At 34.6% G+C, this 288,358-nt stretch overlaps 1 pseudogene; it reads right to left on the bottom strand.

Annotated features, from left to right (window-relative positions):
- Positions 1-86,267: 86,267 nt before the first annotated feature.
- On the bottom strand, positions 86,268-224,733 carry LOC106831778 (protein zyg-11 homolog A pseudogene; annotated as a pseudogene).
- Between the last annotated feature and the right edge of the window lie 63,625 nt (positions 224,734-288,358).

Here is a 288,358-nt window from a genome sequence, read left to right as displayed (position 1 = left end):
AGAATGATGGTTGCCAGGACAGTGGGTGAGCGGGAGAGAAGAGTTGCTCAGTGAGCACCGAGTTTCAGTTTTGCAAGATGGAAAAGAAGTTCTAGAGATCTGTTGTACAACCATGTGCACTTAGTTAACACTTTTGTACTGTATACTTAAAAATGGTTAAGATGCTAAATTGTATATTGTGTTTTTTACATGCACACAAAATAGTTTGATAGGTCCTACTTTAGACATATGCACAGGCTATAGATACACCAAAGAAAAATTTTTTCTCAGCCTGAGACATAAGGGAGGGACTCCTGGGGAAAAGGCACTGGAGTTAAACCTTAAGGAGACATAACAATAGCATCTTGGAGAAACATGGGGGGAGACATTTTATGAGAATGTCATATGCAATTGCAAAGTAATATAAAGACATTCCTAAAAAGCTATAAATATGGGTATATCTATATATTTGCATAAAACAATGTGATTGTCATAGTTTGTAATTTCAATATCATACCATCTCTACCACATTATTTCTCAAGTAGGAGCTGGTTGTTGGAGTGGGGAGGCAATGCTTTTGGAAATGGCATCAGGAGAGATCAGGTTAGTAATATAGACAGGAATTGTATTACAAAATGTCTTAAATCGTGAGAACATTTTGAATTTCATTGTGAGGACAATATGGAGTTACTGAGGGAATTTAAGGAAGGACTTGTCATGATCCACCTTGGTTTTAGAAAATTCACCTCAACACTGCATTTTGGGTGATATGTGCCTGAAGACTAAGCCTATAAACACAGAGACCTGTAGACTACAGTAGTAATAGACTGATGCATTTATTTAAAAACAAAAATGTAAGTCCAGAAATAGAAGTAGAAAAGCATGGGGAAATGAAGAGATATGTAGTTCTTGTTACCTGTTGCTAAATAAATAAATTTTTAAGGTCCCAGATTTTATTATAAAACAAAACCATTTTACCATGCTTAAAATCACCATGATTGGAAATTCAGAAAAAAGAACAATGGGGATCGTGCCTCTCTTCTCCACAACATGTGGCACAGCTCAAATGCCTGGGTCCTGGAATAAACAAAACTGCATGACCCGTACCATGGTCTACAACTATTGCAAATTTAAAAGGAAGAATCAATATAGTTTGACACGACAGTTTCAACGTAATGCAACTTCAAAAGGGACACACTCCCTCTGCTGCCCAATTTTAATTATAATGTACAATAATTGTTAAAGGAGGGACTGTAATCTTTCAACAGCTGTTTAAATTAGGACTTGCTATTTTCTCAAAAACCTTCCCTCTCCCGATGATTATTGCAGCATTTTAAAAACTATGCTAAGATTAGGACTACTCACATATATGCAAGCACATTAATTCCATTTGTCTTTGAACATATAAGGCAAAAATATTTGACTTATTTGAAAATATATTTTGACAAATATATTTAGATGCACAGAATTAGAGTACAGAATTTTGATATTTTTTATTTGCATGGGAGTGTAGGTAAAATCAGATGAGGTTAAAGTAAATTTTCAGCTACTTGACAATAACATTTTATTCTTTATTTATTTTCTTTTTTCAGGAAGATTAGCCCTGAGTTAACATCTACAGCCAATCCTCCTCTCTTTTTTTGCTGAGGAAGACTGGCTCTGAGCTAACACCCATGCCCAACTTCCTCTACTTTCTATGTGGGACGCCTGCCACAGCATGGCTTGACAAGCAGTGAGTAGGTCTGCACCTGGGATCCGAACTGGGAGACCCCGGGACGCCAAAGCAGAACATGTGAGCTTAACTGCTGCACCACCAGGCTGGCCCCTTATTCCTCATTTTTTATGACACTTAACAATTGGAACTAAACTATTCTTTGCAGTATTTAAATTTTTACCAAACAAGTTCTTGATTAGAGTGATTCAAGCATTGATGAATAAATTTAAAGTTAACATACACTTAGTAACACATCTCTTCCTGAATACGTAGCAAGTAAAGTATTTGTAAAATTGAGCAGCCATTTCAGTTTGTAAGAAAAACCCCAAATTAAGGCAATATGAAGAGAGAAAATATTCTAGTTTACTGATGAAATCAGGATATTTGGTTTAAGATTTGGGACTGAATATAGCACTTGAATATTCACACTTGAATTAGCAAGTTCAGAAAAATAAATTTGAAAAACAGAGATTTCGGTGATGATTATTTGTGTGCACAGCAGTATGATTATCAAGGCTCATGATGTAAAATCTGTTGTTATTACTTTCCATGTTAGTTAAGGAGGAGCAGGTTGAACCTCTATGCAAGTGAACAAGAGTTATGTGAGCCAATCAACTTCTAAATAATTAAAGTAACATTTCAGCCTTCTAAAAATATAGGTATCCTGCCACTCAGGAGACTAGCCTATAGCTGAGAGCCTGTGAAACATGCCATGATTTTTAATGACAGTAATAAAATTGAAGCTGACTGGCTCTGCCACAAGGGGGTTGACGTGGTAACGCAACTGAGCATAAGCTTTTCTTTGCCAAAGAAAAGGATTTCCCATGTCTTTCTTCTTTTCAGATTTCTGGTTGGAATTTATTTCATATGGTGCTAGCAGATGATTCTTGCACCACAGGGAGTTGGCAGCATAAAAAACTGACGATTTGCTCCCAAAATATTTGCTATTGTTGTTTCTTATAAGGTATTACAGTTCAAAGAACATGCTTCTTTGGAATACTATCAGTTCAAAAGAAACCAACAAATGCACACACACACACAAACACTCACATTAAATTTTATAAATTAAAAAAATTGAAGCTGTGACACAATCTGTCCCCAGAATAATGTGAGCTCATAGTATTCAGAAAGAATTAGCAGTTTTTATCTTTCTTTGTGGGGTTTTCACTTTGCCTTCTTTTTTTCAGGGTAATTTTTTTTATTGTAGGTCTCTTTTAGTATTGGCTAACAGACAAACCCTCCCCAATCTAACAGATTATACACAGCCATTTCCACACATCCTCACAGTGAAAAACTCTGACAAGATCCCAGAAGGTCAAGAGAGATGATATTTTTGTGGCTGGGCCTTGAGGAGAAATTCTGGTTGCTTTTAAATCTCAGTGCCAAATGCACTAACAGCTCTCTGCCAATATTTGTGGCTTTTTTTTCAACTAGTAAAGAGATCGTAACAGGTAACTTTTTCTTCTAATTTTCCTTCCGCTATTCATCATCCAAATGAAACTCTGGTAGTGCCAAAATAAATAATTAGCTGTAAGGATTTAAATAAGTTGCTTAACATTTATGAGACTTCATTTCTCAATTGAAATTGGAGCGTTGTGTGTCTACCCAATAAGATTGTGAAGATTCCATAAACAAGACTGGACACACAGAATGTTCACATATAAAGCAAAACCCTTCACAACAGCAATTACCTAAAGGACATACATGATGGTAGAGAGATAGATACAGAGATAGATATAATTATCAGAACATAAAAACAATATCTTCCATATTTCCAAAATTATCATTATTATGATAGCTATGGATATGTTTTCTGAGGCTGTTTTCAATCTAACTAAGCATGACCTTGCCATTCTAAACTTTAGGAGAAAATAACTGGAGTTGAGGGGAAGCAGAAGTGAACACATGAGGAGCAGCCTACACAAAACAGATGTCATAGCATCCACATATGTGACAGCCATACAAATGTCTTCCATCATAGGAAAATGTGTTTGAGCAGTCATATCAATATAGCCTCAGACCTCTAGCAACACTTTTTATTGAACATTCAAACCTGATTTAATTTCTCTATTGACACCAATCTCTAAACAGGAAGTTAGAGCCAAGGTCAATTCTTTCTAGAATGAGAAAGAGACTCCTGTAAATTTGTACTTCAAACATGTCTTTGTGGAATCTCGTCTAAATCATGAATCCATGAATCAATAAGACTTTATGTTCAAGTTACACAAAAGTTAGAGGAAAAAAATTCTCAGTTTGTATATACAAATCTGTTCTCAGAAATTCAGACAAGTTTTAGATACAAATAAGCATATAATTTGTAACAATTACAAATAGTAAAAGAGTGTAAGACATGTTCTTTTCCTTTAGTTATTTTAAATGTAACCAGGAGTGTGGATAACGTGAAGCTAAAGAAGTTGGAATTAATTCAGTAACAGTGAGTATTCATAGACATTTTCTCTAGATAGGGGTCCTTCTGTTTGAGTCTGTTTCCAATTTTATAAGAAATGGCACATGTTTACAACCAAGTAGCCTATTCAGCCTGTTTTCAGCCCATGGATGACTGGAGAACAATGACCTCTTTATATTCTGAACTGTCCTTGCATGTTTTAGTAAATTCTGATAAAATACCTTTAAATAGTTTGTGGGCTTTCTGTCTTTCAAATTACACAGTTCTTCCTTTAGTTCATTTTTTTTCTATTTTATTATAGGTAATGAGAGAAGTCAGCTGGAAATTTCAGTATTTGGTGCGAATCACTTATACAGATCCAAGATTATTAGGTACTGTTCTAATTTTCATGGTAGTACAGGCAAAAATGTTACTAACTGTCCTGTCAGGGTACCACAGGTGCACTTTTCTCCAACATCCAGTTACATAATTGTCACTATTATTCACGAATATTTTTCTTGAGGCTCTTCCAATCCTTCTGCCATAACCTAATGCCAAAGCCAATGACACATGTTTGGTTTTTATTATGGCATCAACCCTTTTCCAGTACTAAATTTTGTTCTGGTTATCTATTGCTGTGTAACAAATTACTACAAAACTAAATGGTTTAAAAAATGTTTTTTGTTTATATATCTCATATTTTTTTAGTCAAGAATTTGAGCAGACAGTTCCGTACTACCCAGAGTCATGCAGCTGTAATAAGATTGTGGCTGTTCTATTCTGGAAGCCATTGGTGATTTCACACACATGACTGATGCCTTATTGTGGATGATTGGAAGTCTGGGTTCAGTTGATCCCCTTTCCAACTTAACGTTGTCTCAAGTTCCCTCCAGCATAGTAGTCGAACTTCCTTAATTTTTTAAATAGCTTTATTGTGGTAAAACTGACATACAAAAAACTGCACATACTTAATATATAGAATTTGTTGAGCTTAGAGATATGCATGTACCCATAAAAGCAACTTGGAAATTCAGGCCTCCAAGAGACCAACGTAGAGCTTCTAGTCTTCAGAGAAGCAAATGTTACTTCTGCCATAAATTGAAGGTCAAAGCAGTTATAGGTCAGCCCAATTCAAGGGGAGAGGAAATGGAAGCCCACTTTCAATGGGTGGAGTGTCAAATAATTTAGGTCTGTCTTTAATTTGCCTTAATAAAGGAACAAATAGGGAGATTCAAAAGAGAAATGGAAGTTATAAAAAGTAAAGTAATACAAATGATAAATATCAATATACACAGTAATTGAAATTAAATCAACTTCTATGGTTGAACTTAAAGTATATGGTAAATGGCAGAAGAAAGATTCAGTGGATTTGAAGATCATCCAAAAAATTCATTATCTAAAAACTGGAGTAAAAAGGGAAGAAAAATGAACAGAACCACAGTAACTTGTGAAGAAATATTGAAGTTTCTAAAATACATGTAATTACTTAAGGAGAAGAGAAAGATAAAGAAGCAGAAAAAATATTTAAAGAAATCATGTGTAAATATTTCGCAAATAAAGTGAAAAACATTGACTTAATGATCTAAGATGATCAGTGAACCCTAAGCAGGATTAAATAAAAAGGAGCCAGCTAGCCACATCATAGTCAAACTGCCGAAAATGAAAGATAAAGGGAAACACTTGGAAAGAGCTAGAGAATACAGACACATTATACGCAGGAAGGACTAGAATTCTGGTTGACTTATTAAGAAACAATGGAAGGCAGAGAAAATAGAACAGTATCTTGAAAGGGCTGAAATTTAAAACAGTGTTATCTCAAAATTCTTTATCAAGCAAAAATATCCTTTGAAATAAGGGTGAAATAAAGGCATTTTTAGATAGTGAGGAGCTGTGAATATTGATTGTCATTAGGTATGCACCTTAGACAGTACTAAAGAATGTTCTTCAGAATGGAGAGAAATCACGCCAAAAGGAAACTTGAACCTATATAAAGACATGAAGAGCACTGGAGATGGCAAACATATGGGTAACTATAAAATAAATATGTTTTTTCTCTTAATTCCCTTAATAGACACCTCACTGCTTAAACTTTAAAGCAAAAATAATAAATTGTAAAATTGGTTTTATAAATTGACAGAAGTGAAAAATATGATGAATATAGCAATGAGGATGGTGATATGTATAACTTTGTTATATTGGTAGAAGGTATTTACATTTGTGAAATGGGAAGTGGTATAAAATTAGCTCTAACAGTAACTCTAACACAGACTGATAGGTTAATGATGCATTTGCTAACCTAAGAGCAATCATGAAATAATGATTATTATTAATAATTAATCAATTAATAATAAGTGTCCTTATTATTATAAAATTTAGAACTAAAAAGTCAATAGAAGAAACAAACTAAAATAATACAAATTATTCTATTAATAATACTCATAGCTAGGAAAGGAGTAACGGAGGGATACACAAAAGGGAAAATGGAAAAGAAATAGCAAAATGTAGGCTTAAACACAGCAATATTAATAATGATATCGCATGAAAATCGAATATACATTTCAAATGAGAGATAGAAATAGACTGAATTAAGAAAAACAAGATACAATCATATAATGACGACAGCAGAAAAACACTACATATAAAGATACACATGAGATTAAAACAAAGGATGATTTAAGATGTATCACGCAAACATGAAGCATAAGAAAGTTAGTATGGATATACAAAAACAGATGATGTAGACATCAACAAAAGAGTTTTCCTAGATATAAAAAGGGACATTTAATAATGATAAAACGTTGAATTCATTAAGGAACATGGACATTCAAAATTCGTATTCACCCAATAAGAGAACATCAAATACATTAAGTAAAAGACAGAATGAACCAATGGAAGAAACAGACAAATCCGAAGGCAGGTATGAATATTTTAACATTCCCTCCTCAGAAATTTATAGAAAGGGTAGACAAAAATCAGCAAGGATGTAAAAGATATCAACAATTCTATGAATCAACATCACCTGAGTGATATTTACAGAGCTAAAACCAATAACTTTAGAGTACACAATCTCTTCAAGTGAAAAGTAACATTCACCAAGATTGATCCTATGCTGTCATAAAACAAGCCTCAATATATTTACAAGAATTAAAATCATACTGTGTGATATATGACCAAAATGATAAGTTAGAAATCAATAATGTCAAGATATCTGAAAAATTCCCCAATATTTGGAAACTTAAAGAAAATCACATTTATAAATAACCCGTATGACAAAGAAGAAATGAAAAGGAAAATGAGAAAATATTTTAACCTGAATGACAATGAGAAATCAATATATAAAAATTGGTGGAATTCAGTGAAAGCAGGCCTAGGAGGAGGAATACTAGTTTTAAAAAGCTATTAGAAAAGAGATGGGTTTAATAATAGTGATCTATGTTTCCACCTTAAGAAGGTAGAAAAGATGGCCAAATTATATGCAAACAAAGTAGAAGGAATGCAATAATATATATAAGAAGGGAAATCAATGGAATAGTAAAAGAAATGTAAAATTTGAAAAGTGGGACTTCGTTATTTAAAAAGATTATTAAACTTGATCAGTCCACAGCAAGAGTAATCAGGGAAAAAAGAGAGAAAAGGTAAAAATTAGCAATATCAGGAATAAAAGGGAAAATACCACAACCCATTCCTATAAACACTAAAATAATAAAATTCACTAAAGAAGGCACAGAAGATCAGTGTGTGTGTGTGGTGGGGGGGTGTACATAGCATTCTTTTACAAAAGCCCTCCCACAGAAAAAAGAACCTGCTCGGATGGTTGCATTAAGTGAACATCATTCAGGTATAAAGCTGTGTTTGTATTTATATTGCCAGACTGCTTTTTGTAGTAGCTTTTTAAAATCATCTTAAATTCTCACTAGTAATGTAGAGATTCCACTTGCTGGCATTGACCCAGCAATTCCAATCTTAATATTTTACCCAGGAGAAATGAAAATATGTGCAATAAAAAACTTGTACATGAATGTTCCTAGCATATTGATTCTTACATACTGGAACAGCCCAAATGCCCATCCATGAGTAAATGAATGGATAAATGAATTTTGTATTTTCACACAATGAAATATTATCGATCCATAAAAATTAAAAAAAAACCCTACTTACATGCAACATGGATGTATTTCAAAACATTATACCTATATCGAAAGTATCTGTACCTTCTGCTCATTGCTGTGAATTTAAAACTGCTCTAAAAAAGTAAAGTTTACTAAAAATAAATAAATAATTTAAAAATACATTTAAAAACATACTGAGTGATAAGAGGCAGTTATAAAATAATACCTATTGTCTGATTTCATTTATATGAATTTTTAGGCCTGGCTAAATCAATTTATAGTGATAGAAAGCAGATCTTTGTTTGTCTGAAGACCTGCAGTGGAGATTGTTTGTCAATGAAGAATGCAATAGTGACTAGTACAGTTTTGTACCATTGCCTTAATTGTGTTAAGGTTCCAGCATTTTGTCTCTCATGGCTTTTGCAACATCACTGCAAGAGTTATCATAGAGGGAAAGGGGAACAACGACTTAGTATTATTCAAAAAATAATTTAACCTCACAGACTCCCTCAAAGGGCTTCTGGGAATCTTGGTGGGTCTGTGGACCATATCTGAGAACTACTGGAATAGAAATATGAAATTGGAATTAGAAAAGCAGCTATGAAAACTTACATCTAGTAGCATATTTGATAATAAAATATCGAAGTCCTTCTTATGAAGAACAAGGCAAAATTGACTGTAAAGGAGCATGAGCAGTCTTTCTAGAGCAACAGAGATGTGTCATAATCTTGATTAGATGGTATTTCCTTAGAGGTGTGTATGTCAAAACTCATTGATCTGTATACTTTAAATATGTCCACATAATGGTTTATAAATTTTACCTTAATAAACTTGTTTCAAAAATTGGTATATTTAACTGATCTCTTATAATTGCTCTGTGGCTGCTGAAAATTTGAACCTGTGAAATTTCTTCTAGATATAAAAATGTTGCAATATAAGTTTGTGGGACATCTCAAAATCTTGTTGTTTTGGTATCATGTAATAATGGCCAGAAATCACTTTATGAGGCAATTTAAAGTTCCAATCCCTAGGATGTATTTGGCATGACTGTGTAGAAAATAGAAAATCCATTTTCTACTTTACCACATTTTTATTCTGAAAATAATTTTAGAATAACAATAACAGGCTCTATGGGTAAAATCATGGTACATTGTGGAAAATTATCGTGTGTCCTTTACAGCATTCTTCATTAGAAAATGTGAGGTTTCTTTGGCAAACACACAGAAAACTAAAATAATACTGTATTTTATTTGATTACTTCACAACTTGACTTTTATTCCAACTGAAAAGATATCAGAGTTTAATCATTTTTCTTAATACTATATTCCATTATTCTCGGATAAATCTATGAAAAGCCCTAAACATTGCCATGCTTTCATTTTCAAAGTCCAAATTGGCACTAGTGGAAACAGAGATAAATCAATATTAACTGAGAGCCTCCAGAAGAATCTGATTTCTGAAGTTTAAGGTGACATATTGAGAGCAGTGGCTCCCCTGTAAGAAGTTTCTGGGGATCATGTCTTCTCCAACATTGCTTCTGAATCCTCTGTGTGCAATCTATTTGTTGGGTAAGTTGGATTCTACAGAAAAGTGAAAAAGCATGTTATATCACTCTCTACTTCATACTCTACAAGATTCAAAGAAAATAGAATATTTCTCTTATCCCTCGAGATTAACCCACTGGTAGACATTTCCACAGAGCACAGCAAGAAAGCTCCTTGGATTGAACAAAGTACACTACAGAAAAGACATCTTTCTAAATGTAGCTTTATTATGTGCAACAAATATAACTAAATGGATTAAAGGGTAAGCCTTTTCTTGCAAATAGCTCATAAACATACAATTTTTTTTAATTCATATTTTTGGAGGCCCGTCCCCATGGCCAAGTGGTTAAAGCTCCACACACTCTGCTTTGGCAGCCTGGGTTCATGGGTTCAGATCCCAGGCACAGACCTACTCCACTCCAGCCATGCTGAGTTGATGTCCCACATATAAAAAAATGGAGGGAGATTGGCACAGATGTTAGCTCAGGGTGAATCTTCCTCATAAAAAAATATATTTTTTTGTTCTTCACATATATATTTTTCCTGTTTTGATATTTGACTGTTTCCAGTAACATTATAAATTAAAGTCAATTTTCCTATGATCCAAATAATTCCACCATCCTAACTCAGATATTGAAATTGTCCATACTGATTTAAATCAATAATTGAGGAATTAAATAAATGAAGGAGAAGGGATAGCTCTTCCGTGAAAAGTAAGTGCAAGTAATAAATGTAGAATAGTGAAAGTGGGCATCCTTGTCTGGGTCCTGTTCTTAGAGGGACAGCTTTCAGTTTTTCTCCATGGAGAATGATATTAGCTGTGGGTTTATCATATATGGTCTTTATTATGTTGAGGTACTTTGCTTTGATAGCCATTTTATTCACAGTTTTTATCATAAATGGGAGTTGGATCTTGTCAAATGCTTTCTCTGCATCTATTGAGATAATCATGTGATTTTTATTCTTCATTTTGTTAATGTAGTGTATCACATTGATTGATTTGTGGATGTTGAACAATCCCTGCGTCCCTGGAATAAATCCCACTTGATCATGGTGTATGATTGTTTTAATGTATTACTGTATTCGATTTGCTAGTATTTTCTTGAGGGTTTTTGCATCGAAGTTCATCAGTGATATTGGCCTGTAGCTTTGTTTTTGTGTGCTGTCCTTGTCTGGTTTTGGTGTCATGGTACTGGTGGCATCATAGAATGAGTTAGGAAGCTTCCCCTCCTCTTCAATGTCTTTGGAAGTGTTTGAGAAGGATAGGTGTTAAGTCTTCTTTGAATGTTTGGTAGAATTCACCAGGGAAGCTACCCGCTCCTGGACTTGTGGTTTTTGATTAATATTTCAGTCTTCTTATTGGTGATTGGTCTATTCAAATTCTCTATTTCTTCTTGATTCAGGTTTGGAAAGCTGTATGATTCTAAGAATTTATCCATTTCTTCTAGATTATTCAATTCGTTGATTACAGCTTTTCATAGTACTCTCTTATAATCTTTTGTATTTCTGAGGTGTCCATTGTAATATATCCTCTTTCATTTCTTATTTTATTCATTTGAGGCTTCTCTCTTTTTTTCTTGGTGGGTCTTGGTTTGTCAGTTTTATCTTTTCAGAGAACCAGCTTTGAGTTTCACTGATGTTTTTTCTCTTTTTTTTTGTCTCCATTTCATTTATTTATACTATGATTTTTATTATTTCCTTCCTTCCACTAATCTTGGGCTTTGTTTGTTCTTTTTCCAGTTGCTTTAGGTGTATTGTTAGATTGTTTATTTGAGATTTTTCTTGTTTGTTGAGGTAGGTCTGAATTGCTATAAACTTTGCTCTTAGTACCTCTTTTGCTGTATCCCATGAATTTTGGCATTCATATTTTCATTTTCCTTTGTCTCTAGCTATTGTTTGATTTCTTCACTGAGCCAATCATTTTTCAGTAGCATTTTTCTTAATCTCCACATATTTGTAGCTCTTCTGGTTTTCTTCCTGTAGCTGATTTCAAGTTTCACACCATTGTGGTCAGACAAGTTGCTTGGTGTTATTTCAATCTTCTTAAATTTATAGAGACTTGTTTTGTGGCCTAATATGTGATCTATCCTGGAGAATGTTCCATGTGCATTCTAAAAGAATATGTACTCTGTGGTTTTTGGATAGAATGTTCTGTATATATCTACTTAGTGCATATGGTCAAATGTGTCCTTTAAGGCTAATCTTTCCTTATTAATCTTCTGTTTGGATGATCTATCCATTGGTGTAAGTGAAATGTTAAAGACAAAGATGACCACTTTCACCACTCTTATTTAACATAGTATTGAAAGTCCTGGCCAGAGAAACCAGGCAAGAAAAAGAAATAAAAGGAAGAAGTGAAACTGTCACTATTTTCAGGTGACATGATTTTATATAGAGGAAACACTAAAGAATCCACCAAAATAATTTTATAAGTAATAAGTGAATACAGTAAAGATGCAAGATACAAAATCAACATACAAAAATCCATGGCATTTATATACACTAACAACAAAGTAGCAGAAAGAGAAATTAAGAACACAATCTCATTTACAATTGCTATGAAAAGAATAACATACCTAAGAATAAACTTAACCAAAGAGCTGAATGACCTATACACTGAAAATGATGAGAACTCATTGAAAGAAATTGAAGAAGACACAAAGAAATGGAAAAATATTCCACACTCTTGGATTGGAAGAATTAACATGGTTAAAATGTCCATACTTCATAAAGCAATCTACAAATTCAATGCAATCCCTACCAAAGTTCCAAAGATGTTATTCACAGAAATAGAACAAAGAATCCTAAAATTTATATAGAACAACAAAATAGCCAAATAGTCCAAACAGCCAAAGAAATTCTGAGGAAAAAGAACAAAGCTGGAGTTATCATACTACCTGACCTCAAAATATACTATAAAGCTTTATAATCAAAACAGCATGGTACTGGCAGAAAAACAGAGACACAGATCAGTGGAACAGAATTGAGAGCCTGGAAATAAACCCACACATTTGTGAATAGCTAATTTTTTACAAGGGAGCCAAGAACATACAATAGAGAAAAGAAAGTCTCATCAATAAATGGTGTTGGGAAGACTGAACACCCACAAGCAAGAGAATGAAAGTAGACCATTATTTTACACCATACACAAAATTTAACTCAACGTGAATTAAAGACTTGAATGCAAGACCTGAAATAATGAAACTTCAAGAAGCAGTACACTCTTCAACATTGGTCTTAGCAGCATATTTTCAAGTACCATGTCTGACTTGGCAGGGGAAAAAGTAGAAAAAATAAACAAACGGTAGTACATCAAACTAAAATCTTCTGCACAGAAAAGGAAACCATCAACAAACCGAAAATACAACCAAACAATTAGGAGAAGATATTTTCAAACCATATATCTGATAAGGGATTAATATCCAATATATATAAAGAACGGATCTCAACAACAATAAAACTAACAACCCAATTAAAAAATGGGCAAAAGATCAGAACAGACAGTTCTCCAAAGAAGATATACAATGGCCAACAGGTATATGAAAAGAAGTTCAACATCATTAACTATGAGGGAAATGCAAATTAAAACTACAATGAGATATCACCTCACTCCCGTCAGAATGGCTATAATCAACAAGGCAGGAAATAAAATGTGTTGGAGAGGATGTGGAGAACAGGGAATTTCATACACTTCTGGTGGGAGTGCAGACTGGTGCAGCCACTGTGGACAACAGCATGGAGATTCCTCAAAGAGTTAAGAATAGCACTACCATAAGATCCAGCTATTCCACTGCTGAGTATTTATCCAAAGAACATGAAAACACCAATGCATAAACATATATTCACCCCTATGTTAATTACAGCATTATTCACAATACCCAAGATTTAGAAGCAACCTAGGTGCCCGTCAAGGGACGAATGGATAAAGAAGATGTGGTATATATACAAAATGGAATACTATTGAGCCATAAAAAAGAATGAAATCTGGCCATTTGTGATAACATGCATGGATCTTGAAGGTATTATGCTAAGACAAATAAGTCAGAGGGAGAAAGTCAAATACTGTATGATCTCACTCATAAATAGAAGATAAAAACAACAACAAACAAACACATGGAGACAGAGATTAGATTGGTGGTTAACAGAAGAGAAGAGGGGGAGGAGGATCAAAAGAGTGATTAGGCACATGTGTATGGTGATGGATTGTAGTCTTTGGGAGGTGAACATGATGTAATCTACACAGAAATCAAAATATAATGATGTACACCTGAAATTTATATAATGTTATAAACCAACGTTACCGAAATAAGAAAAAACATAAAAAATTAAGTAAATGTAGAAAAAATGTGGGAAATAGGTCATTTTTAGAAAAAGAGAAGAATAATCATGGCAGGCAAGATATATTGATGACCAGCTAGGATATTTACAAAGTCTCAAGGTGTCTCCCAAAAGATATTTATTAATTCTAAAGGAAAACATGATAACTTTATAGTGGAGGAACCTGGTAGACACTATCCTAAGCAAGATTTATATTACCATTAATAAAACAGACGGACGTAATGTAACCACTTATGTGTTGCTCTAAGTAGGGCCTGTCACATCTACAGTAGTTTTGCCAAAAGTACATAATCTCAATTTAATGGTGAAAAAGCATCAGACAAACCGAAATTCAGGGACAGTTATCAAAATAACTGACAAATATTTTTCAGAAATATTAAAGTCATGAGAAACAAGGAAAGACTGAGGTACCATGATAGTTTTAAAGAGATAGGACTAAATGCTATGTGAGATTCTGAATTGGATCCAAAAACAGATAAAGAAAATTATTTTCAAAGAGAAACTGGTCATATTCAAATAAATGATGTAGTTAACATTCTACCAACGTTAATTTCTTAGGTTTGATAATTTTAATATAGTTAGGCAAGATTCGAATAATGTTCAGAAATCTGCAAAAATGCTATATGGGAGATCTCTCTATCCTTTTTATAACATTTTTGAAGACACAAAATTATTTCAAATATAAAAAGTTAAAAGCAAAGCTATTGATCCCTACATAATTTGTTCTACATTTAACTCACAGCAAAACTAAAACTATCAGCAATAGAGTTGCAACAAATTATTAAATTCTCAGAAGCTGCAAAATGAAAATAGAAATATGTTTATTTAGTGCCTTAATCAGAACCAAAGTACAATAAAAAGAGGAGAGTCTTCTTAGTCTGAGGTGACACACATGTCCTTTGATCGCACTTACTCATTTTTGTGTTAGTTTTAAATCTGATATGTCATAAATATTCTATTTACATAAATTTACATGAATAGCAACACAATTTAATATTTATTAATCTGAACAAAATACACTGGATTAATATTTATGTACTTCATATTCAATGAAAACAACTCTACCTCAAGAGAGTTCTAGTTGGGCATGAAGAGTAAATTGATTGTCCATGTAATAAAATGGATCAGGATACCAGGGGAGTTTGCCCCTAGGGAATCAAGAAGGAGAAAGGAGGATAGGCAGACAGAGGGTGGGAATAAAAGATGGAGAAAAAGAATAAATTTAACATTATCGTAGGTTAATATGTGAGACATTATGTTAAGAATTTGACATTGATGAACTCATTTCTTCCTCACAACAACTATATAGAGTAGGTTTTATCATTATTCCAATTCTGCACATCAGAAAACTTAAGTGCAGAAAGGATACATAAATAGTTAGTTGTAATGGGTTGAATTGTGTCCCCAGAAAAGTCATGTTAAAATCCTAACCACTGGTACCTGTGAATGCAGCCTTACTTGCAAATAGAGTCTTTACAAGCGTAATCAAGTTAAAATGAGGTCATACTAGATTATGATGAGCCCAAATTCAATGAATGCTATCTTTACCCCAAGAATTGCCAGCAACTGCCAGAAGCGAGGAGAATAGCATGGAACAGAGTCTCCCTTATTGCCTCCAGAAGAAACAAATCCTGCCAGTATTTTGATTTCGGACATCTAGTCTCCTGAATTGAGACAATAAATTTCTCTTGTTTTAAGCTACTCAGTTTGTGGTTCTTTGTTATGGCAATCCTAGGAAACTAATAGTCTAGGTAACATGGCTATTAAGTATCTAAATTTGAATTCAGTCATACTTGCCTAAAAACCCTCAATCCTAGCCACTAGTTCGTAACAAAAATCAGTCTGACTAAAGGATTAACCCATTCCCTGGACCAAAACCATGGAAAGAATCCCGTGTTTTCCTCACATTTCTTCTCAATGAGATTCTGAAAATTTGGGACCATATTAAATATCTATGTTTAGTTAGTTGTGGATAAAAACATAAAAAGGACACAGGTAGATGATGATTCCGAATATTAAATATCTTAATATTTGTATTATTCAACTAGATTTTAACCTTTAATATTTCTCATCCCTTGGATCCTTTGAGTTTGGACATTTTTACTAAGAACTCCCAAGCAAGATACGTGGTTTAAAGCCTTTTGAGTTTACTTTGCAATGTGGAAAATGCCATCCTTAAATTAAATGATAATTCAGAAAGAAATAATCCTTTTGCTTAATGAAATGTTTTTGTCTGTCAATTTTGTTGAGGGAATTTATGTAGTCAAAAAATAGGTGACATGTAGATCAATAGAAATATTTTATATACGGTTTATGTTCTAACAAACAGGGACAACCATCACCAAACACGTGTTTTTTTTTCACTATTTTTTTTTTTGGAAGAAGAAGATTAGCCCTGAGCTAACTGCTGCCAATCCTCCTCTTTTCGCTGAGGCATACTGGCCTTGAGCTAACATCCATGCCCATCTTCCTCTACTTTATATGTGGGATGCCTACTACAGCATATGAAAGCGGTGCCATGTCCACCCCGGGGATCCGAACCAGCGAACCCTGGGCGGCAGAGAAGTGGAACATGCGCACTTAACCACTGCACCACCGGCCCGGCCCCATCAAACACATTTCTAAAGTCTTTACAATATTGTTATTAGATTATTTTGGCTCTCAACATCAATAATTCAAGTATATCATCACTGAATAGCTTTTACCACTATGTCTAAAGAAGTAAATTATAATGTTTCAAAAAGAGCATTTACAAAATTTTCATTAATACCATAATCTGTAAAAATATACTGTTCAAAAAATCCAATTGTATATTAGCAAAGGCACTTGAAAAATAAAATTAAAAAGTATTTTTAAATTACATTAAAAACAGAAAATACTGAGAAAAACTTTAAGAAAAAGTCTACAAGATTTGTGCCAAAAAATATTAAGAATTGCTGAGTAAAATTAAAGAAGACCTTAATAAATGGAGAGATATTGTATATTCACAAATTGGATCATTCAATATTTTCAAGATGTCCTTTTTCTCTAAAAGGATTTATGTACTTACACACGATCTCAATCAAACCTTAACAGAGATTTTATAAAACTTGATGAGATGTTCTAAATGTATATAAAAATTGAAATGGCCTAATATAGTCAAAACAATTTTGTAGAATAAAGAATTTGAAGAACTTAACTATCTGTTTTCGAGATTTAAGATCAGGATAATCATATAATTAATCAAAATTAGTTTTCAAAAATCAATACTACTCAAATATTTATGGGGTATAGATTAATTTGAAGTTTTTCATTGAATTATGAGATTTGATATTGAGATTGTGATTAATGTCTAGGGAGCAGAAATTCTTTTAACTTCAAGATAAGAAAGTTTGTCACTCTATTCCTTAGAATGCTATCTGTTTACTAATGTAAATTTTGACTTAACATAATCAAAACCAAATTTATGAATAAATATCTCATGATGAAAGATACACAAAAGCAAGGATAACTGTCAAAGAATGTCAAATAAAATAATTTAAAATAACAAAACATTTTAAGTAACTCTATTTTATTTAAGTTTTTGGATGTTTACAATAAACATATTCTTTCAGCAAGAATTTATCAGATTCCTACAGAGGACTAGGAACTGAGGTGAATGTAAGCATTTATCAAATGCCTGCTGAGCGCTAGGAAGTGGGTTGACACTCAGATTCAAAGATGAATAAGATGCTCAATCACTTTGGCTGTTGTGCATAGTGGGAGAAGATAAGGGAGGAAACAAAAAAAGAATTTGTTTTCTTCTAAAACAACAGGATCTCATCTTGACTGGCGATAGTCAGAGGAAAAGATTCCCTTCCACTTTCAGAGACCATGAAGGAAAAAAAGAATTATAAACTAGTTCAAGTCAACGCATGTATTTGTGAGTAAAGCATCTTTTAATTTGCCTACTCTAGCATTCTAGGCATATTATGAGCAAAATCTCTATTTTTGTTAAAGTACATTCAATAAACTGTGTTAATCGAGAACTCCAGCATGGCAGCCTTAGCCTGTTTGACATGGAGCATTCATATATCAGGGAGGGGAAAACCCCCTTTCTACCCATCTTGTGTTCTTATGGCTGGATTAATAATAAAATTGACACAAGACCAAATTAACAGGAGAAAACCCCAATGTGATTAGGTATGTATTGGAGATCGTAGCGAAATGATGCTTGGAGAGTGAACAAAGAAGGCACTACATATATCCTTTACACAAGAAACAGTAAATTTGTGAGGAATTGATAGGACAAAGAAACTTAGGTTTGGGGTACATAATTAATAAGGAATTTAAACAGAATTTAGGTTTGAGATACTAAATTAACAAGATTTGTGTATGCAGACTTCTTGGCCCAGAATCCCCTAGCTCATATGATAAGGATGTAAAGAGAGCATCTTTCACATGGGAGATTTATTTCCTGCTTTCGGGGGAACAGAGACAAGAGGGTCAGAATGCCCTTTTTGCTTCTCAAGTAACTTTTATTCAAAACAATCAATATGCCATTATGGGATATTTGGGGGTGGCCTGCCCTGGACCCCACCACATATCTGCCCCAACCCCCTGAGAAGGAATTTCTTTCATCTTGCCAAAAAAAGAGTCAAATTCAAAAAAAGGTGATTCTTGTGCACTAAATGCTCTCCTCCCCCTTAGTGGACAGGCATTGTCTATATTAGATTATGGGGATAGTTCAAATCTAGTCCATCACGATGTAGAGACATTTCAACAGATAACCTGGTAGAGAACAACAGCATATACCAGAGAAAGAAGCACCATCTAACAGTTATAACAGCAAGAACCAGTGAAAATGAGTTTGTTCAGTACACTGAGCATACTTCAAGTAGACTCAATTTATCAAACTGTGCCTGTATCTATTCTAGTATTTATCTGAGCCTGATGTTTTACAAGATTGTATTGAGAAGCAAAAAGATTAAGAGAAGTCCACAGGAAATTTGATATGTCCATGATATTGCAAAAATAACTATCTTCATATTTGTGATCTGAAAGCCAAACACAGAGTAGTTGTCATCTTCTTCTATCATGTAATAACCGTCAGAAGTAGTGTCAGAAGTAGAACAGTATTAAAAATACTCACTTATCTATTTTGTTTAAGAATTAGCTGCTAATTTAAATTTATAACTGAGTGTAGTTAAATATAAGAGTTTAAATAACTTTATTTTTTAAATCTGGTATTGTTTCTCAGTACCAAATCTTATTCAACAATATTTTTTATTATTTACAGTGAAAGATTAGTCCCTATTTAAGTAGATATTCTACCCAAACCAAGAATCCCTGGATATTGAAGGACTTTTGTATGTCTTCCCTTGAAGCTTTTAAAAATAATCCTTATTATTCCATTCCTTTGGTAAGAATGGAATGCTAATATAATTAAATTAGCATGTAAGAACTCAATATCGATAGTGTTTAATAAGCAATTAAGCATTTCCAAGGAATATTTTTATTAAACATTACTAATCAGTGACTGCCTGCTCATAATAGTTTACCATTTAGTCTTGGTTTTTAATAACATAAGTAGTTGATTAATAACATGGGCTTTGATTCACATAAACCTAGGTTTGATTCTTAACTCTGCAATAAATTGGCTGTATTTTTTGATAATGTATTAAAGTTTTCAGGCCTCACTTTCCTCTTCTAGAAAATGGACATGATAATGCAATATCCAGAGTCACCTGGAAAGTTAAATGAGACATTTTTATGCAAAGCTCATCACAGAATATCTACCACAGTAACTACTCAATGACTGTGTAAACACATCTGTTATTAGACATAAATCCTTATTTTTTCAGGACACATGATATCTAGAACTTGCCAAGTGGCTTTAGCCCTTTTTGTTGTTGTTGTTATTCAAAGCATGATGCTGCTTAGGTAAAGCTAATGAAGAAGGCTCCATCACCTTCTTTGCAGGTGGACCATTATAGTACTCTTCAGACTCGAAGCCACAGACCACTGAGCCACTGCCTGGTCTGCTACTTTCATTCCTTCCCTTTGTTTACTCATATATGAAAACAGTGAGTTGTCCTGATTTGTAACATTACAAATCAGCTGAAAATATAGACAAAAAACTATATATATATATTTATACAAAAAACTATATATATGTATTATATGTATACAAAACATATATATATATATTTCTGCTTTGGTGAAAACTCTGTTATTTTTAAATCCTTTCTCATGAAGAGGTTTTATGAATATATAAAGAACAATAGGGCAATTCTCTTTCAAATTTAACTTTAATCATGTGATTAAATTGGGTATGTAGCAGGGTATAGAATAATCAAGTCTAATTCAGTCTACACTATTTTCTTCCTTTAATTATTTTAAAAAAATACAGAAAAAGCATAAGTAAATGGTCCAAAAATGAACCAAATAAATGGTTACTTTATTCATTTCTCAAGTACATTAATTTGAAATATGTCTGCTTCAATAGCTCTGGTAGTTTGCAAAATCCAGAACAGTACTATCTCCTTAATGCTAGGGCCAGAGCAACAGCGCTTCAAAAAATAATACTTTCCTGAGAGTCAGATTTTGTTCTCCCTGTGAATAGATAAAAGCTGAGCAGACTCATGTGCCTTGCTATTCACACTGATCTTGTATCAAAGGGTTATAAGGGCATGCATTGCACCTAGAAGCAGGAGAGTGGAATGCCTCACCTGGAGAAAGTTCTTTATCACCAGGAGCATCCCTGTGGAGACATCCACTGAGAGGAAACCTGTGTTCAGATAAGCACAGCAGGGAGACCATGCGATACTCTGAACACTTCTCAATGGTGTTTCTCCATCTTTTACTTTCAATAAACCATACTAATAGTCTTTCTCCTGTTTTTATAAAGATATACATTTCTAAATTTATATCTCCAAATTATATGATAGTTTTACGGTAAAAGAGCATTACATTTTTAAATTTTAAAACAATAACAAATAATAAAAATGTATACAATGTGGAAAAATATAGAATATTTAAATCTAATATAATCTCTTTATTCCAAAATAGTGTTAAAATCCTTAATATGTTATTTAATTGATGTAAATATAAATGTTTTTACACAACTGGTATCATGCTATGTATACACAAATTTTACATTTTTTTTGTACTCTTTTCTTCTTTTAATCTCTTAATGCTTTTGTTCTCTTAGTATTATATATGCATTTCTCATTATTTTGCAGAGATACAGTGTTAATGATTATCTACATAGCATTCCACTATATGAATTATATATAAGTAAATTACTGTACTCTTAAACACTTGGATACTTAAAAAATTTTTGCTATTTATATGTCTACAGAGAGAGCATTGCATAGTTATTCCTCAATGACTTATGTGGTAAAGAATGACAAGCACAAGTTTCCTAAATTAAACTATTCTTAAACTCATGGAAGAAAATATATTAGATCATTTATCTCTAGATGCCTAGGATAGTGGGATTTGTGAGTTGAATGCATTATTTCATAGTTCTTGACTTTCAAAAGTCTTCTTTAATATCCTAATAATCTTCATATCATCTTTATGCTTCGTTTTCTCTGTTTTGCACCCACCTCCTTAGCTTAGGATAGTTTCTCGGGACCATCACACGTATTTTGGGATGAAGATTTATTGAGCACATGCCATTTGGTAAGCATCAAATAAATCATGAAGATCATTACTCTGTTTTCTTCATTTCTCCTTAAGCCTTTAAGTCATTAGTTCTGAAATTACTGACATATTCTGATATTCTATGCAAGAATGACCTTTTCTTCCCTTCTGCACATACTTTATCAGTCCAAATGACAGTTCCCATAAATATGCCTGTGCGCATTGGGAAAAGCAAGCATAATATGTGTAGCTGTAGTTTTGTACATGTGTATTGGCCCATGTTTTCTAAATTGAACCTTGGCAAATGAACTACATTTGACTGATTGATTGACAGGGTAAAAGCTACTCTTAAAGCTCTGGGAAGGAATGCCCTCCTGTCTCATGACTTTGCTACTCTCATTCCCAATATATGAAGTGACATTACTACACAGGCTCTGTCTCTGATCAAAAATTGCAATTCAATGTTTGGGGTAAAGTCTCTGCTCATGATTCACTGTGGTTTTTTTGTGAAAAATAATATCTTTTAAGCATTCCATAATCTAATCACTTAGAAACCTCTGACCTACCAGAGCTTACTTATGAATGATTATGAAACTTTAAGAATTCAGTCAAGGAAGATCATTGGACAAAAGTTTTCCATTTGTTTGTATTATTGCAAGTTCACTCCTGAGGATATAAACCTCCAGCTGTCATATGTACATGATTAATTGGGTCCCTTTCCAGTTCTTGTGGAAGCCCCACTATGTTTCTATGTTTTCTGGTGAAAATAGAAGCTAGCTTAACACAACATCTTGGCAAACAATTTGCTGGCATAGAAAGGCAAAACGCATGCAAATTGGCAAGAAAAATACCTTGGGTCTAAAACCATTCCAAAAGCAGCAGGTGCAAAGCCAAATTCACCTTCCTTGGTCCTGTAATAAGCAGAAACTTATGTAAAAATATTTACATACTTGTCTAACTTAATATTATTCTGGATATAGGTTTACATTCTTTTGTTTTCATTTTCTGGAAGAGGAAAATGTTTAGAATATGGATGAAAAATCTTTCTATCTCCAAGTAAAAACAGTAATGGGTCTGTATCCTGGTGAATGGAATACTGTTGCTTGCTGGTTCATTTTCTGGTGGTATTTACGTAATTTCCTCTTCATGAGTCATAAGACTCTATTCCATTTCAATGGGAGAGTGGCTTTTGACAAGTGAGTTCCCACTCCCAGTGTCCTCTAACTCCTATGATGTCCTTTAAATTTTTCCAGAAAAATTACTTTATTTACCAAAGGTGCACATATGGGAACTGCTTTTGGCTATTTTAACAACAATAACATGATGTGTATGTGTTTGTATCTTATTTTACAAATAAATTATGCCGATTTTATATGTTCATCAATAGTCCCTTCAAGTTTTTGTTATGTTCATGTTTATTTATTTGTTTGTGTGCTTCCTTTATAGGAGAAGTTAGGGCATGAAGAATACTGCTGGAGCTGGTTTCTCTCATACATTCTGATCTCAGTCAATCTGCCACTCATCTACCTTCAGAATCAGACAGGTCACTTTTCCTTTCACTAGCCTCATTCAATTATTAAACAGGTGTCATTGATTCTCCCTCCTTTAATATTGCTCATATCTTCTTCATTAAGTAATACTCTAATTGAGACCTTAATAATCTCATGTAGAAAATTGCATTTGTCTCTCAAGTATTTTTTTGCCTCCCCTTGCAACGTACTTTGAACTGATTTACCACAGAGGCTGGAATACCTTCTTCAAAACTAAATCCTGTCTCTATCCTATTTAAAACAGCTCTTCATTGTCTACATAATTAAATTCAAACTACTTACCATGACATGAATATCTCTATGACCTTACTACTCCCTACTCTTGAAGACTTACCGAATAAATAAGTTTGTGCTTTCATCTGACTCTTTTGTCTATCAAAACAATTTTTAGGTGCAAGAATATGCTAAACCAGAACTTCCTTGCTTAGAAAATAAGGTGTCTTGAGACTTTCTTGCTGACCATTAATTTCCAGAGTAGGAATCTGTGTGAGTCCTTTAGAGAGAAACCTCCATGGTCCCTCTATACCTTTGTGTGCTCATAAAAGAAATGTGTCAAATCTGAGTGCTTTTAGATATTCTTTTTACATATTACTCCCATTTGGGGACTATAAATTCCTTGATAGAATAACTTTATTTCTGAGTCCCTGTAGAATATTTATTCCTGGAATGAATCCTGTCCTTTTATGAAGTTTACCAGACCTTTTGAATTCTGAAGGCCAGCCTAACTTTTCTGACCACAGTTAATCAACTTTTGCTTAAAAGAAAAATTAAAAAGTCTCTAACCAAAAATTATTGCCAAATGTACACTACACATTCTCTCAGAAACATCATCGTCAAATAGTTGAATTCCTGACCCAGAAATCCATGAGCTATAAGACAATAGTTATTGTGTTAGGGCACTAAGATCTAACCAACGTGTTATGTAGTATTAGGTGACCTAATCTTGATTGTCATGCAAACTTCCACAGCTGTATTGGAAAACCACTTAGCACTATCTACTAAAGTTGAACTTATGTTTTGTCCAATTACTTATCATTTCCATTCCTAGGTGTATATCTGAGAGAAATATGTGCATGTTGATAACAGCATTAGTTGAAATAGCCAAAAAAGTGGAGGCAATTCAAATGACTGAGAACAGAATAGTGGATAAATGAAGTGTTTTATTCATAAAATATAATATCATAGAGCAATAAAAATAGACAAACTGCAGCCACATACATCAATGTGGATGAATCTTGTCAAAGGGAAAGAAGCCAGACACACCATAATACATACCACATGATTCCATTGAAAAAACAAACAACCAGGCAAAACTAATATATCAAATAGAATTCAGGACAGTAACCTACTTTGGGGAGAGACAGAAAACCACTCAGTAACGTTCTATTTCTTTGTCTGAGTGGTGGCTACATGAGTGTGCTTATTTTGTGGTAATACACTGTGTACTTATGCTTTGTATGCTTTCTACGTATATGTTATACTCCCAAAAAAAGCCTAACAGGAGAGCATTTCTGATTTATTCTCAGGAAGATTCAGGTGGATATTTCACCTGTGTTTCCAGAATTAAACAATCACTGCGAAGAACTACTTTGAGATGAGGAAGAATTAAACAATCACTGTGAAGAACCACTTTGAGATGAGGAAGGCTGAAAAACATGGAAAACATGATGATCAAATAAAATGGAATGTGAGAAGCAGGTAGAATATTACAAAAAATGCACTTGGAAAATAAGAAAGATTAAAAAGTTTACACAGAACGAACATGTTAAGCCCAGAGTTAAATGAGAAAAAGGAGAGACATAGAGATGATGACATTAACTCCATTCACTCTTTATCTAACAGGATTCCTAGGAAAAAAGATCATATCAGACATAACAGAAGCAATAGAGAGAGAAAGAGAGATTTATAAAATTTAGAAAATTATCTTATTAAAAATTGAAAGACGTTACTATGGCAAAATTTAGTAAAAAGAACATATTCATTAAAAATAGTTTATAAAAATAATTCAAAATCTCTAAGGAGGTAATGTTGATTTCTTCTAAAGACTATTGTTCTGTACTTCCAAATAGCAAAAGAAAATGGAAGCCGTGGAAAACAGACTGAACGCCAAGATTTCTATGCCCAATTTGCAACTTCTGTGCAAAGTAATCCAAAAGGTATTCTGACACACTTAGAGGGTCAGATGGTCTACACTCACAGTGGTTCTATCTTGAAAAAACAATGTACTCTTAAATATGTTTTGACCAACCAAAATATAAATCAATTTGAAGAATTAGTAACTAGAAAAAATAAAAATGGCTAGATAATTAATAATTACATGACTTACATTGCAATTGCCTAAATAACAGTATTTAACGTACTTAAGGAATCATGCAAGTAAAAAATTAGCATAAAATAATCAAATAAGATCAAATAATTAACAAATAGTTTGATAAAATTTCTCATTTGGAAAGATAGGCCAAAAGCATAAGAAATTGAATATAAATAAGAAAAACAATGCCAAATTTATCATATTAATATATGAAGCCAAGGTCTATATATACCATTCTAGCTTCAATAATTAAAGAAAAGTAAGTTCAAATATATTTTATAAAAGTATATGACTAAAAGTTTATACTAGTATATGACTATTTTTTAGCCCTTCAGACAACTCATTATGTAGGTGAAATTACACACATTTTGCAATTAAGGAAATTTAAGCCCCAAGAAATTCAATATATAAAACTATGGAGCTAGAAGTACTAAGACCATGACTGAAATGAGGTCTAAATAATCCAAAAGCATGAACTCTGCTTTGATTCTTTATTCAACCTCTTTACACTTAAAAAACAAAATGATAGTGACTGGCTATCCATAAAATATTTGGCAAATGTTGATCAGGTGGATATCAACAGTTATACAAAATATTATAAAGAGTAGGCTACTATTATGTAACATTAGATTAAAATAGAAAATTTATACAAGGTTACTTACATACTAATAAAACATAGTATTCACATTTGATATATAATAGTCATTAAATATTATTTTATGGGTATAATGTTAACAACATAGAAAGCTAAAAACATGGTAACCAAGGGAAATTGACAAAAATATAATTTTGGAACCTGAAACATATTTTCAGTAAAACACTAGAGAAGCAGGCGCAATAAACGTCTAGAAATTTATAGTGATGCAAAATATTAAACAAAATACACACAGACATATAATATTCCATGCTTGTTACAGCACACCCACATTTCTTAGGATGCTACCCACATGCTGACTATTCTTTGCAAAGACATAAATAGAAAAAGTTAAATTATTGCTGGAGATTCTCTCGTTTGCTTATATTTTGATCCTGGTATGCCTCTCAGTGGTGCCAAAAGGATCAAATTTCTTTGCAATCGTATTTTCCCTCTATCATTCCTTTAGTTTATTCTCCAAACTCTGAAATCCTGCTAGTAGGTAAGCACAGTATTCAAATAATTTGAAAGTTGTCTTTGGGTACTATGCTTAGTTCATTATATTTGGATTTTTGCTCCATTTGTTCTTAGAAAATGTGATAAGATGCGTAAGAAAGCATAACTACTGTGCTTATTTATAGTGAAGCTGCATATCATACAATACACTCTGAGCTCCTTGAAGGTGTGGTTTATGTTCTATTCCAATTTCTATTCCCCAGCATCCAGCCCAGTATCTGGAATATATCAGGGCCACTGTGATATTTGTGTGTGAATGGATCCGAATGAAGGTGTATATATTATAAAGTGAACTTATTAAAATATAATATCAATTTGAGGTTTTACTCTCAATTTTAACTAAAGTCCAAAGAGTTTTCTACTCAGATATTGAAAGCATTAATCTTTTTAATCAAGATAAGGAAAATCAAAGTAAACTGAACTTAAACAAATCCAAGCATCCAATCAGCACAATTTTGTGAGAAGAATATTCCCATATTTCATAGTATTTTATGAAGGAGGACGGTTAGAAATGGGTTGAATCTAGAGCTCTTTCCACAATAACCTTAGAGTGCAGGTTTTAAAAAATAAACTGCCATAAGTAAACAAAAAGCTGGTGTTTAAAAAGGGTCTTCAAGCATCAGATGGTTGTCTACAGCATCTCACCTCTCGGTTTCTTCCAACCCTGACATTCTGTGATTTTTCTTTTATTCCTTTTTGACTTAGTATTTATCTTTACATAATTTGAAGACTTTTGCATTCTCTGGAGCTGTGGACTTTCTTTGCCAAAACACATGGGGATATTAACCCGCTCCGCCATTTATGTGTGGTTTGATTTTCCTTGAATGAAAGAATGAGCTTGTGCTAAGCAGGTCACACAATTATATGCAGTTCATGTTTCAACCAAATATGCTCTTGGGGCAACTATGTGGCAGAGGAGTACAGTATGGATCTAGGGAACTCAGAGACCTCAACTGCCTCATGCAGAAATACAACATGAAACTTAGCTACATGGGTGTATATCCTAGCACATTTCAAATATATTAGCCAGAAGAATGGTATAGAGAAATTTAAGTGAAAAAAAGGTGAACATCTTATGTAAAAGTAATCAGTAGAATATTCAATTATTAAAATTTCAAATGCCCTTATGTTTTAATTTCCTCTTATACTAGGATGTCCCAACTTTTTAGTAACATCATATCATCTAAATTTTTAGTAACATCCTTATTTCTTCATAAGAGGAAATAATCCTCCTTGGCACATGGGAACAGTAGAAAGCTGCATCACGCTTTGTGGTGACTATAACATTTATCTGGAGTCTGTTCAATCTGAAAAAACTCTTCTCACTCCCTTTCGTAGAATAATGTTTAAATAGTAGTATGAAATGTTTACCTCAGTCTGTAAAAATGTTGAAGAATCAAATTCCATTTCTTACTCTGTATATAATAAGCATTTTTGCTTATTTGTATTGCTATCTTGCTTAATATAAAGTAGTAATGACACTACCTATCGGCATCCTCACATATTGGTTAAGCAAATCAAGTTAGATCATATGCCTAAGTATATTCTCAGTTGCACTCAACCTTCGCAGGCCTCTTGAAGAGCACTTCATAAGCATTTTGCTATTTAACCTCTACAACCTTCTCTATCTTCTTTAAACATTGGAAATAGGCCAAGGTTGGTAAAACAGTCTGTAAAATGGCAAAGCTATAATTCAGATCCAGGCAATCTAGCACTGTGAGATCACTGTGTTTGTCTTACAGTTGCAATCCATTTCACAATTTGTGGTTGGCTTTGGTTTGCTTTGACTCTCACAGCATGTTGGTAAAAGAAGTGAAGCTCTCGTGATTTTAACCTCTACCTCTTCGGCAAAATCAGTGTCACACAGCAAAATGATGAAGTCAATGAATGGGCAAAATCTTTTTATAACAAATCCAATTTCCCCATATCATCCAGATAACAAGCAAGGCTCTCCAACTCATTCTTCCCTTACTCCTTATCTATCCTTCCTTTCTGTGTCTTTCTTTATCCTTCTATCATTCTTCCTCTCCCTTTCCCCTGTCCTCTCCAGCTATTTTCAAGAGTTTCTGAGTATCTCCTATGCTATATTTTGCTTTTCTCTCCTATAGGAAAGAAAATGGACTTCAAAATGAAAAAGATAAAACAAAAAACATTAAGTGAATATAGAAGTTCAAAGCATGTGAGAAAACATTAAGTGCTAAGCTTGCACTTTCAACAATCCCAAGTATCTGGTTCCAGTTGAATTAAATGGTAGAATCCTGAATGTTGTGTTACATGTGCAAATGATTAAACCCAGCTGCCAAATCTAACTCAAAATATTGAGTAAAATATTTTCCCCTCAGTCTGGGGGAAATTTAGAACATTCTGGTCCACAATCTTTCTCCAATTTGTATAAAACTTTAAAACCCTTGACAAATATATGTTTGTATTCCATATACGTTTATATTCCTCAAAGCTGAAAATAATACTTCATCTACAGGTTATAGTAATATATTCACTATGGAAAGATAAAACAAATCAAAGAAAAATCTAAAATTTTATACTTAGGTAGCCAAAGATGGTATGTGAGTTCAGAATAGGGGAGGGAAGTGGGAGATCACTTTTATTATTATATTATACTCAAAATAGCCAGAGTTCTCACTGACATGAAGAATCAAATAATTCATTAATTCATTAAATATTTAGTAGTGCATTTTACATGCCAGACACTTTCCCAGGCACTGGGTATATCGATGAATATAGAGATAAAGATATTTGCGTAATAAAATAACATTAGAGTGTTAGAATACTTTTCAGGTAAAGAAAGGGTTTTTTGTAAGAAAATTTTCGCCTAAGAGTTTTTCAAAGAAAGGAGGTACATTTTTGAAAACTAACAAATTATTTAGATAGTTTGAAGAATGAATACCTCAATGAATACAGATGCCTAGGTGAAATTAAGTACTGGTAGTTTTAGTATTAATAGAAATTTAACCAAAGGTTATTTTGAACTAAATGTGTTTTTTGGTGGGAGATTTACTTGTTCTTTTGAACCTCATTCTTTTTTAATCAATCTAACATTTAGTAACCAAAAAAAGTGTTCTAGTGGCCAGCCTGGTGGTATAGTGTTTAAGTTTGCGTGCTCCGCGCCAGCGGCCTGGTGTTCGCAGGTCTGCATCTGGACTTACACACAGCCTATCAAGCCACGCTGTGGCAGACGTCCCACATACAAAGTAGAGGAAGATGGGCACGGATGTTAGCTCAGGGCCAGTCTTCCTCAGTAAAAAAGAGGAGGATTGGCAGGGAATGTTAGCTCAGGGCTAATCTTCCTAAAAAAAAAAATAATAAAATAAGTAGTATAGCCTAGTAATAAAGAAATCACGTTCTAGAGTCTGTCAGACTTGATTCAAATTCCAGCTCTGTCACAAAGCTTTCCAAGTGACTGGATTGATTAGTTGACCTCTTTGAATCTTCATTTTTTATTTTCAAAGTGACCTAATTATAGGACTTATTTCATTATATTTTTGTAAGGATTAAATGAGACACTGTCTTTAAAATATGGGGATCCTATTTAAAAATACCACTTTCATGGTAATCTCAGTAGGATTGAACACTAGCTGAACATGTCATCCAACCTAGTGTAAAGGATAATAGCACTTGCTATGCATAGATTGTTAAAATCGTATTCTTATTAGACCATGTGAGAACTTTGCCTCAAGTATGTGCAAAAGAGCCTATCAAAGCAGTGAATTAGTCTAGTCAATGACACTGTTCTAAAAGTTGATGGAGTGAAACACGCAATAACCATGGTGTCTTTGCAGACATCATAAGATACTAATATTCTGTAAGACAGACATTCTTTAATCACTTTGATTTCTGTGATACTGTTTTGAATGTCTTAAATTTCAGACTTCAAGTGTGCTGCCCCAAATGCTTAGCATGACATTGAGGACTCAAATGATAGAGGACCATAGTTACATTATATCTTGCCTGGGCTAAAGCTTATTCCTGGTAGTGGATGAGCCCATGTGGATTGGGAATGGACATAGGAGATAGTTCCTGAAATATATGGAGAGGTGACCAGAAGAATATGATTTATAAAGCCCAATAGAAATTTCTTGATGTCACAAACTTATCTTTGAAAATTATTATTATTGTTATTATTATTATTATTTTTGGTGAGGAAGATTGGCCCTGAGCTAACATCTGTGCCTATCTCCCTCTATTTTGTATGTGGGATGCCACCACAGCATGGCTTGATGAGCGATGTGTAGGTCTGCATCCAGGATCCAAACCTGTTAACCTTGGGCTGCCAAAGTGGAGAACACGAACTTAACCACTATGCCACATGGCTGGCCTTGAAAATTATTTTTTAAAATTGTGGAATAACAGAGTCCAGTAGAAATGAAGAAAAAAAACTCAGAGGAAAAAATGATGATAGGCCATTACTACAGAGAAACATAAATTAGAGAATAAGTTAATTTCAGGAATTCTCTTGGTTAAATCTCTCTTTATAAAATATCTGCAATCCAAATCATTTTGTAAGATATAGTTTCTGTTGATAAAGAGCTTTCAAGCTCACAAACGTCTTATGAAGGAAATTGTGATATACAACCCTTTTTGCAAGTTGAGACTACCTACATACTGCCAGTGATTTTTAAATAGCAATGAGTCCAGCTTGCTCACACACTAAAAAGGTCTTTTATGTTCTTTTAATTAGAGTAGACGTTTCTCCCTTGATACTTAAAATTATAGATTATACTTGCACTTGGAAAGCCATAATGAATTTCTAATGACGGTTAAGAGTATGGAACCTTGGGAGTAGTTGCCCTCAGCAAGAAAGCCAGGATTGTGTGTCAGTAAATAGATTAACATAATTTTATGTGTTCTTCATGGCATTATTACTAACTGGTAATAAAACCTTATTAGAGATTCACAGTGTATGAAAATTTTAAAAGATTTTATGATTCTATGTGACACAGTCACATTTATGGTTTATTTACTTTTGTACAAGTATTTGCCAAGGATTCTTCATTATCCTTTCTAAGCATAGGTTTTTCCCTCAAATAAATGACTAGGAGTTAAGCAGTGCTGTGAAAAAGATGTTTATTCTTTATTCTTTCTCAGAAGAGTAGAATTTCTTCATTATTTGATTTTCTCCAAGATTAGAGACCAGATCATAAGTATACAGAATTACTTTAGAATTGATGGAGAATATAGTCAACATACAAATCAGGATGTAGACAATAACCTCATCCTCTCCTCAAGCAAGATAATTTCAAGACCCAGTCATGCTATTTGTCTCAAAGTTCAGCATTTCTAGGTGATGACAGTGATGTATAACATACTTTTCTCACTCCACACTTTCAGAGGTCTGTGTTTATACTTTTAAATTTTGACATAATTCTTTCATTTTACTTTCCACACTGTATTTTCTATGAATATAAAGCAATATCTTTCTTCAGTTTCCTATTATAGACATTTATGTTGTTTCTAATTTTTCCTTAATGGAGACCATACCTATGTGGGCATCCTAATGTAACTCTGGTCTAAATGTGTAAGAGTGTCTCTGGACAGAGAACACATTTAGAAACAGAAGTTCAGGGTCTTAGATTGTTCTTTAAAATATAATGTCTTTACACAAGACTTGTAGTTAATCTCCTGCTTATTTACATTTTGACAAAACCTGCAACTGTCAATGTTTCTGACTGTCCCCAATAAAATTCATGTAATGATATTACATTATTGGTTCAATTAGCATTTCCTTTATTACTAGTGATATAGAGGATTTTTTAAAACATTTTTAATGGCAGTTTACTTTTCTTCTTATGGAAATTGTACCCTTGTAACATTAGTTTAGTTATTGCATTCTTTGTTACCCTTTGGTGCTTTGTAGTGATTCTGTATGCATTGTATACTAGTTTTATACATTGAACACCTCTCTTCTCTATGTGTAGCAGGTTTTCTAATTTCATTTACACCGTCTTGGGGTCTTATGCCTTTCTCTCCTATACGAATATTTAGAAGCAGTTTATCTAGTTATAGAAGGAAAGGTATCTGAAGGAATATATTGGAGAACAATGTGAAGTGATCACTTCCCCATAAATCATGGAGATAATTTATTATCATTCACATTGACGATTACAGGACTAAGTTATGTTAAAATAAAAGAGAAGAGGCCAGATAATACACATTTTAGGGTCTTCGAGCCACATACATCTATATTGCTGGTCAATTAAGGAAATTTTTTTCAACAAAAGCAAGACAGCTGCATTTATGTTAATTATGTAAAAAATGACATTTTTTCCAAAAATTTTAATTATGATACTTTAGGAAAAGCTCTGAATAGGCAACTAAATAAGTAAAATTGAAGCCAAAGTGCTCTTCAGTTCTGAGTAAACACATTTTCACATGGAATTTTTTTAAACTACCAAATTAACAATGAGCAATCAGTTATTTGGAAACTGCTGGAAAGTTTGAAGTCCTCAAGTTCATTAACTAAGAAATATACCTAAGTAAATATTATTAAAATGTGTCCTACTTCTTTCTAACATGTATAGTCTGAGCACAGTTTACTATTATTTCTTATGCTTATTAGATTAATGATAAACATATTAGATATAAATAATAAAGTAATAAATAATAAGCTTATATTAAAATAAATATAATAAATATGCTCATCATAAGACTGATGTCAGACATGAAAACTCTATGACTAGAGATGGGAAAACAACACAATGAAATAGTTTTTTGGAAAAGATGATGGTTTGCATCAGTCATGTGCAATTAAACCAGCCCTATAATCAAAGTATAATAAACCCCAGGAGTCCAGTGCTGATTATCTGTGAGTTAGTGAGGTGTGAGATGGAATATTCAAGGTGGGAATGTAAAGTGTAACCCTTTACTAGAAGCCAAGATCACTCACAAGGAGCTTCTGGTGATTTAACGGGTAGTAAAATCCCACTATGGGATTCTGGCACAGCGAGGCACACTGTTTAGTGATTTTACTGTATATTGTCAATGATATTTATAGTGGAGTTGTTTACTCATGGGTCAAATTAAATATTATCCCCCGTGTGCATAGTTTTAATCTACTTTTAAAGTAAAACTTGGAAACACTATGTTTGAGATTATTTTGGTCAGAGACCATGAGTGTTGTCACATAGATGTTGTTCAAGGCTTCCCAACTGAGGAAGAGTGTGAGTGCTGAAATTCAACCTCTTTGCCAATCCATGCACCTTGGAACAAGGCTGCATACACCAAAAACAGGTGTCTTTTTATAGTCCTCATAATCTATGTATTTAACCTTAGGTCTGGACCACACAGTCTTGAATATTGCTTTGTGGCAAGTTTTGAAACTGGGATAGGTGAGTCCTCCAAATTTGTTCGTTTTCAATATTGTTTTAGTTCTTCTTGGTTCCTTGCATTCCCATATACATTTTAGGATCAGGATTGTCTATTTCTGCAAAGAAGTCAGATAAGATTTTATAGGGGTTGTGTTGAATCTTTATATTGATTTGGGGAGTATTGTCATTTTAATACTATTAAGTCTTCTGATCCAGGAACATAGAATGTCTTTCAATTTATGCCTTTTTAATTTCTTTAAACAATGTTTTGTAGTTTTTGGAGTATAAGTTTGTCTTTATTTTGTTAAATTTATTCCTAAGTATTTCATTTTTTGATGATATTGAAATAGAATTATTTCCTTCATTTTAATTTGGATTATTCATTGCTATTGTATAGCAATAGAATTAATTCTATTAGGACTCATTTATTGGTTCTAATACTTTTTTTAAGTGCATCCCTTAGGAATTTCTATATACAAGATTATGTCATCTGTGGATATACATAATTTAACTTCTTACTTTCCAATCTGAATGTTTTTTGTTTTCCTTCTTAAATTTCCTGGCTAGAACCTCCTAGTATTCTACTTAGTAATAGTGTATAATTCTTGTTATATTTTGCTGGATTTGGTTTGCTGTAGTTTTGTTGAGGATTTTGCATCTGTATTCATGAGATATTGGTCTGTAGCTTTCGTTTTTGTGCTTTATTTGGCTGGTTTTGATATCAGGGTAATATTGTCCTCAAAGAGTGAGTTGAGTTTGTTTTCTTCTCTTCTATTTTTGGAAGTGTTTGTAAAGAAATCATTTTAATTATCTTTTAAATTTTTGGTAGATATCACCAATAAAGCCGTCTGGGCCTGGGCTTTTATTGTGAGGATAGTTTTTTGATTACTAATCCTATATCACTACTTGTTATGGGTCCTTTCAAATTGTATACCCCTTCTTGAGTCAGTTTTGGTAGTTTGTGTCTTCCTATGAATTTGTCCATTTTAACTAAACTCACTAATTTGTTAGAATACAATCATTCATAGTGTTCTCCTGTAATTTCTTTTTTTTTTCCTGTAAGGTAGTAATGTTCCCTCTTTCATTCTTGATTTTGGCAATTTGAAAGTTCTGTCTTTTTTCTTGGTGAGTCTAGCTAAAGTTTTTTAAAATTTTTTGAATTTTCAAAAAACTAGCTTTTGTTATTTTTATTTTCCCTATTATGTTTCTATTGTTTTAATAATTAATTTCCATTCTATTTTTTTTATTATTATTTCCTTCTTCCTGGTTACTTTAGGTTTAGTTTGTCACTCCAATTATTATCATGTCCTCGCCAGCAGGTAGGGTGGAGGGATGGGGATGCAAGGGTGGGAACAGACATTTATTTAGAAGTTACAATTGATAAGTGATACATGTCTTTTTTGATGACTTAATATTGTCCAGCAATGATTATACACTCTTTAAAGGGGGCTTGGAACTGTAACTTCCAGCTTGGAAGATACGTACCCAGGTAAAACTTGAAATTACATTATTACAAAGAAGAATATAGAGATCAGTAGATAATATTGGGTAAGATCACAAAAGTATTAAAAATTCTTAGAATCATTTTAGCTAGTGAAAAGTTGGGAAGAATGTTTTCTTTCATATATGGGAGGAAAAAGTATTAGAATATATTGCCTAGGAGGAAATATAACCAGATACAAAAATATAGTGAAGAGGGAATATGCTAATTTTTTATTTTATTTTAATATTTTTTTGTGAGGAAGATTGGCCCTGAGCTAACTTCTGTGCCAATCTTCCTCTGTTTTGTATGTGGAATGCCGCTACAGCATCCCTTGATGAGCGGTGTGTAGGTCCACATCTGGGATCCAAACCTGTGAACCCCAGGCCACCGAAGTGGAGCACGTGAACTTAACCACCAGACTAGCCCCTGGAATATGTTAATGTTGTTGTGAGGAGCATTTTATGTAAAAACATAGATGGAAGAAATATTTAAGAAATACAGTGTATTGGACTTGTGACTACTACAGTAAGTTGCCAGTTAGGTAAATAATATTGAATGAACTAGAGCGAGCAAATCTTTGAAAGTATACAAAAAGGATAATGTACCACAATATGCCTAAAATTGTTTGAAATTATCGAAATATTAAATAGCATTGATTCAATCCTAATAAATATTTGTTGTTCTAAATGTGTTTTTCAAAAATAAAATTGCTGATACCCTGCAATACTCACAGTAAAAGAAATGATGATTAGGGAGTTTCTCCTATTTCAAACTGGAAATCATCTCTGTAGAAATGATTGCATTATTTCTGTTTACAAAAGCAGCAATCAATGTGTTTTTGTTCTTCAGATGAATTCTAAATACTGCATTTTGTTACAGCATAGCTCTTTTTAAAAGAACTTATAAGTCAAAAATTGATAACATATATAGTTGCCTCTACTTGTATTTACTATTTTCTTTCATTTCAAGATATTCTTCTTGGCCATTTGCAGCTCTTTGTGAAATATATTTAAAGTCCTTCCTTTTCACATCTTTTTCCATTGGCATTTTAATTGATTTTAAGGTTTTTATGTGTTAAATATACTCACCATATATTGCATATTCTGCAAAACACAACACAGGCCATCTTAGAATAAAATAATGGGCTAAGGTGAATTCTTGCATTATTTACAACATATTTAAAATCAAAAAGTCCAGTTTAAAAATGTATAAATGACTTGTCCTGGTTTTAAAAATGGTAAACCATACAGGGGAACAATGGGCAAAGTGTATGACAAGCCAATTCACAAAAGAGGAGTTTAAAATAACCAATAAAAGAATGTTAATCTCAACAGTAAAAGGAAAATTGAACATTTAAACAATAAAATATATTTTCAAACTTCAAATGGAAGAAAATGAAAAGAAACAAAAAATCTTATTTCAGTGAGGAAGAGAGAATTTAACTCGCTTACGGTGATAGTGGACTCTTTAATCCCAACAGTCACGTTATGAAGTGATACTACAGCATCTAGCAAAATCGATAATGTAAACGAGTCCTCATTTCCACTTCAAGGAACATGCAACTAAGCTTTTTTTTAATTTGAAAGGAGTTATGTAAAATAATGTTCATTGTAGTATTGTTATTAGTGATGAAAATCTGAAGAGACTAATTGAATATAAATACAGGAATTAATGTTCTATAATAGTTAAAACAAATGAGCAAATTACACTTGTTTGTATATATCAATCATGAACTTATAGTAAAAAAATAATTTTAAGAGGAAAATGCAAACTTTATCAGTGGGGTATTGTTTCAACTCCAACATAAACACAAAACAAGTGTATGTATTAAGCATGCATATATATATAAATCTAATAAAATTGACTTTAACTGTATATACCATACTCATAGCAATGTGAATTGTGTGAGTTGTGCAGTATTAGAAGAGATAGGGAAGAATAGGAGAATGTGGTGAGCTCCTTTTATTGTTTGTTTGTTTGTTTGGTGAGGGAGATTGGCCCTGAGCTAATATCTGTTACTAATCTTCCTCTTTTTGCTTGAGGGAGATTGTTCCTGAGCTAATTATCTGTGCCAATCTTCTTCTATTTTGTATGTGGGACACTGCCACAGCATGGCTTGATGAGCAGTGTATAGGTCCGCACCCAGGATCTGAACCTGCGAACCCCAGGCCACCAAAGCAGAGCAAAAGAATTTAATCCCTCTGCCACTAGGCCCCCATGAATTTCTTTAAGAAAAGGCAAGAGCTGCTACTTCTGACATGAGTAATCTGTTAAATGAACACCAAATAAAAGATTCTAATGTAAATTTATGCATGAGAATATGAATTGCATCATTCTTTTAAAAGGTGAATTGGTGGATACAACATAGTATATGATGAATGGCAATTAAGATAATAAATACTGGTGTACCTATATTTGGAATAACATGCAGCCCTAAAAATTATATTAAATGAACATTGAATGTTTTAGAAATTACTCACAATATTGTGCTACATTAAAGGGCATGTCATAAATTTCAATGCCATGATCCTAAATATGAAAAAATTTGATATCAAAGTATAAGCAAATACATTTACAGACAAGTACCATCTATAATCCCATGAAGAAACCAATCAGATATTGTTGGAAAGGACAGATGTTTCTGAGAGCCTACTTTCAAGCAAAAATTACTTCTCAAAGTCTAGAGGTATAAATTTCTAGTTCTTATCTAGATTGTGATCTTAGTGAAATGTATTCAAATCTCACATTATAGAAAGTGTTATCATGGGGCTTGGCATCAGAAGGATAGTTTTAGACTCATCTCCAATATTAGTATTATATTTTTAACTTTTTATTTTGAGGTAATTTCAGCATGTTGAAGGACCTTTTTTACCAAATAACTGAAACCCAGGACAGCTGAAAAACTACACATTCTGCTAAACTACATTAGCCATACTCTCTGCCTCAGCTAAACTTAGTGCACTGAATAGGAATGTGGATAAAAGAATAAAAGGTTTCCTATAGCCTTTTCAGACACTCAATGCTATGTAATTCAAGCCTGACAAAGGTAATAATCCTTTACATTTTAAAGCACAATTGATTGAGAAACCAGAGGTCTATGAAATATAGCATATAGGTAAAGATTTAAAATAGTCAATATATGAATGAATCAATAATCTATTTATTAATAGGACAATAAGCATTTGAACAAGATGTACTAAAATTTCCTCTATACTTTTGAAGCAAGTTTGTATATTCTTTAATCGCAAATGTAATATATAATATTTTGTAAGTTACTAAATAATGCACAATCCACTAAAAGCTTGAATATTGTTCTAAAAGATATTAAATATAAGCAGGTCTTTATATACAAGCCCTAGGTTCTTTCCCATCAGATGCTGGAATTGGACATAGGAGATAGTCAGGTCCTGCTTGAGGTCGAATTTGTGTCCTATAAATTCAAGGTCCTCAGTGCAATGTGTTCTGCTATGACAGCAAGGAATAGAGAAAGCTTGGCTTTGACATGGAAGAATGCAGTGCAGGAAGTAAGCAACAGGAGAGATCGAGTCATTATAAAGTTGTGGTCCCCGTCCATTTCTGAGGGAACCATCAATATATTTTAGCCGCAAGGTTTCATGAAACAACTATGTGTCCTTATCCCAAATTCTGCTTTTGAGTGTGAAGTAGTTCAAGTTAGTTTTAGTTAGTTGCAACTGTAGTCTAATGGATTCAGGTTCTCTATACGAACAATTGTCAACTCAATAATTTTAAGGACACTGGTCTCTAAATGCTCCTGAAATGCCACAATCAAAAGACGCAGTGAGACAGGATAATGAGCTTCTCTACAAACAAGTCAAAGGAAACACCATCAGTTAGGATTCTAACACAAGCTTGTTAAGGCACAGAATATTCCATTTTTTCTTTATTTCATCTCTCTGCTAAGCCATTCCTGGATCTTCTGTTTCTAATAGGGTTATTATAATTAGGCTAAGATAAGAATGTTCCCTTTCAGAGACTTAGTGTTTTTTCTCTCTTGCTTTCCTTATATCCTTCTTTGATTCTGGGTGATTAATAACAGTGTCACTAAGTCCTGTAGATGCAGACCGGCAACATTAAACAGAGGATTCCTGTGAAACCGTTTGAACAATCATGAATAATAAATCATGCCTACTGCTTAGGCCAGAGTAAAATTTCTCTGCTTACACCAGAAGGGTTCTTCTGCAGAGAGAAGGCAAAAGTCAAAGAAAGTCTGAATTCTACCATTAGAAATGAGTGAGATTTTCTTCTTGTGATTAATGGATATATCTCCTTTTAAATACAAACTTCCAATTATTGTCATGTAAGTAAATTGCTACTTAGTTTTCAACAACATACTTAGAAGTACAGAATGATAGAATATTATAATTGAAAATAACTTAGATATAATTTAATCCATCATCTTCTTTCACAAATTAATACAGAGAAAATTACTTCCCCAAAATCACATAGAAAATTAGTCGTATATTTAGGGCTTAAATCCAGTTCTGGTAACTATTCGTTCAGCTGTGTCATTTTTTAAATATCTTCTAATACCGTACAATTATAAATAATAATCTATTACTAAATGAATCGTTTATTAATTTAATATTCTTTTTATTTCATCATTTTTAAAAGCCATTATAGGCCAGGACCTGTGATTGTTTCTGATGTTACCATGAAGAATAAATATGGTTGCACTCCTCAAGAACACAGGGATGGATAGAGAGATTGGAGCCACAGATGCAAATATCTATTACATAGAGCAATACGTAATATAATAGTGAGATCAATAATGCGACAGCGAAATACACAATGTGCCCTGGAACTACAGAAAAAAACTTTATAGAAGAGATAAATTTGACTGAGGTGTGAAGAAAATGTCTGAGTTTGCAAAGTAGAGGAGGAAAAGACTATTTCTTATTAATTGATATCAATATTGGAACATCCCTTGTGAATCTGAAATTATCTCAAGTACTTTACATACTCTATCATCTATATCTATCTGTCTATCGATCATTTATCTATCTACCTACCTATCTTCCTCCTTACAACGAAATCATATGGGAATGTTACTTGTCGATTTAAAAAAATATGATGGAAGGGGAAAGACCGAGAAAAATTAATATTGGTGACTATTGTACGGTTAGTAAATGGAAGTATCATAATTCAAACTCACGGTTGCCTGATTCCGAACTCACTCTTTGGAAACATTGCACATGTAAACACACACACATGCAGACACATCATACAATTTGAGGAAACACAAAAAAAGCAAAGAAGGTAAAAGAGGACAATTTTGCAAACTGATTCTTTTCTTGCAGAGCTGATAGACAAATTATACATATTTATTGTGTTTTCTGAAGGTTCTCCTAAAACATTCTTGTTTTCTCAGATTCATGCCTCATGTAATAATACAAATATAGAGAGAGTTAAAAAAATTTAATAGTGTCAAGTAATTTTCTGGCTGCTTTCCTTACATATTGATGGTACTCTTCACGACGTGAAATGACAATAGATCCAGGGATGAGTGTGAGGTGTTATGATCCACTTGTATCTAAGAATCTAGCCCTAACATTTGTCACTGCTATCTGTATCTGTAAAAGTTTTCATGGACTTTTGTTCCCTGCAAAGCATTTGCTCTCAGATGATAATATTTAGGACAAAAGTTTATGTATTCAACCAGTTCTCAGATATTGCTTATGAAAAAAGGGTTTTACTCCACATTTTATTTTATTGTATTTTTTTGGTGAGTAAGATTAGCCTCAAGCTAACATGTGTGCCAATCGTCCTCTATTTTGTATGTGAGATGCTGCCACAGCATGGCTTGATGAGTGATGTGTACATCTGTGCCCAGGATTCAGACCTGTGAAACCTGGGTCACTGAGGTGGAGGGCATGAACTTGACTACTATGCCACCAGGCTAGCCCCCAGAGTTTAAATTTTGAGAATACAAAAATTGGTAAATCTGACTTCAATCCCTCTTTGGATAAAGCAGATCTCCCTCACTGCTCTCAGATTCCCCTTATCCATGGTATCCAGTTTTAATATTTGCTGTGTAAATTTCACCTAGAAATTTGAACATTCCAGTTACAAACATGGAAGTGTTTCATTATGATTGACTTCCTTTAAAAAAATAAATTGCTTCCAACGCTTAAAACACTTTTAATTTTGGGGTGGTGCATTGTGCGTGAAAAATAAGAAAAGTGAAATGGGTGCTGTGCTAAATAAATAACTTTTACACATATCTCACTAGAATTAGAAAGTTTACATTAACTTTATGGCCCTTGACTTCCTGGAGTTAAAGCTTGCAGCATCTTCTAGACTAGTAGTTTGTTTTTATAGATTATAATGTCTTTGAGGTAATATAGTATCATTTACTTTAGAAATGAAATAATATTTTGTATTATCATTAAAAGCATCTTAATTCTCATAGTGAACAATTTATTTTTGTTTTATTGTGGGTGTGATGAGCTGTAGTAACACTAGTTAACTCCCTTTAAATTGGAGAGAAATACTGTATGATTTGCTTGATTTTTTTTTTGTCTTCTTTCCCCTTCAAGAAGGTGCTGTCTGGGATTAGGACAAACCCCATTTGATTACATTTCAATCTCCTCTATATCCTTACCTTCAATAAATATGATCTCCTATTTCTATTTCCATTGTACCAGTATAAACCTTATAATTCTTAATAATTTTATTTAAATGGAATTTATCTTAGTCAATGGATAACATATTAATTTTTTTTGCACCCAAACTTCCTTTTCAACCTGTAACACTTTATTGAAATTCCAAGTATCCAAGAACTTTTCCTTTGGATTCATTTTTATTTAATTTTCACTGACTTCTATATAACAGATGTGTTGTAAGGATTAAAATAAATAGGTGAAAGGAAAGTAAATTTCATTGATAGTTATTAAATGGCATAAAATGTTCATATATTATAACAGTTAATCTTTGCACTAAACTCTTAAAATTGAAGGCATTACCCTCATTAAAAATTAGAAAACTTAGACTAATTTATATGATGCCACACTAATGTAAGAATTGATCATTCGAATTATCATTTTATTGTATTGGGAAATTGAATTCTATCAGAGTAAATGAAACGTTAATACAAACATTAATTTTTTTATTCAACTTCCTAACATTTCCTGCTGATCCTTCTCCTCTCTTTATCATTCTGTTGATACACTTAAATCCACCACCTAATGAAACTGTGTACTTGACTGAATAGGAGATAGCACAAGCTAGTTATATTGCTTTGGACTCAGAAATAGCTATTGCTCCTGTGCTTTGTAGAGTAAGCCCCATCATTTTGTCACTTTTTCCCAATGATGACTGTCTACCTTCCATATTATTGGTTTCTTATTTCTGCCGAAAAAAGTTTTTATGAGTCAGAATCATACAACTATGAAGTACCTCATTCCTTGCTCTATCACATGTATTTAAAGGGTCCCTTAATGATGGACATTCAGGCTAATTACAGTTTGTCGTTTTTACGAATAATGGTGTAATATTCACCATTGCATATCTACTAAATGGTAGGAAGTATAAACAATACATTCTAAAATTAAAATTATTGTGACTAAAGATATATTCTTTATATTAATTTATTTAGATGTGGATAAATTTTGCACTAAAAAATGTTTTAATTTGCACCCATAATATGTCTAAAGGAAAGTGCCTGTTACTCTGTGTCCTTTCCAATTGTAGGCTTTATTTATTTTTTTGTAATGATAGCTCATTGTTGATTACACAGGGAGAAGACATACAGGAGAATATGCAGTATAAATTTCTTACAGTAGTCCTTACCATCACAGAAGTGTTTGGCAATCTGAAAGTGCAGTTTGGGGCATACTTTCTCCTTAGCCAAAGAGGTGTGAACACTTAACTATAATTTAAGATAAGGAGACCATTCTTCCAACTTTTCTTACTTTGTGTAAAAATTCAGATTAACCCTACTGTTGTTGACAACGGAGGCAGTTTATCAGCTGGTAAACTCTGCTGAAGAGGAAAAAATCACCTACTTCATCTCACTGGATTTGGATGCAAAAACTATTAAAATATTAAGTGTGGAGCCAGAACACCTGATTCTGATTCCTGGCTGCACCATTTACTGTGCGGCCCTTGGAGAGTTAGTCAACCTCTCTGTGTCTCATTTCCTCATTGTTAAAGGGGAACAATAATAGCACCTATATCATAGGGTTTCTGTAAGAATTAAAGGAGTAGGTAGAGTTCTTCAAACATTATCTGGTATGAATACTAGCTAGTAACTTTATTTTTATACATTAAAATAATTCTAAACCTTTTGCATTAAATCATATGTATTAATCAATAGGCAAATATTTATTGTCATATGAAGTCTAACATTTTGTGACAAAAATATTAGTCATAGAAAAGAAGACAATATATATTTAAAATTATAAACATAGAATAAATGTACATTTTCTGCTTTTGAGGAATTTGTGGTCTATTAGAGGAGACAAGTCATATATACAGAAATAGGTGTCTAACAGTAAAATGCAGCACACGCTAGCGTCAGATCTGTGACCCAGACAACTTATTCAGTGGTAGAGGAAAGACCATGGCTTCATGAGATGGGAAACTGGACTTTATGATGAGATTTGTAAATAAACTTTTGAAAGCAAATTCATAGTTGTAGATCTAAATTCTATTATTTGTTAAATGAAAGTATGGGACTATAAATTATCCAAGAGGCCTTCCAACTTTAAAATTCCATTGTTGTAAATCTATGAACAAGCACTGCAAGTTCAGAATGATGAGAAAGAAAATGAACAGTAGTAATAAGAGTGGGTGCTACATTGGAGAATTCACATTCAGATTCAAGTGGCAATTATGTTCTAGAAAATTGTGCTGTGTAATTTTATTTATTTTGATTTATTTTTCCTGTGCTTGTTATTATGTCCATCTATTTGTCACTAAGGATGTGGTAGATGTGACTTTAAATGGTTTACTTTTTATCTTAGAGCTTTCTTTAACCATGCAACTGATACCAACCCTGATATCAGTTTCCCCACATTAAACCCAGCATATATGGGGTTAAAACCAAAACACTCATTCCCTGCTGACGCTCTGGCTTCCTGGCTCCAGAATCCACTATCCTCCATGGAGACAGACACCTTCCAGGACAAGCACCTGGGTTATCTCCTCCCTGCAAAGAGATATAGGCTGGTCGGAAAGCTGCTGACCAGCAAGGTCACAGGCTGCTCCTCTCTGCAAGTAGTCTCAAGGCCAAAGACAGGCTGGTGGGAAAGCTCCGACCAGCAAGGCCATATGCCCCCCCTCCCCTACCTAAAACCCCAAATAAAAACCCTTCCTTTTAGCTTTTCAGGGAGTTTGGGATTTCAGCTTTAGCTGCCCTCTCTCCCTTGCTCAGCGCTGTGCAAAAATAAAATTCCTACTTTCTTCCACCACACCCGGTGTCAGAGATTGGCTTGCTGCACACCGGGTGAGCAAACTCACTTCAGGTTTTCAGGTCCGGTATCACAACCACAATTTTTAACAGCTAATTTTAATATAGTATGCCATTGGTATAACCTCTTATGAACCATCAGTGGCTTCTTTGCATGCTCGTTTTCTAAGAAATTCAAATAGTTTAAAGTCCTGTAAATGTGATAAACTGAAATAGTATAAGATTTTCTATATACAAGAAGGATGAATTTTTGTGGCAAGCAGAACTAGGATGGTCAAGTGGGTCTCAGTCTTCTATTTACAATATTGGAGGATCAATGCTCATTTAATAGTATAGTGGATATCAATTACACGTTGTGCTGCCCAGCATCTTTTACATAGCCTTCATGTCTGTAGGGAATTTATCACAGTGTGAACCTTATTTCTCATAATTAGGAGCCAGAATGTGATCTTGATTAATCCAATCAGATAAAATCCTGAAAATCCTGTAGTAGATAGAGAGGAACCTGAGGTAAGATCTTGTAGACTCCATATCCTGGTAAAAGTTCTGGAGTAGAGCAAACATCTGGCTTTAGAGGTAGCAGTGGAAGAGGTACTAGTGGTGAGGTCACATGCCCTTCCCCTGTATTGTCAGCTGTGGTATCAATGACAAGAAGCAGTGCAATCCACGCTGCAGAGAGGCTTGCTCTGGATTTTGCTCCTGGCTGCAAACACTCAAATTGGTTTTGGTTTTCCTAGATAGTTTGTAAACCATGTAAGATCTTACAATTAATTATTATTCTGTCAATACCAGTTTTTTTTTAAAGATTTTATTTTTTTTTCCTTTTTCTCCCCAAAGCCCCCCGGTACATAGTTGTATATTCCTCACTGTGGGTCCTTCTAGTTGTGGCATGTGGGACACTGCCTCAGCATGGCCTGACGAGCAGTGCCATGTCGGCACCCAGGATTCGAACCTACAAACACTGGGCCGCCTGTAGCGGAGCACGCGAACTTAACCACGCGGCCACAGGGCCAGCTCCAATACCAGTATCTTTATTAATATCATTGTAGAAGAAACAAATTAAAACCCCAGATCATGTGACTGTACAAAATTTGTTGTTTTGAACACTTGTTTAAAAATGTCTTTGGAGGTGTGACTTCAGGGTAAGATGATGCCTCAGGGAGGGGTGTATATCTCAATACTCAGAGAGAAACAATTGAAATAACCAAAGATATGGTGAAATCATAAAAATGAAACAAAACCAAAAAATATGTAACATTAGAAACTAGAGAAACGTTTCATCCATATTTCATTAATTTCAAGATATTTTTTAGATGGTGTGCAGTTAGGGAAGACACTGATGTCCAAGTCATACAGCCAAAATTATAGTTGATAATTAGTATAAATATCTTGGAGTTTGGAAAATAAAAGGGGTCAGGAAATTTAAAGTAAACATTTTACCAGGAATAGACCTCATTGAGCCAGCCCTGGTGGCCTAGTGGTTAAAGTTTGGCCCCCTCACCACTTCGGTGGCCCAGGTTTATTTCCTGGTTGCAGAACCACAGTGCCTGTCTGTCCGTTGCCATGCTGTGGCAGAGGCTTATGTAGAAGAACAAGAAGGACCCACAACTAGGACCTACACCACGTACTGGGGCTTTGGGGAAGGGGAAAAAAGGAAGATTTGCAACAGATGTTAGCTCAGGGCGAATCTTTCCCTACCAAAAAAAAAAAGACTTTATTTATCTCATTAATAGTTGGAAATAACAGCGATGGTTATTTCTGCTCTAAGAATCTACTTTTTTTGAAAAATAAAGATATTCAAATGGTGCCTTGAGGACCTCTTGTCTGCAGTTGACAGAGAGAATTCAGCTTAAGCCTCGAGTAAGGCTAAATTCCTGTCTGATTATATGATTCACTGCTTTTTGGCATCAGCACAAAGCAAATCCACAACACCAGCTCTCCAGGACCAACTTCAGAAGTCAACCTTTTAAATATCAGAACATTAGAGGAAACTATTTTTAAGAGAAACATTAACATTTCCATTTAAAATATTATTAAATAAATGGTAAAGTTTAGTTTTATTATAGTTCCATACCCACTAGTTTTTAAAAGAACAAAAAGCATGACTCACCATTCATAAATCAGGATTCAGAGATCAGATATACTCTGAAAATATATGGAACCGAAAAGCTGCAAGTCAGATAAAAATCCATATATTTCCCTTGTTGTAGATTCCAAGGACAAAGATAACAAGCATCTGCCTATCTCTCAATCTTCTGGGAAAGAAAAGAGGAGAATAAAGGAAAAAAAGGACAGACACTTTGGGCTCAACCCTACGTGAAAGACTTTGCAATGATTGTTACTGCTGGTCACATTGTGCTTCCTCCAGAAACCTGCAAGTCCAGTTCATTCCCCTCCTTTAAATGTTACCTTCTCGGTGAAGTCTGCTCTGATCATCCTCTATAAGATTTTAATTTCTGCACAGCTCCGATCCTGCTCAGCCTGATCTATTTTATTTTCTTAGCACTTATAACAGGTAAATTATATAATTTATTTATGAATTATACAACATATTATATAATGTATCCATTTGTTATGTAAGTGCCAAAAAGAAAAGTTTTTAATCTATTTTATATCCAAGTGCTGAGAATAGTTCCTAACACATAGGAGGGCTCTATGTATTTGTTTAATACAAGAATTATTTTAAAAAATGTGCATAATATGCTGTTAAATGACGTGTGTACCAAAAAATTAAGCATTTTAACATGATTGTCATGATTAATAATTTAAAAATATACGTAAATTATGCATGGATAGATACACCAAGATATTGACAGTGTTAATCTCAGTGGTCACATTGTAGTTGACATACACTTATTTGCTTGGTTGGTTAGTTTACATTATTTCTTTTACTTATTCCAAATGAATATTGATTACTTCTCTAAAAAGTAGAAATGGAAGAAAAGTAGGAAGGGCAGAAAGAAGGGAGAGATGGAGGAAGTAGATTCAAGGGCTGGCATATATCTCATCATTCTCCCCCCAAAATTAGCAAAATGATTAAGAGAATGTAAAAATCTTGGGAAAATACATTAATACTAGAAATAATGCAATCAAGAAATGCACTTTATTGACTGCATTTTGTTTTGTAAATATCATGCAAAAATGGGTTTATCTGTCTTTAGCAATTTATTGTTCATACCAGTTAATTATTTTTCTAGCCTTTGCTCATAAAATGCACAAAATGCATTCTGGTCTCTTTCTTCAAGTGGTTTATACAAATTTCGATAAATAGATAGATGATAGATAGATAGATAGATAGACTTGAGTGTAATTGAACTCTTTTCGTAGGATATTATAATTACGTCTTAAGGACACAGCCTCTTGATAGACTAGCACTGAAATGTTAATCAGTATTTTGCATTATATTTGCTCATTACGTAATTCTAATTGTTATCATGCTGTCTGTTTATTTCCCTCACTTTTTAGAATACAGAGTCACAGATTATAGTCCCAAGGTCTGGCTGGTATTGATTCAGACATTGACATTTAAGCCCCTTCAATCAAAGCACAATGGAGTCATGAAAATGTAAAAGATTAAAGGACAGTTTGCACAAATATATACCCTCAAAAGTAAGTGCATTACTATTTTAAATGCATTCCTACTAGCACTGTTAATGATGAGAGGAAAATATATATGTATCTAATATCTTTGAAAAATAATTTTAATTTAGGCATACCTGTAGATAAGATTTTTCAATCAATAAGGTTGTCATCAAATTGAAAGAGCATTTTAAATCTTTCTTACTCAGAATTATAAAGAGTTTGTATTTCAAAAATGTTGTTCTAATCTACCCCACTTTTCTCTTCTGGTAACATCTTCTTTAGTTGATGTTTTATCATTTCTCACTTGGATTAATAGATAATTATTTCACTTGATTGCATTGCCCTTATTATCATTCTTTAAATCTATCTTTCATGTTTTTGCTGGAATTATCTTCCTAAAGATATAAGAATGTTGCAGTCCTGAGCTTAACATAGTTTTCCATAGCCCTCAATTTAAAAAATAATTATTTCATATGATTTTTCTCTGTTAATTCTGTTCTACACACTTATGTGCAGGATACTCTTGTATCAGCTGGATATAAACAACTGCAGTCTTACAGCCCAACATAGTGGTGGCTTTTAATTAAAATGGAAAAGGAAATTCCAATCAATAGGTAGAACTCCAAGTAGTGTAATCAATCTCATGGTTCATTATATCTGAGGAAAGATGGAAACTGAGAAATTCCCCAATTTTAGTATAGTGATTAATGGAATACCAGGATGGTCAGCGAAATGGATGGGAAAAGTAAGAGAACTGATTTCAGGTATGCTTGGTGAAGCTGTGTATGGTTAGACATCTCAGAACAAACCTAAAGTAAGAGAGAATTTGTATCCTTGCAAATTGATAAGTCTCCACTGCGTAGGCAGCTCTAAATCTTCACAAGATGGTCCACTTAGAAATGATAGTCATCCTTGCTTTCTTGCTTCTTTGTTCTAGTTTAATTACATCATAATCAAATTGGCTATAGGAATAGGAATAGAGATTATACATCAGTTTATCCACATGGATTTAGTGTCACTTGGACTTTTCTTTCTACTAACACTGCTTGGTATCCAAAGACCTATAGTTGTGACTAAAAGAAATGGCTCACACAGCCCTAGAAGACCAGCCAACTACTTAGTGCAAGTTGATTATATTTATAGTCTTTACTTTGTGGTCATGAAATGATTTGTCCTTGTGAAATAGAAACTTAAAGAATGCTGCTAGTAGTAAACTTCACAAGTTATCAAGTATCAATGCTGAATTATGAGAGAAATTTATGAGGAGTGGATGGACATCTCCCAGACTACAATTAATGATATATTAGAGAAATAATTTTTGGACACTTGATACTTGTATTCTCAGTTGTTTTAGAAACACTATTTTAAATGGAATATTTTTAGAAGTGTATCTATGTAAGGATGCTTGACGTTTTTGGACAGAGAATAGCAAAGACTAAAATGGACATGTATCATTATTTTCACTCTTTTTGTCCATATTCCACTAAAAGCCCTCCCTAGGAAGTTAGTTCCATTAATGTGCAATTATTATCTGTTGTTCAGCTTAAGCCTTGTGTATGTTGGGACCAGGGAAGGAATGTGATAGTCTCCTGGTTATGCCTTCCTTTCAGCTAATTCCTCTGACTGTCACCCGAGAGAGCACCTGTTGCTCTGGACCAAGCTTACTCTGAGACTGCAGTTTTGCATCTCTGCCATTGTGATTTGCTCCAGCACAAGCTGAGCTTTGAGTGTCTAGTACATTTGCTTTCTAACTTTGAGAATTGGTTATAATTTCTAGTCTGCTGATGCTATATTTTCTCATTTTTGAGCTTTTATGGATTTGGTTTTGAAAATATATATTCCAGTTACTTTTGAGTGATTTGGGGTGTGAGAAGAGATAGGTGTATGTGTCTGGTTTGACTTTAGTTCTAAATATATTAAACCAAGTTCAAAGATAATATCTATTATAAACTATAACCTTTTGCAGGTACTTTTTCAGTCCACCTCTGCTTGTACTAAATATTTTCTGCTTCTTTTAGACCTCAATTTATTTACACTTATTCTAGAAACCCTAAAGGCTGGGCTAGGGGCTCCATCTTTGTTCTTACAGAATTTTCTATATCTAACCTAATTATAACATTGGTCATAATCTATTCTAATTGCCTTTTTACTGTTTTCTTTCCTACCATCAGATTTCAAGCTCCTTGACAGAAATAAATAGTTCATATTCATCATAACATCTTGAAGGCTTGACTCTTCATATGCACTGAATTAATTAGAGGGATAAATTTGTCACATTGATAAATTGATAATTTTTTAAAGTTTTTGTTTAAATAAAATTATCCAGCTGTGGCAACCATGGAAATGCAACACTTGGATCTCCCTTCAAGGAAGAATTTCCTGATTAACTGAGAGGAGTGCGATCAGCTGACCAACCTCAGTTTCAGTATCTTGAGTTTAAGCTTCAATTTATAAGCCTAAAACAACTCTTCATGAGCAGCCTTCTAAGCATTCATATGCAGCTTCATAAGCTTCATAAGCAGCACTCTAAGCATGGTGTGCACATTAGGGCAATAAGAGATTCCACTAACAGGCTGTCTTTCGTTCAGAATTGCCCTTTGGATTATCTAACACACTTTCAGGTCCGTATCATGGTTTGAAGTCCTGCTTACTCCTTCACCACCTCCCTTTCCTTTCACAGGTGTCAGAGTGGGCGTAAGGTTTATCCTGCCCAGTTCAACCCCCTCCCTCTTTTATCTTCCACTGGAGTTACTCTACAATAAATTGCTTATACTACTAACTCCTACTCAGCATCTGCTTCTTGAAGGACCAACTGGAATGCTACTGGTGTAAAAGGGAATTTAATAATCTGAAATCACACAAGAACAGGAAAGATTTTGAAGTTTCAGGTGAATTCAGATGTCTGCCCAGTTTTTAATTGATGACCATATTTCAGTTGAGACACCTTAGACAGCCTTTTGCTTAAGGCTTCTTATGTTCAGAAGTTTAATCTCGTTTATTTTCTTTGGCATGGGTTTTTCTAAGAGATATAACAGTTATATCCACTTTTTTATTAATTCTATCTGAGAGCTACATTTTTATTATTTTAGCATGGATATATTATTTTGTTGTTATGGCTCTAAATTAATGTTATAGCTTTTTCTCTGAAATATGTGTAGTGTCACAGTAATACTTATATATTAATTTCTTAGCAACATGAACAATTGCTTTATTATTATAGCTATAATTCTTACGTTTGTGTTCCGCAGAAGATTTCACTACACAGGTCAAAACTTAGTTTCTACCTGCAGTCTGTATAATTGGATCCCTTCTTACTGCAAACAAAAAATGAGAGTTCTAAAGCACAATTCATTTAACGGTGTAAAAAAACAGTGATTCTGGAGACAAAACCAAAGCAAATCAAATAAGTTATTACCAAGGTATTGATATCCACCCTGATATAGTTTCCCCACATTAAACCCAGAATATATGGGTTAAAACCAAAACACTCTTTCCCTGCATACTCCCTGACTTCCTGGCTCCAGAATCCACTATCCTCCATGGAGATAGACACCATCAAGGACAAGCACCTGGATCATCTCCTCCCTGCAAAGAGACACAGGCTGATGGGAAAGCTGCTAACCAGCAAGGTCACGGGCTTCCTCCTCTCTGCAAGTAGTCTCAAGGCCAAAGACAGGCTGATGGGAAAGCTCTGACCAGCAAGGCCATATGCTCTCCCTCCCCTACCTAAAACCCCAAATAAAAACCCTTCCTTTTAGCTTTTCGGGGAGTTTGGGATTTCAGCATTAGCTGCCCTCTCTCCTTGCTCAGCGCTGTGCAAAAATAAAATTCCTACTGTCTTCCACCACACCCGGTGTCAGAAATTGCCTTGCTGCGCAACGGGTGAGTGAACTCATTTCAGGTTCGGTAACAGTATTGTTAGTCGTACTGCTGTCATTTGTAATTTTAAGATATAATATCTGTTCCTTTCCTTTTCCTCTTCTTTACCCTTTCTCTTTATTTTCCTTCTCACCTTGAAAAATTTAGTCCAATAACAATTAATTCTCCATTGTGAAGGTACTTTGATTTTATTTTGTAATTAATGATTATTTTGTAGAAAAGTACTTTAAGACTATACAAATATTCTACCCTTCATCAAACTTACAAACAATTCATTTACTCTTTCACATCAGTATGGACTGATAGAGTCACATTTTATTCAAAGAATATAAAATAAATAACGATAAGATAATTTTATCTTCTTTGAATAAAATGGTAATCCTGTGAGATGCTATCTTAATCAAGAGAGGTATGTAACGGACAAATCAAAATTGCACACCGTCAGATAGGAGGTGATGAGAAGGATACACCATTACATCTGTGATATTCCTGCCAAAGAGACAAAACTTAAATATGATCATGAGGAAACATCATGCAAACCCAAACTGAACAATATTTTACAAGCCATATTGCCTGTAATCCTCAAAAGTTTCACAGTTATGAAAGTCAAATTTTTCCAGATCAAAAGAGACTAAAGGGATCCCACCACTAAATCTAATACTAGGTTCTGGACTAGCTACTTTTGCTATAAAGACATTATGAGGACTACTGGAGATATTTGAGTGGGGTCTTGTGACGAGATAGTAGTAATGTATTGCTGTTAATTTCCTGATTTTGATGATTACAATGTGATTATATAGGAGAATGTCTCTGTTTGAAGGAACTACACGCACAAATACTAGGGGTGATAGAATGGGGCATGATGTCAGGAAGTGTGTCCCAAATGGTTGAGAAAAACTAAATAAAGGTTATGGTACAGAATTTGTAACTTTTCTGTAAATTGAAATTGTTTCAAACGTAAAAGAAGAAAAGGGAAAGAATACTGTTTCAAGAGACCTAACACAATTTCTCCAAAAAGAATAGAGAAGTGATAGAAGACAGTGGTAGAAATAAATGACAGATTTGAAATCTTTTTAATATTTAATTAAAATACATGTAATTCCTGCCTTCTAGGAAGTTTACCAGAAAGAATAACACTATGAAAGACTAAAATCCTGATATTTATTTCCAAATCATATAACCTTTAGTTTTCTTCTCAACTTTTTATAGTATCATTTGCAAAGTTAATATAATGCTATTCTTGTCTATATTACGAAGCTGTTATGAAGCTAAAAAGCAAAAAATGTATGAAAATAGTTTTTAAAACATTCATGTAAATACAAGGCACTTTCAATAATCCATTGAGAAGTGAATCTCCTAGGATACTGAACAGTTACACAAAGCTAGAAAGATTGTTGTACAAGTCAGAGCTAGAAAGGAAAAACTAGTTTCCTCCCACAATGGTCTTATTCTAAGGAGGTTTTCTTTTTACATTTAAGAATGAACTAGTGGAGAAACATAAGAAATACAAAAAATTGCACATAGTGAGGGAGTGAGGGAATTTGGCCAATATGAATGATCTGCAGTTTGAGTTAAAGTATGCAACTAATTTATAGAATTTTACATTCTAATTAAGAAAATGAACTATGTTATAATATTGACAGACGTAGATAAAATATTTCCTATGTGATTAACAGTCAGTTACTATCCCTCGTGAGATGACTAACAGAAAAAAATGTCAAGAAGAAATGCATATAAATGGAAAGACAATTGACTTATAAAACTAGGAAACTATGCTCAGACTTCCTACATTTATCTGTATGTTTTCCAGTTTAAGGCAAGTGAAATGTTACACAAATTAGTTTAAAGAAAAATGATATTTATTAAAAGAATATTTTGTAGCTCCAAGAAACTGAGGGTAGACTTGAGGATGAGGCACAGAGCTAAAAAGGCATGAACAATGTCAAAAAGGATGTCACAGGAGTGATCCCAGGAACACACTGCTGCTGCATCTGCCGAATATAAATACCATGTTTGCAACGTTAGCATCAGTAACACTTGACAGTAGAGATGCTGCTGCTCCATCAGAGATGATTGGGTGAGGTTGCTGTTTACTTGTGTCTCTAATTTATGATACAATATCTTGGGAGTGTGTTTCTAAGTGGCAGTCATTTGCATGTTTTCTTAATTCAGAGGAAGTTGGGCCCAAGCTAATAACCAATCCATGTAGTCTGCACACATTGCGGAAGAGGGGTTACCAAAAGGAAATAAGGAACTCTTTCAAGAATGTTGCACAGCTAGAGAAGACAGACGTCTATCAGAAGGGATTTCACTGTTTTTGATTATTTAGTTCTTGAGGTTTGCATACACACATGCACACATGCACATGTAAACACATGCATATAATTGAGATGCAGTACAAATTGTTATATATGTGTTTATATATGTGTGTGTGTGTAGATATATATAGAGAGAGAGGTTAAAAGAACCTTCAATCACAGTGCTGGTTACATTAATTCAAATAAAACAACAACACTGGATATAGAGTCCATCTATCTGCATGCTCCCCCCGCCTCTCAAAGAACACTTCCGTAGCCCGTCTCTAGCAGAATGGAAAGAGACAAAAAGAATTATGCCACTTAGTTATTTTCCACTTGAAGAAAAATAAAGGTAAACTTTTGAACTTGTACAATTATTTTGATGCAACATTTGTCATTATGTATCAAAATTCTTGACCAAGCAATTAAAATTTTAGGAATTTATTTTCAGTAAATAATCAAGTAGATACAGAATTACTTAGATAAACACCTGTTCATCAAAACCATCACTAGAATTGGTTTTGATAAGGGAAGATTAAATAAACATTTTAGGTGTATTGATATAAGAATGAAAGGCAACTGTTAATATAATGTTGCACATGTTCATAGAAGACTTGTCCCAAAGGTTCACAGTAGCTTCATTCATATTAGCTCAAAACTGGAAACAACTCAAATGGATTACAAATTGTGATATATTCATGCAGTGAAATATCACTCAACAGTAAAAAGAAATGGACTCCTGATATATTCAGCAACATGGATAAAAGTCTTAAACATCATGATGAGTCAAAAAAACTAGATGCAAAGGAGTAAATACCTTATACTTCAAGTTGTATGAACTTCTAGAATAGACAAAAGTAATCCCTGGTGGTAGAAATCAGACCAGTGCTTGCCAGACATGGGGAATGAATGGGACAGTTGGCAATAGTGATTGCTAAGTGGCAGAAGGCAACTCTCTCTGGGGAGACACAATATTTTTTGTCTTGATTGGGGTGTTAGTTATATGAGTGTATATGCCATCAATGCAGAGTGCCAAAGGTATTGACACATACACATATATATTCATACATATATATGTTAAAAGTCATGATGCACCATATCTTCCATAAGTTACACCTTGATAAAAAATAGTAATGCTTTATAGGTGAATTTATGACTTGAAAAATACTCAAAAAATATTGTTAAGTAAAAAAAGAAGGTTTCAAAAATCTATAAAATGCATACGTGAGTTACATGTGTGCGTGGAGTGTGTGTGTATATGCAAAGAAAAAATGCCAGAAGAATGTACACTACAAAGTTTGCACTTGTTTATATTGAATTTTTAAATGTTATGCATTCACTTGTTTCCCACAGCTAATAGTATTAAAATAAAAAGCATAAGCATTATATAAGCAATTATTTGGAAATAGAAATCAGAACATATGGAATTTTAAACAGGATATTGTTGGAAGAAAACTAAGTATACTCAAAGTAGCATCAAAAATCTCAGCATAAAATGCAGTTAATTTCTTTCCTCCATTTTACTAAACTAAATTCATTCCTGTTTCAAAAACTTGTCAATATTCACTTATCTATATTTCTTTGCTCTCAGGTTCCAAATATAACCTGAATACTGTTATTGAAAAATCAAACCTTTCTATAAACTCAAAGAAATGGTTCAACTAGGTATTTAATAAAATGCATCTGTTGTTAGAATCTACAAATGAACTTTAAACAAACAAAACTCTCTCAAGGCTAGTTAGCTTTACAGAAATTGACAGATTGCAAAGGTGATTCAAAGTTATTTTCATTTATACTTGCCTCATCTAATCTTCTCACAGATTATGATGAAATTTCTCTCCTATACGAAATATTTCCTTTTGGCCAATGGCTAAATATTTAATTCTATTCAGTTTTTTAGTGCATATCTAATAAAGTGAATATTTAGAGAAAAGTAGAGGGTCCAGCTGACTTGCTCTCAATCCCAAGGCAGCAGCTATCTCTTTAGAGTATTTATTCTGACAACAAGGCCAGACTAAAAGCATCATTAAGGAAGAGACTTTGGTTATCCTGGTATTACTTAAACATCAGGGCCCAGGACACTGTTTGTCCATGGCCTATTAGGCTATCATTAATATTATTGGATGGATGAATGGATGGATGGGTATGTGGCTAAGTTAGAAGCAACTGACTTGGGGGCTGTGTATTTGGATGTAGAAACATCTCAAGTGCAACCATTGATATAATTTTCCAAAATTCTAATTTCTGTATGTGTGTCTCACTCCTCCCCAATCTGATATTTTATCATTTATTACATTACATTTTAGTTTGCTAATCTTTTGTTAATATACACTTTCTAATTTTTCCTTGTGTTTTACTAGCTCTACATGTAAAGGGAAAAAAGAAATTTCATTCATATATATATATATATATATATATCTCCTGCTGACTAATAGGAAGTAAGAATTAACTTACTAATTATTAAATGGATGAATGGATGGCCTAAGTGCAGAAAATAAATTGGCCAGTGATGGCCTGATTCAGAAATAAATTTCTCCTATGGACTTGGTCACAATAGACCAAAGATGGTTAGGACAAAAATAAATGTCCTTAGAGATTATTTTGACTTCCTAACTCTTTTTAAAATTCTGATTTGGTGACAAGGCAAAGAATTTAGTAAATTATAATCCTCATTTTGTAGCCTTTTTTTTTAATCATTAGCCTAGCACAGAGCATTTTATGTTCTCATCCTTCATCACCGCCACTATGCCCCTCTGTTTTAAGCACTATTCTATGTGTTTCACGTAGATACTTAAATATTTGTATAGCCTTGTTAAATATATAGTGTATTTTGCGGGATAAATTATTTAATTTCTATAAAGAGTATTATACTGTAAATATCATTCATTTTCTACTACTCAGAATTATGTGTGCATTCTTATAGGCATTAGGAGACTTTCTCTGGGATATATATCTAGAAGTGGAATTACTGAACCACAGAGCAAACACATTCCTAATTTCAATGAATAATGCCAGATTGCCTTCCAAGATGACTGGAACTATTTATACTCCTGAGAGTAGTGTTGAGGTTTCTCTTTCCTCACTTCCTTTACAACCCTTGGTGTTATACTCCAATGTGGTATTTTGTTATTCTGATGTATAATGTGCTATCCTTTTTGTAACATGAGTGGAAAATACATCCTTGTTACTTTAAGTGATTGAGAGTTTTGGGTTTTCATTATCAAAGCATAACCTGTCTGACTGATTCAATAGCCATTCAAATTTTCACTCTGCTCAATGTTTAGAGTCACATCAGTTGGGTGTCCTTGAGGTTGTTAAGCTCAAGATTCTTTGGCAATTTGGATATTGAAGGTGCATTTACTTGTTCTCACCTTACCAGCTATTTACACTGGAAAGTGAAAAGGACACTGGAGTGCAAGACCAGCCAATTGTGAACATATAAAAAGTCCATTATTCTGTGTAATTCCTACAATTATTTATAACAGATCATTATTTTGGAATTGTTCAACTGTGACAGCTGCTAATACATGGTGTGCCTCTAATTCCCTATTCAAGTGGTTACATAAAAATATACCCATAGTGTTTTGCAGAAAATGTTCACTTCTTGAGTAATAGTGGCTGATTCAGGTAGATGGGAAGCTTGATTAAAGCAATAGTAATGAAAGTACTGGTCAACGCAGTAAAATTAACCACTATCCTTAGTAGTTCAAAAGATAATTGCAATTTGGTGTACTCTGCCATTTGGAATTAAATCAGAGGAGTGATAAGCTGTCACAATTTCAATTAATCATGACCTTTAATTAAGCATAGCAATGGAAGATCTACATTCTTAAAATAATTAGAGTTTATGCTGGTGAGTGGGTTAGAAACAGCACAAAGTATGCATTTTGTTGTCAGGAAAGCATAGAGATAAGACAGATCTAAAAATATCGTTTCCCGAACTTCTGCTTTTTTGCTCTATATTTTATTTTTTACCACAAGTATTTACCTCAGAGTAAACTTCCATATCATCTTACTCTTTGACTGATGGTGAGGTAGTCATCAACATTTCGTCTTTCTCAGCTTTCCCAGTTGGACAACGGGAATAATGAATGCCTGTGGAATAGGTAGTTGTAAAAGGATAAACTAGCTGTATAAAGATAAGGTCCAGAGCTCTCTTTTGATGGCAGGACACAGAAACCCAATCTGAACATGTTTAGGTAATAAAAGAAGCATAAAATTTGCCAGGGGATAGATGAGCTTCACTGATTGCTAAAATTGGGAGAAAATACAATCAAGACTCTACAAATTTGTTTCTAATTTGTCCCTATTTCTCTATGCTAATTTAATTCCCTCTCCAGAGATTTCTTCATGAGGCTGTAACCACCACCTTTATGTATTTCCAGTTTGCCAAGGGGAATTAAAAACTTAGTTTCCCTTAGTTCCAATTCTGAAATTCCTTGGCCAGGTCCCTACATAGCCTGGTGTGAATTACATAATTGTCACTGTTTCAAAGCACTGGGCAGGATACTTGACTCACAACTATGACTAAAATACATGATTGTGGTTAAGGAAAAAGCAGTGCCTGCAAATAAGTGTGAAGAGGAGTTGGGGACAGAGGGAGTAGATTACTAATATGTGTGATTTTCCTAAATTTAAAAGTTGAATGTTGATAATTGATTAAAAATTTCCTATAGATAAAGCACAAGTCTTTTTGTTGCATTAGCAAACAAAAATAAAGAAATAATTATTGAGCTCTTGAATGTCCCCCAAGAATAAAAGAAAATAACGGAAAAGATTAGCTACAAAATGTCCATACAATTATCCAGAGTTGTTAAAAGACCCCCAAAATGTCTGCCAATTTCACAATTATTACAGAGAATTTAATGCAAGGACATAGAAAATATTAGTTTATAGGTGGAGGAAAATTTTGCAAATTTCACATTATATAGAGAGCAGCTAAAAACTGTATGTGGGATCTATACCTAATATCGATGGTCTGGCTTTTATAGAACAAACACACTGCCAATAAAAATCATGAGTTTTGGATAAAATAAGCATTTTAAAAATATTTAAACATGTAGAAGGCAGCCTAATATAGGAACAAATAGACGGTTCCTGCTCCTTGAAATGAAGAAAGTAAACTAGAAAACCTCCAAGTTTTAATGAATTATCCCCTCAGGGCATCTCCCAGTTTACTGAGCAGGGAATGAATTTCAAGCAGAAAGCAGTAGTCTTGCAAGGATTATACAACGGGGATTGTAGTTCAAGACTGTAAGAGTAATCAGATATTGAGGGGACATTCCAGGAAGAAGGGAACCACAGTGGGGGAGCCCTGAATCTACATACAAATATGCATCACATGCTTGGTTGACTCAAACCAAGTTGCAGGATGATACTCCAAAGAATTCTGGGAAAGACAGTAAATGGGAGGCTAAAAATCTGAGCCTCCACAAGAACAAAGTAATGTGGCTGTAATTTAACTATTTTCCAAAACCAAGAAGAAAAGAATGAGTGAATAGATGGGAAGATTCAAGTGAGGAATAAAAACTCTATAAAAGAACTATGCGGCCAGCCTGATGGTGTAGTGGTAAGTTTACAGGCTCCACTTCAGCGGCCTGGGGTTTGCAGGTTCAGATCCTTGGCAAAGACCTAGCGCCACTCATGAAGCCACACTGTGGTGGCATCCCACATAAAATAGAGGAATATTGGCACAGATGTTAGCCCAGCAACAATCTTCCTTAAGCAAAAAGAGGAAGATTGACAATAGATATTAGCTCAGATCCAAACTTCCTCACACACACACAAAAAACCTCTGAAAAAGAACCGAATGGAAGTTATTCTGTAACTCAGATATAAAATATGTGAAATCAAAACAAAAACAAATACTAGATGGGCTGGACACAGAAAATATAAAATCTCTGAACTCAAAGGCAGATTCAATAGACATAAGAAATGGCAATAAATTCTAAGGAAATGTTTTTTAAAAGTTCCTGAGGCAGAAAAAAATGGATTAAAATTCACATCTACACAAGGAAATAAAGATGATGAGAAATGATAAAAGTTTTTACTTACTATTAGATATGATTTTTATTACTTTAAAAATAGATAATAATGACTATGCTGTGAGCCTTATAATATATGTAGGGATGAAATATTGTAGCTCTTGTGAACTGATAGCCAAATACATTAATGGAACAGAATACTCTAGAAATAGATTCACATATACTGTCAATTGATTTCTCACAAGAGTATCAACACAATTCAATGGAGAGAAGAAAGTCTTCAACAAATGGTGGTGGGAGAAATAACCATGACCTCTACTTCATAACATATGTGAAAACTGAACCATAGATATAAATATAAATGCTCAAACTATAAAGCTTCTGGCATATTTTCATGATTGTGAGACAGGTGAAGATTTCCTATACAGAATCAAAAAAGTTCTAATTACAAAAGAAAAAAACGTGATAAATTAGACTATATGAAAAGTGGAACTTCTGCTCAATGAAAAACACTGGATGAGAAAATGAAAATGAAAGTTTTACTGATGTGGAAAATAATTGATATATTACAGAAGACTTTTATCTAGAATATATAATCTTCTACAAATGAGTAATAAAAAGTTAAACAATCCAGTTAAGAATGGACTAAAGACTTAAACTATTCACACAAGAGGGGAAATCATCCTTTTAATGATAATCCCTAGGGTAAAGCCATGGAAAATGTCATTGGAATTAAACATCAACTTATTCTTTTCTATTTTCTATCTTTGTTCACAGTAGGTCATTTTATCTTTTAATAGTTCTATGATCAATTAAAAAAATTCAGGGCTGATTGATGCCAGCATCATGCTGGAATGAGTTGTTCCCTTTGTCTCTCCCTTCTAAGCTCCAAATGAACAGACCATCCATCATCCCGTAGAGGATTCCTACATAATACAACAACACAACGGGATGCCTGAGAGATCCACACAGCTGTACATCTAAAGGTGGGTGATCTGATCCCCAGAAGGCAGTGGAACTAGGTGAGCAGATGCCCCCACTACCCAGTGGCAGTGATTCAGATCATGGATCCTCACAAAGCCACAAGTGAGACTGCAAGTGGAGGTGGGGACAGCCTGGCACATATCCCAATGCTTTTGTAATGGTAACATGGCCTGTGGGAGCACCTACTTACTGAGGTGGCCCCGCTTGCATAGACATTACCCACTGAGCAGCAGGGCCCCGCCCACCAAGCACAGAAGCTGGACCAGACCACTCTCCAAGCAAAGCACCTGGCCCACATGAAGACATCTCACTTTCCTAGCACAGCAGTCCAGTTGAACTTACCAGCCAAATGCAGCACCCCAGCCTGCATAAAACCACCCTGCCTGTGCAAACACTCATCACTGAGTGGTGATGGCTCTGCCCATATGAAGGTGTCCCCTCCCACTGAGTGCAGCAGCTCAGCTGGACCCACCCACAAGGCCACTGACCAGCCCATGTGAAGGTGCCCCTCCACCCGAGCACAGCAGCTCAGGCAGACCCACCTGCTGAACACAGCAGACCTGCCCATGTGAGCACAATATGCCCAGTGCTGGGGCCAGCTTGCACCAATGAAGAACAACCCAACCAGCACAACTACCAGCAAACAGGGCAGAATCAGAAAAGAGAGCCCCTGCAGCCTCCCACATGGTGGCAGTTGTAATTTGCAACCTGATACTACCATGAATACAATCTAAATGAGAGAGAATTCAAAATAGTTGTCATAAAGAAACTCAATGGGTGAAAAGAAAACAAAAAGACAGCTGTGTGCTTGACTGAATAGGAGATAGCACAAGCTAGTTATATTGCTTAGCCATACTTAGACAAAGAAGACTTCAAGATCAAGAAGATAAGGAGAGACAAAGAGGGGCAGTATATAATGATATAATGGCATCCTGCCAAGAGGACATAATACTTATTAATATATATGCACCTAATACATGAGCACCAAAATATATAAAGCTATATTAAGAGATCTAAAGGAAGAAACTTAGAGTAACACAATAATAGTAGGGGACCTCAACATCCCACCTTACATCAATGGAAACATCACAAAGAGAGAAAATGAACAAGGAAAGAATGCCTTTAAATGAAACAGTACACAAGACAGACTTAATAGATATATATTTAGACCATTCCACCCAAAACCAGCAGAATGCACACTCTTCTCAAGTGCACGTGGAACATTCTCAAAGATAGACCATATGTTGGGAAACAAGGCAAGCCTCAATAAATTTAAGAAGATTGAAATTATATCAAACATCTTTTTTTACCACAGTTCTATGAAGCTAGAAATCAATTACAAGAAAATAGCTGGGAAAGTCACAAATATGTGGAGACTAAATAACATGCTATGGAACAATCATTGGATCCATAAAGAAATCAAAGAAGAAACAAAAAAATACCTGGAGACAAATGAAAATGAAAAGACAACATACCAATTCTTGAAGGATGCAGCAAAAGTAGTAATAAGAGGCAAATTCATAGCAATACAGGCCTACCTCAACAAACAAGAACAATTTCCCATAAGCAATCTTAAACTACACCTAACCTAACTAGAAAAAGAAGAACAAATAAAGCCCAAAGTTAGCAGAGGGAGGGAAATAATAAAAATTAGAGCAGAAATAAATGAAATAGAGACTGAAAAAAAACAACAGAAAGGATCAATGCAATTAAGACCTGGTTCTTTGGAAAGATAAATAAAATTGAAATTCCTTAGCAAGATCCACTGACAAAAAAGGCAAGAAAGGCTCAAATAAACAAAATCAAAAGCAAAAAAGGAGAAATTAAAACAGATACCACATGAATACAGAGGATTATAAGAGAATGCTATGAAACATCATATGCCAACAAATTGGATAACCTACAAGAAATTGTTAAATTCTTAGAATCATAAAACCTTCCAAAACTGAACCAATAAAAAATAGAGACTCTGAATAGACCAATCACAAGCAAATAGATTGAAACAGCAATCAAAAACTTCCCCCAAAACAAAAGTCCAGGATCAGATGCTTCTTTGGAGAATTCTACCAAACATTCAAAGAAGAATTAATATTTATCCTTCTCAATATGGGATTCTTTCTAATTTATCCTATGAGGTCAATGTTACCATCATACTAAAACCCAACAAGGACAACAACAAAAAGGAAAATTACAGGCCAATATTGCTGATGAACATAGATGCAAAAATCCTCAACAAAATATTAGGAAATCGAATACAGCAATACATTAAAAAGATCATATAGCATGATCAAGTGGGATTTACACCAGTGATGCAGAGATCATTCAACACTTGCAAATCAATCATTGTGATACACCACATTAGCAAGATGAGGAACAAGAATGACATGACCATCTCAATAGATGCAGAGAAAGCATTTGACAAGATCCATAATCAATTTTTAATAAAAGCTGTCGAGAAAATGGGTATAGAAGGAAAGTACCTCAACATAATAAAGACCACATATGACAAACGTACAGCCAACATCATACCTAACAGTGAAAAATTGAAAGACATCCCTCTGAGAATTTGAACAAGACAAGAGTGACCACCAACACTGCTCTTAATCAACATAATACTGGAGGTTTTGGCCAGAGAAATTAGGCAAGAAAAACAAATAAAAAGATATCCAAATTGGAAAGGAAGAAGTGATACTTTCGTCATTTGTGGATGACATAATTCTATAGATAGAAAACTCTAAAGAACTCACCAAAAAATATTAGAAATAATCAACAACCACAGCAAAGTTGCAGTGTACAAAATCAATGTACACAACTCAATTGCATTTTTATACACTAATAATGAACTAGCAGAAAGAGAAGTCAAGAATACAATCCCATCTAAATTTGCAACAAAAAGAATAAAATATCTGGGAGTAAATTTAACCAAGGAATGAATGACATATACACCAAAAACTACAAGACATTACTGAAAGAAATCAAAGAAGACATAAAAAAATTCCATGCTCATGGATTGGAAGAATAAACATAGTTAAAATATCCATATTACCTAAAGCAATCTGCAGATTCAATGCAACCCCAATCAGAATCTCAATGACCTTCTTCACGGAAATAGAATGAAGAATCCCCAAATTTATATGGAACAACAAAAGACGCCAAGTAGCCAATGCAATTCTGAGAAAACAGAACAAGACTGGAGGCATCACAATCCTTGACTTCAAAATATACTACAAACTGTAGTAATCAAAACAGCATGGTACTGGCACAAAAACAGATACACTGATCAATGGAACAGAATTGAAAGCTCAGAAATTAGACCACACGTATGTGGACAGTTAATCTTCAACAAAGGAGCCAATAACATACAATGGAGACAGGAAAATGTCTTCAATAAATGGTGTTGGGAAAAATGGACAGCCACATACAAAAGAATGAAAGTATACCATTGTGTTACACCAGACACAAAAATTAACTCAAAATGGATTAAAGACTTGAATGTAAGACCTGAAACCATAAAACTCCTGGAAGAAAATATAGGCAGTACACTCTTTGACATTGGTCTTACGAGCATTTTTTGAATTCCAAGTCTACTCAGGCAAGAGAAACAAAAGAAACAATAAACGAACGGGACTATACTAGACTAAAAAGCTTCTGCAAGGCAAAGGAAGCAGGGAACAAAATGAAAAGACAACCCAGGAACTGGGAAAAATAATCGCAAGTTATACATGTAACAAGAGGTTAATTTCCAAACTATGTAAAGAACTCATATAAGTCAGCAACAAAAAAACAAACAACCTGATCAAAAAATGGGCAGAGGATATGAATAGACATTTCTACAAAGAAGATTTACAGATGGCCAATAGGCATATGAAAAGATATTCAACATCACTAATTATTAGGGAAATGCAAATCAAAACTAAAATGAGATATCAACCTCACAGTCGTCAGAATGGCTATAGTTACTGAGACAAAATAACAAATGTCAGAGAGAATGTGGAGAAAAGGGAATCCTCAGACACTGATGGTGGGAATGCAAACTGGTGCAGCCACTGGGGAGGTGTCTCAAAAAATTAAAAATAGAAATACCATACAATCCAGCTAACTCACTGCTGGGTATTTATCCAAAGAACATAAAGTCAACAATATAAAGAAACATACTCATCCCTGTGTTCATCGCAACATTATTCACAATAGCCAAGACTTAAAAGCAACTCAAGTGTCCATCAAGTGATGAATGGATAGAGAAAATATGGTATAAATAGACAATGGAATATCACTCAGCCATAAAAAGACAAAATTGTGCCATTTGCAGCAACATGGATGGACCTTGAGAGTATGATGTTAAGTGAAATAAGCCAGACATAGTAAGATAAACACCATATGATTTCACTCATATGTGGAAGATAAACAAATACTTGGACAAAGAGAACAATTAGTGGTTCCAGAGAGGAATGGGGTGGGGTGAGGGTGAGAGTGATCAAGGAGCACATATGTATGGTAACAGATAAAAACCAGCCTATTGGGGGTGAACGCAATGCAGTCTAAACAGAAACTGATGTACCATAATGTACTCCGAAAATTACACAATGCTATAAACCAATATGACATTAATAAAATAATTTTTTAAAAACCCACAGGAACATGAACAACTAGAAGCTATTTGGAACATACTGCTTTGGATTGTATATATGTGTGTATATACGCATACTTTTTAATTTCACTCTCTTTTAATCATGTGTTTTAAAATAATTGTCATTCATATATTTACTGGATAAGTATTTATTAAGCAAGCTTCTATTTATAGGGAACTTCATACATTGTCATTATTATAGTAGCAAACATTAATTGAAGACATATATTAACTACAAAAATTGTGTTATTAAATTCCTTTTATTTTCTAAATTTGAGTATTGGGAGAAAAATAACATATATATATATATGTATTAGTTTTCTACTAAATATTTGACTATGAAGCTCCAGTTTTTCTTCTCTTCTTTCTCTTTCTACTCTTCTTTCTCTTCCTTTTTCTTATTCAAAACATAAGCAAAATCTCATTACTGTTTAGGGTTTACAAGCAGGTACATAGTAGCACATTGTTTTTTCATTAATCAAGAAACTCAGATCAATAAAATTCAGATACATGAATTTTTGGATTTATTAAACTAATTTCCCTAAATATAACAAAGAAATTAAACCAGGTAAGACAAATTGGACTTCTCTCTGGATCATAGGAGAAAATTTATCAAATAAATATAATCTTCTAATGCTAGATAAGAAGAAGAAAGGGGACAAAAAAGGAGGAGGAGGAGGGGGCAGGGGAGAGGGAGAAGAAAGCACTTTGGTGAAACAAGTAATGGCTAAGAGCTCAAAGTGAGAGCTACAAACTTTCTCAGACCTGGTCACTGATTGGAGCTGCAGGAGCTGGCATTGAATATATCATGTGAGACATCCCAAGACTGAAACCTTCTTTTAGTTCCCCTTCAGAGCAGGGAAAGATAGAGATTACATGTTTTACTCTGAGATCAGATATACTATTTCAACACTCTTTCATTTTCTCTCTCCTTACTTCCCTCCCTCCATTCCTCCTTTTATCTCTCCTACCCTTCCTTCTTTCTCTCTTTCCTCCCTTTCTTTCTTTCTTTCTTTCTTCTCTCTTCTCTCTCTCTCTTTCTGGTGTTAATGAGTAACTCACTCTGTTAGGTAAATGAGCACAGACTGACTATTAAAAACATACCTCCTGCCCAGAGATCATTATCAGCAGCAATATGTAATTCAGTCAGAAAAAATGGAAGATATTATGAAATTACAGACACAAGAGTAATTGGATCTGTTTAATAAAATGAAAAGTACTTCAGAGAAGAGATGACATTGAGATAGACTTAAAATATTTTCTATATTCCATATTCAAAAGTAGTTAATAAAATTCCAGACAGAAAGAATGACATGTATGGCTATCCAGGGATGCAAAAGCACATGACATAATTCTCAATATTTGTTTTATATATACATTTAGATGTATATACTTGTAGATTTATGGATTCATATATAACTTGAAATGTAATTTCAACTGCCAGTTTAAAGTTTATTGCAGTTTTGTATATTTAGTCTTTATATTTAGGTATTTATTACATTGTAATAATTTATTATACATTAATGTATTTATTGTTGGACTGAATACATCGAATTATTAAAGTGAAAAGTTTGCAAAGTTTTAAACATGAAGATACATGCATAGAGTTTCTTATGCTCAAACATAATGTAATTGACAGACTTCAAGTGATATTATTTGATTTTAGTGATTTTTTGACAGAGTGGTGTTACCAGGATGGAGGTGTTTATAGCTTTCTCCCAAGACTTACCAGAAGCTTAGAAGTTTGCAAGTTATATTCTCAATTACCATATATTGGTTGATTTTTCTTTTTACTTATTCTAATAAGTAATTGACTTGTTCCAGGTTTTACCACTTACAGCACTCTAGCAGAATTGTAACTGTTTTTAGCATGGTGTTAAAACTATCTACCAACCTATCTGTCTATAAATTTGTTATATCAAAAAAGAATAATAACTTACTGAAGAGTAAAAAGCATGGGTAGAAAACATATTGGAGCACTGGTGATGCAATGTTCTGGATTTAAGTAAAATCAGTCACATTCTCTAATTAAATAAGATCATTTCACAATAACAAGATTCTGGCTCCTCAAATCAGAAGTTTGACTATGTTACGTTTTCCTTAGTAAAGGAATTATTTCTATGACAGCTTAATTCTGCATTGCTTGCTATTAAAATATTTAGTTTACATTTTTGTGAGGCTCTTTCATGGACCTCATTGTGTGGTGCGCCTTTGAAAGAAGACCGTTCCTAACGATGACATGTAATGTGGAGATGAAAACATGCTAAACGCTGTAGTTCTTAGGAGCGCGAGTTTTGAGTCTAGGTATACCTGTGCAAATTCCCTTCTTCAACTTTACTAGTTGTTACTCTTGAACAAATTGCCATAGACTCTCGAGGTAGTTGCCTTCCTTTCTCCGCATGGGCACACGTAAATCATAATAACCTTTCCTTCCTGAATCGTCATTGCTTATTTGAAGCTCATGCCATCCAAAAACACAATGCATCCTCTTTCTGCCTGACTGCTGTTATCTATAAACACCAGATCACAGCTCTTTCCTCTTTGAAGACCTTGGTTTCTGGCTTATTAACTTCCTCCCTACCCCAACTTCAGACTCAGAAATTTAAATATTTACATGTATGAAATATGCAAATCCAGATTCCTCGTTTCTTTATCTCTTTATCCTCAATGATATTTTCCACTCTCCACCGCAGCCAGTTACTACCATAGTCATAATCTGATTTAGCTATCACTTCCTCTCAAATCTTGATTTCAAGTATCCCAGTCTCTAACTAGTACATTATATCTTTCCTGATAACCTGTCCAAGCATCTCAATGTGAAAAGTCTTTGCCCCATCAAGAGCTCCTTTCCACCACCATCCCCACCCTTGTCACCAGCTGCTGGCCCCAACTGGCTTTCTCTTTTTCTAATTGTGCTTCTATGACTTCTCATTAATATCACCTCTCTTTAAATGCACTGATGAGCCAACAGTTGTGTAAGATGTCTCCATCTGCCTTCTTTACTTTTCTACCAGAGTATATGAAAATTGTTGTAGAAAAAAAAATCACACAACTGATTTAACTGGTTTAAATGACTGATTTCTAAATTTAAATTTACACTAAGACTACACAGCTATCCCACTATTATATTTCTCGAATAGACTTGTTTTGCAATCTCTAACAACAAAGGTCAGCAAACTTTAGTGAGCCAGCCTAATCGTCCAGCTGTGGGTTTTTGTAAATAAAGTTTTATTGGAACACAAATAAACCATTCATTTTATTTTCTATGGTTGCTTTTGCCCTACAATGGAAGAGCTGAGCTGAGAAGTTTTAACAGAGATTTCATGGCCCACAAAGCTGGAAATATTTACCATCTGGTCTTTTACCAGAAAAAGTTTGCCAATCACTGCCAATCACAGTTTTATATCATTTTTTTACTCCTGAAATTTCCCATGCACCCTCCAGCACTTTCTCCACTTTCATTTAGAAAATCTGCCATACATATGAAAATTTACTCATCTCATCATCACAAACTTATTTCCATTCCCCTCTATTTTCTGTTTCTTCACTCTAGATTAAAGGAGGAAGTATTCTTTCTACAAAAGGCTCATCATACTTTTTGTGCTCTGAATCTTGTGTTTTCATTATTCCGTCCCTCTCTTTCTATCACTCCTTCTTCTTTGGATCTTAATTATTGGAAAAATGTAATAGAGGTAAAAGAAGAAAGAGAAGATTTTTGTTTGTTTCCTAGGCACAAGACTAATCTTAGAAAAATTTACCGGTATCTATATTTCCTTGTAAGCTTCCGAGTTCCCAGTGACTCTAGGATACTATAAACCTGAAGGGGACTGATTGATACATGCCATCAGAGTAATCCATAATCCAGTAATCCTACTCCTTCTACTTCTCCAATGAACAGTTCCACTTCTCAGTGACATTGATCTCATCTAGACCCAAAAGGAAAGAAAGCTGACTGAATTACTTCATATGAATATGGAAGGCAAACAATTTCTCAATTCAGAAAGATATTTCATTTGAAAAGACAAGACTTGTTATTCAAAGGAATTTCTAGCTAGTGGAACTTTTGGAATAAGACAACAGAAACTACATTCTAGGCAATGTAAGGTGAAATTTTATTTATCTATCTATTTATTCATTCATTCATTTAGCAACAGGAGGGGTAGCACATAGGTCTTTACAGGGGCATCTAATTATAACCACTATCTATTTCACAATAAAGTAAATTTTAAAAGTTATTATTGCAACAACAGGAGCAGCATCAATGACTAACATTTACTGTTTGTTAGGTGCTGTGCTAAGTACTTTATATGTTTTATCCTAGTTGATCAATAACCCTATGAGGTAGGTAGTCTCCATATGCCATTTTCCCCATGAAAATAAACAAGGTGCAGACAGGCAACTTACCTAAGATCACTCAGTTAGCAAGTGGTAGTGCAAATCAAGACCGTCTGACTCCTGGGTTTCCTATATTTATCATTGCACTATATTGACTCCTACATCTCTTGTGAATGCACCCAAACCACAAAAACAACAATGTCACCAAGAAAGTGATTTCAGGACATCATCAGTACCCAGATTCAGACAGAGTAACAAAGGGCTGTGAAGAAGTATACCAGGGTTATAATAACAATAGCTAACATTAATTGAACCCTTAACATGGATTTATTCATTTAATATTCACAATAAAGTCTTTGAGGTAGATACTTTTATTCTATTTTTTATGTTTGGAGAAATTAAGTCATACCTAGATTAAACAACTTGCTCAAGATGACACAGCTAGTAAAGGAATCATGAATTGAAATCAGTCTGACTTCCCCAGCCCAGTTTCTCAGTCTCTGTAATACTTAGCTGTATCATGCCTTGAGTGTCACATTTTATTTTTGATTCATAGTCTTAGAAACTTAAGGTTACGAACATTGAGATTGAAAACCACTAGTTATATATATATATATCTCATATAGATATCTGGCTTCCAATAGACTATGTTGCAACACTGTTTTCTCTAGATCTACATACAATAAGTCACCCAAGGCAGAAAACGACAAGCAGCGTGATGGGAAAGGGGCATCTGGGAAAATGAACTGATCTGAGTAGTTGAAGTTTGTTGTCACAGAGAATTACAAGATGCCATTCTGGAGGGCTTTGAAGAGGAGAAGTCATGGCTAAATTAATTATCTTTTTTATTCTACAAGAAAACCCAGGGAATGCAGTATTATCTTTGTTTGGGGAGATTAAAAGACTAAGCCAACAATAAGTAGTGGTAAAAATTTAAACACAGCTCTAACTCCAAATACTGATATTTTAATATCTGAAGTGCTCTCAAAAAATGAAAAAATAGCTAAAGAGACCATTTTAGGATTCATTAAATTTATAAAGTAAACAAAAACTGAATGGAACAATGAAAGGAGAAAGATAAGACTTTACAAAAAAAGATTACATTATCATTGCACCAGTCTTAAAATTACAAAGGATCCATCAGATGAATTTTTTAAAACTTCATAGTAAGTAGTTGATAAGAATCATGTTTCATAATTCATGGTAAAGCAGTAAAACTTTGGAAATAAAAAAACATGAGGGAAAATAACAAGAATTATTTTACAGGAAAATTTAGGAATTCTACTCTGTTCAATTTAGAACAAGACAATGTCCTTTAGGAGGTAGATAGAAATATCACCAAACTAGGTTTCTGTGTTTATTTTGAAAGAGGTATAGGATGAGCATGTAGCATTGTAGCATAAGTTAAAAATAAGTTCTTATATAAAAGGGAAATTTAGAGAGGAGTATGATAAATATGTTGTAGTTATATGTGGAATGGAGGGTGGGGTATAAAATTAAGGTCCACGAAATGGTAAAAATCTAAGTGAGATCAACTGAGACTTAACCAACAACCTAAAATTCCCTGGGAATAATAAAGAAAGTAGCATAGCGTCCTAGGTCAGAGCATGAGCTTTAGCATCAGATTGCCCAAGTGAAAATCCTCACTCTACCATTTTTAAACTGGAACATAGTTTCTAATGTACCAAATCGCTCTGAGTCTGCCTCTTCATCTATAAAATGGGACTGGTAATAATAGCATCTACATCATAAAGTTGAGATGCACATTGAGTAAGATAATATATGTAAAACGCTTGGCTTCATGTTTGACATATGATAAATAATCAGTAAATTGTATATATAGATAGAGAAATCACTGGGGCAAGATTTGGCTTGGCTGAGCACTCCCTCACTTTGCCTAGATATTCTTCCAAGAATTGGAGTGAGAGTAGAATCTTATTTTACAGAGAAGAGGCTGATTATGGTCTGTGATAATCATCCTTTTGAATCTGAAAGGAAAAGGAGGTCAGGCATTCAGGCTGTTGTTCCCTTGTTAGCAATACCTACTTCCAGGAGTTCTGTATTCTGGGGCCTCTTATATGCTCACTCTCTTTCTCTTTCTCCCTCTCACACATGCATGCACCTGTTATGTATCTAGTTAGTTTACAGGTTGGTTATATTTCTGTATGTGATTCGAGTCTGAAATTTATCCAGCATTCATTGAACATATACTTACTGCACGTCTACTATTTCTTTTTCTTCTTCTCCTTCTCCTTCTTCTTCTTCTTCTTTTTCTTCTTCTTCTTCTTCTTTTGCTGAGGAAGTTTCACCCTGAGCTAACATCTGTGCCAATCTTCCTCTATTTTGTATGTAGGTCACTGCCACAGCATGGCCGCCAATGAGTGGTGTAGGTCCAGCCTGGAAACCAAACCCAGGCTGGCGAAGTGGAGCACATCAAACTCAATCACTCGGCCATGGGGCCAGCCCTTGGATGTTTACTTCTTGACAGGCATTTTACTAGGCTCTGGGGAGCAAAACAGATAAGGCATGTGCTCCCCTGGTTCTTCTAATCTGGTAAAAAAGAGAAAAATTTAAAAATAAAATAAGTATATAATATACGAAGTAGCTACATGATCCTGAAGACAAAGCAAGGGGATGGAGAATTGTGAGACAGAGTTTGTTCATCTAGGCTGATCAGGGAAAACCTCTGTGTTAAGGTTAGGTATGAAATTATGGAAAGCTGAGGATGGGCTTGGCTTTTAATAATATACACAGAAACATTTAAAATAAAAGGTCTTTGAGAAAAGATTGAAACAGTCATTCAGAAAAAAGCAAGGTATCATGGGGATTAAGGTCATAATAAACTCAGTTCTGCACATGAAGATTCCCAGTTTCAGTCTCTCATGGGGCCCAGCTATGTTTCCTGACAACACATCATTCCATTGTTTTACCCTTTGTCATTAAGCTGGCTGTTGATTATTTGCAGCCAAATGTTACATGAATATACAGTCACATTTACATAGGTAAATAATGCTCAATTTGATTTGCACTTCATGGAAGGCTCTTATTTTCAGGCCAGGGTTCATGGAGACATATTGAGAAAAGGATATGAGTGAAAGACATTTTCTATTATTCAAATCTTCCCTTCTCTTTTAGTCCTTCTTCAGGAAACTAAGACTGTACTTGAGTCTTGGATTCTCCTTTCCTTTAGGATGTTCTCCTCTCCACCAGCACCCACCCCCTCTCATACCTCCCACCACCCCCCGCCCACCACACATGCACACATAGATTTCCTGCGCTCTCATTCAACTGGACGCCTTGTTGGAGTAATGCACCAGTTTTTCAGACTCTTCCTGAAATTTTTTAATCATAAGATGGCCATGATTTTTTATTAATCAATACATTTTTAATAAGAGGTTAAACTTAAAGTAATCTAAAATTCCTTCCTTTACTATACCCTCAAGGGAATTTGGGTAAAATTAAATAAAGTTAGTAAAGAGCTCCAGTGCAATAAATTGAAATAGGATATTTCCAGCCTGAAGATGGAAGAGGAAGAACAGAAAGAGCAGAAAGGATTGCTTTGCCATTTTTCTCTAGACTTGGTTACCTGAGTTTTGGTCTCTCAACTAAATGACAGAAGGGAAATAAATCTGGGGAACTAACTAAACACTATCCTTTAATATATGTGTAGAATAGGGCACAGAAATTCAACTTGAAACCTAATTTTACCAGCAAAACAGGTAATAAATGTGAGACCAGGTGTCTTTGTTTTGTCTCTCTTGAAATAAAAATTTCCTTGTTCTTGGCACATACTAAGACTTCTATGACCGTTATCATGCTTATGATCATCTCTATCATCCTCACCATCCTCCTCATCATCTTTGGTACGTGTTAGCTGAGGATAAGGTTTCAAGAAGTAGTAATAAGGATCAAAGAGAAAAAGTTTTCAGGAAGCGCTATGAGTTAATTAAATGGATGCAATTCCAATTGAATGCAATTTTCCGATGAACCTCTGAAAGTGAAACACCAGAAACTATTTGGGCTTTTTAACACCATAGATTACCGAATTTATCAAGACATTGTCCCCACAAAAATAATAACGCTACATTATTCTTTGTAGAATTTTATAATTTTACCTAATACTTCCACATATCTACTTTTTACTAAATATATGAACAACATTACGAGGGTTATTGTTAAAATTAGAAGTTCAACTTTATAGGGAATATTGCCCAAAAATAGTAATAATAATGATAACAATTATTACAATCACCATAATAATTTCTTTTTTGGAGTTCAAATGTACCAAGCATAGTTTTAGTTTACCATATTAAGTCATTTACTCCTCACAAAATCCTATGAAACCAGTATGGGTTTTTTTTCTGTCCATTTTACAGATGGGAAAGCTGAGGCAAAGACACATTGAGTAACTTGCCTAATGTCTCAACAAAGTGGAGAACCTCAGATTTTCACAACCAGGCAATCTGGTTCTACAGTTGATGCCACATAGATGAAATATGAATACCAAAACCCCAATGGTAAAGACACAAGAAGCTGCAGTAAAGTAATTTAAACATTATGTAACTCCAGTTTAACTAAAACAGTAACTCTCTTTGGGACTCTTAGGTCGTGCTTTCATTCTACTCACTCAATAATGGCTCCATAATATGCTTTGGGTGGGGATGAGGTAAATAGGCAACGACAACCTTTTCTGAGTAAGCAAATATTTTATTTTAAGATGGATAACAGGGGCGAGCCCCGTGGCCGAATGGTTAAGTTTGCACTCTCTTGCTGCAGGCAGCCCAGGGTTTCGCAAGTTCGAATCCTGGGCACAGACATAGTACCGCTCATCAAGCCACACTGAGGCGGCATCCCACATGCCACAACTAGAAGGGCCCACAACTAAAAAAGTACACAACTATGTACTGGGGGGCTTTGGGGAGAAAAAGGAAAAATAAAATCTTAAAAAAAAAGATAGATTTAATAGATTCAAGTACTTGTTCAGACACACATTAGATTTTTCTTTTGCATTCTATTAAAGTTCTTTGAGCCTCATCAGGAATAGTGGAATGATGATATTATCTACATTTAGGGTTGCTGTGAATCTTAAGTGAGAGGAGGTCTGTGGAGAACAGGGTGCCTAGCCTGTAGCGATTGTTCGATGGAAATAAGCACTTTTCCTTAACCCTTAGTCAGATTTCAGTTTTAGTAACTAAGCTCCTAGTAAAACTTGAGAATAAATGTAATAAGATTTTTATAAATGATAAGTAAAATTGTGAAGTCCTATGAATTGCCAATCAATATTATTATTCTTATCATATTAAGCCTTGTTAAGTTTAACAGATCATGGTGTTAATATGCACAATATGTTTCTGATGCTTTACTTTCAGAGATTGTTCAGTAGGGAACCATAATCTTTTGGAATATGTTCCTTTTAATTAACTCATTTTTATCTAAAACCATTTGCTTCTCATTAGACATTACTGTTAATTCCTGACACTAGTGTTGTCTAAGCCAACACTTTTTTTTTTTTTTTTAATTTTTTCCTTTTTTTCCCCAACGCCCCCCGGTACATAGTTGTGTATTCTTCGTTGTGCATTCTTCTAGTTGTGGCATGTGGGACGCTGCCTCAGTGCGGTCTGATGAGCAGTGCCATGTCCGCTCCCAGGATTCGAACCAACGAAACACTGGGCCGCCTGCAGCGGAGCGCGCGAACTTAACCACTCGGCCACGGGGCCAGCCCCAAAGCCAACACTTTTTTTTGCCAAGTTATCTGAGCAATTCCTCTTCTCTCTCTTCTTTTCTAGTTATCCTTTTATGCCCTTGTCTAAATTTTAGACTATGATAGGAATGTTCCCAGAATATTACTAAGCATTTATAAGCTCTTCTAAATTTACATGAGGTTCAGGAATTTTCTGACAGGTGTACTGAGAAATGCACTCATTAGAAGTACAGAATATTGGATCTAGAATAAAATTTAGACATATATTAAGTCGACATTATCCATTTACTGTTAATTAAACTGATGCCTAATAGTTTTATAATGGAGACAGTCTAGCACCATTATGAACATATCTGCATGTCAAATCCAAGCTCCACCATCTCTGGCTGTGGGTGCCTGGGCCAGTTACCTAACCAGTCTTAAATTATGTTCTCCTCAGCATCAAAATAATAATAAAAGTACACTCACCATAGGGTTGCTGTAAAGATTAAACAAGATCATATAGGTATCTGACACATATCAAGCAATAGGCAAAATTTAACTAATATTATTTTCATTAATAGTATATATTATCTAGCTAGTATTACAAAGCACTTTTGCATATATTATCTCACATATGATAATCCTGTTATTTGATAGAGAAGATGGCATAAATCTCACTTTATTGGTAAAATCACTTGTTAGTAAATAATGAGGCTGGGACTGGTACTAGAATCCATATTTCCGGCCTTCTAATCCTTTTTGTACTTTAAGTATTCACTCACATGTCTTTTGACTCAGTTTCTGGACACAGTAGTACATTCTGCAGATATCTAGACAACTCATCTAAGACAAGTTTCTTCCCTATCTTTCAAGCCAAATGTTCATGATTATTCCTTTCATTTGACTTTTCAATGTCTCTGCAAGAGTTGCTCTTAACTGAGAGGCTGGGGCACAAACAAGAGTTAAGGTTGACTAAATAAGCCCTTTCATATATCTTTATTACCTACTCAAACCAAGATATGGGAGAGTCTTGCTAAATATTTTGGAAATAAATATCATCTGAAGCTAATGACTAATAAGAAAAAAAATACAATGGAATTAATCCAGGCAACAAACATTTTATAGGGACCAAATGAATATTTTTGCTAAGCAGTTCATTCAGTTGGAACACAAGTTTAAATTGTTGAAGTCATGATGACGTCCATAAAAGAATTTCTCTAACCAAACCTTTATGAATGATATAATTTTAGACTCTATTTACTATAAATGCTCTTCTAAAAAAATTCCATCAGTGTTCCTAATTACATTTAAAGGCAAGACTCTAAGTACCCATGGTTAATGCAATTCTGGTGATTCCATGTTTTCAGGTAACTCTGAAACCGGGAAGCACAAGACATTTTTCAGCAGAGTTCATTTTCATGAGACTGCATAACAGCTTTGCTGACAAAACAGGTTCTAATAATTTGTGCCTGCAAGGGTTTTTAAGTCTTTCCATACTGAATCACTATGCAGCTGCGAAAATGCTTTTCTGTATGAAAAATGGCCCAAATTCTACTCTCAGTTATACATAGAGTCTATGAAAACACTGAATATCCAATAGATAAACAGACACATTTCATGTTTCAGTTAACAAGAAATCAAATATTGATAATCTCCAGGGAAACTCAAGAGACTATTCATAGAGTACACTCAACTGTAGTTACATCAGATAGCCATCCATTTGTAATCATCCAAGAGCTCACATCTCAAAGCAGTATGCATTTATTTTTATATAAAGTAAGTCAAGACTTGACCCATGGTGTGTAAAGTGAAAAGCAATGCCAAAAATCATATTGCTGAAAAGAAACTTGATTATGAATGGAAGGATATTTGAGCCCAACTATTTTTCCTTAATCTTCCTTAAATATAATTGATATACCAACTTTATTATTAAAAGTGTTTTTGAATATATAAAACATACCATTTGAAACATGCAAAAAGTTGTCTGTGAAAATATGTAAAAAATAATATGTCACTGTCATCAACATAGATAAATTTGTAGGGGAGTCCAAAGTAATGCCTTGAGTGTGTGTGTATTTAATACAAATTGTTTTATATACTATTATATTTAAATAAATATATATTTATGGTTTATTATAAATGTATATATTTATTAACAATAGACATTTATTAATTTATGTACAATTATATATCATGTAAGTAATGCAAAAATGAAATATGAACGCATTTTATGAATAATACATAAATAATATGCTCAATTGAAAAGTATAAACCACCATGTATCCTCTAGTGGTGAGGGAGCGGGTGCTGATGTGTGGGGTTTTCTAGAATATACTCTAACCAAAAGGAAAAGAATTTAAATTAAAGAAAAATTCACAAAGTTGCATAATAAGGCAATGGATGGTAAATACTAGAGAGCATTAAAATAGAATTGTCTAATGTAATTTGAAAGACAAACTTTATATATATGGAAAATAAATAAAAGACGATAGATGATAGCTAGAGAGACAGATAGATAGGTAGGTAGATAAAGCCATCTAGAAGGATACCAACCAAACTTATAGTAGAAAGAAATATATTTGGAAAAAACTAAAATGGAATAAGGACAGATGTTAATTAAATAACAACTATAGAATTGTGCTAAGGACTACTAACCAAAAAGTTGCCAAAATCTGTAACTTGAAGAATTAACTCCACTGAACATGTAAGAAAGAGAAAATTTTCGTTTAATATAAGATCTTCAAGCTCATAGAGAACAATATAAAAATTTCCAAAACTATTTTATGAAGCCAGAATTAACCTAGCTTAAAAATTTTTAAATTAAAGTTGAAAAATAAAAACTACCTTCTAATCTTATTTGTGAGTTCGGATATTTTTTAAGGCCGACATATAATTATTAGCAAAATATACCCATCATATGGAGCTGTCTATATGGCAAACAGTGATTTAAATTGTGAAAAAGATAATCGTGGAGCTGGCCCCATGGTCGAGTGATTAAGATCGCGTGCTCCACTGCAGGCAGCCCAGTGTTTCCTTGGTTCGAATCCTGGGCGCGGACATGGCACTGCTCGTCAAGCCACGCTGAGGCAGCGTCCCACATGCCACAAGTAGAAGGACCCACAACGAAAAATATACAACTATGTACCGGGGGGCTTTGAGGAGAAAAAGGAAAATAATAAAATCTTTAAAAAATCTTAAAAAAAAAAAGATAGTAGGAAATAGGGGTCACAGAAATGGTAGTAAACAGTCTAAGGAGACACATAACTATCCAAAATTGACTATGGCAGATAATTTCTGAAAATAAAGAAAATTATGATTGTGAATTTGAAATCTTTTGGAAAGTATTATGCACAACACTATTTGTTGGCAATGTTTTGAGTAAACGAAAAAAAAATCTGTATTTCTTGCTTGGGCTCTTACAGGAAGAAGAACAAAGAGCAGCCATGGAAGATAAGAATACTGCTTATGAGCCAGAAAACAATGGAGAATTATACTGGGGAATGGACCAACTTATGAGTGGAAATAAAACAAGAACTTTTTTACTCAAATACTTGTGATAAAGGCAAATCTTGAAAGAGTGAGGGAGGTTATGTCATCTACTATATGGAGAGGAGCCATTGAAAAAAGAATATCCAAAGATGGCTCAGTGATATAAAAAATTTTATTAATATAACTTTCTGCATTGATAAATTTAAAAATATATGATCTGAAAAATCTTGTCATTTAAGAATAATTATTAAAATAAAAACCTCTCAGTGAAACACAATATTCAATTTAAATATGCTATCATCACTATAATTCATAACTACAGATTTTAGAGAATATAATAAATCATGAAGAGGAACTAAGACATAATTTCGAAAAAAATGGCAAAAATATTTATGAATTGAAGGCGATATGATTATCTACTTGAAACCTGGGGAGAATCCATTTAAAACAATTATGACGTTTCACGTGAAAGTAAAATGCATATTTACAAAATAAATATATGAAAACTGTAGTTTTCTTATATATTGTAGTTATCCTGTAGAAAAACCCAATTGAAAACAAGACTCATTTCATAATAACAATAATTCTCATGAACAATATCATAAAAACTAACGAGTAGCCTGAATCATCAATATAAGGGAAGCTACACATACTTTTTTTTTAGAGACACAAAATAACATCTGATTGATTGTCTAATGAAAAACCCAATATTAGTGAGATGTCAGTTCTGTGTAAACTAATGCGGTCTATAAATAAATACAATTCCCATATAATAAGTATTTATTTTATGAAATTTCAGAATAGTTTTACATTTAGCAGGAAGAATAAACCTTTGAATACAATCATTTTTAAGTAAAAAAAAATGAAATAAAGAGAAACTTGTTCCACAAAGTACGAAAATATTACAAAGATATAATAACTGAAATAAAATGCTTCTTGCACAGAGATTAGTAGGCCAAGCAACGGAATAGAACCGTGAGTCCAGAAAGTTATAGATTTATGTATGAAAGTAGTTTTTGAAATTTGAATTTCAAATCAGCATAGAGAGAAAGGATTTTTTAATAAATCATATTGTGATAACAATCATTTGAGATAATAAAATGAACATAGCATCCTTTCTGTTCTTGAATGGCTTCAGACTATGTTCCTATCACTGAAATATCAGCTTTCGACATCTCTAGTCTAGTTTAGGATGACTGGAATCACATGACCCCTACAGAGGTCCAAATCCTGAAACCATAGAGGTTTCTCATGTCCAAGGCATCAGTTGTCACATACGCAGCATATTACTCTCTACTAGATTGCGTATGTTATCATTTACAACTGAAAATATTAAGGGGAGAAATCTGATTCTTTTTTTTTAGTTTTTTACTTTTAGGGAGAAAGTGAGAAGTTAAGCTCAATATATCTCCTTATTTACAGAGGGTTGAGTTTGAGTTACATTCATTCATTCATTTAAAAATATTTGTCAGGGCCTACCTGGTGGCTCTGCTTCGGGAGCGCAGAGTTTGCAGGTTTGGATCCCAGGTGAGGACCTACACACTGCTTGTCAAGCCATGCTGTGGCAGCATCTCACATGCAAAAGTAGAGGAAGATTGGCACAGACATTAGCTCAGGGACAATTCTCCTCAAGCAAAGGAGGAAGATTGGCAACAGATGTTAGCTTACAGACAATCTTAGTCATAAAAAAATACATATATACATATTTATTTTTAATTTTAATTTTTTTGGATGTACATCATATTTCAAATTCTGGATACATTATATCATGTTCACCACCCGAACACTAATTATAGTGCATCCCCTCACATGTGACCCTAATCACCCCTTTTGCCCTCCCCCTTCCCCCCTTCCCCAATGGTAACCACCAGTCCAATCTCCAATGCTATGTGTTTTTATTTTTTGTCGTTTTTATCTTCTACTTATGAGTGAGATCATATGGGATTTGACTTTCTCCCTCTGACTTATTTCACTCAGCATAATACCCTCAAGGTCCATCCATGTTGTCACAAATGGCTGGATTTCATCATTTCTTATGGCTGAGTAGTAGTCCATCGTGTATAAATACCACATCTTCTTTATCCATTCATCTCTTGATGGGCACCTAGGTTGCTTCCAAGTCTTAGCTATTGTGTATAATGCCGCAATGAACAAAGGGGTGCAAGTATCCCTATGGCTTTGTGTTTTGAAGTTCTTTGGATAAATACCCAGCAGTGGAATAGCTGGATCATATGGTAGATCTATCCTTGAATTTCTGAGGATACTCCAAACTGCTTTCCATTGTGGCTGCACCAGTTTGCACTGCCACCAGCAATGAACAAGAGTTACCTTCTCTCCACACCCTCTCCAACATTTGTTGTTTCCTGTCTTGTTAATTATAGCCATTCTGACCGGAGTGAGGTGATACCTCATTGTAGTTTTGATTTGCATTTCCCTGACAGCTAATGATGTTGAGCATCTTTTCATATGCCTGTTGGCCATCTGTATATCTTCTTTGGAGAAATCTCTGTTCAGATCTTTTTCCCATTTTCTAATTGGATTGTTGGTTTTTTTGTTGTTGAGCTATACGAGTTCTTTGTATATTTTGGATATTAACCCCTGATCTGATATGTGGTTTGCAAATATGTTCTCACAATTGTTAGGTTGTCTTTTTGTTTTGTTGATGGTTTCCTTTGCTATGCAGAAACTTGTTAGTTTGATGTAGTCCCATTTGGTCATTTTTTTCTTGTGTTGCCCTTGCCCCGTCAGATATGGGACTTGAAAACCTGCTGCTCAGACCAATGTCATAGAGCGTACTGCCTATGTTTTCTCCTAGAAGTCTCATGCTTTCGGGTCTCACATTCAAGTCTTTAATCCATTTTGAGTTGATGTTTGTGCATGGAGTAAGGGAATGGTCTACTTTCATTCTTTTGCATGTGGCTGTCCAGTTTTCCCAACACCGTTTATTGAGGAGACTCTCCTTTCTCCATCGTATGCTCTTGGCTCCCTTGTTGAATATTAGCTGTCCATAAACGTGTGGGTTTACTTCTGGGCTCTCAGTTTTGTTCCATTGATCTGTGTGTCTGCTTTTGTGCCAGTACCATGATGTTTTTGTTACTATGGCTTTGTAGTATAATTTGAAATCGGGGAGTGTGATACCTCCAGCTTTGTTCTTTTTTCTCAGGAATCCTTTGGCTATTTGGGGTCTTTTGTTGTTCCATATAAATTTTAGGATTCTTTGTTCTATTTCTGTAAAAAATGTTGTTGGAACTTTGATAGGGATTGCGTTGAATCTGTAGATTGCTTTAGGAGGTATGGACATTTTAACAATGTTAATTCTTCCAATCCAAGAGCACGGAATATCTTTCCATTTCCTCGTGTCTTCTTCGATTTCTTTCAACAATGTTTTATAGTTTTCGGTGTACAGATCTTTCACCTCTTTCGTTAAGTTTACTCCTAGGTATTTTATTCTTTTTGTTGCAATTGTAAATGGGACTATATTCTTACTTTCTTTCTGCTACTTCGTTGTTAGTGTATAGAAACCCAACAGATTTTTGTTCATTGATTTTGTATCCTGCAACTTGACTGTATTCCTTTATTACTTCTAAAAGTTTTTTAGTGGACTCTTGAGGATATTCTAGATATAAAATCATGTCATCTGCAAAGAGTGACAGTTTCACTTCTTCTTTTCCAGTTAGGAGGAGCATAGTCTTAGTAGGTTGATTGAGCTGGAACTGCTTCCTTAACAGCTCCATTTCCACACATGGCTTAATTTAAATCCTTCAATAAAAATACCTATGGCTACTTGGTAAAGACTCAGTGATTTACTTCAGGGTCTATTATCCTCAAGTCCTGAACCACTCTTCTCTGTTTGGTTGCCTTAAACTCAGCTTCTTCCCTAATACTGTCACATTTGAATGAACTCCAGACATTGTATTTTTGTGATTACCTTTAGCTCTATACTTTGCAACTTAGAAATTGTATGTGTCCTACTTCCTAGCTTTAACCCAGGCCATTGGGACTTTCCTATAGACTTTCACTTGTCTTTTTAAAAACAGATCTCTAATCTGGTTTTTAGAGCTACATATTAGTTTGGAAGTCAACTAGAAGGTAATTTCCACAAGAGCATTACGTTTATAGTGATGTATCCCAACATCTGGAATAGTGCCTAGGTGTTTGGTATATATTTGTTGACTGAGTAAATGGATATGGAATCTGTGTTGCAAACCGAATCTTCTGAAAGTTGCGCCATGAATTAATGGCAGAACAAAAAGCAAAACCTGGTTTGCTGCACAGGTACTTTCTAATAGACTTCATTGCCTATAGTTTTCTTTCTTATTCTGGTGAGAAAACCAAATATATTTACTAAAATGTTTAATAAACCAATGAGCAGTAATTAGGGGGAGTTTAATGTACTAGGAGTTTGAGTATAAAGTGTGAAAATGTAGTATCCAGCTTCCAAGTTGGCTCTAAAGATCCCACCTCCTGGTATGTATGATCTTGATTATGAGCTACACTTAGTGACCCACTTCTAGTGAACTGAATGTGTAAAAGCCCCCTAAGAGACTCTGAGTCAGAATCACCGAGCTTCACCTGGTTACGCCACTATCAACTTTCTGACTCCTCAGAATCTGTGTGAGGTAACATATGTTTTTGCTTTGAAGGTCTAAGTTGTGGGTGATTTGTTAAGCAACAATAGATATCTGATAAAATACATTTCTATAATTTTGCTACCGTTAACAACCCAATGATAAAAGTAAAATTGCTATACACACGTTATGTATATATCTCTCTCTATATATAATATAATCTATAATATTCAGTTTGCGCTCATTATATATTACATGTGTTATATCATATACATCTATAGAGAGAGGGAATTTCTATCTCTATATCTATTTCGACATATAAGATACATTTTCTAACTTTCAAGGCATTTCAAGGTAGATAAGGACAGATAACATCCTGGTGATATTCTAAACACTTACCACCCATTGTCGTGCTCTATCTTTGAACATATTGGCTCATCTTGGCATGCATTACCACAGTGACATGTGTAGAAGTTAAACTTGGCACTTTTCCATATGTGGAAGACAGATGTGAATGTAAATAGAATTATACATTTTTTTGTTTGTTTTAGAAGTGGATTCTAGTCACCTACAGAAGACATTTCCCATGAATCATTATAGACTTATGAATTGAGCAAAGAAAACAACATTAATAAACCAGCTTTTAAAATTCTAGCTATGTCACTAATTATTTATGTGACAAGAGCAATGCAACCTATCATTTGTGCTCACCTAATAAAGTGGATTTTAATTAAAAAGCCATAAGAGAGTTAACCATTATGAGAATAAACTAATATAATTTATGAGGGATGTTTTTGTTATGTTTTTAAATATGCTACTAATCAAACAGGAATTTACTTTGCTCTTTGAAAAAGTTGAATTTAAACAGATGAATGGCAAAACATGTCTCATTAGCTGTCAATAATAAGGCAAGGAAGGAGTTCATACTCTGTTCCACAGGAGAGCTTTGCAGAGGATACAAACAAGAGCTTCTAATACAGTTTATGTTGCGGAATTCTCAGAAAAGCCCATATTTTTCTTGTCACTATGCTAGTAAGGTACTCCTTGAAATCTTTGAAAATCTTGAAAATCTTTTTCTGGCTCTTCTGCCTCTTCATTTTTGTCACAGTCTTATGCACATTGAAATTTTGAGGTATTCAGATTTCCAATGCCCCTTTAATCTTTCATCGAAGCACTCTATTCTCAGTCCTAAATCCCACCATGACCCACCTCACACTCCCTCACACAGAATGTTATGCTCACTCCATCTAATTTGTAAAGTTGGAGGAAAAAAGGCCAAAGATAGAACAGTCAAAAAGGTAAAGTCCCTCCATCCTTCAAGTGGAAGATATTTTGGTATCTGCAAAGAATATGTTTTTTTTTTCTTTTTCTCCTCTCCAACAGAGGTTCTGCCTTCCAAATAACACATTTACAAGCATGTATTTCCCAGAGCCTTTTTTTGTGTACTTCTTTTCCAGTGGCTTCACATAACCGAATGACAACTCAGGAGATTCTTTCAAACATGAAATTTAACAGAAATACCAAGGTCTCCCAGAGGCTCTTTCTTTTCCATTTCTGGGCAAACAGGTCCCCTTCCCCCTGGCAATCTCCCAAAGTCGAGAAATTGGCCAGGACAAGAGCAAAGTACTTGCCATAGCTGTGCCAACGCAAGTTCAGAGGTCTCCCCACAGAATCTAGGGTCTGATTTTTCAAAATTGCTGCTCAAGGAGTGTCCCTAGGATGATTGCAGCTTGATTTGGGATTATGGGTATTATAGGAATCCAACGTTTTTGTAACTTATTGAAAATCCAAAATAAAATGTCCAAAGAGGCAGCCAACTCACAAATTCTAATGACAACTGGTTTCAAGATTCAATTGCTAACAGGGCAGAAGACCTGACATTAAGAAACAGAGAGCACCTGTGGAGCTCTTTAGGTTAATAATGGCATTCAGCACAGAGGGGGCATCTCCCAAAATTTGTGAAATGTATTCTGGAGTCATCCAGAATGAAGACTTCACTCTGCTGTGCTTTGGGATTTGCCTCCCTGTGCTCCTGGATGTCACTCAAAAGTTACAATAACATTTTACAGTATTTGCTGGAGTGTTTACTGCAGACATCATATGCAGTCCACAGTAACCAGAGCTTAACCACAAGTTGAGAGAAGTGCCAAGGAGTGGGAAAACTGCCTTGAAGGATCTGTAGATCACCAATGCTGTCATCTTATGCCTTGAACTTAGACAGTCCCAGATGTTTGGATGCAGATACTGGAGAAGAGCATCTCCTCTGAAGGTGATGGAATATCCAAGGCTGCTAATCAGAAGTTAGATGGTTGATAATGCCTACAGCAAAAGAGCTGACTTCTGTTTCTTTGCTGTAGAGCAAACTGCTAATATGCTTCACCACGTCCTCAGTCACCAGCTTGGAAGACAGCTTTCTGACTTCGGCTATGGTGTTTTCCAAGACCTGCATGAAAATCGTGAATCCTTGAATTTCAGTAAAGTGCTTGCAGGCAGCTAGAGACTCATTCTCAAGATTCCAAAGTGCTTTCAAAGTAAACAAGAGAGTGACATCACCTGAATTCTCAGTAGTCTTTTGTTTTACTGTTGCTACAAGTTCCCTAACTGCCATGAAGAGCTTTTCTTTGGGTTGTGCACTTTGCTTTGGTGGGAGCTGCACGGCTAGAATAAAGGGGGGTGCTCACTGCCATTATTTGCATATTGGGGTTTGCGCTTTCAGAACCATCTCATAACAAACTTGGCAGTATTGAACTTGTCAAATGGAACATCCACAAGAATGCTTGTCAAGGCATCACCTCAAGGACTCAGTTACTTCCTGAGGGAAACTCCAGTGCTCCGGAAGCTTAGTGTTCCATCAAGCCTTTCAGGACACAATTTCTCCAGGGTGGCAATCAGGATATTCAGGTAGATTTTAACCAGAGTAGGGAGATGTCTCTTCCTGAAGCATGCAGCAGCCCAGGGCATCCTTTTGAGCAGAGAGAGGGACAATGGTCTGGGACTAGAGGCCTGGGTACAAGAAGTGAACCTTGGCGACCCTTGCCCTTGGGGCATTGAGAAGGGAGCTGGCATCAAGCTGGGCCTGGGTCCCTGTGAGAGGTGGTGTGGGCCCACTCTGTGGGCAGGGCAAAGAGCTTTCCTACTGGGAATGTTTTGAGATCTGCCACATTGAAATGATAGGATACAATTTTCTTGATCTAAAGTAAAATTCAAGACTTCTTATAGAAAGAATTAATTGAATAACTGGAATAAAATAATGAGAAACTTCAACAAAAACTTATTTTGATACAATTTATTTAAGTACATCAAATAAATTTTAAATTATCACCACTGAGGAAGGGGCAGGGACACATAAAATGTGGCAAGGCAATGGAATAACAACCACAGAGTTTAAAGGGAAGAGATTTGGATCAAATAATTATGGTTCCAAGGCAATGTTTCAAATCAAGAAAATAAACAAAACACAAAGGAATATAAAAAAGATAAAGATGATAAAAGAATAATAGAATTGTCTCAATAATAATCCTTAATATGGCGATGAAACCATGCAAATGTTCTTAAAAACACTGAAAGAAAATACATTAATTTGAAAAATAATTTGCATCAAAAATTACTGACTATACCAGCAAAAATTCTAGGTAGTATATTTGCGTTCAGAGAGATGGATATTTTCTTTTTTACTGGGATGATTTTTATTTTTAGTAAAAATTGATACCTAGTCTCAAAAAAGATTGTACTCATATATTTATATAAGGCTAACATTTTATTCCACAACAAATTACCCCACAACCTAGTCCCTTAAAAAAATCATTTATTATCTCACACAATTTCTGAGGGATCAGAAATGAAATGAGAAAATGTAATTTGAAAATCAGTGGAGAAGAATAAAAACGACCAAAAAAACACCCTTTTTATGATGAAACAAGAATTAGCGAAGGGAATATCAGGGAAGTATGCAATACATAAATATAATAATTTGATCAAAGCAAGATGGAGTTAATAAACTTTGATTGGATCCAAAATCAAAATCTAACAATATGCTGTTATAAAGGAAAATGAGGGAAATAAAGGTTAAAAGTAAGTATGAATTAAGGAATTGCCTGCTCTCATTGTTAGTCTTCACAGCCACTCACCAACAGCAAAAATAGAAGACTAAATTAAAACAATTAAGTTGAAGTCTTTCTGAGTACCTAAGAAGTGAACTATTAAAAATTGTTGTAATACTTTTGTTTCCAGTCCCCTAAATAGAACAGAATAGAAGCTAAATGTCCTGCAGCACAATAAAGGGGCCCTATTGATCAGAAGGATGGGAGAGGGGTTTTATCTAAAAGAAAGAAAAATACAACACTTTAGAAAATTAGATCATTTTATGTAGGACTAGAGAAACTGAAAACCCTCTACTGGTAGGAACAGTATTTTTTAAACTACAGTTGAGACCCTAGGTTATTGCTTTGTGTTGAGCTACAGTCTTTTGTTCCTCACTCCACTGTGACTGTGTGTCTGGGAAATGACAAACATTGATGACCATCTAGTGGAAACTCTGGGCATTGCTTAAGCTAGTGGACTAAGTGTTGGGGCATTTTCTGTTGAAAGGATCAAGGGATCAAGCTATCTTCTTATGAGCAGGGAAGTAATTTTCTGAAAAGAGAAAGGTATCATTTTGGTGTGAAAATATAAGTCATCCAACGAATAATTATTGAGTGTTTTACCTAAGGCTTCGCAGTAAGTGCTTAGGATAGAGTGGAGAACAAGGTCCATAAGGTTCCTGTTCTTCATGGTGCTGACTTCCACTAAAGAAGCTCAGAAAGTGAACACACAAAGAATCAAACAATTGAGGGTTATAAATACAGTGAGTTACTAGGGAATTTACCTAAAAAGAGTGGTTAGGGAAGTCTTCTCCAATGATGGGTCATTTTACCAAACCATAATAATGAGATACAGCTAGGTATATAAAATTCGGGGTGGGTGGCGGGGCGGTCGTTTGGGAATTCCAGACACAAAGAAGAATACGTATAAAAAAGTCGAATTGTAGAAATAACCTTGGCTGTTTACAAAACAAAAAGTCAGACAGGGAGGCTGTGGAACAGCATTAAGGGAGATAGTGAAGAGTATAGTTTTGAGAGATAGATAGTAGCTACCACAACATGTTCAAATGTTATTCAAGGAACAATCAAAAGCCATTGGAAAAGTTTAAGCAGGTAGAATGGGGATGATAACTGGGAATGACTGGAAAATGTGGGGCTGCTAAAATTCTTTCATTTAACTTATTTATTATTGTAGCTCTAACCAGGGAGGTAAGAGGAGATATGAAGAGAAATGGAAAGACTTGTCAATGGATTAGATGGGGGTAATGGTGTAGGAAACAAATGAATAAGTTGACTACTAGGTGATTTGACCTGACAAACTAGTTAAACGGTCTTAGCATTCGTGCATACAAGAAAAACTGGGGAAAGAAGTAGTCTTGAGGAAACGGAGGGAGAGAGTTATAATTTTGTTCTGTACATTTGTAAATCTGATATGCCTATTAGATGCACAAGTGATGATGATGTTTAGATATACAAATGAATAAAGTTGAACATAACATAAAATATATTAAATTAATTTTTGAGGAGGATAATTTCTGTCTTAGCTCTATTGAATACAACTGATAAATAAAATTTGTATGCATTTAAGTATACAACCTGATGTTTGATATATGTACACATTGTGAAATAATGACAATTAAGCTAATTAACATATCCGTGACCTTACATAGTTATAATTTTCTTTTCTTTCTTTTTTTTTGTAGAAAGAATGCCTAAGATCTACCATCTTAACAAGCTTGTGATTTCACTTATACAATACTGTATTGTTAACTATAGTAACGATGCATAGTACATCATATACATTCACATACACATGTATGTATACATATTTACTATGCATATATAATACATTACATATACTATGTACTATATATACTATGTATTACACATACTATGCACTATATACTTATCATATGTCATACATATCATCATATATACATACATGTATATATGTACGATGTGTATGTTACATTATATATGTTATGTACTATATATGATGTACCATACATACACATATGTTGCGTTAGATATCCAGAACTTGTTCATCTTGCATAACGGAAACTTTGTACCCTTTGACCATCTCCCCATTTCTCCCTGCTCCCAGCCCTTGGGAACCTCCGTTCTACTCTGCTTCTATGAGTTTGACTATTGTAAATTCCTCATGTAAAACATTTTTGTATATCTATGATGTACTCCAATAAATAGAGTGTAGGTTAAGTTTCAACTTAATATTTCTATAAGTTTCCAAAATTAATTTAGTTATTTTCTGATGAAATTTATTAAATTTAGAAATTAAGAACAAATGAGAAAGATCCCCCCACTCGCGATTAATATTCTAGGAAACTGTGAAACAATCTCAATCATTCTCAAGGAAGAAAAGGTATTAAAAGTTGAACTAAAAAGTATTCAGAAATAAATGTCAAAGAGAATGTATTAGATTAAAACTTAGGGAATTCAGCCAATGTCTACCAATGGAAGGTATACCTCCTTTAATTTATTGAAGAGTGAATAAAAATAAAGTACTACTCAAGATGCTTGAGAACAAAACAAATAAACCCATAGGAAATATGCAACTAATTTATAGTAAAGGCATTAATGAATTAGAAAACAACGAGCTTGATAACCATATGCAATTTCAATTCCTTGAAATAGTGAGTACATAATAGTGTAAACCCAAAAGTAAAAACTTTATGAAGGCTAATTAAAAAACACAAAATTTATGAAAACATATCCACATTTTATGAATGAAATGTGTGATATAACTATATATACACTATGTGTATGTATATACACATATATATGTATATGTATGTATGTATATATACATACATATCCATATGCTAAGTAGTTATATTAATAATATAGAAGTTAGAGGAATAATAATGACATAAAAGCATATAAAATGCGGAAAAATGAAATGAAAAATGATACTTCATTATGTAAAAGACAGAAACTGAAAACTCAATTAGTAATTCTAGGAGGATTACATATACAACTGTAATCTAAAAGGTTCAGAAAATGTTAGGCTGTGGATTTTTAATAAGAGAATATTAACAAGTAAATTTGACCTTGAATAATTAGCAAAACTGAATAAGCTAGAATGAAAATAAAATGTTTCAGCAATTCACTTTCAAATACAACATTGGTTTAACACGATTTTTAAGACAAAAGCTTTTACATTTATATTTAATACATTTAACAATAGTTTAGCTCACAGAGTCTAATTCAGATCTATTAATAATAATCCATTGTGAATAAAATGGAAGCTCATAAATGCAGGCAAAGAACCCACCCTTTGCACTCATGAAAACTGTTCACAGAGTCACTACTTATTCACATTCTCACCTTTAATCGTGCATCATTTTAGAGAGAGTTCAAATATTGGTTTTAAAGATTTTCCCCCTCTGATATCTTAAGTTTTTTCCCACTCTTATTCCTATGCATTATTATAAAGTTACATAATTATTTTTTGTATTGGGAAAAAGGCAACACTCAATTTCAAAGAGAATGCAATGATCAGGGGAGAGACTATACGTGTAATTCCAACACAGATTGAATTCAGGAGTGAGGAAATCAAGACCTTTTAACAAAGGTGAGAGCAGGGGACAGGAATGGTTAGGAGAGAAAACAAAAACAGGCAGAAAATAGAGGCAACCTTGTCTTGAAAGAGGAGGCAAATTCAAAAACACACAGGTGAGCTATAAAGACATAGATAGAATTGAAAGGTACAGAAAAGAGAGATGCTGTAGCAGAATAATGCCCCCTCCCCGAAGTATCCACGTCCTAATCCCAGAAACATGTGTATATATTACTTTATATGGCAAAAGGGACTTCCCTGAACTGCGCTACGTTTCAAACAGTCATAAGAGCAATATTCTTTGCACCTCTTCTCTGAGCAGTGTAATGTTTTGGAAATAAGTGGGATGGGGGAAAGAGATGCAGGAGAGCGCCACGCCTTTCCTATAGTAGCTGTTATTCCTCTCCCCCAGGCCTTTACAAGAGTTTTCTGAGGAATCTCCTCAGTCTTATTTGTGAGCACTTGTTTTGGTACAGTGGAAAAGAATTTGTGAGTAGGTTGAAATTACCTTGTCTCTGAGGTCACCGTACATTCTTTACATTGTCACTAGTTCCCACTCAACCTTTGGTAATATGTTAAAGTTTTTAGCTGAATTCCTTTTAGTGATATCTTCTGTAGTATGATCCAAGTAAGAATGTGTGCATGCCCTTTATATCATTAGAGCCAGTCTGTATTTAGATTTTTAGGTCAATTGATCTGAAACCTAAGAAAAAAAATGTGAATTGTCTGGCATTATTTGTGTGTGTGTGTTTGTGTATGTGTGTGTGTGTGTGTGTAAATGAAAGAAAAACCTTCATTCCTAGCAACAGCAAGGTAATTAAGGTTTTGTATTGGTCTGTTTACAATTGTATATCTCCTGTATCTATGGCCAGCTTTCTCACTCATAAAGGTCTGCTCTGCACTCTATCTCTCTGTCTCTGACTCTCTCTCTGGAAACTTTGAGGATTACTTAATCATAAATATCTGTGTATACTCTAAGTATATTTAGTAAAGACAGGTTTACCCCCAAAAGAGAGAACATGTATAAGATTTAAATAACTTTTAAAAAACAGTTTTTATATGGTGTGCAGAGGAATGAGAATATACAAGAATTTTCATTGGTTTGTATAATAATTATAAAAATGATCCTTAATCTATGTGGAATTGGGGCTAATTTCTTGACTTGTCCAGAGTTTCATAGCCTTCTTAGAAATACGAAGGTTTATGTGTGCCTTACTTTTATGTTTCCTTAATCAAAAGGAAACAGGAAAGTCCCAGAGAAACAAAAAAATTGAGTAAACTCAAGAAGTAAGACTCAGCCTGAATGCTGACGAGCTATTGAAAAACATAGAGTTGCACCCCCTAAGTTAATTCACAACATGACGAGTCTATTACAGCAAAAGAATAGAATATGATGAGACAGAAAGAAATCTATCTATAAACTATGCTTGAGTTCCTTAGTTGGGTAAGATTATAGGTACTACAGTATAACCCAGCTGAGGTGGATAGAATGGTTCTTTGTTCTAGACCTTAGCATATGAGCTAATAATAGTAAAAATGTATACATTTCTAACCTTACAATAAAGTTATAAGCTTAGGGGACCTATAAGGCCTCCAGACAGGCATTAACTTTTAAGTTTTAAAATAACCTCTTGTCATGCCTATGCAAATGAAATTGGTCAAATAAAGCATAAAATTAATGATATTTGTTTATAAAATCACACAACAAACTTACCAGATGGAATTCATGTTTTAGGGCACACACTTGAAAACTAAAGGACTATGGGAACAAAACTAACACATTTTCCTGCCAACATTAGCAATAAGTGTGAACAGCATGTCCCTTGGTGGGAAGTGAGTGGAGAGGACTTTGTATTCTGAGATAAACCAAAAATAACAGAGACTTTCTTTTAGTTCCCAAACAAAGTAAATTCCTGAGCTTTTCCTGCAAATTATTGTTTCTCTAAGGAAAACAATTTTGTCACTGACTTTTTCAATGCTGACATCTGAAGATATATCACCATCTTTATCAATATGTGTAGGAGAAGAAGAACTATTCCTCTACCCTCCATATTCTTCTGGTTAGTCTAAGAATTAAATTGACAAGAGACAGAATAACGGGAGACAAGTGAACAAGTTCAATAACATGTACACATGGGAGAAACCCAGGAAATGTGAATAATTCACCAAAATGGTCAAAACCACCACCTTAAATACCATCTTCAACTAAAGGCAAAGGAGGATGTGGGGGATACTGGGTTGGGACTTCAGAGAGGAGGAAGGCAATTCACATGGGGATGGAAAAGCAAATGTTTGGTAAACAAATGTTGACCATGCCTTGTAGACACAATGAGAGATGGAGAGGACTTTGATTAACTGGCCCTTGCTAGGTTCCTCCCTGTGTATAACACCGAGTTTATACTGTATTATAGTTATCTTACGGTATTAGCTTCTTCCAGGAACAGGCCTTCTATCTTAAATTCTTTTTCGCAGTTGGGGGAAGGTTGAAATTTCTTACTGGGTCTTTTGTTCTTAAAAAGTAATCAAGCCAAAGAGATACTTTTTGGGGTGGCCAATTCTGATCCCCCACATATGATAATCCTGAGAAAATGGGTTTTTCTCAGACCTGAATAGACTAAATGGTAATATTGTGTTTTTCCTTTAAATACCTCATGTATTTTTTATTTCATTATTCAGTCCTAAGTGAATTTGCATTTCTGGTAAACAAAGTTCTTTTTTCTAAATTCTTTGTTTGTTATCGTTCACACAAAGTTAATCAAAGTTCTTCTCTGGGATATTTCAAGTTGGAATGAAGGGAAGAGAGGCTCCTTCACACTGGAGATGAAGTTGAGAATGTGGGAGTCAAGAAACAACTGCTGGAACCCAAAGTTTTTACACTTACAGTTGAAAAAAGCAAAATAGCTGCAAGAAAGAAGCAGGTAGAAAGAAGCTGAGGCTGCAGAAAGCAGACCAGTCTTGACAGGATTAAAACACCTATATCCAAGTATCCCAGACTCTTTACTCAACCCTGTTCATCCTTCAATATGGTCATATTCGGGCCGGCCCGGTGGTGCAGTGGTTAAGTTCGCATGTTCTGCTTCCGTGGCCCAGGGTTCGCCAGTTCTGGTCACTGGTGTGGACATGGCACCACTTGGCAAGCCATGCTGTGTTAGGAGTCCCACATATAAAAAGTGGAGGAAGAGGGGCACAGAACTTAGCTCAGGGCCAGTCTTCCTCAGCAGGAAAAGGAGGATTGGCAGCAGATGTTAGCTCAGGGTTAATCTTCCTCAAAAATAAAAACTATATATGGTCATATCTCCCTTTTGGCTTAGGCTAATTCAAGTTTCTTTTTATCCCTTACAAATGAAAGAGGCCTGACTAATCAAACAATATGGTACACTCAAAGGTATATGAAATGTTGAGAGTAGGGAAACAGTTCCTGGGGTGGGGAAGTCCAAGAAGCTAGTTGGACCTTGTGTCATCAGGTGGATGAATAAAACTGCTGAAACCGATTTTGCCAAGGGCGAGTGTTGTCACTAAAGACTCACATGAATATTATTGAAATAGAGGCTTTATGTCTGATGTGGTCAACTTTCATTTCCCTTTGCAAGTTCAGTTTGGCCTACTAGGAAAAAAATACGGTTCTGAGCCAAATTATTGATTTTTTTAGGGAGAAGTTTATTTTCTGATAATTCTAATTGAAGAGATACAAGTTTTTGCCTGAGTGGGTCAAGTGCCATCTGATAGTGGGTCACTTTTATTTTTGTGATTCAGTTTTTAATCTTCTTTGACAACTATCTCATATTGCATTTAGGTATCTCAGATTGATGTCCCCAGCATGTGTGCTAATTGCAAAATTGTTTTTCCAACTCTTACTCTATTTTATGTGGATAACTTTAAGGTTCGTTAATCTCCCTGCACTTTGACTTGGTGCTAAATTAGCTGTTGGAAGCCAGATGATTGACTTAACTTTTGCCACTATTGATTTGCCTGTCTTCTTTTTACTAGATTGATATTCACTACTTTTAATTTGGCGAAGATTTTTCCTTCTCATCAAATTGATTCTCCTAGTTGTTGATTGGGAAACTATAATATAGTTTCTAATATACTCTTATATAGGAGTATATCCTAATATACTCCTTCACCTTAAGCCCTTTTTACTTAGATTTTATCTGGGAAAGATTTCAAGCCGTTGTGTACTGCTTTTAAAAGGAGGGCTATTTATCTAATAGCTAAGGGGAATAATGATTTGGGAAATGTATCATTGAGTCACATGTGTGAGACAAGATCGCAAAATATCTTCAAATATATAGTCTTTTTTGTTATGTTCATATTAATGAAGATAAACTAATTTCAGGATAGAAACACTAGTGCAGTTCTCTTTTACTTCTGTTGTTTACATTGGATAAAATGTTTCTCAACTTCCCAAGTTTATTTATAATTTAAAATTTTATTGTTGAATTTTCCTGGTAACATTTCATCTTTAGAAATAATACAGAAGAGTAATAAACTACTTAATTGGCTGAGGAGTCAGCTCTTGGGAGCCTGCAACACTCCAGGGTTTTGTAATTTTTTTCCCTCTTAAATAGAAAGAGGATAATAGTTGGCACAAATTAGCAAGGACAAAAGAATGGTGTTGAAATTCGGAAGTCTCAAATTGTGGGAGTGGAATGTTAAATGAGTTTTGCCAACCTTCCAATTTAAACTAGAACTCATAACTATATGCTCTTTGATCCAAATGCCCTGAGGGAGTGAAGTCATTATACATATCATTATGCATAAAAGCGCATCAGAAAGTTTGATGCTTCTTTGGCACACTAATCTCATTATGTTGCAAATAGACTTTCTGATGAAAACACAGGATAAACCCTTAATACTTTTTCCTTTAGTTGCCTTTTTTCAAATTGAGTTGCTTTAATAGGCACCTTAATAGTGACATACTGCTCTTTCTGGCTTGTTTTTTTTTTTTTAAGTATCATACAGATTCAGTAACTTTCACTCGTGATTCGCTGTGTCAACCCATTAGAATTCTTATTATTTTTAATCCCTAATTTTCCCAAATATTTTTCAGTGAGGGCTTCATTAGGGTCTGCTGTGTCCATTTGACTTAAGCTATTAATTTTTGAAAGTTTGTTTTCTCATCTGAGAAGATATCCCAGGCTTGTCTTGATCTTTTCTGTTCCTAGACCTAGAATCAACTAGTGTCTCAAGGAACTTGGGTTTCTTTCAGTGATGAATGGTACTAGTGTATCTTCTATAGTTTGTATGTCTTGCAGTTTCTACCTTGTCAATTGGCTGCTATGTTAGCTCTAAAGTTTATTATTATATCTTCATGATTATTTAGAGAGCTCATCAATATAAAAAGCCCTTTTTGAACTTCAAAAAATGTTTTTAGTGGGTCCAATTCTACCTCGTATGATACCAGTATCATGTCCTCTCCTTCCTTTTGATTCTGTCTGATATATCTTTGTCCATCCTCTTATGCACATTATTTTGTGTTAGATGTGTCTCTTATATTCAGCATAGAGTTAAGTTTTCCTTTGAACGCCAACAGGAAAATCATTTTGTTTGGTTTGATGTGTTAAGTCAACTTATATTACATGATATGACAAAGTTTTTCCTAAATTCTGTCATATTATTTTGCTATGCTTAATGTATATATTTACACATGAAGAGAAAACCTAAAATAATGTATATAAATTAAACATAGTTAAATGATGTGGCCTCTTTTCTTTACTCTTGGTTTGTACTTCCAAATTTAGGACCATTTATCTTTTTCTTCTCATGGCTACTTATATAAATATACATATATATTATATATAGAATATGTAATATCTATTTCTCTTCTTTAATAACAGCTTTATTGAACTATAAATCCAAATACCACAAATTTATCCTTTTAAAGTGTATAATTCATTGTACATTATTTTTCAAGTTTCATTCATGTTGTGTAGCATATTAGAAATTCTTTTTTATTGCTGAATAATATTTCACTATTTAGTTATCTCATGTATTAGTTCATAGGGATTTGATTGTTTCCATTTTTGGCTACTATAAATAATGCTGTTAAAAACCATCATGTACAAGTTTTCCTATGGACAAATGTTTTTGGTAGTCCTGAGTGTACAGCTAGGAGTATAATTGCTAGGTAGAATGGTAACTTTATTTTTAACATTTTGACAAATTGCCAAACTCTTTCCCAATGTCATTGCACCATTTTACAATTCTACTAGAAATCTATGATCCTTTAAAATCTCCATGTCCTGTCCCAACTTGTTTTTCTTGTAGGGAAGGAAAAATAATTTTCCCTCTACACTTCTAGGTTCTCAGCTGAGACAATCCTGTAATAACAGAGAGATTAAAAGGAAAAAAAAAACAAACTGAATTTTGTACATTTGGGGCTCCAAAGATATGAGAGTCAAAAAAGTGACCAAAGTAGATAGCTTTTATATGTTTTAGACAAAGAAACAATAAACTTGAGAAGAACTGACAAGACAAAGTTTAGGCCTGGGGAAGTAAATTAGTAAATAAGTAATAAGCTTTGTTTGTACAGCCTTCTCAGTGCTGAATTCCCTACCTCTGGTGATAAGGATGTCTTTCTACATCCTGGTACAGGAAGAGGATTTTCACATGGGAGATTTTCTGTTTTTCTGTTTTCAGGAAAAGAAAGGAGGGTCAGTGTGTCCTCCTTGCACTGACTGTTTCTTAAGTAACATTAATTCGAAGTAATCAATATGCCAAAGTGGCATATTTTGGAGCAGTCTGCTCTAAACCTCATCAATGCTTATATTTTTTATTTTAGCTATCCAATTAGTAATGGAATGGTATCTTAATGTGGTTATGATTAGCCTTTCCCTAATGACTAATGAAGAATATCTTTCATATGTTTATTGACCATTTGTATACCTACTTTGGAAATGTTTCTCTTCAAATGCATTGCCCATTTATAATTGGGTTATTTTTCTTTATAATTGTTCAACTGTAAGCATTCTTTTATTTTCTGCACACAAGTTCCTTATCATATCTATGATTTCAAATATTTTCTCCCATTCCTTGGATTGTCTTTGTTTTTAGTTAATATACTTTATTTCTTAAAACAAATTTAGGATTACAGAAAAAATGAACAGAAAAAGCAAGAGTTCCCTCCCCCTTATTTCCCAATTATTATCCAGTTTCCTTGGTTATTAACCTCTTACATTGGTGTAGTATTTTTGTTGCCATTGATGATCCAATATTGACACATTATTATTAACTTAAAGTTCATAGCGTAGGGGTGAAAGACATTTCCTCTGCCTTCTCTGGGTTTATCTGGCCAGAGAACGAATTAAATTCACATGAGACAGAATAGCAAGAGAAAATTAAACAAAGCTTTATGAAGACCATGGCCTGGGGCCTTTCTTCCTGAAGGAAGAAAGGGCACTGAAGAAATGGGGTGCACAGAGTGGTTATATACCCCCAAACAGGATATTTCACATATAATTGAAATGTCCCTCCCACAATAGTCACAAGATTGCCCTGTTGGCACAGTGCTTGGTGGACACAGCAGATAGGTCTGCTGTCTCAGTGGGTGTAGCAGGAGGCAAGTCTATTGTCTCAAGCTGGGTGGTCACAGGTGAGGCAGCAATCAGTTCCTAGCCTAAGGAAAGATGCTTAATCCTTAAGGAAATGCCAAAGTTGGGAGGGTGAGGGAAGTTGCACCTTTATCTCAAGGGCCTTTGTTCTTGCCATAGGGAATATCTAAAGCAGATATTCAATTCGTGCTCAATGGCCACAGTCAGGCCCCTTTGGAAAGACAAGGTTAGGCCAAATTAGGTTTACACCAAATGGCTTCCTCACGTACTCCAACACATCCCACTACTTGCTATCTTTACCAGTCAATGCACACATGGGACAAGCCCAGGCAAGCCGAGCAACCCACCAAAATGGCAGAAACCACCACCTCAAATACTGTATCCTTAAAGACAAAGGAGCATGTTGGGGGTGGGGGGAATCAGTTACAGGAGGTTACCAGACAAGCACAATAAACAAATGCAGATTTAAGTCCTTGCCTTCCCTATTGATTAAGAGTTTCTAGAGACAAGGTCATCTCCCCTTCTTCCTGGTAGAGAGGGAGATATGTTTACAGACGGAGAGTTCCTTTACAATGTAAATGTCTCTTACAAAGGGTAAGTAAATTCTACTTTTCAGTTGCTTTCCTGTCTGTAAAGTAACTAGCCTCAAATAATCATTATGCCAAAGAGACATATCTTGGGGTGTCCAAATCCAGGTCACCACAATAGTTTATGATGAGGATTTTAGGCTGGTTAATTTTAAAAAACTACAGATGAGAAGCAGGCTCCGAGGAGTGGAATTTGCTTGCCCCTTTGTTGCGAAACATTTACATTTCTAAGGGAAACCTCTATCTGTAAAGATGCCTCCCTCCCTGTGCCAGGAAGAAGGGGGATGGCCTTATCTCTAGAAACTCTTAATGCCTGAGGCAAGAACTTAAGTTGGTTGCTGTCTGGCAATCTCACGTAACTGATTTAGGGTGGTGGCTTCTGACCTTTACTTAATCTAATTTGATTCTTGTCTAAAAGTCATGGGATCACCCAATGACCAGACCCCATCTGCACTGATACCATTTTAATTGTTTTCATGTTCTTTTCTTTGTCTTGTAAAGAGATGAATCACATACCTATGCCTTAAATTTAGCTCTAACCCTCAACTTGGGGCAGCAGAAGCTCTGACTGCCCATGGGTCCTGTCCCCATGCTATTCTTTTCTCTAAATAAAACAGCACTACTGCCAGATCTTGAGAGTCCAAGAAATCTTTCATTCGACTCCTCGGCTCACTGACCCCGCATCATTTCACATTAGGGTTTACTCTTTGTGTTGTACAATTCTACGGGTTTTGTGAAATGCGTTATGTTACATTGTTTTAAAATATACCCAGGATTTTGATTTTATTCAGGTATGTTGAAGCCAACAGATCAGGGGACAATTGTCATAGAAAAGATAGCTCATTACAGATTCCAAGAGGAGGGGAGCATGCCACGTCTCACAGCCCCACACAAGACAACACCAAGGTCAGTTGCAGGTGAAAGAAAGAGAACACGGAGAACTGCAGGAAAGACTTAATTTGTGTTTTTGGGGAAAGAATGGGTGAGGCAGGATAAGTAGGCTGACCTTGTTTAGGATTGACTAGTTTGAATAATTTCAGGGGCACTGGAGTGTAGGGCTATGGGGTGTAGCTGTCTGAAGCTGTCTGAAGCCTGACCCTGTGAGGATTAGGAGAGGGAGTTAGCATCACAAGTGTGAGAGCAGAATAAAGTAAGAGCGCAGGTTGGGTATGGGCTCTGGACTGATTAGTTTGCATAGAAGAAGCAGGCTCCCAGGGTAGTCTCTTGCTATCCCTAAGAATATACTAACCCTGGGTGGAGTCATCCATCTCTAATTAAGGCAGGTCCCAGATGTCAAAATATTAGATAGAGAAACTAGAAAGTATGGTTAATAATATGTATCTACTATTACAGTATCATACAGAATAGTTGCACTGCCCTAAAAATCTCCTGTGCTCTACCTGTTCATTCTCCAACTCCCTACAATCCCTAGCAACCACTGATCTTTTCCTGGTCCAGAGTGTTGTATAGCTGGAGTACAGTGTGTAGCCTTTTCAAATTGGCTTCGTTCTAACAGCAATATGCATTTAAGGTTCCTCCGTGAATTTTCATGGCTTGATATCTTATTTATTTTGTCATCAATGATATTCCATTGTATGGCTGTGCCACAGTTTGTTTATCCATTCACTCATTGAAAGACATCTTGATTGCTTCCAATTTTTGACAATTAAACTGGTATAAACCTTCACATGCAAGTTTTTGTGTAGACAAAACTTTTCAACTAATTTGGGTAAACAGCACGATTGGTGGTTCATATGGTAAAAGTAAGTTTAGTTTTGTAAGAAACTTTCTTTCAAAGTGAATGTACCACTTGTCGTTTCCACCAGTAATGAATGAGAATTCCTGTTGCCTCAATCTCCCCAGCATTTGATGTCAGTGTTTTGGATTTTAGACATTCTAATAGGTGTGTAGTTAAATGTGCATATCCCTGATGACATATAAGATTGAGCATCTTTTAATATGCTTATTTGCCATCTGCATATATTTTTTGGTGATACGTCTGTTCAGTTTCTTTGTTTACTTTTCAACTGGGTTATAAATCACATCTTTCCTGGGCATGCACATAGCCCAGCAATGTGTGTAGCAATGTGTGTAGCATTCTACATTCTCAGGAATATATCTGAGCTTTACAAAGATTGCTATGGTAATCTTATTACATAGCTTTCCCTATGAAGTGTTTTAGCCAGTCTCTTGTTAGCCCCAAATGTTATCATCTCCTCAGGCAGATTCAATGGTAAACAATAGCCCTTGATTGTTTTCTACAAACACCCTGAAGGTAGGATTGTTTACATTGAGCGCACTCTGAAGTAGATCAAATAAAGACAATCCTTAAGAATGGAGCATTTCCAGGGAGCTACCAGACAGGTCAACAGTAACAATTATGTGGTTATTCTGCTCTTTGTAGTGTTCAGAACACATACAGTCCCTCCAGTGTCCAGGCTGCTGTTTTTCACAGCTGCTGTGGTTGTGAGGTTTTTTTTAAGGCCACAGCAGAACCAGGAATGGGAGTTGGGAATAATGCAAGTTAAAACGCCACAAAGTTTACTGTTCTTACCAGGATCCAGCCATTTTTTGAATAAATCCTCCCTGGATTGTTGCAAACCTTTAGTTAATTTCAAGAGTTATGAAAAAGTCAGTTTTGTTTTTTGCCAGAATTCTCATTGCTTTAATGGGGATATAGATTTTAAGAGGTTCTTACTCTGCCATTCTAGAAGGGCCTTTCCTTGAATCCTTTTTATAGAATCTAATTTTATTGTAAAAGTTTTTATATTTTTACCTATGCCCTCCATTATTCCATATTTTGAATTTATTCATCATGGTTATTTAAAAATCTTGTCTACTAACTCCTATGTATAGATCATTTGTAAGTCTCTTTTTAAATTTTTTTGTTGTTGTTGTTTTTTGCTTTTCATTCATATAGTCTTGTCTCTTTGCAATACCTAGTATTTTCTTATCTGGACAATGTACCATTGTATATACAAAATTATAGAGTATCTAGATTATATTATCTTTCCCTAGAGGCTATTCATTCTTTCCTGTTCTAGGCAAATAAAGCAGGACTGAATCACATTAATTCAATCAGACAAAGTTAGCTTAAATCTGGGTTCCAATTTTGGAAAAATTCTATTTACCTCTAGGTCACCTTTGCTCCAGAGACATAGCCCTCCACATCCTTTAACAACCTTGTTCACTATCAATCTTACCTACTGTCTTTAACTCTAAATATTTGTCAGGAAAAGCTCAAATTTTCATTCCAGGCATCATCTTTTTGGACCCAGTCCAAAACTGAAATCTGTCCCCATGAGCAAAGTAGCTGCACTGTGTCAGCTCACTTTTTTGATATTCTCACTTCTACAAAATCTTTGCCTCTCTATTCCTCATTTCAGCAGCTTTCTAATGTCTTTAAATAGACTTTTTCGTTTGTTTCATATTTTATAGGCAAACAATTCTTGTTGTTTTTGGCAGCAGTGTTTTCACAATCTTATGTGGAAGTGTTACCAGACCAAAGTATGTCTGCTTCTTGGTGAATTGAAATCAGAGCCTTCACCAGAAGTAGTTGTCACACAAAGTAAAATTTACTTGCCACAAATAAGGAGACCACATGGGATAATTTCCAAAGCCATTGCTCCCAGAGCACAGGAAAGAAGGGACTATTTATTTTGGATGGGGAATGAATATTCAAAAGGAAGAGGTGGGAGCATTCACTGTGTCCCAATGACAAGAGCAAATGGCCTTAAGATGAAGATGCAAATTCCCCCACATTGGCATTTCCTTAAGGATAAGCATCTTTCTCTAGGCTAGGAACTGATTGCTCTGCTCACCTGGGGCCACCCAGCTCAAGACAACAGACCTGCTTCCTACTGTGCCCACTGAGACAGCAGACATAATATCTGCTGTGTTCATCAATCGCTTTGCCAACAGAGCAATCTTGTGACTATTGTAAAATAGACATTTCAATCATATTTGAAACATGCTCTTTGAGGGTATATAAACACTCTGTACACACCACTTTTTTGATGCACTTCCTTCCTTGGGGAAGGAAAGCTCTGGGCTAAGCTAGTCCTCAAGTTTGGCTCATAATAAACTCACCCCAATTTTCATTTATAGATTGCTTATGGGTTATTGTCATTGACAGTATTCACTTTCACAGGTTCAGGTGGAAAACATGTTCCCACATGCACCACATGTTATGGCAATAAGGCTTAGGATCCTCCTGGGGCAGAGAGTTTAGTATTAAAGTGAAGTGAAGGTCACCTCTTGGGCACTTTTTTGGCCCATCTGCATAGGTGTCACTCTTGTGTTGGGGTTTGCACAGGTTCAGGGTAGTTGGTGATTGCATCTCGTAACATAGCAAAAAAGAAAAACAATTTGGAGAAATAGTTAAATACTTCTGAAACCTTCTTTAAGTTCCTTCCTGCAATTAGTTGGTGACAAAATCCCCCTTCTAGTTTTATCTTGTGCCTTATTCTTGAGAAGTGTGGGTCAAAGGTCTATCTTCAATAGCTGCTTCCTGCTGAGCTTAGGTTTTGTCATAGTGAGTGGTACAGGAGCAGAATTTTTCCCCAGCTAATCTAAGACAGCTTTGTACATCACCAGGCATAGCCCCAAGTGGTTCATATCCTTATGTAACAACCATGTCTCCTCAATGTGTTTAATCACAAACTGTACCAGACAATTAAATATGCAGAGTCCAAAGAGCAAGAGAAGAACTATAGACACTATGAGGCCCTAGAGGGGGAGGTCTGGCTGGCTTCTTTTTGTTAGCCAAGTGTCCTTTTCCAGTAACCTGGCTGCACTCTCTTCTATAGTGCCACTAGTATTAATATGGAGACAGCAGGAGATATTAGCAAAGGAGCAGCCTCCTCCCTGGTCTGCTATGAAGTGACAGAAGAACACAAAGCACCAATTACTATATAGCTATCTGTAGCATTCACAGTAAGTTAGCCATTCTAACTTTTAATGGTCTTACTGGGAGTAGGAGTGAGTCATCATAATCTCTTTATCAAGAGCAGACTAAAAGTTTAAGAGAAGGTTAATGAGGATGCAGTAGTTTTAATTTACTTTTTATTACTCATATCAGAGTGAGTTTGATTTTCTGAAAACAATTATTATTATGAGGATCATATATAGGAAGAAAGGGTTGGGAGATTTTTCTCAGATCTCAGAGACTAGGTTTTATGTTCACCTCTCCCAACCCTCTAATAGCTGAGTGCTCTCTATGTCTCATAGATGCTTACAGAAATTCCCATTCAGCATGTGCCCTGTGAGAGTGTTTCCAGAATTCTACTTATATTTGGTATCCTCAGCATTCACAGCTTTTTCTTGCCACCTAATCAAGTTGTTTTGTGCAGATTCTGCTAATTTCAGGGTTTCTACTTTAGTTTAGTATTCTGACATATTGTAAAGAAAAGTATAGAACTCATGTCATTTCACCCATACATACTTCAGAATATATTTTGGACACAAAAAAAAGTCATTATTGTATCTAAAAAAACATTAATACTTACTCCCTGCTATTGCCTAACTTCCAGTCCCCATTAAATCTTCTCAGATGTGTAGTGTGTTTGTATTTCCTATAACTTATATTTATTTAGTTTTTATAAGATTTCTGTTTTCAAGTTATGTTTATGGTGTATTTTGGAGATTTTTATTTATTTACTGTTGCTTTATAATATTTTTAGATATAGATTCAAATGTAAGCTACTGCCATACTCCTACACACAATATGTGATGTGCATTATGAGGCTGAAGCATGTGTTATTTTAAAGATGGAAAAACTGAGGGGGTATGGGTTAAACAATTGCATAGTTTGTAGATTGCAGGCCTTGGACAATAATTCAAACTTTGGAAAGCAAGACCAGTACTCATTTTAACAAAGCAAAGGATAATATATTTATAAACTGTTGTTATGAGAATTTTTGTTGTTTGTACATTACCTGCATGCATATGTGTGCACACACTCACACACACACATACACACAGCTTCTACACTCCACATTTTCCACAGAAAGTACCACATTTTCCAATTCATTCATGCCAATATGGACAGCTTTATTTCCTAAATTATAACATATTTCACTTATATTCTATATTGATTGTCATACAATGGATATTTTCCTTTCATAAATAATTAATTTCAAACTAATAAATATTCAAATCTCAATGAAATCAAGCTTGTAAATTACTATTTGGTTGACTTTGAATGTGATATCATAGATCTAGTTTTCCTTGGCTCCTTTCTCTTTTTGGCCTCAAACTGACGTATTTAATATTCATCATTTTTCAAAGAATTTTTTTCAAAGGCTAATGGAATGTTGTTGAATTACATTAGTGAATTTTTACAGTTAGGGCAAAATTATCCTGCAAAATATGTAATGATACACAGAACTAGAAATAATAACTTCTACTTGCAGCATTTATCTTCATTAAAACTGTCTCTTGGAGTCAACAGGAAATATTTCACGCTGGAATTTTAGATTATGATGGCCAATTTTATTTCAAACTCATTTTGATTTTCTTTATTTCTTATTCTTACATAAGCCACTAATTGGAGCAATATGTGTTGCTCATGTATTGGAGAACATGCTAGCAGTATCTTCAATAAATTGATTAGAAATGAGTTTCAGGGAATTAATATCATTGTTTAAAACATTTATAAATCTAAGTTATTACTGACTAATTCTATTTGGAATTACAAAAACAGGTAAAAGTTAAGTAAAATTTACAAAATGATTAAGTTGTGCTTTTCAGCAAATCATATTATTATTTTTGTCTATAGATATTCCAATTTGAAATTAAATTTTACAATATTGTTACTGGTTTTGAGATCAGAAGATACGTGTCCTGAGGTGCAACTATGCTAACTTCTGGCAGTATGATCTCCTCTCCAGCAAATTACTTAAATATTTAATTCTTGTGTCTTTAATTATAAAATAACTAAAAATATAGAACACTTCCTATTTCAATACACATGCTTAGATAGATTATTTTATTTAATTCTGACAAAACTCTAGGAAGTAAGGTATTGATATCTTCATTTTACAGATAGGGAATAAGTTACCAACAGTAACTTATTATGTATGTATGTGTGTGTTTAACTTATTATTTTGATGTAATTTAGACTTACAAAAAAGTTGCAAAAATAATGTAGAGGAGCAGAATTTGCTACTCCAAAATATGTCTCTTTGGCTTGATTACTTTTAAGAGCAAAAGACTCAGAAAGATACTTTGACTTTCCTCCTAACTGCCAAAGAGAATTTCAGATAGAATATCTGTTCCAGGAAGGAGCTAACACTATAGATAACTATAGTGTAATATGAACTAAGTGTGGTAGGGAGAAACCTAGCAAGGCCCATTTGATCAAAGTCCTCTCCCTGTCTCATTGTCTTTGCAAGGAATGATGAACATTTGTGTACCAGACATTTGCTTTTCCACCTCCATGTGAGTTGCCTTCCTCCCCTTTGAAGTTCCAAACCACTAACTCCAACATCCTTCTTTGTCTTTAGGTGAAGATGGTATGTAAGGTATTGGCTTCAGCCATTTTGGCAAGTTACTCAATTTTCCTGGGTTTCACCCATGTAAACGTTATTAAATTTGTATGATTTTCTCTTGTTATTCTGTCTTATGTTGGTTTAATTCTTAGACCAGCCAGAAGAACCTAGAAGGGTAGAGGAATACTTATTCCTCCCCTACAATAATACACAGACTGATATCTCCTCTGCTCAGATTGATAAGTTAATTAAAATTTTCCCCATTGGTTTTATCATTATCATTTTCTCCCTCTCTCCCTCTTTCTACATCTACGTCTCTCTCTATCTTTCTCACTTTCTCTCTCTCTCTCTGCCCCAATATTTGATTGTGTATTATCTTTTTTCTGACCCATATGACTGTAAGTTAGAGACATAGTATACCTATAACCCTTACTACTTCAGTGTGCATTTCCTAAGAATGGGGATTTTCTGTATATAACCACAATATAATTATCAAAGTCAAGATATTTAATAGTGATACAATGCCATTATCTTACTGTTTATCTAGCTGAGTCTGCATACAAATTTCTTCAATTGTTCCAATATTGTTCTTTAATGTTATTTTGTTTTCCAAGTCCAGGAACTAATCCAGAATCACTAATTGCATTTACCTGTTGTCTTTCTTAGTCATTTATTACATGAAACACTTTATCAGACTTTCTTTGTCTTTCATTTTAAAACCTAGTATAACTGAAAAAATAATGATAATCTATGACTTTGAGAAAGCTATAAAACTTTAATGGAGCTCACCTTCCTATTAATAAAATGGGTAGATGTGATAATTAAATGAAGGACAATATATATTAAGCATGCAGCAAAACAATAAATCAAAGATACCATTTAAAATTATACTAACAGCAACATATGTGATACGCTCAAAATAGAATTAACCAGAGACATTGATTTTATTTGAAAAAATATGTATATAAATGGTTGAAGTTGGGTTTTATTCGGAAAAATAATTTCTGCCCTTTACATTATCCTCTATACTTCTTGTTTAAATTTTGTGCTTATATTGAAATTTAAATTGATTAACACCTGATTGATTAACCAACACATTTTCAATCTGTCTCTCTGCCTTTTGATTACCTTTTTCCTTTAAGTTATTAGATTATCTTCATATTAATTACTATCTCTCACTCATAAATTTAATTTGAAAAGCTGATTTTTCGTGTCACCTCACAAATAGTTATTCAAACATATCCTTGGAGAGTATAGCAGGGTGGTTAAAAGTATAGATTGCAATATTTGATAATCTTGTCTAAAATCTCAATTACACCATTCCTACCTGTGTGAGGTTGGTCAAGTTGCTATTTCCTTGTTTTAGTCTCCTATACTTTAAATTGAGTTCCTTCCCCCGTGAGGTAATGAATAGTAAGTACTCAATAAGTGTTCAAAATAATTATGTCTATAGTTTATGAAAGGCACTATTAGGTGGAAGTTAAGATCAGATACGTTGGACTCAAGCACAAATGAGTCAAAATCCTGAATAATCTACTTACTAACTTTGGATGCCTTATGGTAATTTTATTTAGTCTGTTGGTATCTCAATACCCTCAATTTAAAGTAGAAACAATAATACTACCTATATTATAGAGCTTTTGGATATTTAACTGAAGTAATGCACATACTGTGTTAAGCACAGAGCACAACTCATGAAAAGGGTGAGTCAAATGTACCTATGGGCTACGTTTTCCTCCTGTGAGTTCCATAAAGATAGGTAGTTTGCAAGAAGTTTTTTGAACAAATAGAGTTATATAATAGGGAAATATATTGCCTGTGAATGTCCTGACATTGAAATTACTTGATCAGAACCTTTAAGATATACTATAAAATCCATTTCTTTGGTTAGGTTTGTCTATCTATGAAGTCTTTCTTCAGTTTTAAGATTTTATGAAGCTATCGGTTTATGGCCAATATCTGAAGACTAGATGGACTTCATTTGTGGAGAATTTTACTATCCTAAATAGCCTCATCAAAAATTTTAATACATGTTAATATTACATTTTATAATATCTTAAAATATTACTCAAGGATCTTTGTTATGTTTTTAATTATTGTGCCTTACTCTTCTAGGATGTGAACAGCATACATTGTGTGAGGACACAAAAACTGTCTTAATAGTTTTGATTAATATTATAGCCAACTAAATATTTATTTTGTGTTATATAAAGCAATATCTAATTGTGAAAAAATAGTATTAATGATAAAAATAGGGAAAATTTGCTGAGAACATATTTTTGTTAAGCACTATGGTAAGTTTCTTACACATATTAGGAAACTTATCCCTAAAAAAATTTTATGTTAATAGGAAGAGTTTCATTATCACAATTAATAAAACAGGAACATGAATTATTAAAAGATTTTATAACTTGCCAAAGCAAACTGGTAATTATTCAGAAAAAATTCAAACCCAAGTCACCTAATTCTATAAACCATCATTTTCCTTCTATAAAAGATTTTCCAAAATTTGTTCCATCAATGGACATTTTTGAACACAAGTATTTCATTGCCAAAAACTCTTTGAAAACATTACCTACTTACACCATAATGTTAGAACTTTTTCAGCAGTCAACACAAATCAAATAAAATTAAATATAAAGAAATTTATTTTTACACATACCTAGAAGTCCAAATGTGGGGCAAGTTTCAGGGTTGAATTAAAATTCTTAAAAAGATATTTTGGTTCATTTCTCAGATTCTCTCCCCTAACCACCTCTGATTCTTAGCTTCATCTTCAGGCCAGAAGTCAGAGGAATGTCTCACACCTCTTGCCAACAATACTCAAAAACAAACATATAAAAAGAGTACAGTGTTTCTTCCTGGAGATCTATCAGGAACTCAATAGCAGAGTAGATGATATAGAAGAATGGATCAGAGAGCTAAGCGAAAGACTAGAAGAAGTCACCCAAGCTGAAGAGATAAAAGGAAAAAAAATTAGACAGAATGAGAACATTCTAAGGGAACTCTGGGACAATATCAAGTGCAATAACATTCATATTATAGGTGTCTGAGAAGGAGAAGAGAGAAACAAAGGGGTAGAAAATCTATTTGAAGAAAGAGTGGCTGAAAATTTTCCTAACCTAAGGAAGGAAACACACATCCAAGTACAGGAAGAACAGAGAGCTCTAAAAAAGATAAGCCCAAAGAGGCCCACACCAAGACGCATTATAATTAAACTCTCCAAAATTAAGGATAGAGAATCCTAAAAGTTACAAGAGAAAGGCAATAAGTGACATACAAAGGAAATCCCATAAGGCTATCAGTGGACTTCTCAGCCAAAAACCTACAGGCGAGAAGAGAATGACATGACATATTTAAAGTGCTAAAAACAAAAAACCAACAGCCAAGAATACTCTATCAAGCAAGGGTGTCATTCAGAATGGAAGGAGAGATAAAGAGCTTCCCAGAGAAGCAAAAACTAAAGAAATTTATCACCAAGAAACTGGTTCTACAAAAAATGCTGAATGGACTTATTTAAGTGGGAAAGTGATGACCACAAGTAGGGATAAAATAATTTTCCAAACGACCCAAAAATAATCCAGGCAATAAAATCACTAGTCAAAGGTAAAAATATAGTAAAGGTAGCAGATCAACCACCTGTAAAGATAATACGAGGGTTAAAAGACAAAAGTAAAATCACGTATTTCAAGATAAGAGGATAATGGATAGGCACACACAAAACAACCGATTAGGTATGATTTCAAAAACATAAAACGTGGGAGGTGGTGAGTGGAAAAGGTAGAGCTTTTAGAAAGAGGTCAAGATAAAGAGTCTATCAACTCAATATAGACTTCTGTATACATAGAATACTGTATAGGATCCTCATGGTAATCACAAGCCAGAAACCTATAATAAGTAAGCAAATAAGTAAGATAAAAGAAACCTAACAGGGGCCAGCCTGGAGGCACAGCAGTTAAGTTCGCACGTTCCACTTTTTCAGTGCCTGGGGTGAGCCAGTTTGGATCCTGGGTGCAGACATGGCACCACTTGGCAAAAGCCACGGTGTGGTAGGTATCCCATGTATAAAGTAGAGGAAGATGGGCCTGGATGTTAGCTCAGGGCCAGTCTTCCTATGCAAAAAGAGGAGGATCGGCAGTAGTTAGCTCAGGGCTAATCTTCCTCAAAAAAGAAATCAAACATATTACTAAAGAAAGCCATCTAACTACAAGAGAAGAGAGCAAGAGAAGAAGAAAGGAATACAGAAGAACTACTAACACACCCAGAAAAAAGTAACAAAATGGCAATAAATACATATTTATCAATAGCTACTTTATTTGTCAATGGAATAAATGCTCCAATCAAAAGGCATAGGGTGGCCAACTGGATATATATGCTGCATACAAGAGACACACTTCAGACATAAAGATGCTCACCAACTGAAAGTGAGAGGATGGAAAAAGATATTCCATGCAAATGGCAAAGAAAAGAAAGCAGGGGTAGCAATACTTTTATCAGACACAGTAGACTTTAAAACAAAAACTGTAACAGGAGACAAGGAAGGGCACTACATAATGATAAAGGGAACAATCCAACAATAAGATATAGCACTTATAAATATCTATGCACCCAACATAGGAGCACCTAAATATATAAAGCAATTATTATCAGACATAAATGGAGAAACAGACAGTAACACAATAATCCTAGGGGACTTTAACACTCCACTTGCACCAATGGATAGATCATCCAAACAGAAGATTAATAAGGAAACACTGACATTAAATGACACATTTGACCAGATGGACTTAGTAGATATATATAGAATAGTCCATCCAAAAACCACAGGATATACATTCATTTCAAATGCACAAGGAACATTCTCCAGGATTGATCACATATTAGGCCACAAGTCTCAATAAATTTAAGAAGATCAAAATAATACCATGCATCTTTCTGACCACAAAGGTATGAAACTAGAAATCAACTACAGGAAGACACTCAGAAAAGCCACAAAAATGTGGAGATTAAACAAAATGCTATGGAACAACGATTGGGTCAAAGGAGAAATCAAAAAATTCCTGGAGCCAAATGAAAATGAAAATCAACATGACAAAATCTATGGGAAACAGCAAAAGCGGTTCTAAGAGGGAACCTTATAGCAATTCAGAACTACCTAAACAAACAAGAAAAATCCCACATAAACAATCTAACAGCACATCTAAAGGAAATGGAAAAAGAAAAACAAATAAAGCCCCAAATAAGCAGAAGGAAGGAAATAACAAAAATTAGAGCAGAAATAAGTGAAATAGAGACTAAAAAACAACAGAAAAAATTAATGAAACCAGGAGCTGGTTCTTTGAAAAGATAAACAAAATAGACAAACCCTTAGCTAGACTCATCATGAAAAAAGAGAGAAGGCTCAAATAAATAAAATCAGAAATGAAAGAGGAGAAATTACAACAGACAGCTCAGAAATACAAAAGATAATAAGAGAATACTATGAAAAGCTATATACCAACAAATTGTATAATCTAGAAGAAATGTATAAATTCTTAGAAACATACAACCTTCCAAATCTGGACCAAGAAGAAGTAGAGAATATGAATAGACCAATCACCAGTAAGGAGATTGAAACAGCAATCAAAAACCTCCAAAAACAAAAAAGTCCAGGACCAGACGAATTCCCTGGTGAAGTCTACCAAACATTCAAAGAGGACTTAATACCCATCCTTTTCAAACTCTTCCAAAAAATTGAAGAGGAAGGGAGGCTTCCTAACTCCTTCTACGAACCCAACATTATCCTCATCCCCAAACCAGAAAAGGACTACAAAAAAAAGAAAATTACAAGCCAATATCACTGATGAACATCCACGCAAAAATTCTCCACAAAATACTAGCAAATTGAATACAACAATACATAAAAAAGATCATTCATCATGATCAAGTGGGTTTCATTCCAGGGATGCAGGGATGGTTCAACATCCACAAATCTATCAACGTGATACACCACATTAACAGAATGAAGAATAAAAATCACATGATCATCTCAATAGAGGCAGAGAAAGCATTTGACAAAATACAGCATCTATTTATGATAAAAACTGTAAATGTAATGGATATAGAAGGAAAATACCTCAACAAAATAAAGGCCGTATATGACACACCAACAACAAATATCATTCTCAACAGAGAAAAACTGAAAGTTATCCCTCTAAGAACAGGAACCAGACAAGGATGCCCACTGTCACCATTCTTATTTAACATAATATTGGAAGTCCTAGCCAGAGCAATCGGGCAAGGAAAAGAAATAAACGGGATCCAAATTGGAAAAGAAGCAGTGAAACTGCCACTGTTTGCAGATGATGTGACTTTATAGATATAAAACCCTAAAGAATCCACTAAAAACCTTTTAGAAATAATAAATGAATATAGTCAAGTTGCAGGATACAAAATCAACACCCAAAAATCAGTTGCATTTCTATCCACTAACAATGGAGTAGCAGAAAGAGAAATTAAGAACACAATGCCATTTACAATTGCAAAAAAAGAATAAAATACCTAGGAATAAATTTAACCAAAAAGGTGAAAGATTTGTTCACTGAAAACTATAAAACATTGTTGAAAGAAATCAAACAGACACAAAGACATGGAAAGATATTCCATACTCTTGGATTGGAAGAACTAACATCATTAAAATATCCATACTTCCTAAAGTAATCTATAGATTCAATGCAATCCCTATCAAAGCCCCAACAAAGTTTTCACAGAAACAGCACAAAGAATCCTAAAATTTATATGGAACAAATAAAAGACCTGAATAGCCAAAGGATTCCTGAGAAAAAAGAGCAAAGCTGGAGGTATCACATTCCCTAATTTCAAAGTATACTACAAAGCCATAGTAACCAAAACAGCAAGTTCTGGTATAAAGACAGACACACAGATCAAGGGAACAGAATTGAGAGCCCAGAAATAAACCCACCCATTTATGGACAGCTAATATTTGACAAGGGAGCCAAGAACATATGATGGTGAAAGGAGAGTCTCTTCAATAAATGGTGTTGGGAAACTGGACAGTCACATGCAAAAGAATGAAAGTACACCATTATCTTACACCATGCACAAAACTCAACTCAAAATGAATTAAAGACTTGGATGTAAGACCCGAAAGCATGAAGCTTCTAGAAGAAAACATACCCAGTATGATCTTTGACATCGGTCTTAGCAGCATATTTTCAAGTAGCATGTCTGATGTGGCAACGGAAAAAAAATAAAAAATGAACAAATGGGACCACATGAACCTAAAAATCTTCTGCACAGCAAAGGAAACCATAAACAGAACGAAGGGACAACCTAACAATTGGGAGAAGATATTCGCAAACTGTATATAAGATAAGAAGTTAATATACAAAATATAGAAAGAACTCATACATCTCTCAACAACAAAAAACCTAACAACCCAATTAAAAAATGGGAAAAAGATCTGAACAGAGATTTCTCCAAAGAAGATATACGGATGGCCAACAGACACATGAAAAGTTGTTCAACATCATTAGCTATCAGGGAAATGCAAATCGAAACTACAATGAGATATCACCTCACTCTAGTCAGAATGGCTATAAATAACAAGACAGGAAACAAGAAGTGTTGGAGAGGATGTGGAGAGAAGGGAATCCTCTTTCACTGCTGGTGGAAGTGCAAACTGTTGCATCCACTATGGAAAGTAGCATGGAGTATCCTCAGAAAATTAAGAATAGAAGTACCATATGATCCAGCTATCCAACTGCTGGGTGTTTATCCAAATAACTTGAAAACACAAATGCATACAGATACATACACCGCTATTTTCATTGCAGCATTATTCACAATAGCCAAGACTTGGAAGCAACCTAGGTGCCCATCAAGGGATGAATGGATAAAGAAGATGTGGTATATATGCATAGTGGAATACTACTCAGCCATAAGAAATGATGAAATCCAGCCATTTGTGACAACATGACTGCACCTTGAGGGTATTATGCTAAGTGAAATAAGACAGAGGGAGAAAGCCAAATACCATATGATCTCACTCAGAAGTACAAGATAAAAACAGCGACAAACACATAACAACAGAGATTGGATTAGTGGTTACCAGAGAGGAAGGGAGGAGGCGGGAAGGCTAAAGGGGTGATTAGGCACATGTGTGTGAGGATGGATTGTAATTAGTCTTTGGGTGGTGAACATGATATAATCTACACAGAATTCAAAATCTATTACGATGTACATGTGAAATTTTATATAATGTAAAGCCAATGTTAACTGCAATAAAAAAAAGATAAAGGCTATGAGAAGAATAATTTTAATAGTTTGCTAATATACATTGAGGAGGATGTTACATGAGATAAATTGGTAGAATATTTTCATGAGCAATTTGGCAATTTCAGTAAAAATACAGATTTACATACCCTTTGGCCTAGCAATTTACACCCTAGGCATGCTCCTTCGAAACACTTTCATGCATGTAGATGAAGTTAGGGACGGCAGTGTTTATATTATTCGAGTTTGTAAGGGCAGGGTTGGGGAGTAAATGAACTAGAAACTGAAGGCTATCCTTCTAAGGACAGGAACCAGAGGGATCCAAATCGGAAAAGGAGTGGTGAAACTGTCACTCTTTGCAGACGACATGATTTTATATATAGAAAACTCTAAAGAATCCACCAAAAAACTTTTAGAAATAATGAATAACGTCAAGTTGCAGGATACAAAATCAACATACAAAAACCAGTTCTATTCCTATACCCTAAGAACAAAGTAGCAGAAAGAGAAATTAAAAACACAATCCCATTTACAATCGCAACTAAAAGAATAAAATACCTAGGAATAAACTTAACCAAAAAGGTGAAAAATCTGTATGCTGAAAACTATAAACATTGTTGAAAGAAACTAAAGAAGACACAAAGAAATGGAAAGATATACCATGCTTTTGGATTGTAAGAATTAACATCATTAAAATGTCCATACTTCCTAAAGCAATCTATAGATTCACTGCAATCCCTATCAAAGTTCCAACAGCATTTTTCACAGAAATAGAACAAAAAATCCTAATACTTATATGGAACAATAAAAGACCCCGAATAGCCAAAGGATTCCTGAGAAACAAGAACAATGCTGGAGGTATCAAACTCCTTGATTTCAAAATATACTACAAAGCCATAGTAACAAAAAGAGCATGGTACCAGCACAAAAACAGACACAGAGATCAAAGGAACAGAATCGAGAGCCCAGAAATAAACCCACCCATTTAAGGACAGCTAATATTTGACAAGGGAGCCAAGAGCATATGATGGAGAAAGGAGAGTCTCTTCAATAAATGGTGTTGGGAAAACTGGACAGCCACATGCAAAAGAATGAAAGTAGACTATTCCCTTACACCATGCACAAAAATCAACTCAAAATGGATTAACGACTTGAATGTAAGACCCGAAACCATGAAACTTCTAGAAGAAAACATAGGCAGTACGCTCTTTGACATCAGTTTTAGCAGCATACTTTCAAGTACCATGTCTGACCGGCCAAGGAAAACAAAAGAAAAAATGAACAAATGGGACTACATGAACCTAAAAAGCTTCTGCACAGCAAAGGAAACCATCAACAGAATGAAAAGACAACCTAACAATTGAGAGAAGATATTTGCAAACCATATATCAGATAAGGGGTTGACATCCAAAATATACAAAGAAGTCATACATCTCAACAACAAAAAAAACAACAACCCAATTTAAAAATGGGAAAAAGATCTGAACAGAGATTTCTCCAAAGAAAATATATGAATGGCCAACAGGCGTATGAAAAGATTTCATCATTAGCTACCAGGGAAATGATAATCAAAACTACAATGAGGTATCACCTCACTCTTGTCAAAATGGCTATAATCAACAAGTTAGGAAACAACAAGTGTTGGAGAGGATGTGAAGAGAAGGGAACACTCGTACATTGCTGGTGGAAGTGCAAACTGGTGCAGCCACTATGGAAAGCGGTATGGAGTATCCTATCATCAACAGCTTAAAGAAGCTATCTCTGATTTTAATGTAAACAATCCTGTTGATCACATTCTAGAACCTGGTGACTGACTATTCTGGAAGCAACATCAGACAAAGAGCCCTCAAGTCTCATTGGAAAGGATCTTAACAAGTGCTCCTACCTACTGACACTGCTGCAGAACTAGAAGGCAATTAACCTTGGAGATACATCTCACAGCTAAAGACGTGTCCACCTGACATCCAGTCCTGTACAAATCCTGGAAACTTCCAAATCAAATTGACTGGGAAGAAAAAATGCCAAGATATGAGTGAGACAGCTTTCCCAAAATGACCAGGCCAGGCCTGTATACCTTTTACTTGTTGCTTCTTCCCTTATTTTCTCCCTCTCTTTCTTGGAAAGACAATATTCTTACCTGCGTCTATCTTTTGGACCTTATACAGTTTGAGTACTTTCTCTTGGCTGGGGCTGGGGACTGCCCAACACGACACAATGATCCACAATTTAACCAGGAGAGTTAACGGCATTGCCAGGGCCAGAGCAAGGACCACACAGGTGCAACAAATGTTGCACCCTTGCCAGCGTTGTACTTGACAACTGGATTATCTTAGATTACCTTCTTGATCCTCAAGGAGGCGTCTGTACTATTGCTAACACCTCTGGTTGCACTTGGATCAAGACTTTGTCATAGGTTGAATTAGAAAGTGCCAAGCCCTTCAAATTTGCCAAATCTTTAAAAGGTTACTCAGATTTTTCCCCCCACTGGTTTGACTTTAGCTTCCCAGATCTTTTTAGTTGGTTACTCTCAGATCTGGGGCCACTTTTAAGATTGGGTCTCCAGGTCCTCACCTTACTGTTGGTTTTAGGACTAACCATCTGGTTGCTGCTTAAAATAGTTCTGGCTTGCTTCCACAAACGTCTCTGGGAAAGTCCTACTGGGATCATGATGTCTTAACATCTTCAGAACCTTGGCTGGATCCCTGCCCTGCATGGCCCAAGTTACTCAATTGGATGTCTGAGGCCCACTAAGCCCAAGAGTTCCTCCATGGGACTGATGGACCCAAGACAGGCAGAACACCTCAGCATCAAAATGGGACCAACACCAAATTGATCGTCAACCTTGCCTGTGGCAGATTTTGATCAAAAGGGAAAGTGTGGAATAAAATGAAATTTAAAAAAAAACCCTGAGAACCACTCTATGTGGCTAACGAGGACCTAAAAACAAACTAGAGTCAAGTGGCCATCATGGGACTGGGATGCGGTCACATACTCTGTTCTCCAAAAAAAACTAAAGAATGCACTCTTAAGCTTTGACTCTGCGGAAGTTCCTAACTTTACAAAAGACCCTAACAGCCACCGGACTTAACCAATAAAACTGTGACCTGTGCCAACCAATCAAGACTAACCTGGCTTGCATTCTTCATTTTCATAAGCATACCTGAGTGGGAACCTGGGAGGGAACTTTTTCTATAACTCAGCCCCCTTTCTTTGTTCTCCCAGAGCCTACTTTTGGTTTACTGCCAAAGGTCATGTCTCCCCCATTTGCCAATTGTATGAGCAATAAAGCATTCCTAACTGGATTCTGTATTCCAGAGACTTTTGTTGACAATATACACTAATATAATAAATGTTTTGAGAACTCCTAAATTTAAAAAATCTCATTTAATTTCAAATATCCCAATATTTTCTCAAATTATATGACTATGGTTCCTTGTTTTATAGGGTAGATATTAGTGTATCGAAAATGGACAATAATGTCCATTGCAAAAATTTGGATATATTCTACTCTATTGTAATGATTTTTAAAGTAAATGACAGGAAATAGTAAGTGTAATTGTCACCTACAAGACACCCCACCCCACACATAAATATTGGCAGAACTCCATAAGATCTGGTCAAATGTCTAGAAAAAGTTATTTATCACTTTGTCATGGTACAGCATCATATTTGTATAGTGACTGAAATATATCTTAACAATGGTCTGACTGAAACTAGATAAAATCACAAAGATTTAATAATGATCAACTAGGAACTTGGGAACAAATCCACAAAACTAGTTTAAAATTTTTCCATCATTAAATCTCTTCAATGTGCTATCTCAAATAATATTCCCTGCTTTGTTTTCTTTCTTATGTGCGTTTGGCATTGTATTGAATGTCTCTTAATCAGAAATTATAGAAAACACTTTCTACCCAACATACCTTCTGCTCATTGTCTAGAATGTGTCAAGAAAAGAAATCTAGGAATGAAAAAGTTTCTGAACTTGCAATGACTTGAATGGAGAAAATGTGTCAGATTCACACAGTGCTTTTGAATATATTATCTGGTTTGATACTAACAGTAACCCTGCAAAGTAGATATCTTTGTCATCATTTTGCAGTTAAGGGAATTTAAGACACTTTACTGTCATTTTCAAAATGCAAAAACATATTTTGTGATAAAGATAAATCTAATGAAGCCTTATAAAAAGAAGTGATTTATCAAATAATAAATTCTAGATCTGGGACTAATATAATCCTGTGAACATAAAATTGATATTTTTAATGCCTGTTCACAGTTGATCAACAACCTATCCAAGTTAGTATGAAACCTCTTCTGAAACTCAGAACATTAGTGTACCTGATACCTCTCACCCAGGATGCCGAACAGAACATTTATATATAAAAACAATGATGACTGAAATAAAGCATACTATAACAATGACTATTGACTATATACTAGATGCTTTATGCACATTATACATTCTTCTCATAATAACCCTACAGGGCTATTATCATCACCCATCCCATGATAACTGAGGATTAAAGAATTTAGTAATTTATCTAAATCCTTAGAGTTAAATGTGAAGACATAGAAAAGTTTACAATCACAGGATAAATCCTAGTCTAGAATAGTAGTCTATCTATCTACAAGTTATCAAATAATCTTTTATATTAGATTTTGATGAATTTATCAATTAGCACTAATTTTAAAGGAGTTAATTTGAAGAAAAAACATGTTTTCCCATGTAGTTTGGACATAGATATACTAACTAGGTTTCTTAATCTCAGAACAATTTACATTTTAGATCAGATCACATTTTTGGAACAGGCGAGGCTGACCTGTGCATTTTAGGATCCCTGGCCTCTACTCATTAGATGCCAGTAGCAGTCCCCCTTCTCAAGTTGTGACAACAAATAATATATTGAGATATTGCCAAGTGTTCCCCGGGGGTCAAAAGAATCTCTTTGGTAACCACTGGATAATACCTACTCTAGAAAGGAGAAAGAGAATTACTCAGTATATGTTTAACAAAAAGTTGAGAGAGAAGGTGGGAGGGAAAGAAAAATGATAAAAGAACAGAAAAGTTATTTGAGACAAAATTGAGATATATAATAAGAATAAGATTCAAATAAAACTGATAAAATCATTTTCATGAATTTAGGTGAAGTCAGCTGACCCTCTGTGCTAGTAGAAACCAAAGGTTTGGATGATGGACTCAGGTTTTGTTGCACATTCGTATTACAAGAATACTTGATATAAAGGCAAATTCCAAAAAGTCACTGCCAGAATTTCTAATTCAGTCTGCCTCTCTAATAACACCAGCAGAACCTCACGTAATTCAATAGGTAGAAATAAGAATGCTGTGAAAGGAGTCCCTTTGAGTAGTTGAGTTTTAGATATCAGCATCATCTCTAGTTGATGGTGTCTTGTAAATAGAAACAATTGCTGAAAGATCCAGTTACAAAAACTTAGACTCCCCATTACGGGGGAGGTGCTGAACAGCTAAGATATCACTGGGCAAAAACCTCACTTTACAGACGAAAGAACTAATGTAAATTTTACAGCGAGTGCTATAAATTCTCCTTACTGATACACAGACCACCTGAGGGGAGATTGAAAGATTCTTCATTACTATCCCACTGCACACATTCTGACTTGCAGATGTGGTACCTAAGTCTCACGGAAATTGTACAGTCATCCTTCTCTCAGGATACCACTCTTTTTTTAAAGTGGGCAGTATGTAGATATAAAGACATAATAATCTATTTGCAATTGCAATTTCAGAATCTCGTTGTATGAGGGATTCGGAAAGATAATGTGATTGGAAGAGGGATCTAGGAATTTGTGTGTGTGTGTGTGGAGAAGATGATGTTTTTATTTCCACTGTTTATTTGATTGGAATGGTTTGGGAGAAGTGACAGAGATTATTGGGAAGATAAAGACCCTCTCTAAGATACTGTGTTTCAGTTTGAGTCCTCCAAAAAACAGATACCAGAATGGAAATAGATGTGCAAGAGATTTATTGGGGAAATATCTGTAGGGACAAAGGGGAAGAAAAGCCTCAGTGCACCAATGTAGTAGTGTATCCAGAGGAGTGAAAACTGGGGCTGTGAGTTGACTCTGCATCTTGCATTAGGCTCTCTGGAAGGATGGAAGCACATATCTGTGGTTGCCGCATGACCCTTCATGCAGGTACACTTTTTCTCACTGGCAAGAAATACTTGAGCATTCTAGTAACTTTCAATGATTGATTAATGAGATAATTTTTAATTGTGCTTTACATTTTAAATTATCTGTATTTTCGATATTCTTTAAGTGAACAGCTATTCATTTTTATTAAGAAAAGTTATAATTTCTAAAGTGGTATTTTTCCACTCAAAATTATTTATAGCTTTCCAGGTATGCTACAAGTTGAAATTATTCTTTATACTCCCTACAGTTTTATGTAGAAATTTTTTGCTTAATATTCCAAGACAAAATATCTATGTAATGTGTGTTCAATGTAAAATAGGCATTTCTTTCCATTTTCAATGTGGCTGATTTCTAGAGCGAAAGAAAAAAAGTTGATAGGTGTACGTATATTAATACATTGCTTTGTATTTTCTACATATTTTTTAGGTTGCCTACTGAGTAAAATATTTCTTGGGATTATGGCTTCTGTTGCGTTTAAATATACTAATTAAGTTTATTGTGTAAACTAATTATATATTTTATATTGGCTTAGAATAGAATACATTTTGGTAATTCTTGTTATTTTCAGAATATATAATGAAAATGATACCATATCAGAGTTAAGAAGGTGTGCCTTTTTAGGACACTTTTGCATATACCATATTTTTGAAGCTTTCTTTTATAAATGTCCTAATTATACCCAAAATTGATATTTCATTCTATATAAATTTACCTCACAAAACAAAGTTAATGAATACTTACTATTTTGTTTTTGTTTGTCTATTCAGCAAGTAAACCTTTTTACTACTGTTAAAGTATTCCCCGTAGTATATAATCTTGCAAACTTCAATGGAGGCAGATATGTCTGTTTTCAGTGTAGAAGTTAAAAGATGCCAGGATTTCTAGACCTGTTACCACACATTCTGAGCTCAAGAATGTGAACTAGATATGGTCAATCAAATGCTCTTACCTGGATCCTTGAATATGGAATAAGTGAAGGAGTCGTTAGAATTTACTCATGATGTAGCAACAATGATGTTCAAAGGTGTTGACAGGGTCCTGCAGATTCTGTACCATCATAACTAGACTCGTTGATAAAACATAATTGTCGAAACTTTCTTTTTATTTTCATTCCACTTATTTGCTAAGACTGATACTGTGTCTCTAGCTAAGTATTCAATATTCTTTCAAACAAATTTCTCCTTGTTTCTTAACTCTTCTGTTGTCACTTTTTGTTGCATTCAATCAAGGACTTAGATCAATACCAATGATGCATAAAGCCAACAAATCCTCCAGAGAGAAGGAAAACCTGGGTTTAGTTGTCAAATCCAGCTAAGGGAGAAGGAAGTAAGTATTGCATTAAAATTCTCAGGTGGAAATCTGGAAATCCATGTAAAAAAAGGCTGAAATGGCTAATTAAATTATTATCTATAGTAAGCTGGTATCAAATGTCCATGGCAAAAACAGAGGAAGGTGGGTGACGAATGTTAGCTCTGGGCAAATCTTCCTCACATACACAAACACAAAAACGTTAGTGTGACCTTAGGAGTTTGCTTTAATTAGTTTACCACACAACCGTGCCATGCATATATACATACAGCACACTATACATAACACAAATATGAAGTAAAACATATGCAGGTACATGTGTAGATATATGTATGTGCTATATGTATACATGCTTATGCACATTTGCATCTATACCCATATCTGTTCCTCCATCTAATACTAGGAAAAGCTTTAAATATTTGACCCTCTATTAATGTTATTCTTTATCAGAAGATGATTTTGGAGCATTCATTGACATCTTTAGTAAGAGACTTACTTTCACAAAATTAACAAAAATACCAAGTTATGATAACACAAGAATAAGCAAGAGAAATATAATAAAATAAAATGAACTTGAAAAAAATATACTAAAAAAACAAAATTTTTAATTAATATTAACAACAATCAGAAAAATACTATTGAAGGTTTTACCAAGAAATAAAAATGATATAAAATTGATAAAACCACAAAAGCAAGAGACATTAAAAATTATTCCCTAACAGCATGTTTGGTAGTCAGAGTGAAGCCTCTTTAGTCATATGGGATAGTGATAATGGAATAATTTAAATGTGAAAAGGTAGGGTGCAAAGTAATATATAACAGAAGATATGATAAATAATTGTAAATAATTAAAATTACCACATTTTAAATTTAAATTCATGTTGGAAACCATGAAGAAAGAATTAATACACTTGATGTATTTTCTCAGAAAACAAACGAACAGTACATTTCATAATTCTGACAGATTTAAGAGAGAAAAACGGAGATCTGTTTAGTTTGATTCCTGCTGTTTCAAGTGACAGATAATCTATCTCAAACCAATTTATGCAAACAAGTGTATCTTTCTTTTCATGTAACTGAGAAGTGTAAGATTTTGTCAACCTTCAGAACCAACATATTGCTCATAAAATTTTATTTGATGAAAAACTGAAGAAAACATCCTTATTTTGCTAAGGAACATCTATCAGACCCCTACATCATAGATTATATTATTGAAGAAACATTAAATGGAATCTTGTTAAAATCAAGCACAAATTATGGATTTAGGCAATTGAATTTATATTTCAACTTTGTTCCTAGCCCACTAAAGGAAAAATAATTTCTTAAAGGACATTAAAATATTGAAATTTAAAATGTTATAATATTCATTATTTGCAGATGAAATTATTTCCTTACAAATCCACTGGAAGCAATTAAGAAGTTTATAAAAAATAGTAAGAAATATAGGTAAGATTACCAGATAATAAAAAATATTTTAAAAAGTCAACACCTTGCTGATAAGCCAGTATTAAATAATATATGCTTAAGTATAAATTTGTTTAGTGAATAGGCTATTTTTTTAAGCTCTCCACATACACAAATTATATTTTTATTTGAGACACTTTCACTTTTCTTTATTAGTGCTGTTTCCTTGGGTATTTATTTTCATGTTTGTGATTATTGAGCCTCTCTTTTATGAAACCTACTTTCATCAAATATTTGAGGATTCTTTGTTGTTGCTTTCTCTGTCATTTGGCAATCCTGTTACCAGAAGCATTTTCTCAATCAGAGACATTCAAACAATTGAGACATAAAGGCAGGATCTGCTATCCGTTTTTGTACACTGGTTTCCTAAGTCTTGAAGCTCCCTTATCTTTTTTGGAGTTTCTTTCTATTATTTTGGCCCAGGAATGAAAATCACTAGAATTTGCTATTCATCCCAAGTGAAAGAGGTGAGTGTTATTTTCCCAGCTGCTCTAAATGAAGTAATTACCTGTTAAATCTCTTATACTTTGTATTAGTAGATTCTGATCTTGCACCACTCACAAATCCTTAGTAGTCCTTTTCCATTAATGCTCCTGGCTATGATTTCCTCTGGTCTTGTTTCTCCATCAAATAATCCACATCTGCCTCTTAATTTTTATGAATATTTCGGGAAAAAGCTTGCTAATGCTATTCTTTCTTACTTTTCATCACCGTTGTGGTTATATATAAAATTATATATTCTCTCTTTTCAAAAGATTGGTATATCTTTTGTATACCACCAAAATGTTTGGTGTCAAAACCATCTTATTTCATACTTGGCAAAATTTAGTCTATTAGTTACAAAATGTTTTTACAAAAAGCTGTATTTAAGCATGCATGTATATAGGCCTGTTTGTGATATTATAAGAAAACATGCATAGAAATATATCTGTGCATTTATATATATTTCACATGCATACATATAGTCATATGAGCATATACCCATATATGCACATGTGTACATATACACACATATGAGTACACAAATATGAATTCAAATATTCACATACATTATATTTTTGCATATGTTTCTACATTCACACATACGATTACATATACATACATTTATTTATATGAAATTATACACACAAAGATATCTGTACACACGTATTCACCTCCATACGCATGCATACACATATGCATGTGTGCCTATACAAATATGTAAGAAACATGTATGTCTACATGCACATATATGCACATGCCTGTTTACGTACACATGCATGTGAATGCACATGTACACACTGAGATAGATACACACAATTATATATACATATATGCCTATATCTTCACACACATACATGCATTCACATACGAATCCATGCCTATGTATGTATGTATAAATACATGCATATAATTTACACAATGAAATAAAATTATATGTACAGTTTCATGACAGCTGTCTTATGGGAAAATATATTGTGAACATATTTCCAGGGCTGTAAATATATCTCTTTGCTAACATTGAAATTATTATGTGCTATTATATTAATAGTCATCTAATAATTTATACAGTAAACTTTCTATTTTTTAACATCCATGCTTTCTCTAATTTTTCACTGCAATATGTGATCCCCTTAGAAGCTTGGCCCTGTAGTCACACTACATGGGACGTCAGTAGTAGTGGCGGTTGTTCTTGTAATAACAATGCCCTCAGAATTTAAGGAGTAAGATAAGCAAATCACAAAAACAGTGGCTAATGTTTAGTAAAACCTCAGTGATTTTAGGTGTTACTATAACTATTTGTGTTATCCAAGTATATATATATTATATATATAATGTATATATACTATATATAAATATAAACATATATGATTCTATTCATTAATGATTCTATAATAGCCTATTCATTTCTGTATATCCTTATCCTTTTTCTTTCATACTTTCTTTCTTAATCATTCTAGTTTTTCTTTAGCATAAATTGAAAGATATGCCATCATTTTTGTTTGGAAAGACTTAAGAGTAGAAATCCTTTAATTTTACCCAAATGCGAAATGACTTCAATCAAAATGCCAGAAAGCCAATGGACAAGCTGAAGTCTCAGATGGAAACTGCCTAAGGCCGTGTAGTCTATGTATGGATGTTCTTTGTTTACTTGGCTGTACTTTTCCTCAACGTTATTTTATTAAAAATAAGGGAGCTAAATATCACATTTCTGAACTTCTATGAACCAACCTGAATACTTCTTTTCCTAAATCATCCTAACTTCAGCATCCTCAATTTAACGTCCCAGTGCAAGAAGCACCAAACTGCTGAACATGGTTGTTTTCCTGCTGATTCTGTTTTTGTTTCCTTTGCTTCCTAAGAAGAATGACAATGGGGTTTCTTTCTGCTACATTAGAATATCCATATGTATGAAATTACAGTCTATATGAGAATTTGCACATTATCACTGTGGTATGTTACAGAAGAGAAAGAAGACAACAAGCTGTCCATCCCAAGCTAAGTAAACAAACAATAACAACACAGGCAAAGGGGAATGATCATGAGAATTTTCAAAAAATAAAGTAGAAGTATTTGAATTACATTGTAGCAGTGGACTTTAGTAATCCGGTGTGCTAGCAATGTGACTGTGTTTCAGAGATCAAAGAACAGAGAACATTCAAAAAGAACAGTCAGACTTGGGTTAAGATTTCAGGAAGGATGGGAGCTGTTATATTCAGCACCTTGGAAAATGTCTTCTATTATGAAAAAGCAAATGATGATTTGCTACCACAAAACAGAAGATCCTAAATGTTGATTACAGGCATCAACTGAGCAACGCATGTATGAATGAAGCTTCCTGGAGTCAAAAGTATGATGTATAAATAAAAATAATATTTTTAGAAAATGGTGATTTATTTTAATTTGCTAATTTTTCTAATAAGAGAGAGTTTCTCACCTGAAAGACTTAGGATGGAGCTAATCTTGAGGGATTAAAAAGGTTAAATGAAATAAATTATGTAAAGCATCTAACATGAAAGAATAAATGATGCGGGGTCGGTGAGCCGAGGAGTCGAAAGAAAGATTTCTTAGACTCTCAAGATCTGGCAGTAGTGCTCTTTTATTTAGGGAATAGTGTGGAATAGCATGGGGGCAGGACCCATGGGCAGTCAGAGCTTCTGCTGCTGCCCCCGCTGGCATGGGGACAGGACCCATGGGCAGGCAGAGCTGGTGCGTGGGGACAAGACCCACGGGCAGTCAGAGCTCCTGCTGCTGCCCCTAGTTGAGGGTTAGGGCTAAATTTAAGGCATAGGTATGTGAGTCATCTCTTTACGAAGACAAAGGAAAGAACATGAAAAAAAGTTAAAATGGTATCAGTGCAGGTGGGGTCTGGTCATTGGGTGATCCCATGACTTTTAGACAAGAATCAAATCGGATTAAGTAAAGGTCAGAAGCCACCACCCTAAATCAGTTACATGAGATTGCCAGACAGCAACCAACTTAAGTTCTTGCCTTCCACATTAAGAGCTTCTAGAGATAAGACCATTCCCCCTTCTTCCTGGCACAGAGAGGGAGGCATCTTCACAGATAGAGGTTTCCCTTAGAAATGTAAATGTTTCCCAACAAAGGGGCAAACAAATTCCACTCCTTGGAGCCTGAATCTCATCTGTAGTTTTAAAACTAACCAGCCTAAAAATCCTCACCATAAGCCATTTTAAAATTAAGCAGCCTAAAAATCCTCATCAATAAATGATATTTTTTTCCTTATAAATGTTTTCTCTTATTACTCAATATTCTAATAAACCAGCAAAATCTTGACCATGTATAATTATTTTACTCTGGGGAAAATGAGGAATTTAAATATTTGATGGATATATTATGGGTCTATTCAGTGGATCATTTTTGAAGAAATATTTTCTACCAGGTGGCATCAATCTATATAACACAAGCGTTGCTTTTAGGCTTAAACTGATTAGAACTGAGGCAGTGCTATGATTAATGACTTGGTAACTTTCAGTACTTAAAGTATAAAGAATTCCACTGCTTTTCCAATCCTGACATTTGTCTTCCTCCACACAGCAACTAGAATTTGTTTTTAAAAAGTCTGGTCACTGTTAAATGTTTACTTGGATTATTTCACATAATTTTACATCAGTCCTATGATCTATATACTATTTCTAATGATCCCCAGTTGACAAATAAGACACCTAAGTCATAGAAAATTTATGTAATATACACAGGGTTATACAGAGCAAATAAGAAGAATAACCTAAATTTAGGTCTGCCTGACTCCAGAGCCCAAGTATCCTACATGGTAACATGCTTCTCATGCATGAATTCTCAAAGCTCTTCATGATCTAGAATCTGTCAAATTCTACCTTCATCTTATTCAACTCAGAACAGTTTCCTTGGTGCATCTATCATTTTTCACTGGATTCCTCTTAGAAGATTTTGAAGCAAGTACTCTTTTAGATTATAAACCTCTTCGTCTACAATCTCCTTACCAATTGCAATATTTTTTTTCAGTTTTTAAATAGCAGTATTCAGGTTTCCTCACTGATATCTCTGATAGAAGTGACAATATGGAGAGGTGCAGATAGAGGTGACAGAATGGAGAGGCATCTTGAGCTATTTGATAACTTCTTTAGGAAACAGGAAGTGTTTTTTTTCATATTCAAATACAGCATTTCAAGGTACAGCTTACATAGAGATAAAAGCATTTCGGTGAACATTTTAAAGCCTGCAGACTACACCTTAATGAACATGACAATGTTGAGCTCAGGTCTCCTGATGCTCTTGCTTCTATGTTAGGATTATACTACCAGTTTATCAATGGAACTGTCTAGACACAAATAGTTTCTTATACTTTAAAGTTGAAAAAATCAAAAACATTCCCTCTACCTTTTCATGAGATGATGACTCTCTTTGATCGTACATACAAATCATTTTACATTTTAAAAAATGATTTTTTCCCTTTAGGTAAACACGTATGATGAAACAATATATTCCTAATTATTTTGTGTGTAAGTTGTTGTGGTATCAAGCTAATCCTGTCTGGGAATCAACCAGAATTGGTTTTAGCTATTAGCTCTGTCATTTACTACTTTTGCAACTTAGAGCAATCTTTTGAGCCTGGGATTTTTTTTCCTACACTGCGTAATTCAAATGTTAACAGCTCTTCTAATAGTTAATGATAGTAATCACTATAATTTCACTACATTATCTAATTTAATTATTTCAGCATGGTAAATGGTATTTTCTTTGTTTCACAGGGTAAACTGAGAGTCATAGAGGATAAATAACTAGTAATATAGTTAGCAAATCTTAGCAAGTCGATTTGAACTTAAGTGTGTTAGTTTGCTAGGGCTGCCATAGCAGAATACCACAGACTAGATGGCTTAAACAGAAATTTATTTATCACAGTTCTGGAGATTGGAAGTCCAAGATCAAGGTGTTGACAGGTTTGGTTTCTCTGGAGGTCCCTCGCCTTGGCTTGTAGATGGCTTACTTCCCACTGTGTACTCACATGACATTTCTTCTGTGTGGGTGCATCCCTGGTGTCTGTGTCCCAAGGATACTGGTTGGATTGGATTAGTGCCCACCTGAATGGCCTCATTTTAACTTAATTACCTTTTTAAAGACCTTGTATCCAAATACAGTCACAGTCTGAGGTACCAGGAGTTAGAGCTTCAACATATGAATTTTGAGGATCACGATTCAATGTATAACACTAAGCCTGTCTAATTTTAGATCATATTTGCAATAATCTAAGAATATACTGCCTCTACAAATATGTAAACTGCTTAATGCAGTGCTCAAAAACCAAGCCTACTACCTTCATATTATCAAAACCAAAAAATCTCTAAACATTTGCCAGAAAATTTATCCTTTTTACTTTCTTCCCCCTCTTTCTCATTCTTCTTTCTCATCTCCTCTTTGTCCTCCTCTTCATCTTCCTCCTCTTTCTTTTTCTTTTTTTCTCTTCTTCATCATAACTTCTTTAGAATAATTATATGTCAGATGAATGGTAAAGAAGACTTTGTTCAACGCTGTTGCAATAGAGGAGGAGAGCTACTGAACTCAACTCCACTGAAACAAAAGGCAGGAGTGTTTTTAAATGTTGGAGTGAGCTAATAGAAAAGTTTTGGAGGACTTTAGGGCACGGGTTGGTTAATGTGATTAGGCCATCTGTGTTTGCTCATTGTTCCTTATGGAAGTTAGGCTCCTACCCTCCTATAGAGACTGAAACATAGGGGCCCTATTTTTCTTGATGATTACATTTCAAAGAGATGGCCTTGAGAAAGGCATTCCCAGGTTGTAGAAGATTTATATCTCAAAGAAACAGAGAAAGAATTTACAGTTGTAACTTTATAAAGAAATGATCTAAGAAAAGGAAGATCAGGGGTCTGTAGTCAAGCTGAGGAGAACATGAAGGTTGTCTTGGCCAGTACTACTATCATCTCCATTTTGCGGATGAGAAAACTGCAGTCACCCTAGAGGTTAGTAATTGCCCAAGTTCTCATAGCAATTAAGAGGTGAAGTCAGGATTTTAGTGTAGATAGTCTGGCTCTGGAGTCATTGCTCATAACTACTATTCTATACTGTCTCTTCGAAAGCAGAATGTCCCAGACAATCCAGAAGACATACCAATCCTCCTGAGGAAACACTATTGGTTCTGTCCAATATGCAAAATAGCAATATTACTATATGATATGAAGTAATTAACCTCTTACTGTGCTCCATTTGCCCCATATTCCTTAGGAGTATGAGAGACTAGGAAGAGACCTAGACACTAGCAAGACATTCAAGGCAGATCACTTTAAAGAATCTGCTAGTGATATGCCAAGTACAGCAGATACTTAACTGAGGAAAAAACTAGGATGTGGAAGAGGATTAATTGAATACAAGGCACATGTCTCCTTTTCAAGAATGAAGACATCAGAGATGGAATTACTATGGTAAATGTCTTCATCAGTTTGGGCTGCTATAACAGAATACTATAGGCTGGGTGGCTTATAAACTACAAAATTTCCCTCTCACAGTCTGGGGGCTGAGAAGTCCAAGATGAAGGTGTCTGGTGAGAACCTATTTCCCGGTTTATAGACTGCTGTTTTCTCTCTGTGTCCTCATGTGCTGGAAGGGGCAAGTGAGCTCTCTGGAGTGTCTTTTATAAGAGCACTAATTTCATTCATGAGGGATCTGCCTTCATGTCCTAATCACCTCCCAAAGACACCACCTCGAAATACCATCTCAGTGGGGAGTAGGTTTCAACATATGAATTTGGGAAGGTACATACAGTTGGTCTACAGCATTCTGCTCTTGGCACCTGAAATACATGTCTTCCTTGCATGCAGTAAGATAAGTGTTGGCCAATATTCTAGAACTGTCTAGAAGATGAGGAAACTGTGGGCAAATTACTTTGGGTAACTTATGTATATAACTGGAGAGATTGGATTTATACATGAGGTCACAATGTTAGTGGAGCATAACTTCCCTGTTATTGGGATTTGATGGCTGTGAGGACTAAGTATAGACACACACATTAATCTATGTAATGTAAAGATTATGAATTCTGTCATATTAATCTGAAGAGGCAAACTGTAAACTATTTCCTTTGTGGAGAGTGGCAGCTCAAATCTTTGTTCAGTTCTTTTGATTATCAGATAGACTGCTAGGAATTTGCCCCAAGCATTCATGGCTCGGGTTTCAGCAAATATTTGAACAGAGTTTATACATAGGAAACTGGGTTCCCTCTCTCTCTTCTAGGGTGTCCTGCCTCAATGTTCAATGGTTGTAGTTTCCCTGAACTGTAACCTCTGGATCTTCAAGCCACTAAAACTGCAGGGTTTCCTTTGAGTTTTAGCTGCCTCACGTGGCACAGAAGGGGACCTATTCTTAGGCTAGAATACTGAAACATACCCAGTGCTGTTTTTTCCTTCCAATTGTTAACTCTCCTCCAATTTCTGCCTGCTTTTGTTCATTCTCCAGTGCCTTCAGGTAGGTTTTGTTTTTGTTCTGTTTTTCAGAATTTATAGTTATTACCTGTGGGAAGCTTGATCTGACAGGATCCACTCAGACATAATGGAAGGAGAATGTATAGATTATTTTTTAACATTAAAATGTTTACTGTTCTACATGACAATAACTATACTTTAGTTATACATAATTTGCGAAAATGAATTAAAGGTTGTTTGAATCCTGTTAACTTAACAAATACTTGGATGTCGTTAATCACAATATATGCATGCACTTTACAGATAGTATGCACGGGGTGTATTATTTGGTGTACACCAAATGAATCTGGCACCTCACGGTTGTCTTTAGATAACAATGGAAAATATTGGGTCAACTGATCTCCTGAGTCTCTGTCTACAACAAAACCCAACAATATTTTGAATTCTTGCTTGTTGTCGTTATCTTCGCCTTCTTTGTGATTCTTAGTTATTTTAAATGAAGAGAAGAGGCAATAAGAGCAGGAGTCTATTTTGTCAGGCGACATCCTTAGTGCAACAAAACTGTCATTTTTGGTTCTCTAAGAGTCAAGCCTGAGGAATTTTTCTTCCCATTTTATCTGTTGTTTCTTTTTGACGTTAAATTGAAGAGTTTAGCTTTAATTATATTATCGTATTACTATATTTCCATTTTGAGTGGCACTTGGCATTCCGTGCTTCTATTGTTTGTTTTGGCCTTTACTCCTATTTCATGTACTGAACAGCTATTGTTCTAGACATTTTAATAACAAATTTATTATCTGCAGTCTTGGTTTAAATGCATAACAACATTAGTCCTGGCTGGGTAATTGTGGCAAATATTTTTAGCAGTCGTAGCCATAAAACAATGTGAGGATAACATATTGCTGTATAAAATCTAGTCACCACATCTAGAGTATTCACTAGACATTCTGGCCTGTTTTACAGTGTTATCATACTTCTATAAAATCCCTCTGTCTAAAGAATAAAAATTACAAGCTTCTGAGCCGGAACGATTTGATTTTGAATCATGGTTTTACTAGTAACAAGATTTTTTACTTTCTGGGAATTATTAATCTCTCTGAAGTTGGAAAGGAACATATCTAATATTTATTGAGGTTTCATGGCTAGAGTCTTTATTTATGCTATCCTGTTTGATTATCGAAGCAAATATACATATTAAATGTTTTTATTAGATATGTATATGTATATTTAACTGAACATGAGAATCATTAAATTATCTGTCCTAACTTATAAACATCATATATGGAGGAGCTGAACATTGAATTCAATTATTTTCCTCCAAAATACATATAATTTTACATATGCCGTATTACTTTGAGGGCCTAAGTTTCCATGTGTGTAAGATCTATAAAGTAATTATTACTGTAGGTGATGTCTATAAGAATTAAAATAGGTTTATTGTAGAATTGTATGGGTGATTGTCCAGTGATTTTAGATGCTGATTAGATGTTGCTGTGTTGTTCCAGTTTCCTCTTTGTTAGGAAATAAAGAATTATGGATCTTCAGGCGAAACTTTCATGGGACAGATAAAGAAAAAAGAATAATACAACAGATTTTCACAGCAGTAACAATTCTCCCTTTTTGATGTCTTAAGTCAAATTACCAGAAATTTGTGAGAAAAATCCAAATTCTACTTTTAAAAGTACACAGTAAAGTTGGAAATATAACATACATGATGTATTTGTATGCTACTACTGCTAACGAGAAGGCAGTAAAATCTGGAAATTGAGAGGAGGTGTCCCAAAGGTTACTCTTGGTTGATTGAGCAAGTGTTTTGGTTCATTGAGGAAAAAATTTTGTACGGATGACCCCAAGAAGAAAAAGAGACAGTGAAACAATGTTGGGTTGATTTGTTTCCCATTCTCCCACAGAGATCCCTGAATCCAAGCCTAGAATGGTGATTTCAGGTAGAGTGGTAGGAAGAAGCATGTAAAGTCCTGAGTGGCTACAACTCAGGAGGTTGTGATTTGCTCTGAAACAGTGGAGCAGAGACTCTAAGATGATGTGCAGTGGCAGACGTGACAGACAAGAAGCATGCGCACTGGAAAGAGGTTGACTGTGCTATCGCTGGGATTTACCTTTTTCTTTTCTTCTTTTTGGCTAAATTGGTTGATTTCTTTATCCCAGATGTGTTATCCCTGTGTTTTTTCAGCTTTATTGAGGTATAATTGAGGACTAAATTTGCAAGATATTTAAAGTGTAGAATGTGATGATTTGATACACATATGTATTGTGAAAGAATTTCCGCCGTCGAGTCACTTTACACATCCATCACCTCTGGGATTTACTTTTGATGTGACAATTGAAAGATAGTAGAAGATGGGGTGAATTAAGTCTCTGTTCTGTCAACTCATACCACACGTAAGTTTGAGAATTTGTATGGGAGATTTGCATTTTGAACCTGGCTTTTCTCTATCCAAGCCCATAGTTTGTGTATAGCTGTGGTTAATGACAGAAACAGCATGGAGACACACATGCATACACACAGACATACTCCAAACATCTCTTTTGATTTAAAGAAATCATCTGAAAATTGAACATTCAGCCATCTTTAGACAATCATGAAACTTGTGTTTTAAAAGTCTAGTCAGTCTAACTCCAAAGGCTGAATCTCTCCTTTTTGTATGCTTTTGAAAATTAATATTGAAAGTCTCAAATACAAAAACATGCAAAAAAGGCACAAATTATAATCTTTCAGCTCAAATTTTTACACAGTAAATAGATCCATGTAAACCCATCCAAATGAAGAAATAGAATATTATTGTCTCCACAGAAGCCCCCTTCATGCCTCTATCCACTCACCACCCCTACCTCTAAATGTAACCACTATCTTTATTTCATCATTGTAGAATAATCTGGGCTGCTTTTATAATTCATGTAAAGAGAATCATAGTATGAACTCTCTTGTGTTAGGCTTGTTTTATTCAACATCATGTTTAAGATTCATGCTATTGCGTCCAGCAGTAAGTACTTTATTTTTATTTCTGGAGATTGTCCCATTAAGCGAATATACCTCAATTTCTTTATCCATTTTACCATTGACGTACATATGGTTCATTACCAGTTTTTGTCTGTTAGAAAGGCACCATTAATAAACTTTACAAATATGACTTTGGTGCATATAGGTGCACGTTTTGTTGAGTATCTTACTAGGAGTGGATTTTTTGAGTTATAGGATGTTGATCTCTATCTCTCTCTCTACCCATCTATCTATTTAGCATCATTGACAAATAGTTTCTAAAGTTGCCAGAAAAAATTTAACCGCCTACCAGCCTTGAATGAGAGTTCCCAATGCTCTCCAGCATCACCAATTTGTTTTATGCAGATAGTGTTGCATATTCTCAGTGGTTTATAGTGACTAACATTTACTTTCCTTGCTCACACATCTGTGGATCAGATGGTAAGGCTCTGCTTCAGGCTTAGAAGATCTGGTTGAGTCTTCAATCTCCTTGGATCAGGACATGTTCTTCTCATAATGAATAAAAGGATCACAAGAAAAGCAAATAAAAACCTTACAAAGCCTCTTAAGCCTTCTGCCCAGACTTGGCACACTGTCACTTCTTCCTATGTTCCATTGGCAAAGGCAAGTCATGCAGGCAAGCCAATAATCAACTGCCTAGAGTAGGCAATACTCTTCCTGCGCTAATGTGAAGTACAGGAAATCATATGGCAAGGGTCATGGATGCTTAATTGTAATACAGGAAGCCAGAAAAATCAGGAAATATTATCTCTTATTTTGCTCATTATGGTAAGCATGTACTGATATCTTAGTGTTTAAGTTGCATTTACTCATAAATATTGATGTTAATTATCATTTCAAATGCTTATTTGACATTTGTATATCTTCTTTTGTGAAGTGACTATAAAGCCTTTGCACTTTTTCCAATTATATTGTCTATCATTTATTTGTTTATGAACATAATGTATTTGGATATGAGTCTTTGTCAACTATATATTTCAAATATTTTCTTTCATTATATAGCTTGAATATTTGCCCTCTTAATGATGTGTTTCGATGTTCTTAGCTTTAATAAGATACAAATTATTCATATTTTCTTCATTTTTATACTCAATCTAGTTGAAGAGATGTTTCCTACTCTTAGTCAAAAATATATTTGCTGCTATAATTTTCACATGTAAATTTGCAGTCCATTTGAAATTGACTTTTGTATTTGACATTAGTTAGAGAATCAAATGCATTATTTTTCGATATGAAATTCAAAGGGAACTAGCAACAGTTATTGACAAGCTGTTTTATCTCCATTGAATTGCATAGGCAACTCTCTCAAAAATTAAGGATCACTATATTAGTAGGTATATTTCTGGATTCTTTATTCGGCGTCATTGTTCCCTATGTCTATATTTACACAAATATCACACTGTCCTAATGTTAGTTGCTTAATAACATCTTGATATCTGTTGGTATAAATTTTATAGTTTTATTTTTCCCTTTATGGTTATCGTGGTTCTTCATGGCATTTTGCATTTCAGTAGAAAATTTAGAATCAGCTTACCAAAAGCCACAAAAACCTACTGGGAGTTTGATTGTGATTACACTGAAACTATAAATCAACTTGAAGGAAATTGATATCTTTACAAGATTGTTTTCCAAGCAATAAAACTACCACAACCAAAAAAATCTATAACTAAGTTACAAAAATTCATACGTAATTTATCAATGATATTGAATACAAAACCACAAATAAAATCAACTACATTTTTCTATATCAGAAAAACTAAATATGTATTTTGTAGCAATTATTATTATTTGAAGCATTTTCACATTGATTTTTCGTTTAATACTAAGCATCTAAAAGCTTTCTCAATTAGTTTGCTTGCATTGTAAGCAGTTGTTTTCATAGAAGTTTGTATGATATTTCTTTAATTTACATATGATGAAAATCAGCCAAATTATGGAGAAACAGAGATAATAAATGACAATAAAGAGCACTTTCCCCAAAGTTTTTGAAAAATTACGTTAGATGTATAAAAATCTTTATGATTTCCTAAGTTCTAAATGTTTCTTTTTAATAAATCACTAAATATAAAGTCACTTGAATATATAGATGCATATTATTCTATGGATTTCTCTATCCATGTGCACTTTAATGACATATTCTATATTTAATATATATTTAAATACATATATAACATATATGTCAATACATACATATTTAAATCATAAACATTTAAATCTGAATATCTTTTGCAAGTCATATATACATGCATACACTAACAACTGAATATTTTATATACTTTAATTAATGAATTAATATCATATTGATATACATCAATGAAAAAAATATGATATATATGTGTATATTTATCCACACACACATACACACACATATATATACACATATAATACTCCAATAGAAAGGTTCAGAACAACTCTACCATCTATGGCCCTATAGGGATTAATATTCTATTATTTTTTCCATCTCAGTGTTGGTTCCACAGGTGTATTTATTTGCTAGGACTGCTGTAACAAACACCATAGCCTGGTGGCTTAAAGAACAATTTTTTTTCCTTATAATTCTAGAGGCTTGAAGTTCAAGATCATGGTGTCTGCAGGGTTGATTTCTTCTAAGGCCTCTCTCTTTGGCGTGTAGACACCATCTTCTCCTCCCTTTGTCTTTACGTGGCTTTCACTCTGCACATGTTGGTGTCCAAATTTCCTCTCCTTATTAGGATACAAGTGGTATCTGATTAGGGCCCACCCTGATGATCTCATTTTAACTTAATTACTTCTTTAAATACCACATCTCCAAATACTGTCACATTCTCATGTCCTGGGTGTTAGGACTTCCTCATGTGAATTTTTGAGGAACACAATTCAGCCCATAACAGATATGTTTAGTTTGTGAAATTAATTTATCTGTATACCTACTATTTGAATAGATAAATGAATACACAGTCAAAAAACTTCAGATGAGAGTTCTCTGATTTGCTCTCTATTACCCCTGGCTCCTTTTCCTCTATCTGAGCCTTTTCTTTACTCTGAGGTGACCCTGCTTAATTTGAATTCTAATCCCAGCTGTTTCATTTTTGGATTCATCATCATATTCTGGTAGAAAGATCTTCTTTTAAAAATTATTTTTATTTGTTTCTGAGGTCCTGAGGCTTAAGCTGCCCAATAACTCTCTAATATAGTGGGTCCCACTGGTTACTTTGGTCTCATAAACAAATTGGAGCCTTTGTAGCCCTCTATTAGTCTCACTGGCTTCTGTCAGATCTCCTTGTAGTGGCCTCCACGCTCTTTCCAGGCAAACATTTATTTCTATTTCGTTCTTCTTTGGCCCTTAGGATTATCAGAACTTACTTTTCTCGCCCTTTCACTATTTCAGCACAGATGGTACTTGGTCATAGAGTACGTTTATAATTCTGGGAACATGCATGGTTGCAGTGCCCCCTCCTACATAGTTGGCAGGTTTCTGGGCATTTGGACTGATAGTATAAAATTCTAACAAGTACCACTTATTAGTAGAGAAATAGTTTCCAGTAGCATGCATTTACAGCGTTAAGTGGCCTTTACAGATTCAATACATTTAATCTTCATCAGGGGCCGCCCCGTGGTCCAGTGGTTAAGTTTGCATGCTCTGCTTCAGCAGTCCAGGGTATCGCTGGTTCGGACCCTCAGCAGGGACATGGCTCTGCTCATCAAGCCACGCTGAGGCAGCATACCACATAGCACAAGCAGAGGCACCCGCAACTACAATATTCAACTATGTACTGGGGGTTTTTGGGGAGAAGAAGAAGAAGAAAAAAAAAAACAGACTGGCAACAGATGTAGTTCAGGTGCCAATCTTTAAAAAAAAAGGCTTAAAAAATTTTCATCAAATATTAAGCCATATTTAACCTGAAGTTATAATTTAGAAAAAAATAAGCCCATAAAAATGAAGCTTATGCATAAATTCCAAAAAATAAATAGGAAATACAATATATATATTACATATTTTATATTACATATTATGTACACATTGTATATATTTTAAATATGTTAGTATCTTAAATATATATGCTAATGATAATATCTCCCTAACAGAATAAAAGGGATTTAAATTAAATATGTTTCATTTGAACCTTAGTTTCCTTTGAGTGATTTAACCACTATTAATATTTATTGTATATACTTCCAGATTTTTAAGTGACATGAATATCAATATATTATATAAATGGGACTATTCTGTTCATTCATCTAAACCTTGCCTTTCCTCTTTAATAATATTTTACGTATTTTTCCATATTATTTATTCTTCTACCATATGCATAATATTCTCCGTAATTTATTTATGCCAGCCCTATTGAGGGATTTATCCATTGTTTATCATAATTTGCTATTACAAACAATGCCACAATATGCATCCATTATGCAAATAGCATAGTTTTGAGGGTTAAAACTTTTTCTCATGCAATTCAAATGCTTAGACAGTTTTATATTCTCAAAAAAAAATCATGACGTCTCTGAAACAAATACCAAGAACTAAGAAAATAGACTGCAATAAGCCAGGAAGAAAAGATAATAAAAGGAAAGAAAGAAAAAGTTTATCCCAGAGGTCAAGACTAGAAGTGTATCTGCTAAATCTCCCTGAGGAAACTGAAAAGACTACCCCTATAGAGCCACTGCACCAGATAATAGCAACCAAGCTCCATATTAAAAGGTTAAGATATTTAAGTTGTATGTAAAAAATTAAGCAAAAACATAGTTTATAAAGTCAAGCCTTAACTAAACAACTCAGGTGGTTTTATCATACAAAGAGTTTCAAAGATATTAAAATCAATGCAATATTTCAAATACTAATAGATGGTACAATTCAAGAAAATTAATGCACAAAGGAAATAAGGACACTTTGATAAAATATCTAAAGCACAGTACACATCAATTGAACATAAGTCTTCTTCAAACAGTTAGAGCATCAAATACATGAAGTAAATATTTAGGAACTAAAGGCGGAAACTGACAGGGATACAGTAGTGCCATTCTTTAATAATTTGGCTTCAATCATAACAAATGAAGAAGTAAATAAGAAATATCTTGAACAGGTGTGATAAATCCCCATGCATTTGGGACTAAATAGGTAAAGCAGGTGTGTGAAATGAACTTATGTAAAGAAATACAAACTATAAGGACTATGGTGAAAGGCAGAATGATGTCTTCAAATGCTTTTTCATTTCACATGTGTTGCTAGACAGGACTATGCAATATGCTATTCCCAGTCTCAGTGGTCCACCTATACCTGTTAGCCTTTGCAGGTTTGGTACCCTGTCCATCATTTGTGTAAAGGGGAATGAGTTACTTTCTCCGACATCCCTTGGGACCAGGTGGGCAGGCAGCCTGACAACAGAACAGCAGTGTCACTGACATTATCCATAATTCAACTTGCTGACAAGGATTGGTTGATCAATGAAAGCAGTCCTTTGACGCAAATAACAATTTATTCTTCATTGATTGTCAGGTGGTGAGTGATATCCTGCATCCATCATTCTTGCTTTTTATTCATTATTCTTGCTCCATTTCTGGTCTTGACTGGTTCTTCGTTCTGATTACAGGTTTCCTGCCTTATACAAAGTGGAGAGGACAGCATTTTTATTCTCATTTTATCCACACATTAACATTGGGAATTTGATTCATATCACCAGATTCCATTTCCCTTTCAAAGGTTTTCCAGAATTTGCTCCTTGCAATGAAATCTACTGATTACACAATAGATTCATCTAGTTGGCTCTTGCCTCCAGCATTAGGGCAACAACCTAAGTGCACTGTAATTAACCTTGTAAATGTTCCTGGATCCTCAAGAGTTATTTCAGCATGTTCGCTACACATATTTCCTTTTCTGCCTAGCCTTCCCTTTGAATTATGCCCTAAATGTCCCATGGTGCCTGGGGGAGATTCTTTGCCACTTTCTCTGTTGATTGCCTGTGCTGGTATCTCCAGATACATAGGAGGTAATTCTGAATATCACTACCCTCGAGCACTGAACAGTCTTCTCAAATTGACATCTGAGTTATCAGTATGAAAGTTTCATCATCCTCCTTGATGACTTCTACCTCTAATACTCAGTAACACACACAAGCACCTGTGTAGAATCATCTGTTCAACACTATCTCCTTCATTCTCTGCTTTCAGATCCTTCTTTCCCAGGGTGCATGAGTTCCTCAGGAGTTAAATGTTATTACATACATGACTTTGTCAGAATTACCTCTCTCTGCAGAGGACTGAGGCTTTGCTCTGGAACCATGGCTACCTGTGTCAGTTCTCTCTAAGGATGATCTAGTTGCCTATGGGGAAACACATCCATAGCAGGATCTCTGTGTTAGCTAGTTAACTATACTTAGTTATATCTGACAGGATTTACATTGAAATTGGGACCCTGGCTATATTTATCTTCTTAAAATAATATTTTCCATTTATTGTACACTTAATAGATAATTGTTGTAAGAAAATGAAATACTTATAACAAACGTAAGAAAAGACACGCAACACTATGTCTTAGAAATAATTGATTACTTTGTGTGGTTTAACATTTGATGAAAACATGCAAAAACATCTAGTTTTATGTAGCAAGATAGACATTATTCACATAGTCTTGTAGGTTAATGAATAAATGGAATAAACACATATATTGTGTTATAAAATTTGTTTCTAAATTAATATTATAAAGACAGCTATTGTATGTTAATAAATCTTATTCTCTGTCAATGTAAGTAGTAGTATTCATTAACAATAACTATAATAGTAATCATAGCTAACATTTGGTGTGTGTTTATTATATGACAGACTCTGTCACAACTGCTTTACATACTCTAACCCATTCGTTTGCCTCAATGTCCCCATCAGTCACATGCTAATATATACCACCTTAGAGATGTAGATTAGAATTTGGGATTTTCTAGGTATTCCACAATAGTTCTCAGATGGCAAGTGTCCATTCATAGAAGAAAGTACAGAAATGTTCAATAAAATATATGATCCAGGCCTACTAATGATTAAAATTGCAATTTAAAATAAGAATAACCTATCTTCAATTCATCCACAATACTTTCAAATTAAGTCTGAATTTTTTCACAAGGGTTGAGTGTGGGATTAGAATCATTCTTACGTAATGTAGATAGACCTGTAAATGATGACAACAATTTGGGGTTCTCAATCAAAATTTAACCTCTAGTGTTTATCTCTAATATATTTGAACAAGTATTCAAGTATTATGCAATAGAATGCATATTGCATCACTCTTCATAACGTGCTAAATTTAGAAATAAATGTTCACTAATTGTACAACAGTTACATAAATTAAGTGCCATTTATATAATTGAATATTGTAAAACCATCTATAATTGTCATAAATATATTTGATTGTGTTGATAGACAGAAAATAGTCATGCATGCAAAAAGCAGGGTTAAAAAACTGGCTTTGATATTATATATGCATTTAAAATATGTGTGTGTATATACAAGAACTCTGGAAAACATATTCACCAGAAATAAACAGCAATGTCTGTTGTGGGTAGTGACAATGTCAAATAATACTACTGTCTTTTATACTTTTCTATCTAATTTTTTAAACAAGAGAACATAATATTAATAAAGACAAGGGAAAATACATGTATTTTGTAAAAAATGTCATTTTTGATTCTAAAAATTTTATAGTCAATGATTTCTTCTTCTAATGTTCCTGTGTTTCAAATTTAAATATATATATATATATTTTTTTTTTTCAATGATTTGGAAATTTTATGTGGAGGTTTGAAGTGTACTTTTAAATTTATTTTTTAAAAATGGATAAGCAGTTTATCCCAACACTTTCACAGATATTTCTCCCATCGTCACTATTTAATGATGCCTCTTTGATCATATATTACATATTTTATGTTCTCTTTCTAGATTGTATATTGTATTCCACTGAATTGCCTGTCTATTATTTGCCTCAGCTCCACACTGTTTTCATTAATTCCTTGAATGACAATTTCAAGAGTTTTCTAGCTGGTAAAATGTCATGTTCCCATATTCATTATTAAGTTTTTATTTCTAGTTCTGATAATCTGACCCCATGGTTTAATTACAGGAAATAATTCATTACACCTGCCTGGTAACTTGACATTTACAAAGCGTATTCTTATATACCATCCCACAAACTCTTATAAAAATACTGTCAATGAGATGCCATTATCTTCTTTGAACAGATGAGCAAACTGAAGTTCAGAGAGGTTAGCATGACCTGAGGAAATTATTACGTTGTAAACATGGATTCATATCTAATTTCTGTATTTCATTGATCTTAAAATGCCACTAATGGTAATATCTACCGATATTTTATACATCAAAAATAAAAGCAGTGTTAATTAAACTGTGGAAGGAAATACTCATATCATTAAAACTTTGCATTTTATTCTTATTCTAAAACCACGCTAGGGATTCTTTTGCGCGTGGATTTTTATCATATACTGTACAGCTCAAGTTCTATGGCGTTCAACATGCAAATTACTTTGTTTAAATGCTGAATGTTCTTAATATTTTTGAAGATATTTTAAACAACAATGGATCTCTCTCTGTTTCTGTCTTCCCATCTCTCTCTATATACATATCAACATAAATAATTTAAACAACAGCATTATGAACAGCTTTGACCACAAACATAGGAAATGAAAAGAACATCACGTTGCTCATTGACAAACTATGGGTTCAACTTGGTAGTGATTATAGGCAAATCCCTAGCTGGGATAATAAAATGTAAAAATAAAAATGCTCATTTTTAACTAAAAGACATAAAGTGTTTTTATGCTTTCATCTCCAGGTCAAAGACAATGGCCATCTATCTAGCAGCATCAAGTCCCTCATGACAGACTTGGAAAACAGGATAAAACGGCACAGCAACATTAGATCCCATTAGCACTTTTGGCTTTCGTTGGCCTATAGCATTAACAAATATTTAAGTATCTAACATTTGCTAAGGCTCTACAATAGAGTCATAATTCCCAGAAATATCTTTTTTCTGAAAATGTATGTTATGTCAAACACATATATAAGGCATGTGCATTATGTTACACATAATGTGTATTATGTGTGCATGTCGAAAGATTGTATGAATCCCAAAACCTACAAAACTTATTTTTTCATATCTGTCAAACACTTATTTCCATAATATTGTGTAACTGAATGTTCCAGTCTTATCTCAACCTATTTTTCTGTCCAATTTCCAGATTACAGCTAATTAGATTCAGTCCCACTGAGCATGTTTTCTTTTTTTGAAGACGGGTGTGACTACTTCCAAACTCTTTACATGTGAGAGCTGAAGCCAAAAGTTTCAAATAGTTTTTAGTGACACAATAAAATATTCTTGACAAAATTTTCAATGAAAATAAAGCAAGATAAAAAACTGTCCATCAAAGATGGCTTTATTTCCATTCAAATAAAAGCCACACAAATAGGAAAAACAACCTGAAACTAAATAAATCAAAGTGCTAACAGTAGTAATATCCTGGTTTCATCTTTTCATCGTATGTGTTTGATTTTTTACAATAAAAATGTATTAAATAAAATCAGAAAAAATGCACATTAAAATGTTTCAGTATAATGGTTTTCAGCAAAACTAAAGATACAGAGTGAAATTTGTCACAGGAAGGAGTGATAAAGCTTTTATTATACTTCATATTTAAAATGTGTGTTCTCCTTTTTACAAAATCTTGAAGGCGAGAACATAGGTGATAAGGTTTCAAAGCGTAGCATAGAAAAACGTCTCTGGTTGACACCGACTTGTGCAGCCCCAGTGCTACATATGTTTTTACTGTCTGCTTACTTCATTCAATTTTTGTGATTTCCTGCTGTCAGAGGACCTAAGATGACCATATTAATAAAAGTTATTATAAATCTGATAATGCCACTTGTTTTCTTGTAAACTTTAATCCCTTTCTTTCTATAGAATAAAATTAAATTTTAGAAAATTATCTTCTTATTTGAGGTTCCTCATCTCCTTCAGTTCCATGTTACACCTCTATCCTTCTCAAAATGAAAATACATGTAGTGCCACATATATACCAGGACTTTCATCTTTGTGTCCTCATAAATGTTGAAATTTCTGACTAGAAGCCCTTCCTATCTTATTAACATGGAAAATATTTTATACTTAATCACAATGTTTGATACATTTAAAGAGAATAGGTTATGCACATACATTTCAATACTCAAGTCAGAGGCCTAGTTTTCTACTCTGCTACCACTAAACGTTGGATCTAACCCTAGATGGACTCTCTACATTGCATTGCTATTATTGACAATTTTTTTTACCACATCATCTCCTTCAGATCTTTACTCAAAGCAAGATTTTCAGTTAAACCTTCTAGGCCAACCCATTTTAAATTTGACTCCATCACTCAAAACTGCTTATCCTCATCGTCTGCTTATTTTTAATTCATATTGTGTATCTCCTATTTTCACTGAGTATACATTAATTACTTTATTGTTTATCTACTTTCCTTCATATTGGTGGAATCGTACAGTGCACAGCCCTTTGAGTCTACTTCTTTCACTTAGCGTAATGCATTTAAAATTCATCCTGTGCCGTTGTGTGAATCAGTAGTGCATTTATTTTTATTGATCAGTAGAATTTTATTGTATGAATATGCTCTACTTTTTACCCATTCACCAGTGGAAGCATTTTTGGGTTACTTCCAGATTTGAGAGATTACATAATAATCTACCATAAACATTTGTATACAGGCATTTGTATGAAGAAAAGTTTTCATTTTTAGGGCAAAACTTAGGAGTGCACTTGCTGGGACATATGAAGAGCATATGTTAAAATTTAAAAACTGACAAAAGGTTGACGAAATTGCCTGTGTCATTTTGCATTTTCTGGCAATTTATGAGATTTCCAGTTGCTCTGCAATCTTTCCTGAACTTGGTATTGTTAGTTTTATAATGGTGATGATGATATTCTTATTTTAGTCATTCTAACAGATGTGTAGTGCTATTTCATTGTGGTGTTAACTTGCATTGTCCTAATGACTAATGATGTTGAACACCTTTACAAGTACTCATTTGCCATTTATGTATCTTTTTTGGTGAAATGTCTGTTCTAATAGTTTCATTTTTTTTAATTAGGTAGTTTGCGTTTGTATCACTGAGTTTTGAAATTTTAAAATATATTCTAAATATCAGTTATTATTTACATAAAATATGAAAATATTTCCTCCCAATTTGAGACTCGTATTTCCATTCTTTTAGTAATATTTTTGAAGAGCAGAAGTTCTTAATTATGATGAAGTCCAATTTACCGTTTTTCATTTATGGCTCATGCTACTGAATGTATATAAGAAACCTTGGTAAAAGTCACAAAGATTAAAGATTTTCTCTTGGGTTTCCTTCCAGATGTCTTATAATTTTAAGTTTTACATTTTGACTTATATCCACTTTGAGTTATCTTTTATATATGACGTATGATATAAAATATTAATCAATGTTTCCTTTCTTCCACTTTTTTAGCATATGGATTTTTAAATATTACAACATAATTTATAGGAAAAATACCTTTTTTTCATTGAATTATTTTGTATATTTGTCAAAATCAATTGGCCATAAACATACTTGTCTTTTTCTGGACTTTCAATTAAAATTCATCATTGCTTGTGTCTGTACTTTCACCAATAGCCTACTCTCTTGATCACTGTAGGTTTACAGTAAGTCTTGATATCAAGTAGTGTACACCCTAAATTTTTTTTTTTTGAGGAAGATTAGCCCTGAACTAACTAGTGCCAATCTGCCTCTTTTTGCTGAGGAATACTGGCCCTGAGCTAACATCCATGCCCATCTTCCTCTACTTTGTACGTGGGACGCCTACCACAGCATGGCTTTTTGGCAAGCGGTGCCACGCCCGCACCCGGGATCTTAACTGGCGAACCCCGGGCCACCAAGAAGCAGAACGTGCGAACTTAACTGCTGCATCACCGGGCCGGCCCCACACCCTACAATTTTTATCTTCTTTTACAAAATTATTTTGGCTATGCTAGTTCCTTTGATTTTCATAGAAATTTTAGAATCACATTAATGATTACTAAAAAGGAAAATCTTTGGTCACCTTGATCACAGAATTAAAATTGTGATGTGAATTATTACATTACAATGTAATTACATTGTAATTATTACCTTAAAAGTTAATGTACTAAAATTCTAATTGAAAAACAGAGGTTTTCAGAAGAGGCAAGTGCAAAAACCAAATTTATTCTGTCTGTAAGAGATATACTTAATAAAAACCAAAGATAGAGTGAAAATAAACAGACTGAAAAAGATTCACCACACAAATAGTAAGGATAAGAAGGCTAGAATGGTTATATTAATAGCAGCTAAATTAGATTTCAATATAATGAGCATTGCCAGAAATAAAAAAAGATATTTTATTATAATAAACAACCAAGTCATTAGGAAAATAACACAATAATAATTGTTTATGTGCCTAATATCAAAACTCTAAATTATATGTAATAAAAATTGATAGAACAAAAGGGAGAAATAGATGATTCCACAAATAGAATTGGACATTTTACACCTCTGACTCAGCAGTTGATAGAATAGAAAAAAATCATTGTCATTGACTCTCTGAACATCATTATCAAGCAATTTGTCTTAACTGATATTCAGTGAACACTGCACCAAACCACTTCAACATAAAAATTCTTTTCAGACAATATGGTATGTTCATTAGGATATACCACACGTTGTACTGTAAGACAAGTCGCAATGTAATAAGTCAGTTCTCTATGGATCTATTTTAAGCAGAAATACCAACAGTCATTTGGGTTCCCTAGATCAAGGTACCTCACGTGTAGCTGCTTGAGGAGGCATCCAACTGGGTTCATACATATCACCCTCATGGGACTTGGGCTCAAGAAGGTTTGATGTGACATGATGCTGTACCTACTGCTTGTTGTGCTGTGAATAATAAATCTTTGCCTCTGATCAAAGAGTTGCATATCTTCTACCAGTAAGTATGAAGCTAATTTGTTAGTGTACATGTAGGGTGAAATATATTCCCAGTTCTTGACAGTTTTGGCAACAAGCATGGGATGGTGATGGAAAAATGACTTTGCAGAAGAACAAGGTTAAGGGTCCTGTGGAAAAATTGACAGGATATGAGGTAAGTCCAAAGGAGTAAGCAGCAAATATGTTGATCAAATTGTACGGCAACTGGATAATAAAGGGCCCTCCACTTTATTACCTATCAATGAGAAGGTACAGGTTGGTAGTTACAGACCAAATACCAGAAAATAGTTTTTCAAATGGTACCCTCTTTCAGCTAACTCTCTAGTGAGTAGAGAGAAGTGGTCTTCCTGGTCAATCTGCTCCATAAAGATTCATCTTGAGTGTTTAGAATGTTCACCTGCATTTCAAAAGATAGCTACAGAGATGTACACCTACGCTGAGCATGAAAGAAGAGAAGTCTGTGACCACTATGTGCAGGGACAAAGTGAATCATTAGAACTTTGGATCAATTGGGAGATAAGGGATGGGGAGTACAATGATTATTTATGATGAATGTCTAGAGCTGAGCTGTCTTATGGCTCAGTCTAATTCTGTGGTCCATTATGCCTTTAGATTGATTCAGAGACAACAAAAATGCCTCAGAGTTCTGTGTGTGTGTATGTGTTGTTTTGTTTGTTTCTTTGCAGTGGGCTCTGATTTCTATACGGAGATTTGACCTCTGAAGTAGATTTCTCCAAAACAGACAAAATCCAATGCTAAACCATAGATGAGGCATTGATTAATATTCATATTGAGTTTATGATGCTGTTGAATGTGATCCACTGGAGAGTGAGGAAACTGACCCAAATAAATCTTGATAACCTTGCAATCATCCAAATTTTCTGGGAAATCTCCTATGTTAAAATTTGGCAAAAGCCTGAGAGGTATTATCATTACAGTTGGGCAACAAATGCTTCCAATTAAAGTAGATTCTTTAATAAATGTCACTACTGTGTGAGACAAGACTGAGTCCACTAAAGGGTGCAAACCTTATGGCCCCATTCAGAAACAATATGGCTGTGGCCGCAAGGTCAGGGAGTCTCCAAAGAGAAAATAGATTGTGTTAGTAGTGATAATCTTGCCACTAGATATGTAGCTTTGGGAAGATTGAAAATACTAGGAAGTCCTTTTGTTGACCTGAAAGCAGCTGCTGAACTGCTTGAAAAGGAAAATAAATGATCCTTGCTTAAAGGCATGAATCTGGTCTCTCCCTTTGTATAACTAACTAATTGCTCACTCCGTCCTTACTCTAAACTCAGATGCTTTAAGGAAAAAGACTATTATGTGTAGGGCTGAGGTCTCCCTGTTTCCAAGAAGGATTTAGGGTCATATGCAGCTGTCCAAATATGCTAGGGAATTTCAGAGAATAGAGAGACTCGAACCTTGATTGTTCTGTTGGATATAGACACCCAAGCCACCTTCCCACTAGGTTTATTGGGGAATGGGATACCTGGATTGAGCTAATAGAGTTAGATCAATATTCACAGAAGCTAGAATGACCTTGTGGTGAGGCCTTTTGGGCCAATTCACTCTCCTTGTTCATTTCCATATCTGAACAAGTAGAAGGAATTGACGTGTTTTATACTTATACCTTCCTGTCCAATAAATGCCAGAAAGAGTTTGCCCAGTTGGAAAGAGTACATAGAGAGAGGCACTAGTGGAATGAGGATAATGAAACTCCCTGCCATTTGCCATCAGGAAGCATGCCAGGATTTGGCATAAGTATCTCTACCTTCTGAACACAAAATGTTCACTATAGGAATCCTGTCCTCTTGCTTGGCAAATCAGAAGGCTCATTCTCAATAGAGTTGGCTGCAGTATTATCAAACCTGTACCAGCAAGTAGGGTTGATAAACCCAGCAAAATGCAGAAGACTGCTAGCTAAGTAAAATTTATTGGGATTATGTGGGAAGATTCATAATGTTCAATCTCTTCAGTAGTCAAAGAAAAATTGCTGTGGGTTTGCTCTCACCATCAAAAAGGAGACCCAGAATTTTACTGGGCTCTGTCTACTGGAGATAGTATATGACTTATCTGAGTTTTCTATTTGGTCATTTATATTGGTTAACCCACTAATCAGAATCCTTTGAGTGGGATCCAAACCAACAGGTTATGTTGGAAGCTGTCAGAGGTGGGCTGTGGCATACTTTCTACAAAAGTTTGGGGCCCACCATTCTAATAACCCCTTTGAAGTTACAAGCTCTGTAACTGATGATTTTGGGGATTGGGCCTCCTGGCAAAGGAAGGCAACCTTCAACCAGAGGTGCCTTTTCCCTAGGGCAAGTTGGTCAATCCCAGGACAGTGAGAGTGAAAGGCATAGAAGACAGAATAGAACCAAACCCAGCTGCTTATTACTTCAGCACACACATAATCAGTCACTTATCCAGGTGGGATATTACTGGGCTTCATATCAAGGCACTGGAGAAGAGATGGAGAGATGATTTATCTGTATTTCCCTCCCATTTTCTCTCCTTCACTGGTTAACCTTCACTCCTCTGTAACTCTAGGTTATGTCACTGGTTCCTTAAGCTCTCTCTGGGGAAGCCAGAAGCCATGATATAACCATAAGCATCAGCAAGAGTTAGTCTCTACAGAGGTGGCTGAGGAAGAGTAAGCAATTCAGTGAGGCTGAGAGATCTGAGGCAGCATGCCAGGGGGGCACAATGCATATTCCATTAATATTCTTGTTTTTTTAAAATTTCCTTGTATGAGTTGTGAACATAAACAAAGGGTAGAGAATGCTATAAAGGGGTGTTTAAAAGTCAATATTCATTTGAAATCCCTGTTACCACTTAATTTACAGAAGTAATTTACATTACTTTTTCCATTTTCTGAAGTCACTTAAAAGTCTCCTGAAAGGACATTTCCTACTTCATCAGAGAAGTAGAATAAGAAAATATCTTCCTCAGCAAAGGGAATTCAGTATGAAATAACTTCTTCCCTATTTCTAGGCAATATGAATTATACTAGGGGGTATAATTTGCTCCTATCATTAAATCCCAGGGGAGTATTAGGCCAGTATTCAATAGTGGGAGGAAATGTCAGTACTTTATTTTTTCTCCTGATACGACAAACATGATTTGATAAACTGGTCAGAATTATGTTTAGGTCTACTGGTGGTATTTTACATGCTCTTAATATTTTTACTCCTTACATTTCCTAAGAACTATTACAATATTAAAAGGAATTGTTTCATGACGCACATAATTTAACCTGGCAATTTTCTTTACCAAGTCTGAGCTGCTGTGGCATATGTATTTATCACTTTTACAATCACAGCTGGGAATATGTGTGGCACAAAAAAAAGCAGAGAGACATCTGTTTCCACCTCAAGAATTTGCATTTAGAGTATAGTTTGAATGACATGAAACATTATGAATATACTTGTCTGCTTGAAAAAGGGAAACAAGTAAGCCACACATTTAAAATGTCAAACTGTTTCTTCATGTGGTCAATATTCATATTAATAATTGGCATTAATAATTGCCCATATCTTTAGTAAAAATGAATTTCTGTTCATTCACTTTGAAAAAATTCTAAATTACCTCTTTAACACCATCACTCTTCAAATAGTCATAAGTCTAATGGTTGAATTTGTGAAGAATCCTTAATTTAAAAATTAATAATAAAAACTAAAAATACTGAGCAAAGTTATATTTTAATGACTATTTTTTTTTAAAGATTTTATTTTTTTCCTTTTTTCCCCAAAGCCCCCTGGTACATAGTTGTATACGCTTTGTTGTGGGTCCTTCTAGTTGTGGCATGTGGGACACTGCCTCAGCATGGTTTGATGAGCAGTGCCATGTCTGCGCCCAGGATTCGAACCAACGAAACATGGGGCCGTATGCAGCAGAGCACTCGAACTTAACCACTCGGCCACGGGGCCAGCCCCTTTAATGACTATTTTTGTATGAAAATGTTTTTTAAAAATACTAACTGAAATTCATTTTATTTTATTTACCACTATCATGCATTCTAGTTTCTCTTCTAAGTAACCAGAGTTAGCTGTAACCGTTCTATCAAGTTTGTGTATTCCATATTCAGTAATAATTTTTTATCTTGAACCTTTGTTAGCAATTTCAAGTCAAGTACTGCACCCTAAAAGAGTATCAAACATGATCACCAAGAGTCAAATATTACAAAAATATGTTTTTTAGTTGTCTCACATAGAGTCACCAGATTTCTTCATTAACAAGATAGAGTCGAATAGCAGTAAAGTTATGGAGGCAGAGGGTAGAATGGTGGTGAGTAGGATTACGGGGAGGGGAAATGGAGAGACATTGATCAAAGGGTACAAAGTTTCAGTTACACAAGATTTGTAAGTTCTGGAGGTCTAATGTACAGTAATATGACTATAGTTAACAATCCTGTATTATATCCTGAAATTTACTAAGAGGGCAAATCTTAAGTGTTCTCATCAAAAAAAAAAAAGAAAATATTAACTATATGAAGTGATAGATATGCTAATTCGCTTGATTGTGGTAATTATTTTACAATGTATATGTATACAAAAACATCAAGTTGTACATCCTTTTTTAAATTTTGGGTAAGGAAGATTGGCTCTGAGCTAACATTGGTGCCAATCTTCCTCTATTTTGTCTGTGGGACATTGCCACAGTGTGGTTTGATAAGTGGTGTGTAGGTCCGTGCCCGGGATCCAAACCCGTGAACCCCAGGCCCCCGAAGTGGAGTGCACGAACTTAACCACTACGCCACTGGGCCAGCACCAAGTTGTACATCTTTATGTATGATTTTTATTTGTCAATTATAGCTCAAAAAAAGATGGGAAAAAAGAAGCTAATAGAGAAAAAACAAAAACAAAAAAATAGCAGAAATTATTTTCACTTCATTCCTATTTGAGAACAATTGCAACAACGTTATTTCAGTGATACAGTTTATACAATGTAAAGCAACAATTCCTTTCCTGCCTACCCCTCCCCCTTTCAACATCAAAGCCTCCCGTATACTTCTCCTTTGGTCTGCATGTCTACCAAGTCCTGGTACCAGTGGTTCAGTAGGTTCCGACACTACATTATGCTTGATAGGGCACCCAGAGGATTAATTTCTGAGGAAACAGAAAGGAGAGCTGCAAAATCTGCTCTCTTCACAGCGAATGCATTCACTTTGACAATCAATACTTGTTGAGTATGACAAGCAACACTCTTAAGTCTCTCCTTTTCTTTTTCTAGCTCCTAGGTATACTTACACATATTTACTCCTAGTTCCCTATACCCGCATTCTTTACTCATAAAGTCAGAGATTTTTTTTTTGATAAACAGAGAAACTTGTATTCATACTCTATGGAAGATATATACTTAATATACATGAGAGAATTTTTATAGTTTTTACCATTTCTATGATTTATTGAAATCTAAGTTCAATCATCTCACTTATGTTGTTTTCAGTTCTCATAGCAATCTCGCTAGGAAGAAATTTGCATATTTTTCTTTTTACAACATGGCAATGATTTCCTTCTTCATATTGCTAACATGCAGATAATCATTGATATATGCAGCTCAAGCATATCTTGAGATCTAGGTTTTTAGAGCAGTGCCGGCAATAGAACTTTCTGCAGTGACACAAACGTCCAATGGTAGCCGCTAGCCACATGTGGCTATTGAACACACGAAATGTGACTGAGTTTTTAAAATTTTAACTAATTTAAATGTAAATGTAAATAGCTACATATGCCTACTATACAGGGCAGCAGAGTTTTAGAGAGTAAAGTTTATTTTCAAAAACACCATTTGAAACAATACACGCCATACATCAAGTAAGCTACAGTATAGTCCACAATTTAACCCAAATATTTATAATATCCAAACTCCATTTATTGCAATGTAGGAATTTTGGATCAGTTAGTGTTTTCAAAGTGTCCATAAATTAGTACATTTTACTTTAAAAACAGGTGACTACATTTTGTTTATCTCCTTACTCTCCTAAGTCAGAGTTCCTTTAAACCAAAGGCTTCACATCTTAAGAGAAAAGAACAGAACAAGGAAACATTTGAAAACATCTATTCTCATTTTGTGTTGTTCCACACCCGCGACCCTGCTGTTTTCAATTAAGCAAAATAAGGGTTAGATAAGATCTCGTGACTATAGAGTGACACGATGAGTAACAGACTCAGGTATCCTGGCTTCTACTTAATGCCCCTTAAGCTGAATGTGTTAAATGCCAAACAGTGTAATGAGTTGCTTTACGAAAAACAGAAAAAAATTCGAAATAAAACAAGTAAAACAGATTTGAAATTTTAGAAAGTAAACTTAAGTATTTTTGAAAACACCATCTTGAATAGCAGAGGTAATTTTTCATGAAAATTTTCATCCAAGAGCTTGGTACATAAGGTGCCTAGAGAGTCTTTTTAGGAGTTTGAGTCTTACTTGCAAACATGACACCTTGTTGGAATAGTATAGTCACCACGAATTCAAAGTGAATTTATAGACTCTTAGTTTATTTATAAATTCACAAGGAAAGATTTGTTTTTTATACCATACTATACGGATCTTTTCTTATTGCTTTAAACGTTTTAGAATGAAGAAAAAGAAAGATAATAATTTTTAAGAAAAACCTCTGTGTTCCCACAACCAATAATTAAGCAGCATAGGATTTTGGCGTTTTGTTTTACAAATTTTAGTAACAAAATATACTGCAGAAAAAGTTGAAGTTTCTTTTGTTTTCTACACTATATTTTCAATCTTCTTCACAGTTTTATAGCTTACAGGATTCACTGATTCCTTATATCCCAGACACACTTAGCAGCAATAACTCTGTTGATTAGCCAGGGTTCGATTGGAAAGAACAGAATCTTCTCCAGCTTGGATAAACCAAAAAGGTTTATTACAGAGTCTAAAATTGCTTAAAGATCCATTGGATAGGGTGACAAAATAGATACCTGGCTAAGTCTCTACACAAGACTCTTAAAGCCACATCGTAAAATTAGGTCACTGAAGGAGATATTGCTTCTTCCTTCCATTATTAGGAAGTTACTTTCTGATTCTGAAAACTGCTGCCTGATTTGACAACACCAGAGGCACTCTCTTCTACAATCCCAAGGAGATCCCACCAATATGACAGTGCCACAACTCTCTTCCCCTTTGACTCTGTTTAAAATGCAAGTCTCATATAAGAGATTAAAGAAATCATATTCAGGGTTCTAAAAGTAAAAAAGTCTAGAAGATAAAATGTTTAGTTTCTGAACCATGGCAGCAGAAAAAAGAATAGTAGCAAGACATCACTGACATTGACTGACGCGGTCAACTGCATTCATCACAGTATATAAAATCAGGAAATGTCTTCAGATATGTCAGCTAAGGAATTATAAAGAAGATGTTGTGAATAACTCTTAAAATATGTCAAACATTATGTAAATAGACTAATTGAAAACGTAAATTCCTAACGCTGTCACTACAATATATTTTTTAAAAATCAGAATATTCTTATATCTATTAAAGAAGCAGAGTCCATATAGACTTCCTCCTGACAAATAAAGTTCAACGCCTATATGATTTTGCCAGGAATTCTTCAAATTTTTAAGCATCAATCTTATAGGAACTTTGCCAGTGGTTAGAAAAGGGGCAGGGGAGACTCCACATTTAAAATATGATGCCATAATATCTATGAAACAAAAATTTTACAAGGACACTAAGATAAAAGTTAATTAAGACCAATGTCTTTCACAAACATGAATAGAGAATTCTCAACAAAAATTTATGAAGCCAATTCTAGGCTTATATTAAAAAAAGAAAATATCACGAGTTAAATCAACTAAATTTCAGGAAAGAATGGTTGGTCTAACATTTTTACATCAATCTGATGTCGTTCCTCTCACAAAAAAGAAACATCACATGATCAACCCAATATATTTCAACACAAAAATAGACAAACGATATGTTCAACTCAAGATATTCAGTAATAGGGACTTAATAAAATTTAGCAAGCTTTCATTATAAAATATGTTACCAAAAGATGAATAAAGGGGAAACTTCTTTGTAGGGAAAGTATATATACAAAAAACCTAGAGTGCTATATTTGGTGCTGAATATTGAAAACTTACTCTTGCTTGGGACTAAGAAAAGCTTTCCACTAACAGCACTTCTTTTGAATGTTATATTGAAAGTCCCAGCTCATGCAATAAGCCAAGAAAATAAATTCAAATGTATGAGAATTTTTGGGGGTAAAATAAAATGTCTTCACTATCTACTAGTGAATTTATAGATATAAAATAGAAAAGAATCAATAAACTATTATAATTGATAATGTAATGAAAGCCAGGAGATAATGCAATGGTATTTTTTAAGTGTTTAAAGAAAAAAGAGCCATCCTAGGATTCTTTAGTAAAAATGAAATCAGAAAAAGACATATTCAGAAACAAATGAACAAAAAATCTGAGGAAATTCTGCGCAACCAGAAATAGATAAATTCTTCAAACTGAAAGAAAATGATTCAAGATGGCAACTTGAATCTTCAAAAGAAGAATGAAGAGTGCAAGAATTGGTAATTTGGATAAATTTATAAAATTAATTTTATCAGTTAAAAAAGTCATGTTTTTCTATTGATGATTTGTGGGCCAATAAGAGTAACTCTTAAAATATACTTGAGAGTGTCAAGTAAGTGCACCCTTTGGCTACAAAAGTTAATCAATTTTTATTCTAAACCAGGAAGAGAAAGTTAGCTAGTAAAAAAAAAAATCCATCATAAACTGGGAAGATGTTTGATTATCCTTCTTACTATATTTTCCCTACAACCAATTCTGACTACTCTACTTCTCTGTTCTCATAACTTTTCTTCAATCCCTTTCTTTTATATTAGCCATGCATATTTTTCTTGATTTTCCTTTTTTTCTTCCTTTTACATTTCTTTCTTCCCTTTACTATGCTACAATATTGCACTGAACCATAAATCTATCAAAAATCCAATTTACCACCTAACAGAACAGAGCATTCCAATCGGAAGTCTATTTTGTTCCAGGAGTTCTACATTCCTCCAGAGTCCGCTTGGATTTACAGATAATTTAAACACTGAAGTTTTCCTCATAGAACACAAAGTTCTTGGAAGCAATTAGCAACTTCATTGAGAGAACATATCTGAGTGAATAAGAAGCTATGCTCACAGTTTAAGATCCCATCTAAAATTAAATGTAGGAAAAGTACTTCTCTGAATGATCCAAACAAATCTAGAATCAGGATATGTTACTACTCCAGAATATTTTGCCACCTATTTGAATTACATTTAGGAATTTCATTCACATATTTTCAGTTTGCCATTTGCTAGATTAGAAGATATGTTACTTATTATATCATTTAGTGTCCATAAAATGCCTTAAGTTCCAGATGGCAGTGGTTTGTCTATTATAATTTTACAAAGGGCTGTGAAACTCATTCACATATTTTGGATTCAGCAACTTAGTTAGTAAAATCATTTATTATCAGTAATTTACATGTCAGGAAATATGCTCAAAATGTCTAAATCACTCTTCTATGTTTACTCAGCTAATGAGATTTGTGTAGGAACATAAACCATGCCTTTCGTTATTTAAGTCATTACTAATTTCCCCAAGAGCTTACTGCCTTATATGTTGAACTTACTAATTCTCACAAACAATAAAAATGGTTAATTTTATTGAATGCTTACTAATTGCTAAAAGCAAACAGTCACTATTTTCTTGTTTTTTTGAGGAAGATTAGCACTGAGCTAACATCTTCTGCCAATCCTCCTCTTTTTTGCTGAGTAAGACTGGCCCTGAGCTAACATCAGTGCCCATCTTCCTCTACTTTCTATGCAGGATGCCTGCCATGGCATGGCTTAACAAGCACTGCATAGGTCTGCACCAGGGATCCAAAGTGGTGAACCCCAGGCTTCCAAAGAGGAATGTGCAAACTTAACCACTGCACCACTGGGCTGGCTTCTCTTACTTTTTTTTTCAATTGGGGTAAAATTAGTGTTTAAATACATTTCTTTTAGATGATTTCCCCTGCATATTTGCTCATTTATAAATTATTAAATATGTTAACTACACCATTTCATTTAATTTTGAGAGCCAGGAGGCAGGCATGATTACTATTCAGTTTGATAGACAAAGACTTTGAGGTTTAGAGAGGTTAAATAAATTTCAAAGGTCAAGAGCTAGTAAGTGATGTCTGGTGGTATCTAATTCCAGAACTTCCTACCCAGTATGCTATATTGTATTCAATTTTTATGACACATATTTAATCTTGTTTACATATATAATTGTGTTAAAATTAAGTATCTACTCTACACATGATTTTACATTACTATAAAATGGTATAATTTAGCTTCTTCTTAATAAACAAGAAAAGAACATGTAATTATCAGAAAATAAGAAGAAATTCCTATTTACTGACTAAGTAGCTATATTATATAGAAAATAAGTTTATGTAATAGCAACTATATGTTATAAATAGAAATAGAAAATACTTGGTTAAAGTAGTAAAGAAGCACATATGATATACAAAAAAATTTCACAGGAAATGACAGTACTTAGTTCCAACTATGAGGTTTTATTGAGGCATCAAATGAGGTATCAAGAGGAAATGTTCTTAGAATATCAGACTTATCATCTTGAAAAGTTTATGGTAATTAATGCAACTGTAAATGGAGTCTGAGGGAATTCAGAAAAAATAAAAACAAAAGCTTGAAGGAATGATTTTAAAGTTCCAAAGGAAGATAAACAATTAAATAAAAGGCAAATCCATTTTGAGAAAGTTAAATTTTAAGGAGGGCTATATCTTACCAGATCATGTAATTTGCTGTAAATCCATCCCACTCAAAATACTATAATATTGACACAGGGTAAAGAAATTAATTATTATGAAATATAAGAATAGTTCTAAATAAGCATAGGAAATTATTCTACTACAAATGTCATTTTATTTCAATTAAAAGAGAGTAGAACTTCAATTATTATTTAAATTTTTATCTATTTAAATCTGGAAGATAACAAAGCTAATTTTTTATTTTATATATTATGTAGTATATAAAAATAACACCTAGATGAATAGACTATGGGGCATTAAAAAAGCAAACAATTGCATTGCAAGAATCTGAAAGCCATTAAAGAATATGTACTTTAATTGACTAGAAAAAATGTTAACAGTTTTGTTAAAATATAATTGACATGCAATAAACTGCAAATATGTAAAGTCTAAATTTGGTAAGTTATGACTTATGTATGTATCTGTGAAATCCTCACCACAATCAAAATAATGAAAATTTACATTATTCCAAAAAGTTTTCTTGAACTCCTTTATAATTCTACCCTCCCCTTCCTCTCCTTCCCTAGTAACCATTAAACCCCTGAATATTGGTTTGCATTTTCTAGACTTGTATATAAAAGAATAACTTGGTATGTACACTTTGTTTTCACACTTCTTTCACTCAACATAGTTATTTTGAGATTCATCCATGTTGTTGCTTGTACCAATAATTTATTTCTTTTTATTGCTGGATTCCATTGTATGAATATATCACAAATGGTTTATACATTCACCTGTTAATGCTCATTTGGGCTGTTTCCAGTCTTGTTCATGTTGAATGATCCTTGTTGCCAAGACCTTGGTAAGTAAGGTAACTGAACGTCTGAGAACTGAGCGTCTCTTTAGCTCAGACAGAGCTTTGAGTCTCGCTTGCAAATGTAACTGCCTAGTTGGAATAGTCTATACAGTAAGCAGGAACTCAAAATGGATTTATAGACTATTTTTATACTTTTAACTTCACAAGGAACAATTAGTTTCCCATATATTAGTTCATCTTTTAGTATATAGATCTTTTTAAATCTCTTTAAATGATTTACAATGCACATACACAAAAAAAAATAAAAAAGCATCTGTGTTCCCACAACCAACAGTTAACAAGACTAACATTTTGTCATTTTTTTGTTTTAGATTTTTTTGTAACAAAACAAAGGAAATATAGGCTTAGGTGATTCCAAATATAGCATTTTAAAAAATACTAAAATTGAATCAAAAAGCAAAACAGAGGTGAGATGATATATTTGTAGGATATGTGACAGAGAAGGGTTGATATACATAATTCACAGATTACTTCAAAGATAGAAAAGTTAAATTTTCCAGTTTTTTAGTTGTTTTAATGTGTTATTTCACTGTTTCTACTATTTTTCTACATTGAATAATTTTTAAATTTTCTTTTCCTTTTTCACTTCTACTCCATGTTCCTCTTCTCCCTCCCCGTTCCCTTTCTTTTCTTTTTTCTCTCAATTTCTCTTCATGAACAATTCAATTCTAAAGCCATTAATGGGAGCAGAGTGAAGAGTGGTGCAGGATGCCCCCTACTCCCAGCTCCTCCTGTAGCAGCAGCTCAGAGCTGAGTATGAGCCTAAGCCACAACAGGGATTGACCTTGAGGGCATTATGAGAAGTAAAATAAGCCTGACCGAGAAAAATACCCATGATATCACTGATATGTGGAATCTAAAAAGAAAAGTCAGCCACAACTAGAAGGACCCACAACAAAGAATATACAACTATGTACTGGGGGACTTTGGGGAGAAAAAGGAAAAAAATTAAAAAAAATTTAAAAAAATTAAAATAAATAAATAAATAAATAATAAAAGAAAAGTCAAACGCTTAGAAACAGAAAGTAGAAAAGTTATTGCCAGGGTCTCAGACATGGGGAAAATAAAGAGAGATTAGTAAAAGGGTACAAACATTGAGGTACAAAATGAATAAGATCTGAAGATCTAATGTAAAACACGGAGACTATAGTTGATATTGTATACTGTATTATATAGTTGAAATTTGCTAAGAGAGTAGAACTTAAATGTTCTTACTGAAAGAAAAAAAGATAAATATATGAGATGATGGATGTGTTTGCTAACTGATTAACTAGATGGTGAGAATCTTTCACAGTGTATATATATATCAAATTACTACAATGTTCACTTTGTCTTAAAATTGTATTTGTCAGATATACTTCAATATAGCTGAAAAATTAAATTCAATGAATGATTCTGAATTGGATCATATTGCTATAAAGGATATTATCGGGAGACTTGGTGATATTTGAATTGGGTCTGAGAGTTAGACGTTAGTAATGTATCAAAGGTAATTTTTGATCCTTGAATTATGTGGGTCTGTCTTTATCTCTCTCTCTCTCCTCTTTTTCCTTCCTCCTCAGGCCTCCTGCCCTCCCTCCATCCATTCTTCCATTCCCCCTTTCTTTCATTCTTTCTCTTTTTCTTTCTTTCTAGTTGAATGCCCATGTTTGTAGGAGAAACATACTATAGTATTTAGGGTTGATGAGGCATCAGGTCAGCAATTTACTCCTAAATAGTTAAAAAAATATTCTTTACATTGTACTTCTAATTTTTCTATAGGTTTGTGACTGTTTTACATTTTAAAAAATTAAAAGTAATATTTAAATAAGACAAATGGGAATATTATTCAGTATTATGATATAATAAGAAAACAACAAACAGAATAGAGTTAAATATATTATAACATTTTGAATAAATTTTTAAGCAATTGTGAACATTAGACAACATCATTACCTTTTGTAGTTATCTAAATGAATTGGTGTAGCAATTTAATGATTTATAATTATATGCCTAAATACCTCACATAACAATCTGTTTTTACATGTTTAAATTAATTGCATAGTCAATGAGTTCCTCTTGTATATCTTGAATAATCCTTATTAATTTCTCCTCAATGAATATGTGATGCTTAATTTGGTTAAACAAATACCTTAACCATCATAAATTAATGCAGACTATGCACTTAACATTCACAGTGAATTCCATCTCAGACAAAACTGCTTTCATGGATTAAAGTTATTCCAGGCAAGAAAATTAATTTCAAAATCTCTTATTATTACTATGTTAAATGTAATTACTTCCTTTGATATAACATTGTGCCTACTCTTTAGGGAACTTCTAAAAATCAATTATAAAGAACAAAAATGTCTCGAAAATGTTAAGGATGCAGCATTTTTGAGTGACTTGTGCACCAATTTAGAGTGAGAACAGATTTGGATTAAAGTTGTAGGTACCTGGCCAACCTGTCATTTTTAGTGAATATCCTTTCTCCTCACAGCACAGTGTACCTATTATCTTCGGATGTCTTTTTCTGGGAAGATAGAGGAAGGTTCCCCTTGATGATTTGGGACACAAATAGTGTCAGTTACCTTGAAGGGAGTTCAATATTAGGACAGGAAAATGAGGACTAAGGAAAAACTTTTCCCATCCAAAGTTAGGGAAAATCTTTGTTATCTGTGAGCCTCACGAAGTGAAGATTCAATCCGTTGACAGGGACAGACTTGATAACACTACAAGTTTTGGGAGAAATGCTCTGCTCCATGGAACAACTTTCTGACTATATATGGGATCCTGAAGAAATATTAGACTTTTTGCTAAATGTAGATGGATTCCTAGCTAAATATATTTTATGATATTCATGAAAATGAGACTTAACAAGCTGGTGAAGACTGGGAAATACCAGGTATAATTTTAAAAGGAGGAAACAATTCTTGGTGTGTATTGAAATCACTGCATTCATTGTACTGTAGATGAAGTTCTGAAAATAAGATGTCTTCTCCAAAATATGCAAAAAAATTTCATACAGTAGGTAGAGGAAGTGGAACATTAGATTTTGCCTTGGAATTTATCTGCATCCAGGACTCCAAAGCGCTGACCTTAAATATTCTTCTCTTTTGTTTTTTGTTAAAGATTGGCATCTGAGCTAACAACTGTTGCCAATCTTCTTTTTTTTCTTCTTCTTCTTCTTCTTCTCCCCAAAGCCCCCCCAGTACATACTTGTATATTCTAGTTGTGAGTGCCTCTGGTTGTGCTATGTGGGATGCCACCTCAGCATGGCCTAATGAGTGGTGCTATGTCCTAGCCCAGGATCCGAACCAGCGAAACTGTGGGCCACCGAAGTGGAGCGTGCAAACTTAAGCCCTCAGCCACGGGGTGGGCCCCTTAATATTTTTCTAATTGAGTAAAATGAGTCTTCTCCTCTTCCACTGTCATCTTGTACGAGAAAAGACAGTTTAAGTTTTTCTCTTAGGACCCTGGAATTATCTCCAGTTGTAGTACAACCTTCGCAAATGTGGAATAATTGGGTAAAATTAAACTATCTTCATGAGAAAAATTAGTCATTCACTTTAAATTATAAAACAAAGATATGTACATATTTGCTGCAATATGGAAGACAATCCATAAATATTAGCTGAGATATGTCTTCTCCAGAACATTCTTTATGTAGAAATGATTTTTACCTAAAATAAAGCACAGAAAGATTTAAAAAAAATTACTTATTGTAAACAGACTTTTTTCTATGCGTCATGGCAAAACTATTTTCCAGAAATTTTTTTAACATTCTCTAGTTGCTTTGGCATAGTGCAGATTCAGTTCCAAGTTTTCTCATCTGTCAGTGACTATAATAAAGCAGATCCAACTCACAGTGTAGATTAGTTGTAGGTGAGTCAAAATTATTAGTAGTTATATTGATCCTCAGACTTTCTTTTAGAAAATGGCAATGCTGCTACCAGTGAGTGAAGATGGCAGTGAAAAATCAGCAGTCAGAGCACAGGCTTACTGATTATATCCTATTCTGACAAGGTCAATAAATATAGAAGGAACATATTGATTTTGTTTCCTATTTTTCTCTTGCACCTTCCAGTGAGGAGGATTATATCCAATATACCATGTTATGGCTAACATGTAACACTATAACATCCACGGGTACAGACCCTACAAGTTGTAAGACAGCTACTTCCAAAGGAGTCTAATCAGGGGACTATAGTCACCGTAGTTGTATAGGATAATATGAACATTATCATGATCAGTCTTTTAAACTCTGTTGTGGAAACTGGTGAAAAATATACCTCTACCATGTTCATATTTACGACAGGTACAAAAGCCTACAAATGTTTGGGATGATTACTGCACAAAATGGTGAATATATGTTACCTGCTGATTTGGAGTGATAATTCAAGTTCCCACCAATTTCAATTGCTTTCATATCTAATCAGAAATGGCACATTAAGCCTATCAAATTACAAATATTCCCCACATTTATTCAACATTCACTTTATGTAACATGTTGAAAAGTTATCATCACTAGGATTTACTCTAGAAATAAAAATTGTGCAAGTATTAGAAGGAATGGCTTTTCATTTGTAGAGTTTTAGGAGAGATTTTATGCCAAAGATAAAAATTTTATCTGAGATCTTTGAAGCCTTCAGAAGACAAAACAACCACAATAACAATTAGTTTCAAATGTTGAAAATTCTTCCTGCTGCCAGAGGTAAATATTTGAAATTAACATTGGGACTCAGGACTATCTGATGGGGTGTGTGCATGTGTGTGTGTGTGAGTGATAAAGAGGAGGTGGAGTTGTTACAATGCATGCTTTTTGAACACACAAAATGAAGCAAAATCCTATTTTAAAGCAGTGGATTTGTAGACATTGGGCAGCAAACCTCCTCTCAGTGATATAAAAGTTCCAACTCTGGATGCAAGACAATGAACTGGAGCTTCCTCTGAGAGGCCAGTACAAGGTATCATGGCTCTTGGAATTTGTGTGACATTACAAACAAGAGAGGGCTCCTGTTGTGGAAGGAATGCTTGCCCTAGACTGTAGAAGCAACTAGAAGCTTAGTAAAGAAGTCAGCCACAGGAAATTCCTCAAGTATTAGCATGTCAAATAAACTTTAAATACAGTAATTCTGATTTATAGTTTTCATATAATAGATATCTCCAAATCTTAATAAAATTTATTTAATAAGCTTTATTATTGACAGCTTAGGTAAAAGATGATAGATGCTGCATTCCATATATAGAGAGTGAAGTCTACTGAAGAGACTACAGCAGGAGGGAGAGTAAACTATGAAATGGCCAATGATGAATGGGAGAAAATCACTGAATAATAATTTTAAATCAAACATAAAAAGCAACAACTAGCAAAAAATAGACTTACTTCGTGATTCTTCAGGAGTATTGAGAAGGTACTGGATCGCTTGCTGTCACACATAACCTGTACTCAGAATGTTATTTAGATATAGATAGAAAGGATGCCCCCATATGACTTGCTCAAATTATTGATCTTCAATTCAGGCACAGAGTCTTGATGACATTCTGTCTATCTATGCACTCATTCATGCATTGTTCAATCCATGGAAAATGCCTATAGATTCCTCTTTAAAATATAGGCCATTTCTGACTGCTTATCACCACAACCACTCCAGGCCAAACCACCATCTACACCTGAACCACTGCAATATTTTCTAACAGTTCTCTTTACTCCCTACTTTATGTCCCTTACAGCCTTCTGTATACACAGCTCATATTTTTAAATGGTAAATCAGATCACATCACTTACCTGTCCTAAACAGTTTTATTCCCTTGAACTCTTAAAAAGTAATTGAGATATCTTATATTATTTACAAGGCTCTGACTACTGCCTAATGTCTTATCATTCCCTGTGATGCTATCTCCATTCTAGTAGTACAAAATGTCTTCTCATTTTTCAAAGGCATTAAGGAGCGCTTTCATTGTTATGTTTCTCCCTGCATTGTTTTTTCTCACATCTTCCCATGGCTTGCTCCTTCACTTAACCAAAGCCTCTACTCAAACAGTATCTACTGAGACGGATTTCTCATCATTCTCTTTATTTTTTGGTTTCTTTCATAAAATATATTATTGATTTTTTATACTATTATGGTAACTTTTTCATCTTACTATAATTTCAAATAAAAAAAGAGTTGAAAGAGAAGTTCAGGAAGTCCCTACAAGTCCTTTATTCAGAGTCACCAGTTATTTACATTTTGTCCAATTTCTTTTGTTTTATTGTTCTCTCTATATATTTATCTCCAGTAATCAATATAATTATTATACTTATCAGTAAAATTATAAAAATATCAAAATAAGGAAATTTAGCATTGATACTTTATTATTGTCTAATAAATTATCCATATTTAAATTTTGGAAATCATCTTAATAATGTCCATTGTATATATGTCTTTAACTCTTTCAGGTCTAATTCTGGATCATCCATTTAGCATTTGTGTCTCAAGGTCTTTCGGAGACTGCACAGTCTATATGAAGAGGTCCTTTGTTGTTGTTGATTTCTGCTAATCTCCGTGCTTATAAGAGAGGCAGTAGAGCAGTAAGATCACAAGAATGGGCTCCAGAGCCTTGGCTTGATTTTCCCATCTACCAGCTGTGTAACCTAGAGCAAGTAATATAAATTCTCTGTACCTTAGTTTCATCATACGTAAAATGAAGATGATAGAATGCGTTTTCTAGAGCTGTTATATGACTGAAGGAGTTAAAGCGTATTAAGTCTTATTGTAGTCTCTGGCATATAGGAAGTATTATATGTAAAATAAATTTTAAAATGTCTGGTGGATACTAGGCACTCAGTAAATTTCTGTTGAATGAATAAATAGGTTTGGTGATACATGATATAGTACTGTACATTGAACAAAAATTCCAGATGTTTACCATACAAGTGTCAAAATTATGATCCTGATCATTAACGTGAGAGAGGGGAAATCCCATGCAGTCATTCAATGATCCAGGCTGATAAAGTCTCTGTCATTGTCAATACATAGCTTCCAAGGTCACTCTGGATATCAGCATGCCACCGGTACATGGGCAAAGAGGGAAAATAAATGGTGTAGAATCCCATGGAGGCTACTTGTGGACTAGGTCTATAATGGGAATAAATAAATTCCATTCACTGGAGCTCAGTCATATGTCATATGCAACCATCAAAGAGGATGGCAAATTTGGTCTAGCCATGAGCACATGAGTAACAGGAAATTATTTTAGTGAAAGGCTATGCAGACTTGACACTGTAAAGAATTCAATAAAAAAATAAAGATGATGGCTTGCATTTATTAATCATATCCAAGATGGTAGAAACTTTGCATGTATATAGAATTTCAGAACTACAATTATTAAAGTAGCAGATTCCTGTAAGTGACTATAAATTATTTTCCCCATAATGATAAATAGCAATGACTCAGGGCTGAGTAATCAAGGGGAATGCAAAAGCTGAGACAGTAAGAAGTGAATGGTAATATCTTCGGGAAATGGTGAGTGATACAATCTGACTTGAGACAAAGAAAGAATGGAGATATGCATTTGGGGAAGATATATACATATGGCAAAAGATATATTCCCTATGTCCACAAATTTCTTTACAGTCTTAAACTATAAAGCAGCTTATAAGTACTTTCTCTTTCACTCATTAGGCTTTCAGTCCTCTTCCCATCCACCCATTAAAAACGTTCTTGTTAAGGTTACAATGACCTTCACATTGCTAAATAAAATTGATGATTTATAGACCCACTTGTATAATAATATATCCAAATCATTATTACAATGAAGCCATTAGAGCACATCTACTGTGATCATCATTAACTCTAAATTTGTATGCCCTGAAAATCCCAGAAAAATCCCTTCATTTTGTCTGGTTTGGTAATACAAAGTAGATAGAATAACTGCCCCGGGGTACAAATACCATCCTTGATTTTCCAATCATGTATAGGGGATAAGATTTATTTTAATATAAAACCACATGCAAGTGATGTAATGGGCTTCTAGTGTCGAGGTATCATTGAAGTAAAATTAGAAAAATGAAAGAAGAAATACCCATTAACTTATTACCTTGGACTGTTTAAATTTCAATTACTCAGAAAGATTTCCAATTATGAAAGCAACATTGATCCACACCACCCACTTAGTTCGGTCATATTCTGTTAAAAATTATGAATGACTATGCAGTTAATATGAGAGATCAATACAAATTAAAATGACAGCCATGCCTATATCAATTAGTTGTATAGACCATAGGAAATGTACAGGCAAAATAATGTGTTCACACTTTTAAAAACTCCTAATATACCTTATAATAGCCAAAAAACTGGAAAAAATCTAAAGATCCACTAACAGGTGAATGAATAAACAAACTGTGATATATCTATACAGTGGAATAGTAGTCAGTGATAAACAGGAATAGACTACTGATACATGCTACTGCTGGATGAATCTCAAAAGAATTAGGCTAAGTGAAAAAAAGCAGACAAAAAAAGTACTCACCATATGATTCTATTAACATAAAATTCTAGAAAATATGAACTGATCTGTCATAACAGAAAGTTCATCAGTGGTTCCTGAGGACAAAGAGGGATGAGCAAGAGGAATCATAAAGTTTCATGAGGAAATTTTGGGAGCATATTGATAAATTTATTATCTTCATTGTGGTTATGATTTTACAGATGGATACCAAAACCTATCAAAGTGTATACTTTCCTATATGCAGTTTATTGTACACCAACTGAACTTCCATAAAACTTTTTTTAAAAAAGAAAAAAAGGAAACAGTGGAAAAAAATTCTTAACATGCTTTTCTGGTAAAGACAGGCTTTCCCATTTTATAAGTTAAAATGCTGAAGAGGTTATTGAAAAAGTTGCTTGATATTCTTTTTTGAACAGCAGTCTATTGTTTTTTTTGTAGTTAAAAATGATCCATAAGTGTCTATTCTCTCCAACTAAAATTTTGACTCTCTCGCCCACGTAGGCAAACCACGTATCCATTCTATTAACTCATTTGAGCTCAGATTTATGTTCTGAATGGCCCCATTAACCAGGCTTAAGTTTTCACCCCATGAGGATAATGGCATCTGTGACATCACAGATAGAGGACTTCTTAACAGAAGAAAGTGCCAGAGAAAATGTTTGTAAAAAGATAATGACTGGAAAAAGGTGAGATAAGATTATTTATGTGTCGAATGCTCCCTACAGCTTAATTAATGAGGTCATGCTCCCATTTATCTATGCTAATTATGTTTCCCTTTTCATTTTCTGCTCTCCTATACATGGTAATCAGTAAAGATGAGTCTCTTTTGTGTCCTTCATTTTTCATGTTTAAAAAGAAATGTACTTTCCTTCTAACTGAAGTTAAAAGAGATGGAATATAAGCAATGTCATAATAAAAGTAATATATAATCATTTTCTTCTTATCTACAGATGGATCAGATCTACTTTGAATTTCCTTTAATAAAGTCAAATCAGGCTAACTTCACTTTGCATCAAATATTTTTTAGTAAGTGTTCCTATAATGCACTCGTGATTTTAGCAGAAATATGTAATTTAACATCAAAATAAGTCATAAGGGCTCTGCATAATTCATTCCACTTGAATTTTGGATTTTAAAATTCTATTTATTTATTTTTGCCAAGATTCATTTTTTATAACTTCCTTTCATTAACCAGTTTATAATATTTGATAAACTCCTATGTGTGAGGAAATAAACGTCTCTCATGTTTATGTTTTCATGTCACTCAAAATGCAAGCAGATTCTAACTAATACATACGAAAATATGCAAACACTTATTACAGTAGTCAACACATAGTAACTGGTTAGTGAACATTTTTGTCTCTTTCTTACAAGTGTAGAAAACAATGGTAAACTAACGACTAAATAAAATTCTTTCTCAGAAAGGCACATTTCCGTTTGTAACTTCATTCTGAATTCATAGGATTTCAAAATACTTTTTTGAAAAAGTTAAAGACCGTATTTCCATGTTGGACAGTTTTGCCTTTGTGTTTTTACTTGACAGCTTCTAGACTGGAATTTCTGTCCTAATTGTTACTCGTATATTGACTCCGCATTGCGTCTCCCAGTTAATAGTCTCAGCTGCAGACTTCCTGTGTTCAAATACAGGCTGGATCTATAACGTAATGTTGTCCATCTCAGCCCCATTTCCTTTATCAATAACATAGGAGTAATAGTACCTCTCATAGAGCTATTGTAAGAATCAAATCAACTAATTTCTTTTTAACAGTTGCTTTCACAGTACCTATTATGTGCTGGATATTTATTTGAAATATTAACTAACATAATCCTAAAACAACTCTGTTATTATTCTCATTGTATGTGTCAGGAGATAGAGGCACAAAGAGATTAATTTGTCTAAGGTCTGACAGCTAGTCAGTGTTTTAATCAAGACAGTCTAACTGCTGTGCTACTCATATTCTATTTGACTAACATGGACCTAACGTTCCCCTCAGCACGGCTAAATTTTGGAAAGTTTTCTTCCTAATTATAGGCCTCTGATCTCTCTTTTCTTAGAGCATTTCTGCCCCTTTGATATTTCAATCTTCTCCCATCTCTTGCCAGTTTTACAACCCAGGAATGTCCTTCTCAAGGACTAGGGAGTGATCCTTTTGAAATGTAATCATCAAGAAAAATAGTGCGAAAAACCAGTAACCTGATTGAAAAATGGGCAAAGGACATGAATAGACATTTCTCCAAAGAAGATATACAAATGGCCAACAGGTACATGAAAAGGTGTTCAACATGATTAATCATCAGGGAAATGCAAATCAAAACTACAATGAGATATCACTTCACACCTGTTAAGATGGCTATTATTAAAAAATATATAAAAAGATAGTAAATGTTGATGAGGATGTGGAGAAAAGGGAAGTCTGGCACACTGTTGGTGGGAGTATAACTTGGTGCAGCCACTATTGAAAACAGATGGCAATTCCTCAAATAATTAAATATAAGGCTACCATATGATCCTTAAATCCCACTTCTGGATATTTATCCAAAGGAATTGAAATCAGGATCTTAGGGAGAGACCTGCTCTCCCATGTGCATTGCAGCATTATTCACAATAGTCAAGGTATGGAAACTACCTAAATGTCCAACTGATGGATGAATGGATAAAGAAAATTTCATATATACATACAATAGAATATTATTCAGACTATAAAAGATATAGGATTCCTGTCACTTGCAACAGACTAGATGGAACTGGAGGACATTATACTAAATGAGATAAGCCAGACACAGACAAACACTGCATGATCGTACTTATATATGGAATCTAAAATAGTCAGAGGCATAGAAGCTGAGAGTATACAGGTAGTTGTAAGGGACTGGGAGGAGGTGGAAGGGAAGAGGTGATGGATAAAGGGTATGAAGTTTCAGTTGTGCAAGATAAGTTCTGGAGATCTATACAGCATAGCGGCTGTAACTAAAAATACTGTATTGTATACTTAAATTTTTCTAAGAGAGCAGATCTTTTTTCAAGTGTGCTTACTACATATAATATTCATAATAATAATAAGAAGAAGAATGGGAGGAAACTTTTGAGAGGTGGCGGGTATCTCTACGGCTTTGATGATGGTGATGTTTTCATACATACATACTTATCTCAAACTCACTGAGTTGCATACATTAAGTATGTCGAGCTTCTTACATGTTAACTGTACTTCAATAAGATAGTTTAAAAAAAAAAGAAAAGAAAAGATAGTGCTGCTATTTCCCAGTTTCTGTGGGAGGATAGGAGTATAACTTTGATAAGCACCAATTAGTAAATACAGAGGGCCTAATCACATGACCTTACTTCTTCCAGTAGTTTCCCACTAACTCACCCCGGTACTAAAATAGTCTCGCTCCTTTGGTTTCAGTGGAGTTCGGTTCAACCTCTCTCCCTGTTGTAATAGTCTTGACCCCATTGCAGTTGTCTTGAATAAAGTTTTCCTTGCCTGTTGAACTCTGTTCGGTACAATTTTTCTTGGGCGTATCTCCCGGCTTGATATATAGTAAATGCTCTAAACGTGTTAATTACTATTATTATTTGATTTCATATTAAAACGATATTATTTCTGCTTTTCAAACATTCTTCACAGACTATGATTTCAAGTTAAAGGTTCTCCAATTAAGGTTCTCTTCTAAATGTTCTCCAGTGTGCTGACGTCACTAAAAGTGAAGTGCCCATGACTGGAGGTATTGTTCAAAATGTTTTAGAGAAGCAGAAAAGAGCAGGGTTCGTTTTGCTGCCCCAGACCTAAGGATTACATTTCAACTAATACAGCCTCAGCCATGTTACTATTTTCTAACAATGAGTTCATGGTCAACCAAATTACTAAGTTATTTTTACATTTGTAGCTACTTAGCCACGGTTTCATGCTTTACACTCTTTGATAGCAAGTAAGCTGCTTTCTTCCAACTCCATCCGGCTGCAATGTATTCACAGAGGCAGTGTATACATTTAATTATGTAAAACTACTCTTGTAAAAGCAAATCACAACTGAAAAGATGGCAAATATTTTATTTGTGTGTGATATGGACAATTTGAAACAGACTACATTATTTGAATACATCAAATTACAAGCCCTTACTATTATTATTTTTTTATTTTTCAGTATCATCCAAAATTTTAGTACAATTAAGACCTAGAGGGAAAAATTGCTTGCTCCATCCTATATAAGAGGTAGTTTTTTTATGTCACAAAGAGATAAATAACTTCCCTCAGAGTCCATAAGTCTCAAATCCTTATCTGTCTCACTACAGAATTTTTTCAACTTTTAAGTGATTACAATATTAACCTAATGGGATAGGTTTGAGAATGAAATTAGGTAACTTATGTCAGATATGTGTATGGCACAGGTGTATTCTAAATACTTGTCACTTTATGCTCTTACCACCAAATAAACCCTCCACCCATGGTCCGTCCAATAATTCCTCACATAAAGAACTGTGTCTAGACCTTGTGTCAAGATTTCTATCGGTATGACTTCTCAAATCACCTTTGGAAGATAATTTTGAGATTTAGATAAAATTGCAAATAATTTTTTGTTTCAAAAAACAAATGGCAATAAAATGGATGAACATGTTAGTCTACAAACTATGTAAACAACTATTTAAACAACAGGCTGGGATATCTCAGTGCTCCACTCATTTCTATTCTTTTTACCAAAGATCAGACCCCTGTACGACATGCTGGCCAATGTGTCAAAACCAGTTTCCCATATTTTGTCCAGTTTCTAGTTGTTTAAGGGTAAATCTTGCCCCTGTTACTCAATAATGGCTAGATGAATTTTCCATTTCTTTGTCTGTCATTTAATGCTTCATTTATTTTGAAACGCTTGCATTAGCTCTATACATATTTAAGGATTGTCATATCTTGTTGATGGACATCTTTATTATTATGAAATGCTCCTTTTTACACATAAAATATTCCTTCTTATTTAGCCTGATTTTTCTGATACTAATAGGCCCACTACAACTTTCTTATGATTATTGTCTGCATAGAGCATGTCTTTGTGAACTTTTACCTTTAATTGTGTTTGGCTTTTTTATCAAGTTTGCTTATCTCTACCTTTTAATTAGAATGTTTAAACTCTTAAAAATTTTGTGATTATCTGTAGGTTTAGATAAAAGGCTATATATCTAATCTTTCTATAAATTTTGCTATTTGATTCCAATTTGTTGTATTTGGTCTTTGCCATCTCCCTTTTTTTCCTTTTCCATCTGCTTTTGGATTAATTGACAATATTTGTATTCCTTATTTTAATTACTGGCACTTTAGCTACCTTCCTTTGTTTTTAGTGAGTTTTCCAGAGTTACAGTATGCATTTTTAATTTATCACATTTCACTTTCAAATAATATTGTGTTACTCCTTTTTGAAAAGTTATTTTTTATTTTATTTTTTCATTGAATAGCATTGAGGTAACATTGGTTTATATAAATTTCAGGTGTACATCATTATAATTCGATTTCTCTGTAAATTACATTATGTTTAGCACCTGAAGACTAATTACCATCCATCTCCATACACATGTGTGAATTACCCCTTTCATCCATCTCCCTCACCCCTTTGCCCTCTGGTAACCGCCAATCCAATCTCTGTCTCTATGTGTTTGTTTCTAATTGTTTTTCTCTCCTATTTATGAGTGAGATCATACGGTATTTGACTTTCTCCCTCTGACTTATTTCAGTTAGCGTAATACCCTCAAGGTCCATCCATGTTGTCGCAAATGGCAAGATTTCATCTTTTTTATGGCTCAGTAGTATTCCATTGTGTATAATATCACACCTTCTTTATCCATTTGTCTTTTGATGGGCACCTAAGTTTCTTTTTTTGATAATTTTCTTATTCCTATTTGTGGCCTTCTCTTTTCCATTTAAATAAGTATCATTAGCATTTCTTGCAAGGCTGGTTTCTTGGTGATAAACTCCTTTAATTTTTGCTCATCAGGAAAACTCTTTATCTCTCCTTGCATTCTGAATGATGTTTGCTGGGTAGAGTATTATTGGCTACAGGATTTTTCCTTTCAGCACTCTAAATGTATTGTGTCACTCCCTTCTAGCCTGTAAGGTTTCTGCTGAAGTCAGCTGATAGCCTTATGCAGTTTCCTTTGTGTGTGACTTGTCGCCTTTCTTTTACAGCTTTTAGGATTCTCTTCATCTTTAACTATTGACATTTTAATTATAATGTGTCTTGTTATGGGCCTCTTTGGGTTTATCTTGTTTGGTGTTCTCTGTGCTTCCTGTACCTGGATGTTTCTTCTCTTGGGTTAAGAAAGTTTTCAGCTATTATTTCTTCAGATAAATCCTTTTTTCCTTTGTCTCTCTCTTCTTCTTCTTGTACACTTATAATACTGTTGTTGGTGCATGTGATGTTCTGCCAGAGGTCCTTAAAACTGTGCTCATTCCTTTTCATTCATTTTTCTGTTCAGCTTAGGTGATTTCCTCTAGTCTTTCATCCAGCCCACTGATCCGTTCTTCTGTATCATCTACGCTGCTTTTGAGTCCCTCTAGTCATATTTTCATTTCCAGTATTGTATTCTTCATTTACGATTGGTTCTTTTTATATTTTCCCATTCTTTGTTGAAGTTCTCACTGAATTCATCCATTCTTCTCCCAAGATCAGTGAGCATCCTTATGACTATTAGTTTGTACTCTTTATCAGGTAGATTGTTTATCTCAATGTTTCATTCTGTACTTTTTCTGGGTATTTATCCTGTTCCTTTATTCCTTTGTCTCCTCATTTTGCCTTTTTCTCTGTGCTTATACCCATTTATTAGGTAGGTCAGCAGCATCTCCTGATCTTGAAGAGGCGTCCTATATAAGTGATGCCTTATGAAGCCCAGCAGTGCATTTCCCTCTCATCACCAGTTCCAAACATTCCAGGAGTGTCCACTGTCTGGACTACATGTGTACTTCTGTTGTAGCAGGGTTGGTCTTGCTGCAATGTGCACAGGGAGGCTAAGCTTTCTCCTGGCACACTGGTTGTAATGCTCAGCTCTGTGTGGTTGTTATGGTCCCTTCAGCCCCTTTATCAGGCATGGAGAGTCCCAGCACAGTTGGCTGCAAGGTCTAATAACTTATTCCTGTTGTAGTTTTTCTGTTAAGTGAGTAGGCTCCCAGTGTGGCTAGTTGCTAGGCTCAGGGACTTACAATTGCGGTTGGCATTCTGGCCTACAAAGCTATTCTCAGCTCTTTTAGGAGTGTAGTGGGTGTGGTTGGCCCCAGTCATGGCAGTACATAATTGTTTCAGGTGTTGGAATGTGTGGTTGATCCCCTATGTGGCTGCTCAAGGAGCACAAGTCTGATGCAGCTGACAAGCCCTATCAGCAGCAGACCGTCACCCCCATCAACACAGTCCTGCCCCATGCACATACCCTAGCCCACTGAAGTGGACCCACTTGCCCCACTGCAGAGGCCCCACACACTCTGCCAATGCAGGCTGACCCCTCATGCACACCCTGCCCTGCAGAGGCAGATCCACTCATTCCACTGCAGATGCACACCCTGCCTATGTGGACCCACAAGTTGCCTTAAGTCATGCTGTTGGGTGGGCCCAGTCCCTAGAGTGGGCTGCCTGTCTGGCTCAGCTGGATTAAATCAATGGTCTAGAGGGTAGGGGCAGATCCCTGCACTAACAAGCCAGAGGAAGAACTCCAAAGGTCTCTGCCAGTGTCTGTGTCAGCACACCTGAACTAAGTCACAATAATGGCTGCTTCCAATGTCTCTGTCCCTGGAGAGGTGGTCCTAGCTTAGGGAGGTCCCACCTCTCACCAAGATGCACCCAGAGCTCATCAAGTGCGTCTTTTTTCACCAAAAATCTGCGTGCCTTTCTTTCTGATGATTTTAGGTTGCTGTCTGAAACAGGTAAATTTGTGTGGGGGCCCTTTAAAAGCAGGCTTTTCTTCCCCTTATGTCTGATAGCTTTTATGAGGGTATTCTTCATTGCTGTTAATAGCCAGCAAAGCCAGATATTATGAAACTTGTCTCAGTTGTGCTCAGTCCAATTGTGGGCAAAGCTCTCCCACTCAGATCCCCTACTCCTCCAGGAAAAGCTTCATACTTTGAGATTGCTCCCAGCTGACTTGCCATGGCTAAAAGGTGGCATTTTCCTCTCCAGAAAGGAATTTTTGCCTCTTCCATCTCAGTCAGCATTGTCCCTTATTGTGGGTATACTCTTTATCCAGTTTTTCAGTTCTCTTTCAGGGGTAATTGTTCCAAGAGTAGTTGTAAATTTCTTATGTCTGTGGGAAAATGTGATTTCAGAGTTCTCTTATGCCACCATCTTCCCAGCAACCTCTTGCTTTAGTCTCTCAGTTGTATGTTTTATAATAGATTCTATATTTTAAGTTCACAGTAAAATTGAGGGGAATGTACAGATTTTCCATATACGCCCTGCCTACATATATGCAAAGCCTCCCCCACTATTACCATAATGCATCTGAGTAGTACATCTGTTACAATCTAGGAACCTAAATTGACACATCATTATCACCCAAGATCATAGGTTATATCAGGAATGACTCTTGATGTTGCATATTCTATGGGTTTTGACAAACGTATATGACATATATCCACCATTATAATATTACAGAGAGTAGTTTCACTGCCCTAAATATCCTATGTGCTCTACCTAGCCATCTCTCCCTCCTTGCTAAACCCTAAACCCACTCATATTTTTACTGTCTCCGCAGTTTTGTCTTTTCCAGAATGTCATATAGTTGGAATCATACAGTATGTAGCCTTTTCAGATTGTCTTCTTTCACAGATTGTGCCTTTGGAATTGTATATAAAAAGTTTTTGCCAAACCCAAGGTTATCTAGATTTCTCCTGATTTCTTCTGGGAGTTATAGTTTTGCAGTTTACCTTAGCTCTATCATTCATTCTGAGTTAAAATTTTGTGAAGCATGTAAGGCCTGTGCATAGATTCATTTTTTTGCATGTGGATGTCCATTTGTCCCAGCATTATTTCATAAAAAACCTGTCTTTTCTCCACTTTATTGCCTTCTAGTGTCTAGAATTTGCCTCCAGGCAAAAAGCTTTGCTAATCCTAGTAAGGAAGATCTCCACACAGAGTGGCAGCCCCGGCATGGGGCACTGGAGTCCAAAGGCTACAAAGGGCTTCTATGAGGAAAGATAACCCAAAGTGGCAATTCAGAGCCTAAGAAGGATCAGGAAGGTGTCTAGGTGAGAAGTCAAAGAAAGAGTCAAAGAAAGAGATACAGCTTCAAAAACTAAATTCCTGCACTTACTCTTGTCTGATGTTTGCGAAAAATTTTTTTCACCATTTTTTGTCTGATTTATCAGTTGTTTATGATACAATGCATGTCCTTTAGGATTTATTCTTTTATGGACAGAAGCAATAATCCTGTTTATATTTTTCCATCTATTTCTCTCCATATATATTCTCTATCTTTATCATACTGATGTCAGCAGTGCCAATCCAATAATTTTCTTCCTTTTGATAACTCTCTTCCAGAATAGTGGGACACCTACTTCCATTATCTTTAATATGCTCATTTATTTGATCCAACACCCTAAATCTAACAACTCTACCATTTTCCAGTGTCCTTTGTGACACACTGAGGCTCTAATAACCACCCAGATACTCCCTCCCATCCTCAGTACCCCCAGTAGGGCTTTAGCACTCCATGCCAGACCAATCCTCTGCATGGTAATCTTCCTCTACCTGATGGGACTCTGACACATCACGGTGGACCTGCCTCCTCTATGTCCATTCGTTTTGTCCTACCTGTACTCTGACACCTTACACAAGACTGCCCCCACTTTTGGATGTTCTCTTTACTCACTCAGACTCTGAATAACTTAGCTAGGCTTCTCTCCCTTGGAAACCTTGCTCATCTTTTTTAGGTTCTGTCACCATTTCATTGTGCTTTCTTCCCACATACACACCTTCCTGATCCTTCTCAGGCTCTGAATGGCCACATTGGGTTATCTCTCCTGGAAGCACCTGGAAACATTTGGGCTCCAATACCCCATGTCTCAGCACCACTTTTTGTGAAGACTTTCCTCACCATGCTGGGGTTCTGACAATGCTTGCCAGGCCACACCTTCACAAGAATGCTCATCTCCCCAACTCAGGCTCTGAGTCTTTATGCTAGGTCACCATAAAAATTTGTCACCCCATTTCAGGCCACCTCCATGAATTGCGTGTCTTCTGCTCCTCTGTCTCTCTCTTGCTCTAACTTTTACGTCCTGTTCTGCTTTATCCATTTTCATAGAGGTTCTTCTCAATCAACACAGAATCTGACACACCATGCCAGACCTTCTTCCACGATGAATGCCTTCTGTAATCTCTCAGGCTCTGATAACTCACACTTGGCCACTGATATGCTTACTGCATTTGGGCTTGCCTCTTTACAGTGAGTTATCCCTCTGCATGGACACATTCCTCACCCCACTTTGGCTCTGTCATTCATTCTTGGACTTCTAGAGGCATGAGCCACCTTCTTTCTCTCATGTGGGCACTGCCAACCTGCACCAGGCTGTCCACATACTTGGACAACCTTTTTAGGCTACTGGTTTCAGACACCTCTCATTGAGGGGATAACTTCCTAACTCCTTATGGCATGCTATATCCTGTGTGGACATCCTCTTCATTCAACAAGCATTCCAAAAGTTCATGCCAGGCTGATTCTCTATGTGGATGCACTCGTTACTCTTGCTTGACTTTGACGCCTTATTTGAAGCAGCCTCTCAATATTGATGTCTTTGTCATTTTGCTCAGGCCCTGACATTCTAAGCCAGGACACCCCTCCAAATGATGTTTACCTTTCTCTGCACCCAACTAGTGGTGGTTGAATAGTTTATGAAGTAAAGGGAAAGCTAGAAGAAAAGAAGAGAAGAGAAGAAGGAATAAGAGAGGAAAACCCATAATAGCATTTGAAGTCATAGAATTATATAATATAATGTAGAGACTGATGAATCATTGAGTAGTTGTATTATGAATCACTGTGTATTTATTCATCTTCTTTTTTAAAGTTTTGAATAATAATATGTTTTTGTAATTGTAAGGTATAATATTTTTCAGGAAAGAAAGGATATGTCTTTTTAAAGAGATTATTTTTATTATTTATTTTAATCAAGACATTTATACATGCTGACAAATACAGATGCTTAATAATTCCAGTAGGTTAAAAAACCCATAATCATTTAAATAAGGTTATCATTATATGTCTATCTGTTCTTCTACCATTGAACATTTATTTTTTAAAAATCCATATATTAATTTAAAAATCCAAGAGACTTTCCATACTTGGTTGAATCTGTTGATTCAAACTTGTTATTTTAGAAACAGATGAAAAGTCATTTGCGGCTGCTTTCATTCTAACAACAACAAAACTAATAAAAGGGAAAAATTTAGAATTTGTGATTTCATATTTGTGGAAATAAAATAAACTATTTTGTGGCACAAATCAAAATGGCATGCTACATATCAAAATAAACATCATTTTATTTATTATTTTGCAATGGAAATAACTTACAGGTGCCATAAATATAGAGAAGGAAAACATATTTACTCATGGCAAGAGAGGCTATCATAAATGTTGTCCTAGGAACCAAATAAGTATTATAAATTAGTTATTTGAACCTCTCTATGCTTTCTTTCTTCCCTCAGAAACAGTTACAAGAGTCCAATACTCCACACTGGAGCCTTCCTTTGTCTCTGCCAAATTTTTCTGACTGCCAGAAATTAAAGGGATTTTTGACAGGAGGTTGGCAAATTTTCTGTCAGCTTTAAGAAGTCGTGGTTTCATCAGTAACTGCAGAGATATTATTTCAGGTGGAGTTCAGTACAGGATGATCATGCCATTATGTTTTAAATTATCTCCAATTGGGCATGACTGGGATTTAGTCTGAAACAATGTGGTTCATATTTATTAGGTATAAATCAGCAGGTTGGGATAAGATTTTTATAAACAGCTTTTTCTTCCACAACTTAGCCTGGTATCCATAGGATGTAGATGGACTTGTGGTGAGATGCAGAGGGAGTAAATAAATGGAAACAAGTTTAGAGGATTTTTTTTTATGAGTCATCTTTAATTGTACTCTTACACATTGGGCATTATTTAAAAAAATTTTATTTTTCTCTGCTGGCCCTTAAATAATTTCATTTTAAATTAAAGAAAATACAATTAACATTTATGAGCCTGTAATTTGTGTCAAATTGAATAGGACCGTTACATATATCATTTAACACTATCTTCACACTTAAATCCTGTTTTCAATCCATTTAAGTGGTACAGGCAATAGTTGGCGAATGCTAAGCTGAAATTATAACCTAGACATGGCTTACATCAAAAATACACTATTTTTATAACAAAGTATCTTTAACAGCCCTGATTTTAATTTGTAATTGAATATTAAGAACGTGAAAGATTTTCATCAGAAATATCTGGATTTTCAACAGGATTCACCATCTGTTCAACCTATTTCCTTTACAAACTTCAACTTACATAACATAGTAGTTAAGTCTGAATCCTCACACTGCCATTGGAACTCCTTGATCTAATCGACATGGTCGATGCAGTGACTGGATTATAAATATATACCCACGTATACTCACACCAATAATGTATATTTGGGGCATCTATTGCTCAAATTGAGTAAAAAAGTAAAATAAATTCCATTAGCAAGAGTAGACACTGTCTACAGGACTCCTAAATTTCTTCCAAAACATTCATCTTAAATATGTCAAATCAATGCTTTGACACTCATAGGGACTGGGTGCTCATTATTTCAGGTAGCAGACAGACTTGGATCTTTCTCACACAACACCCAGCCTTCACTTAACCACAAATCTATATTTGAAATACTTATCTAAAACAGACATTAATCCCCTTGCTCATGACAGGCTTTCAAATACTGAAAAGATATACCTAATTCCCTTGTGAGCCCACTCTTTGCTATTTTAAAATGCCCTGCTGCCTTCCATCATGTGTCTTGTGAAATAATTTAGAGTTCCTTGAATTGTTCTTCATTTTTATCTTAATTAATTCCCTTTTTTACACCTGACATTGAACAAAACATCTGAGGAAATGTCATACCCTTAATTCTCTCAGCTGACAAATCATGTCATTTGTCATACACAATTATAAATCCTTTGAGGGTCTTGTCATTTTGTAGCATCTATAGAATCTGGTAAAGTGCATATAGTCACTGGTTTTTAAAGTTAACTAGAGGATTACACATTCTAAAACATTATTAATTATTTTTAATTTATAATTAACTATAAGGAACTGAAAATATAGAAGACACAGTTGAGTAGTTAATAAATGTTTGTTCTCTGGCACTTTTATCAGAAATTAATGTGTTACATTGTGTAAACATTATTTTGAAGCTGACTTAGGTGACCAAGTAATTTGTATGATTTTCCTACAATATGCTCATATTACAGATTTAGTATACTCTTCAATAATGATAAAACGGTTACATATTTCAATATGGAACTACTAAGGTCAAACTTCACGTAATGAAGATACTCAAATTGTTCTTTTAAGCTTCTTCTCCTTTTAAGATTTTTATTTGTGCTGGAAGTTTTAAATCAAAAACCAATTAGAATAAAATAAAATCCAATTTTATGGGCCATGGAGAGACCATACAATTTCATTTATCATTACAGAGTCTCTCCCACTTAGATCTCTTTTGAACATTTTATTCCTAGGGAATATCTCTTCCAATTGCATCAGTAAACTAAAGATGTAACACTGTTCAATTTTTCTTGTATGTGCTTTGTTCTCATCTGACATCAGCTGAAATCAGATGTCACTCTCCAAGATGAAATGAGAACTACTTTTTGCCATACAGAGTGTCTTGACACAGTTGTTATGTACCAATGAAAGCTTTCTTTGGAGGACATATTTTCTGAACACCTTGCAAATGTATTCCTTTAAAAAAATTTTTTTCACATGAATTCCCATATGAAGAATTCTTATAACTGTATTTACTTCAAAGGAAATATTCATACTTCTAAACTTACTACTTATTTAAGATTCATATGAGTATATACCCTTGAAGATACTTAAGAAAAATAATAAATAATACATTCAAATCAATTTAGTTTTTCTCTTTTATATCAACAGAAATAAAATATAAATTAGCATATTAAACCTTTCACACTTCACACTAAATATGGCCTTGGGACCAAATATAAAAAGAAAAGATAGAAGTCATTGTCAAGATGGCAGCCTAGGCACACTCTGAACTCACCTCCTCCCATAGTTACAACAAATTTACAACTACTCTTGAAACAATTACCCTCGTAAGAGAACTGAAAATTGGATAAAAAGAAACCCTACAACAAGGGGCAGTGCTGACTGAGGTGGAAGAGGCAGAAATTCCTTTCAGGAGAGAAAAAAGTCACCTTTGACCTGCAGTGCTTCACAGCCAGCAGGGAGCAATCATAAGGTATGAAGCCTTCCCTTGAGGAGTGAGGGCTCTGAGGGAGTGTTACCGCTACAAGCAGCCTTTGGACTCAACACAACTGAGACAATTGTCATAATATCTGGCTTCACTGGCTAATTAACTACAATGAGGAATATCCCCAGAAAAGCTCTCAGACGTAAGTGGAAAAAGGCCAGCTCTTAAAGGGCCCACATACAAATTCAACGATTTTGAAAAACAAGCTAAAATGATGAGAAAGAAAAGTACACAGTCCTTTGATGAAAACAGACTCACTTGAAAGGCTCTGGATGCATGTCAATGAGAGGTAAAACCTCCCCAGGGACTGAAACATCTGCAGCAGCCATTATTGTGAGCTAGTGCAGGTCTGCTGACACAGATGCTAACAAAAGCCATGGTGCTTTTCCCCTGGCCTATTAGCGAAGGGGTCTGCCTCACCCACTAGAGCACCAATTTAATCCAGCTCAGCCAGGGTAGGCAGCCCACCCTAGGGACTGGCCCCATCCAACAGCAAGCCCTCAGGCAACGTGGGGGCCTGCATAGACAGGGTGCCAGAACCTCTACAGCTGGGCAAATGGGCCTGCCTCTGTGGAGCAGGGAATGCATGAGGAGTGGGTGGAGTTTGTGTGGCATTGGTGTAGTGTGTGGGGTCTCTGCAGTGGGGAAAGTGAGTCTGCATAAGTGCGGGTCGAGGAATATGAATGGAAAAGGACTGTGTTGATGGCGTGAGTGGCCCTTTAGGTGGTGGGGTTTGTCAGTTGCAGCAGACTTATGCTTCTCAAATAGCCTCATAGGGGATCAGTGACACCTTCCAAAGCCTGAAACATTTGAGTGCTCCCATGCCTGGGGCAGGCTCCACACAGCAGCAATTCTGAACGAGCTGGCAACAGTCTTGCAGACCAGAGGCCTACAGCAATTTTAAGCCCCTGAGCCTAGCAACAAGCCACAATGGGGCTTACTCACTTAACAGAAAAACAGCAACAGGAATGCACTATTAGACCTCGCAGCCGATGGTACTGGGACTCCCCATGCCTGATAAAGGGACTGAAGGGACCATAGCAGTCACACACAGCTGAACATTACAACCAAGTGGCCAGGGGACAGCCCAGACTACCTGGGCACCTGTAGCAAGACCAACCACGCCACAACAGAAGGACACGTGTACCACACAGTGGACACTCCTGGAATATTTGGAAATGGAGAAGAGAGGGAAGCACACTACTGGGTGCCATAAAGCACCTCTCCAAGATCAGGAGACATAGCTGACCTACCTAATACATAGATATAAGCACAGAGAAAGAGGCAAAATGAGGAGGCAAAAGAATAAGGGAACAAGATAAGTCTCCAGAAAAGAAACCTAAATGAAACATTGAGATAAACAATCTACCAGATAAAGAGTACAAACTAATAGTCATAAGGATGCTCATTGACCTTGGGAGAAGAATGGATGAACTGAGAACTTCAATAAAGAATTGGAAAATATAAAAAAGAACCAATCAGAAATGAAGACTACAATAATGGAAATGAAAATTTCATTAGAGGGGCACAATAGCACAGTAGATGACACAGAAAAATGGATCAGCAAGCTGGATGAAAGACTGGAGGAAATCACCCAATCTGAACAGATAAAAGAACAATAATTTTAAAAATACGAGGACAGTTTAAGGGATCTCTGGGACAACTTCAAGCACAGTAACATCTGTATTATAGGTGTCTCAGAAGGAGAAGAGAGAGACAAAGGGGAAGAGAATCTATTTGAAGAAATAATATCTGAAAACTTTCCTAACCTAAGGAATGAAACAGACATCCAAGTACAGGAAGCACTGAGATTAGCAAACAAGGTTAACCCAAAGAGGCACACATCAAGATGCATTATAATTAAAAGGTCAAGAATTAAAGATAAATAGAGAATCCTAAAAGCCACAAGAGAAAGGCAACAAGTTACATACAAAGGAAAACCCATAAGGCTATCTGTTGACTTCTCAGCAGAAATCTTAGAGGCTAGAAGGGAGTAGTGTCATACATTTAAAGTGCTGAAAGGACAAAATGCTACAGCCAAGAATACTTTACTTGGCAAGATTAAGATTCAGAATGGAAGGAGACATAAAGAGATTCCCAGATAAGCAAAAACTAAAGGAGTTTATCACCAAGAAACCAGCCTTACAAGAAATGCTAATGGTACTTATTTAAATGGAAAAGAGAAGGCCACAGATAGGAATAAGAAAATTATCAACAAAAAGCAATAAAATCACCTATAAAGGCCTATATACAGTAAAGTAGCAGACAAATCACCTATGAAGCTAATATGTAGATCAAAAGTCAAAGGTACTAAAATCATCTATTTCCATGAGAATAGAATAGTGGATACACATGCAAAAAGAAAGAGATCAGGTATGATATCCAAAACATAAAATGTGGGAGCGAGGGAGTAAAAGAGTAAAGCTTTTAACATGAGGTCAAACTTAAGAGACCAGCAGCCTAACACATAGATTGCTATATACATAGGTCATTATATGTGAACCTCATGGTAATCACAAACCAGAAACCTATAATAAATACAAAACAAGTTAAGAGAAAGGAACTCAAACATAATACTAAAGAAAGCCATCAAACCACAAGAGTAGAGAGTAAGAGAAGAAGAAAAGAAGAAAGAAGAAATAATAAAACATACAGAAAAAAGTAACAAGACAGCAATAAGTACATACTCATTCAATAGGTACTTTAAATGTCAATGGACTAAATGCTACAATCGAAAGGCAAAAGATGGTCAATTGGATATAAAAACAAGATGCATATATATGTTGCATACAACAGTCACATTTCAGACCTAAAGACACTCGCAGACTGAAAGTGAAGAGATAGAAACAGGTACTCCATGAAAATGGCAAAGAAAAGAAAGCTGGGGTAGCAATGCTTATATCAGACAAAATAGACTTCAAAACAAAAACTATGACAAGAGACAAAGAAGGGCACTACATAATGATAAGGGCAACAATCCAACAAAAGCATATAATACTTGTAAATATCTATGCATCCAAGATAGGAGCAGCTATTATATATAACAATTATTAATAGATATAAAAGGAGAAATAGATAGTATCACAATAATAGTAGGGGACTTTAACACTCCACTTACGCCAATGGATAGATCATCAAAATAGAGCATCATCAAGGAAACATTGGCCTTATATGACACATTAGACCAGATGGACTTTGTAAATATATACAGAACATTCCATACAAAAATGGGAGAATACACATTCTTTTCAAATGCACACAGAACATTCTCCAGGAGGGATCACATATTAGGCCACAAAACAAGGCTCAATAAATTTAAGGAGATTGGAATAATTGTAAGCATCTTTTCTGACGACAACACTGTGAAACAAGAAATCAATGACAGGAAGAAAATTGGAAAAGCCTGCTGTGGTGATTAAACAAAATGCTACTGAACAACAACTGGGTCAGTGAAAGAAAGGAGAAATCAAAAAAATGCCTGACTGGGGCTGGCAATGTGGTGCAGTGGTTAAATTTGTTTGGTGTGCTTCAGGAATCTGGGTTCGCTGGTTTGGATCCCAGGCACAGACCCACAGATGTACACACAACACTGCTAAGCAAGATGTGCTGTGGCAACATTCCACATACAAAACATTGGCACAGATGTTAGCTCACAGATAATCTTCCTTAAGCAAAAAGAGGAAGATTGGCAAAAGTAGTTAGCTCAGGGACAATCTTCCTCATCAAAACAAATAAAAATACCTGGAGACAAGTGAAAATGAAAATCGATATGCCAAAATTTATGGGATAAAGTGAAAGTGGTTCTAAGAAACAAGTTTAGAGCAATAAAGGCCTACTTCAACAAACAAGAAAAATCTCAAATAAACAATCTAACAATGCAGATACATTAACTGGAAAAAGAAAGACAAAGTCCAAAATCAGAAGTAATAAAATAATAAAAATAATAAGAATCAGAGCAGAAATAAATGAAATAGAGACTTGAAAAACAACAGAAAAAATCAGTGAAACTAAGAGGTGTTTCTTCAAAAAGATAAACAAAATTGATAAGCCTGTAGCTAGACTCACCAAGAAAAAAAGAGAGAAGACTCAAATAAATAAAATGAGAAATGATATCAAGCATGCTAACTTTCAGATTATAGGGGTCCCAGAAGGAGAAGAGAGAGACAAAGGGGCAGAAAATTTATTTGTCAAAATAATAGAGGAAAATTTTCCTCACCTGAGGAAGGAAACAGACATCCAAGTTCAGGAAGCACTGAGAGCTCCAAACAAGAGAAGCCCAAAGAGACCCACACCAAGACATATTATAATCAAAATGTCTAAAATTAAAGACAAAGAGAGAATCCTAAAAGCAGCAAGAGAAAGGACACAAGTGACATGTAAAGGGAAGCCCATCAGGCTATCAGCAGACTTCTCAGTCCAGACCCTACAGATGAGAAGAGAATGGCATGACATATTTGAAGTGCTAAAAGGAAAAAACCTACAACAAAGAATATTCTATCCATCAGGGCTGTCATTCAGAATGGAAGGAGAGATAAAGAGCTTCCCAGAGAAGCAAAAATTAAAGGAGTTTATCACCAAGAAACCAGTTCTACAAGAAATGCTGAAGGGACTTATTTAAGTGGAAAATCAATGACCACAAATAGGGATAAAAGAAAAAAAATTATCAAAAAAACACAAAACAACAACAAGAAAAAAGAGGCAATAAAATCACTTGTAAGGTAGAAGTATAGTAAAGACAGCAGATCAACTACCTGTGAAGGTAATATGAAGGTTAAAAGACAAATGTTCTAAAATTACCTATTTCAATGATAAGGGAGTAATGGATAGACACACACTAAACAAAAGACTATATATGCTGTGAAAAACATATAATGTGGGAGGAGGGGAGTGAAAAAGTAGAGCTTTTAGAAAGGGGTCAAGCTAAAGAGTCTATCTACTCAGTATAGACTGTTATATGCATAGTATATTAAATAGGATCCTCATGGTAACCACCAACCAGAAACCTATAACAAGCAGGACAAAAAGTAAGACAAAAGAAATCAAACATATTACTAAAGATAGCCATCAAACCACAAGGGAAGAGAGCAAGAGAAAAAGAAAGGAACTGAGAAGAACTACTTAAACACCCCAAAAAAAGAAAAAGTGACAAAATGGCAATAAATACAGATTTATCAATAGCTACTTTAAATATCAATGGGCTCAATGCTCCAATCAAATGCCATAGGGTGGCCAACTGGATAAAAAAATAAGATCCATGTATATGCTGCATACAAGAGACACACTTCAGACACTCACAGACTGAAAGTGAAAGGATGGAAAAAGATATTCCATGCAAATGGCAAAGAAAAAAAAGCAGGGGTAGCAATACTTATATTAGACAAAATAGACTTTAAATCAAAAACTGTAATAAGAAACAAAGACAGGCACTACATAATGACAAAGGGAACAACCCAACAAGAAAATATAACACTTGTAAATATCTACGCACTGAACATAGGAGCACCTAAATATATAAAGAAATTATTATCAGACATAAATGGAGAAATAGATGGTAACACAATAATCGTAGGGGACTTTAACACTCCACTTACAAAAATGGATAGATCATCCAAACAGAAGATTGATAAGGAAACACTGGCGTTAAAGGACACATTTGACCTGATGGACTTAGTAGATATATATAGACTAGTCCATCCAAAAACCACAAGATATACATTCTTTTCAAATGCACAAGGAACATTCTCCAGGATTGATCACATATTAGGCCACAAGTCTCAATAAATTTAAGAAGATCAAAATAATACCATGCATCTTTTCTGACCACAAAGGTAAGAAACTGGAAATCAACTACAGAAAGAAAACCAGAAAAGCCACAAAAATGTGGAGATTGAACAAAATGCTACTGAACAATGATTGGGTCAATGAAGAAATCAAAGAAGAAATCAAAAAATTCCTGGATAGAAATGAAAATGAAAACACAACATGCCAAAATCTGTGGGATACAGCAAAAGCGGTTGTACGAGGGAAGTTCATAGCAATTCAGGCCTACCTCAACATAGAAGAAAAATCCCCAATAGACAATCTAAAAGTGCACCTAAAGGTACTGGAATAAGAACAACAAACAAAGCCCAAAATCAGCAGAAGGAAGGAAATAATAAAGATCAGAGCAGAAATAAACGAAATAGAGACTAAAAAAAAATAGAAAAAATTAATCAAACCAAGAGCTGGTTCTTCAAAAAGAGAAACAAAATTGACAAACCCTTAGCTAGACTCACCAATAAAAAAAGAGAGAAGGCTCAAATAAAATCAGAAATGAAAGAGGAGAGATTACAATGGACACGTTAGAAATACAAAAGATAATAAGAGAATACTATGAAAAGCTATATACCAATAAATTGGATAATCTAGAAGAAATGGATAAATTCTTAGAAACATACAACCTTCCAAAACTGGACCAAGAAGATACAGAAAATTTGAATAGACTGATCACCAGTAAGAAGATCGAAACAGCAATTAAAAACCTCCCAAAAAATAAAAGTCCAGGACCAGATGGCTTCCCTTGTGAATTCTACCAAACATTCAAAGAAAACTTAATACCTATCCTTGTCAAACTCTTCCAAAAAATTGAAGAGGAGGGGAGGCTTCCTAACTCCTGCTACAAAGCAAACATTATCCTCATACCAAAACAAGACAAGGACAACACAAAAAAAGAAAATTACAGGCCAATATCATTGATGAACATTGATGCAAAAATCCTCAACACAATTCTAGCCAATCGAATACAACAATACATTAAAAAGATCATACATCATGATCAAGTGGGTTTCATTCCAGGGATGCAGGGATGGGTCAACATCTGCAAATCTATCAACGTGATACACCACATTAACAAAATGAAGAATAAAAATCACGTGATCATCTCAATAGATGCAGGGAAAGCATTTGACAAGATACAGCATCCATTTACGATAAAAACTCTAAATAAAATAGGTATAGAAGGAAAATACCTCAACATAATAAAGGCCATATATGACAAACCCACAGCAAATATCATTCTCAATGGAGAAAAACTGAAAGCTATCCCTCTAAGAACAGGAACCAGACAAGGATGCCCACTTTCACCACTCTTATTTAACATAATATTGGAAGTCCTAGCCAGAGCAATCAGGCAAGAAAAAGAAATAAAAGGGATCCACATTGGAAAAGAAGAAGTGAAACTGTCACTCTTTGCAGACGACATGATTTTATATCTAGAAAACCCTAAAGAGTCCACTAAGAAACTTTTAGAAATAATAAAGGAATACAGAAAAGTTGCAGGATACAAAATCAATGTACAAAAATAGGTTGTGTTTCTATACATTAACAATGGAGTAGCAGAAAGAGAAATTAGGAATACAATCCCACTTAAAATTGCAACAAAAAGAATAAAATACCTAGGAAAAAACTTAATCAAAGAGGTGAAAGATCTGTACACTGAAAACTATAAAACATTGTTGAAAGCAATCTAAGAAGACACAAAGAAATGGAAAGATATTCCATGCTCTTGGATTGGAAGAGTTAAGATTGTTAAAATGTCCATACTTCCTAAAGCAATCTATAGATTCAACGCAATCCCTATCAAAGTTCTGACAACATTTTTTACAGAAATAGATCAAAGAATCCTAAAATTTATCTGGAACAACAAAAGAACCCAAATAGCCAAAGGATTCCTGAGAAAAAAGAACAAAGCTGGATGTATCACACTCCCCGATTTCAAATTATACTAAAAAGCCATAGTAACCAAAACAGCATGGTCCTGGCACAAAAACAGACACATAGATCAATGGAACAAAATTGAGAGACCAGAAATAAACCCACACATTTATGGACAACTAATATTTGACAAGGGAGCCAAGAGCATATGATGGAGAAAGGAGAGTCTCTTCACTAAATGGTGTTGGGAAAACTGGACAGCCACATGCAAAAGAATAAAAGTAGACCATTCCCTTACACCATGCACAAAAATCAACTCAAAATGGATTAAAGACTTGAATGTAAGACCCGAAACCATGAGACTTCTAGGAGAAAACATAGGCAGTACACTCTATGACATTGGTCTGAGCAGCATATTTTCAAGTCCCATGTCTGACCGGGCAAGGGAAACAAAAGGAAAAGTGAACAAATGGGCCTACATCAAACTAAAAAGTTTCTGCACAGCAAAGGAAACCATCAACAAAACGAAAAGACCACCTAACAATTGGGAGAAGATATTTGCAAACCACATATCAGATAAGGGGTTAATATCCAAAATATACAAAGAACTCATGCAGCTCAATAACAAAAAAAACAACAATCCAATTAGAAAATGGGCAAAAGTTTTGAACAGAGACTTCTCCAAAGACGATATACAGATGGTCAACAGGCATATGAAAAGATGCTCAAAATCATTAGCTATCAGGGAAATGCAAATCAAAACTACAATGGGGTATCACCTCACTCCGTCAGAATGGCTATAATTAACAAGACAGGAAATAACAAATGTTGGAGAGGGTGTGGAGAGAAGGGAACCCTTGTTCACTGCTGGTGACAGTGAAAACTGGTGCAGCCACTATGGAAAGCAGTTTGGAGTATCCTCAGAAAATTAGGGATCGATCTACCATATGATCCAGCTATTCCACTGCTGGATATTTATCCAAAGAACTTGAAAACACAAAGGCATAAAGATACTTGCACCCCTATGTTCATTGCAGCATTATACACCATAGCCAAGACTTGGAAGCAACCTAGGTGCCCATCAAGGAGCGAATGGACAAAGAAGATGTGGTATTTATACACGATGGACTACTACGCAGCCATAAGAAATCATGAAATCCGGCCATTTGTGACAACATGGATGGACCTTGAGGGTATTATGTTGAGTGAAATAAGTCAGAGGGAGAAAGTCAAGTACCGTATGATCTCACTCATAAGTAGAAGATAAAAACGACAAAAAAACCCCACATAGCATTGGAGATTGGACTGGTGGTTACCACTGGGGGAGGGTGGAGCGGGGAGGGAAAAAGGGCTGATTAGGGTCACATGTGAAGGGATGCACTATAATTAGTGTTCACGTGGTGAACATGATGTAATGTATACAGAATTCAAAATATGATGTGCATCCGAAAAAAATAAAAATTAAAAAAAATAAAATAAAATGAGAAATGAAAGAGAGAAATGACAATGGACATCTTAGAAATACAAAAGATTGTATGAGAATAATACAAAAAGCTATACGCCAACATGCTGGATAATCTACAACAAATGGAAAAATTCTTAGAATCATACAACTTTCTAAAACTCAATCAAGAAGAAATAGAGAATTTGAAAAGACCAATCACCAGTAAGGAGATCAAAACAGTAATCAACCCCCCCCCCCCAAAAAATTAGAGTCCAGGACCAAACAATTTCCCTGGTGGAGTTTCCCAAACATTTAAACACTATCCTTCTCAAACTCTTCCAAAAAATTGAAGAGAAGCCAAAGCATCCTAACTCATTCTATGAAGCCACCTATACCCTGATACCAAAACCAGACAAGGACAACACAAAAGTGAAAATTACAGGCCAATAACGTTGGTGATCATCAATTCAAAGATTCCCAATGAATATTAGCAAATAGAATACAAGAATACATTAAAAAGAACATACACCATGATCAAGTGGGATTTCTTCTGAGGATGCAGAGAGAGATCAACATCCACAAGTCAATCAATGTGATACACCATATTAACAAATGAAGAATAAAAAATCACACAATGATCTCAATAGATGCAGAGAAAGCATTTAACAAGATGCATCATTCCTTTATGATAAAAACTCTGAATAAAATGGGTATAGAAGGAAAGTACCTCAACATAATAAGAGCCATATATGACAAACCCACAGGTAATATTCTCAATGGAGAAAAACTGAAAGCTATCACTCTAAGAACAGGAATCAGACAAGGATGCCCACTTTCACCACTCTTATTTAACATAGTATTTGAAGTTGTTACCAGAGCAATCAGGCAAGAAAAAGAAATAAAAGGGGTGTAAATTGGAAAGAAAGAAGTGAAACTGTCACTATTTGCAGATGACATGATTTTATATATAGAAAACCCTAAAGAATCCACCAAAAAGCTTTTAAGAATAATAAATAGGGGCTGGTCCTGCGGCTGAGTGGTTAAGTTCACATGCTCTGCTATGGTGGGCCAGGGTCTCGCCAGTTCAGATCCTGGGTGCAGACATGGCACTGCTCGTCAGGCCACATTGAGATGGCATCTCACATGCCACAACAAGGAGGACCAACAACTAAGATATACAACTATGTACAGGGGGTATTTGGGGAGATAAAGCAGGAAAAATAAAGAAAGAAAAAAGAAGATTGGCAACAGTTGTTAGTTCAGGTGCCAATCTTTAAAAAAAAAGAATAATAAATGAATACAGTAAACTTGCACGATACAAAATCAACATAGAAATATCAGTTAAGTTCTATACACTAACAACTAAGTTGCAGAAGGAAATTAAGAATACAATCCCATTTACTATTGCAACAATAAGAATAAAATACCTAGGAATAAACCTAACCAATAAGGTTAAAGATCTGTACACTGAAAACTATAAAACATTGTTGAAAGAAATTGAAGACACAATCAAATAGAAAGCTAGTCCACACTCTTGGCTTGGAAGAATTAACATAGTTGAAATGTCCATACTTCCTAAAGCAATCTAGAGATTCAATGCAATCCCTATCAAAGTTCCAACAACATTTTTCACAGAAATAGAACAAAGAATCCTAAAATGTATATGGAAGAACAAAAGACCCCGAATAGCCAAAGGATTCCTGAGAAAAAAGAACAAAGCTGGAGGTATCACACGCCTTGATTTCAAAATATACTAAAAAGCTATAGTAGCCAAAACAGCATGGTACTGGCATAAAAACAGATCAATGGAACAGGATTAAGAGCCCAGAAATAAACCCATACATCTATGGATAGCTGATTTTTGACAAGTGAGCCAAGAACATACAATGGAGAAAGGAAAGTCTCTTCAATAAATGATCTTAGGAAGACTGAACAGCCACATGCAAAAGAATGAAAGTAGACCATTATCTTACATCATGCACAAAAATTAACTCAAAATGGATTAGACTTGAATGTAAGATCTGAAACCAGAAAACTTCTAGAAGAAAACAGAGACAGTATACTCCGTGACATCAGTCTTAACAGCATATTTTCAAGTATCACAGGGCAAGGGGAATAAAGCAAAACATAAATAAATAGGTTGCATCAAACTAACAATCTTCTGCACAGCAAAGGAAATGATCAACAAAATGAAAAGACAATCTAAGAATTGGTAGAAGATATTTGCAAACCACTTATCTGATAAGGGGTTAAGATCCAAAATATATAAAGAACTCTATGTCTCAACAAAAATAAAAACTAATAACCCAATTAAGAAGTAGGTAAAAGATCTGAACAGAGATTTATCCAAAGAAGATATTCAGAGGCCAACAGGCACATAACCCAACATGCACATGAGAAGATGTTCAACATTACTATGAGAGAAATGCGAAACAAAACTACAATGAGATATCACCTCACACTCGTCAGAATGGCTATAATTAACAAGACAAGGAATAACAAGTGTGGAGAGGATGTGAAGAAAAGGGAACTCTCATAAACTGCTGGTGAGAATGCAAACTGATGCAGCCACTATGGAGAACAGTATGGAGATTTCTCAAAAAATTAGGAATAGAACTACCATATGATCCAGCTATACCACTGCAGTGTATTTATCCAAAGAATATGAAAACACAAATGCCTAAAGGTACATGCACCCCTATGTTCATTGCAGCATTATTCACAATAGCCAAGACTTAGAAGCAACCTAGGTGTCCATCAAGGGATGAATGGTTAAAGAAGATGTGGTATATATATACAATGGAATACTACTCAGCCATAAAAAGGATGAAATTTCACAATTTGTGACAACATAGATGGATGTCGAGGTTATTATGCTAAGCCAAATAAGTCAGAGGGAGAAAGTGAAATACTGTATAATCTCACTCCTAAATAGAAGAGGCAGAGATTAGATGGTGGTTATCAGAGGGGAAGGGTGGAGGGAGGAGGGTGAAAAGGGTGATTAGGCTCATGTGCATGGTGATGGATTGTAATTAGTCTTTGGATGGTGAACATGATGTAATCTACACAGAAATAGATATATCGTGATGTATACCTGAAATTTATATAATGTTATAAACTGGTGTTCTCTCAATAACAAAAAATAGATAGTAGATTATTATGAAATTATGTGAACCCCCTGTGCTTTGGAGTCTAAATAAATATAAATGTTATGAATAATATATTAGGAATTACATTTCAAATATTGAATAAAATAGGAAAATGAAAATATGCACTTAGAAAATATAATCTTTAGTTCCTTTAGACATTCTTTCATTTACCTATGCTCTACCAGTAAAAAGCTTTACCTTTTTACTCTTAGTTTATTTTCAGAAACTCTAAATTATAAAATGAACAAATTCTTCAAAATCAGGGAATCACAGAATGTACCTATCTTAATTGTTGAATTCCAGCTTAGTGGCTATAAATGTTACTGAATATTCAATAACAAAAATTTCCAGTTGAGAGGATGGGGAGGGATGGAGTACATGACAACCAAGCTGATGAAACAAATTAAATCTTTAGGAAGTGACATGCAGTAGAAGGGAAAAGAGGTCAGGACAGAGAGATTAAATGTTTTGACATCATCTTACTTTGCCACATTTTACTACAGTTGTGTATTGACTAGTTTATAAAGGAAGATGACTCATATTCTAACTCGTTTTTGTCTAGTTTTTAAAATCATTTTTCTCTGTTCCCTCATCTTTGAAGGAGTCTTGTTCATTGTCTTTTATCCTACCATTTCTGTTCTCTTCTTTCTGCTTCTTTCCTCATTCTTTCTCATCTCCTCTCTTCAGTTCTCCTGTTCTCCTGTCTTCTGCTTCTCTCACTTGAAATGACCAAGGTGAGGACTTGGCAGAGGAAAACTCACTCTCCTTTATTCTGCCAAACTGAGACAAAAGTCTCAATGAATAGGTTCTTTCTAACTTTTGAGAGTATCCTGTGCAAGCTTTAAAGATGCAGTTAAACAACAGTAACTCAGCTGGATTTTTAAAAAATATAATAATTTTTTGATTACAATATATTTCCATATTTTATATCAAATTAATTACATTTTCAAGTACTTGATTTTCATAAGCTGCCAAGTGATAATCATAAACCACCAGGTAAAAAGAGATCACTACAGGATCTCAATGTTCTCATGTTGAATAGGGTAAAGGCCAAGGTTTTAAACATGGCTGGGATTTGACCTGAACAAACCAATTAAACTCTCCGTGCTTCACTTATCATTAATATTAAATGAGGCTATTCTTGCATGTGTTGTCTACATAACCATCTTATTATGGTACTAAGTAGACAGTGCCTTATAAAACAAAATGAGAAATAGAGCCAGCTATGGCATATTTTGGTAATGAAATAAAATAAATTCTTCCCTTTTTTACTTCCAGAAGTGTCTCCTTTACGACAACATACATATCCGGGAGTCATATTTGTACCCTCAAATACATGAGGGGCATTTTAAAACCTGACCTGGCAACCTTTCTTAAGAAACTCTTCTAGTACTAAACTCTCCCCAAATCCCTCTGCCAAATCACACTTCATTTTCCTTTATAGCTTTATGCCATGGTTTTTTACCTGATCGTTTTCTGTCCTGCCAGTTAGACTATAAGCTTTGTGACATTTAGGAACATATATCTTTATTTCATCATTGTATACCCAGAAAGTAACAGAAGGAAAACAATGGATTAGTAAAAGGAAAAGTATACACAGATAAGCTGAATAAAAAATACCTAACACCAGACATTGTGAAATCACTCACAATGAAAAGAAAATACAAATTAAAACATTAATGAAATATTATTCATCATCAAATAGATTACCAAGGCATAAAAACATCCATAGAGCCCAGAACTGGCAATGCTGAGGAGGAATTGACACTTTATTATAATTAATTACCAACAATTGCATTGTTTTTAGAGTAAGTTTTAAATTTCAGAGAGGTAAGTCTTTAGATGGATGTTATTAGGTTGGTGGGGAATAAATTTTCTTTCATATGTCAACCAAGAGATGCTTGAATGTGAATTTAGTGCTATCAAAAAAATGTAAAAGGCACAAAACTTATAACTCAGCGATCAGCTAGGATTATCCTATTCCTTGTCATCTAGGTAAGATTAGCTTGAACACCCATTTTCGGTCCTGTGGAAAGAATAATGTCTTCTCCAAGATTTCTACAAATGATGAGATGGTCACCTGTGGCTCTATTACTTTCATTTATCTAATTCTCTCTCTCTGTTTATGCTCTTTGTAATTTGGTAACAATTTCAAATGTCCCTTTGCCTTGAAATTTCCCCATTCCTCAACTAGATCAGGAAAATGCTAATACCAAAAAAAAAATGCTTTTCTGCAATAGTTTAGTGAAAGGCTGTGAGTAATGAAAGAGGAATTATGTTGCTGAAACTTTAAATATTATTTATCAGCTGTCAATTTTCTTGAAAAATCTGAGACATGTACACATGTGGCCATATCAACCATCGTCATGTTTCTGGCCTCTGGCTCCTGGATTCTGCTTCCATTGCGTATATCCTGCATGGATTTTAGAAATGTGTTCTTATCTTTCAGTTCCTCCCTAGCAATCATGGTTGTAGGCCTCTAATGTTACAAAATGTTCAGTTAAAGTAAATGCAGGGTACTTTGTGACCCTTTGTCAATAAGAAGGACGATAGTTTTTCTCCTTAAAAATAATCCACCTAATTTAGAGGACAGTTAGCAGTATTTTAAAAACATTACCTCCTGTTTTAGATGATTTAAATAACTTGTAGTGTGGTAGAAACAACATGTGACTGAAAATTATGAGATTTCTAATTTTAGCTCTGACGACTGACTTTTAGGAAATCTATTCTAATCTCAGCTCTAACCATTAAACTTCAGGAAAGTTGTGGAAGGCAGAATAATAAACCCCTAAAAATGTCTATGTTCTTATCCCAGGAAACTGTGAATATGTTAGTTTTCATGGAAACAGAGACTTTGCAAGTATGACTAAAGTTAAGGACCTTGAAATGGGCAGATAATTCTGGATTATCTGAGTGGTCTCAACCTAATCACCTGAGTCCTTGAAAGAACCTTTCCTGACTGCAGCCAGAGTAAGAAGGATAGCAGAGAAGAATAATCAGAGAGATAATGATGTTGCTGGCTTTGAAGATGGCATAAGGAGGCCACAAGCTAAATAATCTTGGTGGCCTCTAGAAGGTGGAAAAGGAAAGGAAACGTATTCTCCGCTAGAGGCTCTGGAAAGGAACACAGTTCTGCTGATGCTTTCACACATGTTGGACTTCTAACATACAGAGGGGTAAAATAATAAAATTACATTTTTTAGGTTACTAAATTTATACTAACTTCTTACAGCAGCAATGGAAAACTAATTCAGAAGTCATTTATTCTCATTCTATTGACATATAGAGAGATGATTAGAATGAAAACTCTTCAAGACCATTCCAGATCTCAATTGTCTGATAAAAATGCCTACAGTGGTCATTTAGGGAAGCTAATCATTATTATATTCTTGGGGAACCACCAATCAATATACAGTTACCAGCTGCCTCTACTCAGAAGTGCACTTTAAAATGTACTGTACTTCTTGTAGTTGATTTATTGAGACCAGTAAATCTCCAAACTGATATTTTCTAATCTCAGATAGCCCAGCCTGTTAAAAGGTTCACTGACTATATGTCTGGATGTGATCTTTTTAAGGTTTTCTAGTGCTAAATTGGACCCTGACCACCTCAGTCCTATCCGAAAATCAGTCAATTCCCTCTTTATGGGTTAATAATAGATTTTAGTACAAAAGACACAAAGAATAAATTTTATCAGTCATAATTTACACCCAGACTAGTAGAAATATCCCAGCAGTCCCGGGCTTCATGTGCTTGTAAGAAATCCTTGTTATTGATACCCCTTCTTCCTTGCTATTGTTAATATGAGCCAACGGAATCCTCTTTCTTCAATCTTTCCAGGTATTCACTTGCCCGTTTTGGGTTAACTCTAAAATTATTTACAACACCCATCACTCTTGTTTTCGTAGTCCTCTAGAGAAGAGATTGGTTCTCAAGAATTCTTTACCCACTGTAAAAGCATGCATTTATAGCTTTTAAAACTGTGGCCCCTTTTCTTCCCAGCCTGCTGTTGATACACACATTCTCAATATTGGTGATATAATCCAAATGCCTTGTAGGCTACAGAAAGCAGTTTTCATGGCAATAACAGACCCAATGAGTATGCTAATAACTTCAGTAAGTTAAAAAAAAAAATTGTCAAGATGTAATGTGAGTAAGAAATAAACAGTATATTCTGCCTTTTAAAAATAGCTGGGTTCAGTAGCCTGGGCTTCATTCAAATAAGTCAGGAAAAGCAAACAAATATCTACACTGTCAAATAACCTACAAGGAGCACTGAAACTTACAGTTAAAGCCAAGATTGCACTAAAACTGAAGGAGAATCTCCATTTAATACTTTTTACCAATCGATGCTTATTAAAACATCTAGAATTATATTCATTCTATGAACATTCTTTGTGTTAGGTACCAGAAAGAGTGTAAATGAGATATAAAGGCTCATATTATTGTGGATATTAGTGTCTAGATTTCCTTTCCTCTATCATTCAGTTTTCAGTGTGTTTGACCCAGGTACCTGCACCAGGGAAGTGAATGCAACCAAAGATCTACTCCCTGGTCTGAAGTAGATTCTTCCTAAGTCAAATCTACTTAGATGGATTTAAGAGTTGGAATGGGGATCCAGTAAAAGATGCAGAACACAGTGACTGATGGGCGTGATGTGGAGGAACAATTTCTATGTCATGTTATAGGAATAGTGAGACTGCCTAAAAAATACAATGGAAGCTAATACTTTTTTAATTTGCTAATTTATTCAACAAATGCATACTGAGAACCTATGACTTTCCAGGCACTAAAGTTCATACAGGCAATCAATCTGTAAGAATTTTTTCAGCAATGATCATAGCATTAGACACTAGCATGTTGACTGACACAGGGGAATCAATATCAAGAGCTCAGAGATGCAGAAGCGGGGAGTGAAGCAGAAGTGCAACTAACTTGAAAGTTATACATGGTGAAGACTGGGTAAATCAATGAAAGCAAAAGTAGGATTATCAAGTCTGGTAAAATGTAGTTAATATATTAATTCTCATATAATTTATGAATATTATAACACTATATTTTAAATTCCTCCCTCCCATCTTTTGTGCTATTTTGTCATTTTTTTACTTTTATTTATATTCTATAAAGATCATACGTGCTAATGGTTTCAGTGGTAATGAATTTTCTCAGCATTTGTTTCTCTGAAAACTTTATTTCACCTCTATATTTGAAAGATATTTTTGACAGGTATAGACTTTAGGGTTGAGAGGTTTATTATTATTATTATTATCTTTATTATTTATACCTTTGGTTTCAGTAGTTTGAATATAACATGTTTAGGTTTATTAGTTATTATTATTTATAATGCTTGAGGTTCTCTTCTTGAGTCTGTGGTTTGATATCTTCTCATTGTTTTTGGAAAATCCTAGGTCCTTATATCTTCAAATATTTCTTCTGCCTTGTTATCTCTAACTTCTCCTGCAGGGATTCTCATTTGATACATGATATTACTCCACAGCCCTTTATTGCCATGTTTCCCTCTCGTTTTCTATTTTGCTTTTGTTTAGGTCATTTCTATTTCACATCTATTCATGTATGCTGCCAAGATTTTCCACTAGAGCCTTAAGACATTCCTTTCGTTATTTTAAATTACCTGATAGTCTTAATATACAATTCATCCCTGAGTCTGGTTCTGATGACTTATTTGTCTCTTAAAATTTGTACTTGCTTCTTTATGTGTCTTACAATTTTGATTGAATGGTAGACACCCTGTGTCGAACTGTAACAACTTAGGTAAATAGTATTTATGTGTGGAAATGCACATATCTCTTCTGCTAGGCTGTTAGTGTGGGGTTTTGAGTCAATTTAGTCAGGAGTTGATCTGGCCTTAGGTTTTGTTGTTGCCACTGTTACCTTTACTGCACGAGCATCTTCAATTTTCTCTGGTGTTACCTTTGCTGAGGGTGAGTATTAGTTTAGGGAATGGTTTTCTTCATTGTTCCTGCTCTGACCTAAGCTTCTGGCCTTTCCTGTGTGATAGTATTTCACAGAAGGTTTCCTAGCAGTAAATTGCACTCACATTTTAGTTGTAGTTTGCTAGTCTGGTACTGGAGAAAAAGAGGATAGTGTTCTTTCTTGGCCTGGTTCAACTTCAGTCTTAGGCAGGACATTTTTCCTTGAGTTTCAGGGATGAGTTTTTTCCATGGTAACCTCTATCATTACCCAATGGTAAGAGAATTTCAAAGAGAAGGCTAGAGATGGTTTCCTGCCTCTCCTCCAGGGTTAGAAATGGATATTCCTCTTTGCCCTGGGAGTGACAAGGTTTACTAGCATTCCACCAGAGGCTTTAGTTTTTTGTTCCTCCTGCAGTATGAAACCAATGAGGAAGGTGTCCTCTGGTCTCCTTTTCCACACCCAGTCTTTCTTGACAGCATCCAGGGTGTTTTCAGGAGAAGAGCCTGTATAGGTGTGTTTGTGTTTGTGGCTCCCAGTGTTTCGATGTACTCACACTAGCCTGTATTTAGCCTTTAGAAACATGTTAATAATTCCAGCTGAATTCTTCTTTCCACCCGCGATCTGCCAGGTAAGTCAGAACTCATGTCTCATCTGTGTCTTTAGGCAAAGACTTTTCTTCATTTCAGGCAATTTGGCTGTTCTTTGACCTCAATTCTCTGCTATGTTCAAGAAAAGTTATGATTTTATAGATCATCTCTCTTTTTCTAGTTGTCATATTAGAATCAACACTCTTTCAAGCTTTCTATATCCTAAAAAGAAGCCACAAATCATCTTTATTTCTTTTTTTACTAAAAAATCCCTTCAAATATACAGAAAACTTAATACAATAGTGTAGTAAATCCCATTGTTCTTATGTGAGGTTGGTGTAATCTCAAGCATTTGATAACACAATATATTGTAAAATAATTGGAAATACATAATAAACTATATATGCTTTTATTCTTAGACCTGACAATACCAATCCTAGAAATTTAAGTGAAATCATGACTGTAAAATTCCAAATAAATTATGCATAAGATTTTTTATTGTAATATAATAACAATATGCAATAGTCAAATGTTGCAAACATATAAATGTTAATCCATAGGACACTGTTTTAATAAATTTTGGTGCATCCATACTATCGAGTACTAAATAGTCATAAACGTTTGAGCAAGTTCTCTACAGAATGATATTAGGTGAAGTGTTAAAAGCAAGGTACAAAAACTTCTATATAATATACTACCTTTTCATTTCTCAAAGTAGGGAAAATAAGAATATACACACACACATATTTACTCATTTTTCAAAAGGAGACACAAGAAACTTAAATGACAAATAAATCAAAATGATTACCTACAAGAGGTGGCGGCGAATAGGATGGAGATTTTATGGGATGGGGACAGGACTTCTGTGAATTTCACTTTATTCTAGCTTTGAATGTTGAACCATGTATGCATTTATGTTTTCAAAATACAAAATTATATAAAAGAGATTAAAAGAAGTAATAGTAATCTTCAAAATAAACTGACATAAAAGCTTATACACAAATGCTCATAACAGCCTTATTATAACAGCCAAAATATGAAGACAATCCAAAATTTCATTAACAGGAGAATGGAGACTCTGAGATTTTTATACAACAGAATACAATTTAGTAATAAAAAGGAACAAGTTATGATACATGTGATGTTATGAAGTATACTCAAAAATGACATGTCAAGTAAAAGAAGCTTGACACGACAAAGTACATAATGTATTATTCCATTTACATAAAAACCTGGGACAGGCAAAACTGATCCATTGTGACAGAAATCACACCCATGGTATACTGGGGCTAGGGATTACTTGGTTTAACTAAAAAAAAAAAAATTGGCATGTATCTACTTTCTTTCGGGCATTGAAATATGTGGATCTTGGTGGTGGTAGTTCAATGATCATCATTAAACTATAAATTTTAAATTGGTGCATTTCATTATATATAATTTTCACCCCAATAAATTGATTTTAAACATAAAAAGAAAGCAAAAGAGAAATGAAAGACAATATGTTAGAGTAAAATCTCAATTTCAATATTTGTTTTTTCAGAGACGGATTATTTTAGTAAGATTCCAAATGTTCTAAGTTTAGAAAATAAAGATTTCATCATGCTTAAAAAACTACTGCTAACTTATTTTTCACTCTTTATATTATAGAAATAATTTTCTATGTGGTCTGTTAGCATATTGAGGTTATTTGGGGAATATAATCAATATCCATGTGTGTGTGAGTAATATAACAACCATATTGCACAGTGATGATAAAAGCAATTCTTTTGTTCCAAGAGAGAAATCGAAGATTTCAATTTTAACCTTGTCTATGGTTTTGTTAAAAACTGTTTTTTTCTAATATATTGTTCTGAGCCTTTTTACTTGGTTTTATAATATTTTTATAAACTGAAATAAGTAATAGTACCATGAAATACCAGCAGATCAAGTCAGATAAATCTCTTTCTCTCTATATATATACAGCACAAACTTTTGTCATGTGCTGCATTAAGCTTTAGATAGTCATAGATAATTTTTAATATTTAAAAGATAAAAATAAATCTTAAAACTTTCATGAGCATGTGTCCTTCATTGCTATCGAAATCATTCTTGAATAATGGATGATATAGCCCCTTTCATTATTTATATTGTTCATCTGCTGATGTTTTGTAGCAAAGTTTTAGGAACTAAATTCTATAACTCAATTTTGTGGATTTTACTTAGATTTTCAAAGTGCTTTGGGAATCTCCGAAAGAAAGAGCATATTCCAGGAGACTAATATTACTCTTGATCACACCTTAAGGACTGATTCTTTATATCACATGACTGTTTATTTTGCCTCTGAAGTTACTGCTAATGAGATGCACATTAATTATCAGAAAAAGATAATATAGAGACTCGATGAACATGTTTTCAGTTCTTTAAATTTCAATAGTTGAAGAAATGTCTAGCTCCTAATTTTCTGAAATTGTCCTTTTATTCCAAAGTGGCAGAAATTACAGTGTAAGTCATGATTACATTGTACTGCATATCAAAAAATTTAACTTTTCTTCTTTCAAAAGTGTTTTTACAGTTCATTCATTGTTTCCTACTCCTGTTACAATTTTACTGGAAGTGCTTCAAAAGACTATATTGAAGGTCTTGTTCTTCCCTTTTCTGATTGTCGCATATCTTTGACCACATCATGCATCCAGTTCTGCCAGAATTATAGGCCATTTAATCTCATAGCCAATACAACAAAACACAAAGGCCAGTGCTGGTAAACACCATGCAAAATTCCCTCCTCAGGTTTAAGTTGAAACAGTCTTCATGTAACACTTATGTTAAAATAAAGTAACAAGTAATTCCTTCTGGTTACATAACAAATTTTGGGATCGAACTAGCTTTTGGCTTGTCTAGTTGCCCAAGTTTAATTTTAAGGCAGCAAGGAGTTATGTAATTTAAATCTCACTGAATGTGAATCAGAATCATCACCGTTCCTGCTAGATGGAACATGACCTTGTGCTGCCTATGTAGGATGCAGTTTCACGTGGTGAAAATCAAATGGACTTTGAAATCAGAAAAACTTGTATTCAAATTCAAGCTTTGTGAATTTCTGCACTGTGTCCTCTAAAATTTAGTAATCTGTGAAAAGCAAATGGGATAATATTTATAAATTATGAAAGACCTTACCTCAACTGTAGACATTTCTTAATACATTTTAGGCTTTTTTCCTTGATTTCCACTTTGGTAGCTACCCTACCCTTCCAAAAGCTACAATATATTTGATTATGGATGTTTATATATTACGTATTAAATATATATATATAGTTTTTGAATATACATATTTAGGAATGAGGAACATTTTATTCTCATAAGCTACTTGCACTACATGTGAAACAGTACACTTTAGGAAACTAAAAAAGGAGAGCAAATTAAATCAAAATTAGCAGAAGGAGAGAAACAATAAAAATTAGAACAGAAATTAATGACATTAAGAAAAAAATAGAGAAAATCAATGGAACCAAAAGAGAATGTTGACTGGATATAGTCATAATCTAGTCATATATTTTTCATATTTCCACATTTAAGATCCACCTAATAGTAATATTTATAAAGTAGAGATTAATATTGGAATATCAATAGTTTTTAAAAATGCAGACTATAAAGTTGATGATTTTGTGTGTGTTTATTTGTGTGTGATGATTTAGGTGTGTTTCTTTATTGCTACATATAAATACTTCAGGAATAAAATTATCATTGACATTTTAACTCAAAAAATGAAGCAAAATGTATGCCAATTAGTAGGCAATAACAATTTTCCTAGAGCAGATTATAATAAGTATCAGGTACACAGATGATTGACTTTGCAAAAATAATTGTCAAGACATAATCTGTCTCTGAGCATTTATCAAGCTTTTCCCTCCTCAATCCATCAGACTGATGACAGACTTCATGCCCATCTGTCATGATCAATTGAATCTTTTTCAGCTGACAGACTCAAGCGCATGGGGGAATTCCTAGATGGTATGATGGCCAGCACTCCCTTCTGTCAGGAAATTACAAGGTAGATTGAGTAAGGATTCATTTTACTTATGACAAGTGATTAAGTATTTTGGTTCCTTAAAGTTACAGAATGAAATTTTCTGCCCTTATCCATTTTTCTGCCATGTTAGGAAATTTTCACATTTTGTTTACAAATCTTATGGCGTGTTTTGCTTTGTTTATAATACTTTATTTCACTATTTGAAGTGTCTCTGTACAACATGGAGTAGCCAGGCCATTTTGATTCAGTACTAGGAAGGTGAATTCCTTAATTTAGTTTTCTCAATTTATTGTTTCCTCAATAATAATGCACTGAACTTCTGAAGTCCCTTGATTTTTATCTTAATGAACTCACAGTCTTATAGGAAAAATAAATATATAAACGAAGTATTACCATACAGTGTATTATATGTAAAAATGGACCTAAGAGCAAAATTAGCATTAAATAATTAGCCAAGTGAGACAGACTCTCTAAAGGGTGAGAAAAGTCTTCATGAGAAGCAAAGTCTACATTTTGGTAGAAATGAGCTTCAGTTTGAAAAGCGGGTATATATATTTATCACATGAGTGAGAATGTGTTTCCCAACTCATTTACATAGCCACAACAAAATGAGACATGAACATAGGCCTAGTTTTTCAATAGGAATGCTCAAACATCAGCTTTGACATTAAAATTCTGCCAAAATCTGTTTTAGCCTTGGTTGCAACATTTGGCACCTCAAATTGGGGAATAGATAAATCAACTTTTTTTCTAATACCCCTGAATATCAACCATTTTTTAATCTATGCCAAAGAAGAATTTTTGTGAACACAATAACATTAAGATGCAGATAAAAGTTCAGAGATAATCTTGTTTTTATAAAGCCAATTGCTCCATTGTTCCATCTCTAGCTCCAAGATTTAAGGGCTAATCTTTCCCGACTGATTTTGGAAAAATATGGATATGTATTTATATATATATATATGTATAAAAAATGTATTGTAAACTTATTAGAATATGAAACTTCTATTATCACTACTGATCAAATCTCTTAAATTCTAGAGATGAACCAGAGAGATATTTTTACATTAGTTAGTTTATACTAGAGATGAAGGAAATCTTGCTAAACTACTGACATTCCCATGAATCTAACTCTATAATAGAAATCATAGTGAAAAATATATCTTGATTCTACCCATGCCTCAGTGGAAAGTGAGCATCTATTTTGCATGACAAAATGTAAAGCCTGCAGCAGCATTCTAGCAGCTGTCAGTGTGAAGAAATTATGGTGAAGCAATCAATTATCAAACTTTGTTTTGATTTTTCCTGAGTGACCTTGGCTGAATATTACCAACTGTTTTCTTTAGCATCTTTGATAAGACCACATGGTTTTTCTTCTATAATTTATTAATACTATATACTACATCGCTAAATTTCATAATATTGATTCATTCTTGAAGCCTTAGAATAAATCCTGATAATCTACTGATAAGTTGATAGATTCCATTTGCCTTTATTTTATTTTACACACATATCCATATGTACTCTGTAGTTTTCTTTTCCTGAATTAAATTCAAGTTGTTATTAAATGTATTCTGTATTAATTAAATAATTAACCTGGTAAATAAAAACCAATTAGGGAGATTTAATGTTTTTTAAAGTCTTGAATATTTTTAATTATATTGGATTTAACTATTATTTAAAAATTAGGTAGCACCCATCCGTAAAATCATCTAGTCAGGGGGCTTTTTAAGAACAGACTTCTAATTATCTTCACCATTCCTTCCATGGTAATTGATTTATAAGGTTCTTTGTTCTTCTTTCATCAATACTGGTAGCTTACTTATCACTAAGAAATCATCTATTTCCTTCGGATATTAAAATTTCTTGGGCTAGCCCAGTGTCATAGTGGTTAAGTTCACACGCTCTGCCTTGGCGGCCTGGGGTTTGCAGGTTCAGATCCCCAGCATGGACCTACACACTGAACATCAAGCCATGCTGTGGCAGAGTCTCACATACAGAAATAGAGTAAGATTGGCACAGATGTTAGCTGAGAGACCATCTTCCTCAAGCAAAAAGAGGAAGATTGGCAATAGATGTTAGCTCAGGGCCAATCTGCCTCATGGAAAAAAATAATTTAATGAAATTTCTTGCCCCAGATTTTACAGGTAATATTCTCTTAAAAATATGTTAACTTTGCTATGTCTGTGAATAAATCTGTTTTTCATTCTTCAACCTCAGTGCTTTACTCTTTATTTTTAAAGCAAGCATATAAACCAGCTTTTCATTAATTCATCCTTTCCAACATTTTCTTGTTTTCCGTTACATTGTATTTCAATGCCTGCTTTTACCATTATCAATTTCTACTTTCTCTTTATTTTTTAATTTTACATGCTCTCTTAAAATAAGTATTAAGATACTTTCTTATTGATGAGGGTCTGTAATGGTAAACACAGTAGTTTCAACTTCATATGATGTATTCACTCATCTCTCATTAGGGAGAGGCTCCTTTTTAATAAAAAATGTCTTCATATAGCAGAAGAAGTTTGCAACAAAGAAGAAAACTTACTGTTTAGGGTTGAATTGTGTCTCCCAGAAAGATATGTTGATGTCCTAACCCTCAGTAGCTGTGAATGTGACCTTATTTGGAAATAAAATCTTTGCAAGGGTCATCCAAGTGGCATAGTGGTTAAGTTTGTGTGCTCCACTGTGGCGGCCTGGGGTTCGTCTATTTGGATCCTGGGTGCAGACCTATGCACTGCTTGTCAAGCCATGCTGTGGCAGGCATCCCACATATAAAATAGAGGAAGATGGGCACAGATGTTAGCTCAGCGCCCGTCTTTCTTAGTAAAAAGAGGAGGATTGGTGGCAGATGTTAGCTCAGGGCTAATCTTCCTCAAAAGACAAAATCTTTGCAGATGTAATAAAGTTAAGACGAGGTCATTAGGATGAGTCCTAATTCAATGACTGGAATTCTTATAAGAAGAGGAAAACACTATGTGAAGACAGACACACACAGGGAAAATGCCACAAAGTCAGCAATTGAGATGCTGCAGACGAAATCTAAGGAATACAAGGATTGCTGGCAAACCTCTAAAAACTAGGAAGAGGCAAGGAAGAATTTGTCCCTACAGGTTTCAGAGGGAGTGTGATCCTGACAACACCTTGATTTTAGATGTCTAACCTCCAAAACTATGAAACAATAGATTTCTATTGTTTTAAGCCACTCAGTTTGTGGTACGTTGTTACAGCAGCCCCAGGAAACTAATACACACCCACCAAATGAAAACCATAACCTACACAGATTTCTCACTTATTATTTTCTGATTGAGACAGTCATGCTATTACTCTTTTAATACTGTTGCTATAATTTAATAAATTTATTGATTTATATTGTTTTAAACAGACTGCCAGGCGAAAGATCTTTATCATAAATGAGACACTTCTTGTTGCCTCTAGGAGTTACAGGATATGAGAAAGATTAACTTGCGTCTTTCTTGGGAATCAGAATTGTGAGCTATCCCTCCATGATTTATTTCAAGCTTTTTGTATCTTCTAGTTTATCTCCCAGAATTATCTTAATCCGTATGTTGGTTTGAGACCATTCCCAGTTTCAGTAAAGATGAAGATTCATACCTTATTTGTTTGGTTTGATCATATCTTTAAACTTTTACGTGGAAATTTCATGTTTCCATAATCTTATAATTCCTCCCTTTCCCATAAGTAAGTTTTTTGATAGGAGAAACTGTGCTTATTTATTTTTATAATTTTAACACCTAAAAGAGTACTTGGAACATTGTAAACATAAAACAAAAATGTATTAAAGGAATGAATTTTATCCATCTGTTAATTCCTCAAATGACAAAGAAGTGAAAAAAATTCCCAAAGGCATATAATATTTGACAATAGAATACAGTATTTCATATGACCCTTCATTATACAAAAAGTTATAGTAACAGAAGACTTGAGATATAGCATCCAAGGTTAAAAGAAAATAAATTTTCTAGCATGGGTTAGCTGTTTTTAAAGGATGCTTTTTTATTTGTTTCTGAGGGCAGTATATATTTTTAACTGATATTTTCATGGTTTCAGAATTTTTACCTAGTACTTTTACCAGAGCAGTAGTAGCTGCATTACTATTGAGAAATAGAATTTAGAATCCAAATTCCATTTCTATTAATCTTGGTGCATTAGTGTTTTCCAGTCAATTAAACAGGCCAGCGCCATATTCACCCATGACTGATGTGAAGACAGCATTTAGTTTTAGAATTCTTGATGGATAAATGATAGCAATCCATGAAGCCCACTGAGCATATATACAGCATCACAGTCAATGAATAAAACTCCCTTTTATCCATTACCCACCTAATAGCTGGAAAGTCCATTTTAATAGCTAGTCCATTAGGGATTTGCATTGGAAGAGAATAAAGACTACTTATTTAGGCAAATGGCATCTGCCTTTAACAATTATTTTCTTTTCCTGTCTTTATTTACCCCAAGCACTAATAAAAAAAATTAGATGTAATTAGCACTCCTTATAAACTCCTTGATTATATTTTATAAAAATCACTGACAATAAATTTTTGGGTGGCTTGTCCAAATTTCACAAATGGAATACATGAAAGACAAAAAACTAAAAGGAGAATATGCATCTTAGATCCTTCAAGAGAATGAATGGGAAGCGAGACCAAAAAATGTCTCTGAAGAACTATCAGTTATGTTATTACAAGCTAAAACACCACTATTTGTATGGGGTTATGATCTTTCCTGTGTGTTGAAGTCTCTGGTTTCCCACATTTTTCTGACTATCTCTTAGGGAACTGACTCTTTTCCATTAATTATCCATCCATCTATAAGGCTCCTTACTAGTAGAGAGATAAGGATGTAATGTAAGTTTAGCCAGACAGATGCTTTCACCCTAAGAAACTGGAATCTTGAGGTTGGTGATGCAAGTATGGAGTGGATTCATCTTGTCCAAATCCACTTTTGAGACTGATATAGATCTTGGAATGTGCCAGGCAACTCTCTCTTCTCACCCATAGTCTTCGATGTTTTTTAAAAAATATGCAATATATTTCCATACTATTCCAATTAAAATATATTTTTCATACTAAGAAAACTCAAAGAAGATAACTTAGGAGAAAAACCTAGGTGACTATCGGTTTGGCAATGACTTCTTAAGTAAAATACCAAAAGTAAGCTATATGGAGGAAAAAAATTAAAAACTTCTGCTCCAAGATACTGTTAAGAGAATGAAAAGACAAGCCATGGGCTGGAGGAATATATTTTCCAAACTTTATGTGTGATAAAGGACTGTTATACAAAATATACAAAGAACTCTTAAAATTCACCAATAAAAATAATGCAATTAAAAAGTAGGCAAAAGATCTGAAAAGATATTTCACTAAAGAAGATGTACAGATATCAAATAGCATATAAAAAGATGCTCAATACCATATGTCATTATGAAAATGTAAATTAAAACAATGACATACCAATAACGCCAATTAGAATGGCTGAAATCCAAAACACTGACAACGTTAAAAGCTGGAGAGGATGTGGAGCAACGAGAACACTCATTCATTGTTGTAGGAACTCAGAATGGTACAGCCACTTTGGAGGGAAGTTTGGCAGCTTCTTACAAAACTAAGCATTCTTTTACCATATGAGCCAGCAATCATGCTCCTTGGCATTTACCCAAATGAGTTGAGAGCTTATGTCCACACACAAATTTGCACACAAATGTTTATCACAACTTAAATATATAATTGTCCAAACTTGAAAGCAACCAATATGTTCTTCAATAAATGAATGGATTAGCAAACCACAGTACATCCATACAATGGAATTATTATTCAGGGATAAAAAGAAATGAGCTATCAAGTCCAGAGAACATATTGGGAACCTTAAATGTACATTACTAAGTGAAAGAGGTCAATCTGAAAAGGCTCCATATTGTATGATTTCAACGATATGACATTCTGGAAAAGACAAAATTATGGAGACAGCAAAAGATCGTTGATTGGCAGAGGTTCGCCACGGGGGAAGGAGAAATGAATAGGTGGAACATGGGGCATTTCCAGAGCAATGAAAGTTTTCTATGTTATGGAAATGGTAGATATACGTCATTATATGTTTGTCAAAACCCATAAAATGTGCCACCCAAAGAAGAAGTCCTAATGTAAACTGTGAATTTTAGTTAATAAAAATGTATGAATGTTATCTCATCAATTATAACAAATGTCCCACACTAATGTAAAATGTTAATAATACGGACAACTAGGGGAGGGCGCGAGGAGGTTTATGGGAACTCTCTGAACTTTCCACTCAATATTTCCATAAACTTAAAAATGCTCAAAATAATAAAGTCTATTCATTTAAAAATCATTATTCAACATTTAAAAATTAAATGTAAAACGAATTTAATAATTTTTAAAATCATGTCTTTCTACACTTGTATCATTTGTTCTGAGATTATTAAAGCAAATAAACTGCAGCGATACTTTTTACACCTTACATGTAATCTCATCAGACACTACTATAAAATTTGTTGAAAACTGAAATCAGTCCATACTGAGAAATTTGATTATAGTTAAGGAATGATTGATTATCACAAGTGATGATAAGGACTCCACAAATTACAAGTCAAAATTATTCTTTTTGTTTATCTGACTTTTACTAATATAAATGCAATCATAAAAATAGCATCTTAATATCTAGAAATAAACATTTAGCAATAAGGCAATGAGAAGAATGTCAACAGAAATTTGCAAAACAGTTACTAAAAACCATGTCCAGAACTGTCACATAAGGTAACTGAGTTATTTAATATTTTAATCAACATTTAAAAATAAAATGGACAATTATATATTACACAAAGAAACTATAGCACTGTTGAATCCCAACTGTGTATCAGGCACACTGTAGTATACTTTTGAGTAAAACCCCAGCTCCTGAAATGAGGAATTTTTATGGCTGCGCATTTGCTCTTTTTGCTGCTCCTGCCCAGAAGGCCTCGTTTTTGATGCTGCTTTTCCGCTTCTTCCATTATTGCCTAACACAAAACAGGAAGATATTTACTCAGACTTTCTAGATAAAATTCACAACTCCCTTCTTGTGCCATCTCTACTTTGGGTTACAATCAGTACTGTGTGTGAATAGTATATTTATATTAATAATTATTAGTAAAATGTTAATACTCATCTTTATTGAGTGATCATTAATTTTAGTTGAAAGGTATACCAAGTTTGCATAAAACTCCTTCATTTGTCAAGGCTTTATAGTAAATTAAATGACTTCTGAGAGGACCATTTTTAGTTAAACATGAGTTTCACATATAAACAATTTAATTTCTTATCAAATGTTCTTCCATCCTTCTTCTATTTCTGAAATCCTTCATCTGTTTTCATTTTCTTTTTATTGGCCAGATGAATCTTTGGAGATGGGAATATTACCAAATATCAGTGTCAATCTCATTATTACTACAAATCATGGCAGGGCTTTTTCATGTTTTGTCACAAAAAAAAAAAAGGAAATCAGTTTTCACATTATCTACTATATTTTTATTTTAATTTCAACTGGATTGTAAAAACATTATGAGATAAGGAGATGTGAAGCTTACAACTTACTGATACATCTTGTTTCGACTTAAAACACTTCTGGACAAAATAGCATATGCCATTTTGTTGCCAAGTATCTGGTATATATGCAATCTTTCTCTCTTGTCTACAACGGAGATTGTGTACTAAAATGTGTTTCAGCATATATACTTATTTTAAGCTCTTTAACATTTGCATATTCCATATACTTGATGCTAGATTACATTATATTTGGAGAACTTCTTGTCAGTATTGGAGGCAAGTTGAAAATGTTCCTACCTGAATTCTGGAGAGGTTTAGTGGAAAGTGTCCACCACAACATCATAGTACAATACTCACCTTCCCTCTAAAATTACCCTAGAATCTACATAAGAGAAAAATGAGACAACAAAACCCCAATGAAATAACTCAAAAACTCAAGAGCATTGTCTAAACGTTCAAGTCTAAAGTGAATCAAATCATCCACAAAAGTTGATAAAGATGCAATACTGCTTTTTAAAAAAATTTTAACAAAAATTTAATGTATTTAAGGTGTACAACATGATGATTTGATACATATATATAGTGAAATGATGACTACAGTCAAACTAGTTAACATTTACTGTAATCTCCTCACATGCTTACCATTTCTTTTTGTGTGATGAGAGCACCTGAAATCCACTCTTTTAGCAAATTTCCAGTATTCAATACAGGATTATTAACTACTGTCATTATGCTTTGCATTGCATCTCTAGACTTATTCATCATATGTAACTGGACTTTGTACCTTTTGACCAACATTTCCTCCACCTCCTCGTCCGTGGTAACCACATTTCTGCTCTCTGCTTCTATGTGTTCAACTTTTTTAGATTCCACATGTAAGTGCGATCATTCCATTTTTTCTTTCTGGCTAATTTCACTTAGCATAATATCCTCCACCTTAATCCATGTTGTTGCAAATAGTAAATCTCCCTTATTAATGCTGAATAATATATGCACATATATATAATATAAGTTGCTTCTTGTCAGAAACTCTTCCTGGCTGGTCCAGAGGTCAGTTATCCTCAATACCATGTTTTCAACCTACATTTCTGTGAGTGTCCTGTGGCCTGAAATATTCCTTTCAATTCAGATCAGCTTCCAATTTGAGTGGCCACCACCTCATTCTGATATTGTGAATCACATATTGCTTACTGTACCTCTGTCAACAGCTGAGGTCAGAGGCCCTCATTGTCTTCATGTTGGTCAATTGTGTTCTAAAATTCCAGAATCTAAAAGAGTCTGCATCTCATCACATTACAGAGTTCATTTGTAATTTATTATATCTTAAGATAAAATTGCATCCATTTACATATTATGACAAAATTTGATTTTTATCCAGATGAGCCTTTGGTAAGAAATAGTTGCTTAATAAAGGGAGAAAATTTCCCCCAAACCTCTAGAAGCTGTTTGATTTAGGGAAAAGAAAAAGTTAGAAGGTATGGTAAAAATGAAAGAAAGTGTGGACAGGTGAGGTGGGTATATTCAGGAGCTTAGATACAGTCTTTCTATCCTGGAACTTTGTTTTAGATGACCTAAATATTCACTACCACCATCCTTTCTTATGCTCACTCTAGTTTGGAAATTCATTGTTTCTAAATGGTTACTTGTTGATAAATTCCTTAAATTTCTTGACGTCTAAAATAAAGTTTTAGGATTGTATATCACCACTTAGAAAAAGAATGCCCTACATCAAAGTTCTATTAATTTAGGGTACACTTATAGATGTGTTGTATCTATTTTGATTGACAAACCCTTTTCCCAAATATATCATTGAAGCACTAAGTCTACCAAGGATGACAATGGAAGACTGGCTACTCTAGCAAAATTATGTGCAGTCCTTCACAGCATTACTCCTTGTATTCTTCCCTGTACAGTGTTTGATATTATTGGTGGTTGTGTATTAGTTCCTTAAAAATCATTTTTAAAAAGGAAAGTGGCTATCTTTCACAAATACACATTATCCTGTACTAGGTTTCTATTACTTTTTCTTGCATTCCTGAATATTAAGGCAAAGACTTACGCAGTAAAGTAGATAAACATCTATTTCCAATTCCTTTGAAAATCTATGAATGCTTTCAGAAAGAAACAGTACTATTTTACATTTGGACTTTATTCTGTAGTTTTTTCACAACTGTTACCTGTAAGTAACACTGACTTTCCTCCCTCTCTGTCTCTACCTACCTACATTCCTTCCTTCCTGCCTGCCTTGCTTCCATTCTTCCTTTGTTATCCTTATTTTCATACTTAGTCATTAATTGAAAAACAAATATATATCAGGTTGTTGTTGCTATTGTTGTGGTTACTAATTTAAGGAATAAAAGTCTGTCTCAGTCCTACAAGATTTAACAAGTTAGATATGAATTACCTAACATCACCTCCTAGTTGACTAATTTTTTGAGTATTCATACTTCCCAGTTCAATTTATGATGATGGCCTGGAGACAAGGACAAATGCTGAAAAGTTCAACTTATTGAAAAGGGACCACTCTGGGAAGAAGGAACATAGAAGTGAGTCATTGTACATGTTGAAGATGAAGTACTACTCAACTATCTACATTCAAATCCTTGATCTAATCCTACTAACAACATGACCTTTGAGAGCTCATTTGATTGCTCAGTTTTTTCATCTGTAAAACAAAAATAATTCCTAATCCATAGAGTTATTTTGCAGTTTGAATGTGTTGATAAATGATAAACTTATAAGGTATATTAAGCTAAAATATAAAAATACAAACTATTGTCAACATTATCATCATACATTGAAAAGGGCATATGAAGATGGAACATCTGTTGGAGCATAACACATGGCACTTACAGATGTAGTTAGTAACTCTTATCTGGGTTTACATCTCATTGGTCATATACACAGAATAAAGTCAAATAATCCATAAAGAACTCAGAAGAGTTTCAGATTTTACCATACTTGCCAGCTACCAAGTTGTTCAAACACAGTTTCTTTGATGATGGCCTAAGTTTTGAGACTCTTGAGTCAGAGATGTGTTTACTTAGGGCATGGTAAGCAGTTCTCACCCTTAAATATGCATGGATACTTATAAAAATATTTATGCTTGTTTTCACGTGTTTGTAATATGTATTTCTATATTCACTCCATATACTTGAACTATATTATGTTTCACGAACCTCCTTACTGAATATAACATTTACCTCCAAAACATCAATGTTCTTACATAAAGAGTGAAGGCACTTTTTTGAAGTTTAACTTCCATATTATCATTACTTGTATAATTTTCCATACCCTTTGGCACATAAATATTAAATACTAAATAGAAATACTCATTTTTCTCTGTAGTATATATGCAAAATTTTGATGCACACAATTTGCACTTCCTAAATGTCTGAATAGATATTATGGATTGACAAACAAAATGATGAAGTGAAACATCATTTTGTTGACAAAGACTATTTCAAAGAGAAAATTTTAGTCCTAGGGACATAGATTATATTCAGATTTATGTGTAAAGATGGGAAATACCAAACATATCACAACTAGTTTCTGTATCTGTGAGAAAGGTGGAGCATCCTATGTCGAGACTTATTTTCTCAATATCAGAAATTTCCAAAACATAAATTTCTAAGGCATATATGGGCAGACTGCTGTACTAGTTAACACCTATACTAGTTGCATAGTAGATACTTAGGGAACATGTACTGAATTACATTTATTTTGAATATAATATGGCGTTCACTAACTAGTCTACCCTCCCCATTATCTTAAACTAGTGTCCTAGAGAAGATCAAGAATATTTAAATGCGAAGGCATAAAAATTAGCTCAGATATGGGAAATTACATAAGCTCTATAACATATATTAAGAAATACTATTTTTACAGAACAAGATTGAGAAATGAAAATACCATCTTAACTTCCCACAACCCATCCCCTCTGACATATTATACAACATACAGTCAGTGTATAACAAACTGTGCCCTTTGCTAGAAAAATAAGAAATGTTGAACAAATGGTAGATTAACTGAAGCAAGTTTTGGAATGTCCTTGAGGCTTTAGGTTGTGAATCCTTTCATAGAAAATGAGTCAGTCTTAAGATAACATATGAGTGAAGAAGAAAGCCATGCAGATATTTGAGGAACATAATAAATACACATATATTTTGAGAAACATCTGCATGGGAAACTTGTGTGTAAAATGTGGACACAAGGACTCAAGTATCACAGGATCTTCTGCTTTACATGCAGAATTTGTAATCATTCTTTGGGAAATGAAGCGTATTTATTTCAAGTAATATGTGCACTTTGACAAATGATAACTGATTAATACAAAAATAAACATGCTCATAATCTGTTTTTGTTGTTTTTGGGAATAATTCACAATTACAATAGTGCAATCAATATTGAGAATGAAAATATAGGTAAAGATATATTGCTGTAAGTCACTTCTGATACTGATTCATTTAGAAATGAGAACTCACATAATTTTATGATTTTAACAGAAAACATGTAGGGGAAACTTTTCAGAAAATAAAATTTTACATGTAAAAATGCACACCATAAACTAGGAACTTTACTAAATCATAGGCATAAATGCTGATGAAGGAAACTTTGTTCAAAGATGACTTTGTTTCTATTCAAGCTCAATGGGCAGGTGTTAGAATTCCTATAAGACAAATCATTATAAAGATAAGTAGCTTTAAATCCAATGTCATTATTTTCATCATTCATAAGTGCTGTTTGCACTTGCTGTAGCACACATTTGCTTTGTTGATTTATTTTGCCATTTTCTCCCATGTGAGGGAATAAAATTGCTACAAATGATTCCCTTTAGCCATTTCAACATTATTATGTAACAGAACTTCAAACATAAAACAAAGGCACCGCTGTATTAGAGAGCAAGGCACCAGGGAAAATTAATAGCTGTTAGTGTAAATGGGTTGCAGAACTGGCAAATGTATATTTCCTGGTTGTTAAGGGCATCTTGGCTTCTGAAGTTATTATTAATATTAATCAAAAAACAATAATTCTCTAAAGATACAGATATAAAGGGAAAGAATGAAAGAACATTTCTAATATGTAGGAAAAATGCCAATGATACCTGATATGTGTGGAGTGGTAGGGGCAAGGGGGCAGTTTTTCTTGTCTAGTACCATAAACATCACTGACGTTATCTAAGCTGGTGTTAATATACAAATATCAGACAATACAGATTTTAAAGAAACAATAACCACACAATACTTTAGGGTTAAATATAGAGTTAAAAAGGATCATATAAACTGGGAAAATATTTCACTTATTAGGAAGATAAAATTACTGAAACTAATTTCCTGCTAATAAGATGACTTCATATTATGTAGGAAAGATGGACAATATTAAAAAGGAAAATATTAAAAATTCCAAGTTATCTGTTTTTCCTTTGTGTATATATGTGTTTCTTATTTTTAATTGAGGTAACATTGGTTTATAACATTATATAGATTTCAGGTGTACATCATTATAATTTGACTTATAAACATTGTGTTCACCACCAAAAGTCTAATTTCCATCTGTCACCATACAAATATCACCCTTTACCCCTTTTGCCTTCCCCCAAACACCTTCCCTTCTGCTAACCACCAATCTATTCTTTGTAGCTGTATGTTCGTTTGTTTGTATCTTCCACATATGAATGAAATAATATGGTATTTGTCTTTCTCTGTTTGACTTATTTCTATTAGCACAATACCCTCAAGGTCAATCCATGTTGTTGCAAATGTTAAGATTTTCTCTTTTTTATGGCTCAATAGTTCTATTGTTTGTAAATACTATATTTTCTTTATCCCTTCATCTATCAATGAGCACTTAGGTTGTTTCCATGTCTTGGCTCTTGTAAATATGCTGTAACGAACAAAGTGGTGCATGGATTTTTCCAAATTAGTGTTTTCATATTCTTTGGATGTATACCAAGAGGTGGAATAGCTGAAACATATGGTAGTTCTACTCTTAATTTTTGAGGAATCTCCATAATATCTCGCGTTGCAGCTGCACCAATTTGTATTCCTACCAGCAGTGTACACGGGTTCCCTTTTCTCCACATTCTCTCCAACACTTATTTCTTGTCTTTTAAGTGGTAGCCATTCTGACAGGTGTGAGATGATATTTCATTGTGGTTCTGATTTGCATTGCATAATAATTAGTGATGTTGGACATTTTTTCATGTGCCTGTTGGCCATCTGTCTGTCTTCTTTGGAAAAATGTCTGTTTAGATCCTCTGTCCATTTCTTAATTGGTTTGTTTGTTTTTGCATTGTTGAGTTGTATCGGTTCTTTATATATTTTGGATATTAACCCCTTATTGGATGTATGGTTTGCAAATAACTTCTCCCATTTGGTAGGTTGTCTTTCTGTTTTGTTGATGGTTTCCTTTGCCATGCAGAAGCTTTCTAGTTTGATGTAGTCCCATTTGTTTATCTTTTTTCTTGTTTCTCTTGCCTGAGGAGACATATTCAAAAAGACTGCTAAGTCCAATGTCAAAGAGTGCATTACCTATGTTTTCTTCTAAAAGTTTTGTGGTTTCAGGTCTTACATTGAAGTCTTTAATCCATTTTGAGTTAATTTTTGTATGTGGTGCAAGACAGTGATCTAGTTTCACTCCTTGCATGTGGCTATTCAGTTTTCACAACACCATTTATTGAAGAGACTTTTCTTTCTTCATGGTGTGTTCTTGGCTCCTTTGTCAAAAATTAGCTGTCCATATATGTGTGGGTTTATTTCTGGGTTCAATTCTACTTCATTTATTCATGTATGTGTTTTTTTCTGCCAATACCATGCTGATTTTGATTACCATTGACTTGTAGTATATTTTGAAACCAGGGAGTGTGATACCTCCAGCTTTGTGCTTTTTTCTCAGAATTGCTTTGGCTCTTTGGTGTTTTTGTTGTTTCATATAAGTTTTAGGATTCTTTGTTAGATTTCCATGAAAAATGTCATTGAGATTTTGATACAGATTGCATTGAATCCGTAGATTGCTTTAGATAATAATGAGATTTTAACTATGCTAATTCTTCCCATCTTTGAACACAGAATATATTTCCATTTCTTGCATCTTTGATTTCTTTCAACATATCTTACAGTTTTCAGTATATAGATTTTTCACCTCCTTGGCTAAATTTATTCCTAAGTATTTTGTACTTTCTGTTGTGATTGTAAATGGGGTTTTTTTTCTCGATGTCTTTTTCTGCTAGTTCATTGTTAATATATAGAGTGAAACTGATTTCTCTATGTTGATTTTGTACACTGGAACTTTAGTGTATTCATGTATTATTTCTATTAATTGTTTTTTGGATTCTTTAGAGTTTTCTATAAACAAAATCATGTCATCTGCAAATAGCAACAATTTTACTCCTTCAATTGTAATTTGGATGCCTTTTATTTCTTTTTCTTGCCTAATTGCTCTGTCTAGGGCTTCTCATACTATGTAGAACAAGAGTGGCAAGAGTGGGCACCCTGTCTTGTTCCTCTTCTTAGAGGGATAATGTTCTGATTTTCACCATTGAGTATGATGTTAGCTGTGGGATTTTCATATATGGCCTTTATTATGTTGAGATACTTTCCTTCTATACTCATTTTCTTCAGAGTTTTTATCATAAATGGATGCTGAATCTTATCAAACATTTTCTCTGCATCTATTGAGATTATCATGTAATTTTTATTCTTCATTTTGTTAATATAGTGTATAACGTAGATTGATTTGCAGCTGTTGAATCATCCTTACATTTCTGGAGTAAATCCCACTTGATTGTGTTATGTGATCCTTTTAATGTATTGCTATATTCAGTTTATTAATATTTTGTTGAGGATTTTGAGTCCATATTCATCAGCAATATTGGCCTGCATTTTCTTTTTTGTATGTTTTCCATTCCTGGTTTTGGTTTCACGTTAATGTTGGGCTGGTAAATTGAGGTAGGAAGCATCCTCTCTTCTTTAAATTTTTGAAAGAGTTTTAGAAGGATAGGTATTAAATCTTCTTTGGATGTTTGGTAGAACTCACCAGAGAAGCCATCTTGTTCTGGGCTTTTGCTTCTTGGGAGGTTTTTGGTTATTATTTTGATCTCCTCACTAGTGATCAGTCTATTCATATTTTCTTTTGGGAGGTTGTGTGATTCTATGAATTTATCCATTTCTTCTATGTTATCCAATTTATTGGTGTATAGCTTTTCATAGTATTCTCTTATAATCCTTATTATTTCTATGTTATCTGTTCTAACTTCTCATCTTTCATTTCTCATTTTACTTGAGCCTTCTCTTTTTTTAGCCTAGCTAAAGGTTTGTCAATTTTGCTTATCTTTGCAAAAAACTAACTCTTAGTTTCATCGATTTTCTTTCTATTGTCATTTTAGTCTCTACTTTATTTCTGCTCTGACTTTTATTATTTCCTTCCTTCTATTGACTTCAGGCTTTATTTGTTCTTTTTCTAGCTCCTTTTGATGTAATGTTAGATTGTTTATTTGAGACTTTTGTTTCTTGAGACAAGCCTATATTGCTATAAACTTCCCTCTTAGTAAGGCTTTTGTGGTACTATGGGTACTTCCCATAGATTTTGGTATGTCATGTTTCATTTTCGTTTGTCTTCACGTATTTTTTATTTCTCTTTTGATTTCTTTGTCGATCCAATAGTTGTTCAGTAGCATGTCAATTAGTCTCCACATATGTGTGACTTTTCTAACTTCCTTCTTGCAGTTGATTTCTAGTTTTATACTGTGGTATTCAGAAAAGATGCTTGATATCATTTCAATCATCTTCAATTTATTAAGACTTGTTTTGTTTCCCAACACATGATCTATTCTTTGGAATTTTCCATGTGCACTTGAGAAGAAAATGTATTTTGCTGCTTTTGGATGGAAATCTCTCTATATATCTATTAAGTCCATCTGATCTAATGTTTCATTTAAGAGCGATGGTTCCTTGTTGGCTCTCTGTCTGGATGATCTATCCATCGATGTAGTTAGGGTATTAAAGTGCCCTACTATTATTGTGTTGGTGTCAATTTTCCCTTTATCACTTTTTATCTTTTTCGACTTGAAGTCTATTTTGTCTGATGTAAGAATGGCTACACCCACTTTATTTTGTTTGTCATCCCTTCATTTTGAGCCTATATTTGTCTTTAGAGCTTATATGGGTCTCCTAGGTGCAGCATAGTCTTATTTTTTAATTCATTCAGCCACTTTGCATCTTTTAATGTTGAATTCAATGCATTTACATTTAGAGTGATTATAGGTATATGAAGACTTAATTCTGCCATTTTATCTTTTGCTTTCTGGTTGCTCTGTATTTACATTGCTTCTTTTTCCTTGTGTTTCTGTCTACTTTTCCAATTTGGTGGTTTTCTGTGATATGCTTCTCAGTTTCCTCTTTTTTTCTGTTTTGTGTCTCTGATCTGAATTTTTGTTTTGTGGTTACCATGAGGTTTGTATAAGAGGTCTCACGTGATAGTCCTTTATCTGCTGGTAGCATCTTATCCTCATTTGCCTATGTACCTTCCACCCTTTTCATCTTCCCCATCTGGGCTTTTCTTGTCAAAAACTGAAGTGGTTATAGCTATTTTTAATGCTTCCTTTCCATTTAAATTTTATGTTATAATTAAGTGTTTATCAACCTATTCTGATATAAAGTTACAATTTTCTAATTCTGTCTGTGTATACACCATCTTGCTCAAAATTTTTTATGCCTTTACCTTTTTGTTTCAGGTAGGAGAGCTCATTTCAACATCTCTTGTTAATCCATTGTCTAGTGGCAACGGACTCCCTCAGCTTTTGTTTGTCTGGGAAAGCCTTTATTTCTCCATATCTAATGGACAACTTTGCTAAATCCAGTATTCTTGCTGACAGTTTTCATCTTTCAATATTTTGACTATATCATTCCATTCTCTTCTGGTCTATAGAGTTTTTGCTGAGAAATCTGCTGACAGCCTAATGGGGGTTCCCTTGTAGGGTATTTCCCCCCCAGCTACCTTTAATATTCTTTCTTTGTCATTGACTTTTGACAGTTTTATTTTCATGTGTTTTGGAGAAGTACTCACTGAAATAACTTGCTGGTCTATTAGCTTCATGGATTTGTATATCAAGTTTCTTTTCCAGGTTTGGGAATTTCTTACTTATTATTTATGTAAAGAATCTCTCTGCTCCCTTCTCTCTCTCTTTTTTTCCTGGATACCCACTATCTTTATGTTGTGCTTTCTAATTGGGTCAGATAATTCTCATAGAATTTTCACATTTTTAAAAAATCTTCATTCTCTCTTCTCTCATCTTCCTGAATCATTTCTAGTTTTCTATCTTTTAGCCCACTAATTCTCTCTTCCATATGGTCTACTCTATTTCCAATGCTTCTAATGCCTTCTTCATCTCATTTATTGAGCTCTTCTGCTCCATAATTTCTGTTTGGATCTTTTTCAGAATTTCAATCTCTTTGGTAAAGTTTTCATTCTGTTCATTGATTTTATTTCTGTGCTCATTAAATGCCTTTCTGAGTTTTCTTGTAGCTTATTGAGTGTGTTCATGACAGCTATTTTGAATTCTTTATCCATTAGATCACAATCTCCCATGAATTTACATTTGGTTTCTGGACAATTGTTATTTTCTTTTTGTAAAGTTATGATACCATGGTTTTTCATGGTGATTGATGAGCTATTCCTCTACCAGTGTATCTGACATAGCAAATACTTTTCTTATTTAGTTATAACTTTATTTCATTTCTAACTATTCAATCAGTTGAAGATTAGAGGGCTTTCTTTTGTTTTTTAGTAGCTGGTGCTATAGCACTAGTTGTTGGTTTTTCTTACCTGAGCTGTCTCAGGCTATATTTGAGGATCACTAATTTCTACATTACATCGCATCTATTAGGGGTGTTTCCAGCACTATCATCATCACTGCCTGTGCCTCTGGGGTTACTGAGGCTTTGCTGTTGCCAGTGTCACTGTGGTTGGCAACTTCACTCATGGGGTAAAGGGAGGGCTCATGCCTCTGCTGCATCTGGGATCACCTGGGTTGGAAGTACCACTGACATGGTGGGGTGAAAAGGAGGTTGGGGAGGGAACCAGGTTCATGGGACACTGCCTCTGCTGTTACTGTTTCCTTGTGGCCATAGGCACCACTGAAATTAGGAGGCTAGAGTCGTGTGTGTGACTCTGCTGCCGCTACCAGGCTCTGAGCTGCATCCAGGGGCCTGGGATCACAGGGCTTTGCCTCCACTGTTGCCTATTTTCTTGTAGCCATAGGCACCACCACAGCTGAGAGGCCAGAGTCATGCATGCACCTCCACTGCTGCCCACTGGGTTCTCTTGGGTTGAGGGTGGCTGGTTCAGCTGCGACATCCAGGGGGCCAGAATCTTGGGCAGTGGCTCCTATGTTCCCTGACTTTGTTTCCTTTTGCACTCCAATCCACTTATTTTCATGTGCACCAATGTTTGGATCTCTCTGGCGACCTGGTGTTTTGGGCAACATAGCATTTGTTGAGTTATGGATGTTTCATTTGCTGTAGATTGAATGGAAGAGACAAAGGGATCATCTCACACTACTATGATGATGATGTCCTGTTTTTCCTTTATCTGTCCCCCACTGCCATGCTGCCTTTTTGAACAGTTTAGCATATTTACTAATTTAACCTTTACATCTGTATGTCAGTTTTCAGCTAATATTCATCCTCTTTAGTTCTTTCAACCTCTTCTAGTTCCTATAGTAATTGTTTTCAGTCTTACTGCATATTAGAATTATCTGAGAATTATGAAAAAATAGAAATTCTTGAATCCAAATCACTGTGTAGAAATTTGTCCATCCTTGTCTTCTATTAGTTTTGGGGGTTCCCTTGCACAACCATTATCTGCTCATCCAAATATGTATATGAAAGATAAGGAAATAAAAAGATGAAGTCAAATGCACCATGAATACAAAGATCAAAGTGTTAAGAGGAAGCATCATTTATTGAATAGTTATTGTGATGTAGGCACTAAATTAGGGTTTTCTATATATATTAATTTAAATTACTTTTGAAACATAATATAAGTACCTAACTATTTTTGTCATTTAACAGATGATTAACATTCCCATGATCATATAAAATGTTCAGTGACAGAATCAAGATTCCAAGTACAGTATTGCCTAACTCTATTGCCCTCAAGAATAAAGTATGCCAATGAAACATCATAGAAAATTCAGCAAAAGATCCACATATGTGATAGAGATTGCTTAATGACCTAGTAGAATTATAAACCAACGAGGAAAGGATATACCGGTCCATAAAGATAAACGTACTTAAACAATGTCTATATTTATTTGGAGAAGGATGGATTACTAACTCACACCAGGCAAAATTCCAGGTGGATCAAATTCCTCAGTCTTGAGATATCACTCTAAGGAAAATCTTCTTACCAACCCCAAAGTAAAATCACAAATGTAACATAAACAATAAGAAAAATAAAAGTGAAAGTGCATGTATATATATAATATATATAATTTACAAGTAGTAGAAATATTAGAATATTAGAAATACTTCACTTATTTACCTACACCCTCCAACTTGTGGCAACTACTGAGTTTTTTCCATCTTTATGGTTTTGCCTTTTCCAGAATGTCATATTAATGGAATCATATAGTCTGTAGCCTTTCCAGATTAGCTTACTTGATTTAGCAATATGTATTTATGACTCATTCATGTCTTTTCATGCTTTATTCCTATATATCCCTGAAGAGTATTCCATTTTATGGAGGTACTACAGAATTCTTTTCCGTTTACAAATCTAAGAATACATTGATACCTTCCAGTTTTTGCATATTATGAATGGAACTGCTACAAACATTCAAGCACAGGTTTTTGTGTGGATGTAAGTTTTCAAATCAGTTCAGTGTGTATCTAGGAGCATGATTTCTCGATCATCTGGTAAGACCATGTTTAGCTTGTTAAAACACTGTCAAAGGTCTTCCCAAGGGGGTGTACCATTTGCATTGCCAACATACATGAATGAGTGTTCTTGTTGATCCACACTCTTGCCATTAATTAGTATTGTCAGAGTTTTGAATTTTAGTCATTCTGATAGGTATGTATTAGTATTTAATTACAGTTTTATTTTGTATTTACCTGACTAATCATGTTGAGTATCTTTTCATATTCTTATTTTCCATTTACATGTTTTCTTTAGTGAGGAGTTTATTCAGAACTTTTGAATTTTAAGACTTCTTTAGATATTTTGGATACAAGCCTTGACCTGGTATAATTTGGGCATATAACTTGCAATTTGTAAACATCAGTTTTCATGTGTGAAAAAGAGTATGGATAATAATTTTCCTTATTTTCAGGGTTACTTGAAAACTCAATTAGTTACAATATATAGAAGTACGCCTATCACAATGCCTGGAACAGAAGGCGTTAAATATTAGGTAGTGTTTATTGAGTGTTTATTATGTGTACTGTTCTTGTTGTGGATAAACTTGACTAATTCTTATAACAATCCAATGAAATAAATATTTTGTTATCATCATTAGTATTTATTATCATTATTCTTATTCTCATTGCACAAATTCACAAACTGAGGAAAACAGAGATGAAGTAGCCAGCTAAATTTCAAACAGCTAGTCAGGATTAGAGGCATTCTGGCTCCAGATCTAATATTTTTAATCATCATGTCTCACAATTCTTCCCATAATTTACAAAAATTTCAGGCTATTGTTCTTTGGAGGAATTTTTCAAGATTTTAAAATCTCTTGTTAGTTTTTTTCCTTCCTCTCTATCCCTATGTTCCTTGTGGTTTATCAGAGAATTATAGTGCATTGAGTCTGGCTTGAAGAATTTCATGATGCCTTTTTGCTCTTGGGACAAATAGTGACATCCCAGAAGCAGACAAAGTGAAATCCCAAACCCTAGTACCACAGTGTAGTTTTACAGAAGTTTTATAATGCAAGCTCTTCTCTAGTGCAGACTTTGCTAGGGATTTCTCTTCTTTATGAACAATAACTCTATATCATCATAAGAATCCATATTCCATTTTAAAAATCACTTGAAATGCTTCTAAAGAGATGTGGGCAAAGCATTCGCCCTCAGTGATCTCATTCTATGATTTGTATCTTCTTCGTAGTCCTCCAGTATTAGGAACCAGTGAGATTCATGTCTCTTCCGTGATCTGAAGCAAGTCACTGCGTGGAGTGAGATTTACGAGGCCTTCAATCACAATGTGCTCTCATCCATCCATGCTTTAAGGAGAAAGGGTTTCCTCTTAAGCCATTATTTAGTGTTTTCCTACTAATTACATGTAATGTTTTTTTTAAAATGTAGAGCAAACAATATAGCATCTTCTAATTTAAAACATTCTGAAAAATGCAGAGGAAAAGGAAAGCAGTCAAAACCTCTCTCATAGAACCCAGAACTCTGACACTTGCTAAGACTATTTTCTATTTTAATAAAAGCACTACTCTTTGGAACTGCCCTTAGGACATCATTTTGCTTTTGGTATTAAAATGTAGTAAAGAAGGAGAGACTAGTAATCAAAAAAAAAGTAATTTCATCAGAAAATGGTCATTACCTAAAGGAAGTATAGCCACTGTCATCTCCACACCCATTTAAGATATGAAGAGGATAAAACACTGCCTTATACCTCAAACTCATGAGCTTCTGGGAATAGCATAAGAATTTCATGAGTCTGGATAATTGACACTACAAACCATATGTTCCCAGGCAAAAGGACTTTAACCTCTACTATACAACCAGGTTATTAGCAGAGTTACGACTTCTATTAGGAAACTGATAAAGTAAAATCTGAGGCAATAAATATAAGTTTATATCCCAAGTTTCCTCTTCTTGCAAATACATCTGAGAGAGGAATTGCATACTATAAGTTTATATCCCAAGTTTCCTCTTCTTGCAAATCCGTCTGAGAGAGGAATTACAAACTATGCCTCCTGCTATGGGGATATGAAGAATTCAGAGTGTGTTATTGACATCTAGTTTAGAGTTCATCTATTTGTTTTTAGTAATAATTCTTGTTTTACTCCATTTATATTGAGAAATAATTGACATACAACATTCTGTAAGTTTGAGATGTACAACATGATGATTTGATACATGTCTATTGTGAAATGATTACCACAATAAGTTTAGTTAACACATATATTACCTCACATAACTACATTTCTTTTTGGAGTGAGAACATTTAAGAGCTACTGTCTTAGCAACTTTCAAGTATAACATAGTATTTTTAACTATAGTTGCATGCTGTATAATAGGTCTCCAGAACATTTTTGTCTTCAAACTGCAAGTTTGTACACTTTGACCAACATCTTGCCATCTTTCCCACCTTCCCGTCCCTGGTACCTACCATTCTACTCTCTATTTCTATGAGTTCAGCCTGTTACCACCTCTGAGTTAATATCAGCCCTAATATCGGTTCCCCTACAGTGAACCTGGCATATATGGGGTTAGAAGTAAAAAACTGCATTCCTCGTTCCCTTGGTCTTTAGTTACACTCATCTATAAATGTTTGTGTCTTTAGTCTCTTACTCCCTGAGCTTTAAAACCAAATAGAAGTTACAAATTGTTAAAGCCAAGATGGCCTCAAACTGGGCTCCCACTAAAGTTGTAGCTAATCCCAGGACCTTGAAGTTCTTTCACAGAGAAACTAATGTCCAGAGAATATCAAGAAACTGAAGCTTCCCAGGCCCAACACCTCAGCTTCCTGACATCAGAGTCTGCTTTCCACCGTGGAGATACACAGCCAAGGACACTCATGTGAAAAATCCTTTCTCTCGTCCCCTGGAAGCAGCCCCAGACACAGGCTGATGGGAAAATGCTGACCAAGAATTCCATGGTCCCCCTCCCCTACCTAAAGCCCCAAATAAAAACTCCTACCTGTTTCTTAATGGGGAGCAAGCAACTTTTAGGGCACTAGCCCTTGCTTTCCTCCCTCTGTCTGGCAAAGTAAAGTCTTTCCTTTTTCACCCAAGACACTGTTCTTGTTATTTGCATGGACGTTGGCATCAGAGACTGAACTTTCAGTAACAGGCCTTTTTAGATTCTACATATAAGTGAGATCATATAGCATTTGTCTGACATTTCACTTAGCATTATAACTTCGAGGTCCATTCATCTCACAATGACAGGATTTCCTTCCTTTTTATGGCTGAATAATATTCCATTGTATATATCTATGCCACATTTTCTTTATCCATTCACCCATCTATGGACACAATCATTTTTGATAATGAGTCATTTGAGTGGCACATTTCATTTCTTAGACAAGTCAAGAAGGTTTAATTTTTCCAGGACTCAAAAGCTCAAAATAAGGTACACTCATCATAAAATGAGTGTTATTGTAGGATTCAAATTACAGCTCAAACTGGAATTCATTAAAAAAAAATATATATATATATATCTGATTGTCTTTCAGATGTAGAGACTTCAAAATTTATGGCAGATTATCCTTCAGTGAATGTTACAAACTAGAAATCCACTGCGGGGTGCACACGTGGCAACTCTGCGCATAGACCAAGGGGTTAGTTTGTCCTGTACCACTTCTAGAAACTAATATTTAAGGAAACTGTCTTCATTCAGCTCAAAGACTTATGGCAAACAGATGGCTGGCACTGCTTGATTCCCAACTCGTTATCTACATTCTTCTTCTCCCTAAAATTGGTTCTAAAGTGTCCTCTCTTGCAGATTCAGATCTGGGGCACTAGGCTAGCTTCTCACCTGTAGTTGTCATTAAATTAGGATTGTTAGAATTTGAAAAAAAAAGACAGCTAAATTTAAATCAGATGAAGAATAGATTTTTAAGTAAAAATAGATCCAAAATCTTGCAATTATTTGATATTTATCAGAAATTCAAATTTAACTGCGTGTCCTGTATTTTATCTTACAGGTCTAGATTGAGTAGTCCTTATAGAATTCCTTGAAGTGACTGACTTTCTGCCGACCTGCATTGCACAATAGTATCTGCTCCTGGGTTCTGTGTCACCACATTCTAACATCTTTTAAGATACACAGTTATTTCATGTTGAATCCTTTGATGTCCACTGCCTAGCTGGGCTACCCTTGTTACCTGAGGTTATCCTCTGTGGTACTGTGTTCTGGTTAATGGTTTGCAGTAGATGCATGTCGATATTGCTACGCACTCAGCAACTGCCCCACAAAATGGGTGTGCTCTCTTTCTTCCCTCATAGCCAGCATTACAGAGTTTGATCAATTCTTGATTCAATTTTTCTTTCACTCTTAAATTTTTCCTGTGCATTATCATTTTTAATGTTCCTCCAAATGTGGGCATAATGCACAGGATGATCTCTAGGCTCAGTGCTCTTTCCAGTAGATTCAGATCCGCCATGGTCAATACTAAAACTGGAAAAAATTATCTGGTTGAAGAGAAGAATGCTCAGTTAATGTTTTAGTAGTATAAAAGAGAAAGAGTTTTATGGGGAAGAGTGAGTCAAAGGAGCATGAAGAAACAGAAGTGGAAGGCTAAAGATAGAAATTGATTACTGTATTTCATAGTGTTCTACAGAGTCACTTCTGTCTTGACCCTCTTCTTTCTCCAAGGCCTTCCAAATTTTATTATTTGGTACACATTACTTGACTAAATGTTTTTCACAGTTTCCATAAGCTTCTCATTGTTGCACACTGAATACATGAGTTCAAAGGGCAGAGGGAGAATCTAGAAAAAACATTTTTTATTTCTCGAAGGTGCTTATCATCAGAAATATTTCTGATCACAATGGAAAACAACTTTTTAGAAATATAAGAAGTTCTCTTCATCTTTATAAACATCACTTCCCACTTTCTCATTGAGGATAAGCGATATGGTTTTAGCTTTAGGTGTGAGGTAAATATTGTTTGAAAAATATTGCCATGACATATAACAGAAGTTATAATTGCAAACTCATATGAACAAATAATTATCTGGTAACATATAATTCATAGACACACTTACCTAAAGTTTTTCTAAGGAAATCTACCTTGAATGAGACCTTGAGGAAAAGTCACATTTTGAATTGGGGAACATAATGGCACTTTTCTTTAAAAGAAATGTTTGGTTTGCCTTGCAAACCAAGAAATTGGCCAATTGTAGTAACTCTTCCATTCCAAGCTCTATTTTTATCTCTTCTCCTTTTCTTGCATGCGACTTACATTTCGGTTTTTGTCCTCATATTAACTGTCCTGTTTTATTTTCTGTATTTTATTAAAAGTTACCTAAAATTATTTTGGAGTTAAGAAGAATAAATCAGTAGAAGATAGAAATACTTTGAATTTTTATCCTCAGATACATCTTTGACTCCTTCGAGGTAATCATCAAGAAACCAAATTGTTGATTTGAAAATTTTATCTTCTGCACCAGAAACCTGACTTTCTTTTCCTATTATCTTCATTAGCATTCTCTGACCAACCACTTTAAGGCTTTAGTCTTCATGATTCTTAACATTTGCTTTTTATGAAAACAAGAAAAGTAAATCTAATATTAACATTTATATTTTGGTAGAAACAAATTCCTATTTATGCGTTAAATATGTATAATTGGTTTTTAAAGTCATTTAGCTCAAATTGTGAATTATAAGCAAAGCTTTACATAATCATAACAAATTTTTAGACATTGATCAACCAGGGAGGATAGAATGGGCATGGTTTGGGTATGGATAAACACATATTGGATAGATAGATAGATAGATAGACAGACATAGAAAGAAATGTATATAGTTCAGTTACAGGTGTGTATTAAGTATACATTAGAAACATCTTGGGTATAAAGTAGGAATATTTGTAAACAAAGAAAAATAAAGAAAAACAACAAAGGAGTACCTATTCAAACTGTATAGAGAGGTTGATGTAAGTTGAGAGAGAAAAGATAAACTGCAGATATAAAAGTAGTTCACTTAGGGAAGAGGCTCCTTCAGGGAGAGTGGCAAGTATTAAATCTTATGATCAGAATATAAAGTGAATATATGTGAGGAGGTATTAGATTAAAATGAGTTATTTACTTAGTCTATGATCAATTTTGAAATCTCCAATTGTAATGAAATAGTGTAATTTTGAAACCTCTGTTTTTCTTAACTTAGTGAATGTTTATTTAATCCCTATTATATACAATTTACAGTGTGTCTTCCAAAGATTACTGAGATGTAAGTAGTGATGCACTGGAGGGAGCTCAAACCAACCAGCTGGAGTTAATTATGCACAAGTCTTTCCAACTATGTTTTCAGGGATGTCAAGTTGGTGGCCTGAAATCTGCCATGATAGGATTAATCATGGAAATTGCTTTAAATTCAGAGCTTCTTTCTTTATTTATTTGTTTTATTTTTGAGAGCCATTTAAACATTTACTACTATGTCATTGAGTTTAATAGTTCTTATTTAATGTCTATAACATTCCAAGATGACATAGTCCTCAAGATTTTTCACTTAAAAGATTGCTATTTATTTTATATAAGAATTATTTTTCTTTACAGTTTAGATCTTAATAATGCTATTGGTAATGTTATATTAAGAAACATTTGATATCTTTGCAAGAAAATTATGTTAAATGACGATGTATTTTTCAAGATTAGTACTTTACCACAGAAGAAAATAAGTTCCTGTGAAAGGAAATGAAGCAAATTTTTGACAATGATAATTAAAGACAGAGCCAAGTCACACAATTACCTTGAAAGTAAATCTGAGTATAATCTCACATTTTCAGTCCTTTTGATTACCACTGTTAGATCAGGTAGAGTGATGCTGGTCTATGATTCACTGGGGTGTTGGGGAACCTTAAATCAGGTGAAATTTTTTGAAAACACTAAAAGTTAGGCCACTTGAAATTTGAAACAATCATGTTTATAAAATATGGCAGTAAATTCTATTTATCAGGAACAAGTAGACAAAAATTTTTTTATCCCACTGTCAGTTCATCTGCTTCATAGAAATATGGAAACTTTGGAAACAAAACCTGTGTATTCTGTAGCCCGTCTTTGATCACTATGATACGACCCACATATCCAGCTGCTATTGAAATCGCTGATCATAGAATAGCAAAAATGTGCTTCTTCCTTCCATCTGACACACGGTATCGTCTAATCCTTTAATTTGATTTCAGAATATTCTTTTTTATTTTAATTTTTTAAATTTATAGGCTCTCTGGCTATACCACTGGAAAGTATTATTCATCTTGAGACAAGTCTTGGCATCCATGTAGGTCGCCTAAGTTCTGCCTGGAGAGAGATCTTACTGGATGACCATTAGGTCATTTTAGATGCAGTCACCAACACAGTCAGCAAGAAGAACAAATAAAATATAATAAATCCTTCTTTATTTTGTTCTCATAGCGTTCAAAATGTGTGGGAGCAGCAAATGCCTTCCACTGTTGAAAAATCTACCTTTCTTATCTACCAATAACACAAAGCATATTATTTTCCTCCTTTGTCTGTTTCCATAAGGAAGTCTTCAAAGGTCTCAAATTCTCTAATGTTCTTTAATAAGTCCTTATACTGAAGAAGTTCCATTTTTTTCATATACCAATTTTTTAAGAAAAGACACTGCTTTTTTTGTTTACCCTAAACAATTTTTATTTCTATTGAGAAAAATCTGTTAGCCTCTCAGTAAAATTTTAATAGGGCATTTGGGGGGAGGGTTGTTTGTTTGTTTAGCTAAGGAAGATTGGCCCTGAACTAACATCCATTGCCAATTTTCCTCTTTTTGATGAGGAAGATTAGTCCTGAGCGAACATCTGTGCCCATCTTCCTGTATTTTATATGTGGGCTGCTGCCACAACGTGGCTGACAAGTGCATAGGTCCGGGCCCAGCATCTGAACCAGTGAACCTAGGCCACCAATGCGGAGTGCACCGAATTTAACCATTCGGCCACAGGGGCAGCTTCAATAGGGTATTTTTTTAAATTTCTCCTTTTAATTTAACATTTTTTTAAATAGTTTTTGCAAATTAGGTATTATTCCTTACAAGCTTGTACCCATAACAAGCTATGCAGAAGCATTTTAAGTACTGAGAATTTGGTGTGCAAAAAACAAAACAAAACTGCCATCCTAAATAAATTAAGGATCCTGTAACACCATATCTGAAAACTGACCCTGCCACATACTAATATCTTTCTCAACTTTTTTATTTCATCCATACAAGTTTTTACTTCATCTGTTTATCAAGATTATTATTAAGTCATATTTTATAGACATTTTGTAAGGGTTCATTTAAACTAGGGATATATAATACTTTGAATACTGATTAGAAATAGAAAATATTCCATAAAATATCATGACTGTTTTCCATCTTCAGACTTTTGTCTCTTCTCCATTTTTCTGCCTCCTTAACATCTTTCTCTTTCTCATTTTTTTGTTCTTTTGTCTCCTTTTTCTACTCTTCTTTTTCTTTTCACTTTGACTTCTCTCCCTATCATACCTCTTCCTCTTCCCATTAAAATGTTGATCTTCTTTTTTATCACTTTCTTCCTTGTTCCTTCTTCCAACTCTTTCTCCTCATCCCTTTTCTTCACTTCATATCATGTCTTCTGCTACAAGTTCCCCATAAGTATCTTCCTCCTTAGTCTTTCCTTTTTCCCTTCTCTTAAACCCCTTGTCCTCCTACTTCTCTTCCATATACACTGCTCTCTTGCTCTTCTTTTTGCCTTCCACTTTTTTGGATAGTCATGAAATGAAAAATGCTAAGGCAGAAATAAATTCCTAGTGCTTCCAGAACATCATCACACTCCATATTCCCATTTCAGTTGTCATAAGTCTATTTGGGGGCTTCATGCATTATGTACAGATTTATACCAAACTATGTAAAATTTTCTGCACTTCTCTAGCATTCAGATTCCAACACTACTGTAGGTCCATAAAGAAAAGTTATGATAATTTTCAATGCAAATTCTCCATATTTATGTTCTGTTAGCATGTCTTCTGTTCTTGTTTTTGCTAAGTAATTTTTATTTTACAAACTCACAATATTTGATCCAATTAAAGTATTCGAAGATTATAACTGGCTGTTAGTTTTAAAAATCCATTAACAGATATTTTTTGTTTCACATGAAATGATATGCCTATTAGTGTCACTTAAGTAGATCATAAAGGAAAATAACCAGATTTTTTCATACACCTAATAAAGGAATGAATTACCAAACTCTAGTTAAGAGAGAAGTGAGAAGATGATCAGATAATAGGTTATGTTGCCTCAGAATTCCTCAGGAAGGGCTTATTTTATTATTAAGCCACTTATTTTAGTTCTAAATTCATGAAGCACACATTGCCTCTCAACATATGTCTGTTGGCAAGTTCAACATATTTGTCTAAATTCAATTTCTGTTCTTCCAGCTTATAGATAATGAAGACAAATAGGTTTCATATGTCAAACTCTGTCACTTTTGGAGAGGGCTGTTAAAAATCCATCATGCATTGCTGAGAATCTTTATTTTAAATGTATCAAGAATTCTTTAGTCCATTAATTTGTGTAAATACAAGAAAAACATGAAGTCTTTGGATTTTTATATAAGCAAATCTGTCACCCTTTCACATTTACATGTTTTTGGAATTAAATAAAGTTGGAACTTTTTCTGCAAGATTATAGCTATTATGTAGAAAAAGTTTAGAGTAGTGACATTTCTTGCCTAGAGGAACCGGGTCAATAAGTAGTAGAGCCAGGACACAAAACCAGTTCAGTTTCCTACAAGTGGTCCCTCCATGTAAACCTATACTGTACTCTCCATTTTCTACATTACTTCTTTTAGATTTCAACTTTCTTGTGATATTATTATGAGGCCAAAATCATTTTCCTAGAAGGACCAGAGCAAATATTAGTTCATAATTTTCTATTCCAAGAATTTTATTGGTCATTCAAAAGTAATTATTAAGTTTACTCAATCACAATTGCTCTGCAGAAAACTCATGGGTACTTAAGAAACCTACTATCATTTGAAAAAAGATGAAACAAAAATTACAAAGGCTTTAAAAATGGAAAAATGTCTTTGACACATCCTGTAATAGTCTAATCTATATTTCCAGCTCCAAGTGACGTCATACATTTTATCTTCTTCTGAATGCTTTGCAGGTAAACTAATCAACTTTAAAAAAATCAAATCAAGTATGTTTCCCTCTCCAATCTCTTAAATCCCATTTCTTGTTCATGGCATTATGGTTTGCTCTGTCAAGCAAACCAAGAATCTTGGAGTCATCTCTGACTTTTCCAAGTCCCTCATATTGTCCTCTTCAGCATGGGACGGGGCACAAATGAACGAGTCCTCAACCCTCACAAACATATAAAATGAAGCAGTAGATGATATCCTTCATGTTAAGAGTTGTTGCTTTTTTTAAATGCATGAATTATCATAAATTAAGAAAACCTCTAACATTTGTAAATCCCTACTTCTTTTTTTCTGCTGCAGCTTTTACAAGCACAAACCCCTTGCTCTTATCTCCTCACTCTTACAGTTGATCTTCCCTCATCCTTTCTCTCACTCTTGGCAATTCATCATACATAGTGATGTCTAATTACTTTGTCTGAGGCATATATATAATTATGTCAATTTCCTAAACTGGGTTCAGTTAATCTCTAGCTAAAGTATAGGGTGCATTGCATTGAGTGTTGGAAAGTTAGGTGTGAACAAAAGAAGGAAGGATTTTGGAAGATACACTAAGAAATGGGACAACAATGAATATTGGTTTGTGTTTTGGAAAGGGTGCCATATATTTTTTACAACAGGAGAGCTACTTGCTTTTGAACCTACGGCATAGCCTAGTCTAACCATTTTCCTCTGGAATTGTTACTTGCTGTAGTATTGGTCCTTAGCCTTGGCTGGCTGCATTATGCAATAACTCAGAGAGAAATATTAATGTCTGTGCCCCATTCTCAGAGATACTTATTTAATCAATCTGAATTGCAGCCTGAGTATTGAGAGTTTTAAAAAGTGCCCAAATGTGATTACAGTGTGCATCTGAGGCTGCAAAACACTATGCAGACGGAATGCTATTCTCATTTCCATCAAGCTATATTCGTACATTCCTACATAAGTATTCCTTAGATGACGTTCTTTAAGGTAGACATTCAAGGTTTTAAGCACTTATCTTCTTTCCTATTTATACATATATTTACCTCAGCTGCTTACCTCACTAGCACAAGATAGTCTTCTTTTTTCCTGGAAAGAAATAGGCACAGATTTTATTTTTTCAGCCAGACTTATTGTCTTAACTATCTAAGTATCATTTAGAGCTGTGCTATCCAGTACAGTAGCCACCACCCTCAATCCTCACGTGCTATTGAGCACTTGAAATACTGTTTGTGTAGTGCCAAGATTTAATATTTTATGTATGTAGTATATACAAGCACACATTGACTATGTATTGAAAAGACTATTACATATTTATACATTTTTATTACATATTTACTACATCAGCATACACAATTATACTTTATTTTTTGCCATCATATACATATAATTAGTTTGTGATTTTTATAATGTTTCTTCTCATTAAAAAGTACCTTCATGAGAGCATTGCTTCAGCGACACTTAATACATATTTGTTGAATGAATAACATTTAGCTAATAGTTATCTGAAGTTATCCAATTTGGTTACTGATTGTATCGGTATTCAATATTCTTAAACTACTAGAGTTTTGTTCTTTGCAGTCATTATGGAAGAGTTAAGCTCTGTTTCAAATTCATTTTGAGGATTGTCATTATAACACAATTCAGACTTGACACATGTGGTGATTTTTCTCTTTCCTTCATGGGTCCTCTCTCATGTATTATCCTTCCAATGACTGCTCAGGCTACTGGAGGAAAATAAAACACCAACACTGATGCTAATGTAAATTAATGCATATCAAAGCAGTCCTTGGATTTAAGATGTATTCTGAAGTTCAAAAAAGAATTTGCTAGATTGAATGAAGAGAATAACCATGTGTGAATTGTATAAAATAATTTCTAAGTTTCTGGAATAAAATAACGGGGTGAATAAAGGTACCGTAGGGTGAGAAATTTGGAGTGTTTTGTGATGCTAAGTGAGACAGAGATGAGAAAGGAACATTTTTCAGGACTAAAATAAGGTCATTGTGTTGTTTAAACACAGCATTTAAAACTCTAACAGAAACCCTCAAAAATGATTAGGAAAGAGTTAAATTGTGTTACACCCATAATATGCATTCCTATGAAATAATACAGATAGATAGACAGATAGATAGATGATAGACTATCTATTGTTAAATAAAAAAACCAAAACTGTATCTCAAAATAATTCTTAAATTTAGGAAAAAGCAAATGTAATATGACAGCATATATTTATAATGTGCGTGTGTATGTATGTGTAGGGTCTATGATTTTATACTCCTTCATATATGAAAACAATGTTTTGCTTTTATCATTATTGTTCTTTAAGACATTCCATGTCCTACAACTTTACTTGATACACAGAGAAATTTTTCCTTATGCTTGGCAGTTTTCTGATAGGCAGGGAATAGAAACCAGACCTCAAATATGACTCAAAGGTGTATGACTTGGACATTTCATTTAGAATATGGAAATTTTAATTGCATTGCTGATATTCACAAGATGTTGACCCATTTCCAGTCTCCTATCTCATTCTTTCTTTTTTTGCAGATGATAAAATAAAAATTGCACTACCATAAAATCTGACTATGCATTATAGAGTTCTTTATCATTACAGTTGAAATATTTAATAATGCAGAAGACAGAAGAAGCAGGTTTAAGGGAAAAATAATATCTGTTACATAGAAATTTAATTTTATTGTAGGCCACTATACACCAGTAAAGTTAGGCAACTTGACAGGGAATAATTCTTTGAATAGTTTTTTATTTTGTTTTGAAGTTTTTAAAAACAATCTGGGGTTGGATGGGTCATTGCAGCAAGGAAAAGGCTGGGAAAGCGCCACAGAAGAAAAGGGCTAGCATCCACCTTGATCATTTATTTATTATTTGACAATTATTTATGGACCACGTATTACTGCATGGAATTATTTCCACATCTCTCGGTGACACAGCAGTGAAAAATAGTGTCAAACTACTCACTTCTATGGAATTCATGTTATGGTGGATTCTAGGATATTATAATAAAGACATGTCTAAAGTAAGAGCCAGCAAAAGAGTATGGGAAGAAGCTGTTAGAAAGGAGTGAGAAAATGCAGAAATAATGTGGTACCATTCTGAGAGAGAAAGGGGGAGTGAGGGATAGAGAGAGAGAAATATTGAAAAGAAGGGAAGAATGTGGTCACCAGGGTCAAATGATAAATAAGGGAAGAATGTGGTCACCAGGGTCAAATGATAAATAAATCAAATTGAAAAATGTCTCCTGGATTGCTCCCCTAGGCCTGGGAGGGCATGTGCCCTACTGATAAGTATATTGTCAGTAAATATATGCACAATCATTATCATGCAATGCAGAGGGTATTATGTGCCATAAAAGAAGATAAGTAACAGCTGAACAGGTTCAGAGGGAGGAAAAGCATAAGAGTGAAAAAAGATGCCCACACTCCAGCTGTAGAAGTCAGACAAGTAGTTTATGGATGTATATATGCAACAAGGCTGAAAGAACCAGATGCCTTCCTAAATGATCTTTGATTATATATTCTCAGATCCTAGTACATGCAGAGTTTTGCCATTCTAAAATTATATAATGATAGCTCTATGATTTGATATTGTCTTGACTGCAAAAGTTTTAAAACAATAGGTGAAAAGGTGTACTGCATATTTTATTGTGCACCTACCCATGGTGTGTCTATTCTAAGGGTTATTAATAAACAAACAGAAAGACAAATGTATCAATATTGAGCATGACTCTTAAAGTACCATGAGATGTAGAATGTGTGACGTTCAAGCCACATAGACTATATAAGACAGGCTGTTGTTGCTGAACTGGCAATGCATTTCCCCTTTCAAAACAAGATGCATCTGAAGAACTGTGTAAGAATATTAATGGTATCACATTGAATCTGAAACCTTTCTGAATAGTTTGTTCTTCATTTTAAAAAAATCCAGCTTGTATTGATAAGTGTTAGCGTTATTTCATAGGTGATTTGACCCTGTAAGCAAAACATGATAGAGAGGTTCTTTTCTCTGCAAACATGCATCCCAATGAGCCGTTACTTTAGCAGCGATGGTGTCTTTCATGTATTTATATCTATTTCAGCATATGACAGTTTGAATGTGTATTGCTAAGATTTATTTGATAGAGTATTGTCCCATTTTCGGTGTCCCATATAGGTTTTTTTCTTTTCTTTCCTACAGATAATATAAATCAAAATCTTAGTGCCATAAAGCCTAATTGGACATCTTGCAATTCTGCATCATTATAAAAGAATGCTATCTACGAACAATGCTGTATGCATTTGAGTGGTTTATTTGCCTCTTCTGTAAGATAATACAAATGACAATCAGCTTAGGAACCCACACATGGCAGATTTTCATGGTACTATTATATCAGTTTAGGTGCCATATATGAAACCTGATGAGCCTAGTAATAACTTTAGAAAGCAGGGTTATCAAAGGAGTGCCGATTTCAGCAGGAAAGAGAATCATCCACAACAGGCAATCTCTATAGACTGCCAAATTACCCAAAATTCTGTTCTGCAAAGCAGTAATCTTTAATGTTCCAATAAAAAGTAACTCTTTTTGGGATAGCTATTGTGCTTGTAATTGCACACTTAGAAACTAATTTGCATAATATTGCAAAGGACCACAGAAAGAGTACTGATAAAAAAGAAAATTTAAGATGACTGGAAAGCCATTTGTGCCTATGCTACTCTGTCTTCATTTATTCTTGACTCAATTATCAAGCACCTGCTCAGTGCCTGGCACATACAAGTCGCTGGGAATAAAGATTTAAAAAGAAACATCCCATGCCCAAAGAAGTCCATATTTTAGTGCTAAGAATCGTAAACAGGCAAGAAGAGCAGTGTTTGATAGTTCTCACTCTAGAGGCACATATCATGGATATTTTGAGGTGGGGTTGGAGGGCTTAGGAGTGATGAGTCAAGGAAGCTACTCAGATGAGAGGGCATTTGATGAGTTAGAAACAAAGATGGGGAACTGGAGAGAAAGGGCATTCTATGTAGAAGGAGTGTTTTGTGAAAATTCATAGAAAATGAAAGAGTTAGGTGTATTTTGTACATACAGTATAGTTTAGGTAGACTAAGAATGGGAAAGAATGAGAAAAAATAGGAGAGTGCATATTGGAAAGTTAAACAGAGGACCAGTTAATAGTAAATGTGTCTGCTACGTTAAAGACTTGATTTAATGCTGAAGACAATTAGAACCCATTGAAAAATTTATGTTAGAACATGTTCTAATCAGACTTGCACTTTAAAGAGATCACTGGAATATATTGTACAGAGAGGCAAGTACCAAGATCTTTTAGGAGGCTCTTAAGGTAATTGAATTGAGTGATAATGTGGGGAAAAATTAAATTAAAGGAGAGAGATGAAGGAAAAGGAATGGATTATGAAATATTAAGAAAGTAGAATTGACGCAAGCTGGGAGAAGAAAAGAAAGAGAAAGGAGCCAAATGTTAATCTCTTTAGAAAAATCGATGTGCTTTTAGTGAGAATTCAGATTCTATCTGAAATGTTATAATACTCAATTTCAACTTGATAAAGGATTAATCCAATGGAGTGTTTTGATATATTTTATTTAAATAGGTTCAAAACATTTTTCATCAGTTGTTTTTAGTAGGGTGTATATATATCATGCTATTTATTTCATAAGAGACTAATTTTTGTAAATTTTGGATCTGATTCTGCTCAGGTTTGTTGTTATAAGGATAAAATAAGTTAATATCTGTAAATTTATCAGTTCAGTGCCTGGCACATACTGGTTTTTAAAGGAACAAATATAAATTAGAAAAAAACAGTGCAGGTTTCACACACCATTCATCCGAGCACGTCTGAAACAGCTAAATCAAATTTATCAATGAGTTCTAAATTCAATCTTTCTGTTTAACTACCAGGTGAATTTTTGAAAGTTTCCCAATATTTTTGTTGTTGGGGGTGGTGGCATTTAACGTCCATTAAAAAAGAGAACTGAATTGTTGATTTATTGTTTTCTGTATTTTCTGAGTTTATGGACACTTTTGAACATTTTTCATTTCCAAGCACAACGTTTTCTTCTTGTTTTTCAGTGATTTGTTCACTTAGTAAATGCTAATAAATTTTTACTTTGTGCCCGGTACAGTTCTTAGGGGCTGAGGAATTAGGGGTGAATAAAATAGATAATATCGTTTCCTCAACTAAATGGAATACATTTCTCGGTATTCATTTGTATATTTGGGATAGATATATTCTCCAAAATTTCTGCAACATTCACATCTGTTATCTATACATTCAGATGGTTATGCAAAAACTCTAACTGAGGAAAGACCTAAAAACTTAACCCTTTTCAAGGACTGGGCTAGAGCTCATTTTTATGCAAATCTATGTGTTAAGAGCTAGATGTGCATATAAAATAAAACCATATTTGTCATTGAAAAGTTCAGTAAAATTCATCACAAAAACATAAGAATAGAAACTCAGAGGCATCTTTCTGATATGATATTAAAATGTTACAATGTTAGGCTATTGCAGAATTTCTGCTCCGAACGAAAATCAATGTCTACAAAATGAGATTTGCAAGGTAGAACAGTTATTATATTGAATTTAGGCTAAATAATGATCAAAATTAGAAAACAGATTTCTTTGTGTGCTTCCATTTATGACAATAAAATCTCTATAATTATATTTTGTTTCATACTCTTCTCTCCACTCTGCCCTTTTTTTAAAGAACAAACTATTCCTGAAATTCTCTATCACCCATCACTTTTATGGTGATTTTGGAGTACTTGTTCCATGAAAAACACTTTACACATCGTCCACTGTGTATGTGAAATATGACTCCATTCCCTCTCCTTTCAATGCCTAACTTAACTCTAAGGGTACTATTTCCTTAGTAGCTTCCTAAACATGATTTTTTACTTTCTTTTTTTTAAAATCACTTGTTTTGTCCTTGTATTATTTTGCCTTTATTTGCTTCTATTATCTAATGTGAATCAATGTTCATGTGGAAGATACACCTAATCCTTAACTAATTATGACATTTACTTTTGAAGTACTTTAACAGTCCATTGTCTGTGGCAACCTTATGGGTCTTGCCATCAATTGGAATTCATGCTTACCCTTACCTAGGCTGGATCCTGAATGACATAAAGGCATTTCACACCTAACACACATAATAGGAAGAAACCGTCTGACCCTTCACCTGCACAACTAGAGTTTAGTCTCTATTTCACTCAAATGGTTATAAATATGTTAAGTGATTTTCAAATCTCTTATCTCTACCTTTTCTCAACCTCTTTGTTGAGGTATAATTGATATACAGATAGACTGGACATATTTAATGTACATAATTTGATGAGTTTGGAGATATGCATATACCTATGAGACCATTACCACAATCAAGCTAATAACCATATCCATCATCTCCATAAGCTTCCTCTTATCCTCCATTTTTTTGGTAAGAACACTTAACATGAGCTCTACTCTCTTAACAAACTTTAAGTGTACAATGCTGAACTGCTAACTGTGGGCCTGTAGGCGTTATGTTGTACAGTAGATCTCTAGAACTTGTTCATCTTGCAAGCTGAAAGTTTATACGTGTTCAATAACAATTCCCCACCCATTATGTCCCTAACCCCTGGCAACTGCCATTTCATTCTCTGTTTCTATGAGCTTGACAATTTTAGATTTTCCACGTAAGTGGAGGTATGAAGTATTTGTCTTTCTGTGATGGGTTTATTTCATTTCTTGGCTCTGCCTTTGAGTTTATCCTTCTTGGATTTATCAGAGTGACTTTTTCTGAAATACGAAACTAATCATATTGCTGACCTGCCATTCAAGGAACTTCTGGCTAAGAACACTAGTATAAAGACAATTTTAGTTTATTACCTTACGTTGAAACTCACCAAAGTAGCAAAAATATCATAAGTTAGTAACAAAAATTTTAAGATTTTTAATTTAAATAATGGAATTCAGCAAAATATTCATTGAGGATAAAATCACAGTACACAATTTTTTTCTTTGCCTTTTTATCTAATAGTAGATAGTCCTACTGAGCCAACATTGAGTTCTCTTGTTCTCACTCTGTTGCTACCAGTTGCATAAAGTTCAATGAATTATTTTACACCTCTATCTCATTATTCATCTGCAAAATGTTAATACTTTGGGCAAGATCTCTGAGGTCTGTTCATTGTTAACACTTTGGCTCTATTTTTCTATCTTAAGTTTTATTAGAGAGAGAGAGAAGCAGAAAGGGAGAGGAGAAGAGAGGATCAGAAAAAATAAGGTCTTTTCTGGTTGTAGACTGAAGCAGACATGCAGATAAAATTGCAGGACTTACAGGAATAAAAGCATGCGCAAAGCAAAGAAACAGAAATATGTGACCTTGAGCTATATTAGTATTATCCCTAAATTTTTTTTACTTATTTACAAACAGAAATTTCTCTTTATGTAGAAATAAGAAGGTCATGGTTGGGGTTCCAGGAATATGTGAGGGGAGTTAGGGAGATGGGGCAAAAAAGAAGAACATTGTCTAAGTACTAAAAAATCATTACACAGAAGGAACTCTTTGCAGCACTCATGAAATTTAAACTTTAAAGCTCAAGAAACCTCACTATTTTCAAACTCTTTCACAGAAAGTTAATCATCTCTCCACTATACTATCTCCTAACCAGCCCCTCTATCTTCCTTCTTGCTGGTACCCAGGAGCTCTCATTTGTTTTTCTGATATCTTTTGTCTCTATCTTTGCAAGTGTTTTCCCCCAACGGAGAGACAAAGAACACACATAACCTTTGAAGCATCCATTTTGGGGTTATTGATTTTTTTTTTCTGTTAGTCATATCTTCCTGCTGCTCATCTCTGTTTAGCCAGCACCAAGCTTTCACATTTGTGAACAGAATGAAGTGAATAAGCAAAATATTGACTGTGAAAGAATCGTAAAGAACAGAAAGTTAGATCCAGAAAGGCTTTTATACAGCCTCTAGTCCAAACCCTTTCTTTACCAGATGGTAAATTGAGTCTGGATGGGAGAAGGAACTTGCCTAGGGTCAAACATATTGTATAGATTGAATCAGATACAATGTTTCAAATGTTGTCACCCTTTAGGGCTTGTCATACCACAGTGAAAAGTGCCTATGGAAGCTATTATGTAGCCTTGATTCTCTTATACCACATATGGGCTAAACTAGACCCAATTTCACATTCCAAAAGTTATTTTGTTATTAGGAGATGTTTAAGGAGCCCTTAATAAAGAAACTTAGTATCTGAAGTTTCCTTATGCCTGCTTCTGCTAGATATTGTTCATGGTGTCTCTTCTCTTATTTTACGGCAATTGCGGAGTATAAAATAATTTTCCTTGTTTTCCTTGTAAATTTTGCACTCATGTACTTCTTCCTGTTGGCACATTAAACAAAAATCACATTAAATTAAATTCTGAGTTTCTTCCAGAATACACGTGCAGTTTGAATTTTGGTGAATGATTGAAAAACCATGTAAGATCTGACTTGTAGACATCAATTATCACTTGTGACTTTATTTCCACTGAAGAAACACTCAAAATTCAGCAGGAATTCCTTCCTATACACTTTAGCATATTGAGTTTATTTTCCATTCACTCTCAAAATGAGAGTAAAAACTTAAGAGGTTTTATGTAGAGGTATATTGTTAAATTATCACTTTGGGTGAGTTCCACTGTGTATGTCCTTTCACATCTCTCAAAACTTTTAAATCAAAATCTCAAGGTCTCCAGAATTTGGTAGAAAGTCTAAGATTTTAATCAAGCTTTGGAGTTCACTTATTTCCCAAAGATTATATTTTCACAATACTTTGGGGATTTGTGGATTCCTTAGCTTTGTGCCAGATTTTTTTTTTTAAATATCCATTCAGCATATTACTTGTTTATATTTCTATTTGTATTTTGGTTCTAAGTATTTAGTCCACTCTGGTAGTGAAAATAAGATCATCACTGTAATTTCCACTTGAGATAATCTAACCAACTGTCAAACAAACCAAATTAAAATAGACATAAAATAATCATGCAATCTATAACACAGCTGAATACTATAGCAAAGTTCAGTAGGCTGTGGATGTAAAACACACATTAGATCAAGATATATGTGTTTGCAATAGTCATTTCACTAGAGAAGTGGGAGAGGAAGTCAAATTATAGTGCTGTTTGAATTCAGTTGTGATTTTGCATATAATTCTTTCAAGAATTATGGCAGTATATAGGAGAATAAAATAAAGCCATTCATTAGAGAACCTCTTACGATTATGGAAAAATTAATACGTAATGATATGATTTGGGAAAATCTGTGGACCCTTGGGTCATTATCAAATAAATTGAAGAAGGCCCGGCCCTGTGGCTGAGTGGCTGAACGTTCCGTGTGCTCTGCTTTAGCGGCCTGGGTTCAAGGGTTCCGATCCTGGGTGTGGACCTACTCCACTCATCAGCTGCACTGTGCTGGTGTCCTACATACAAAAAAATAGAGGAAGATTGGAACAGATGTTAGCTCAGGGAGAATCTTCCTCAGTAAAAGAAAAAAAAAGTAGAAGAGACAATATATATAATGTAAACAAAAGTTAATTGGAGGGGACTATGTTTAAAGAGATATAAAGGAATAACATTAGATAATCTATTATTCTTGTATTCTTTTTTTTCTTTTTCTTTTGCATGGCAGTCCTAAATTTCTGCCTACAACTGACTCTATTTCAGGGTCAAGTTAATGATTTTATTTTTACCTATCCAGGTCTTATTTTCCTCTGAAATTTACAGAAAGGCAATAGTTCTACCCGCCAGTGTATTATTTTCCTTTTATTATTAATACAGTGTTCCTCACCCACAGTGTTGGTACTGTCAAAGCTATTTACAACTTTCTTAAAAATTTCCTATCATGTTACTTCAGATTTTTTTTTTTTTAGTAAACACATACATCTACACTTTAAAAAAAGTTCTCAACTTGAAAGGTACCACATATATTTCTATTTTCATTGCAACGTTGAAGTTAACATTTGAAAGGATAACTCCAATTTTACCCACAGACATAGAAATCTTCTCTACAAAGCAATATACCTTCCTGGACTCATCTTCACGTATTACTAGATAAGCAAATTATTTGCATTTTTAGTCACTTATCCTTTTATTCAAGATCAATAATAATAACGGTAGCAATAATTAAATTGGTTCACCAAATATTTTTGAGCATATACTATTAGTTACATTCTTAGGATATGAAGTTACTCAAGAAAGATAACATCTGTTGCTTAACAGATGTTATATCCTATTGCTGGAAATGGATAATTAAGTAATAGCAATGAAAGAGTATATATACCATGCTCTGGTAAATATAAGTTGAGTATAACATGAGTGAAAAGTCGTCCTATACAGAGAAACAGTTTCCAAATCTATGATAATGTTTCAAGCAGAATAAACAGCATGTTTCAAGTGCTAGAGAGAGAGAAAGCATGCCCAGGTGGAGAATGATAAGTTTAGTAGAGTTTACAGAGTTATGACAGAAAGATAAAACTGGAGATAAAATACATTATCTTATATTGTTTGTGCTGTGGACAATATAAGCAGTGAGTGACCCTAATTTTGTCCATTACTTACTGTGTGTTTTCAATGGAAACAGACTTCTTAAATTTGTTTCTGTTTTGTGTTCATTTTAGGAAGAGTTGATCAAAAAAAAAAAATAACTATGATTTGTCCCTGAAATATGTGCTTGGAAGAAAATCTTTTCTTAACAGATGTACTATATAGAGAATATCAGGATGCACTAAAATCACTCATATCCTTTCTTTTATGACATGATTGCTCAGTAAATTATATACATCTTAAACATGTAAAGAAAAAAGAACAGATGGCAAAGTCTTAGTTAGAAAGAGATAAGCCGATGAAAATAACCTTGATCATCATAACTTGAATTTCCTTGTTCAAATTATTTTGTTCTATGGATCAGAAAATGATGCTACTATTGAAGAAAAAGGAAAATTAAGAGCATAAATCTAATATCACATCACTGAAATATCTCAACAAAGTCACATTGGTATTGCTACTGAAGAACAAACAGAAAGGAGTATTTCTTAAATGCCTACAATAAACAAAAATTTTGCTTGAAAGAAGATAGCAAACGCTGGGTTGAGAAGACAACTATTTGGAACCGTAGAATCCTTTGTAATCCATATACTGTGGAAATGAAATTATAAGCAGAGTAAACCCTCATTAATCCCATTATATGGAGGTCGTGTGCTTAGAAAAGGTGATCCACTTCTCCCTAAAGATAAATACATATATTCTATAAACACAAAACTTATTGAGCTTTCTTTGCCAGACTTTTCCACTTCTTTAAAGCATACTTGTATCCACCAATTTGCTCATTCAGAGAACTGGTGTCATTTTATTACCTCTTTCTCACTACTAAGCCCATGAATTCAATTTTCAAATCACATCAACTTTTCCAAAAGTAGCCCCCTAACCAGTCTCCTTGAATCTATTCTTACCAATTTATAATCTATTCTCTTCAGAGCTTCTCAAAGCTTCTACGGGGTCCTTTTAAAATGTTAGTCAGGTTCTGTGGTTAGACAATTTTATTATTTACTTTTTATTAATTAATGCCTAAATTCTTCCTCAGAGCTACTAATCTCTTTTCAATATATTTAACGCATTTACTATGTGCCAGGTTCTCCTCCAAGTGCTTTTTTTGTTTTAAGATTGGCACCTGAGCTAACATTTGTTGCCAATCTATTTTCTTCTTCTTCTTCTTCTCCCCAAAGTCCGCCAGTACATAGTTGTATGTTTAGTTGTAGGTCCTTCTCGTTGTGCTATGTGAGATGCTGCCTCAGTGTGGCTTGATGAGCAGTGCTAGGTCCAAGCCTAGAATCTGAGCCAGTGAAACCCTGGGCAGCCAAAGCAAAGTGTGCGAACTTAACTGCTAGGGAACGGGGCCAGCCCCTAGACCTTTTTAATGGCTTGTTATTTCCCCAGGAAAACCCAAATCTCACTAATTTCTACATTTTCCAGCATTTGCCTTAGTCTATACCTACTTCTGGTGTTTTGAAATCAACTCACTGGTGGTATAGAACAAAGATTAGTGCAAACATTTTTAGAATCAATGTTATTTAATCTCTTTAAGCTCAGTTACTTCCTGTGTTAAATGAGACAACACTCATTATCTTTGTTGTATACATATGCAGTACATTGTTGTACTGTGTTGTAATTGTTGTACACAGTATTGTTGTACACAGTAGTTGTAAGGATTCAGTAAAAAAGGTATTTTTTTTCTGGAAGAACATTCTCTTTTCAAAATTTCAGGTTTATTGAAGTATAATTGACGTAAAATATTTAAAGTGTACATCATGGTGACTTGATATAGGTATACATTGTGAAAAATTTCCCTCTGCCTAGTTAATTAACATATCTGATAGAACATTCTTAATATGCAATATATACATTTGGTCTCTTTAATAATGCTAGGGTCATTTGATCTTTTATAAACAGGAGTTTTCTCAATTAAATATATTCATGATAGTTTGAATCCATGATGAAAAAGGACTATGTTTCACTTAGCATTATTTTCAGATGCCTCACCTTCTGCCTGGCCCCAAATATTCAGGCAAAACACTTGCTTGAGGGGCTACCCCGGTGGCATAGTGTTTAATTTCATGCACTCTGCTTCAGTGGCCCTGGGGTTCACAGGTTTAGATTCTGGGTGCAGACCTAGCACTGCTATCAAGCCAGGCTGTGGTGGCATCCCACATGAAATAGAGGGAGACTGGCACAGGTGTTAGCTCAGGGCTAATCTTCCTCACAAAAAACAAACACTTGGCTGGGTGACTGAATGTCAGGAATAGAGAGATCATATAGGAAGGCACAGAAGGGGCCTAAATCTGTCCTTGCTTACAATGTTCTCTTTTAGGATAGCCTACTAGTGTAACCCAGTGATTGATTAAGGGGGACATTGATTACATTTCTCAGACATATGCCTGCTCGATTCCCAGTAGACTTCTTTTCCCTACTACAGGGAATCAAAACTTTCCTATCACCTTCTCTTAGCAGTGCCATGTCCCTTAGCAGCTTGCTTTACTAGTGTCCCTGCCTCACATAACAAAATTTGGTTGCCAGGTTTGCGTGGAGGAGAACAATGGCAGAAAGCTATTCCAGGAGTGTGCCTGAACTTCCTAGCAGCCCCCAACCCTCCTGCTTCACATTTACAAGCAGTCATGGACCTGCTGTAAAAGGAAGCTCCGATATGAAGGCAGGCCTTTTGTTTTGCCTTGTGTAGTGTTGCTTTTAGCATAAAATGGAGACAAAAAAGTATTAAAGGAAGGAACACACTAGTCATGGGATCCATTGTTCTGATAACATCTGTATCACATTTTACAGATGGCCTTCAAATTTTCACACTGGTTCATAGCATTATTTTATCTTTGATATGCTTCTGTTAATCTCAGGGGGTGGAGTGGAGCTACAGAAGCCCCTCTGCTTGCTCTGTGCCTACACACAACAGAGCTGGATGCATTTTGTTCCCTACTATTCTAGAACAAAGGAAGAGAGAGGAAGGGGAACTTACAAGAAACATATAGAATTTTATTAAGGCCATGCTGAGAGGTGGGAAACAATTCAGGTGTTTGCAGCCTCCAGCAGGATGAGAAGCGGATCCTGGGGGCCTCTGGTAGCTTTTCCTTATGAATGGGATCAGTTTCCTCCCTCACTATGAACGCAGGATCTAATCACCCCCAAAACTCATTTTTAAATTTTGTAAAATATGAAGCTGCTTGAACTTTACTCATTCTGGGAACTGCAGGAGTATTTCCAGGATTTGGCCCCAAAGTTGCATGGGCCCTTGAGCTTCTGCAGCCCATGATGTCAGTTCTGCTTTCATCTGGGTCTAGGATAGGCAGGGTCTGTTACTGACTTGGCTCTTTGAATTCACCCTTCCTGCTCCTTGGTTTTTCGGTTTTTGTGTGTTTCGTTTGTTTCTTTGTTTGTTTTCTGGGGCTTAGGCCACTGAAAGCAGCTCTTTATATTTTTTTCTCATTTCTCTTTTAGAAAAAAACCTGCATGTTCCATGGCAGGACTGACATGATCTTGTCTTCAGGGTCTTAGGTAATTAATTGCCCTAGACAGGGTGGCTTTTCCTTTGATTTGGGCATCCTGTCAATTTTTATATCTACTGACCCTCTCTCCTACTTTGGGGTACATAGTATCCTCTGTCTCAGCCATTTGGACTACTGACTTTTTCTGGCTTTTACTTGCAGCCTGACTCTTGGGCTGCTCCCTTTGTCACAAGCTCCTCCTTCTGGCCTCCCTGTTGGTATATAATACCTGGGACGCTTCCAAGACGCATTGCACTCACTCTGCCTATGCTTTTCTTATAATACATAACTATCACTTTTATAAATGCAATTAAATAACAGGATTATATAATTCTTTGCATCAAAATGATGCATCTTTACTTCCTGCTAAATAGATATCACCATATCATTTACCATTCCTGATGACTTAATATGTTTTTTTACCAAATGGGAAAAAAATTAAGACATTCAGAAAGCAGAAACTGCATGAATTGCATAATCAGTTCAAAAGAATGCAAGCAGCAGTTAGGAGTTAGACATCTGTCAATCCTGCCTCACTTCCCTTTGTTTTACGTTAACAGCAAACTTAAACCTTGGCTGACTAAGCTCCTCATTCATCAGTTCTGCCATTTTTGGAATTCAAGCTAAGTATGAAATGGGTCATACCTAAGCAGACCCAGCCATCTCAATTCCCTTCGAAAAATGAATTGATGTGTTTTATCTTTACGGTTAAGTTGATTCAGGTTCAATACCCTGGTATTGTGGACCTGTGATGTAATCTGATTTTCAGCATCTCTCTTCTACCTTCCCATATCCCCATCATATGGTTACTGTTCTTAAAATGAAGTTTCTTACTGCCTTTCTTTGTTTAGGCCTTCATTCTCAGTTTTTGATAATATAGACTTATGAAGTAAATCCCCAACCTAGGTTCAGGTCAACTTTATTATCTAATCTTCCTTGAAAACTATGGGCGTTCTGCCCTTGAACTCAAGTCCATGTCCTGCTCCATTAGAGTAAGTCTCCGGGGGTCAAATATTTGATGGCAGCAATATGATAAAATTATACTTTCAACTCTAAATTTTAGAGATATAAAGATGTAATCTTTAAATGTCCCAAACATTCATTTTTACTAAAGCTATTCTATTCAATATGACCTTCCAGCACAGGCACTGTAATAGAAGTAAAGATAGTATGATTCAGTGATGACTCTAGGACATAAGCAAGATGCTTACATGTTAGAATGTGAAGGGAAACAGGTTTTTTTTTTTTTAACTGCATATTTGCAAAAGTGTCACGTGCCTGGAAGGAGGGCTGTGGTGATTCCCATAAGTGTGTCATTGATATGAAATAAACTACTTAATAAATACACTCGACTAAAACAAACATTTCTAAACTTTGGAATTCTTTGTCATGTTAAGATGGAACTTCTAATAGGAGGGATGGCTCAGGTTAAAGTTTGATGGCAGAGTATTAGTGCAATTAAAACTCACTAACTCCCATATCTACAACTGTTTTGGAAAGCACCTTATAATCAAATTTCAGCCATTTCTTTAGAAGTTTTCAGAGCCGCTGCCATTCCCCCACTGTGCTCACTTCTTTTTATCTTGCACTGTGAGGGAGGTGCCTCACCGTACAACATGCAATGGTCTCTACACTCACTGATCATTGAAGGATCCAAGCTTATATACAAACAACTGCCGTACAGAATAAAAGGTGTTATGCTAGGGATTTGAATCAAGTAGAGTAACAGGAAAAAAAATTATTAATTCTATCCTAGACATTAAAAGGATTGTCAGAAAATTCGTCCAGGTGAATGTGATATTTATTTCATTTAAGATGAGCTTCTGTACTCTAGGCAGATATGTGAGGACAAGGAGCCATAGTAAGACTTGTACCTCCCTCCTCCAGGACTTTGAGTAGATATATTTTCCACACTGTTTCTAACTATATGTATTTCTGTTACCAATATCCCTAGGCCATAAATGTCGGGCTATGATATTTCTTGATTCATTTCAAGATTAAAATCCATAATAAGAAGGGGAAAACTGCCCTCATCTGACTTAACAGAACAAGAGGCCCCTTATGCCCCTTCTGTCCTCTATTTTTTAACTGGCCTGGTTTTCCACTTCTTTTTACTTCCTCCCCTACTATCACAATCACTACTCCCAAAATAAATAAGTAATCACTAAATATCACCACAGGGCTAATGTGTGTAAAATACATATTCACTTTGAGATTTCCAAATCATTCCGTCTCTTGGGTGGCAGCAGTATCCCATGGTTTTTGGCTTCCTCTTTTTAGCATCATGTTTATCTGTGGACCAATATTTCCCTGTTGTTTTAATTGCAAGAGGAATCCTGTGGTCCTGTCCTGGCCTTGACAGATTAAAAGCTTCTCTGTAAGTTTCTCTATTCTTTATGTTGCATTAAGGGCATATCCTAAAACCTTAACTATTTTTCTTTTGAAATAACAATTGCTGCAATTGTAACTCTTTATAATTAAATATCTAATTCAGGCTTCAGAAGGGTGGTTAAATGAGGTATACTTTAAGGCTCCTTCCAACCCTAGCATTGCATGATTCTATATGATTTTCTCTGAACAGGAGGAGCTCTGGTGTGGGAGCGAGGAGACTTTTACCTTTAAATCTCCATAATTTCCTCTGTCCAGTGTCAAAAAATCATGACTGAATTAATCTGCATCCTAGAGGAAGGAAAAGGAAGTAACGCTTTCATGCGTCAGTGAAAAATTGTGACCCAGTTTTAAAGTGGATATAATAGAACGTTACCACAGTAATTATACTCAGTTTCTATCTAAATATCTTATTTGCATATCTAGTTCTTTTTTAAAAGATAGACTAATATTAACTACCTATACACCTCCTTGAATGTCATCTAAATAATTTGTTAATAGAGGAAAATGCAAGAACTTAGGATTTAACCTGTTTTTAATGTAAAAGCAAAACACTGAGAGAGAATGAAGTTTAAGTATTGATTCAGAGGCTTCTGCTATCTGAGAACATTTCTTCCCACTCAGATCCTCTTCAACTTCCCAGTCTTTTTAAAAGAGGATAATAATTGATAATAATTTGATGCTCCTCAGAAAGCTTTGAAGTTTAGAAAGATAGCTGTTGCTCCCCACTCCAAATACAAATACATACACACACACACCCTCCTAAAATGATAGTTTTGGAACAATTTTAGAAATTACTTGAGAACATCAAGGGAATAAGATGAAATAAAATCTTCAGTAGTATTCTTAAATCACTGGAATTTGAGAGAATTGTTGAGAGTACAATGCAGTTTAGGATTTCTCAACAGGAAGTCTGTGTGTCCCTTAGGGTTCAACCCCTATAGACACCTGTAGACCAAAAGCCTAGGAACTTATTTTTTCTCAACCGTGGTAAAATAAAAATAAGATAGAATTTACCATCCTCACCATTTTTAAGCATACAATTCAGTGGCTTTAAATACATTTAGTACTTTAAGTACATTTAGTACTTTATGTACATTTTGTGCAATCACTCACCATCCATCTCCAGAACTCTGTTCATCTTGCAAAACTGAAACTCTGTATCTGTTAGACAGTAACTCCCCATTCTCTCCTCCCTCAGCCCCTGGCAACCAGCATTCTTCTTTCTCTTTGAATTTTTCACTAATCTAGATATCTTATGTGAGTGTATTCAAATAGTATTTGTCCTTATGTGACTGGCTTATTTCACACAGCATAATGTCCTCAAGGTTCATCCATGTTGTACCTGTGGCAGAATTTCTTCCTTTTCTTTTTTCGGTTGAGGAAGATTCACTCTGAGATAACATCTGTTGCCAATCCTGCTCCTTTTCTCTTGAGGCAGATTAGTCCTGAGCTAACATACATGCCAATCTTCCTCCATTTTTTGTATGTGGGATGCCTCCACAGCATGGCTGATGAGTGGAGTAGGTCCACAGCCAGGATCCAAACCTGTACACCCAGGCCACTGAAGCGGAGTGCTTAGAACTTTAACTTGGCCATGATGCTGGCCCCAGAATTTCTTTCATTTTTAAGGCTGATACACACACACACAAACACACACACACACACACACACTACAATTTGTTTATCCATTTGTCCCTTTCTGGTGATAGACACTTAGCTTACTTCCATTTTTTAGCTATTGTAAATAATGTTGCTATAATCATGGGTGTACAAATATCACTTCAAGACCTTGCTTTCAATTCTTTTGGGTATATACAGAGAATAGAATTGTTAGATCATCTGTTAATTCTATTTTTAATTTTTTGAGGACCCTCCATACTGTTTTCCGTAGTGGCTGCACAATTTTACATTCCCAGTAACAGTGCACAAGTGTTCCAATTTCTCCACATCCTTACCAACACTTGTTATTGTCTGTTGTTTTTCGTTCTATAGTGTCCCTCCTAATAGGTGTAAGATAGCAGTGTTTTCTTTTTCATTTTTTTAAGGCATCCCTTTTAGGCCCTGAGCTAATCTTCCTCTTGTTATTTTTTACCCCCAAAGTCCAAGCACATAGTTGTATATCCTAATTGTAAGTCCTTCTAGTTCTTCTATGTGGGATGCCACCACAGCATGGCTTGATGAGTAGTGTGGTAGGTCCACACCCCGGATCTGAAGCAGTGAACCCCAGGCCACTGAAGTGGAGCAGATGAACTTAACCACTATACCACCAGGCTGGCCTCCTAAGCTAGTAGTTTTGATTTGCAATTCTCTAATGATCAGTGACATTGAGCATCTTTTCATGTGCTATTTGGCCATTTATATAGCTTCTTTGGGAAAATATCTTTATGAATTGTTTGCTTTTTTGTAGTTGAGTTGAAGGAATTCTTTATATATTCTGGGTATTAACTCCTTATCAGTTGTATGGTTTGCAAGTACTTTTTCCCATTCCATGGGTTTTATTTTCACTTTATTGATGTGTCCTTTGATGCATGGAAGTTTTAAATTTTGATGTAGTTGAATTTATGTATTTTCTCTTTTGTTGCTGATACTTTTGATGTCATATCCCAAAAATTATTGCCAAATCCAATGTCATGATTTCTCCCTAGATTTTCTTCTAAAAGCTGTATTTTTAACTCACATTTAGATGTTCCATCCATTTTGAGTTAATTTTTGCATATTGTGTGAGTAAGGATCCAATTTCGTCTTTCACTTGTGGATATCCAATTTTCCCTGTTCCATTTGTTGAAAAAAGAGTATCCTTTTCAATTTCATGGTCTTGGTACTCTTCTTAAAATTATTTGATTATTTGACCATGTATGCAAGAATTTATTTCCAGGACTTCTATTTTATTCCATTGGTCTATATATCTGTCTTTATGCTGGTACCACATACATAGTTTTGATTATTGTAGCTTTCTAGTAAACTTTGGAATCAGAAAGCGTGAGACTTCCAATTTGTTTTTCAAGGTTGTTTTAGCTATTTGAGGTCTGTGATGGACTGAATATTTATGTCCCTCAAAATTCATATGTTGAAACCTAGCTCAATGTAATTGTATTAAGGGGCAGTTCCTTCCTTTGGGAAGTACTTGTTCTATAAGGGTGGAGATCTCATGAATAGGATCAGTGCTCTTATATAGAGACCCCACAGAGCTCACAAGTTTCTTTCCAGAATGCGAGGACACAAGGAAAAGATGCCCATCTAGAACTATGAAAACCCTCACGAGAAAGAGAATCTTCTGGCACCATGATCTTAGACTTCTCAGCATCCAGAACCTTGAGAAATAAATGTTTTTGTTTATAAGCCACCCAGTCTATGGTATTTGTTATAGCAATCTGAATGGACTAATACAAAGCACCTTGATATCCAATGTGAATTTTAGGATGAATTTTTCTATTTCTGCAAAAAAATAAGATTTTTAGAGGGACTATGTTGAATCTATACATCACTTTAGGTAGTATTGCCATCTTAACAATATGAAGTTTTTCAAATGGTAAACGTTGGATATTTTTCCATCTTTTTGTGTCTTCTTTAACTTTTTTCTGTGATGTTTTATGGCTTTCGGTGTACATCTCTTTTGCCTCCTTGGCTAATTTTATTCATAAGTATTTTATTCCTTGATTTTATTGCATGAAGTTATGCATAAAACATGAAGTTGTTTTCTTAATTTCAAGTTTTGAAATTGCTTATTGTAGCATATGAAAATACAATTAATTTTTGCATGTTGACTTTCTATACCACAAATTTCTTGAACTAAGTTATTAGTTCTAATATTTTGTGTGTGTGTAATATTTAGAGTTTTCCACACATGAGATCATATCATCTGAGAACAGAGACACTTTTACTTCCTTCCTTTCAAATTTGCATGTCTTTCATTTCCTTTTCTTGCCTAATTGCTCTGGGTAGGACGTCTGGTATTATCTTAAAGAGAAGTGACAAAAGCAGACATCCTTGTCTTGTTCCTGATTTTAGAGGAAAAACTTTCAGTCTTTCTCCACTTGGTGTGATGTTAGCTCTGGGCTTTGTACAGAAGGTCTTTATTATGTTGAGTTCTCCTTCTCCTTCTAATTTGTTCAATCTTTTTATCATGAATAGGTGTTGAATTTTTCAAATTATTTTTCCGCATCAGATGACCATGTATGTGTTTGTTTTCCCCATCACTCTATTAGTGTGATCTATTACATTGATTTGTATGTTGAGCCATTCTTGCATTTCAAGAATAAACCCCAGTTAGACATGGTGTATAATTTTCTTAATGTGCTGTTGAATTCTGTTTACTGGCATTTTGGTGAGGATTTTGCATCAATATTCATCAGGAATATAGGTCTATAGTTTTATTTTCTTACTCACCTGGGATTTTTATGGAGCAAAGAATCACAGACTCCATCCCAAACCTAGTAAGTCAGAATTTTCACTTTAACAACATCCCCAGGTGATATTTAATGCAGTGTCCTGGGACAGTTTTTCTCACTGCTATTTTTATTGGGTTTGTCTTAATAATATCCACTTCTAAGAAACATATATATTAAAAGATTCCCTCTCCCCCATCTCAACTCAAATTCCAATCAAGTGCTAGGAAACAGTGACTCTTTTCTTTTATACCATCAATTGAGAATTATTGCTGCAAATGTTCCATTTTTGGTTTCACACGGTCTTTGCCCACAGAAGATTTAAGAGAAATTTTATTAATGCAAGTGTTTTTCTATTGACTTTAGCTTTTGTCACGTTCCCAAGTTGGCTTAAAAACCCTAACTTGTTCAAAAATTAACACTCTAGGGGCTGGCCCCGTGGCTGAGTGGTTAAGTTCATGCTCTCCGCTGCAGGCGGCCCAGTGTTTCGTTGGTTCGAATCCTGGGCGCGGACATGGCACTGCTCATCAAACCATGCTGAGGCAGCGTCCCACATGCCACAACTAGAAGGACCCACAACGAAGAATATACAACTATGTACTGGGGGGCTTTGGGGAGAAAAAGGAAAAAAATAAAATCTTAAAAAAAATTAATACTCTAGTCAAAATGTATGGCCTTGGACATTACACTTAGCTGGATTTGTTTCCTGAATCTGCTATTTAATGTTTATGTGGATTTGTGAAAGTTATTTAATTTACCTAGGAGTCCTTTCATTGGACTATGATAAAGACTAGATGGCAGAGCCTATATAAAGCCCACATACAGTGCTCTCCTTCTAGCAGCTCAGTAAGTTTCAGCTACCACCTCACATTTCTATTTGCCTTGCATTGAGCAGAGGAAGCATAATTCTTGTAAGAGTCTGCCAATTGCCCCATTTCAATTCTTTCTTTCTTCTAGAGTAATAGAATACGTGATTTTACCTGATCATGCAGTTACCTAGAATAAAGACTATTTCCAAAATTTCTTAAATGTGGTCACGTAAAAAAAAAAATAGAAGCATTATACTTAACAAGTGGGCAGTTTCAGTTAAGCAAACGGCCTAGCTTTCCTGTATCACCCTTGCCTTTTTTTCTTACCTGCTATTTGGAGTGTTGATATGTTAGCTAGACCTGGAACAGGCATCTTGAATCACAAGTTGTAATGTTTTTGATGAGAATCACAGTATAACAAGATAAAAGAAACTGGATTTCTGGACATGATTTGCTTTCATATCAGCCTTGGGCCAATTGTCTGACTGAATTAAAGATCAACTTTTATCTTGATTAAGCTGTTAATATTTTGTACTTTTGGCCATTCAAAGCTGGAATTAGTCTCAGCTAATATAGACATTTTACCAAAAGAAGAATACATATAGGAATAAGTATAATGGTAAATGGGTCAAAAAAATGGCTTAAATAATAGCTCAACATTTTAGTTGAGTGACAATATATTTAAACATTAAATTCCTCAATATGCTCATTTTTAAAGGAGAAATAATAATATATACCTCATATAAATGTGAGAATTAAATGAGATAATTCACATGCAGTATCTAGAAGAGCAGTCAGTAAATTAAGGCCTGCAGTCCATATCTGGCCTGAAGGGCGTATCTTCTCCTCTGTCTGTTTCTGTACATAAATTCTGTAAGTAAAATTTTATTGGAGCACAGCCACACCATTTGTTTATGTTTTGTCTTTATCTACTTTCATGCTAGAATGGCAGAGTTTCATAGTTGCAACAGATACTTTTGGCCCACAGAGCCTAAAACATTTATTCTTTGGCCTTTACAGAAAAAGATTATGATTGAGAACACAGAAACTGATCATTCGATTATGTATTTTCTCTTTATGAAACCCGTGTAGTAAGGTGTTGTCTTCCTTGCAAAGTGATTACATCACCAAGCAACCCTCAATTACGCATATGCTTATGGATGGTTTTTGAGTTGTGGGTATGAGATTTTACTAATCCAGCAGTGTTTATTGACTAATCCTTTGAGGCCTATGGCATACATCTATGGAAGTTTGATATGGATTAAAGCTTTAGCCTATAGCCTTAGAGTAGAAAATAATAGATTGGTCAATACCAGATGAAACCCATGATCCATTAATTACTATTACGGGTTAAAAAAGCTAGCCGACATGTAAGCCCCTTCCCAAGCAATGTAAGATTCTTTTCCTTATGGCATGCAATCCACTAACCTTCACGTACTAGAGAGCCACCAGGCATAATCTATCAATTTAAACCCAATTGAACTGATCTACCTCAGGTCCTAAAAATCCATGATTCAAATAAAATAAGTATCCTGCAACAATAAGATGTGGAAATGTTGAAAGATCCAGCTCCTTCTTATACAGCTAAGACAGTGTTTGATTTGAAGGAATCCTATTTATCTTTATTAGAAACCTCCATAGTGTTTTCTATGTATCTCGCTCTGGTTCTGATTGTAAAACTTTCCAGGTTGATTAACTAAAGTGAGTCTACCAGGCATTACAATAGTACTTTTAAATCAGAGTGAAGCTTTGTTGCCCAAGAAATATCTCAGGCAATGCAGCTTTTCTCAGCAAAGTATTTAAACACTTACGTTTGAGGCTTAGCTCTTTACTGGACCTCTGCCTCCTCCTCAACTGAAGATGCCTATTATATGTTTAATCACATTCACCTCCCTTAAGGGTTCAAAATTGTTAGTCTTATAATAATATGATCTTCAGTGTATCTTTTAGTACAATTCACTTCTTTTATTTAAAAGGTTGAGAAACTATTCAGTTTAATTTGATTCAATAAACATTTATATTGTCCCACATATGGCAGAATATTTGTCATTTTGAGATATAGGTTTAAATTGCTCATGGTTCCTCCTCTCAGGTAGCTAAAAATGCACTCGGCCACGGGGCCAGCCCCATTGTCCTTTTATGCTACTTTTTAAAATTTAAATCTTTAGTTTCCCAAATAATGATATGCCACCCAGTGTGGCAATCAAGCTAGAAGCAAAGGACATCTATTATTTTTCCTGACTGAATCCTGGAATAATGAGGAGGATTGTGGTTGGAAAGAAGGGGAGCATATGAAAGACTCAAATATAGGAATAAAAGAATAAAGTAAAAGTTCAATGAAATCTCCAGTTTGGAAGCCTCTAGTTACCATCTTAAGAAGGAATTTATCTCCCAAGAAGCTGTTCTTTTTCTTGTTTCTTATTTCCCTGCAGTAATGATCTATAAACTATCAAAAAATAATTTAAAAAGTGAAGGACACAAAGAAGAGAAAGAATCCTGGAAGTTTGCTTGCCCCTCTGTAGCCAGCCTTAAATGGAAAAGAACCTAAAGGCATGAAGTCTGATGGGAGGCAGCCTAAGCTTGCATTATAAAATAAAGATACATGGAACAACTTTTGCAAGAAGGTGACATAGACCTGAGCAGTAAGTAGGTAAACCCACAGAATTCCCAATGCACTTTTTTTAAAGCTGATTTTCAATGTTATCATAATATAGTAAAGAGGGATAGTGACCTCAGTGGGAGGAATGACATATTAATTTTGAGGAGTTCTGAGGTTTGATCCAGTTCTTTTCCTTCCTTCCAGCAATTTGACTTGGGATAATTCATTTAACCTTCTCTGGCAGCATTGGCTTAAATGATTTTCAAGAGCTATTCCTGCTCTAAAATACTCTTTGATGCTAGGAAATGGATTACTGGATTCCATAGAGACAAAAACAAACAAAATCTCATTAATATGTAAACAAGATGCAGAATTTAAAGACATTGGAGTTTCAAAATAATTCCCATCCCTCTCGTAAGGAGACTAATGAGCAGTGAAATGACCACTTGTGAGCAACAGATGGAAAACAGAAAAACAAAATTCTGAAAAAGTCCATCACCTACATAATCAGCCCCTGAGTAATTCATTGATGACTGAATTTCTTTTTCTCACTGCCTAAGCATTTAGCAAAACTCATTGATGTTACTTCCATGACTCTCCTGAGGTCTCTTTTATCAAAACAAATGCTCTTCCTTAATGGTTCAATACTAAGTAAGAAAAGAACAAAGAAGGCTTTCTCTATTTCCTATTCATTGGTGGTTTTACATCCATGTAGGTTTATCCTTGCCTCCTTCCTTTTGAGAGGGTTCTATACAATCCATCCCCACACCCAATCCCTTAGTCCATTCCACAGTACCTCTCTCCTAGATTTTTGCTGCAAAGAAACCCTATTGGCTTCTCAGCAATTGTTGGTTTGTAGACACATCACTCCAGTCTCTTCCCTCATCTTCACATCATCTTCTCCCCTGTGTCTCTGTATGCCCTGTTATATCTCTTATAAGAACACTTTCATTAGATTTAGGACCCATTCTAATCCAGTATGATCTCATCTCAAGCTTTGCATTAATTATATCTTCAAGGACCCTATTTCCAGGGAAGGTCGCATTCTGAGTTTCTGGGTGGGCATGAATTTTTGGAGACTACAATTCAATCTACTACAAATTTCCTAATGAGTTATTTCAGTAAGCCATTTCTAAATTTTAGGTATTTTTTTCATCACTCATATCTGAGAAAGGAGACTAATTTAAAGTACCAAAGCCTGAGAGAATTCAAAATATGTTAAGATAAAGTGTAAATTACACTGAATAAAAAGGTAACAAAGAACTTTTGAGATCTCAGATGAGAGTACTTGCAGAGAGTGTGAAACATGTCAACTAACATATTGAGGATAAAATGGAATAGAAATGAGGTCTAATAGTAAGACAATTCTTTAAAGATATTTGTCTTTTATCAAAAGTGGATGCAGGGGTGAGGAGGATAGGGGTTTGGAACAGGACTCCATGGAAGAAGGGAATCCATAAATAGATTTCAACATATTTAAATGATAATGATATTATATTTTAGAGATTATATACTACACACACATCCTATTAGTTCTGTCTCTTTGGAGAATCTTGACTAAAACAAGTATTGAATGAGAGTTAGAAAGATAGAAATATAGATAATGCTTTTAGAATTTAGGGATATTTATACAAAATGTTAAAAAATTTTTTGTAGTGAATACTTAAAAGGAAAGCGTTAGTTTCTGTTAAAATATCCCTATGAAGTTTAATGTATAATCAGAGAATAATAATAAATAACAACTATTGAGAGCCTTTTATAGGCTTAACACTGCTGTTCTAAGTGTTCTATATGAATTAAATTAACTACGTCTCATACCAACCCTATGATGTAGGTACTAATATCACAATATTCTTATTTTACAGATGAAAAAACTAAGGCAGAGTGGTTACCTAACATACATGTTACATATGTATAATATATATGACTTATACCCTAGATATATCCCCTTATATATTATACTATATATAAGTAGTTATTAATAGAGCAAGGCAGTGAACCCAGACATTTTGGCATCACACTCCACATCGTTAAACACTGCTATACTGTCTCTCAATAGAAGGGCTGCGCTCAACTGGCAGGTAGGTGGCTAGAGTCTTCTATTTCTGGTTTACAAGAATACTGCTTTATTTAATAGACCATAGATGAGTTAGTTAGGGTTTGCCAGAGAGACAGAACCAATAAGATATAAACGGATAATATAGAGAGAGATTTATTATGAGGAATTGGCTCATGCGATTATGAAGGCTGAGAAGTCCCATGATCTGCTGTCTGCAAGCTGGAGACCCAGGAAAGCCAGTCGTATAGTTCCAGTCCAAAACAAAAGGCCTGAGAACGAGGGGAGCCAATGTTTCCAGTACAAGCCTGGAAGCCTGAAAAACAGATAGCACCAATGTCTGAGGGCAGTTGCAGATGGATGTTCCAGCTCAAGCAGAAAGAAAACTTGCCTTCCTCTGCCTTTTTATTAATGGACTGGATGATGCCCACTGCATTGGTGGGGGAATCTTCTTTACTCAGTCTACTGATTCAAATGCTAATCTCTCCCAGAAACATCCTCACAGAGACATCCATAAATAAGGTATTATCAGCTATCTGAGTATCCCTTAGCTCGGTCAATCTGACACATAAAATTAATCATCACAAAAGGAATCCCAGCTAACTAGAAAGAGTGAAGAGATTTTACAAAAGTACTGTAGAAAATAGGACCTTTACACATGGTTCTGGTGTTAACTAAAGTATTAGGAGGAAGGACTGAAGACAGACACTCATAGCATAAAAGAATAGTAAAAGAGTCCAAGCGGTTGTCAGTAATTTAATCTCCTGAAAGGGGATTCTGCTGTGACGCAGATTTTTACAACAGGCTAAACTCCACCAGTTTCAATGTTTTTCTCACAAGAAACGTTATAGATTTTGAGTAGAAAGCTTTTCAAGAGAAATGATATTAGAAATTCCATTAAACACTTTACAACACAGTGAAGTTGGCTGGAGGTACTCTCAATAATGGCAAGGTTTGGTTACTATTGCAAAGGACTGGATAACCAAAAGATGGTATTGCACTTGTGGAAGCTGTGTGACATTCATCTATTACAATCTCTCTCGTCTAGAATACAAAGAAGGAATTCTGGCAGGCATATAGGGAACTATGAGTAACAGATTCATCAGCATCACACAACCACTAACATTTAAATTTCATGGCTGACTTTTAATCATTACTTTCTTAGAGATTCAGGAAACGGTAGTTTCTTAGCATGCATTGGTTGAATGCATAAATAAATTGTAGACTGTGACTGAAATTCCAGTGCCTCATGGTGAAAGAAACTCATATATGCTGAAATCACATCAAGGAAGTAGAGACAGCTGTTATCACAAGTATTGTAGAATGCAAGGGCCTTAGTACAGTGTGCCAGGTGACGTTAAGGTGATTCTAGATAGGAACAATACTATGCCTGCCCTGTCTTTCAAGCTTTATTACCTGAATTTGGGTTTGATGAGGAGTGAAGGCATCTACAGAGGAGACCTTGTTGACAGAAAGTCACATGGGAGGCAATATTGCATAGTACTTAGTAGTGCAGGCTTTAGAGTTAAATTTGGTATGATTCCTAGCTCTCTTACAGAAGGGGAGCTTGGACAAGCTGCTTCTGTATGATGTGGATAACAATGCCTCTCTCATAGATGGATGCTATGGTACAGTCTCCTTGAAAGTCCTGTGGCTTAAAACCCAATAACTGTGCGTTCTTCCTTCTGGAGAGCTCATAGTTGAAGCCAGGTTTGAACAACTGAATATTTCATTTTGAAATAAACTCCAAAGGGCACTGGTGTGTGTTGGATATAGTTCAATTCTTCATCACTACTCTCTACCAAGAAATGACAGCTGCTATAAAGTACATGGACATTTTTATTTGTATTATTTTTGAAATTGTAATAATCATTAAAGTCAAAGATTTAGAAGAGGGAAAAAAAGACCTGTCTTGATATTGTGCATGCTGATCTATTTTACTTTTTGCAGCACATGCTTTGCTTACTTCAGATGGCATAGAAATTGGAAGAAATGAGCTTTTGAAAAGAAACCATAGTGCAGATAAAACAAAAGGAAAAGGCTATTTCCTCCTGGATGTAAAAGATAAAAACAAAGTGGAATATTTGTGCTTGGAATTCAACAAAATCTCATGAGGGGACCTAACAGTGAACAGGAAGCAAAAAATAGTAGAATAAAAACTGGTTTTCTCACCATTATTGATACAATAAAATATGACACAAGATTGCTGGGCTAAGAAAGTAAATGCTACTTTATGAATGACTCAGAGATTAATGGTAGAGAAACTCCAGGACCGTGGAAACACCAGAGGGAGCATCTTTCTAACCCAGAGAATATGCATCATTAGAAATCAGAGAAATACAAATTAGTGGCAAAGACACTTAGACAAAGATGACTTTTAGTAGGATGTGCCGATTGAGAGGACACAGTAACAATAGAAAAATCAAAGAAAATATCAATGTTCTATTTCCAAATTAAAATTGTCTATTAATTCCAAACAATGAAGAGCAGATTTCATTCACTAGAATAATTTATTTCCTAGGAATTCTGAAGATAGAGACTGTCTTTAAAAGGTACAGCAGATTTATTATTGACATACAAGATGTTGGAATCATTATGACCAAGTGGCAGAGATCATTAAAGTACATATTGAGATATATTGAAAATAAAGCCCTCATACTGAAAAAAACTTTATCTCAAAAAGTTAATAAAATGGTGTTGAAATCAGAGAAGGTTAATAAATGTTAGAAACATTGTTTTGTTAACTGCACTCAATATTCTACGTGGGAAGACATGTAATTTTATCTATTATCCTAAATCTGTTCTAGGTAAATGGAAGGCAGGGTGTGACTTATAAATGTGGAAATATATTATGTATAATTTTATCCGGCAAAAGGAAACCTTCAAATTTCAATATATCATGTAATAATATATAATCATTAACAAAGCAAAAATTTATTGTTATAAATTTGAAAACTATATTGAAGTAAATCTAATTCCTCCTGATAAATTGTTTTTCAAAAGAACTGGCAAATACAGAAGTAAAGTAGAAGGACCATGAATTAAGACAACAGGCATATCCAATATGTTAAATATCAAATAGAGTAATATATAAAACACAGTAAATATATCAAAGAGGAAATATAGCATTTACTGTATCACTTTCCACTTTTGATGTGCAAAATAAAGTTTTTAGGGTGTTTTCTTTTTTTTATGTGAAAGAATGGGTAGTATTATTCAATTACTAATCATGAGAAATGAAGAGATATAAACCATAGTCCTATTCCTGCTTTCCAAGTGGGGAAATGTAAATAAAAGAATAATTGTAACCTTCCATGTAGAAATAAGTAGCTCTAGTTCATTTATTACCCAACCCTGCCCTTATAAATCCTAATAATATAAACACTGTCATCCCTAACTTCATCTACATGAATGAAAATGTTTCCTAGGAGCATGCCTAGGGGGTAAATTGCTAGGCCAAAGGGTGCGTCTATCTTTATTTCTACTGAATAGTGACAAATTGCTCATGAAAATATTGTACCAATTTATGTCATGTAACATCCTCCTTAATGTATATTAGCAAACTGTTAAAATTATTCTTCTCATAGCCTTTCTCTTTTTTTTATTGCAGTAATCTTGGTTTTACATTATGTAAAATTCCAGGTGTACATCGTAATATATTTCAAGTTCTATGTAGATTTCATGTTCACCACCGAAAGACTAATTAGAATCCATCCTCACACATGTGTGCCTAATCACCCCTTTCACCCTCCTGCCTGCCCCCTTCCCCTCTGGTAACCTCTAATCCACTGTCTGTTGCTAACTGTTTGTCACTTTTTATCTTCTACTTATGAGTGAGATCATATGGTATTTGACTTTCCCCCTCTGACTTATTTCACTCAGCATAATACCCTCAAGGTCCATCCATGTTGTCACAAATGGCCAGATTTCACATTTCTTATGGCTGAGTAGTATTCCATTGTGTATATATATCACATCTTCTTTATCCATTCGTCCCTTGATGGGCACCTAGGTTGCTTCCAAGTCTTGGCTATTGTGAATAATGCTGCAATGAACATAGGAGTGCAGGTATCTTTATGCATTTGTGTTTTCAATTTCTTTGGCTAAATATCCAGCAGTGGGATAACTGGATCATATGGTAGATCTATTCTTAATTTTCTGAGAGAACTCCATACTGTTTTCCATAGTGGGTGAAACAGTTTGCACTCCCACCAGCAATGTATGAGGGTTCCCTTCTCTCCACCTCCTCTTCAACACTTATTGTTTCCTGTCTTGTTAATTATAGCCATTCTCAAGGGAGTGAGGTGACATTTCATTGTAGTTTTGATTTGCATTTCCCTGATAGTTAATACTGTTGAATGTCTTTTCATGTGCCTGTTGGTCATCCGTATGTTTTCTTTGGATAAATCTCTGTTCAAATCTTTTGCCCATTTTTCAATTGGGTTGTTAGTTTTTTGTCATTGAGATGTAAGAGTTCTTCGTATATTTTGAATATTAAATTCTTATTTGATGTAGGGTTTGTAAATATCTTCTCCCAATTTTTAAGTTGTCTTTTCATTTTGTTGAAGGTTTGCTTTGCTATGCAGAAGCTTTTTAGTTCGAGGTAGTCCCATTTTTCTATTTTTTGCCTTGCACAGTCAGACATGGTACTTGAAAATGTGTTGCTAAGACTGGTACTGAAGAGTATACAGCCTATGTGTTCTTCTAGAAGTTCTGTGGTTTCGGGTCTGACATTCAAATATTTAATCCATTTTGAGTTAATTGTTGTGTATAGTGAAAGATAACGGCCTACTTTCGTTCTTTTGAATGTGGCCATCCAGTTTTCCCAGTAGCATTTATTGAAGAGACTGTCCTTTCTCCATTGTATGTTCTTGGCTCCCTTGTCAAAAATTAGCTATCCACAGATGTGTGGGTTTATTTCTAGGTTCTCAATTCTGTTCCATTGATCTGTGTGTCTGTTTTTGTCCTAGGACCATGCTATTTTGGTTATTATATCTTTGTAGTATATTTTGAAATCAGGGAGCAAGATACCTCCAGCTTTGTTCTTTTTTCTCAGAATTCCTTTGGCTATTTGGGGTCTTTTCTTGTTCCATACAAATTTAAGGATTCTTTGTTCTGTTTCTGTGAAAAATGTTGTTGGAGCTTTAATAGGAATACGTTTATTCTGTAAATTGCTTTAGAAAGTATGAACATTTTAACTACATTAATCCTTTCACTCCAAGAGCACAGATATCTTTCCATTTCATTGTGTCTTCTTCAATTTCTTTCAACAATGCTTTATAGTTTTCAGTGTACAGATCTTTCACCTCTTTGGTTAAGTTTATTCCTAGGTATTTTATTCATTTTTTAGCAATTGTAAATGGGATTGTATTCTTAATTTCTCTTGCTGCTACTTTGTTGTTAGTGTATAGAAACACAACTGATATTTTTATGTTGATTTTGTATCTTGCAAATTTAATCTACTCATTTATTATATCTAAAAGGTTCTCAGTCAATTCTTTAGGGTTTCTATACGTAATATCATGTCATATGCAAATAGTGACAGTTTCATTTTTTCATTTCTAATTTGGATCACTTTTATTTCTTTTTCTTGCCTGACTGCCTGGGCTAGGACTTCCAATACTATGTCAAATAAGAGTGGTGAAAATGGGCACCCTTTTCTGGTTCCTGTTCTTAGATAGCTTTAAATTTTTCTCTATTAAGAATGATATTAGCTCTGTGTTTGTCATATATGGCTTTTATTATGTTGAGATACATTCCTTCTGTAACCATTTTATTCAGAGTTTTTATAGTAAATGGATACGATACCTAGTCAAATCCTTTTTTTGTATCTATTAAGATGACCAGGTGTTTTCTTATTCTTCATTTGTTAATGTGATGTATCACATTGAATTAATATGCAGATATTGAGCCATCCCTGCATTCCTGGAATAAATCCAACTTGATCATGATGTATGAAATTTTTAATGTATTGTTCTAGTCAATTTGCAGGTATTTGTTGGGGATTTTTGCATCAATGTTCATTGGTGATATTGGCCTGTAATTTTCTTTTATGTGTTGTCCCTGTCTGGTTTTGGTATGAGGGCAATGTTGGCTCTGTAGAATGCATTAGGAAGCTTCCCTTCCTCTTCAAATTTTTGGAAGATTTTGAGAAGGATGGGGACTAAGCCTTCTTTGGGTGTTTGGTAGCATTCACCAGGGAAGCTGTCTGGACCTGGACTTTAACTTGGGGGAGTTTTTTGATTACTGTTTCGATATCCTTACTGGTGATTGGTCTATTCAAATTGTATATTTCTTCTTGATGCAGTTTTGGAAATTTGTATGATACTAAGAATTTATCCACTTCTTCTAGATTATCCAGTTTTTGGCCTACAGCATTTCTTAGTAGTCTCTTATAATCTTTCGTATTTCTGAAGTGTCCATTGTAATTTCTCCTCTTTCATTTCTGATTTTATTTATTTGAGGCTTCTCTCTTTTTTTCTTGTTGAGTCTAGCTAAAGGCTTCTCAATATTGTTTGTCTTTTCAAAGAACCATCTCTTGGTTTCATTTATTTTTTCTATTGTATTTTCAGGCTCTGTTTCATTTATTTCTGCCCTGATTTTTATTATTTCCTTTCTTCTACCAATTTTGTGCTTTGTTCTTGTCTTTTCAGTTCCTTACGTACACTGTTAGATTCTTTATTTCAGATTTTTCTTATTTGTTGAGATAAGCTTGTATTGCTATAAACTTCTGTCTTAGAAACACTTCTGCTGTATCCCTTAATTTTGGCATGTCATATTTTCATTTTTATTTGTCTCCAGGTATTTTTTGATTTCTCCTTTAATTTCTTCAGTTTCCCAATCATTGTTCTGTAGCCTTTTGTTTAATCTCTACATACTTGTGGCTTTTCTGATTTTCATCCTATAGTTGATTTCCAGTTTCATACTGTTGTGGTCAGAAAAGATGTTTGGCATCATTTCAATCTTCTTAAATTTACTGAGACCTGCTTTGTGGCTAATGTGTGATCTACCCTGGAGAATGTTCTATGTGAATTCAGAAAGAATGTATATTCTGCCATTTTTGAATGGAATGTTCTGTACACATCTAGTAAGTTCATGTGGTCTAATGTGTCATTTAAGACCAATGTTGTTTTATTATCTTCTGTTTGGATGATCTATCCATTTGTGTAAGTAGCATGTTAAACTCCCCTACCATTATTGTGTTATTATCTATTTCACCTTTTATGGAGATCTGTTAATAGATGCATTTTATATTTAGTTGCTCCTATGTTGGACACATGGGTGTTTACAAGTATTATATCCTCTTGTTGGATTGTTCCTTTTTCATTATGTAGTGCCCTTCTTTTTCTCTGTTACAGTTTTTGTTTTAAAGTTTATTTTGTCTGATATAAGTTTTGCTACCCAGGTTTCTTTTCATTGCTATTTACAAGGAGTATCTTTTTCCATCCCTTCACTTTCAGTTTGTGAGTGTTTTAGGTCTGAAGCGACTCTCTTGTATACAGCATATGTATGGGTTTTGTTTTTTATCCAATTGGCCACCCTATGCCTTTTGATTGGAGCATGTAGTCCCTTGACACTTAAAGTGGCTGTTATTAAGTATTTATTGCCATTTTGTTACTTTTTATCTGGTCTTTTATTAGTTCTTCTCTGTTCCCTTTTTCTTCTCTTGGTCTCTTCCCTTGTGGTTTGAAGCTTTTCTTTAGTTTTATGTTTGGGTTCTTTATCTTAATTTTTTGTTTATTTATTATAGCACTCTGGTTTGGAATTACCATGAGGATCATACATAATAACCTATGTATATAGTAATCTATATTAAGTTGATGATCTCTTTAGTTTGATCTCTTGCTAAAAGCTCTCCTCTTTTACTCCCCTTCTGCAACATTTTATTTTTTTGATATCATATCTAACCTCTTTGTGTGTGTGTGTGTTCATTACCCTATCATCCTGGAAATAGGTAATTTTAGTACTTTTGACCCTCATATTATCTTCATAGGTGGTTGGTCAACTACCTTTACTGTATATTTCCCTTTAGCAGCGATTTTATTGCTTTTTTTTGATAATTTTTTCATTCCTATTTGTAGTCTTCTTTCTCACTTAGATAAGTCTTTTTTGCATTTCTTGTAGGGCTGGTTTCCTAGTGATAAACTCTTTTAGTTTTCACTTGTTTTGGAAACTCTTTACCTTTCCTTCCATTCTGAATGTTATCCTTGCTGGGTAGAGTATTCTTGGCTGTAGGTTTTTTCCGTTCAGCACTATAAGTATGTCATGCCACTCTCTCTTATCCAGTATGTTTTGTGCTGAGAAGTCAGCTGATAGCCTTATGGTCTTTCCTTTGCATATGATTTGTTGTCTTCCTCTTGCAGCTTTTAGGATTCTCTCTTTAGGTTTAATTCTTGACATTTTAATTATAATGTGCCTTGTTGCAGGCCTCTTTGGGTTTACCTTGTTTGGTGTTCTCTGTGCTTCCTGTATCTGGGTGTCTGTTTCCTTCCTTAGGTTAGGAAAGTTTTCAGCTGTTATTTCTTCACAGAGATGCTCTTCCCCTTTGTCTCTCTCTTCTTCTGCGACACCTATAACATGGATCCTAGTGTGCTTGATGTTGTCCCAAATGTACCTTAGACTGTCCTCATTATTTGTAATTCTTTTTTCTTTTATCTGTTCAGCTTGGGTGATTTCCTCTAGTCTTTCATCCACCTCAATGATCCATATTGTGAATCATTTACTCTGCTATTGATTCCCTCTAGTGAATTGTTCATTTCTAGTATTGTATTCTTGATTTCTGATTAGTTCTTGTCTATATTTTCCAGTTCTTTTTGGAAGTTCTCACTGCGTTCATCCATTCTTCTCTCAAGATCAGTGAGCATCATTATTGCTTTTTTGTTTGAACTCTTTTTGAGGTAGATTCTTTATCTCTGTTTCGTTTAGTCATTTTTCTGAGGTTTTGTCCTGTTTCCTTACTTGGAGTATATTCCCTTCTGTCCTCATTTTGCCTCTTTCTCTGTGATTATATCTATGTAATAGGTAGATAAGCTATATCTCATGACCCTGGAGAGGTGGTTCTATGTAAGAGATGCCTTATGAAGCTCAGCAGTGTGCTTCCCTCTCTTCACCAGTCCCAAATGTTCCAGGAGTGTCACTTGTGTGAGGTATGTGCATCCTCCTGTTCTGACAGGTTGCTCTTGCTGCAGGTTCCCAGGGTGGCTAGGCTGTCCCCCATCTGGCTAGTTGTAATTCTAAGGTCCATGTTGATGTTATGGACACTTCAGTCACTCTATCCAGTGTGGGAAAACTCAGCACAATTAACTGCAAGGTCTAATAGCACATTCCTATTGCAGTTTTTCTGTTAAGTGTGTAGGCCCTCATCATGGCTGGTTGCTAGGCTCAGGGGCTGAGAATTGCTGTAGGCCTTAGGCTTGCAAGCCTGTTGTCAGCTCTCTCAGTGTTGCTGCTGAGTTGGGCCAACCCCAGGCATGGCAGCACTCAATTGTTTCAGGCTTTGGAAGGGGGAGCTGCTACCCTATGTGGCTGTCTGAGAAACACAAGCCTCCTGCAGCTGATAAGCCCCTCTCCCCACAGGGCCACACATCTCATCAATGCCTTCGTGCTCTGTGCTTGTGCCCCAACACAATGAAGCAGACCCAGTCACCCCACTGCAGAAGCCCTACACACTCCACCAACTCCTCACACATGCCCTGCGTGGAAGAGATGCACCCACTTGCTAGACTGCAGAGGTTCTAGGCACCCCACCTATGTGGGCCCACAAGTTGCCTGAAGGCTTGCTGTTGGGTGGTACCCCTCCCTCGGGCAGGATGACTGCCCTGTCTGAGCCAGATTAAATCAGTACTTTAGTGGGTGTGGAAGATCCATGGGCTAAAAGGCCAGGGGAAGATCTACAATGGCCTCTATGTGCTTCTGTGTCAGTGCACCTGTATTAGGTCACAATAATGGCCGTCACCAAAGTTTGAGTCACTGGAGAAGTCTCATCTCTCAGTGAGATGCCCACACAGCCTATCAGGAGAGTCTTTTTTCACCAAAGGACTGTTTGCCTTTCTTTCTGATGATTTTAGATTGCTTTCCAAGATGGGTGAATTTGTGCATGGACGCTTTAACAGTAGGGTTTTTTTTCCTCCTATGTCCAATGGCTTTTTTGGGGGCGTTGCCAATTGTAGTCAATAGCCAGCAAAGCCAGACATTATGACACTTGTCTCTCTTGTGCTGATGTCAAAAGCTGTTTATAATTGTAACACTTCTCTGCTCACATATCCTACTCCTCCAGGGAAGGATATGTACCTTAAGATTGCTACTGGCCAGCCATGAAGTACTGCGGCTCGCAGAAGAGAGGAATTTTTGCCTCTTCCTCCTTTGTCAGCACTGTCCTTTGTTGCAAGGGTTCTTTTTATCCAGTTTTCAGTTCTCTCTCAGGGGTAATTTATCCAAGAGTAGTTGGAAATTTGTTAAGTCCATGAGAGGAGCTGACTCCAGAGTCCACCTATGCTGCCATCGTGACCAAATTCTCTGTGCTTGTTTCTATGTATTACTTAGATAAGCTACATCTCCCAGTGTTGAAGGTGTGGCCTTATGTAGATACCATCTTTGGGGCCTAGTTGCACAATCCCCCTTGGTCACCAGAGCCAAGCGTTTGAGGTATATCCCATGTTTTGACTGTGGGCACCCTTCTGTTGTGCCTAGGCTGCAATAGCTGTGAGTGCACTGGTGTGCAGGACTGGAACTCTGGGGTGGGAGACATTTTGGAGGGCCTCTGGTGCCAGCCAGGGTAACCCACCAGGTGGGGCAGAGTGGGTTGGATGCCTCATTTTTTTTTCTTTCATAGTTGTTTTGACTCAAACTTCAAGTACAATATTGCAATCAGTAGTGAAAGTGAGCATCCTAGCCTTCTTCCTTTTATTTTGAGGAGAGATTTCAGTCTTTCACCATGGAGCATTATGTTAGCTGTGAATTTTTCATAAAAGTCCTTTATATGTTGAGGAAGTCCCCTTCTGTTCAGTTTTTTGTTGTTGCTGTTGTTTTTAATCAAGAAGGTGCATTCTAATTTGTAAAAATTTTTTATGTGTCAATTTAAGTGACCATGTAGGGTTTTTTGCCCTATCATTTTATTAATAGTGTATTACATTGATTGATTTTCATATGTTGAATCACCTTTACATTTCTGGGATACATCCAGGTCATGGTGTATAATGCTTTTAATATGCTATTGGAATCAGTTTGTTAGTGTTTTATTGAGATTTTTGCATCTATATTTGTAAAAGATATTAGTATTTTTCTTTTCTTCTTGTGTTTTTGCCTGCTTTTGGCATCAGAGTAATATTGGCCAAAAAGAATGAGTTAGGAAGGTTTCCCTTCACTTATATTTTTTGGAAGAGCTTGAGAAGGACTGGTATGAAATCTTGAAATGTCCAGTAGAATTCATCAATGAATCAATCATCTGGTGTTATGCTTTTCATGTTTGGGAGGATTAAATTACTTATTCAATCCCTTTTTATATGTTTTCTCAGATGATCTATTTCTTCTTGATTTCATTTTGGTAGTTTATGTGTCTTTAGAAATATTTCCATTACATTTAGGTCACCTAATCTGTTGATGTTTCCTTGTTCATTCTATTTGCTTATAATCCTGTTTATTTCTGTAAAGTTGATGGTAACATCACTATTTTAATTAGTGATTTTAGTTATTTGTATCTTCTCTCTTACTGATTTAAAGATTTTCTTTGTCTTTGTCTTTCAACAGTTTGATAATATATCTCAGTGTGATTTTTCTTGGACTTTTTGAATGTGTAGATTCATGTCTTTTATCATTTGGAAAATGTTTGACAATTATTTCTTCAAAGATTTTTTTCTATCCCTTTCTCTTCCCTTTACTGCTGGATTTCCCATTGTGTATAAGTTGATGTGCTTAATGGTGTCCCACAGGTCTCTTAGGCTCTGTTCATTTTTCTTCATTCTTTTTTTCTCTTTGCATATAAGATTGGATAAATGAATTATTCTAATTGTCTAGTTCATTGATACTTTCTTCTCTCTCTTCAAACCTGCTATTGAAACACTGTAGTGAGCTTTTCATTTCAGTTATTTTACTTTTCAGCTCCAGATTTTGTTTGCGTCTTCTTTATAATTTCTATCTCTTTATTGATATTCTCTGTTGGCTAATGCATTGTTCTCCTGGTTTTCTTTAGCTCTTTGTTCACCATTTCCCTTAGTTCTTTGAGTCTATTTATTTAAACTTTAAAACATTATTTTAAAGTTTTTGTCTAGTAAGTTCAATATCTGTGATTTATGAGGGGTAATTTCTACTGTGAATGTATCATCCTTTCCTGTTTCTTTGCTTGCTTTATAAACTTTGTAGAAAGCTGAACATGTTGAATATCATAAGGTTCTGAGTCTGCAAATCATGTATTTTCCCCTGAGTAAGGTTGTTTTTTGTTGCTTTTTATAGACTCCTGCTGTTTTATGGTTTAGTTATTTTTACAAACTAATTTTGTAGTCTGTGTTCTTTGTCATGTGTAGTCTCTGAAGTCTATGTTCTTTTAGCTTTTGTTCAGCCAGTGTTTTGACATGATTTTCTTGAATTCCAGGAGTGAAAAGGAAAAGAAAAAAAGGAGAGATCTGTGCTGATTGGCTTTGTGTTGGAGCACAACTTCAACGCATAGCCAGGCCATTTGCAACTCTGCCTCAGCTTGCACTCTTACTTGCACTAAACCTAAACATCAACCAGAAGGGTAAATTTCTTCTTCTCAGGTCTTTTCTAAGTGTGCATTCTGTCCTGGGCATATGCACAACTTTCTAAATTCCCCAGTATACACATCCACTTTTGAGTATCCTAATTTAAAAGAAAAATAACTCTCTGCAGTTTTTCTACCAAACTATAGGTGCTGTATTGTATGCCTCAAAGATAATCTTTTTCCCTAGGTGTTTGAGAGTTGTTCATTTATCTTCTAATATGTTCAAAAAATGCCCACTACTTTTCCAGTCTGAGTGAATTCCAGGTTAGGTGAAACAAAGACAAGTGCCATTTGTCAGCCCTTTGGGTATCTTCCAGAGAGATGAGAGCAAGCACAATTTTGCCAATAGGTTTGTTCTACTCCCTCCAAAGCAAGGGACAAATGTTCCACACTGGAAGAACTGGATAGTGTCTTCAAGACCACCATCAAGCTGGGGAGTGAAGAGGGCAAGGGACTATAAAATTACCAACAAGCTTTCCTGAAATTTTTAAGGTGCCTTTTTTGATCAGTGTCTACTTCGTTGCTATAAACATTTTACCGTTTTTAGGAGTTCTCAAAAAGTTGATTCTGATATTGTAGCTTGAACATTTGAAGCTCATATTGGGGAATGACCTCTTGGATCTGCCTCCTCATCATGATCACTTTGGTTAATTCTGGTTTACATTTTTATCAAACTATCATGTATCCTAAAATTTTATTTCCTTCTTTTATAACTTTGTTATTTTTATGAAATTTAAATTCTCTGTGTGTTAATTGTCAACTGTAGTCAGTTTGCATTTTTTTTGTAATTGATATATTTGGGTTTAATCTTGTCATTTTAATTTACTGACTTTCATTTTCCTTGCATTTTCCATACTTCCTTCTCTCTCTTTGAGTTTTCTTTTTATCATTATTTCCTCTAATTTTATAATTATAGCCTTTTGGCAGTTACCTTTAAATCTTGTCATCCTTACTCTACTTAAAATACACTTATCTATATTTTTAGCCTCCAACCTCCAAAAATATTGAAAACTTTAGCACAGCTTAACTCTTGTAATACCCTTCCCATCTTGCATTATTATATCCACTCTTTTAGTTCTATTTTTTCTCCACAAAAGTTAAATATTATTTTTATTGTATTACATACTAAAAGTCGTTTCAAATTTACCAATATTCTTACTAATTTTTAGACTCCATAGTCCTTTTTGCATCTGCTCAGATCATTATCCTTCTTCCTGTAGTATATCATTTACATGGGTCTTTGTTGTGGTTATCTTAGAGCTATGCCATTATAATTTTTTTTGCAAGTTTTCTCTAGTACATCCTTTTTCATGAAGCTTAGCTTATCTGAATATAATATTTTGAGTTGATAATAAGTTTTTCTCCACAATTGGTTATGGACTAAAAGTTTATTTCCCTCCCCAAATTCGTATGTTGAAATCCTAACCCCTAATGTGATGATATTAGGAGGTGGGGCCTTAGGGACGTAATTCGGTCACATGGGTGAAGCTCTTGTAAATGAGATTAGTGCCCTAATAAAAGATATCCCAGAGAACTCTCTAGCTCTCTTTCTGGTATGTGAGGGCATGAGAAGTTAGCAGTCTGAAACCCAGAAAAGAGCTTTCACCAGAATCTGATCATGCTGACACTCTGATCTTGTAGTGCCAGGCTTGAGAACTATGAGAAATAAATTTCTGTTGTTTATAAGCCACCTAGTCTTTGATAATTTGTTATTGGAGTATGAACAGACTAAGACAACTTGAACTCATTTTTTTTTTTTTTATTACCTGACTTCCATTTTTTGTTGAGAATGTCTACTATCTTTTTCTTTGGAAGGTCTTGAACAGTTTGGTAATTTGTTATGTCATTTCAAAACAGTTTACATAAGTGTGGATTTCTTTTTAAAGTTTTTTTCTGGGTGTGGTTCTTCATGATTCCTATGTCACTAATTCTTGAGAAATAATGATCATAATCTTTTAAAGTATTTCCTCTCTTCACTGTTCTCTCTCTCCTTCCTCCCTCTCAAGTTAGTGTATATTTAACTTCTCATTCAATTGTTTATGCATCTCAAATTCTTGGCATATATTTTCTCTCTTTATCATTCCTTTCTTATTTATTCCTTATTTTATATGTTATATCAGAAAATGCCTATGTCTATAGTTCTTGCAGTTTTAATTGTGATACTGAATATTTTTGATAATTCTCCCTTTCTTTTTTCCTTATTCGCATGTTTTTAAATTTTGGTTTGTATATGGACTCTATCTGTAGATTTTTTTTTTCCTGGTCTGAGAATGTGTCCCCTGAGAAGTTATGCTTTTCTACTGCTATGTAACCTAGTGGGAAAATAATCTTGATAATCTTGGACTGCATTAATCAAATATATAGGCTTGGATTGTGTTTAGATAAAGTATATATTATAATCCCCAATCCCCATAAATGCAGGTCTATAGTTTTTAATTCTTAAGGAAAACACCACTTTTTTCCTAGGTAGAATACAATCTGAGGCAGAAATATATATATTTGTTCTATTAAAGCAGGCATTTTCCCCCCATACCTTCCTTACACTCATGTGTCCATTTGAGTTTGCTGTCTTCATGTTTCAGCTTCCAAGTGTCATTTAGTATGGCCTGAGATGTTACCCCCCATCCTCCTTGCAGCTTTTAAAATGTAATCATCTAGTTCAGAAAAAAATATGTAAATTGTCAAGATATCAAACACAGTGTAGCATTACTCACATTGAAAAAAAATTTGGCCTTAGAATTATTCTTAGTGTTTTACAAGTCTATTGTACAATTAAGGTTATTGTATTTCACTTTTTTTTTTCCATAGCGTTACTAGGTAGTTTTTATTAGGAGGATTTTTAGGATAACAAATCATTCTATTACTGAAAATTAAAGTCTAAATTTATGACATTAATTGAAAATTTCTTTCTTTGGGAAAATACATGGAATATTATTTTCTCTGGTTCTATGCTATTAGCCTTGTGAAAATGATATTCTAAGTATTTAAAATCCTGGAATGAGAATCAGGAAAGTTTGATACTAAGCTTTTCATTACCATGGACATTTGACAAGTCTCCGTGCAAAAATAGTAGTTGTGTGAAACTTTATATCTAGTAAATTTCCAATTCAATATAGCACTCATCTCTATACTATCCCAAAGGCATATATTCATCTGACCTCTTCCAGAAGAATACTAGTAGTAAAAAGTTCACATGTGCATAAGATAATCAATTATTTCCATGGATTAAATATTATCATCTTTAAAAATCTTCCTTATATAAAGTTATAATAGGTTTTCCTTCTAATTAAGACCTCTTCTAAAAAAATGACAAAGTTAATAAAATTATTTTTTACATGTCATGTTTTATTTTTAATTGAGATATAGAAGATATATAGCATTGTGTAAGTTTAAGTTGTACAGTGTGTTGATTTGATACATTTATGTATTTCAATATGATTACCACCTTAGCATTTGTCTTTCTCTGTTTGACTTATCTCACTGTAGCTTTTAGCTTCCAGATCATTTCCCATAATTCTCATAAGCTTTACCCTCTTGCTGTAGTTTTCTGACATGTCATATTCTTAACTCCTTCTGGAACCACTTCAGATTCTCCAAGCTTCTTCTGAAAACATACTAATCAGAATTAAGCCAAACAATCTTGAAACTGCATAATCATTATGGAGAATGATAGGAAATTTGTGACTCCTCTTAGGTTCTGCCAGATGTCGTATTGATCAGGTGTCCAACAATTGAGCTTTTAACACTAGTGGTTTTTGTCTCCAATGTATAGATATTTCCTTATTAAATACTTTGAAATTAATTTCCAAAATAGCATATGCATCAGTTTTCAGTTACTTCATAGAAATTACCTCAAAATTTATCAGCTTTTTATATCACAGTTTATGTGGATCAGGGATACAGACATGGCCTACTGGGTCTTCTGGTTCTGAATATCTCTCAAGGCTGCATCAAGGGGACTCAGTCAGGGCTGCAGTCATCTTAAGAATCAGTCACATAGTGTGTGGCAGTGTTCAATTTCTCATGGGATGCTGGATTGAAGGCCTCAGTTTCTTGGTGATTGTTGACTTGAGGATTCTCTTAGTTCCACAGGGCAACTAGTCTCATGAGCAAGAGAGTGAGAGAAAGACAGAAAGATGAAAGATAGTTTTTGGTAAGGTAACCTTGGAAGTAACATTCCATCACCTTTGACATATTCTATTTGATGGAAACATGTCATTAGGTGAGCCCACACTGAAGAGGAGGTGATTATGCATAGACATGAATACTAAAAGGCAGGATTGATTAAGAACATTTTCAAAAGCTACTAATCAACCATGTATTATATTTTCAAAGTACACTGTTGGCCATAATGACAAAGGTTCTCCATGCTATACTGAGTTTACATATTAAATGAAATGGTTTTGAGATTTTCATCAAAAGGTGCCAATTATGTCCAAGATTTACCATTAATCCGGTGTGAAATATGATGACTACGATGATTAGAATTTTTTTTTATATAGTATAGACATATACTTCCTCTGGTAGTGTTACCAGATAAAACTACAGCATTATAAACTAAAATAATTAACAGATTCAGAAAGAATTACACAACACTCCTCAATAATAGATGTTCTATAATGGAGTTGGGTTGTATAGATTGTTTTCATTATCCAGATACCTGAGTATAGCTCATATTATTAAGAATATACATTTTCCCAATCTAGATATTATAAACATTCCTCATCATTCAGGGAGGCCTCTGTCTTCCAGTAATTCAACTTATCTTGCATAATATATGAACACCAAGTGTGCATTCCTAAGGATTGTTGAAAGGACTGGAATTCTACATACTAAATATCAAGTAATTTGTGTCAAGACATATGAAATCTATCGAGAAAAATGAGTGTCTTTGTTAATGCAAGTCTTCCTTTGGGAGAGTGTAAAGCAATTACCTACAATAATGAGTTTCCTTTGAAAAATTAATTATTTTAATCAGCATTTCAATATTAAAATAAATTATGTATGTGATTTAAAAATTTAAAATTCAGGAGGAACCTGCTAACCTGGGCCGACAAAGCAGAGCATGCAAACTTAACTACTACAACACCAGGCTGCCCATAGAAGTCTGCCTTTATGTTTTTTATTTTCTATTTGTTGTGTGTTTTAAATTTCTCTTTTTTATTTTAGCCTGTATACTTGTTGATTACATTTTTTAAAATTTTATTTTGTTTGGTCCTGTTTTTTAGTATATCTCTTTGTATAGCCTTTTTAGTATTTGATCTAGATATCTTATACATATATACATAAATTATATATGTAATTATATATTGTATAATTATATACATAACAAATAAATACAATAAATATAATTATATATGTGTGTGTGTGTGTGCATATATATACACACACACACAATAGTTCCCCCTTATCTACAAAGGATATGTTCCAATACCCACAGTGGATGCCTGAAATTGTGAATAGCAGGGAATCTTATACATACTAAGTTTCCTCCTAACTAATGGGCTAAGGCTGGCGGTGTATACAGCATGGATACAATGGATAAACGGATGATTCATGTCCAGGGCGAGACTGAGTGGGACAGTGAGTGATTTCATCATGTTGCTCAGAACGTTGAGCAATTTGAAACTTATGAATTGTTTATTTCTGAAATTACCCGTTTAATACTTTTGAACCAGGGTTGACTGCAGGTAACTGAAACTGCAGAAGCAAAACTGTGGATAAGGGTGGACTAGTGTGTGTGTGTGTGTGTGTGTGTGTGTGTGTGCATAGGCAGCAAAGGTTTGCAGTGAAGAGGGTAGATTGGTGAGAATCATTTCACTAAAGCAATAATAAGTAATAAAATAATAACAAAATAGATTAAAAGTAAGAATTTTACTTATAACAAATAAATCAAAACTAAGAAATTTAATAGTGTTTATAGGTACCCAGGACCAGATTGTTAAAAATTTCAAGACTTCTAAATAATCCTTTAACACTCTGGAGATATTTATCTTTTTCTATTTTGGCATTTTCATTATTGTATTGATGAACAACTAAACTCTTTAAGTGTAGCTGTTCGTGTAGGTGGTCTCTGGATCACGGTAATGACTATGTAAGACTTTTCAAACCTAAAATTGGGGAAATGCATGTAATCTATTACATTGAGCCATATAAAAGAGAAGAGAAATGTGGATGAACCCCTGGATCAGAAAGCAAAAAAAGAGAACAGAGAACATCCACATAAACTCAAAAATAGCTGTAGCTCCTTTAAAAGAAAGATTTAATAGTTTTTTCATAGCTATCCTTGAATCATAGTTTGTTGAATCAATAAAAAAATGATTTGACATTCCATAATGTAAAATACTTGTTTAATAATTGCAGAAATTGGTCTGCATCCGTATATGACTTAAAGAAGTGTCCTCAAATTGTTAAAAAAAAAACTCCTAGTGTTTGCGTTAACTTTTATATGCTATCCATGTCAGAAAACAATAGCTAAGCAGTTTCCATCCCAGGAACATAAGGAGATAATTAGATATTTTCCTCTCTTCTCTTAGTGCAAACTGCACCAGAAATGAGAAGTTCCTACAACGCTTACAAAAGAACTTAATATATAGAGTCACCTGAAATAAAAAGATATGTTAAAGAAAATTCACAATATTGACCAGCAATGAAAAAATATGTTTTTGTGAATATATTCTTTCTTTCTGTGGACATCATTGTTTGAAAATTTCTTCCCACCAAATATCCCCAGAAATAATTTTAACGATTCAGCTTCAATTGAGAAGAAAAACTTTTGAGAATATATTGGTGATTAGAATAATCACCATTTAAGTTCTTTAGGGAAATACTACCTGTAAGAAAGGTACTAAGAATTGGGGAATTGTATAGCATTAAATTGAGATAAATCTTTTTTTTTTAAGGAAGATTAGCCCTGAGCTAACATCCAGTGACAATCCTCCTCTTTTTGCTGAGGAAGAGTGGCCCTGAGCTAACATCCATGCCCATCTTCCTCTACTTTATATGTGGTATGCCTGACACAGCGTGGCTTGACAAGCTGTGTGTAGGTCCACACCTGGGATCAAAACCAGTGAATCCTGGGCCACCAAAGCAGAACATACAAACTTAACTGCTGCGTCACCCAGCCAGCCCCCAAATCTGGGAAATTCTTTAAAAGCTTAAAAGGGAGGAGCTGTCAGAACTAAAGAAAAGTGAAGTTAAGTGTGCATTGATCATTATTTTTAGGCATAATATTTGGCTTGTAAATAACTCCAAAATTTATTAAAGGAGAACAATAATGATGTTAAGACAATGCAAGAAAACATAAAATAAATCTACATTAAAAACAAGGATATAGTCATTTAAGTTTGCCAGTTCCATCTAAATATGTGACTTATTAGATGTATCAGGAACTATTAAAACCTTTATTAAATATGAGTTGTACTCCTGACTCAGGGCTCTGGACAACAGTCCTTGTGAAGCACAATAAAGACAACTTTTGATTCTTAGGACTCTGAGTGTATCCTTGAGGCTGGGTTAGAGCCCCAACCTTCTTTGTTTGAAAGTTTCCGTTGGTTTAGGACATGTGAAATTTTCACTGCGATCTCATTTGATTGAACTTTGGTTCTTTAGCATTTACAGTATTTTCTTTGAAGAGATTTTGCTTGGATTCTTTTTCTTTGTAGAGATCTATTTCAGATTTTCTTTCTTTGCTGCTATTATTTTGGTGCCTCCCTTCCCCATTGGAATTTCTCACTCTTCTGATTCTCCTCCTCAAAAGACCCCAGCTGACCATATGCTCCATCACTACGGTGCTAACTCTGTCTGTTTCCTTCCTTGTTGGCGTGATTGGACTAAAGATAATTTGGAATTCCAATGGGTGCTTTGGGGGAAGTTAAGTTCTCCCCAAACTGGCTTATTTAAGACCTCTCCCTTCTCCTCACCTCTGCTCCTTTTCCCATCTTTGATATTCCCTTCAGGTTTGCTGAATCCTTTGATATGCCCTCATTCAAAACCTCTACCTCCTTCATCCTTCTGGTCACCTCTGCCAGACCTTTTCCTTCCCACTCAAGCCCCTCAGCTTTCTACATTTCTTGAACTTTTGGCACCTAAATCCCATGAGGAACTCTAAAGGGAGACTGGAATCCCAAAAGCAACCACTGAGGCTGAAAAGGCTAATTGAAAACAGGCTGTATGTCTTATCTACTCCAAGAGCTTTGGAGACACTCAAATGCCCACTTGGTGTCTCCCCAGGTCCTCACCCCAAATTTAGTCTGCAGCCTCCATAAGATTACATATCACAGGCAAAAGAAAATCTTAAATGTCTCATTCATAAATATGGATGGGAAGCTTTCACTCTCATATTAAGCAGCTAACCACAATTTATCCCATTTTCCAGAAACATAATTCAGACAAAAACATAAAGTGGTGCAAAGACAAGAGCCAACATTTTTTCCCTTTTTTTTATTGGTGTCATAATAGTTTCTAACATTGTGAAATTTCAGTTGTACATTATTATTTGTCAGTCACCATATATAAGTGATCCTTTACCCCTTATTCTCACCCCCAACCCCCTTCCCCTCTGTTAACTACTAACCTGTTCTCTTTGCCCATGTGTTTGTTTATCTTCCACATATGAGTGAAATCATACAGTGTTTGTCTTTCTCTGTCTGGCTTATCTCACTTAACATAATACCCTCATGTTTCATCCATGCTGTTGCAAATGGGACTATTTAGTCTTTTTTAATGGCTGAGTAGTATTTCATTGTATATATATATATATATATACACCACATCTTCTTTACCCATTCATCAGTTGATGGGCTCTTGGTTTTCTTCCACATCTTGGCTATTGTGAATAATGCTGCAATGAACATAGGGGTGCATAAGTCTCTTTGAATTGTTGATCTCAAGTTCTTTGGATAAATACCCTGCAGTGGAATAGCTGAATTGTAAGGTATTTTGATTTTTAATTTTTTGAGAAATATCCATAATGTTTTCCATAGTGGCTGTGCCAGTTTCCATTCCCACCAGCAGGGTATGAGGGTTCCACATCCTCTGCAACATTTGTTATTTTTTCTTGGTAATGATACCCATTCTAACAGGTGTAAGGTGATACCTCATTGTTTTGATTTTCACTTCCCTGGTGATTAGTGATGTTGAACATCTTTCATGTGCCTGTTGTCCATCTGTACATCTTATTGTAAAAATGTCTGTTTGTATCCTCTGCTTATTTTTTGATTGAGTTGTTTGTTTTTTTGTTGTTGAATTGTATGAGTTCTTTATATATTTTAGAGATTAACCCCTTGTCTGATTTATGATTTGCAAATATTTTTTCCCAGTTGGTGGGTTTTCTTTTCATTTTGTTCATGGTTTCCTTTGCTTTGCAGAAGCTCTTTAGTCTGATGAGTTCTCATGTGTTTATTTTTTCTTTTGTTTCCCTTGCCTGAGTAGAAATGGTTTTCAAAAAGATTTTTCTAAGACCAATGTCAAAGATTGTATTTTCTTCCAGGAGATCTATGGTTTCACATCTTACCTTCAAGTCTTTATTCCATTTTGAGTTAATTTTTGTGTATGGTTAAAGATAATGGTCTCCCTTCATTCTTTTGTGTGTGCCTGCCCAGTTTTCCCAACACCATTTATTGAAGAGACTTTCCTTTCTCCATTGTATGTTCCTAGATCCTTTGTCAAAGAGTAGCTGTTGGTAGATGTGTGGTTTTATTTCAGTTCTGATCCATTGATCTGTATTTCTGTTTTTGTTCTAGTACCATGCTGCTTTGGTTACTATAGCTTTGTAGTATATTTTGAAGTCTGGGATTGTGCTGCCTCCAGCTTTGTTCTTTTTCTCAGCATTACTTTAACTATCTGGGGTTTTAACTTGCCCCATATGAATTTTTGGATTCTTCATTCTATTTATGTGAAGAATGTTATTGGGCTTCTAATTGGTATTGCATTGAATGTGTAGATTGCTTTAGGGAGTATGGGCATTTTAACTATGTTTATTCTTCCAATTCATGTGCATGGAATATCTTTCTATTTCTTTATGTCATAATCAATTTCTTTCAATAATGTCTTATAGTTTTCATTGTATAGGTCTTTCACCACCTTGGTTAAATTTATCCCTAGATATTTTATTCTTTTTGTTGCAATTGTAAATGAGAGTGTATTAAAATCCACTGAAAGCCTGATAAGGGTTCCTTTGTAGGTTATTTTCTTCTGCCTTGCTGCCCTTAATATTTTTTCTTTGTCACTGACTTTGCCAGTTTTACTAATATGTCCTTTGGAGAAGGTCTTTCTACATTGATGTAATTAGGAGTTCTGTTACCTTCATTTACATGTAATTCCAGCTCCTTCCACAGGTTTGGGAAATTCTCAGCTGTTATTTCTTTGAACAATCTCTCTGTTTCTTTCTCCATCTTTTCTTTCTCTTGAATACCTATAATTCTTATGTTGCATTTCCTAATTGACTGGGATATTTCTCAGAGAATTTCTTCACTGATTTTTAGTCTTAGTTCTCTCTCTTCCTCCATCTGAAGCATTTCTGTATTCCTATCCTCTAGATTGCTAATTCTATCATCCTTAATATCAGCTCTGTTATTTAAGCACTCTAGATTTTTTTTTATCTTATCCATTTTATTTTTCATCTCTAAAATTTCTTATTGGATTTTCTTTATAGTTTTTATCTCTTTTGTGAAGAATTCCCTCTGCTCACTAGTTTTGTTCCTGATTTCATTGAACTATCTTTCTGAATTCACTTGTAACTTATTGAGGTTTTTTTTATGATGGCTGTTTTGAATTCTCTGACACTTAGATTGCAGATTTCTGTGCCTTCTGGATTGATTTCTAGGTGTTTGTCTTTTTCCTTCTGGTATGGAATATTAATATACTTCTTCATACCATTTGATGGAGTGCATTTGTGCCTTTGCATAGTGAGAGTATCTAGTTGCAGGTTCCACCTGTCACCACTGGGGAGAGGCGCTGGGGCTGTACAATCTGAGCCCATGCTCATCCCTGTCAGTTGTGCCTATCCAAGCCTGGGCTACTCCCACAATCACAAAGAGACATACTCCTCCCCTTTGGGGCTGCAGCAGTACTATGGACATTCATGGCAGCCAGAAGCTCATTTGCTTGGGCTGCAGATATGCCACCGTCTGCTCCTAGGTCTGCTCTTAGGTCACACCAGCTGTTGTGCATTGTGGGCAGGGCCCCCCACTGGGTCTGACCCAGAGCCACTCCCTGGGACTAAGTGGGACTGTGGGCTCTCCACTAGACCAGAGAGCAATCATTCAGTGGTTTAAGGCTTCTGAAGCCAACTGTTTTATGTAAATGAGTAAGTTTTGTATTATTGTGTTTATGTCTGGCCCTTAGCTAAAATTTTGGCATGAAAGATCTATGATCTCTATTTCTCTGTCTGTATGTTTATGTACGTTTTTGTATATAGGTATGTTATACATATGTGATATTATCCTACTTCTGGATGGTATTATCAAATTAATTTATGAAATCTCTTAAAGAATTCCATAAAGGAGTTGTTTTCTAATTGCCTTAGAGATAAACAAGTACTCATATAA

This window comes from Equus asinus, chromosome 10, assembly GCF_041296235.1.
Source record: "Equus asinus isolate D_3611 breed Donkey chromosome 10, EquAss-T2T_v2, whole genome shotgun sequence".
NCBI classification, from domain to species: domain Eukaryota; kingdom Metazoa; phylum Chordata; class Mammalia; order Perissodactyla; family Equidae; genus Equus; species Equus asinus.
The sequence above is the reverse complement of the archived record's forward strand: the minus strand, read 5'-3'. Positions and strand labels throughout refer to the sequence as shown.